A 242,137-nucleotide genomic window follows, 5' to 3' on the forward strand; every position below is an offset into this window, starting at 1 on the left:
GTAGCATATTTAGCCTTGAGGAACAAGAGATGAAAGTTTAGAGGAACACTGATCATAGTAATTTGGCTAACACAGAAAAAAAATTGTAATAGAGCAGGATCTTCTGATGAAAGGTCAGCGACCTGTACTGTTTCTCTCTCCACAGATGCTGTCTGACCTGCTGAGTATTTCCAGCATTTTCTGTTTTTATTTCAGATTTCCAGCATCCGCAGTATTTTGCTTTTGCAATAGAGCAAGGTTGGGAATTTAGGATAAAATTGGTCTGTGGTGGTAGCACAAAACAGGCTGTAACGATTCGGCAGCCCGTTCTTACACCCCGCCTTACTTCCTTTTCCATTGAAATACTGCTATCACTGCAAAATTTCACCATTTTTTAATATAAGGAATGTTGATTGTTTTTCTTGTAGAAGACTGTCGTACAATGTAAACAGGTTGAGAAAACAAATAAAGGAAGCAACCAACTTTTAATTAAGACAAATCTTCCCCTGCCGGATGATTTCAGTAAACGCGGTTCACTTAAAACTCCTCCCAGTTATAAGGAGACGAGGAGAGACGCTTGTGTTGTCATTGAAGTACGGAGAGACCGAGAATGGCTCAGCAGTATGTAGACAGCAAAGTCCAAGCAAATAAAGTGGTTCTTTTCACGAAAGCGGCATGTCCTTACTGTGTATTAGCACAGAATGTTCTGCAAAAATACAAGTACAAACAAGACAGCCTACAGATCTACGACATTGCCGGCCATTCCGAAATGAAAGATATCCAAGATTACTTACAAAAAAGAACCGGGGCCAGGACGGTGAGTTTATTTATCTTAGGAACCGATCTAAGGGACATTTTCTCTCTGGTGGTGTGAATCTTAGAAGTTGCGTTTCTAATTGTTTTTTTATAAATGTAAACGGAACTGTAAAATGCTGTATAGGCCTTCAGTATATTTTGAATGCAATATAATCACTCAAAACTGTAAGTCGTGAATTTCCATTTGAAGGGAGTGGGGAAAGCCGGTGGGGACCTGTAGGTTGTCACCCCCGGGCAGTGAAATCTCACCCCCACCCCGGGCCGGCGCTACAACGACTCTCTGTAGGTTTATTAGCGGGTGGGTTTATATCTTCAGAACATTATGCAACATTTTTAAAAATACCATTTACATTTAAAAAGCGCATTTAACGTAGTATAACGTTCCACTGGAAAAATGGGGAAAATCTAGTTTAAGTTGAGCTATGCAGACCTCAATGGGCCGAAAGGCCTTGCTGGCGCTCCGAGTTCCTGCTGCTTATTGGTGCAGTGGGGGAGGGCAGAGTGCTTCACAAGGGAAACCATGAAGATGCTGAGGAGCTGGTGGCCGGGTTGGGCTCTACCCCCTTTTAAAGACGTTGCCGAGATTCTGCGGGGTTTCAGTGCTCCCCTTCACCCCCGGGTTAAACGGTGGGGGCCCTGCAGGAGGAATGGGAGCGGCGCCTCCCCCTCTCCCTGGCCGCAGCGCTTCGATCGCGTCAGTGTCACATTGTAGCCATTAACACGGCACTGGTTACCCTCCCTCTTAGTGTCTGTTTCAGGCTCTTTCGGCAGCGTGTCAACAAAGCGGAACCCCAAGCGTTCACAGACCAATACGAAGATTTTTTTTTGGGGGGTGGGTTCCCGGAACCGCCCCACCCCACAGTCTATATTAACCATTTTATTAATCAGTTTAAAGCGGTCTCTTCATTTGCTGCACGTGACCCAGTGACGGCACTGGGTATGCGGCCAGTTTGAGGCTCGGCTAATTCCCCAAAAATAGGAAGCCATGTCGCCCTGGTGAACATAGGAGCCGCCCTAAAAACCAGTGCAACACCTTTTATTTAACTGTTAGACGAGCTGCATACTGTGCTTTAAACAAGTCATGCATGTTTTATGGCTCTGGCTATTTTTTTTTATTTGTTTGAGATGTGGGCATTGCTGGCAAGGCCAGCATTTATTGACCAACCCTAATTACCCTTGAGAAGGTGGTGGTGATCCGCCTTCTTGAACTGCTGCAGTCCGTGTGGTGAAGGTACCCCCACAGCGCTGTTAGGGAGGGAGTTCCAGGATTTTGACACAGCGACAATGAAGGATCAGCGATATACTAAGTCAGGATCGTGTGTGACTTGGAGGTGGTGGTGTTCCCATGCGCCTGCTGTCCTTGTCCTTCTAGGTGGAATAGCTTCTGGGTTTGGGAGGTGCTGCCGAAGAAGCCTTGGTGAGTTGCTGCAGTGCATCTTGTAGATGGTATACACTGTAGCCACGGTATGCCGGTGGTGGAGGGAGTGAATGTTTAAGGTGGTGGATGGGGTGCCAATCAAGCCGGCTGCTTTGTCTTGGATACTGTCGAGCTTCTTGAGTGTTGTTGGGGCTGCCCTCATCCAGGCAAGTGGAGAGTATTCCATCACACTCCTTACTTGTGCCTTGTAGATGGTGGAAAGGCTTTGGGGAGTCAGGAGGTGAGACACTCGCTGCAGAATACCTGCTCTTGTTGCCACAGTATTTGTGTGGCTGGTCCAGTTAAGTTTCTGATCAATGGTGACCCCCCAGGATGTTGATGGTGGGGGATTTGGCGATGGTAATGCTGTTGAATTTCAAGGGGAGGTGGTTAGGCTCTCGCTTGTTGCCTATCACTTCTGTGGCGTGAATATTACCTGCCATTTATCAGCCCAAGCCTGAACATCGTCCAGGTCTTGTTGCATGCGGGCACGGACTGCTTCATTATCTGAGGAGTTGTGAATGGCACTGAACACTGTGCAGTCATCAGCGAACATCTCCATTTCTGACCTTACTAGGGCTCCTTGATGCCATACTTGGTCAAATGTTGCCTTGATATCAAGGGCAGTCACTCTCACCTCACCTCTGGCATTCAGCTCCTTTGTCCATGTTTGGACCAAGTCTGTAATGAGGTCGGGAGCCGAGTGGTCTTGGCGGAACCCAAACTGGGCATCAGTGAGCAGGTTATTGGTAAGTGCCGCTTGATAGCACTGTCGATGACACATTCCATCACTTTGCTGATGATTGAGAGTAGACTAATGGAGCGGTAATTGGCCGGGTTGGATTTGTTCTGCTTTTTGTGGACAGGACATACCTGGGCAGTTTTCCACATTGTCAGATAGATGCCAGTGTTGTAGCTGTACTGGAACAGCTTGGCTACAGACGTGGCTAGTACAAGTCTTCAGCACGATAGCCGGGATGTTGTCTGGGCCTATAGCCTTTGCTGTATCTAGTGCACTTAGCCGTTTCTTGATATCATGTGGAGTGAATCGAATTGGCTGATGACTGCCTTCTGTGTTGGTGGGGACCTCCAGGAGTAGGGCGATATGGATCATCCACTTGGCACTTCTGGCTGAAGTTGGTTGCAAACGCTTCAGCCTTGTCTTTTGCACTCAAGTGCTGGGCTCCACCATCATTGAGGATGGGAATATTCATGGAGCCTCCTCCTCCTCCCATTAGTTGTTTAATGGTCCACCACCATTCATGACTGGGTGTGGCAGGACTGCAGAGCTTTGATCTGATCCATTGATTGTGGGATTGCTTAGCCCTGTCTATAGCATGCGGCTTCTGCTTTTTGGCCTGCATGTAGTCCTGTGTTCCAGCTTCCTCCGCTTGGCACCTCATTTTTAGATATGCCTGGTGCTGCTCCTGGCATATTCTTCTACACTCCTCATTGAACCATGGTTGGTCCCCTGGCTTGATGGTAATGGTAGAGTGAGGGATATGTCAGGCCATGAGGTTACAGATTGTGGTGGAATACAATTCTGCTGCTGCTGATGACAACCAGCACCTCCATGAATGCCCAGTTTTGAGCTGCTCTAGATCTGTTGTGAATCTATCCCATTTAGCACGGTGGTAGTGCCACACAACACAATGGAGGGTGTCTTCGGTGTGAAGACGGGCCTTCATCTCCGCAATGACTGTGCGGTGGTTACTGCTACCAATACTGTCATGGACAGATGCATCTGCGACAGGTAGGTTTTTCCCTCGTGTTGTTTCTCTCACCACCTGTCGCAGCCCCAGACTGGCAGTGTTGTCCTTCAGGACTTGGCCAGCTTGGCCAGTAGAGGTGCTACTGAGGCACTCTTGGTGATGAAGTCCCCCACCCAGAGTACATTCTGTGCCCTTACTACTCTCAGTGCTTCTTCCAAGTGGTGTTCAACACGGAGGAGTACTGATTCATCAGCTGAGGGAGGGCGGTAGGTGGTTTCCTTGCCCATGCTTGACCTGGAGCCATGAGATTTCATGGGGTCTGGAGTCAATGTTGAGGACTCCCAGGGCCACTCCTTCCCGACTGTATACCACTGTGCCGTCACCCCTGGTGGGTCTGTCCTGCCGGTGGGACAGGACATACCCAGGGATGGTGATGGAGGAGTTTGGGACATTGGCTGAAAGATATGATTCTGTGAGTATGACTGTCAGGCTGTTGCTTGACTAGTCTGTGGGACAGCTCTCCCAATTTTGGCACAAGTCCCCAGATGTTGGTGAGGAAGAATTTGCAGGGTCGACTGGGCTGGGTGTGCCATTGCTATGTCTGTAGCCGGTGCCGAAGTTGAAGCCAGGTTGTATTCTTATTATGTTTCGTAGCATATAAGATTGTGAAGGGGTTGGATCGGGTGGCTGCGGGGAGGATGTTCCCAATGATGGGTGAAACTAGAACTAGGGGGCATAGTCTTAGAATAAGGGGCTGCTCTTTCAAAACTGAGATGAGGAGGAACTACTTCACTCAGAGGGTGGTAGGTCCATGGAATATGCTGCCCCCAAAAGCTGTAGAAGCTACATCATTACATAAATTTAAAACAGAAATAGACAGTTTCCTAGAAGTAAAGGGAATTAAGGGTTACGGGGAGCGGGCAGGAATTTGGACATGAGTCTAGGTTCGGATCGGTCATGGCCCTGTGGGTAGCGGAGCGGGCCCAGGGGCCGTGTAGCCTGATCCTGCTCCTATTTTGTGTGTCTAATTCTGTTAGATTCAGGAGATGGTTCTGTGATAGTGGATTGGCGGTTAGGATCAGATCAGCCATGATCTTATTGAATGGCGGAGCAGGCTCGAGGGGCCGATTGGCCTACTCCTGCTCCTATTTCTTATGTTCTTATGTAGCGGTTTGTTACAACTGAGTGACTTGCTAGGCCATTTCAGAGGGCAGTTAAGAGTCAACCACATTGCTATGGGTTTGGAGTCACATATAGGCCAGACCAGTTAAGGACGGCAGATTTCCTTCCCTAAAGGACTTTAGTGAACCAGATCGGCTTTTACGACAATCCGATAGTTTCATGGTTACCTTTACTGATGCTAGTAATTATTCCAGATTTTGAAAAAAATTGAATTAACTGACTTTAAATTCCCCAGCTGTCATGGTGGGATTTGAACTTGTATCTCTGGATTACTAGCCCAGTGACATTACCACTATGCTACCGTTCCCTGTCTCCATTTTTCTGATGACAGTCCATGGCTGCTGGCAGATGACACACTGGTAAACTTGCAGAATGGGCACATCATTGGCAAATGAATTTTAGCACAGATAGGTGTGAGGTATTACATTTTAGTAAGAAAAATGAGGTTGTCATATTATTTGGAAAATAAGACTCTAAATGGAGTGGAAGAGCAAAGGGATCTCTGAGTACAAATACACAAAGCACTAAAAGTAGTGACATTAATAAGGACATTTAAAAAAAAGCTAACCAAGCACTAGGGGTTATTTCTAGAGGGATAGAATTGAGAAGTTATGCTAAACTAGTATCAAACCTTGGTTAGATCACACTTGAAGTACTGTGTACAGTTCTGGTCACCATATTATAAAAAGGATAACGAGGCACTGGAGAGGGTGCAAAAAATATTTACAAGTATGATGCCAGTAGAAATGCAAGGTTATGCCCATCAGGAGAGGATGAACAGACTGGGTCTCTTTTCTCTTGAAAAGAGAAGGCTGAGGGGTGACCTAATAGAGGTCTTTAAACTTATGAAAGGGTTTGATAGAGTAGATACAGAGAGAGTGTTTCCACTTGTGGGGAAGAACAAAACTAGAGGCCATGAATATAAGATAGTCACCAAGAAATCAAATAGGGAATTCAGAAGAAACTTCTTTACCCAGAGTGGTGAGAATGGAACTCGCTACCACGGAATAGTTCAGGTGCATAGTATAGATGCATTTAATGGGAGGCTAGATAAGCATATGAGGGAGAAGGGAATAGAGGGTTATGCTGATAGTTAGATGAGGGAAGACTGGAGGAGGCTCGTGTGGAGCATAAATGCCTGCATGGACTGGTTGGGCCGAATGGCCTGTTTCTGTGCTGTATATCTTATGTGATGGCTCCAAAATTGGCACAAACTGGTCTAAAAGTTAAAGCAAACGTGGGTACCGTGAATCAACTTAAATGAAACTAACTGGACAGGAAACTGCTTCATATTTTTTTTTAAAACTTGTTCTTCCTGGCCATTAGCCTTGGTAAATCTGGCAAGGTTACTTTATTGCTGGCTAAGTGCCTAAAGTCACTTAAGCTCCAGTTTCTGTGCCACAGAATCTGTATATAGTAATTCTGGATCTTTCCATCCTCAAACTATTGCTCCATCTCCAACTTGCTTGAAAGTCAATGAGCCAGATTTTGCTGTTGGTTAGACGTGTTTGTGCACATTTAGGTTTAGCCTAAAATTTGTTGGAAGTGCGAGGGCAATAGGGCATTTGGTGAACAACAGGACAAACAGAGTATCTCCTTAACCAATGAGATTTAAGGATTAAGAAATAAACAGGAAGGACTAAGGAGGGTAAATTTGAGTGATGTCAAATCAGGTACAGAATTAGAGTGGGAAAGAAAGATTGGATTAAGAGAGAGGGGAAAAAAGACACAGAAAAAGTTTTTTTTAATTAAAATTTGACAAACCCGAAGGAGTGAGATTCTACACTTATTCGCTTTCTGGGCAAGAGAGGTTGATTGGCAGTCAGTTACAATTATCAAGTTGTTCTAAGAGTACTTGTGCCGTTAATCACTAGACTTAAGTTTTTGTGGCGCGTTTAATGGTCAATTAATGTGCAAACGCAGCAGCTTCATGAAAATCACGGAGGGTAAGCGTGCAATGCCATTTTCGCAAAGCTAACCAGCCAGCAACTTGTGGCGATTTGCATTTCATGGGGGGTCTCTTCCTTGCTATGAGTTGCTGGCCAATTTCGCGCATTAATAACAGCGTGCATCGTTCAGATGCCATTAATTATTTTCAGCAAAATCTAGCCTATTTCATCCACAGGACAGCACCTTCAACAATGTAGCACTTGCTCAGTAAGAAAGACTTGCATTTATATAGTACCTTTCAGGATGTTCCAAAGCACTTCATAGCCAATTAAGTACTTTTGAAGTGCAGTCCCTGTTAATGTAGAATAATACTGGCATGTCAGCCTAGATTATGCATTCAAGATTTTGGAGGTGGGGTGGTGGCATGAACTGTGGTACCAGATGAACCAAATTCACTGAAGCTGAGTAGATCCCCAGTTTAATCCCCCAATATGTACTGAGTTAGCTAATGTCCGATGGATGGCAGTAGAACTGACCTCTGCACCTGGGAAGGGAAAATCGGCCAGGGTTGCCAAACTGATTGCTGTCCAGTGACCCTGCTAGAAGTGCATGTGATGATAGATTTGGCATAGCTGTGGTCCAGTAGGAAGCTAACATTTTGTCAATTGTGAATAATGTGGGTAAAGTACCAAAGGATCGGCAGCGGGTGGAGGCGGAGCTGAGCGGCAGAGCGACTACAAGAGGCTCAGGTAGGCCCCAGTGCGGCATCGGCAGCGGGTGGAGGCGGAGCTGAGCGGCAGAGCGACTACAAGAGGCCCCAGAGGCTCAGGTAGGCCCCAGTGCGGCATCGGCAGCGGGTGGAGGCGGAGCTGAGCGGCAGAGCGACTACAAGAGGCCCCAGAGGCTCAGGTAGGCCCCAGTGCGGCATCGGCAGCGGGTGGAGGCGGAGCTGAGCGGCAGAGCGACTACAAGAGGCCCCAGAGGCTCAGGTAGGCCCCAGTGCGGCATCGGCAGCGGGTGGAGGCGGAGCTGAGCGGCAGAGCGACTACAAGAGGCCCCAGAGGCTCAGGTAGGCCCCAGTGCGGCATCGGCAGCGGGTGGAGGCGGAGCTGAGCGGCAGAGCGACTACAAGAGGCCCCAGAGGCTCAGGTAGGCCCCAGTGCGGTATCGGCAGCGGGTGGAGGCGGAGCTGAGCGGCAGAGCGACTACAAGAGGCCCCAGAGGCTCAGGTAGGCCCCAGTGCGGCATCGGCAGCGGGTGGAGGCGGAGTCGGGAGCAGCGAGGAGGAGCTCGGGAGAAAACCCGGCGACCAGCGAGGCCCGAGACCAGTCGGGAGCAGTGAGTCGGAGCCCGGTATAAAAACCGGAGAGAGGCGAGGCCCGAGACCACAGCTGGGGCAGTCGGGAGAGCAGGAGGCCAGTAACTGCTGGGGCAGTCGGGAGAGCAGGAGGCCAGTAACTGGTGAGTTTAAAAGCTCACCTTTCGCGGGCTTTTTCTTTCACAGCTGGTGCAGTCGGGAGAGCAGGAGGCCAGTAACTCTTATATAGGTGGAGCTGTTGCTAAACCCGAAACACTACAGTGTAGTGTCTCCCACCCTTCCACCTCCTCTAACCTTTTAGGGGTTAGGGGAAGTTGAAAAGGTAGGTTCAATTAATTTTATTTCAGGAGCCTAACCTAGGTGGAAAAGGTTCCAGGACAGGAGGCGGCAGTGAAAATACAACACCAGAAAACAGGTAGGTGACTGGTTGGTGAGTACTTTCACAAACTTATTCTAAGTAGAATTCAATAATTAAGCTAAATCGTAGTAAATAAAAGGGTATTGTAAGGGTTAAGTCATGGAAGGGCAGCTCGGACCCGTGTCATGCTTCTCCTGTGCCATGTGGGAAATCAGGGACACTGTCCCTGACAACTATGTGTGCAGGAAGTGTGTCCAGCTGCAGCTCCTAGCAGACCGCATGGCGGCGCTGGAGCTGCGAATGGACTCACTCTGGAGCATACGCGATGCTGAGGATGTTGTGGATAGCACATTCAGTGAGTTGGTCACACCGCAGGTAAAGGCTAGCTCAGACAGTAAATGGGTGACCAAAAGGCAGGGTAAAGGCAGGAAGGTAGTGCAGGAGTCACCTGCGGTCATCTCCCTCCAAAACAGGTTTACCGTTTTGGGTACTGTTGGGGGAGATGACTTATCAGGGGAAGGCACCAGCAGCCAGGTTCAGGGCACCATGACTGGCTCTGCTGCACAGAAGGGCGGGAAAAAGAGGGATAGGGCTATAGTGATAGGGGATTCAATTGTAAGGGGGATAGATAGGAGTTTCTGTGGCCGAGACCGAGACTCCAAGATGGTATGTTGCCTCCCTGGTGCAAGGGTCAAGGATGTCTCGGAGCGGGTGCAGAGCATTCTGAAGGGGGAGGGGGATCAGCCAGTTGTCGTGGTACATGTAGGTACCAACGATGTAGGTAAAAAGAGGGAGGAGGTCCTACAAGCTGAATTTAGGGAGTTAGGAGCTAAATTGAAAAGTAGGACCTCAAAGGTAGTAATCTCTGGATTGCTACCAGTGCCACGAGCTAATAAGTTTAGAGAGAGTAAGATAGATAAGCTAAATACGTGGCTTGAGCAGTGGTGCAAGGGAGAGGGATTTAAATTCTTGAGGCATTGGAACCAGTTCTTGGGGAGGAGTGACCTGTACCAAGGGGACGGTCTACACCTGAACTGTGAGGGAGCCGATGTCCTCGGGGTAATATTTTCTAGGGCGGTTCGGGAGGATTTAAACTAATTTGGCAGGGGGATGGGAACCTAGGTAGTGGAAAAGAGGGAAGTCATATGAAGTTAGAAATAGATGGTAGAAAGGTGAGAAGCAATAAGCAAAGGAGAGAAACACAAAGGGCCAAACTAATTCATAATGAGAGTGTGAAAAAAGCAAGCCTGAAGGCTTTGTATCTTAATGCTAGAAGCATTAGGAACAAGGTGGATGAATTAGTTGTGGAAATAGAGGTAAACAAGTATGATTTGATTGGGATTACAGAAACGTGGCTGCAGGGTGGGCAAGGCTGGGAACTTAACATCCAGGGATATACAATATTTAGGAAGGATCGGCAAAAAGGTAGGGGAGGTGGGGTAGCATTGCTGGTAAAGGAGGGGATTAATGCAATGGAAAGGAAGGATATTAACTCGGATGAAACGGAATCTGTATGGGTAGAAATGAGAAATAGCAAGGGGAGGAAAACGTTAGTGGGTGTGATATATAGGCCTCCAAATAGTAATATGGAGGTGAGGGAAGGCATAAAAAGGGAAATTAGAGAAGCGTGCGATAAGAGCACAGCTGTCATCATGGGTGACTTTAATTTACATATTGATTGGACTACCCAAATTAGTAAAAATTCTGAGGAGGAGGAATTCCTGGAATGTTTTCGGGACGGTTATCTGGACCAATATGTCGAGGAGCCGACTCGAGATCAGGCCATTTTAGACTGGGTATTGTGCAATGAGAAGGGACTTATCAGCAATCTTCTTGTACGAGGCCCCTTGGGTCAGAGCGATCATAATATGATCGAGCTCTCAGTCGAGATGGAGAGTGAGGAAATTGAATCAGAGACTAAGGTCCAGAACTTAAATAAAGGGAATTACGAGGGTATGAGACGGGAATTGGGTAAGATTGATTGGGTGGTGTTTCTGGGGGGATTGACAGTGGATAGACAATGGCAAGCATTCAAAGATAGAATGGAAGAATTCCAGAACATGTTTATACCGGTTTGGCATAAAAATAAACCTAAAAAGGTGACTCAACCGTGGATAACGAGGGAAATTAGGGACAGCATAAAATCAAAAAAAAGGGCATATCAACTGGCAAAAAAAAGCACCAGACCGGAAGATTGGGGGCAGTACAGGATACAGCAAAAGAGGACAAAGGGATTAATCAGGAAGGGGAAAATAGAATACGAAAGTAAACTTGCAGCAAACATAAAGACAGACTGCAAAAGCTTTTATCGGTATATCAGGAGGAAAAGACTGGTAAAATCCCAAGTCGGTCCCTTGCAGTCCGATTCGGGAGAATATATAATGGAGAATAAGGAAATGGCAGACCAATTAAACTCATACTTTGGTTCTGTATTCACAAAGGAGGACACAAATAACCTCCCAGGAATATCGACAAACATAGGGACTAATGAGAGGGAGGAGCTGACAGAAATTAGTATCTCTAGGGATATGGTGTTGGGTAAGTTGAGGGGACTGAAGGCCGACAAATCCCCGGGGCCTGATAAACTACATCCTAGGGTACTTAAGGAGGTGGCCCTGGAGATAGCAGATGCTCTAAGGATCATCTTCCGGAACTCCATTGACTCGGGAACAGTACCCGTGGATTGGAGGGTAGCTAATGTTACCCCAATATTTAAAAAGGGGGGTAGAGAGAAAGCAGGGAATTATAGACCAGTAAGCCTTACATCGGTTGTGGGCAAAATGCTAGAGTCCATTATTAAGGATAAAATAGCGGAGCACTTGACAAATGGGGAAAGGATCGGACAGAGTCAACATGGATTTACAAAGGGTAAATCGTGTTTGACTAATCTGCTGGAATTTTTTGAGGAAGTAACTGGTAAAATAGATGGGGGAGAGCCAGTGGATGTGGTGTACCTTGACTTCCAGAAAGCCTTCGATAAGGTTCCACACAAAAGATTATCATGCAAAATTAAGGCTCATGGGATTGGGGGCAAAGTATTAACGTGGATAGAGAACTGGCTGGCGGATAGAAAACAGAGAGTTGGAATAAACGGCTCGTTTTCGGAGTGGCAGGCAGTGACCAGCGGGGTGCCGCAAGGATCTGTCCTGGGACCCCAGCTGTTCACAATATATATAAATGATCTGGATCAGGGAATTGGATGCAATATTTCCAAATTCGCTGACGACACTAAACTAGGAGGAGGGGTGGGCTCTGATGAGGATGTCAGGAGGCTACAGTGCGATTTGGACAGGTTGGGGGAATGGGCGGATACGTGGCAGATGCACTATAATGTGGATAAATGCGAGGTTATCCACTTTGGGGGTAAAAACAGGAGGGTGGATTATTATCTAAATGGCAATAGATTGGGAGATGGGGAAGTGCAGAGGGACCTGGGTGTTCTTGTGCACCAGTCACTGAAGGAGAGCATGCAGGTGCAACAGGCGATTAAGAAGGCAAATGGTATGTTGGCCTTCATATCAAGGGGGTTCGAGTATAGGAATAGGGATACCTTACTACAGCTGTACAAGGTGCTGGTGAGACCGCATCTGGAGTATTGTGTACAGTTTTGGTCGCCCCATCTGCGGAAGGATGTTCTTGCCATGGAAAGAGTGCAGCGGCGATTCACCAGGCTGATACCTGGAATGGCGGGAATGACCTACGAGGAGAGATTGAATAGTTTGGGCTTGTACTCACTGGAGTTTAGAAGATTGAGAGGGGATCTCATCGAAACATATAAAATTATGGCAGGCCTGGACAGGCTGAATTCAGAGAGAATGTTTCCAATGGCAGGGGAGCACAGAACCAGGGGCCACAGTCTAAAAATAGCAGGCAAATCATTTAAAACAGAGATGAGGAAGAATTTCTTCACTCAAAGAGTGGTGAGCCTGTGGAATTCCCTGCCACAGAGGGCTGTGAAGGCTAATTCAATAAATATTTTCAAGAGAGAATTGGATATATTTCTGAAGGCTAAGGGGATTAAGGGTTACGGAGAAAAGGCGGGGACGGGGTACTGAACTGGTAAGATCAGCTATGATCTCAGACGAAGATCAGCCATGATCTCATTGAATGGCGGAGCAGGCTCGAAGGGCCGAATGGCCTACTCCTGTTCCTATCTCTATGTACCTCAGGAGGGAGAATATCAGTAAGAAGCATAGAGTGTTGCATTCAAGTGCTTATCTATCTTCCCTCCCCTAACCCCCTAAAAAAACTGAGGATAGTAAGACTGATATAAAATTAAAATTCTGCTTTGAATTGGGGCTTTGAATTGGGTGAAGTGGCATTCACCTGCATTTTGAGCAGCAGAAAGTGGTGTAACTTACATGGACAATGAGTTCATTTCATACCAAAACCTAATATCTTTCCAACTATTTGGCTTCCACTTTTTACTGTTATCCTCTGGAGGTGCTCATCACAACATGAAGGAGCTGAATGCACTGAAGAACTGGGATCATACCGATCACAGATCACTCTTACCTGTATACTTAATATTTCATGTATGCATGTTAATGCATTTGGTTTCATCTTGCTGCAGATCAGTTGGACTGACATTCACATTAGGACCAATTTTATGAAATTGCCCTTCCATCACAAAGCCTTTCCTTCCGGGAGTATGCATCAGGAAATTGTACACAAGCTACCCAAAGCACATTTGCTATTTTCCCAGTATGTACTCCTGACTGGCGAGGCTCTGAGCCAGATGTGTGCATTCATAAAACTGGCCCTATTGTGTCTGTTACACTCAATTGGCAGCCTATAAATTAGGTAAGCAGTGGCCAACCTTTCAAATCTGAAAAGGCAGATAATGAAATTGCATGTGACAGCCACTTCCATTGTTCATTTATGTTCAGGAGTGCCATTGTTGAAGGTGGCAAGAAGGACTGGATCTGTAATTGATAGAATTGACCTTTAGAAATCGAAGAGCTACAGATAGCTCATGAGCCATGGGATAGCCTCTCCTGAAATGGGCCCTGGCTACAGTTTGCTTGGAATATAAAGCTGCAGTCTACTCATTCTGACTGTTGTAATAGTGGTGGGCCTAACAAGGTAGTGGAAGTGATATTCTAATTCAAAACACAATGTTTGAAAATTCTGTTAGTTGGAAGATTGCAGAATTGCATTATGATTCTAATCACTAATGTCAATTAGAACATCAGAAAAGACCATTTTGCCCATCAATACTCATCCCCAAGTACATTAAAGCTGCTTTTAATTTGGCCCAGATTTTCCTTGGAGACTTGTGCCATCTATGGCATAGGGACTCTTGAACAGCACAAAAGAAAGAGGAAATTATAGAGTAAGTGATTTGCACCATTAATTATGCCGCTCCATATTTTCCTGGAACTTTTGTGGTCCACTGTTACCTCGTCGAAAACTGTTTAATGGAGGCTCCACCTTCCATTAAAATTAATGGTGATCACAATTTCCCTGCACTTGAGTCCGTTTTCATGCTGCTGCCACTTAGACTTAAAAATAATGACACTGGAGACCTGGCAGTGGTGTAAATAATTGACTTTAGATGCATTCTCTAAATTATTCACATTGCTGTGGTTGCTGATTGGAATATGACATGCTATTGTTTGCTGATTGGGACTTTTTGAAAGATTCTTAAACATTGCATTGTCATGTCAAAACAATTTTTTTAACAACATTTTCTTTAGCATTTGTTGCTAATTTTCTACTTCATATTTGTTTAACTAAAAGGTGTCTCAAGAATGAATAAATAAATGCCTAAAGAGACAATTCAACAATTGCATATCGATATGTATACAAATGTTTACTCCATGGCAGACAAAACCAAGCATCGGCAGGATAGTTTTAAATTAAGGTATCAGGAATTATCTATAGAGTGACGGTAAGTACAATGGCCAGTTGTTTCTGATTTGCTGCTATGCTTGCTGTGGCAAATTCTAATTAGAAATGCAGGAAACTTATCAACGGTGAGATTGGTGCACTAGACTCCAAATTTTACAGGATGTATTGCCAATCTCACTGTTAGAGGTAAATCTGGCCATTGTTTTTACTGGGTCTTTCAGGTAGCTGCCTTAGCAAATCCAGACAGTTTGCATTGGGGTTCCCACTGAGGAGACTAATTTTCCCGCAGCCATTGGGCCTTTTAAAACTCCATTCAATGCAATATAAAGCAGCTTGAGTCTCCCATTATGACTTCGAATTGTACGAACCCACCCCCCGCCCCATGTCTGCACTCTGCTTCTCTCACTGAGCTGCTGAATCTCTTAAATTTTGATTTCTGAATTCCTGGACTTCTCTGGACATCAAGACTATGCAAAAGCAAAATACTGCAGATGCTGGAAATCTGAAATAAAAACAGAAAATGTTGGAAATACTCAGCAGGTCAGGCAGCATCTGTGGAGAGAGAAACAGTTAATGTTTCAGGTCGATGACCTTTCATCAGAACTATGCTCCTACACTGGATTATACCGCAAGTCTCATCTGCTATGTCTCTGATCCTGCTGCTAAAAAATGTTAGTAACTTTGGCGATCTATGATCCTTTCTCTTTCCTCCCCCCTGCCCCATTGCTGATGTTTCTCTGCTGAGCTGGGCGGCTCGTTCTACTGTTTCTTCAGCTTTGTTGTTGGCTGGCTAGTGGGTTACATTTCTTCGACGCTCCTGATCTACGGTGACTTCCAACTTTGCGTCAACTTTGCCATCATCTTTCTGCACTGCAATCAATTCTACAAATCTCCTGGATTCTCATTCCCAATGAATAACCTCCATCCTCCAATTATCTACCCTTCAAATAGCTTCTGGATTTCAGTCGTCCACTACACCTGTCCCCAAACTTGGACAACAGTTCGTCAACGCTCCATGCCGACTCCACCCTACCTACGTCAACTGTATCACTCCACGGGACCTCTGACTTTGACTTTAACTCTGGACTCCCTACTGTTGTCTCCTACCTATTCCCTGTTGCTACCAGGAAATATGTATCCCAATAATTGGTACATAACTAGGCCTATATAACTTGAGTTTTTCCCCATGTCCATTAGCGTGCATATTTTGGCTGCCGCTCCGAACCTGAGCTGTAATTTCTATTTCTCCATTTTTCTTCCCCCTTTCCTTTTCTCTCTCCCTCCTTGACCGCTCTCCTGTCGTCATGCCTCCTTTCATCCCTACTCTCTCAGAAAGTCTGCCCTCCCAAAACCCCACCCCAACCCTTCATTAGCCTTAGACCTTCCTACTCCTGCCGTCATTCCAGGCTTGACTCCCTCTTGGATAAGCCTACAGCTTCCAGTGCCTCTCTTGGCATCCTCCAAAAGGCCCACCATGGTACTCATCGCTGCCTTCTCGCAAGCAGCAACCCCCAACTGTCCCATCTTACTCTCTCGCCGACTTTCCCATCCCGCGCGCCCACTGGGGGAAAATTTTGCCAATTTCCTTGCCGTCCAACTCATCCCTCCCCCAGCGCTGACCCTGTGGACTCTTGCAGTGGATCAGCCATCACCAACCCTCTCCGCATCTCCCTCCAGAATGTCCGTTCACTTGTGAACAAGGCCCTTGCTATCCCTGAGCTTATCGTGGATGACTGCATCGACATCATGGCCCTGATGAAAACCTGGCTGAGGGGTGATGACACCTTACAGTTAAATGAAGCCTCCCCACCTGCCTGTACCTTCCACCACAGACCGCCGTGGTGGCGGTGTGGCTCTCATCACCAAATCATACCTTGGTCTGTCCCCCTACTCCTCTGGCACTTTCTCCTCCTTTGAGCATCTCGCCTTGTTCCCCCCCTCAACTCATTTAAAAATTCTCGTTCTCTACCGCCCACCCAAGTACCATAAAAATGTTATCACCGAGATATCCTCACTGCTCTCCTCTCTCACCCTCTGCACTGAATGACTTCTCATCCTTGGTGATTTCAACCTCCATCTCAATTCATCATGCTCTCTCCTGAGTTCACTACTCTCCTATCCTCCCTTAATCTCTCCCTCCATGTAAACTCCCCAACCCATATTCATGGCCACCCCCTGGACTTTGCCATCTCTCGTGGCCTCGCTACTCCCATCATGTCAATCGCAGATAAAGCCGTCTCTGACCACTTCCTTGTATCGCTCTCAACCTACATCCCCCCCCCCCCCCCAACCAACCAACCAAACCATCTTCTTAAACCCCTCTCCCCTCCAACAACAAATGCGAGGAGCTCATGGACTTCTTTTCATGGTCTCGGCTGCCTCTGCCACTTCCCTTCCTTCCCCTAGTCCACCAGGCCAAGCTTGCTCTAAGGTTCCCCCCTGCCCTGTCCCTGAACTCACATCTTTCTCCAGTCTCTCTCTAATCTCCCCTCATGACCTCTCCGAGCTCATCTTGTCCGTGAGACCCACTTCCTGCTCCCTTGACCCTATCCCACTACACTGCTGACCACCCCACTTCCTTTTCTGGCTCGCATGTTAGCTGATACTGTTAATGGTGCTCTCTCCTCAGGTACTGTCCCCCTCCGCTTCAGATCTGTTGTCATCACCCCTGCCTCAAAAAAATCAACCCTTGACCCCTCCGTCCTTGCAAACTACCACCCCATCTCCAACCTCCCTTTCCTCGCCAAAGGCCTTGAATGTGCTGTCGCCTCCCAAAGCCATGTCCATCTTTCCCGGAACTCCATGTTTGAATCCCTCGAATCAGGTGTCCGCCCTTGCCACAGTACCGAAACGGCTCTCATCAAAGTCTCAAATGACATCCTTTGTGACTGTGACAACGGTAAACTATCCCTCCTCATCCTTCTCGACCTGTCTGCAGCCTTTGACACGGTTGACCACTCCATCCTCCTCCAGCACCTCTCCACCGTCATCCAGCTGGGTGGGACTGCACTCGCCTGGTTCCATTCTTATCTATCTAATCATAGTCAGAGAATCACCTGCAATGGCTTCTCTTCTTGCTCCTGTATCATTACCTTGGTGTCCCCCAATGATCTATCCTTGGCCCCCTCCTATTTCTCATCTACATGTTGTCCCTCTGCGACATCATCCAAAAATGCACTGTCAGTTTCCACATGTATGCTGACGACACCCAGCTGTACCTCACCACCACTTCTCTCGGCCACTCCATGGTCTCTAAATTGTCAGACTGCTTGTCCAACATCCAGTACTGGGTGAGCAGAAATTTCCTCCAATTAAATGTTGGAAAGACCGAAGCCATTGTCTTCGGTCCCTGCCACAAACTCCGTTCCCTAGCCATCAACTCCATCTCTCCCCCTGGTATCTGTCTGTGGCTGAACCAAACTGTTCACAACATGTCCTAACTCGCACCAAGTCCTGTTCGCCCATCACTCCTGTGCTCGCTGACTTACATTCGCTCCCGGTTAAGCAACGCCTCGATTTTTAAGATTCTCATTCTTGTTTTCAAATCCCTCCATGGCCTCGCCCTTCCCTATCTCTGTAATCTCCTCCAGCCCCACAACAACCCCCCCCCTCCAGCCCCAGAGATATCTGCGCTCCTCTAATTCTGGCCTCTTCAGTATCCCTGATTTTAATCACTCAACCATTGGTGGCCGTTCCTTCAGCTGCCGAGGCCCTAAGCTCTGGAATTCTCTCCCTAAACCTCGCCACCTCTCTTTTTCCTCCTTTTAAGACGCTCCTTAAAACCTACCTCTTTGACCAAGCTTTTGATAATCTGCCCTAATTTCTCTGTGGCTCGGTGTCAAAAGGCGCTATATAAATACAAGTTGTTGAATGTACGAAAATACCAGCTGGTCCAACACGCATGACAGCTGCAGCATCATGACTAGACACTTGCAACTCCTCCCTGACCCTTCCCCCACAGACATGCAATCTTCTGGGAGAGTAAAAAAACTCGGCCAATGAGGGCAAAATTACTTTGTAAATTCCTCTCTGACTCCCTCAGGTGATCAAAATCAGTAATCCACTTACCTTCTATATGATGCGATCTCTTCCCCAGTCAAGAACTGGTCCAGCTCCCTCTTGAAGGTATACACACTGCATCAGCTGGCAACATGTTCCAGGCTGGTGCACACCTGTTAACCACAACTTCTTTGGCTGTGGGATTGGAGTCAATTCCATATCCAGCATATCAAATTCCCACTGATGCCATGAGATGCTATGTTACTTAACACGATTCTATCTTGTGATCTAGCGTGAGGTACCTTATTTCATTGCCCTCATCCACTAACCTAGTGACTTTAAAAAAAAAAAAAAAAAAATTCAAATCCACTTTCTAAGACACAAGCTTCTTTTCTGGAAGCCATGTTGAGTATTTCTAATGGCCCCTTCTCTATGAAGGACATCCCTTGGGATCCCTTCAAACATCTTCCTAATGATGGCTGTCCAGATGATGGGCCTGTAGTTTCCTGGCTCTGATTTGTTCCCTTCTTTGAAAATAGGAACTACATGAGCTACCTTCCAATCTAAGGGAAATATCCATTAATCAATTAATATCTCTTTAATCACCCTTAGGTGGATATTATCTGGACCTAGGTCACTCATTCCAATCTCTACTTCTTTGGTAATAATGGAAACTGTACCAATCTAAAAAAGATGGCTTATTGATGGAGCTAAAGAGAGTTGAGGGACAGTATTAATGTAAGTTATGAGTTGTCCCTTCTGATTAAAAGTAATAGTTCTGATTCTATTGTAGATGCCTCGTGTGTTCATTGGGACTGAATGCATTGGAGGTGGTTCAGATGTTGAGCAGCTGGAAAAGAACGGAGTGTTGAAAGACAAGCTGAGTGCCATTGGTGCCATATAATCCCAGGTAAAATGAACTGACGGGAATTGTGTTGAGTATGCAGTGTAGCAGCAGTTTCCAACCTCCAGGTGGCCTCTGTTGCATGTTATTCAGGGCTCCAGTGCCAGAAAACTATGAAAGCTATTAATGAAGAGAAGACGCTCAAAATGATTTTACTAGAAAATATATAGCCGCCTTTTCAAAACAAAAAAAAACCCACCAAGACAAACTAACCTACAGTACGAACCAGAATAATGTCACGGCATGGTGTTGTTGATCATTCACTACAAGTTGTAATGTGGTGAATGTAAATTGTGATTAGCTTTTACAATATGTGTGAATCTAAAATGAACAGAATGTGTGTGTTGGGGGGGGGGGGGGCGGCGGGGGGGGGGGGAAGCAAGTACAGATTAATATGTTAAATTGCCCTTCACCATTGCCAAATTGAAAAGATAAGTAGCTTTAAAACTTTTATGTGGGAAGCCAGGTGTTGCTGTGCACAGATGTATGAGTGAGCAGCACCATGGAGTGATAGGAGGTTGGTGCTTGCAATGGCACTCAAAGGAGCTCTTAATCTCATTGTTGTGCAAGCTCATAGCTGAACATCAATACTTGCGTTTCAATACTCTTCTGTACAACAAAAATATTCACAGCTTACTTTGGCTAATTGAAATGAATATATGGATAAAAATTTAAATGTTTTAATTGTATTCAGATTTTAAAAGTAGGGGTTTTGAACATATTGTCTGTTCTTTGCTAGAGTAATCCTAAACAAATCTCATTTCTCTGCTCCCTTTGCATCGCCCTGTATCATCATCTAATATTTTGTTCAATTTTTCTTTAAAAGAGTCATTCTGTTCTGCCTCAAGCATTCCCTATAGCCAAGCATCCCGTGCTCCAATAACCATTGCATGCTTTAAATAAATTTCTCCTAAACACTCCCCTCGCTCTGACTTTAAAGTTGATGTCTCCTCATCGTAGACCCCCCTAAATATAGAAAATAGTGACTTATTCAGTCGGTTACATAGGAACAGGAGTAGGCCATTCAGCCCCTCGAGCCTGCTCTGCCATTCAATGAGATCATGGCTGAACTGTGATCTAACTCCATATTAGCCGCCTTTGGCCCATATCTCTTAATACCTTTGGTTAACAGAAAGCTATCAATCTCTGATTTAAAATTAACAATTGATCTCTCATCAGTTGCCATTTGCGGAAGAGAGTTCCAAACTTCTACCACCCTATATTATTAGCTAACTGCAGAGATAAAAAGACTGCAAATTCCCGAAATTTTAATTGACAGCTGAAAATGCTAGAAATACACATCAGGTCTGTCATAATTTCAATGAAAGAAGATAGGTTAATGTTTTGTGTGTAGTCCCTGTGAGGTCTGACAAAGGGTCCATCTTTTTACAAATGCTGACTAATCTGTGTATTTCCAATATTCTATTTTTATTGCCTGATGTTAATTATTCATATAATAAACAGCAGAATTGGGTTTGCATTATTGCGACAATGGTTTCACACTCCCATAGAAAGGATGCAATAATCTTAAGTGTAAACACTACAGTACCATTGTAATACTAGCTGACTTAATACCACATGGAGTACATTTGAGGGTATTCTGTAGTTATTAATTAGTTTATACAAGATGAACTAAAGAGGAAGTCTCTCAGCCCAGGTAGAGTTCTGTAAAACATTGCAGATAATCATTATTGCAGATCTCAGGAGTGTTACGCCTTAATACAATATTGTCTGTACTGTGATTCTAACCATGTCAAAAAAACAACCCCACCAGCAGTGACATTTTCAATATGGGGGAACTGGAGCTGAGTGTTCCTGTTGTCTGGCCCAGTTCTTAGGCAACATATGTGGATGGATTATCACATTGATCACAGTTTCTGACTTGGAGATAGTGGCGGGGGGGAATTTTAACCCCAAAAAAAGGGTGGGAAGTTTAAAAAAAAAAAAAAAATACTGAATCCCGACCCGAACCTGCCTCCAACCCGCCCATTTCCGGTTTTAACAGGGGCGGGCAGCTAATTTGCTCCCAGGAGGCGGGTCGCCCATTTAAATTTTATGATGAGGCTAGCGTGCCTCAGATTTAACCTGCATTTCAAATTTAACTGTGGCTGGTCATGTTTCGCAAGCCCCCAATCTTGTCTCCCTTCCTCCCTCCCTCCTCTAGCCGCAAGCCTACCTGCCTGCAGCCAGCCATCCTCTCTGGCTGGCTGCGGGCGGGAAACAGGTTTGAAACGCAAATCAGGCCCTGCCGTTCTCCCGGGTTTCCTGACCGCTTCCTAGTCTCCCCCCTCCCAGCGCGCCTCCTGATTTTAAATTTCAGGCCAATGTGTAAGTAGTCAAAATCAACTATGCTTATTTTTGCGTTACTATTTATTTCTAAGATCTGTTTGACAGAAACTAAACCCCATTAGCAAAATGGATAAGAAGGTATATATTCATACCATTCTTAACATTTTATGGGCACGACCCATAAATTCACCACTGAAATAAGACTTTAGAGCTGTCTGTCTTAATGTTAGAAGGTATTCCAGAACTTAATCCAAGATGTGGTTAGGCTTGTCATGAGAACTGCATGCCAACAGAATATTGTAGTGAATATGAATTCAGGATGTTCACAGTCTAGTTTCTTCAAGCTTACTTGCATCTTGAGCTTGTGAGATGCAGCTTGCTTCTGTCCCTATTTTTCTAACATGGTTTTCTAAATGTCCAATCTTTCAATCTCAATAGGTATCCAAGGGCTGGTTGACAGACTATTACATGATAGTACAACGAGATCTCCCGGAGTGAATGTGATGCCTGTATTCAGTCAGCTCCTGCAAGTAGGAACTTGAGGGCCATCTGTGATTTTCCACGAATGCTTGCTCTTCCTCTGTGCATATAAATGTAATAAAAAGATTGAAATTAATAATGCTGTTGTCACTGTGGACTTACTTTAACGAGCTGTTTGGCTTTTTTCTGTTTTGCTACACCATCTGAGGTCCTGTCTGGTGGTACCTCCATTTGAAAGTTTAAAAGTCTGTGCAGCCTAATTCTCCAACAAGAATGGTCTAATTAAGTAAATGAAAGATTTGCAGTTCCCTGTAATAAGATGTTACATTAACAGAGGAACTTCCAGGAAACAAACCATTTCAAATAATTACTAGAGCTTATCTTCAGTCTTTGCCATTGAGTTTTACAAATTCCTGTTTTTAAAAAAAAAAAATCTTCCTATGGTGGAAGCAATAATTATGCAAGGAATTGTGATTTTTAAAAAAAAAATGTTTGCAGTGACATCACTTTGCTTAGTCAAACAGGAGCCTCCTTTTTCCACTTCAGTACAACTATAAAAGCAATGTACCAGCTCCGCTGACCGATCTCCCCACTGTCATTTTGTTTGAGGTCTTCATAAGGGCGGCTCACACTCATTTTGAGCTAGAGCCTCATTATGCATGAAAATTGAGGCTAATTCATACAAGAGACCCCCAACGCAACCTCGAGGTAGCAATGAGCTGCTGCACCCATTGGTACCAGGCACAGAGAGACCTAACCCAGAGAAATGGGGTAAAAGGCCTCTAGCTGCACCTTCTATTTGTACTAGGCCCTGGGGTGTCCTTGGACTGTGACATCCTGCTGAACATGGAGCTGGTCTAACACTGGGGCAGTGTGTGCAGGAAAATCTGTGCTTCTTTATGTCTTGTGTTATCCACACCATATCCTGCTCCTATCGTTCTGCAGATAATGGAAAATGGCCAATGAAATGTTATCTTTAAAACACCTCTCCCACTGTTCCAGACTTTCACCCCACTCGCTAACCATCCATCCTGATCTGGGCCCATTTCTTACTCCTACTGGCTTAAGTCTACTGTTGCTAATAGAGGTATTTACACATAGTGAGGTTCTCGTGTCTCTTGCCAGCAGTAAGCTCCCATGGTCTGACTCCACAACTGAAAACTAGCTTTTAAAAAATAAAATATTAACAGTAAAACAGCACTTTGTGAACATAGTAAAGAAATTTGATATGCAACAGTGTATCAATATTGGGCCTTACTTTCCTCGTTCTGTCTTCCTTTACACCACTGCTCACTTATTATGCATGTCTCACTTAGTTATTGAAACACTACCCCTTACTAACATCAAGTTGCAGCAGCTGTGAAAGATATGGCTTATGCATTTAAAAACTGACTTTGGTCAGGAATGACCTCCTTTATTCATAATCCCATAGATTAAATAGTTTGACTAACCTGTGCAAGTGGCTACAGTAATTTGCTGCACTACAGAGTGGTAGGTTGCCAGTTCACACTTGGTTTCCCCATGCAGTGCTTTCCCATATGGGTAATAAAGGAAAATTCAGCTGAATCAAATGGGCTGATTTTCTTGGAGCCCGTGGATATCAGTGCATTGTGCGGCCAGTGCACAAAAATAACGCTGTGCCTGATATTCAGCGTGTGCTCCTGGATTTTGCCTTTGGCAAAAAAAATCAAAATCAAAATGAAGCTGCCAACTGCTAAGGTCAGTTTTGGGTCGATTACTCTTTGCAGTCTTTATAAGCGATCTAGACTCGGGTGTAGGGAGCAGCATTATAACGTTTGCAGATGATACAAAACTTGGCAAAGTAGTAGATCATGAAGGATCATTGTAGGTTAGAAGGCTGATATAGACAGGATGGTGAAATGGGTAGAAGCATAGCAAATGGAGTTCAATGTGGAGAATTGTGAAGTGATGCACTTTGGGAGGACTAATACGGAAATACAGTATACTATAAATGGCATGTTTTTAATACGGAAATACAGTATACTATAAATGGCATGTTTTTAATACGGAAATACAGTATACTATAAATGGCATGTTTTTAATATGGAAATACAGTATACTATAAATGGCATGTTTTTGAACAGTGGAGATGAGCAGAGAGACCTTGGTGTCCATATACACAAATCCTTAAAGGTGACAGGGCAAGTTGATAAGGTGGTCAAAGAAATATATGGGTTACTTGGCTTTATAAATAGAAGAATAGAATATAAAAGCAAAGAGATCACGCTAGAACTTTATAAATCACTGGTTAGGCCTGTATTGTGGACAATTCTGGGCACCACACTTCAGGAAAGATGTAAAGGCATTAGAAAGGGTACAGAGGAGGGTTACTAGGGATGAGGGACTTCACTTATGAGCGGACTGTTCTCCTTGGAATAGAGAAGGTTAAGAGTTGACCTAATAGAGGTTTTCAAGATGGAGAGGTTTTGATAAGAGTAAATAGGTAAAACAAATTCACTCTGGCAAGTGAGTCAATAACTAAAGGTCACAGATTCAAACTCATTGGAAAAAGATCTAGAGGGGAGAGGAGGAGAAATCTTTGCATCGAGTTGTCGGGATCTGGAACGCTTTACCTGAAAAGGTGGTGGAAGCTGATTCCATAAATAATTTTAAAAACAAGTTGGATAGATATTTGAGGATGAGCCACTTACAGGCACAGTGGACTGAATGGTCTTCTGTGCTGTAAGTTTCTATGAATCAATGAATTCTAAGCCACAGAATAATGCAGCACAGAATGTGGCTGTTTGGCCCATCGTGCCTGTGGCAGCTCTTTGAAAGAGCTTTCCAATTAGTCCCACTCCACCTGCTCCTTCTCCATTGCCCTGTAAATTTTTTCCCTTCAAGTTTTATCCAATTCCCTTTTGACTTACTATTGAATCTGCTTCCACCACCCTTTCTGGCAGTGCATTCTAGATCACAACAACTTGATGCATTTAAAAAATGAATAAAGATGTCCTCATGTCGCCTCTGGTTCTTTTGCCAATCACCTTAAAGCTGTGTCCTCTGGTTATCGACCCTTCTGCCACTGGAAACAATTTCTTTTTACTCTTATCAAAACCATTCATGATTTTGAACACCTCTGTCAAATCTCCTCTTAACCTTCTCTGCTCTATGGAAAACAACCCCAGCTTTTCCAGTCTCTTCACATAACTGAAGTCCCTGAACCCTCTCCAAGGCCGTGACATCCTTCCTAAAGTGTGATGCCCAGAATTGAACATAATACTCCAGCTGAGGACCAACCAGTGTTTGTGTACATACACCCCCAGGTCTCTCTGTTCCTGCACCCCCTTTAAAATTGTACCATTTAGTTTATATTGCATCTCTCCATTATTCATGCCAAAATGTATCACTTCACACTGCTCTGAGTTAAATTCATTTGCCGTGTGTCTGTCCATTTCACCAGTCTGTCTATGTTCTCCTGAAGTCTAATTTTTTTATGCAGTGAGTGGTCAGGATCTGGAATGCACAGCCTGAAAGGGTGGTGGAGGCAGACTCAATCGTGGCTTTCAAAAGGGAGTTGGATAGGTACCTGAAGGAAAACAATGTGCAGAGCTGCGACGGAGTGGGAGTAGCTGAAGTGCTCTTGCAGAGAGCCAGCACAGGCTCAACAGGCTGAATGGCCTCCTGCACTGTAACCATTCTATGATTACTATCCTCATTGTTTACTACATTTCCGAGTTTCATATCATCTGCAAACTTTGAAATTATGGCCTGTATACCCAAGTCCAGGTCATTTTTATATATATATATATATATCCAAAAGAGCATTGGTCCTAATGCCGACCCCCTGGGGAACACCACTGTATACTTCCGTCCAGTCTGATAAACAACCGTTCACCATTACTCTCCACTTTCTGATCTTTATCCAATTTCATATCCATGCTGCCACTTCAAATTAATCCCATGGGCTTTAATTTTTCTTACAAGTCAATTATGTGGTACTTTGTCAAATGCCTTTTGAAAGTACATATACATAACATTAAACTCATTACCCTTGTCAACCCTCTTTGTATCCAGCTTGGTTCTCTACTGTATTATCAACCTTACATTTGTCATAAGCCTCCTTTTTCTGTTTCATTTTAATCTCTCTATTTTTAGTCCTCCAGGGAGCTCTAGCTTTGGATGCCTTTCCTTTCCCCCTCGTGGGAATGTGTCTACTCTGTACCCAAACTATCTCCTCTTTGAAGCCTCCCATTGTTCAATTACTGATTTGCCCACCAATTTTTGATTCCAATCCACCTGGGCCAGCTCTCTTTTCAACTCACTGAAGTTAGCCCTCCTCCAGCTAAGTATTTTTACGTTTGATTGTTCCTTGTCCTTTTCCATAACAATTCTAAACCTGTTGATATGATCACTGTTCCCCAAATGCTCCCCCACTGAAACATACTCCACTTGCCTCACTTCATCCCCAGTAACTAGATTCACACTGCTTCCTTGTTGGGCTGGAAACACACGATCAAGAAAGTTCTCTTGTACATATTTCAAGAATTCCTCTCCCTCTTTACCCTGGATACTGTTACTATCCCAGTTTATATTAGGATAGTTAAGTCCCCCATTATAACTATATAATTATTGCATCTTTCTGTAATTGGGCTGCAAATTTGCTCCGCTATCTCCTTCCCACTATTTGGTGGCCTATACTATATACCTAGTAGTGTAATAGCTCCTCTGTTGTTCCTCAATTCTAACCAAATAGATTCTGTCTTTGACCCCCATAACTACATCATCCCTATCTAGTGCTGTAATAGTTTATTTGATCAATACTGCCACCCCTCCTCCCCTTTTTGCTTTCCTATCTTTCCTGAGTTCACTGTTATTACCCCTTTGAAACTGACTGCAACTTCAGGATTTAGCGCATGTGCATCCTAACACGGAAATCCTGAAGTTGCGGTCAGTCATTCACTGTTCCGGCTCTAGCTGTGCTGTGCCCCATCTCTGTGCTCCCTCCCACCCCTGTAGCTGGCAATCAGTGTAATCAGGGAAACCAGTGAAACTGACGAAAACTTTGGCTTTTCCGCTGTAATATCGCTGTTAAATACCCCATTAAAAATTAGACCCTTTTGGATTAGGTGTAACTGGGGTTTTAACAGTGTATTGACTGCTAAACAAATGTTATGGCCCTTTTTTGTAGAGTGTCAAATTTATCCATTTTAATAAAAATTACAATTTTTATTAAACATAAAACATTTTTTTTTAAAGTTTGTTCATCTTTATTTCAGATTTACCTTTTCCTCATATGAGAGCCCCGATCTTTGTTTTGCTCTCTATAACATTTTAAAGCAGCTTATTCACTTTCTGGTTCCCAGTCTGAGAGAATTCTGCATTGTGATTGGTTGCTTACACAGCTTGTTGATGTCACAGCAACTCGCATTAGGGATTCCCCATTATGTTACACTGATCTCAACTGAACATCGAAAAAGCCGAACTTCTAGCCACAGAGATCGCGAGATCTTTGTGGGAAGCTTACTTCAGGGCCAGCAGCGAAGCAAACACCTTTGCTTCACTGCTGACTGCAAATTACGGGCCATTATGTTCCAAATCCTCCCTTCTTTGAGCCAGTTCTCTGGTTATTGCCACTGTATCATAGTCCCATCTGGCAACTTACAAGATTTACAAGGATGTTGCCGGGAGTAGAGAATCTTAGCTATGAGCAAAGGCTGGATAGGCTGGGTTTATTTTCCTTGTAACAGAGGAGGCTGAGGGGAGACCTTATTGAGGTGTATAAAATTATGAGGGGCCTAGATAAAGTGGATAGAAAGGACCTATTTCCCTTAGCAGAGGGGTCAAAAACCAGGGGGCACAGATTTAAAGTAACTGATGGAAGGTTTAGAGGGGATTTGAGGGGAATTTTCTCCACCCAGAGGGTTGTGGGGTCTGGAACTCACTGCCTGAAAGGGTGGTAGAGACAGAAACCCTAACCACATTAAAAAAGTACTTGGATGTGCATTGGGATGCTGTAACCTGCAGGGCTACGGACCTAAAGCTGGGAAGTGGGATTAGGCTGGATAGCTCTTTGTTGGCCGGCGTGGACACGATGGGCTGAAATGGCCTCCTTCCGTGCTGTAACTTTCTATGATTCTTTCTATGATTCTATGAACTTGTGCCTGCAGCTTACCATGCTTATTTACAATGCTACGTGCATTTACACACATGCATTCCAAACCCATCTTAGACAGCCCCGTATTTGCTCCTGTCTGATCCCACCTAATTCTGAACTCTTCTTTACTCTACTGCTGTTTGTCTCTCCCATTCCTCTGTGCACCTTGTTTCTCCTCTCTAATGTTTCATCCTGGCACCCATTCCCTTGCCAAATTAGTTTAAACCCTCCCTACAGCATAAGTTAACCTCCCCGCTGTTGTGTATGTACCTTTAAGAGAGAACTGTTTTACAGCTCCTGTATACTGTAGTACCGGCAGTGACCACACCTGTATATAAAGCCGGAGCAGGCTTCTGTACTTCAGTCGTGAGACTACTCTACTCTAGTAAACACCTGTTGATTGTTAAGTTACAGCCTCCGTGTAGTTCTTGGGGAAACATCCTATTTAAAGAATCACGGATCTAACACCCGCAAGGGTACTGGTCCCAACTCTGTCAACCCATCAATCTTGAACAGGTTCCTCCTGCCCCTTAAAGGAATTTTGAGAGCCTGTGGAGGGAACGGTGAATCTGGAGCCTGGGTGAACATTTTTCAAGCCATCAAACTGTAAGGAAATATGCTGAAGTGCTTCATCTAAATTATTTGTGCCAGCAGAATATTTTGCAATTGGCAGTGCCAAGGAGAAAGAAGTGAAAATGCAGGGTCAAATCATTCAGAATACCAGTGAAGAGTGTAGGTCACAAAAAGGGCACCCCGCTTTGATGACAAGGCCATTGAGTGGCTGTTGCAGGAAGTGGAAGAAGGAAGGGAAGCACTGTTTCCCCACCATGGAAGGAAGATCTTGAAAGTAGTGGATGCAGGAGGGAGAAAGTGAGTATGAACCTTTACACAGATGTAAAATTGTTTGCTTGCCTTGTGGCTACACACTGGTGTACACATAAATAAATGAAACCTTACCAGAAAGCTCCTGAAATTCCAGCTTCTGACTGAAGATGAGGTAGTTGCTGGCAATGAAATGCAGTAACCAGGTAGACAATCTAGTAGCATTGTGGAACTGAAAACAAAGATTTCCAGATTAAAATGCACACACTACCAATGGTCTCCATTACACTCCTGAAATGGGCATAGCGAGGGATTTACAATGTGAAATAGAATGTGAAATTTGGCAAAGATCAGTCCGGACTGATCTTCACCTATTCTGTGCTCTGTGGAGGTTTGCGATTGACATAGAAACAGATGGCAGAAACTCCCATCCGAAACAAGCAGGAGCTTCATTTAAATATGGAAATGGGGACAGGGTCCTCCTGTATACAATTTCCTATCCTAATGTGCAAGAGTCCATTGCAAAAGACATTCAGGAAACCAGGGAGTAGATTTTCAACTTACTGAAATGAACCTGGGGTAAAATGGCGCTGCAAATCGGCTGAAATCAGTGGAAATCGGGTGGTTTCTATTTTCTGCTTTTGTGGCCATATTGTTGCATTGCGAAGTATAGGATAAAGTGATTGATCCCATGCTCTGAAGGAAGCCCAGGTCAAAGAGAGGGGTAAAACACTAATACAAAAGCAAAATACTGTGGATGCTGGAAATACTCAGCCGGTCAGGCAGCATCTGTAGAGAAACTAACATAAATGTTAACTCCATTTCTCTCTCCACAGATGCTGCCTGACTTGCTGAGTATTTCCAGCATTTTCTGTTTTTATTTTATATTAGGGGTAAAACACTCTTGCGCTATTTTTTGCCCTGCTCTCCCTTTGAGCATAGCTTCCTGTCGAAAGCAATGAATTTACCCTTCTATTTTATGTGACTGTGTGTATTCATTTCAAATTTGAGTTAACGTACTCTATGCTTGTTATCTCTGAAGCCATCCTTTGTATGTTCCAGTCTCAATAATATTGCTCATAGAGACACACATCATTCAATACAAGGCTACCATTAACATATTGCTGTATGGGTCAATATTGACTTTTATTGTGTCTCATATGTATTTAGCCTGGATATAAAATTAGCAAATGTCTCAAACAAACCTGAAAAATACATGCACAAGTGCAAATAAAATTCATAGCTGTACCTGCCACACACATTCATTTTTTTAAATAGCTCTTAACCCAGTAAATCATGTATTCCTATACTGCTACACATTGCATAAATGCACACAATTTAATAATGTCTTAATCTTCTTTCTGCTTTCATTCCATAACTTTATGGCCTAGAAATTGGGTATAGCCCCACTTGAGGCGTTAGAACTGGCGCTGCGCAAAGTTTATAGCCAGACGAAACTTATCGCTGCCTGGCGAGATATTGGGTTGCATCGCCCCCAAAGGGGATTGAGGTGCTAACTCAGACGTTGCACGGGGCTCCTAAGGCGCAAAAGTTCAGGCGCTACCCAATATCGTCGCGGACGGGCGCAGCGCAGGTGATCTCAATTACCAGAAACCACGAGACTTCCAGGTGCCGGCCGGCTCTTAAAGGGGTGGGTCAGTCAGCCTGAGCTGCTACACTCAACGCCCTGTAGGCCTCAGAATCGGCGCTCGCCCTTCTCTGGCGCAACAAGCTTGGTGAGGATGGAGAAGGTGAGACAGAGAGCAGAGTGCTTCAGCACTGAGGCCCTGGACCACTTGGTGTCTGCAGTTGAGCGCCGTCGAGATGTTATGTATCCTGACACTGGCAAGAGGCCGAATCAAAAGGCTTACCGGCGATCTTGGAGGGAGGTTTCTCAGAGGGTCAACTCCAACAGCTTGGCGACCAGGACCCCTGTTCAGTGCAGGAAGAAATTCAACGACCTTACTCGGGTCGTTAGGGTGAGTGTTGGTTATGCAAACTTCTGATTCCCTCCATCTGCACCTAACTTCGAGGACCCTGTTGCCATGATGCCCCAATGGCCATCTGTCAGCAAGCACCCATGGCCCTTTCTGGGCACACACATGGACATTTCTCTCAGGCATCATGTAAGGGCCCTTGCACCATGGGGGGCATGAGATGATCTCTCAAGGCCACATGTAAGGGCCCTTGCACCATGGGGGGCATGAGATGATCTCTCAAGGCATCATGTAAGGGCTGTTGCACCATGGGGGGCATGAGATGATCTCTCAAGGCATCATGTTACGGAACTCCCCCTTCTTTCCCCTGCAGTCCAAGCTGGCGACGATGCGGAGGGAGCAGCGTCGAACCGGTGGCGGACCTCCACAAGTCGTCACTCTGACGGATCTCGAGGAGAGAGTGCACCAGATTCTTGGAGGACGTCTGTCTGGTCCTGTTACCACTGCAGCTGCCGACCCTATTTCCGATAGCGAGGGTAAGGCTCTCTCCTTTTTCAGCTGTTTCCTTCCACTTGGTCCCCCCGCCAGCATGCTTCCTCAGTGTGCAGCCATGTCAGAGCCTTGCCGCAATCTGCCATGCCTTTCCGCCAACCTGTCCTTTTGCTAAAGCCACTCTTCCACCTCCCTGCTTTCAGATGATGCATCACCAACTGGGGATCAATGCCCTGAAGCTGCCAGTGCCAGTGCCTCCGGAGTTGAGGATCAGGAGGAAGCCGGCCCATCCGCTCCAATCTCAGAGGAGCATACACATGTACAGACTGGGGATAGTAGTTCCCTGGAGGGGAGGGGGGGGGCTCTGATGATCAGGCAGTTGCCGGACCAAGCGGCATGCAGCAACGCAAGGGGGGTAGGCAAGTTCGGCCACCGTCTCCCCGGAGGGCAAGGCAGGTAGTGATGACTGCTGCACAGAGTGCAGAGGAGGTGCGTCGCCTGGCTGAAATGAGCACCCAGGCCCGGCTCAGGCACACTGAGCTGATGGCTGCAGTGGGGAGGATGCCTCAGTCAATAGATTCACTGGCAAAGAGTGTGTTGGACTTCGGGGCAACAATGGAGAGGACTCTCCAGGGCTTCAAGGCAACAATGGACAGGACTCTCCAGGGCTTCGGGGCAACAATGGACAGGACTCTCCAGGGCTTCGGGGCAACAATGGAGAGGTCTGTCGAGGGCTTCGGGACAACAATGGAGAGGTCTGTCGAGGGCTTTGCACCAACAATGGATAGGACTGTCCAGGGCTTCGAGGCCGCTATGGAAAGGACTGTTCAGGGCTTCGGACAATCCCTGGAAAGGTCTGTCCAGGGCTTGTCCGAGGCAGTGGAGCGGTCAGCACCGGCCTTGTCCGAAGCAATGGAAAGAACTGTCCAGGGCTTCTCCGAAGCACTGGCACCTGGCTCACAGGTCCTCACTGCTGCCGCGCAGTCACTTGCCGGCCTCGTCCACACCCAGATTGAGGCAACGCGAACTCTCACTGCAGCCACCCTATCTGCCTCAGCTAGGATCACCCCGGGCCCTTCCAGTACCACACGAGGCCAGGAATCAGTGGAGCAGTCGCTTGTGGCGGTGGAGCTGAGCCGGTCCCCTCCGAGAGCCAGTGTGTCGTCCGACCATGGTGCAGATGTCCTCTCTCGGCAGGTGACCATTGCTCATGCCACCACTGGAACGTCTGCGGTCCAGCTGCCACCACCTGCAGTTCACACTGCTTCCAGCCATGGCCAGATCAAGCAGCCAGCCTCCGCACCCTCCAAGCCCAGAGGTCGTCCAGGCCGTCCATCAGGGGCTTCTGCGCTTCCAGACAGTCAGCAGGCGTCCCCCAGCCTTCACCCCGCCACTGGGGTTCAATTACGTAGGAGCAGCAGGGAGGGAAGGGGCCGAGCGCGAAAGAGAAGTCGTTCTCCATCAAGGGGCCAGCAGTAGAGGGAGGTCCTGAGACGTTTCTTTGGCCAAACTCAAGGAGACCCTCACCTGTTGGAATTGTTGGAAAAAGTTTGTTCAGTTTGGCGGCTTTGCCGAAGAGTTTATTGTTATTTTGTTTGTTATGGTTTCTGTTGACATGACGTTGTTTTGCTGTAAGGAAAGACTTTTGTGACAATAAAGAGAAGTTTAAATGTGCTAAGGTGTACGTGAATAATTACAGTGATGCTGGCCTTCAGATGCTTTCAAACATCCAAAGTGCGCAGCAGTTAAGACACTCATCATTCCGCCAGAGGGGCCTCGAGACGACTCCTCATGAGCCAGTGACGGATGTCCCTTCCACTTTCAGGAGCCCTTCCATCTTCCTCCTCCTGCTCCTCCTCCTCCTCATCCGCATGCTCCTCCTCCTCCTCCTCCTCCGCCTGCTTCTCCAGGGTCAGAGGGAAGGTGATGAATTGACGCCTTCTCCTATAAAGGGCAGCTGTAACTTGCCGGATGCAGCAGTGGACTGCAGCCTGAGAGATAATCGCGATGTCCCCAATGGCTCACTGAAAGGATCCGTTGCCATAAAAATTGAGGCCAACAGTCAGTTTAGCGGCCACCGACAGAGAGGTCATGCACCGTTGACGCGGCTGCAGATCCTCAGTAAGCAGGTGGCACAGCTCAGTAACAACGTCCATCCCGATTCGGAGCCTTCGCACACACTGCTCCTCCGACATGTCAAGGTATGACCCCTAAAGACCCTCACAGCATACCCTCGGATTGGGCAACCTCCATTGCCCCTCCTCCTTCTGGCCAATCCCGGCCCTCTCTCCCGCCGTCTTTCTGCCCCTTCATAGTGTTCGGCCAGGAGCCCGTCGCCCTCCAAAGCATCTCCCATTCCGATGCCAGTTGGTCAGAAGGCTGTTAGGTCTAGTGCTCCAACTGCTCCGGACAGGTTTGAGGGTCCCAATTACTCTAATGCTAAAATCCAAAAACTCTGCTCCACAGTAGCTCCCCAAATCTCTCCACCAACGATTGCAATGAACAGGCCAAGTGGCTGAAGCTTCTATACTAGAGCGGTCCCCTTCAAATAGCGCCCCCCGACTCCGAGAAGGGCCTGCTAACGCTCCCTCGAACTGTCACTAATAGCGCTAGGCGTTAAGGCTCCGGGTGTCACCCAATATCCGCTCAGGCGCCCCTAAAAGGCGTTGCACGATGAAATGATGTCATTATGTGCTTGCGCTCGCGGGCGCGCGCAAACACTTAGCGCAGGCGTTAAATGTATAGTCAATATGGGAGTTGTCGCTATCTTCATTGCGCCCGCCCCAACATTAGGCAACGCCCCAATTCTCGGTCTCTTAAGGCGCTAACCGCTGGCGCAAACAACCCAATTTCTAGGCCCGTGTCTTTTAATGTATTTTCAAAGTTAAAATGTAAGGGCTAAAAATTCAGTGGCCTGTGCCACCAGTTTGCGCCCAAAGAGGGCTTTTGCGCCATTGTGCAAACCTACCGCCATATTTAGCGGGGCGCTAATGGCGGCGTTAGCCAGTGGCACTGCGCCGCCACCGATGACGTCATCGGTGTGCGCAGCGCCCCGCTGGCCATATTTGGTTGCTGCCGCCTCCCCCGCGCCGGCCGCTAACAGCGACCGGTACACGGGGCCTACCTGTGCCGGTAGTGGGGCGAGTTAAGGTGGAGGTGCGGCCGGCCGCTTTTTCGGCGGCCGCCTGCCCGCACCTCCTTCCCCGGCCTCCTACACCCCCCCCCCCCCCCGCGGCATTGCCGGCTGTTTCCAGAGAGCCCGGCACTTCTCCTTGGTGCCGGGCTCATTTGCCGGCACTCGCGAGCGGGGATCGCGCTGTTGCAGGCACCTCCCCCTTAAGAATGAAAGGCCTGCAGTACCGCAGGCTGCCGTGCTGCAGCGGGTGGCGCTGCAGCACTTTACACGCCGATATTCAGTTTCAGCGCCCCAAGCTGGGCGCCGAAACCCTTGTTTAGCGGCCGGCTTCCACTTGGGGCGCTGAAACTGAATTTCCCGCTGGCGCAAGTGGCTCCGCGCGCAGCGGTAATTCCGGCGCCCAGGCGAGCTGGGCACCCCAAACTGAATTTCTAGGCCTAAGTCTCTACTTCAGCCCACTACTGGTTATGGTGATCTGCTTTGCCTTTCAATGAGCATTACAATTGAAATGGTTTAAAACACCAACTGGCACGGATATTTCTCCTTTTGCATCTTCCTGTTATTCCTACTGTTCTGCATCAATAACAACAAATAGATGGAATTCACTGTTTTACAGTATTTATGAAAACTGGGAAAAATATTTAAAAATCAGTAAAAATTGCAAATGGAATAAAGGTTCTAAATTGGGGGAAGGTCGATTTTAATATGATAAGGCAGGATCTGGCCAAAGTGGACTGGAATCAGCTAGGAAAATCCGCATCAGAGTATTGGAAGTCTTTCAGAAAGGAAATAGAGAGAGTACAATGCCAACATGTTCCCGTAAAGGTCAAGGGTGGGACCAACAAGCCCAGGGGACCCTGGATGTCAAGGGATATACAAGAATGGATTAGGAAAAAAGGGAGGCTTTTGGCAGATACAAAGGACTAAAAACAGTGGAAGCCCCAGAGGAGTATAGAAAGTGCAGGGGGTACTTAAAAAATAAATCAGAAGAGCGAAGAGGGGGCATGAAAAAACAATGGCAGGCAAAATAAAGGAAAATCCCAAGGTGTTTTATAAGTATATAAAAGGCAAGAGGATAACCAAGGAAAGAGTAGGGCCCATTAGGGACCAAAGTGGCAATCTGTGTGTAGAGCCGGAAGATGTGGGTGAGGTTTTAAATGAATATTTTGCATCTGTGTTCACTATGGAGAAGGACAATGTAGGCATAGAAATAAGGCAGGGGGATTGTGATATACTTGAACAAATTAGTATTGAGAGGGAGGAGGTACTAGCGGTTTTAGCGGGCTTAAAAGTGGATAAATCCCAAGGCCCAGACGAGATGTATCCCAGGCTGCTGTGTGAGGCAAGGGAGGAGATTGCAGGGTCTCTGACACAAATTTTCAGAACCTCTCTGGCCACAGGGGAGGTGCCAGAGGACTGGAGGACAGCTAACGTAGGACCATTATTCAAGAAGGGTAGTAGGGATAAACCAGGGAATTACAGGCCAGTGAGCCTAACATCAGTGGTAGGGAAATTATTGGAAAAAATTCTGATGGACAAAATTAGTCTCCACTTGGAGAGGCAAGGATTAATCAAGGATAGTCAGCATGGCTTTGTCAGGGGGAGATCATGTCTAACCAAGTTAACTGAATTTTTCGAGGGGGCGACTAGATGTGTGGATGAGGGTAGTGCAGTTGATGTAGTCTACATGGACTTCAGTAAGGCTTTTGACAAAGTCCCACATGGGAGACTGGTCAAGAAGGTAAGAGCCCATGGGATCCAGGGAAATTTGGCACATTGGATCCAAAATTGGCTTAGTGGCAGGAGGCAGAGGGTGATGGTCGAAGGTTGTTTCAGTGACTGGAAGCCTGCGTCCAGTGGTGTACTGCAGGGATCGCTGCTAGGTCATTTCCTGTTTGTAGTGTACATTAATGATTTAGATATGAATGTAGGAGGTATGATCAGTAAGTTCGCAGATGACACGAAAATTGGTGGAGTGGTAAATAGCGAGGAGGGAAGCCTCAGGCTACAGGACGATATGGATGGGTTGGTCAGATGGGCAGAACAGTGGCAAATGGAATTTAACCCTGAAAAGTGTGAGGTGATGCATTTTGGGAGGACTAACAAGGCAAGGGAATACAATGAATGGTAGGACCCTAGGAAGGACAGATGATCAGAGGGACCTTAGTGTGCATAGAAACATAGAAGATAGGAGCAGGAGTAGGCCATTCGGCCCCTCGAGCCTGCTCCACCATTCAATGAGATCATGGCCGATCATCCAAATTCAGTACCCTGTCCCTGCCTTCTCCCCATATCCCTTGATCCCTTTAACCTTAAGAAATATATCCAACTCCTTCTTGAATATATTTAATGAACTGGCCTCCACCGCCCTCTGTGGCAGAGAATTCCACAGGTTCACCACTCTCTGGGTGAAGAAATTCCTCCTCATCTCAGTCCTAAATGGCTTACCCCTTATCCTTAGACTATGACCCCTGGTTCTGGACTCCCCAACCATCACAAACATCCTTCCTGCATCTAGTCTGTCCAGGCCTGACAGAATTTTATAGGTTTCGATGAGATCCCCTCTCAATCTTCTAAACGCCAGTGAGTATAAGCCCAATCGACATAATCTCTCCTCATACGTCATTCCTGCCATCCCAGGTATCAGCCTGGTGAATCTTCGCTGCACTCCTTCCATGGCAAGAATGTCCTTCCTCAGATAAGGCGACCAAAACTGCACACAATCCTCAAGGTGCGGTCTCACCAAGGCCCTGTACAATTGCAGCAAGACATCCTTGTTCCTGTACTTGAACCCTCTTGCTACGAAGGCCAACATACCATCTGCCTTCTTAACTGCCTGCTGCACCTGCATGCTTACCTTCAGCGACTGGTGCACAAGAACACCCAGGTCTCTTTGCACTTCCCCTTCTCCCAATCTATTGCCATTCAAATAATAATCTGCCTTCCTGTTTTTGCCACCAAAGTGGATAACCTCACATTTATCCACATTATAGTGCATTTGCCATGTTTCTGCCCAATCACCCAACCTGTCCAAATCATACTGGAGTTTCACGACATCCTCCTCACAGCATACCCTCCCACCCAGCTTTGTGTCGTCTGCAAATTTGGAGATATTACATCCAATTCCCTCGTCCAGATCATTAATATATATTGTGAACAGCTGGGGTCCTAGGACCGATCCTTGCAGTACCCCACTAGTCACTGCCTGCCACTCAGAAAAAGACCCATTTATTCCAACTCTTTGCTTTCTATCTGCCAACCAGTTCTCTATCCAAGTCAATACCTTGCCCCCAATCCCATGTGCCTTAATTTTGCACGCTAATCTCTTATGCGGGACCTTATCGAAAGCCTTCTGAAAGTCCAAATACACCACATCCACTGGTTCTCCTTTATCTATTTTACCAGTTACATCCTCAAAAAATTCCAGCAGATTAGTCAAGCACGATTTACCTTTTGTAAATCCATGTTGACTTTGTCCGATCCTGTCACTGCTTTCCAAGTGCTCTGCTATTATATTTTTTATAATGGACTCTAGCATTTTCCCCACTACCGATGTCAGGCTTATAATTCCCCGCTTTTTCTCTACCACCTTTTTTGAATAGTGGGGTAACATTAGCTACCCTCCAATCCATGGGTACTGTTCCAGAGTCTATTGAGTTCTGGAAGATGACCAGCAATGCATCTACTATTTCTAGGGCCACTTCCTTAAGTACCCTAGGATGTAGATTTTCAGGCCCAGGGGATTTATCGGCCTTCAGTCCCATCAATTTTCCTAACACCATTTCCCTACAAATACTGATTTCTTTCAGTTCCACCCTTTCATCAGACCCTATGTTCCCCACCATCTCTGGGAGGTTATTTGTGTCCTCCTTTGTGAAGACAGAACTAAAATATGTATTTAGTTGGTCTGCCATTTCCTTGTTCCCCATTATAAATTCCCCTGTTTCTGACTGCAAGGGACCTACGTTTGACTTCACCAATCTTTTTCTCTTCACATATCTATAAAAGCTTTTACAGTCAGTTTTTATGTTCCCTGCAAGCTTACTCTCATATTCTATTTTCCCCTTCTTAATTAATCCCTTTGTCCTCCTTTGTTGAATCCTAAACTGCTCCCAATCCTCAGGATTATTGCTTTTTCTGGCCAATTTATATGTCCTCTCCTTGGATCTTATGCTATCCCTAATTTCCCTTGTTAGTCAAGGTTGAGTCACCTTTTTTGTTTTATTTTTATGCTAAACTGGGATGAACAAATTCTGTAGTTCATCCATTCGGCCTTTGAATGTTTGCCATTGCCTATCCACCGTCAACCCTTTGAGTGACATTCCCCAATCAATCCTACCCAACTCGCGCCTCAGACCATCGTAGTTTCCATTATTTAAATTGAGGACCCTAGTCTCTGAGTCAACTACTTCATTCTCCATTTTAATGAAGAATTCGATCATATTATGATCGCTCCTACCCAAGGGGCCTCGTACAACAAGATTGCTAATTAATCCTTTCTCGTTACATAACACCCAGTCTAAGACGGCCTGATCTCTGGTTGGTTCCTCAACATATTGGTCCAGGAAACCATCCCGTAAACACTCCAGGAATTCCTCCTCCACAGTATTGTTACTAATTTGGTTAGCCCAATCTATATGTAGATTAAAGTCAACCATGATGACTGCTGTGCCCTTATTGCACGCTTCTTTAATTTCCCTTTTAATGCCATCCCCAACCTCCGCCTTACTGTTTGGAGGTCTGTATACCACTCCCACTAACGTTTTCTGCCCCTTAGTATTTCTCAATTCTACCCATACAGATTCCACATCATCAGAGCTAATAGCTTTCCTTACAATTGTGTTAATCCCTTCTTTAACCAGTAATGCTACCCCACCTCCCTTTCCTTTTTGCCTATCTTTCCTGAATATCGAATACCCCTGGATGTTGAGTTCCCAGCCTTGGCCATCCTTGAGCCACGTTTCCATAATCCCAACCAAATCATATTTGTTTACTTCTATTTGTGCAGCCAATTCATCCACCTTATTATGAATGCTCCTCGCATTAAGACACAAAGCCTTTAGGCTTGTTTTTTTAACGCTCTTAGACCTATTAGAATTATTATTTACTGTGGCCACGTTTGATTTAAACCGTTGATTTCTCTGACTGCCACTTTTGTTTTTCTCCTTCCTATCTTTTGCTTTTATCCTTGTTTCCCTTTCCTCTGTCTCCCTGCTCAGGTTCCCAACCCCCTGCCATTTTAGTTGAAACCCTCCCCCAGAGCACTAGCAAACACTCCCCCTAGGACATCGGTTCCAGCCCTGCCAAGGTGCAAACCGTCCGGTTTGAACTGGTCCCACCTCCCCCAGAACCGGTTCCAATGTCCCAGGAACTTGAATCCCTCCTCGTTGCACCATTCCTCTAGCCACATATTCACCTGAAATATCCTTCTATTTCTACTCTGACTAGCACGTGGCACTGGTAGCAATCCTGAGATTACTACCTTTGAGGTCCAATTTTTTAATTTACCTCCTAACTCCCTATATTCCGCTTTTAGGACCTCATCCCGCTTTTTACCTATATCGTTGGTGCCTATATGCACCATGACAACCGGCTGTTCACCCTCCCTATTATGTCTGTGTATAATTGAGACACGGACTGCAGGAGTTGATTATAACAAGTCTTTACTGAATGGAGACAACCTGGAAACTGAAACTACAGAAGCCTGCTAGGGCCTTTTATACAGGGGTGGTCACTGCCGGTACTGCAGTCTGAGACCAGTTATTCCCTTAAAGGTACATACACAACAATTCCTCCCCTTTTAGATAAACAGTACATAACATTCATTTAACAACTAAATAATAACTAATTACAATTACAATTATGGTTGCTAGATACATTGGTTGAAGTTAAGCAATTATAAGTTCAGTCTTTGAGGAGGCTTCCTGATTCTGTCTGGATAACGCCTCTTTGGGATATCAGGTTCTTCTGGCAAGGTTGAGTCGGGATCAATGTCGTTGTTTGGTTCGTCTGCTTCCAATATCACCGATTCTGCGGTAGATGCAATTGATACTTCGGTTTCATCGCCAGGTGTATCAGATCGTGGTGTGGAGTTGACGTTTTCCAGTGACTCTAGAATCTGGTCAGCATGGCGTCTTACAATGCTCTCTCCAACGTCCACGGTATACATTAGAGGTCCTTGCCATGTACAGATCGTTCCTGGCTGCCATTTCTCTGTGCGGTAGTCCCGGGCCAAAACTGGTTGACCTATCTTAAAACTCCTGGTCGGCCTTTCATTCATATTCTGAAACTGCCTGTTCTCCACATCTCTTCTGACGTTTGGCTTAACCAAATCCAAGCGGCATCGTAGTCTTCGATTGAAGAACATCATGGCTGGAGTTTGGTTGGTAACCGCATGTGTCGCATTCCGGTAGGCAAACAAGAAGTTATCCACCTTGTGTTGTAGGGGTATATCTTCATTACACATTGCCTTGATAGCCTTCTTGAATGTTTGAACAAACCTCTCGGCCAATCCATTAGTGGCTGGATGATATGGGGCGGATGTGTAATGCTTAACACCATTGTTCTTTAAGAACCTCCGGAACTCTTCAGACACAAACTGTGGTCCATTGTCAGAGCAAATCTGTTCAGGCAGCCCATTCCTGGCGAATATGGTTCGTAAGACTGTGATCGTTTTTTCTGTGGTGGTTGAGGACATTTTTATTACCTCTGGCCACTTTGAATGTGCATCCACCGCAATTAAAAACATCGAGTCCATAAAGGGACCAGCAAAATCAATGTGCACCCTTTGCCATGGAGATGAGGGCCACTCCCATGGATGTAGAGGGGCTTGTGGTGGGGCGTTTTGGACCTTCTGGCATCCAGTACAGCTCTTGGTCATCTCTTCGATTTCTCTATCGATTCCCGGCCACCACACAAACGCTCTGACTAAGTTCTTCATTTTTACCCCGCCCAGATGACCCTCATGAAGCTCATTGAGCACTCTATCCTTCAATTTTGGTGGAATTACTACTCTGGATCCACACATCAAGGTTCCTCTGCACACTGACAGCTGTTCTCTTCTCGGCGAGAATGCTGGCAGCAGTGGTTCGCCATGTGCTGGCCATCCCTTCACCGTTAAATCATAGACCCAGGAGAGTGTCGGGTCATTTCGTGTTTCCTTTTCTATGTTTGCATTCATCACAGGGAGACATTCGACTATAGTCGAGTGGAATAACTCCACTGGATCCACTGCCAGTTCCTCTTCCACCGTCGGCAACGGTAGGCGCGACAATCCATCAGCATTCCCATGCTGTTTAGTTCCTCTGTACTCGATGTCATATTGGTGTGCCCCTAGGAACAGGGACCACCTCTGTAGCCGTTGTGCCGTCATTATCGGTACGCCCTTCTGAGGGTTCAAAATGGAGACGAGAGGTTGATGATCAGTTAGTAGAGTAAATTTCTGACCGTGCAGGTAGTGATTGAACTTCTTCACCCCCCCACACCAGGCTGAGGGCCTCTCTGTCAATCTGGGCGTAGTTACGCTCGGCTGAAGTTAACGAGCGTGACGCAAAAGCTATCGGCCTCTCTGAACCATCAAGGAATTTATGTGACAGTACCGCCCCAATGCCGTAGGGAGACGCATCACACGCCAGTCTTATCGGTAGTGATGGGTTGTAGTGAGCCAATACTTCTCTTGAAGTGATTAGGTCCTTACTCTTCTGAAAGGCCCGCTTACATTCATCGCTCCATTTCCATGCTACTCCCATTCGTAGTAGGGCGTTCAGTGGATGCAGAATTGTGGACAAATTCGGCAAAAACTTATGGTAGTAATTCACCAATCCGAGGAATGACCTCAGTTGCGACACATTTTCAGGGGCTGGAGCCTTAACTACCGCTTCAATTTTGTCAGGGGACTTATGCAACCCCTCTTCATCAATCATGTGGCCACAATACGATAACTGTTTTTTAAAAAACTCGCACTTGGTGCGATTGGCTCGTAGCCCATGTTCACGTAGTCTAGTGAGCACCTGCTCTAGGTTGGCAAGGTGTTCACTGTCATCTTCACCTGTCACTAGAATGTCGTCCAAGTAACACTGAGTCCCCAGAATCCCTTGCAGGACTTGTTCCATCGCTCTTTGCCATATCGCCGGAGCTGATGCTACTCCGAATACCAGTCGATTATACTGGTAAAGACCTTTGTGAGTGTTTATCGTGAGATACTTCCTAGAGGATTCTTCAACCTCCATCTGCAAATATGCTTGTGCTAGGTCAATTTTTGTAAAACGCTTCCCTCCAGATAGTGAGGCGAAGATATCTTCTATCCTTGGAAGAGGATATTGTACTGTGTGAAGGACTGGGTTCACCGTCACCTTGAAGTCTCCACAGATGCGAACCTTCCTTGGTTCCTCAGACTTATTGTTTAATGTTTTCTTCATGACAGGAACGATGGGTGTCGCCCACTCGCTCCAGTCTACCTTAGATAACATGCCTGCATTCTCCAGATTCTCCAGCTCTGCCTCGACGGCTGGGCGAATTGCATATGGTACCGGTCTTGCTTTGAAAAACTTGGGAATTGCATTCTCCTCTATTTTTATCGAGGCGGTTACGCCTTTAAGAGTGCCCAGTTCTTGTTGAAATACCTCTTTGGCGTCAGCTAAGATTGTTGACAATCGTCCAGGAGTGACGTCGTCATCCTTTTTACCAGCCACCGTCAGTGCCTGAATGGAGTGCCAGTCTAAACTTATCTTTCTGATCCATTCGCATCCCAATAATGGTGGTCCACCATCTTGCAGAATGTAGAGATACAATTTCCGTATTTTCTTGCCGTTGTATTCGACAGGCACCCTTATTTTTCCTCTGGGGTATACTTTTTGCCCCGTATACGTCCTCAAGACAATGGATGTCTCTCTCAAGGGTATGTGTGAGAATAGCTGCTCATAGTCTCGTCGATTCATGACGGTTAGAGCTGATCCTGTATCCAATTCCATTTTGACTTGGGACCCTGCTATCGTGAGGGTGACCCAAATGGTTCGGTGATCCTCTTTTGCGATTACATTGTGAAGTTTGAGACAGCTTAGTCTCTTGTTCCCGGATTCACTATCGCTCATCTGGTCTTCGGAACTACTGTCCGTCATCTTTTGTACTTTCCTGTACGGTTCCTTAGTAGCCTTTTTGTTGTCGTTGGTCTTCTTCCCAGACCTGCAAACTCGTGCAATGTGTCCCATCTTTCCACATTGCCTGCATATTTTGTCCTTGGACCAGCAGTCCTTCTGGTCATGGTTTGTTCTGCCGCAGCGATAACATTTTGCAAATCCCCGTGTCATTTCATGGGTGCCGTATTCCTGTGGCTTTTGTTGTATTTCTGCAGCTCCCCTTGCTGCTGCTTCGTACGATACTGCCACGCTGAAAGCCTTATCTAGCGTCAGCTCTTTCTCTGAGAGTAACCTCTTCTGGGTTCCTTCACTCAGGAGTCCACAGACAAATTTGTCCCGTAAGGTATCTGCCAGTCCTGCTCCGAACTGGCAGTGCTTTGATAGCTTGCGTAGTTCCGTAAGGTAATCAGCATTGCTCTCATTTTTATGCTGATTTCTCCTGTGGAATTTAAATCTTTCTGCTATCAGCAGCGGTGTAGGATTTAGGTGTTCCTGTAGGATAGCAACAATTTCGTTAAAACTCTTCGCCTTCGGTTTGGCTGGAGTAATCAGGTCCCGCAATAGGCCGTACGTTCTTGCGCCCATTAAATTTAGCAATACCGATGCCTTTTTCTCATCGGCTATTTCGTTTGCCTCGCAATATACCTCGACTCTTTCCACATACGTGGTCCAGTCTTCTATTGCATTATCGAAGGCAGTGATATCGCCAGTCTTTGGCATCTTGAAAATCCAAGATGGCACCTCCCGCGCTTTGCCTTCATCCCCGATGGATCAAAATGGCGCCTCCCGCGCTTTTCCTTCTTCCCCGCCGAGTTAAGATGGCGCCTCCCGCGCTTTCCCGCCGCTGCCGCTGCTGTTGCTGGCGATTATATTTATTTTACTATCCTGTAATGGTGACGCCCTATGATCTTCGCGCCTCCCCGATCGCTGCTGCCAACGCCGCTCTCGCGCTTCAATATTTGCTCCGTTAATTGAAGAACTGTTCCCGTCGTGGAGCGGACCCTCTGGGACACTTCCCTCCCTCTTCTTAGGTCCGAATGCTGCCCGGCTTCGAAGCACCGGCCGCGCCCTGTGTGCTCCACCATCTCTCTCTCTCTTTGCTTCCCGACTCGCTGCCCGGCCCCATTGCAGAGCCACCCAATCGAGCTCTAGCCCGCCGCAGCCCAGGAAGGATCAGTGCACTACCTGCCACCAGCCCGATTAGCTGGGAAACCACAGACTGGAGAACAAAGCCTGGCTCTCGACAGTCTCTCCTGCACTTTTCAATTCGATGATTTGGAGGGCGGTTGCCCACGGTCGACGCCCATTTCTCGAGTTTCTTTGGATTATTATTTTTTTTTCTTTCTTCTGGCTTCGACCTTCAATAACGTCGTCTGAGGTGCTGCCGAGTTGCAGGTAAGTTCGTTTCTTACTCGTCGCCAGTATTATGTCCGTGTATAATTGAGACACGGACTGCAGGAGTTGATTATAACAAGTCTTTACTGAATGGAGACAACCTGGAAACTGAAACTACAGAAGCCTGCTGGGGCCTTTTATACAGGGGTGGTCACTGCCGGTACTGCAGTCTGAGACCAGTTATTCCCTTAAAGGTACATACACAACACTCCCCTTCCAAGATGTTCTGCAGCCGCTCGGAGACATCCTTGACCCTTGCACCAGGGAGGCAACACACCATCCTGGAGTCTCGTTTGCAGCCGCAGAAACGCCTATCTATTCCCCTTACAATAGAATCCCCTATTACTATAGCTCTACCCCTCTTTTTCCTCCCATCCTGTGCAGCAGAGCCACCCCTGGTGCCAGGATGTTGGCTGCTGCTGCTTTCCTCTGATAAGCCATCCCCCCCAACAGCACTCAAAGTGGTGTATCTGTTTGAGAGGGGGATGTCCACAGGGGACCCCTGCACTACCTGCCTGCACCTAGTACTCTGCCTGTTGGTCACCCATTCCCTTTCTGCCTGTCCAACCTCTACCTGCGGTGTGTCCAACTCCGTAAACGTGCTATTCACGATGTTCCGAGCATCGCAAAGGCCAGTATGCATACAATCACAGCTCCAGTGCCGCAATGTGGTCTGTCAGTAGCTGCAGCTGGATGCACTTCCTGCACATGTAGTTGTCAGGGACACAGGAAGTGTCCCTGAGTTCCCACATATCGCAGGAGGAGCATACCACATGGCCGGTCTGTCCTGCCATGACTTACCCTTTAATTAATTGAATTTAAATTAAATCAATCAATCCCACTAATTACACTACAGTTTAATAGTTTACCAACAGTCCCCGCTACACCAGAGAGACCTTAGTAACTATAAACCACAGAGTTTAAGTTTATAAAGAGAGAAATACTCACCATCCAATCACCTACCTGCTTTCTGGTGACGTCACAGTTTAATTACTTTTTACTTCGCTCCCTCCCTCTGAGCTCGGAGACTGGTACGCCTTACCTGGTCTCAGAGCTGTTTATCAACTCGCCGCCGCTCAGCCTCGTTCCCTCACAGGTCCGCCCACCTGCTGCCGCTGCTCTGAGGCCTTACCTGGTCTCGGAGCTGTTTTTGAACTCGCCGCCGTTCAGCCTCGTTCCCTCGCAGGTCCGCCTGCCTGCTGCCGCTGCTCTGAGGCCTTACCTGGTCTCGGAGCTGTTTATCAACTCGCCGCTGCTCAGCCTCATTCCCTCGCAGGTCCGCCCACCTGCCACCGCTGCTCTGAGGCCTTACCTGGTCTCGGAGCTGTTTTTGAACTCGCCGCCGCTCAGCCTCATTCCCTCGCAGGTCCACCCGCCTGCCGCCGCTGCTGAGGCCTTACCTGGTCTCGGAGCTGTTTTTGAACTCGCCGCCGTTCAGCCTCGTTCCCTCGCAGGTCCGCCTGCCTGCTGCCGCTGCTCTGAGGCCTTACCTGGTCTCGGAGCTGTTTATCAACTCGCCGCTGCTCAGCCTCATTCCCTCGCAGGTCCGCCCACCTGCCACCGCTGCTCTGAGGCCTTACCTGGTCTCGGAGCTGTTTTTGAACTCGCCGCCGCTCAGCCTCATTCCCTCGCAGGTCCACCCGCCTGCCGCCGCTGCTGAGGCCTTACCTGGTCTCGGAGCTGTTTTTGAACTCGCCGCTGCTCAGTCTCATTCCCTCGCAGGTCCGCCCGCCTGCCGCCGCTGCTCTGAGGCCTTACCTGGTGTATGTACATAGATCCCTGAAGGCAGCAGGACAGGTAGATAAGGTGGTTAAAAAGGCATATGGGATACTTGCCTTCATTAGCCGAGGCAAAGAATATAAGAGCGGGGAGGTTATGATGGAGCTGTACAAAACGCTAGTTAGGCCACAGCTGGAATACTGTGTGCAGTTCTGGTCACCACACTATAGGAAGGATGTGATTGCATTGGAGAGGGTGCAGAGGAGATTCACCAGGATGTTACCTCGGCTGGAGCGCTTCAGCTATGAAGAGAGACTGGACAGGCTGGGATTGTTTTCCTTAGAGCAGAGAAGGCTGAGGGGGGACCTGATTGAGGTGTACAAAATTATGAGGGGCATAGCAAGGGTAGGTAGAAAGGAACTTTTCCCCTTAGTAGAGTGGTCAATAACCAGGGGGCATAGTTTCAAGGTAAGGAGCAGGAGGTTTAGAGGGAATTTGAGGAAAATCTTTTTCACCCAGAGGGTGGTTGGAATCTGGAACTCACTGCCTGAAAAGGTGATAGAGGCAGGAACCCTCACAACATTCAAGAAGCATTTAGATGAGCACTTGAAATGTCATAGCATACCAGGCTACTGACCAAGTGCTGGAAAATGGGATTAGAATAGACAAGGCTTGATGGCCGGTGCGGACACGATGGGCCGAAGGGACTCTTTCTGTGCTGTGTAACTTTATGACTCTATGGGGGGAAAATTCAGTTGGTAGCGCCACCCATTAGCGCCTTAAGAGGGTGCTAAGTGGGGCGCCCTGGACCGGAAATTCAGTGGCGCCCCCCTCCTTTCCGCCTGGCACAACCAACGACAGGTAGACTGGAACGCTTCCCAGTCGCTGTGGGGCTGGGGGGGGCGCTATTTAAAGGGGACCTCTTCCTGGCTTTTGTGTGGTAGCCATTTTTGCACCACTTGTTCTGAGAGAGAGAGAGAAATTTGGAGAGAGACAAAGAGAGAAAGAGAGACTTCTGCATTGAGTCAACGCTGTCTGAGGTAGTTTTGGCTTCTGACCATAACTTTGCAGGTACTTTGCTTTTTGACCGTCATAACTTTGATTGCCCAGATACTATGGGGGCTGCAATGGATGGGAACGTCGTCCTTCTCCAACACATTCAGAGGTCACAGAGATGCAGAGAGAGAGTGGCAATCATGGCCAGACGGAGGAGGGCCAACAGGCGTCGGTACAGGATACATTACCCTCCCAGGGTTTTTCACCAACGGTTCTCATACATTAACATGTCTGAGGAGCAGTGTTTGCGAAGGCTGCGATTCAGCAAGGAGGTGGTCACTGAGCTCTGCCACCTGCTTCAGCCAGATCTGCAGCCTCAACTGAGGAGCAGGAAGTCTCTGTCGGTGGCAGTGAAGATAACAGTGGCTCTCAACTTTTATGCTACTGGCTCCTTTCAATCCGCTACTGGGGACATCGCCAATATCTCCCAGTTCGTGGTGCATTGCTGCATCCGTCAGGTCACAAATGCCCTCTTTAAAAGGAGACAAGAGTACATCTCTTTCCCCATGACCCTGGACAAGCAGCAAGAACGCGCAACGGGCTTTGTGATGATAGCGGGCTTCCCCATGGTGCAGGGCACCATTGACTGCACCCATGTGGCTTTGCGGGCACCACAAGAGAATGCCGAGGATTTCCGCAACCGAAAGGGCTTCCATTCCTTGAACGTCCAGTTGGTCTGTGACCACAGACAGCTGATACTCGCTGTCAATGCCCACTTTCCAGGCAGCAGCCACGATGCCTTCATCCTGCGCCAGACTTCTGTGGCAGACCTTTTTGAGGCACCGCTTCACCCAGGAGGTTGGCTTCTCAGGGACAAGGGATATCCTGTGTGCACCTGGCTGATGACCCCGCTCCGTATGCCCAGCACCCCTGCTGAGCTACGATACAATGAGAGCCATCAAGCTACCAGGAACATCGTTGAGCACACAATCAGCGTGCTCAAGCAACGGTTCCGCTGTCTGGACCATTCTGGAGGAACCCTGCAGTACTCGCCTGAGCAAGTCTCCCACTTCGTTGTTGTGTGCTGCATGCTGCATAACCTGGCAATCCTCAGGACCCAGCCAATGCCACCAGACATTGGAGCACCAGCAGAGGAGGAGGAGGAGGAGGAGGATGAGGAGGATGGTCATCAGCAGCACCAAGGCGGGAGGGAGGCACAAAGTGGAAGGGCCGTCCGTCAAAGGCTCATAGCAAGTCGCTTCTAGGCCCCCTCTGAGGGAATGGCTTCTGCCATTCAAACAACCTGAATGAAACCATCCCGCAACCCCTAAGCCGGTCAAGGCAACAATGAGTGCAAAGACCAAACATGTACATTTTGAATACAGACACTTCTTTATTTCCCAAACTGTGTCTCATTTCCGCATGACAAAGTAATAGAAAGAAACACCAAAAAAAACAGTCATTCACATAACTGGCTCTCACAACCTGGAGACAATGTCCAAAACAGTAACATAAATTTGACCACGACCCTCGGCCTTCAATAAAACAATGAAATATATTTTGCGACACCTCCTACTTTTTGCCCTTCGAGGGTGATCTGCCTCCCTTGAGAAATTGTCCCCTTCCTACCTTGCAGCTCCTCCGCAATGGGACCCCAGTGGCTGCAGCAAGGCTGGGGGAAGGCTGCTGAGTGTCAGAATCTGAGACTGCAGATGCCCTTGAGGGACGGCCTGGACCAGCTCTGGGCCTGGACGGCCCGGCTGCTGACTGCTCCAACTCTGCTTGGGTGGCAGCAGTCTGTCCTACAGATGGTGGCAGCTGCAGTAGAGAAGTGACAGTGTTGGCAGCAGGAATGCTGTCATCTTGAGCGAGGACAGCAACTCCCTGCTCAACCGACACACTGGCACTCCGACGGGGCAGCACCTCAGCATGCGGAGCAATCTGCTGGAGCACAGTGAGAGCCCCGGGGAAATCTGCCCAATCCAGCGAGGGTGGCAGCAGTCAGTGCTCGCGTGATCTCAATCTGTGTCTGCATGAGACCAGCCACTGACTGCATTGCAGCACTTAGCATACGCGTGACAGCCGCCTCTGCTCCAGCGAAGTGCTCCACACTTCTTGCCAGTGATTCAATGGATTCGGGCATCATTGCCACTGCAGCCATGAGCTCAGTGTGCCTTTGCTCCACCTGGGCGCTCATTTCAGCGAGGACCCGTTCCTTGTCTGCGTTCAGTGCAGCAGGACTCGAGGCCACACTCTCTGTCCGGGGAGAAGGCCCCTGAGCTTCCCTAACCCCCTCGCGTTGCTGCAGCCCACTGGGTCCTGGAGCTTCACCCTCATCAGACCATTCCCCCCCGCTCCCCTCCAGGGAAGTCGTGTCCCCAGTATGGGCATGGGCTGCCTCGGCAGAGGGTTGTGCTGATGGTCCGGCTTCCTCTTCCTCCTCGCCTTCAGCTTCACTCCCAACGGCAGCTTGAGGGCCCGTCTCCTCACCTGGTGAATCACCATCTGAAAGCAGGGAGGTACAAGAGTGGCTTTAGCGTGAGGACAGGGTGGCAGCAAGGGAGACATGAGTGCAGCGATGTACTGATTTGGATTGAAAGTGTCAAAGGCTGCTGTTGTGAGGAACAAGTGGAAGGAGAGAGGACAAAAAGGTGATGACCTTACCATTGCTGGCCAGAACGGAGTCGGCGTCTTCAGTGGCGACGGGACCAAGCATCCGACTTGCCACAATCCTGTGGACGCGTTGCTCAAGATCGCTGAAGGCTTGAAGGTGAGGCCGCCCTCCACCAGTCCATTGCTGCTGTCTCCTATTATGAGCCAGCTTGGCCTGCAAGAAAAAGGACGGCGTCTGAGCAAATATGCAGCCATGATCTTGCCTGAAATGCCTCCCATGGTTGAATAGCCCTTACTGTATGCAGCCATGATCTTGCCTGAAATGCCTCCCATGGTTGAATAGCCCTTACTGTATGCAGCCATGATCTTGGCTGAACTGCCTCCCATGGTTGAATAGCCCTTACTGTATGCCGCCATGATCTTGCCTGAAATGCTTCCCATGGTTGAATAGCCCTTACTGTATGCAGCCATGATCTTGCCTGAAATGCCTCCCATGGTTGAATAGCCCTTACTTTATGCAGCCATGATCTTGTCTGAAATGCCTCACATGGTTGAATAGCCCTTACTCTATGCAAAGTGTGGAATGTGTGTGTGTGTTTCATGAAAGGGCCATAGATGTTGGATTAGTGCTGGGCATTGGGGCTTTCAAGACCCTCTGGCCATAAAGTGAGGTGGAGATGGAGGGATGAGGAGGTTTTGAAAAAAGGCACTCACCCTGATGACCCGAGTGAGGTTGTTGAACTTTTTCCTGCATTGCACAGGGGTCCTAGGCACCATGCTGCTTGAGGTCACACTGTGAGCCACCTCCCTCCATGCTTTTCTGTATTCGCTTGGCTCTGGGTAGAGATCTTCTGCGCTCCACCGCGCCAACCAGAGCCTCCCAAGGCACGCTTGCTGAAGCACTGTGCTCGCTCCCTGGCCCTCTCCATAGTCCTTGGCTAGTAGATTTCGCCACAGGTCTGTCCAGGCTGAGATTCAAGGCTCCAGTGAGCAGGGCGTGGCTGCAGAGCAAGATCGACCCTCCCCTTTAAGAACTGACCAGCGCCAGTGTGTCTGTGTTCAATTGCTAACTGACGGCACCTGCGCTGCGCCCGCCCTCTGAGGAAGCGCCTCGCTCCTCGGGCTTAGCGCCTTAAGAGAGTTGTGTAGCGTCTGATTTAGCGCTCCAATCACCTCTAGGGGCGAGAGAGGCGAATTTTGCAGCCGGCGGCGATAATTTGCTCCGGGCGCTAAACTTCGCGCCCGGCCGATATTTGCACCTCAAAATGGGCGATACCGAATTTCTCCCCCTATGACTCTAACTCTATGCACACTGCAGTGATCAAACTGCAGGCTACAACCATAATGTAGTCAAGGAAACTTCTAAAACAAAGAAAAAGTACACCATAGAGAAGATTTTCAATTTGATACCCCAACGTTTACAACTTGCCACCCGGGCATAAAACTGATGTTGTGGATCAGTCGCCTGTTATAGATACTGTCCAATTTTCATTTTGGGTTGTACCTATAATGGGCAGCTGATCCACAACGCCAGTTTTATGCCCGGGTGGCAAGTTGTAAACGTACTCCAGTATATCTGAAAAATAGGCACATTTACTATATTTTAGACTTGGGACTAAATGAGGCACTAGTTTTATAATATGCTGTGGTAGGAGACACTGATCTTGGTTCTATTCACTACTAAAATTATTGGCATAAGGTTCCTGTCTGAGGTAACTAAGCAGCCAGTGGTGAAAATTGTCTGCTATGTGACGGCTTTGCTTTCCAGCCAGCCACATTTATAATTCAGCCCAAGAGTATCACAACAATGATTAATGCATGGAAACAGCATGTAAGAGCCGCATGCAGGCTCTGAAGATGCTGACTTACAGTATGGATATTCTCCATTTCTGCACCTCCTGCACTATACAAAAGTCCATAAACGTCTGCAATTATATCAACTTGTTAACTCATTCCCTGCTGCTTTTACATAATCTAAAGGTGACTCTAAGGTGTGTATTGCAATGTTAGAAAAAATATTACAGTAGCGACAGGGCATTCATGCACCAAAGGCTCCAAGTTGATTACACATTTTAACCTTTAGTGTGTCGGTTGTACCATTTGTCAGCACTAATGTTTTGGAGATCCTTTCCAGCCATCAGGGCAAGCTTCAAATCTATTGTCTGACACACTTCCAGACAGCATTTTAAGCATTAATTCAAAATGCCAGGGCTAATAATCCTTTCAATATTACAGAATTATTACACATATTATAGTGAACTAGAGAGCACATGGGATGCACAACACATTCTCCTGTCTCCTTTAAAAGCAAAAAATCCCGTGCTATCAAACCAATTTGTACAAACTGAAACAAATAGAGACTGGCCAGAGGATAAATTCCACTTCCATCCAAAGTTGTGCAAAGTTGACAATGTGGCCACTCTGACTGCCACTTCATGCCAGCTTCAGGCCAGAACCAAATTCAGATTCAGGCCTCATTACCATGCATCCAGCAAGCTGCGGGCGTCAAACAGGCATCCTGTTGTAGCTCGCCAGCTCCAGGAAACACAGTATCATATGGCCTGGAGATGACCTGGCCGGCAGGCAGGTAGATCAAAGGAGGGGAACCAATCTCAGTGGGTACGTGCCTGGGATCGGAGCGATCCACATTATTCTTGTGGCGCCTGGAGCAGTAATCCTGTTCCTCCCGGCCCCACAAAGATAATTTTTCAGTTACAATGTTTGACTAACACATGCTTGTCCTAAACTTATTTCTTCTATGGAGGGATGTAAGTTTATTACACAATTTGGAAGAGGTACAGATTGAACTTTCAACTTCAGTGGGTGCACAATCCTGCTGGTATTAGATTGGCCGCCCGTTATACACTCCACCCAAATATTTCTTTCCATTGAAGTCAATATTTGATCTCATCTTCCCAGAATACAAAGCCTGCAATCTTCCCATTACAGTATCTAGCTATTTCTTAAGTCCACGGTATGTCAGTCAACATCTGATGAATGGTCTCACCTGAAACATTAATGTATCTTTCTCTTTTAGATGCTAAATGATCACTCCAGCATATCCTGTTTTTATTACACATTTCCACCATTTGTAGCTTCACTTTTTATTGCTGGTATCAATCTATAAGTGTATAATGTCCCAGTGCAAACCATTTCACGTATTAGTTTTAAATAATAACAGAAAATGCTGGAAACACTCAGCAGGTCAGGCAGGATCTGTGGAGATATAAACAGAGTTAATTTTGTTTCAGTTCTGACGAAAGGTCATTGACCTGAAACGTTAACTCTGTTTCTCTCTCCACAGATGCTGCCTGACCTGCTGAGTATTTTCAGCATTTTCTGTTTTTATTTCAGATTTCCAGCATCTGCAGTATTTTTCTTTCACATATTAGTTTGTTTATTATGCAACAACACAGCTGAGATGTTTTGAATGTGTCCATCATTACCCTGGGACCTGCAGGTATAGACTCCTCCACATGTACCTGGAGTGCCAGCTAATACGTTCCTCTGCTTTGCCCTCAGGCTAGCCCCAATTTTTAAGGGATAACTTTATGAATTTGTGTTCCTACATGAACCTTGCCCGTCGGGACTACATATAGAGAATTCTGGTATGTTCCTCTCCCGTTTTCCATCTCTTGTGGGATGCATGTGACAAAATTCCCAATATGAATTTCTGATGGCAAAGCTCTGTGCCTAGAGTGTAAATCTTTAAAATGGCCCCTTTAGTCTTTCACAGTATCTGCCAATTACTACAGTCTTCAGCCAAATATTCTGCTACTGTAATATCCTTAAAATGGGTCTTGACTATGTATATGGACTTTACTTTAAAAATAGCAGGATGTTCCTAATCTGTAACTTATCATAAATAATGATCATATATCACTTAAACAAAAGCAAAATATTGTGGCTGCTGAAAATCTGAAATCGTAGGGTTTAGATTAGTTATGGAGAAGGACAAGGAGCAATCTAGAATGAAAATACTGAACTGGAGGAGGGCTTATTTCAGTGAATTGAGGAGGGATCTGGCCTGGGTAAATTGGAGTCAAAGACTGGCAGGCACAAATGTAATGGAGCAATGGGAGGTCTTTGAGGAGGAGATGGTTTGGGTACAGTCTACGTGATTGGCAAAAGAACCAGAGGCGACATGAGGAAAAGCTTTTTTACGCAATGAGTGGTTAGGATTTGGAATGCACTGCCTAATAGGGTGGTGGAAACGGATTCAAAAGTAGTCTTCAAAAGTGAATTGGATAAATACTTGAAGGAGAAAATATTGCAGGGAGATGGAGCAAGAGCAGGGGAGTGGGACTAACTGGATTGCTCTTCGAAAGAGCCAGCACAGACTCGGTGGGCCAAATGGCCTCCTTCTGTGCTGTACTATTCTATGATTCTATATGAATTACTCAGTGTTTGTTCTTTTGTAATTTACCTGACTGATCTTATATTGTTGTGTATGCACTCTTTTCTTGTTGGTTGTTTTTGATTGTTTTTTATTCATAACATTTTGAAAAACTGGAAGAATATCATCTTATCAGCAGATGTTTCTGTGACCTGTTGTCAAACGTCTGCAACCTGCATGGTGCTAGCCACAATGTACTGAAACTACTCAATTTATTGATGTAAAGTGAATACAGTCTATGCCTCTTGAGTTCAAAGCCACTGGGGTGAAATTTGACTTGGACGGGGATGCAAAACAGGCAGTATCGCATCTGCTGCCTGTTATTGGTCCTGTCCATTATTCAGTTCCATCGACTTTAATGGAACTGAATTTTGAGCATGGCATATAACTGGTGGCAGATGCGATACCACTCATTTTGCATCCCCTTCCAAGTCGAATTTCTAGCCCACTATTTCAAATTACCTGGTGAATTCTGTCAGCACAAAATTCCCAATTTTCTGTGTAATTTATCTTGTTTAAATTAAATTAATGGATAATTCAGAGTCTTTAGCACAAAAATTACTTTGAATTATCAAAAATTGACTGTATTATAGATGTTGGTCTCATGTACCATCATCAGCCTCATTACAAATAGTTGGTACACTTGTTAAGTAAAGTAGTTCTGAACTGAACCCATCATTCAACCGAAAGAACAAAGTGTGCATGGTGCCTGGATTGACCTGCCGATATTCATGTACGGTTGGGTTTCTAAGAGATCAAACCTTAGTTTAAAGAGTTACTTCAATATTTCTTTTTTTAAAGATATAATGCGACTGTAAGTAGCAAAGACACATTTCAGTTACCTGAACATACAGGCTTACCTTGGCCTTGTTAAACAAGTTGACAATGCTGAGGTTGGTTGATACCAGTTCTCTGCTGGGCATGCTCTGTAACTGTGTGACAATGTATGATTCACATATCTGCTGTAGTCTATGTATTTGATACATTTCTGCACATATTAACAGAGCCATGGCTTGGAGAATGCTGGCTAGAGAAAAGAAAGTTAGACAAATAAACACGCCAATAAGCATGGTACAAAAGATTGACAGCTTTGTAAGACATCCTTCATTGTCTTGACACTTTTGTCAGCCTAGTTCTTAGCTTGATCATGTCGAGGCTCTCAGCTACTAAGTACAAATGAGTCACAGAGATAAAAATGCAAAACAGCTAATTTACTACTTGTCTCTAACTTCTAAGTTCAGTTGTCATTAGGGAACTTGTAAAATAGGGGGAGATTTCCTTTGTGCATTAATTGTAACCAAACCGCAAACCTGTTTGTAAAGAACAGGTTTACAATTTTGTTACATATTATTCACAAAAGAAATCTTTGCCGATCATGTCCATACACCTTTGATGAAAGGTGAAAGCCACTTCACAAGATTGTGTTGATTTAAAGCAAATTAATGTAAATATGTTTATTTTCAATAACATTTTTGGTATAAAGATAATGGTCTGTTTTTAACCACTGAATATGCACAGACCTGCAATCCCAGCAATTATGCCAGGATCACACTAGCTGGGAATCTCCATCACTGACCCCGGGAGACTTTCTGAGGTCAGAACATAAAAACATAAGAACATAAGAAGTAGGAGCAGGAGTAGGCCATACGGCCCCTCGGGCCTGCTCCGCCATTCAATAGGATCATGGCTGATCCGAACCTAGACTCACCTCCACTTCCTTGCCCGCTCCCCGTAACCCCTAATTCCCTTATCAGCTAGGAAACTGTCTATCTCCGTTTTAAATTTATTTAATGTCGCAGCTTCCACAGCTCTCTGAGGTAGCAAATTCCATAGATTTACTACCCTCTAAGTGAAGAAGTTTCTCCTCATCTCAGTTATGAAAGGGCAGCCCCTTATTCTAAGATTATGCCCCCTAGTTCTAGTCTCACCCATCAGTGGAAACATCCTCACCGCATCCACCCGATCAAGCCCCCTCACAATCTTATATGTTTCGATAAGATCGCCTCTCATTCTTCTGAATTCCAATGAGTAGAGGCCCAACCTACTCAACCTTTCCTCATAAGTCAACCCCCTCATCTCCGGAATCAACTGAGTGAACCTTCTCTGAACAGCCTCGAGAGCAAGTATATCTTATCTTAAATATGGAAACCAAAACTGTACGCAGTATTCCAGGTGTGGCCTCACCAGTACCCTGTATAACTGAAGCAAGACTTCCCTGCTTTTATACTCCATCCCCCTTGCAATAAAAGCCAAGGTTCCATTGGCCTTCCTGATCACCTGCTGTACCTGCATACTAACCTTCTGTGTTTCATGCACCAGGACCCCCAGATCCCTTTGTACTGTAGCACTTTGCAGTTTCTCTCCATTTAGATAATAACTTGCTCTTTGATTTTTTCTGCCAAAGTGCATAACCTCACACTTTCCAACATTATATTCCAAATTTTTGCCCACTCACTTAGCCTGTCTATGTCCTTTTGCAGGTTTTTTTTGTCCTCCTCACTCACTGCTTTCCCTCCCATCTTTGTATCATCAGCAAACTTGGATACGTTGCACTTGGTCCCTTCCTCCAAATTGTTAATATAGATTGTAAAGAGTTGGGGTCCCAGCACTGACCCCTGCGAAACACCACTAGTCACTGATTGCCAACCCGAGAATGAACAATTTATCCCAACTCTCTGTTTTCTGTTAGATAGCCAATCTTCCACCCATGCCAGTATATTACCCCCAATCCCGTGATTTTTTATCTTGTGCAGTAATCTTTTGTGTGGCACCTTGTCAAATGCCTTTTGGAAGTCCAAATACACCACATCCACTGGTTCCCCTTTATCCACCCTGTTTGTTACGTCCTCAAAAAATTTGAGCAAATTTGTCAAACATGACTTCCCCTTCATAAAACCATGCTGACTCTGTCCGATTAAATTATGCTTATCCAAATGTCCTGTTACTGCTTCCTTAATAATGGACTCCAACATTTTACCAACCACAGATGTTAGGCTAACTGGTCTATAGTTTCCAGCCTTTTGTCTACTTCCCTTTTTAAATAAGGGCGTTAAATTAGCAGTTTTCCAATCCACTGGGACCTTTCCTGAATCCAGGGAGTTTTGGAAAATTACCACTAATGCATCCACAATCACTACCGCTATTTCTCTCAAGACCCTAGGATGTAAGCCATCAGGTCCAGGGGATTTATCCGCCTTTAGTCCCATTATCTTACTGAGGACCCCCTCCTTAGTGATTTTAATCGTGTTTAGCTCCTCCCCCCCTATAGCCCCCTGTTTGTCCAGTGTTGGGATATTTTTAGTGTCCTCTACTGTAAAGACTGATACAAAATATTTGTTCAGCGTTTTTGCCATCTCCATGTTCCCCACCACTAATTTCCCAGCCTCGTCCTCTAAGGGACCAACATTCACTTTAGCCACCCTTTTTCTTTTTATATAACTGTAGAAACTCTTGCTATCTGTTTTTATATTTTTTGCTAGTTTACTTTCATAATCTATCTTCCCTTTCTTAATTAATCTTTTAGTTATTCTTTGCTGGCTTTTAAATGCTTCCCAATCTTCTATCCTCCCACTAGATTTGGCTACTTTATATGCCCTTGTTTTCAGTCAGATACTATCCTTTATTACCTTACTTAACCACGGATGGCTGTCTTTTCTTTTATGCCCCTTTTTCCTCACTGGAATATATTTTTCTTCAAAGTTGTGAAATATCTCCTTGAATGTACACCACTGCTCATGTACCGTCTTACACTTTAATCTATTTTCCCAGTCCACTTTAGTCAACTCTGCTCTCATACCTTCATAGTCTCCTTTATTTAAGCTTAGTACGCTGGTTTGAGATCCAACTCTCTCACCTTCCAACTGAATTTGGAATTCAACCATGTTATGGTCACTCATTCCAAGGGGATCCTTTACTAGGACATTTTTTATTAATCCTGTCTCATTACACAGGACCAGATCTAAGATTGCCTGCCCCCTGGTTGATTCAGTAACATACTGCTCAAGGAACCCGTCCCTAATGCACTCTATGAACTCTTCCTCAAGGCTGCCCTGCCCAATTTGATTTGTCCAGTCAATATGAAAGTTAAAATCCCCCATGATTATAGCTGTTCCCTTATTACAAGCCCCAACTATTTCCTGATTTATACTCCGACCAACAGAGTTGCAACTGTTAGGAGGCCTATAGACTACGCCCACTAGTGACTTTTTCCCCTTATTACTCCTTATCTCCACCCAAACTGTTTCACTATCCTGATCCTTTGACCCAATATCATTTCTCACTATTGCAGTGATTCCATCACTTATTAACATAGCCACCCCACCTCCCCTTCCTTCCTGTCTGTCCTTCCTAATTGTCAAATACCCCTAGATGTTTAGTTCCCAGTCATGGTCACCTTGCAGCCATGTTTCTGTAATGGCCACCAGATCATACCCATGTGTAGTTATTTGTACTGTCAACTCGTCTATTTTGTTACGAATGCTGCGTACATTCAGATAAAGAACTTTTAAATATGTTTTGTGACAATTTATTCCTGCTTTTACCCCCTTTACTACTTAATTTTATCTTTATACATTCTGTCCCTTCCTGACACACTCTGGTTTTTAATTCCCCCACTGCTACCTTGCTCTATTGCCTTCTCTGCTGACATTTTTATTTTTTGCTCTCTTGAAACCTCCCCCCCACTAATTAGTTTAAAGCCCTCTCTACAGCCCTAGTGATTCGATTTGCCAGAACTCTAGTCCCAGCACTGGCCAAGTGAAGTCCATCCCAACGGAACAGCTCTCTGCTGTCCCAGTACTGATGCCAGTGTCCCAAGAAGCAAAACCCATTTCTCCCACAGGGAGAAGTTCCCTCATTTACGTATCAGTGGCAGCATCTGCACCTTTATATGTAAGGTGCCTGCCTTGCCCCAGAGAGCGCATCCTGCAATGATGTCAGCTCCGCCATCCTAGCCTGGACCCCAGGTGAAGCCCGCATGTGGCCTTTGGTGGCCTGGTACACCCTGTCCCATCAGACGTACTGCCACCACTGCTATGCTGGGTCCCTCTTGAAAATTCCAATGTTGGGTCATCAGCCATGCTTGAAGAGAGTGTCCCTGGTCTCCAAGCAACCACCCGAAAATGTTGCTCTGGCTGAATAATGCAAGTATCATTGATTGCCATAAAACAAAAAAGTTATAGCAGCTTCCAGGGTAGCATGCATTCACATGTTGATAGGGTAATTGGTATCACACACAAGCTGTACATTTAGGGAATGACAACCCTTCCTGTTGATGTAATTGGTCACATTGTAAGGAAAGGGTTCATCGGACTGTCCTGAAGTCTACTAATGTTATACTACTATTGATTCCTCTTTGTATTGTAGTAATGCTAACCATTAGCCTTTGTCTGTTAAGCAGGGACGTTTAAGTCAATTTAAGATACCAAAGGGCTATTGAACCAGAGCTGACCCTGTATTAATGGTCAGTTTGAGGATGAAGTAATGAGAGGCTTAATTAAAGACTCCCATTGAACCATTTGCTAACAATGTGGAGAAATAATTAAACAAAGGCACGATACTGTAGAGAGAAATCTGAAATAAAAACAGAAAATGCTGGAAATACTCAGCAGGTCAGGCAGCATCTGTGGAGAGGGAAAAACAGAGTTAACGTTAACTACAGATGGGGTTTTGATGGTGTCCATGATACCAGACTCTCCTGTCTTCCCTCCTCTCCTCCATATCCATGTTGTCTTCTTCCTTAAGACAGAGGAACAAAGGAATTCCAAGAGGGAATTATACAACTTCCCAAAGATTTATGGAAATGTTTAATTATTCACTGGAATCTTGCAAATAACTTTAATATCAAGGATTTTAACAGGCTCAGTTATTCACAGTCCACTACAGCTGTTAAAAAACTTACAAGCTCATGGCAAAGTTTGAGCAATGGCCTCTACTGTGTTTTCTGCCTCTGAGACATAGTACTGGTCCTAACATTGCCACCTTTATAGTGTGACAGTGTTTTCTGGGGACATGAAGTGAATGGTAACAGCTGAAAATACCAGGGAGAATGAGGCCATGCACACCTACTGACATTTACATGGGGTGGGCTGGGGTGGGATGGGCTTGGAAGGCCTCCCGCCCCAGTTTCCTTTGTTTACCACCTACATACTGCCTGAAGTCAAGCAGTTTCGAGGGTAAAACCAGGCCTATGAGACACCAAGCTTGGATTTTGACAGCCTGCTTAGAACCCGACTTGCAAATAAGGTGAATGACTAGAGTACTATTTGCCATGGCTGAGCAGTCAATTATGTCTGCTCATCTAGGTTGCATTGTAAAAAAAAACTAATTACCTTAATTGTATTCAGAAACCCAGTCAATCTCATTTCAAAACTGCTGATCAACAGGCTATGGATACCTCTTCCTAAGATGATTTTTTATAAATAAATTGTGAAGCTTGGTTAACAGATTGGCTACTGGGTTATTTTTATGCACATTGCTCCCTCCATCTCTGCAGAATTGATTCCTTACCTGTACAGCAGGCATCAGTATACAGATACTCCAAGAAAGAGAGGAAGGTTTCCTTGGAAACACCATGAATAGGAACCTGACATGCTTTTGCTTCAGCATAGTTTCCACTAAACATTGCAGCCATTACTTCACAACGAGCCACCAATACTGCTCTATGAGCATATACAGATGTACCTTAAGAGAGAGAAAGAGACAATGTGAAGTTAATCAGAGCAACAATAAGACCAAGGACATAATTTTCAAAAACATTTCACCCTACACAAGGTTGCTTTTCACAAAACTTATTTGCAAAAATCACCTTATATGCTTTATATTTTATGCTGTTTTTGTAAAAATAAAGGCACGGCTCTGGAGTATGTGATGTTCATCCTCTGGATTTAAAATCCTCAAGACAGCTGAAGCGCCTGGGTACAATGGCTTACAAATAAAAAGTGTGAGGTGAAATACTTTACAGCAAGGTTAAAGTAGAGTATATGTACTGTAGTATATTTTATGGGGAAAAAACCCATGTTGGTGGGAAGTGCTGAACTGATGTGAGGCAGCTCCCAAAGAGGGAGACTCTTCTAGCAGTCCATTGCAGACTGACATTAGCCAAGGCCTAGAATAAACCAGCTGCTCATCTGTTCAGCAAGATCCTGCAAATCCATTGGCAGGACAGGCGCACCAACGTCAGTGTTCTTGCTCAAGCCAACATCCCCAGCATCGAAGCTTTGACCACGCTCGATCAGCTCCGATGGATGGGTCACATTGTCCGCATGCCCGTTATTAGACTCCCAAAACAAGTGCTCTACTCGGAGCTCCGGCACGGCAAGAGAGCCCCAGGTGGGCAGAGGAAACACTTCAAGGACACCCTCAAAGCCTCCTTGAAAAAGTGTAACATCCCCATCGACACCTGGGAATCCCTGACCCAAGACCGCACAAAGTGGAGGAGAAGCATCCGGGAAGGCGCCGAACACCTCGAGTCTCTTCGCCGGGAGCAAGCGGAAGCCAAGCGCAAACAGTGGAAGGAGCGCACGTCAACCCAAGCACCCCACCCACCCGCCCCTTCAACCACCGTCTGCCCCACCTGTGACAGAGACTGTAGGTCCCGCATTGGACTCATCAGTCACCTGCGAACTCATTTTTAATGTGGAAGCAAGTCATCTTCAGTTCCGAGGGACTGCCTAAGAAGAAGGCAGCATGGTGGGTCTTCAAGCGGGAGATAAGAATTATATAGTTAAATAAAATAAAGGCTTCAATCCTTACATCCTTCAAATTTGAAAATTAATTAACATTTTTGTACTTTTGTAAACAATTGTAATGATGTATGTTTCTGAAATGGCCATGACATATATCACTTACAAATCTTCCTGAACATGCACAAAATTGTAAAATCATAAAGTGAGGGTTTGTGGATTGATGCAAAAACCCACTTCATGCAGCTGCAAACTGCCCCTACTTCCCTCATCAAAAAACAATGAATAACTGACCACAAACATCACACCAGGAAGGATATACTGGCGTTGGAGGGAGTGCAGCATAGGTTTACCAGAATGATACCTGGACTTCAAGGGTTTGATTACGAGGAGAGATTACACGAAGTAGGGTTGTATTCCCTGGAATTTAGAAGGTTAAGGGCTGATTTGATCTAAGTTTTCAAGATATTAAGGGGAACAGATAAGGTAGAGAGAGAGAAACTATTTCTGCTGGTTGGTGAGTCTCGGACTAGGGGGCATAATCTAAAAGTTAGAGCCAGACCTTTCAGGAGTGAAATTAGGAAACACTTCTACACACAAACGGTGGTAGAAATTTGGAACTCTCTTCTGCAAATGGCAATTGATGCTAGATCAATTGTTCATTTTAAATCTGAGATTGATAGATTTTTGTTAATCAAAGGTATTAAGGGACATAGGGCAAAGGCGGGCATATGGAGTTAGATCACAGATCAGCCATGATCGTATTGAATGACGGAACAGGTTCGAGGGGCTAAATGGCCTACTCCTGTTTCAGTGGGCGCAATCTTGCCAGCCCTGGGGAGGCGGCTATGGAGGCGGGACTGCCGGGAAAATGGCAGAATCTGCCCAACCCGCCCCCAACCTGCCTCCGTGCCATCTTACCAGAAGGCGGGTAGCCGACCCGCGCCGGGTCCCGTCTCATTGGAGACGGGAAGAGGATTAGTGTTAACAGACAGATAAGAGGATTATCCCCATTTTGCCCACACAAGTGCAGACTTCCTGAAGGCTCCGAAACCTGCCAGGGTCACCGAGGCGAGTAGTGGATCTGCGGGGGTCGGCGGGGGGGGCGGGGTGGGGGCAAAAGTGCGCTATGAAGGTAAGTGATGGGTGCAAGTGTGGAGAGGTGAGTATGTGAGGTAAGTGGAAAGTGATAGAAAAAGTTTACTTACCTTTGTTTCTTCCTGCAGGCTTCAAGAGTTGGGTATGCGGAGAGTCTCGCACCTCCACGGCAGAGATGACAGATGGCCGTTGCATTCTCCAATGCAACAACCGTCTAATTTCTGCAAAAGAGCTTTGATGAGTCTTGAATTCAAGAACTCATTGTGGTAAACCACTGTTTGTATTCCGCTGTGTACATGCCTGGACATGCCTCGGCTGACTCCTCCCACAAGTCCTAGTATAAAGGTGACTGCTCCCCAGCCCTTTGTATTTCTGGACCGGTCGACCACTCGAGGCAGACCTTCATTCTTTTGTTAATAAAAGCCTTTAGTTACTCTCTTAACTCTCAGTCTTTTATGAGTAATTGATAGCGCATCACTCATCAAACTACATAGAATGTCAGTGTTTGACAGCTTCACAGAGCTGTCAAATGATGACAATTCATCTTGTCAAAAATTTGTGACAAATGAAACGTCATACTTTGACGTTCTCTGTAACTGGCTTTCCCTTAATTTGCCTGCTAAGCCCGCTAGGCGGGCTCAACAAGATCAACCAAGGGAAAATAGCGTGGGTTGGCCAGATGTTGATGGAGGTGGGACTGAAACCCGACAAGTGGGAGTCCCGCCTCCAAAAGCTCCCCATTGGAAAAATCCAGCCCTATGTTCCTATGTTCCCATTTTGAAAAGTGTAGATGAGCAGAGAGACCTTGGTGCCCATACACACAAATCCTTAAAGGTGGCAGGGCAAGTTGATAAGGTGGTTAAAAAAGCAAATGGGTTATTTGGGTTTATAAATAGAGGAATAGAAAATGAAAGCAAAGAAATCACTGGCTCGGCCTCAGCTGGGGTATTGTGGACAATTCTAGAAAGATGTAAAGGCATTAGAGAGGGTACAGAGGAGGTTACCAGGATGTTACCAGGGATGAGGGACTTCAGTTATGAGGAGAGGTTGGAAAAGGTAGGACTGTTCTCCTTGGAACAGAGAAAGTTAAGAGGTGACCTAATAGAGGTTTTCAGGATGATGAGAGGTTTTGATAGAGTAGATAGAGAAAAACTATTCCCTCTGGTGAGTGGGTCAATAACTAAAGGTCATAGATTTAAAATCATTGGAAAAAGATCTAGAGGAGGGACGAGGAGGAATGTTTTCATTCAAAGTTGTCGGGATCTGGAACGCTCTACCTGATAAGGTGGCGGAAGCTGATTCCATAAATAATTTTAAAAGGGAGTTGGACAGGTACTAGAGGATGAGGAATTTACAAGGTTACGGACAAAAAGCAGGGATGTGGGACTAAACACGATGGCTCCTTCAAAGAGCCAGCACAGGCACGGCGGGAAATATGGCCTCCTTCTACGCTGTAAGTTTCTATGATTCTATGATATAATTGCTATGATTAGAAGAATTTCTCCACAATAGAAAGCACAATGTTAAGAGCATTCACAAGCCAAGAATAACAAGTTCAATTCCACAGAGGTTGAACATTTTTACTTCTTCTTCAGTGAGCAATATACTCTGTACCTTGTACTTTAAAGATGACATCGGCCAAGTCAGGATTTTTGAGGAAAAGACTTAAAGAACGGCAGCAACTTTGAGACTGCCCTTTACTTTTTGCTGTTTGATTGCTGACACCACTGGAACAAAATGTCTATAAGATATAAAAAAGGAACATTGGATAACTGGATTTAATCATTTGTGCTTTCTCAAAAAACTCTTAATTTGATCATTTCACTTTTCTAAAATCTCTATTATTTTTTCTTTTTTAGGGATTCCAGCAAAATACCGTAAGCGTAGGATTGTGAATTACAGATAAGTTCCAAGAATGTGCTGTTGCAAAATGCTGCTTGTTGCGGTATTCCATAGGCCTGTTCGGCTGCTCGTTCACTGGGATTCACAGTCTGTGCTCGGTGAGGAAAGATGACACATTCTTACTTTTTAAGAGACATTTCTAATATTTTTCCAAGAAATGTTTCTTTATCTGAGGTGAACTTTGTAACTGTTCATCCGTACTACCAATGCAGCGTTAATTAAAAAATGCTTCCGAGATGAGCTTTCGACCACATTTTTTTTATTCGTTCATGGGATGTGAGCATCGCTGGCAAGGCCAGCATTTATTACCCACCCTTAATTGCCCTTGAGAAGGTTGTGATGAGCTGCCTTCTTGAACCGCTGCAGTCCATGTGGTGAAGGTACTCCCACAGTGCTGTTAGGGAGGGAGTTCCAGGATTTTGACCCAGCGACGATGAAGGAAAAGTGATATATTTCCAAATCAGGATGGTGTCTAACTTGGAGAGGAACTTGCAGGTGATGGTGTTTCCATGTGCCTGCTGCCCTTGTCCTTCTAGGTGGTAGAGGTCGCGGGTTTAGGAGGTGCTGACGAAGAAGCCTTGGCGAGTTGCTGCAATATATCTTGTAGATGGTACACACTGCAGCCACGGTATGCCAGTGGTGGAGGGAGTGAATGTTTAAGGTGGTGGATGGGGTGTCAATCAAGCGGGCTGCTTTGTCCTGGATGGTGTCGAGCTTCTTGAGTATTGTTGGAGCTGCACTCATCCAGGCAAGTGGAGAGTGATATACCTATCAATTCATCCAATGAAAAGCGACGAGTTGAGATAGTAACTATAGGTTTTTATTGGCTAAATAACAGAGCCCACCCTCGTGGGTGATCAGGTCCAACAAGGAGGAATACCAGCCAGTCGACCACCTTTATACCTGGGCAAGCAGGCGGAGTCATGGGCGGAGTCAGCTGTGGTCAGCCCAGGTATAACAGCGTGACAAGAGGTGACCTTGTGTAGTGATACAACAGTGATAACCATAGTGTAACGATATAAACAGTGATAACCATAGTGTAACGATAGTGAACGATAAAAGTGGTTTACCACATTCACCCCTTGTTTAGATTTGAGTCCGGCGGGATGAAGTGTACTACCAGTTCTGGTATGTCAGTCTGTCCGGAGGCCTCGTAAGTCTCTCTGATCGGTGCAGCAGCGGCGGCGGTGATGCAGTATCTGATGTTAATGCTGGTGTCTGCGTGGTCGGCGAAGGCTCGTGGGGTTCCGGCATGCCGTCTACCTGGGGTGGATTTGGGGGAGTGGTGGGGGGTAACGGTGGTGTCTCAGGGGTGCCCGAGGGTGCAAAGTCTCGTAAGGAGACTGTGTCCTCCCGCCCGTCTGGGTATGCCACATAGGCGTACTGGGGGTTGGCGTGCAGGAGGTCCACCCTCTCGACCAGGGGGTCCGTTTTATGGGCCCTCACGTGCTTTCGCAGCAAGACGGGCCCCGGAGAAGTCAGCCATGTTGGTAGCGAGGTTCCCGTAGTCGACTTCCTGGGGAAAACAAACATTCGTTCATGGGGGGTGGCGTTAATGGCCGTGCAAAGCAGTGACCGGATGGAATGCAACGCTGCCGGGAGGACTTCCTGCCAGCGAGAGGTTGGCAGGCCCTTAGACTTTAAGGCTAAGAGAACGGCCTTCCAGACAGTCGCGTTCTCTCTTTCCACCTGGCCGTTCCCTCGGGGGTTGTAGCTGGTGGTCCTGCTTGCAGCAATGCCTCTCGCTAGTAGGAACTGGCGAAGTTCCTCGCTCATGAAGGATGAGCCCCGGTCGCTATGTATATAGTTCGGGAACCCGAACAAGGCGAAGAGGTCGTTCAGGCATTTGATGACCGTGGTACTGGTCATGTCTGGGCAGGGGAAGGCAAAGGGGAAACGGGAGTACTCATCAATGATGTTGAGGAAGTACACATTACGGTCAGAGGACGGGAGGGGCCCCTTAAAATCGATGCTCAAGCGCTCGAAGGGGCGGGTGGCCTTGATCAGGCTTGCTCTGTCCGGCCTAAAGAAATGCGGTTTGCATTCGGCGCAGGTTTGGCAGTTCCTGGTCATGGTCCTGACCTCCTCAATGGAGTAGGGCAGGTTGCGGGCCTTAATGAAGTGGTAAAGTCTGGTGACCCCGGGGTGGCAGAGGTCGTTGTGGAGGGTCTGCAGTCTATCAATTTGCGCGTTGGCGCATGTACTTCGTGATAGAGCATCTGGGGGTTCGTTCAGTTTACCAGGCCGGTACAAGATATCATAATCATAGGTGGAGAGCTCGACTCTCCACCTCAAGATCTTGTCGTTCTTGATTTTGCCCCTCAGCTTGTTATTAAACATAAAAGCGACCGAACGCTGGTCGGTGAGGAGGGTAAATCGTTTGCCTGCCAGGTAATGCCTCCAGCGTCGTACTGCCTCCACGATCACCTGGGCCTCCTTCTCAACCGAAGAGTGTCGGATCTCAGGGCCCTGGAGGGTCCTTGAGAAGAAGGCCACAGGTCTCCCCGCCTGGTTAAGGGTTGCTGCTAGGGCGAAGTCGGATGCATCGCTCTCCACTTGGAAAGGGATAGACTCATCCACCGCGTGCATCGTGGCCTTAGCAATGTCTCCCTTTATGAGGGAGAAGGCTGCGCACGCTTCTGCCATCAGGGGGAAGGAGGTGGACTTCATGAGGGGTCTGGCTTTGTCCGCATAATTCGGCACCCATTGGGCATAGTAGGCGAAGAGCCCCAGGGTTCTCTTCAGCGCCTTTGGACAGTGGGGGAGGGGTAGCTCCATGAGGGGGCGCATTCTTTCGGGGTCGGGGCCGATGACCCCGTTCTCTACTACGCAGCCGAGGACGGCGAGACGCGAGGTGTTAAACACACATTTCTCCTTATTGTAAGTGAGGTTCAGCCGTTCGGCCGTACGGAGGAATTTCTCCAGATTAACATCGTGGTCCTGCCGGTCGCGGCCGCAGATGGTGACGTTATCTAGATAAGGGAACGTGGCCTGCAGCCCGTTCTGGTCAACCATCCGGTCCATCTCCCTTTGGAAGACCAAAACCCCGTTGGTGACGCCGAAGGGAACCCTAAGGAAGTGGTAGAGGCGGCCATTCGCCTCGAAGGCGGTATACTGGCGGTCCTCAGGGCGGATAGGGAGTTGGTGATAGGCCGACTTAAGGTCGATGGTGGAGAATACCCGGTACTGTGCAATCTGATTGAACATATCAGATATGCGGGGAAGGGGGTATGCGTCCAGCTGGGTGTACCGGTTTATGGTTTGGCTGTAGTCGATGACCAGGCGGTTTTTATTGCCGGTCTTAACGACTACGACCTGGGCACGCCAGGGGCTGTTGCTCCTCTCGATGATGCCCTCCTTCAGGAGACGCTGCACCTCAGAGCTAATAAAAGCTCTGTCCCCGGCGCTGTACCGCCTGCTCTTGGTGGTGACGGGTTTACAGTCGCGGGTGAGGTTAGCGAACAGGGAGGGGGGCGGGACCTTGAGGGTGGATAGGCCGCAGGTGGTATGCGGTGGGCGGTTTAAAGGCTGCTGGTTTTCGACTGTGAGTGGGGGGAGGGGTCCACCGTATGCCAAAGTGACACTTTGAAGGTGGGATTGGAAGTCCAGCCCTAGTAGGACGGCAGCGCAGAGCTGGGGCAGGACGAGGAGTTTAACATTTTTATACTCCGTGCCCCTAACCGATAGGGTCACAACACAGTAGCCGCTGATGTCTGTAGAATGGGACCTCGACGCCATCGAGATCCAGTTGCGCGTTGGCCGGACAGTGAGGGAGTAGTGGCTCACCGTGTCTGGATGGATGAAACTCTCCGTGCTTCCGCTGTCGAACAGGCAGGTCGTGGCGTGGCCGTTTACTTTGATGTCCATCATGGACTTGGACAGGTGATGCGGGCGAGCTTGGTCCAGTGTGACGGAGGCTAGTGTATGGCTGAGCGAGCTGCTGTAGTCTGCGGGTGAGGCGGTGGTCGGGTCTGGAGACAAGGTGGCGGTCGAGTGTGGTGGACAAAATGGCGGCGCCCACGAGGTTGAATAAAATGGCGGAGGAGATGGCCGCCCCCACAACTCACATGAGGCACTGCTGGCGTCGGTGGCCTTGATCAAAGATGGCCGCCCCCACGACTCACACGAGGGGATACTGGCATCTGTGGCCTTGATGAAAGATGGCCGTCCCCACAACTCGCATGAGGCACTGCTGGCATCTGTGGCTCTCCCCCTGCAGGCCTTAGCGAAGTGGCCTTTCTTGTGGCAATCGGAGCAAGTCGCGTTTCTTGCAGGGCAGCGCGTCCTCGGGTGTTTCGCCTGGCCACAGACGAAGCAGCCGGCGGCCCGATCGCGGGGCTCCGATGTTGCAGCTGGTACCGGGGGTGGCGGTCCCGATCGGTTCTGGGACGCCGACGCTGAGGTAGGTCCCAGAGGCGGCGGTGCGAGGGGTATTGCGGCCGGGGTCGGGCCGGAGCCCCAGGGTCGCGCAGCACAATACCTGGAATACGCCTCGAGGTCCCGATGGGCCACTTCCAGAGAGCGAGCGAGGGCTGCAGTTGTATTCAGGTCGAGGTCCTTTGATTCGAGCAGTCTTTGCCGTGAGTAGTCGGACCGAAGGCCTTTCACGAAGGCATCGCGGATATTCCCTTCAGTATTTTCTGCAGCCGTTACATCTTTAAAGTCACAGTCCCTGCCGAGTGTTTGTAGCGCCCGTAAAAATTCATCTACAGACTCTCCTGGCTGTTGCGAGCGGGATCTTAGGAGATGTCTGGCATACATAGAGTTTACCGGGCTCCGGTACTGCTCTTTCAGCAGGTTGAGGGCGTCCTCTTATGTAGTAAGGTCCTGGATGAGTGCAAATACTTTAGGGCTCACTTGGGCGGTCAGAACTCTTAGTTTGGATCCCGGAGGCACGCCGGATTCTCCCAGGTAGGATTCGAAACAGCTCAGCCAGTGTTTGAAGTCGAGGGCTGAGTTCGCTGCCTGTGGGTTTAGATCCAGGTACGGCGGTCAGAGGGCTCGCAGCCAGGCCGGCTGCTGTGGCTGTTGTAGCTGGCCGTTTGGCTGGTCGTTTGGCTGCTCCGATCCACTCATTTCAAAATTTAGCCAATAAAATTGATATACCTATCAATTCATCCAATGAAAAGCGACGAGTTGAGATAGTAACTATAGGTTTTTATTGGCTAAATAACAGAGCCCACCCTCGTGGGTGATCGGGTCCAACAAGGAGGAATACCAGCCAGTCGACCACCTTTATACCTGGGCAAGCAGGCGGAGTCATGGGCGGAGTCAGCTGTGGTCAGCCCAGGTATAACAGCGTGACAAGAGGTGACCTTGTGTAGTGATACAACAGTGTAAACAGTGATAACCATAGTGTAACGATATAAACAGTGATAACCATAGTGTAACGATAGTGAACGATAAAAGTGGTTTACCACAGAGAGTATTCCATCGCATTCCTTACTTGTGCCTTGTAGATGGTGGAAAGGCTTTGGGGAGTCAGGAGGTGAGACACTTGCCGCAGAATACCTAGCCTCTGACCAGCTTTTGTAGCCAGAGTATTTATGTGGCTGGTCCAGTTAAGTTTCTGGTCAATAGTGACCCATGGCGATGATAATGCCATTGAATGTCAAGAGGCAGTGGTTAGATTCGCACTTGTTGGAGATAGTCATTGCCTGGCACTTGTGTGGCGCAAATGTTACTTGCCACTTATCAGCCCAAGCCTGAATGTCGTCCAAATCTTGCTGCATGCGGGCATGGACTGCTTCATTATCTGAGGAGTTGCGAATGGAACTGAACACTATGCAATCATCAGCAAACATCCCCACTTCTGACCTTATGATAGAGGGAAGGTCATTGATGAAGCAGCTGAAGATAGTTGGGGCCTAGGACACTGCCCTGAGGAACTCCTGCAGTGATGTCCTGGGGCTGTGATGATTGACCTCCAACAACCACAACCATCTTCCTTTGTGCTAGGTATGACTCCAGCCAGTGGAGAGTTTTCCCCTGATTCCCATTGACTTTAATTTTACTAAGGCTCCTTGATGCCACACTCAGTCAAATGTTGCCTTGATGTCAAGGGCATTCACTCTCACCTCACCTCTAGAATGCAGCTCATTTATCCATGTTTGGACCAAGGCTGTAATGAGTTCTGGAGCTGAGTGGCCCTGGCAGAACCTAAACTAAGCATCGGTGAGCAGGTTATTGGTGAGTAAGTGCCGCTTGATATCACTGTCGACAACTTCTTCCATCACTTTGCTGATAATTGAGAGTAGACTGATGTGCAGTAATTGGCTGGATTGGATTTGTCCTGCTTTTTGTGGACAAGACATAGCTGGGCTATTTTTCACTTTGGAGGTTAGATGCCAGTGTTGTTGCTGTACTGGAACAGCTTGGCTAGAGACGCGGTTAGTTCTGGAGCACAAGTCTTCAGCACGACAGCTGGGATGTTGTCGGGGCCCACAGCCTTTGCTGTATCCAGTGCGCTCAGCCATTTCTTGATATCACATGGAGTGAATCGAACTGCCTGAAGACTGGCTTCTGTGATGGTGGGAACCTCAGGAGGAGGCCGAAATGGATCATCCACTTGGCACTTCTGGCTGAAGATGGTTGCAAACCCATCAGTCTTGTCTTTTGCACTCGCGTGCTGGGCTCTGCCATCATTGAGGATGGGGATATTCATGGACCCTCTTCCTCCCGTTAGTTAATAGTCCACTACCATTCATGACTTGATGTGGCAGGACTGCAGAGTTTTGATCAGATCCATTGATTGTGGGATCGCTTAGCTCTGTCTACAGCATGCTGTTTCCGCTGTTTAACATGCATGTAGTCCTGTGTTGCAACTTCCCCAGGTTGGCACCTCATTTTTAGTTACGCCCGGTGCTGCTCATGGCATGCTCTTTTGCACTCTTTATTGAACCAGGGTTGGTCCCCAGGCTTGATGGTAATGGTAGAGTGAGGGATATGCTGGGCCATGAGGTTATAGATTGTGGTGGAATACAATTCTGCTGCTGCTGATGGCCCAAAGCGCCTCATGAATGCCCAGTTTTGAGCTGCTAGATCTGTTCTGAATCTATCCCATTTAGCACGGTGGTAGTACCACACAACACGATGGAGGGTGTCCTCAGTGTGAAGACGGGACTTTGTCTCCACAAGAACTGTGCGGTGGTCACTACTACCAATGTTGTCATGGACAGATGCATCTGCGACAGGTCGATTGGTGAGGACTAGCTCAAGTAGGTTTTTCCCTCGTGTTGGTTCTCTCACCACCTGTCACAGGCCCAGACTGGCAGCTATGTCCTTCAGGACTCGGCCAGCTCGGTCAGTAGTGGTGCTACCGAGCCACTCTTGGTGATGGACATTGAAGTCCCTCCACCCAGAGTACATTTTATGGCCTTGCTACCCTCAGTGCTTCTTCCAAGTGGTGTTCAACATGGAGAAGTACTGATTCATCAGCTGAGGGAGGTCAGTAGGTGGTAATCAGGAGGAGTTTTCCTTGGCCATGCTTGACCTGAAGCCATGAGACATCATGGGGTTCAGAGTCAATGTTGATGACTCCCAGGGCCACTCCCTCCCGACTGTATACCACTGTGCCGCCACCTCTGGTGGGTCTACCCTGCCAGTGGGACAGGACGTACCCAGGGATAGTAATGGAGGAGTCTGGGACATTGGCTGAAAGGTATGATTCTGTAAGTATGACTATGTCAGGCTGTTGCTTGACTAGTCTGTGGGACAGCTCTCCCAATTTTGGCACAAATCCCCAGATGTTAGTGAGGAGGACTTTGTAGGGTTGACTGGGCTGGGTGTGCCGTTGTCGTGTCCAAAGTCGGTGCCGAGGTCGATGCTGGGTGGTCCATCTGATTTTATTCTTATTATTGTTTTTTGTAGTGGTTTTTTACAACTGAGTGGCTTGCTAGGCCATTTCAGAGGGTAGTTAAGAGTCAACCATGTTGCTGTGAGTCTGGAGTCACATATAGGCCAGTCTGGGTATGGACGGCAGATTTCCTTCCATTAGTGAACCAGATGGGTTTTTACGACAATCCGACAGTTTCATCTGTGCCATCACTAAGACCGCCTACTTCCGTAATGTTCCTGACTCCGCTCCTGCTTCAGCTCATTTGCTGATGAATCCCTCATCCATGCCTTTACTACCTTTAGACTTAATTATTCGAATGCACTTCTGGATGGCCTCCCATCTTCCACCCTCTGTAAGCTTGAGCTCCTCCAAAACGCTGCTGCCTGTGTTTTAACTCGCACCAAGTCTTGTTCACCTATCACCCTGTGCTCGCTGACCTACATTGGCTCCCAGTTGAGCAATGCCTTAATTTTAAAATTCCCGCCCTTGTTTTCAAATCCCTCCTTGGCCCTCCTTATCTCTGTAACCTCTTCCAGCCCCACAACCCTCTGAGATATCTGTGCTCCCCCAATTCTGGCCTCTTGCACATCCTCGATTTTAATTGCTCCACCATTGGCAGTGTTGCCTTCAGCTGCTTAGGCCAGAAGCTCTGGAATTCCCTCCCTAAACCTCCCCGCTTCTCTACCTCTCTTTCCTCCTTTAAGATGCTCCTTAAAACCTACCTCAGCTGCCCTAATATCTCCTTATGTGACTCAGTGTCAAATTTTGTTTGATAATGCTCCTATGAAGCGCCTTGCGACGTTTTAGTATGTTAAAGGCGCTATATAATGCAAGTTGTTGCTGTTGTTGTTGCTCCTCCATCGTTCTTGACAACCCGGAATCTAGTAGAACAGACACACAGAGGAAAATATCGGGGCTGATATTTGAAAGGGTAGACATTTTCAGTCAAATTCAAAGTTTGCCAATTGTTATAATTATTGCAGTTATTTTTAAACCTATTGATGTACAATGTTGAAAACATATTTTTTAAATTGGCACATTAGATACACTGTTAGATGTTGGTTCCACATAGCCTGTGATTCTGAACCACTGTTTGAAAGTTTCCACATTGTAGAGATACAGCAGTGTCTATCTTGTGCGAGTTTACGGAACTGAAAATAAAAAACATTACTAGTACATTTTGATGAACATGCAGACTTAAAGGGCAACCTTCATAACAAAAAGTATTTGGCAATTTTTTTTGGTCTGGGGAGGGAGAAGCACCAAAAGAGCTGAGCGTAACTTTCACTGTAAATTACACAGAAACTCATCACTGCGCCATTTGTTTCTGACATCATGGTGCACAATAAGTCTCAGTGTGATTTACAGTGTGTCATTGCATTATGTACTTGCAAACAAATGAAAAAACTTTGCCAGATAGTTTCCTGAAGCCAGGATCCCATTAAATTGAAAACTTAAAATAGTTGCAAATGAAAATGAATCACTTTAACATTGTGAGAAAGCAATTGTATATATTGCAAATTCATGAAAAAAAATGATGTCCGGAACAGCTTTTTTCATTTAACGGAAGAATCATTTTTAGACCTAAAATGATTTATGAAAGTAAAATGGCAACCAATATCTCAACAAGAAAATAAAAACATTGAAAAATATTAGAGGAGATTTCCCTGGGTCCGTGCCTGGACATACATTCCATTAGCATGTTTTGTTGCTCATTGTACCTGTCCACGGAGTTTAAATGATTGCGTACTTAGACTCCCAAATCTCTTTGCTCCTTTACAGCTCTTAGTTTCTCACTAATTAAAAAATACTCCGATTCATCGCTGTTTTTTATTCGGTCCTGGGATCCAGGCGTCACTGGCATTTATTGCCCATCCCTAATTGCCCTTGAGAAGGTGGTGGTGAGCTGCCTTCTTGAACCGCTGCAGTCTGTGTGGTGAAGGTATTCCCACAGTGTTGTTTGGGAAGGAGTTCCAGGATTTTGACCCAGCGACGATGAAGGAACGGCGATATACTTCCAAATCAGGATGGTGCGTGACTTGGAGAGGAACTTGTGGTGGTGGTGATCGGGGAGGAGGGTAAGAAACGTGTCCCCAACACGTCACACATGCGCCAGCTGCCATTTTTATGGCGATGGATATCAGAGCGTCTGAGTATCCCACCATGGAGAGGCGGGACACTTCATTATCATATTTATGTCAGGCTCCCATGGTGCAATTGGGAGCCTGATTTAAAATTCACTGGCCTAGAAATTCAGTTTGGGCCCGCCAGCTCGCTTGTGCCCAGAAGTTACCGCTGCGCGCGGAGCCACTTGCGGCCGCCGGAAATTCAGTTTCAGCGCCCCAAGTCGAAGCCGGCCGCTATTCAAGGGTGTGGCCGCCCCCGCTTGGGGCGCTGAAACTGAATTTCGGCGCGCTAGGTGCCGCAGCGCCACCCGCTGCGGAGCGGCAGGCTGCGGTACTGCAGGCCTTCCTCCCTCTCTTAAGGGGGAGGTGCCTGCAACAGCGAGATCGCCGCTCGCTAGTGCCGGCAAATGAGCCCGGCACCACGGAGAAGTGCCGGGCTCCCGGAAAACAGCTGGCAATGCCGCGGGGGGGGTGGTGGAGGAGGCCGGGGAAGGAGGTGCGGGCAGGCGGCCGCCGAAAAAGCGGCCGGCCGCACCTTCACCTTAACTCGCCCCACTAAGGCTGCAGGATGGCCCCGTTTTCAGATCGCTGTTTGCGGCCGCTGCGGAAGAGGCGGCCGCAACTAAATATGGCGGTCGGGCCGGTAGCGGGGCACTGCGCACACCGATGATGTCATCAGTGGCGGCGCAGCACTACTGGCTAACGCCGCCATTACCGCAGCGCTGAATATCGGCGCAATCTCAGCAAGTGGCGCAAAAGCCCTCTTTGGGCGAAAACTGGGCGCAAAGCCTACTGAATTTCTAGCCCACTACTCTGTGGGGGTTGCCCAGTGATTGGGAAACCCGTCAGTGAAAGGGAGGTGGGAGCTGCCGGCTCCACAAGTAAGTGCTTTTTACAGCACTCCATGAGGGCCAGGAGGAGGAGTGCACCCCCCATCCCCTTATGGAAGCCTTTGGCCTCTCCCCTGCTGATCACGGCCTCTCTCTCCCCCTGCTGACTGTGGCCACTCTCTCTCCCCCCGCCGATCACAACCTCTCTCTCCCCCTCCCGATCACGACCTCTCTCTCCTGCAGACTGTGGCCTCTCTCTCTCCCTGCCGATCACGGCCTCTCTCCCCGCACACCCCCACCACCCGCTGATTGCCTTTGCTCTCTCCCCCTGCTGATCACGGCCTCTCTCTCCCCCTGCCGATCACGACCTCTCTCTCCTCCTGCAGACTGTGGCCTCTCTCTCCCCCTGCCGATCATGGCCTCTCTCTCCCCCTGCCGATCACGGCCTCTCTCTCCCCCTGTCGATCACGGCCTCTCTCTCCCCCTGCTGATAACGGCCTCTCTCCCCCTGCCGATCACGGCCTCTCTCTCCCCCTGTCGATCACGGCCTCTCTCTCCCCCGGCTGATAACGGCCTCTCTCCCCCTGCTGATAACGACCTCTCTCCCCCTGCCGATCACGGCCTCTCTCTCCCCCTGTCGATCACGGCCTCTCTCTCCCCCTGCTGATCACGGCCTCTCTCTTCCCCTGCCGATCATGGCCTCTCTCTCCCCCTGTCGATCACGGCCTCTCTCTCCCCCCGCCCCCCACCACCCGCTTGTAGTGTCCGCGTATCAATAACACACAGACTGCAGGAGAACGGTAATAACAGGTGTTTACTGAACAGAGGGTATGCTGGAACTGAAAGTACAGAAGCCTGCTACGGCTTTATATACAGGTGTGGTCACTGCCGGTACTACAGTATAAAAGCAGTTCTCTCTTAAAGGTACATACACAACAATTTCTCCCCTTTTAGATAAACAGTACATAACATTCATTTAACAATTAAATAATAACTAATTACAATTACAATTTTCTTTGTACTATATACATCAGCTGCAAGTAATCATTTATAAATTCAGTCTTTGAGGAGGCTTCCTGATCCTGTCTGGATAGCGCCTTTCTCGAGTATCCTGTTCTTGTGGCGGAGTCGATTCTGGCTCATTGTCATTGGTTGGTTCGTCAGCTTCCAATACCACTGATTCTGAGGTAGACGCAATCTGTACTTCGGGTTCATCACCAGGTGCGCATGCTCGTGGTATGGGTTTGACTTGTTCCTATGACTCTAGAATCTGGTCAGCATGGCGTCTCACGATGCTCTCTCCAATGTCCACTGTGTACATTAGTGGTCCCTGCCGTGTGCATATCGTTCCTGGCTGCCATTTTTCTGTTCGGTAGTCGCAGGCCAAGACTGGTTGCCCTATCTTGAAGCTTCTGGTTGGCTTCTCATTGATGTGCTGGAATTGCTTATTCTCAACATCTCATCTTATGTTTGGTTTGAGCAAATCCAGGCGACATCTTAACCTTCGGTTAAAGAACATCATGGCTGGAGCTTGGTTGGTGACTGCATGTGTCACATTCCGGTAAGCAAACAAGAAATTATCCACCTTGTGTTGCAGTGGTATGTTGTAGTTATACATCGCATTTATTGCTTTTTTAAAGGTTTGTACAAACCTCTCAGCCAATCCATTTGTGGCTGGATGATATGGGGCGGATGTGTAATGCTTTACCCCATTATTCCTCAAAAACCTCCGGAATTCCTCGGACACAAACTGTGGTCCATTGTCGGAGCAAATCTGTTCTGGCAAGCCATTCCTGGCGAAGATGGTCCGTAGGACTGCAATAGTTTTCTCCGTGGTGGTGGAGGACATTTTGATGACCTCTGGCCATTTCGAATGTGCATCCACGGCGATTAAAAACATTGGCCTAGAAATTGGGTATAGCCCCGCCAGCACGTTTGTGCCGAAAATTTTGCGCCCGCCGCGGAGCCAGTTGTGCCCGCCCCATATTCACTTTCAGCGCCCCAAAGCGGAACCGGGCGCTGGTACAGGGTGTGTCCGCCCCGCTTGGGGCGCTGAAAGTGAATTTCAGCGCTCCCGGTCGCGCTGCGCCACCCGATGTGGTGCGGCAGGCTGCTGTACTGCAGGCCTCCCCCTTCTCTTAAGGGGGAGGTGCCTGCAACGGCCGGAGCCCCGATTGCAAGTGCCGGCAAAAGAGCCCGGCACAACGGAGAAGTGCCGGGCTCCACGGAAACCAGCCGGCAATGCCGCGGGGGGGGGGGGGGGTGGAGGAGGCCGGGGAAGGAGGTGTGGGCGGGCGGCCGCCGAAAAAGCGGCCGCCCCGCACCTCCACCTTAACTTGCGCCGCTAAGGCTGCAGTAAGGACCCGGTCTCCCGATGTTGTTAGCGCCCGCCACGGAAGAGGCGGCCGCTACTGAAGATGGGGATCGGCGTGGTTTCGGGCGGTACCGGGGCACTGCGCACACCGATGACGTCGGGCGCGACGCAACTTCCGGCGCAACCCACTCTTTCGCCCCTAATTGGGCGCAAACGCAACTGAATTTCTAGGCCATTGAGTCCAGAAATGGACCAGCAAAATCAATGTGTACCCGTTGCCATGGAGATGAGGGCCACTCCCATGGGTGTAGCGGGGCCTGTGGTGGAGCGTTTTGGACTTTCTGGCATCCTGTGCATCTCTTGGTCATTTCCTCAATTTCTTTATCGATTCCCGGCCACCACACAAATGCCCTGGCTAGGCTCTTCATTTTTACCCCTCCCAGATGATCCTCATGAAGTTCATTGAGCACTCTATCTCTCAACTTGGGTGGAATTACCACTCGGGATCCACACATCAAGGTCCCCCGGCACACTGACAGCTGTTCTCTCCTTGGCGAGAATGCTGGCAACAGTGAGTCGCCATGTGCTGGCCATCCCTTCACCGTCAAATCATAGACCCGAGAGAGTGTCGGGTCATTTCGGGTTTCCTTCTCTATACTTGAGTTTGTAACAGGTAGACTATCGACTATGGTCGAATGGAATATCTCAACAGGGTCCACTGCAGGTGCTTCCTCCACCATAGGCAGTGGCAGGCGTGACCGCCCATCAGCGTTTCCATGCTGTTTCGTGCCCTTATACTCTATGTCATATTGATGTGCCCCTGGAAAAAGGGACCATCTTTGCAGCCGCTGCGCCGTCATCACCGGAACGCCCTTCTTTGGGTTAAAAATGGAGACAAGAGGCTGGTGATTAGTCAGTAAGGTGAATTTCTGCCCGTGCAGATAGTGATTGAACTTCTTCACACCCCACACCAGGCTGAGGGCCTCCCTGTCAATCTGGGCGTAGTTACGCTCGGCTGAGGTTAACAAGCATGACGCAAAGGCTATTGGCCTCTCTGAACCGTCAAGGAATTTGTGCGACAGCACCGCTCCAATGCCGTAGGGAGACGCATCACATGCCAACCGAATCGGTAGTGTTGGATTGTAGTGGGCCAATACTTCTTTTGAAGTGATTAGGCATTTACATTTATGAAAGGAACACTTACACTCATACTCCATTTCCATGCTACTCCAGTCTGCAGCAGGGCGTTCAGTGGGTGCAGAATTGTAGACAAATTTGGCAAGAACTTATGGTAGTAGTTCACCAACCCGAGGAACGACCTCAGTTGCGACACATTTTCCGGTGCTGGAGCCTTGACTACTGCCTCAATCTTGTCTGGGGACTTATGTAACCCCTCTTCATCAATCACGTGGCCACAATACGAGATTTGTTTACTGAAAAACTCGCATTTGGGGCGGTTGGCTCATAGCCCATATTCTTGTAATCTAGTGAGCACCTGCTCCAGGTTGGCAAGGTGTTCACTGTCATTTTCACCCGTAACCAGGATGTCGTCCAAATAACACTGGGTCCCCGGGATCCCTTGCAGGACTTGTTCCATCGCCCTCTGCCAAATAGCCGGAGCTGATGCTACCCCGAATACCAGTCGGTTGTACTGGTAAAGACCTTTGTGAGTGTTTATCATGAGGTATTTTCTAGATGCTTCTTCTACCTCCATTTGTAGATACGCTTGGGCCAGATCAATCTTCGTAAAGTGTTTCCCTCCAGATAGTGAGGCGAAAATATCTTCTATCCGCAGAAGCGGATATTGTACAGTGTGAAGGACTGGGTTCACAGTTACTTTAAAGTCCCCACAGATGCGAACCTTCTTCGGTTCCCCAGGCATGCTGCTCAATTATTTCTTCATTACAGGAACGATGGGTGTGGCCCACTCACTCCAGTCCACCTTGGACAGCACACCCAAACGCTCCAGACTCTCCAGCTCTGCTTCGACGGCTGGGCGGATCGCATACGGTACCGGTCTGGCTGTAAAAAATTTTGGGTTTGCGTTATCTTCAATTTTTATCGTTGCCGTTACGCCTTTTAGAGTCGCAAGTCCTTGCTGGAACACCTCTTTCGCGTCAGTTAGAATTTTTGACAGTCATCCAGGTGTGACGTCGTCATCCTTTTTGTCAGCCACAGTTAGCGCCTGAATGGAATGCCAATCCAATTGTATTTTTCAGATCCATTCACGTCCCAATAATGGTGGTCCTCCATCTTGTAGTATATATAGATACAGTTTCTGTGTTTCCTTGCCGTTGTATTTAACGGGCACCCTTATTTTTCCTCTGGGGTAGACTTTTTGCCCTGTATATGTCTTCAAGACAATGGACGTGTCCTTCAAGGGTATGTGTGAGAATAGCCGCTCGTAGTCTCGTCGATTCATGACTGTTAGGGCTGATCCTGTGTCCAATTCCATCTTTACTTGGGACCCTGCTATCATGAGGGTGACCCAAATGGTTCGGTGATCCTCCTTTGCGATCACGTTGTGTAACTTTAGACAACTTAGTCTCCTGCTCCTGGAGTCATTATCACTCTTCTGATCTTCTGAACTACTGTCTGTCATCTTTTGTACTTTCTTGTACTTTTCCTTAGTAGTTCTTTTAGTGTTGGTTTTCTTTCCCGACCTGCAGACTCGTGCTATGTGTCCCACTTTTCCACATTGCCTGCATACTTTGTCCTTAAACCAGCAATCCTTCTGGTCATGGGTTGTTCTGCTGCAGCGATAGCACTTTTCTGCTCCATATGCCATTTCATTGGTGCTATATTCTTGCGGTTTCTGTTGTATTTCCGCAGCTCCCCATGCTGCTGCTTCGTAGGATACTGCAACGCTGAAAGCCTTTTCTAGCGTAAGGTCCTTTTCCGAAAGTAGTCGTTTCTGGGTTCCTTCCCTCTGGAGCCCGCAGACAAACTTATCCCTTAAGCTATCTGCCAGTCCTGCTCCGAACTGGCAGTGTTTCGATAACTTGCGTAGTTCCGTAAGATAGTCAGCATTACTCTCGTCTTTGTGCTGGTTTCTTTTATGGAACTTGAATCTTTCTGCTATCAGCAGCGGTGTAGGGTTTAGATGTTCCTGTAAGATATTGACAATCTCTTCAAAGCTTTTCTCCATTGGTTTAGCTAGGGTAATTAAATTCCGCAATAGGCCGTACGTTCTCGCACCCATCAAGAGCAGGGCTGGGAGCTTAACATACAGGGGTATTCAGTATTTAGGAAGGATCGACAAAAAAGAAAGGGAGGAGGGGTAGCATTGCTAGTAAAAGAGGGGATAAATGCAATTGAAAGGAAGGATATTAACTCAGTTAATACAGAATCTATATGGGTGGAGCTAAGAAATAGCGAGGGGCGAAAAACATTAATAGGAGTGGTATATAGGCCTCCAAATAGTAAAATAGAGGTTAGGGAGGGCATCACGAGGGAAATTAGAGAAGCGTGCAATAAGAGCACAGCTGTCATCATAGGTGACTTTAACTTACATATAGATTGGACTAGCCTAATCAGTAAAAATAATGAGGAGGAGGAATTCCTTGAGTGTTTGAGGGATGGTTATCTGGATCAATATGTCGAGGAACCAACTCGGGAACAGGCTATATTGGACTGGGTACTGTGCAATGAGAAGGGACTAATCAGTAATCTTGTTGTACGGGGACCCTTGGGTCAGAGCGATCATAACATGATCGATTTCTCACTCGAAATGGAGAGCGAAGAAATTGACTCAGAGACTAAGGTCCTGAATTTAAACAAGGGGAATTATGATGCCATGAGACGGGAACTGAGTAGGTCTGATTGGACAACGTTCCTGGGAGGACTGGAGGTAGATAAACAATGGCAAACATTTAAAGATAGAATGACAAAATTGCAAAAATTGTTTATACCAATCTGGCATAAAAGGAAATCTAAAAAGGTGACTCAACCGTGGATAACAGGGGAAATTAGAGACAGCATAAAATCCAAAGATAGGGCGTATAAAATAGCCAAAAAAAGCGCCAGAGCGGAAGATTGGGAACAGTTTAAGATAGAGCAAAGGAGGGCAAAGGGCATAATCAAGAGGGGCAAAATAGCTTACGAAAACAAGCTGGCGGAAAATATAAAAACTAACTCCAAAAGCTTTTATAAGTATATCAAAAGGAAAAGACTGGTGAAAACCAAAGTTGGTCCATTGCAGTCAGATACGGGGGAATATATAATGGGAAATAAGGAAATGGCAGATCAACTAAATGCATACTTTGGGTCAGTCTTTACGAAGGAAGACACAAAAAACCTCCCTGGGATATCGGGAAAAATAGGGACATTGGCAAAGGAGGAACTGACGCAAATCAATATCTCTAAGGATATGGTGTTAAGGAAGCTAAAGGGATTGAAGGTGGACAAATCCCCAGGGCCTGATAACATGCATCCTAGGGTACTGAAGGAGGTGGCCCTAGAGATAGCGGATGCACTAAGGATGATTTTTCAGAATTCATTAGACTCGGGAACAGTGCCGATGGATTGGAGGGTAGCTAACGTTACCCCACTATTCAAAAAGGGGGGTAGGGAAAAAGCAGGTAATTACAGACCTGTAAGCCTTACATCAGTTGTGGGCAAAATGCTGGAGTCCATCATTAAGGATGAAATAGCGGAGCACTTAGCAAATGGGGACAGGATAGGACAGAGTCAACATGGATTTACAAAGGGTAAATCGTGCTTGACTAATCTATTGGAATTTTTTGAGGGAGTAACTGGTAGAATAGATGGGGGAGAGCCAGTAGATGTGGTGTACCTGGACTTCCAAAAGGCCTTCGATAAGGTCCCACATAAAAGATTAGCATGGAAAATTGAGGCTCATGGGATAAAGGGGAAAGTTTTGGCGTGGATAGGGAACTGGCTGTCAGATAGAAAACAGAGAGTTGGAATAAACGGCTCATTTTCTGAATGGCAGGCAGTAACAAGTGGGGTACCACAGGGATCTGTCCTGGGCCCCCAGCTGTTCACAATTTACATTAATGACCTGGATCAGGGAGTCGGATGCAGCATTTCCAAATTTGCAGACGACACTAAACTAGGAGGGGGGGTGGGCTCAGAGGAAGAGACCAGGAAGCTCCAGAGCGATTTGGACAGACTGGGCGATTGGGCGGATAAATGGCAGATGCACTATAATGTGGACAAGTGCGAAGTTATCCACCTTGGGTGCAGGAACGGGAGGGCAAATTATTATTTAAATGGCAATAGATTGGGAGAGGGGGAAGTACAGAGAGACCTGGGTGTTCTTGTACACCAGTCACTGAAGGCGAGCATGCAGGTGCAACAGGCGGTCAAGAAGGCAAACGGTATGCTGGCCTTCATAGCAAAAGGGTTAGAATACAGGAACAGGGATACCTTGCTGCAGCTGTACAGGGCACTGGTGAGACCACACCTCGAGTACTGTGTACAGTTTTGGTCGCCTCATCTGAGGAAGGATGTTCTTGCCATGGAGGGGGTGCAGCGGCGATTCACCAGGCTGATACCAGGAATGGCGGGAATGACCTATGAGGAGAGACTATGTAGTTTAGGGATGTACACACTGGAGTTTAGAAGATTGAGAGGGGACCTCATAGAAGTGTATAAAATTCTGACAGGTCTAGACAGACTGGATGCAGAAGGAATGTTTCCCTTGGCGGGTGAGAACAGAACTAGAGGACATAATTTAAGGATAAGGGCTAAACCATTTAGGACAGAGATGAGGGGGAATTTCTTCACTCAGAGAGTGGTGAACCTGTGGAACTCATTGCCACAGAGGGCAGTGTACGCCAGCTCATTAAATATATTTAAGAGGGAATTAGATATATTTCTACGGGCAAAAGGGGTTAAGGGTTACGGAGAGAAGGCGGGGACGGGATACTGAATTAAAGGATCAGCCATGATCTCATCGAATGGCGGAGCAGGCACGAAGGGCCGAATGGCCTACTCCTGCTCCTATCTTCTATGTATCTATGTATCTATGTAAATTCAATAATACCGACGCCTTCTTTTCATCGGCCACCTCCTTTGCCTTGCAGTACACTTCAATTCTTTCCACATACGTGGTCCAGTCTTCTATTTCGTTGTCGAAAGCAGTGATGCTGCCACTCTTCGGCATCTTGGGTGGTTTAAAATGGCGCCTCCCGCGCTTTTCCTTCTTCCCCCTGCTGCCAATGCTGCTCCTAGCGTTCTAACTAGTAATGGCGGCGCCCCGCGGCTTTCTGCGCGTCTCTCTTTTGTTAATTAATTTTCTTAGTTTTATTCTTCGACGCTGTCCACTGCGCATCTCTTTTCCTTCCCCTTTTTTCTTTTCTTTAACGCTGCCCGACTCTTGAGTACCGGCCGCGCCATGTGCGCTCCACCCTCTCTCTCTCTCTTTCTTCCCAACGACGCTGCTCGGCCCCCTTGCAGAGCCGCTCGATCGAGCTCTAGCCCGCCGCAGTCCGGGAAGGGTCAGCGCACTACCTGCTACCAGCCCGATTTGCTGGGACACCTTGACTGGAGAACCAAGCCCAGCTCTCCACAGCTTCCCCTGCGATTCTCTGAACTCCGATGGATCACTGGGCGGTTGCCCACGGTCGACGCCCGTTGCTCTGGCTTCGACCTCCAAGAAGCTTCTTTTCAGGGATGGATCCCCGTGAGGTGATGCAGTACTGCAGGTGAGTTTGAACCTGCTCGTCGCCACTGTAGTGTCCGCGTATCAATAACACACGGACTGCAGGAGAACGGTAATAACAGGTGTTTACTGAACAGAGTGTATGCTGGAACTGAAAGTACAGAAGCCTGCTACGGCTTTATATACAGGTGTGGTCACTGCCGGTACTACAGTATAAAAGCAGTTCTCTCTTAAAGGTACATACACAACACCGCTGATCGCCTTCGCTCTCTCCCCCTGTTGACCACGGCCTCTCTCTCCCCCTGCTGATAACGGCCTCTCTCCCCCTGCTGATAACGGCCTCTCTCCCCCTGCCGATCACGGCCTCTCTCTCCCCCTGCCGATCATGGCCTCTCTCTCCCCCTGCTGATCACGGCCTCTCTCTCCCCCTGCCGATCACGGCCTCTCTCTCCCCCTGCCGATCACGGCCTCGTTCTCCCCCTGCCGATTGCTGACCTCCTCCCCAGCACCAATCACCGACCTACCTCCCCTCCCAGTTGCTGGGGACCATCCCCAAGGGCCCTGGTCTGCGGCCTTCTGCCATTGGTTCTCTCTTCCGGCCGCCGGCCAGGCTGTCAATTTGTCCGGCTGCTGGGCAGGCAACAAATCCAAAAAATGATAATGAGATTCAGCCGTTAGGTTTTGCAGGACCTCCGTGTCCTGGCCTTGCCGGGTTCTTAGGCCGTTTCCAGCCTCCCCAGACCCTCCCCACAAATAGTGGGGCCTAGGTGAGTGAGAGTGGCTTAGATTGATCCATCCACTGATTAACCCTATCTGTATATCAAGCACCTTTCTCCCACTCACCCCTTCTCTGAAAGAAAGAAATCAGAAGTTCAGCGCATAACAAATCACGAATATAAACTTATATCGAAAAACTCCACAATGAAGCACATGCTACTCTGTGGTGGTGTATACCACTAGATTACCATCCCTATATCATTGAAGAATAGTTAAGTGAAATAAAAATGAGACTTCCATTTGGCATAAAATCAATTGGCTACATACCTTAGTATTGCATGTGAAGATCAGTTTGAGTGTTTCCAGCACATTCCTGACTTGTTCTAGATTTTTCAGCTTCTTCCAGAGGACCGATTTTACGTCATCCCAGCAGACAGTGCCTAGTAACAGATCAAATGTTTCTATTGTCATTTATTGTCATACCTGATTTACAAAATTGTCAACTTTAAAGCATTATTTTTGATCAGATTCTAAATTACGTAAAATAAAGAAGGGATATATTTCCCTCTGTTAAATAATTATTAGTGAAAACTGGCATGAGTATAAAGTAGGGAAAATATCCTCCTAAGTTTTTTCCCATAATGTTTTAAAGCTTCTGATGACTTGAAATGTATTATAAGTAGTTGACTAATCAAGGGTCAGCCAGTTAAAGCATTGTTTTCTATTACTTGAATCGGGCAATTTTTGGATCTTAAAATACTTCAACTTTTCACTGCCACAACGGCAACACTTAAAACTTGAAGAATTGAAATACTCTCCAATTCACCTACAAGACAAATATATTAAGTATTCTGCAACTCTGGTGGGTGAAAATAAAGCTTTTAAAGCAAAATTTATTTGTAAGTTACTATTTTAAAGCACCACAAATTAGTGATACAATTTAAGCTGCTGCAAACTTGCATATTAACCTTGCCATTGCAAGAACATGCTCTGGAATTAAGAGGAAAGCAGGAATTTTATATTAAATACATATTAAGGAATGCTTCCCCAGGCAGGGCGGTCCCAGGTCCTCAGCCGATCATGTACTGGATGGATGGCAGGTGGCTGGTACGCCAAGTGGGACCAAGCATACCGGGTGCCCAATTGGTGGAAGTGGGTGGGTCACCATGTCTGAGTCACAGCCTGGACTCCCAAAGACAGCAGGTAGGTTTTTTTTTCATATTAGCCCCCTTAAAAAGGGGGACGGGGGCACCGTTGGCTGCTTTACAGGGGGCAGGGGTTGCTAACAACACCCCGCAGCACGACACACTTCCACTTGAGTTTGCAACTTCATGGGACAAGTGGATCTCCCAGATGCACCCTTAGTGGCGCAGGAACCGTCCAAGGTATTTGATCGCAAGAAATTCTCTCAATTCAACAATCTACTGAAAACAGGAAAATATATGTGAGGTTAAATCTTGTTACATGATATTAGCATTCAAACTCCTTAACATGGTCAGATGAAATTCATCTGACGGCTATTTTAACATTATTTTAAAATAGTGTTTTTACGCTAATGTTCCGTAGCATGATTTCACCTCATGGTGCCACAGTAAAAAGTGCATTCTGCAAACTCTTGCCATCTGGGGGCAGCACTAAGATCGCACAAATTAATCTCACTTGGGATCATTACAATTATCACATCAACACCTTAATCTTATATAGTGCTTCACAAGAGGTGGAGAATGGACACTGAAGAAAAGGAAAAGGAAAAGCTGACACAGGCATAGTTAAAGAGGTAGGTTTAGAGGAGAGTTTGAAGATGGGGAGAAGTGTAGCAAGGTGGCTGGGTTTATTAAGAGAATTCTAGAGGGCAGGTGGTTATGGCTAATGGTGAGGAGAGTATTGGAGAAGTCAAGCCAGGAGGTGGAAAAGATGTGAATGAGGGCTTGAGCAGCTGTGGGATGAGGTAGTGATGCAGGTAGAACATATTTCTAAATGGTAGATATTGACCCTCTTGCTAATCGACTGGGTGTGGACTTTGTAGCTCAGCTCAAGGTCAAGCAAAAACTCTAATGTTGTGCATTGTCGAGTTCAGCCTGAGCGAGCCGCTTGGAAGTGGGGTAGAATCAGGGACTAAGGTGCAAAATTTCTAGTAGACACGGAACAGGATAGTTTTGTTTAGCTGGAAGAAATGTTGCCAATGTGCAGTAGGACAGCTCAGCAATAATCATGGAGGCACGGGTAGTGGCAAGAGGTAAGGCTGGCTATCAGCAGCACACATAAGGAAGCTGACTCTGTGCTACACATTAGTGAGAGGAGCGATTTTCATCCTATCAGTTTGGACTCAATTGAATCCCAAAGGTGAAAGAGTAGCATTCTAACCCATTGCTGTTTCCTGGTTCATCTTTTATCATAATTTAATCATTTTAATGGAATTTGCAGCTCTGACTTTAGGAACTACATACAAGCTGCTCCAGAATGGTTATTTGAGAAAATAATTTATACAAGAGTATTCAGTATAACTATAATCTCCCAGGATGGTAACACTGCATCTTAAGTCCTCAGTGGTACAGGTCCTATACCTGCGTAAATGAACTTCAAGACCTCTGAGTAGCAGGTACAGAGCAGTGAGTCTAAAATGATGACCCTTACTGGCTGGTTGTTTTGAAGTAAAGCTTGGCTGGAGTTCAATGCAATGTCCTTTTGGTCTATTACAAACAGATTGTGAGCAATCTTCCCAGGTAATTCACCAGGGTCACTGGCAATCTCCACACCAAACAGTAACATGAAGATGTGGCTTGCTGTGCACAGCACAACCCTGTGAGCTCTAGCCACTTCTTGTCCATCCTTGGATGAAAACACCACATCTGTACACACAGAACTGTAGGATAGGTCCAGCAAGTCACGATGGTACCTGGACTCTTCAATCTTTAAACAGGGTAGTTTGACTAAAAGGAAAAACAACAGAGAGCCAATAAGCAACTTGCGTACTAAACCAAAAATATGCATATAACAGAAACTTAGTAAGATTTTCTGTTCATTGATTAAATGATAAGTGAACCTAGTAGGTATATAATTTTAAGCCCCAGTATCACTATGTATGTTCCTTTTATATAATAAAAAGGAAAAATCTAGGCCCAGAAATTCAGGGGTTTAGAGCTGGCCATTCAGGCCCGCTTTGAAGGAAAAATGGTGGCTGCCTCACTTCTGCCCACTACTGGCATGTCCCGCGGTGGCTGCCATTTTGATGAGGTCGGAAGCGCTGTCGATGCCTGCATTCACTGCAGATATTTAGATTGGGCAGACCGTAACGTCAGTGAGTCTGCAACGCTCACTTGACTCCCTATTTGCCATTTTCACATTCACCACTCCACTTACCGGCCTGTGTTAATCACGACCAGCTGACCAAGCATTCAGCAGCAGGAAGGAGCCTCCAGCAGCGCTATCTAAAGGAATCATCATCAACAACTTGGAGCTGACATGTTTCTCAGTTTGACTGGCTCTGTGTAACTTTCTGCAACTCTTACAGCTTTCTAAACTTGTGTCAAATTCCTGAGGTGACAGGGAGTGTTGCTGCAAGTGGAGAACACCTTAATTTTCATTTAAAGGCTTCTGCTCACAACACTTGCTCACACTCATGGGGGGCTCTATATGCAGTCCCCCTCATCCTCGAGTATCTTCGGGAGAGGAAGCGGAAGCAGCAAAGAAGAGAAGATGCACACAGAGGGAGGAGGAGGAGGGGCAGGAGGGCTCTCAACAGGAGGCCTTACCCACCTAGGGTCTTCCAAGAGCACTTCTCTTACCTCCACTTAAACGAGGAGTAGTGTATTAGGTGGTTTCAGAACTCCTGCCACATACTGCAACCAGACCTGCAGCCTCAGAGCACAGTGAACACGGCTCTCCCAGTCGATCTTAAGGTCACCGTGGCCCTCAATTTCTTCGTCAGCGGATCCTTCCAGTCTGCAGCAGGAGATGTAGCTAACATCTCCCAGTTCGCCATCCATCGCTGCATCCGGGAGGTCACAGAGGCTTTCTATAGCAGGAGAAGGGATTATGTTGTCTTCTCTCTGAACAGAGAGAAGCAGGGGGAGCGTTATGTGGCTTTGCCAGGATAGCGGGCTTCCCCATGGTGCAGGGCATCATCAACTGCACCCACGTATGCGGGCACCGCATAACAATCCGGAGATGTTCCGTAACTGCAAAGCCTACCACTCGCTTAATGCGCAGTTGTTGTGCGACCACACTCAACGCATCATAAAGGTCAATGCCCGCTATTCTGGCAACAGTCATGATGCCTTCATCCTGCATCAGTGCAGTGTGCCAGCAATCTTCCAGCCACCACGTCAAACCCGAGGGTGGCTGCTTGGAGACAATGACTATCCGCTCTGCACCTGGCTGATGACTTCCCTCCGCAACCCCACCACTCATGCCCAGCACTCATATAATGACAGTCATGCTGCCACCAGGAACATCATTGAGCAGACCATTGGGCTGCTGAAGCAACGGTTCCACTGCCTTGACTGCTCGGGAGGAGTCCGCCAGTATTCACTGGCGCATGTGTCCCATTTCATAATGGTCTGCTGCATGCTCCACAACTTGGCCATTATAAGGGTACAGCCCTTGCCACCAGGGACTGTGGGATGGAGAGGAGGAGGAGGAGGTGGTAGAGGAAGAGGAAGAGGAGGTGGACAAGGAGGAAGGGAGGCAGCAGGCAGCAGATTCCTGTTCCGGACAGGCTGTCTGTGAATGCCTCATCAGTCTCCGATTCCAATGAATGAACCCCCCAGATCCCCGTTGCTCACCACATCCCCATCATACCGTCCCTCTATCACGGACCATCACAGCATCCTCCTGGGCACAAAGCTGAAATGAGAGCCACCATAAAACAAACATTCCAAACAAAATTAATAAATTTAGCACAATTCAATCAACATTACCTCTCTGACTACAGGTGTGGTGGTGGGGGACTGGAGGATGGCTAACGTTGTACCGTTGTTTAAAAAGGGAGAAAGGGATAGACTGAGTAATTACAAGCCAGTCAGGTGAGCAAATTATTGGAAAAAATTCTGAGGGGCAGTATTAATTGTCATTTAGAAAGGCACAGATGAATCAAGAACAGTCAGCATGGATGTATTAAGGGAAGGTTGTGTCTGATTAACTTGATTGAATTTTTTGAGGAGGGTCGATGAGGGTAGTGCATTTTATGCAGTCTACATGGATTTTAGCAAGGCTTTTGACAAAGCCCCACATGGCAGACTGGTCGGAAAAGTAAAAGCCCATGGGATCCAAGGTGAAGTGACAAGTGGATCCAAAATTGGCTCAGTAGCAGGAAGCAAAGGGTAATGGTCGATGGGTGTTTTTGTGACTGGAAGGATGTTTCTAGTGGGGTTCCGCAGGGCTCAGTTCCAGGTCCCTTGCTTTTTGTGGTATATATCAATGATTTAGACTTCAATGTAGGGGGCATGATTAAGAAGTTTGCAGATGATACAAAAATTGGCCGTGTGATTGCTAGTGCGGAAGAAAGCTGTAGACTGCAGGAAGATATCAATGTATTGGTCAGGTGGGCAGAAAAGTGGCAAATGGAATTCAATCCGGAGAAGTGTGAGGTAATGCATTTAGGGAGGACTAACAAGGCAGGGAATATACAATAAATGGTAGGATACTGAGGGGTGTAGAGGAACAGAGGGACCTTGGAGTGCATGTCCACAGATCCCTGAAGGTAGCAGGACAGGTAGATAAGGTGGTTAAGAAGGCATATGGGATACTTTCCTTTATTAACCGAGGTATAGAATATAAGAGCAGGGAGGTTATACTTGAACTGTATAAAACACTAGTTAGGCCACAGCTAGAGTACTGTGTACAGTTCTGGTAACCACATTACAGGAAAGATGTGATTGCACTAGAGAGGGTATGGAAGAGATTTACGAGGATGTTGCCAGGACTGGAGAATTTTAGCTATGAGGAAAGATTGGATAGGCTGCAGTTGTTTTCTTTGGAACTGAGGAGGTTGAGGGGAGACTTAATTGAGGTTTTAAAATAATGAGGAGCCTAGGTAGAGTGGATAGGAAGGACCTATTTCCCTTAGCAGCGAGGTCAATAACCAAGAGGCATAGATTTAAAGTAATTGGTAGAAGGAGTAGAGGGGAGTTGAGGAGAATTTTTTTCACCCAGTGGGTGGTGGGTGTCTGGAACTCACTACCTGAAAGGGTGGTAAAGGCAGAAACCCTCATCACATTTAAAAAGTACTTGGATATGAACTTGAAGTGCCGTAACCTACAGGGCTAGCAACCAAGAGCTAGAAAGTGGGATTAGGCTGGACACAGACATGATGGGCCAAATGAACTCCTTCTCTAAATGTTTATGATTCTATGATTCTATGATTACAATATGAACTAATTGCCCTTGTGCAATCCCTTAGTACCTGTCATTCGTGTCTTTTCCTACCCTAGTGTCCCTATGCAGTGCTCCCCCAGTGGCTGCAGCATGGCTGGTGGAAGGTTGCTGAGTTTCCGTGTGGGAGACTTCTGATGTCCTTGCAGGAAGACTGCGACCAGCTGTGGACCTAGAAGGCCCGGCTGTAGAATGCACCACATCGGCATGGGTGGCAGCAGTCTGGGCTAGCTGGGTGACTGGCAGCGGCAAGGGCAATGGCAGAGTTGCAGTAGGAATGCTGTCCTCCTGAGAGAGGACAGCAGGTTCCTGCTCCACAGACCGATTGCCACACCTCGGGGCATCTGTTGGAGGACAGATTACTGGACTGCTGCGACAACCTGCAACTCCCTTTTGACACTCGCAAACCCAGCCACGATGGCAGCAGTCTGATGTTGTGTGGCTGCAAGCTGAGTCTGTAGGAGAGCAGTATGCGTCTCCACTGCAGCACTGAAACATTGGGTCGCTTCCGCCTGTGCTACAATGGAAGCCCATCACATGCAGCATCATGGCTGGGTCCACAAGGTGTCTCCTGGAGTTGTCCATTATTTTCATCTTGGAAATCATGGGCTCCAAGATCTGTGCAAAGCCCCATCCAATGTTGGAGCCGGACTCCTCCATGCTCCTTGACATTGACAAGAGGCTCTCTGGCAGGCTTACCATGGCACCTAGCATTTCGGTGTGCATGCCCATCACCCTCCTTCTGAAGGCTGCCCCATCGGGGTCATCATCTGAGTCCTCTGCAGCAGAACTCGTGTACGAACTCGCCCTCCGAGGAGCTCAATCCCGAGCTACTCTTTCCCCCTGGCTTTGCTGCAGCCCACTCATGTGCGGTGCCTCACCATGTGCAGATCCCGCCTCTATCCTACCCTCTACTTTCTGCGCAGTGCCAGTTTCTGAGCTGGTGTCTGCAAGTGCTAGATGCAGTGATGGTGTGTCGTCTTCTTCTTCTCCTTCACTCTCCTCCACAGCATAAAGGACAGGCTGGCCTGCTGGCAGTTCCTGGGTATCTGAAATCAGAAAGGCACAAGGGTTGGATTGTGGTGAGGGGAGGGGGGGAAAGCAAGATATCCATGCATACACCATCAGCCGCTTGTAAGTGAGAGGAGATTGTGGGATGAGGGGGAAGTGGGATGTGAGAAGAAGGATTAGGCATGACCATACTGTCATTGTCAGCAAAGGCCTCAACTTCTCCTGTTGCCACGGCCTTAGTCACAACATGGATTCCTCCAGTTGGCTGAGGGTCTGTACAATGGCTTGGCTGCCTCCAGTCTGCTGTTGTTCCTAGCGGTTATGAGCCACCTTTGCCTGCAAAAGAAAGGGAAGTGTGTCAGTGAGTGTGGTGCAATGTGTTTGGGTGATGTGCCTGCCATAGTTGAATAACTGTCAGTGTGTGCAAGGTGTGAGATGTGGGTGTGAGTGTTACAGCAGTGGTAAGGTTGTGAGGGGGCTGTGAAGCCATGATTGTGAGGTATGAGTGGTGATAGGTAGAGATGCTTGGTAGGTGAGTGATGGGGGTGTGGTGCATTGAGCAGTGTGTGAGGCTTGTGGCGCGGATGGTGGGATATGGCATTTGCTGAAGCCTTCACTCACCTTGACCTGCCGTGTCAGATCATTAAACTTTTTTTTATTCGTTTATGAGATGTGGGTGTCACTGGCAAGGCCAGCATTTATTGCCCATCCCTAACTGCCCTTGAGAAGGTGGCAGTGAGCCAATTTCTTGAACAGCTGCAGTCTGTGTAGGGTACTCACACAGTGCTGTTAGGGAGGGAGTTCCAGGATTTTGACCCAGCGACGATGAAGGATCGGCGATACACTTCTAAGTCAGGATGGTGTGTGACTTGGAGGGGAACTTGGAGGTGGTGGTGTTCCCATGCACCTGCTGCCCTTGTCCTTCTAGGTGGAAGAGGTCGCGGGTTTGGGAGGTGCTGCCGAAGAAGCCTTGGCAAGTTGCTGCAGTGCATCTTGTAGATGGTACACACTGCAGCCATGGTATGCCGATGGTGGAGGGAGTGAATGTTTAAGGTGGTGGATGGGGTGCCAATCAAACAGGCTGCTTAGTCCTGGAAGGTGTTGAGCTTCTGTAGTGTTGTTGGAGCTGCACTCATCCGGACAAGTGAAGAGTATTCCATCACACTCCTTACTTGTGCCATGTAGATGGTGGAAAGGCTTTGGGGAGTCAGGAGGTGAAACATCGCTGCAGAATACCTAGCCTCTGACTTGCTCTTGTTGCCACAGTATTTATGTGGCTGGTCCAGTAATGTATCTGGTCAATGGTGACCCCCCAGGATGTTGATGGTGGGGGATTCAGCGATGGTAATGCCATTGAATGTCAAGAGGCGGTGGTTAGACTCTCGCTTGTTGGAGATAGTCATTGCCTGGCACTTCTGTGGCGCGAATGTTACCTGCCACTTATCAGCCCAAGCCTGAACATCATTCAGGTCTTGTTGCATGCGGGCATGGACTGCTTCATTATCTGAGGAGTTGTGAATGGCACTGAACACTGTGCAGTCATCAGTGAACATCCCTATTTCTGACCTTATGTTGGAGGGAAGGTCATTGATGAAGCAGCTGAAGATGGTTGGGCCTAGGACACTACCCTGAGGAACTCCTGCAGCGATGTCCTGGGGCTGTGATCATTGACCTTCAATCACCACAACCATCTTCCTTTGTGCTAGGTATGACTCCAGCCAGTGGAGAGTTTCCCCCCCCCCCGATTCCCATTGACTTCAGTTTTACTAGGGCTCCTTGATGCCACACTCGGTCAAATGCTGCCTTGATACCAAGGGCAGTCACTCTCACTTCTTCTCTGGAATTCAGCTCCTTTGTCCATGTTTGGACCAAGGCTGTAATGAGGTCGGGAGCCGAGTGGTCTTGGCAGAATCCAAACTGGGCAGCAGTGAGCAGGTTATTGGTGAGTAGGTGCCGCTTGATATCACTGTCGATGACACCTTCCATCACTTTGCTGATGATTGAGAGTAGACTGATGGGGCGCTAATTGGACGGATTGAATTTGTTCTGCTTTTTGTAGACAGGACATACCTGGGCAGTTTTCCACATTGTCGGATAGATGCCAGTGTTGTAGCTGTACTGGAACAGCTTGGCTAGAGGCGCGGCTAGTTCTGGAACACAAGTCTTCAGCACGATAGCCGGGGTGTTGTCGGGGCCCATAGCTTTTGCTGTATCTAATGCACTCAGCCATTTCTTGATATCACGTGGAGTGAATCAATTTGGCTGAAGACTGGCTTTTGTGATGGTGGGGACATCAGGAGGAGGCCGATATAGATCATCCACTCGGCACTTCTGGCTGAAGATGGTTGCAAATGCTTCAGCCTTGTCATCTTTTGCACTCACGTGCTGGGCTCCACCATCATTGAGGATGGGGATATTCATGGAGCCTCCTCCTCCCGTTAGTTGTTTCATGGTCCACCACCATACACGACTGGATGTGGCAGGGCTGCAGAGCTTTGATCTGATCTGTTGATTGTGAGATCGCTTAGCCCTGTCTATAGCATGCTGCTTCCGCTTTTGAGCATGCATCTAGTCCTATGTTGCAGCTTCCCCAGGTTGGCATCTCATCTTTAGCTGCGTGTGGTGCTGCTCCTGGCATGCTCTTCTACACTCCTTATTGAACCAGGGTTGGTCCCCTGGCTTGATGGTAATGGTCGAGTGAGGGATATGCCGGGCCATGAGGTTACAGATTGTGGTGGAATATAATTCTGCTGCTGCTGATGGCTAGATCTGTTCTGAATCTATCCCATTTAGCACAGTGGTAGTGCCACAGAACACGATGGAGGGTGTCCTCAGTGTGAAGACGGGACTTTGTCTCCACAATGACTGTGCGGTGGTCACTGCTACCAATACTGTCATGGACAGATGCATCTGCGACAGGTAGATTGGTGAGGACTAGGTCAAGTAGGTTTTTCCCTCGTGTTGCTTCTCTCACCATCTGTCGCAGGCCCAGACTGCGACATTGGATCCATGTCCTTGGCATAACAGTGGTGGCCGTGACGTAGGTAGCTATCTCCTGCCAGAGCCTTCTACTGGTAGACTTGGAAGGCTTCCTGCCACCATGCGGGAACAGTACATCCTGCCTTCCTTCAACTGCCACTACCAAGGCCTTGAGTAGAGCATCCAAAAACCTTCTTGCTTTCTCTCTGGGTTGCTGTGCCATGGCTTAAGGCTGACTGACAATGAGGTGCTGCTGCAACAAAGCACCTTCCCTTTAAGTAGTGCAGAGAGCCTAGGTCAAACATTACTGGCCATTAGACTGCTCCAGATATTGGCCCCCTCGTTGAGCACTAAGCCAATCAGCAGCACGTTTAGCACTGAGATCAGCATTCCAATCACTACAATGAGTAGGCAACACAAATTTTGTGTGCTGCTTGGACAACTTTCAACGGGTGCAGGGAAATAGCGCTGGCCCTTGGCACCACCCATTTTCGGGCCTTATCCAATTTCTAGGCCCTAGTTTGGTGACTTGCCACCATTGTATGTTAAAGTCTCCACCCAAAAATTCTATACAGTAATTTTATTTAAGTCTTCATTAGGATTTTGAAAAAGAAAGATGGGCTTTCTTTTTAACTTACAAGCCAGATTTCTTAGGGTGGAAATTTGGGTGGAAAACGGGTGCAACAAGGGCCAATTTCAGGAACCAACATTCCATGCTAAGGGATGCCTGAAAGACATCCTACCTGATAATGGATTAGGCTATTTTTCAGACGTCCTGAGGAAGAGAGTGTTTGAAGACCAGGACCTCAAACCCGGCACTAAGCTCATGGTCTACAGAGCAGCAGTGATACCCGCCCTGCTGTATGCCTCAGAGTCATGGACCATGTACAGCAGGCACCTCAAAGCACTGGAGAGGTACCACCAACGCTGCCTCCGCAAGATCCTGCAAATCCATTAGCAGGATAGGTGCACCAACGTCAGTGTTCTTGCTCAGGCCAACATCCCTAGCATCGAAGCTTTGACCACGCTCGATCAGCTCCGATGGACGGGTCACATTGTTCGCATGCCCGATACGAGACTCCCAAAACAAGCGCTCTATTTGGAGCTGCGGCACGGCAAGAGAGCCCCAGGTGGCAGAGGAAGCGCTTCAAGGACACCCTCAAAGCCTCCTTGAAAAAGTGTAACATCCCCATCGACACCTGGGAATCCCTGGCCCAAGACCGCACAAAGTGGAGGAGAAGCATCCGGGAAGGCGCCGAACACCTCGAGTCTCTTCGCCGGGAGCAAGCGGAAGCCAAGCGCAGGCAGCGCAAGGATCGCATGTCAACCCAAGCACCCCACCCACCCGCCCCTTCAACCACCGTCTGCCCCACCTGTGACAGAGACTGTAGGTCCCGCATTGGACTCATCAGTCACCTGCGAACTCATTTTTAATGTGGAAGCAAGTCATCCTCGGTTCCGAGGGACTGCCTAAGAAGAAGAATGGCGGCAAATTCCTTCTGTCGATAATTTCACAAAAAAAAGCTGTCATGACCACAAAATAGGTTTTCTCATTCTGTACTCACACTGACATTGTTTCCTAAAATTATTGACAAGACAAACTTCACCCCAATATCCTAACCTCCGGAAAGCACCTCCTACTGGACCAACTCCCACACTAGCTATCCTTTTGTTTTTTTCTGAGCAGAACTGCATTAAAACAATGGAATATTATGCAAACACATTAATTAGTGTATTAACAAAATACATTATTAAATCCTTAATTGACAAATAATGGGCAGCTTTGTGCTCGGGAACTAAACCTAGTAAGAACGAGTTTGAGACTGGCTGACACATTTCACTCGGGCCGAAACAGCCAGTTGTAAAAGGAGAGATTTATCCACTCGGTATGGATTGGATTTACAGCCAACTTCCAGAAATAGGTCATGTTCTGACCTACTGTGCCACCTATTCCCATGGCTGACCCTCATTCTGAGACGACCATTCAATTTTAATGATGGAATATCATTAGTGACAGAATCTTTGATGATATAAATAAGACAAGTTTTCCTGGAGTATATGACAATCAACAGAATCATTTGCCCATTTTCCATATTCCCATCACATAAGCTGAATACAGGCACTCGCCTTCCCTTAACATCTCTTACCTGGCTCTCTAAGTCTAGGCGGTGGTATTATCTGGGGTCTGCTACTCCGTTTCTTTTTCTTCTGAGAGGTCTTCTGCTTTAAACACTGGATGATAAAGTATTCCAACTGCAAAATTGCGCACAGAATAAACACAAGAATCAGAATCACAAAGATCCAGACAGCTGGAGAATAAAGCTCAAATATAAGTGGAAAATAGTCGGTACATGATGCAGATGTAGTTTTCTCAGACAGTATGAGGACTGCATATGTTGCATAACTGTTAAGTTTATCCTGTTGTTTCCCAGCACCAAAAAACAAGAGTACTTTGCTATTGCTCTTCATATTTGGGGATTTTAGATTCAGAATTCAGCACTTCACTGTCCTCTCATGCAAAGTCAATGGGAAAAGTCTTCCAATGCCAAACCATTATTTAAAGCTAAATATGGTAGTTTCCTCAAATTTAATGAATTTTCTGCACTTTAAAAATTCATCTCTCTTCTAGGAAATGACTTCAACATCAAAGCAGTCATCCTTGGGTAGAGTAGGAAATGTGTACTGTGACCATCGCAAATCGGCAGCTTGTTTTACACCTTGCTCGATTTTCTTTTCCAATTAAGTCATGGAAAAGAAAATTGGGCAGAGTGTAAACGGGCTGTCGATTTGTTATCGCCCATTTGGTAACACGATGCTGCCTTCAAAAGTTCAATGTCCCATGTCTGTATTAGCTGAAATTCTTCAGGTATAGAGTGATGTTACAACCTTATATTCAAGAAGCAGGAATGGTGGCATGGTGTATGCATCAGTGTTTGTTGGAGAATCATTTAAGTTTTTTAAAATTCATTCATGGGATGTGGGCATTGCCCATCCCTAATTGCCCCTGAGAAGGTGGTGGTGAACCGCCTTCTTAAACCGCTGCATGTGGTGAAGATACTCCCACAGTGCTGTTAGGGAGGGAGTTCTGGGATTTTTCCCAGCAACAATGAAGGAACGGCGATATACTTCCAAGTCATGATGGTGTGTGACTTGGAGGTGGTGTTCCTATGCACCTGCTGCCCTTGTCCCTCTAGGTGGTAGAGGTCGTGGGTTTGGGAAGAGCTGGTGAGGAAGCCTAGGCGAGTTGCTGCAGTATGTGGAATATTACTTTAAAATAAGCCTGAAAAGCACAGAATGGATCTGGCTGAGAATGGGATTAAAGTAGTAAAGTAAATTGACTGAATTGTCAGCCCACTAACAGTTCATACAAAAAACAGGATTAGTCAGATACTAACTTGATTGAACGTAATTAAAGGTCAGACCAATGCCTGAGTTCTTACAGATGTTGAACTGGATTTCATGAGTTAGAAACCATGCAGTTTGCCCCTGTACTTCTACAGGAGGATGGTTTTCAGTCCTAAATAGGGCCATTCTCCTTTGGTATACCTCTTCCAGCAGGATGTCTTCAGCATCAAAGGTAGCACTGTTGCCGTCATGTCTCCAGTGCGCCATTGTGATCAATTACGCCACATTTCTATCCTCATCACAGCTTCCCCTTTAATGGCAAGCTGCAGCCGTTTTTTGTTTAAACGCATTCTTGAGATATGGGCGTCGCTAGCAATTGCCCATCCCTAGCTGCCCTTGAGGTGGCGGTGGTGGGCCTTCTTCTTGAACCGCTGCAGTCTGTGTGGTGAAGATACTTCCACAATGCTATTGAGTAGGGAGTTCCATGATTTTGACCCAGCAATGATGAAGGAACGGCAATATATGCCCAATTCAGGATGATGTGTGACTTGCAGGTTATGGTGTTCATATGCATCTGCTGCCCTTGACCTTCTAGGTGGTAGAGGTCATGGGTTTGGGTGGTGCTACCAAATAAGTTTTGTCAAGTTGCTGCAGTGCATCCTGTAGATAGTACACACTGCAGTCACAATATGCCGGTGGTGGAGGAGGCAGATGTTTAGGTAAGTAAATGAAGTGACGAACAAGTGAACTGCTTTGTCCTAGATGGTGTCAAGCTTCTTGAGTCTTGTGGCAGTTGCACCCATCCAGGAAAGTGGACAATTTTCCATCACACCCCTGACCTGTGCCTTGTGAGAGGTTTTAGGGAGTCAGGAAGTGAGCCATCGCCGCAGAGCCCCCAGTGTCTCACCTGCTCTAGCAGCCACGGCATGTATGTGGCTGGTCCAGTTAGTTTCTGGTCAATGGTAACCCCCAGGATGTTGATGGTAGGGGACTCGGTGATGGTAATGCCTTTGAATATCAAGGGGAGATGGTTAGAGTCTCTCTTGTTAGAGATGGTCATTGCATGGTACTTGATGTTACTGGCCACTTTTCAGCTCAAGTCTTGTTGATGTCCAGGTCTTGCTGCATGTGGGCATGGACTGCTTAATTATCTGAGGAATTGCAAATGGAGCTGAACACTGTGCAATAAGAACATAAGAATTAGGAGCAGGAGTAGGCCATACGGCCTGTTGAGCCTGCTCCGCCATTCAATAAGATCATGACTGATCTTCGACCTCAACTCCACTTTCCTGCCCTATCCCCATATCCCTTGATTCCCCTAGAGTCCAAAAATCTATCTATCTCAGCCTTGAATATACTCAACGACTGAGCATCCACAGCTCTTTGGGGCAGAGAATTCCAAAGATTTGAGTGAAGAAATTCCTCCTCATCTCAGTCTTAAATGGCCAACCCCTTATCCTGAGACTATGACCCCTAGTTCTAGATTCTGCAACCAGGGGAAACATCTCTCAGCATCTACCCTGTCAATCCCCCTCAGAATCTTATATGTTTCAATGAGATCATCTCTCATTCTTCTAAACTCCAGAGGGTTTAGGCCTAACCTACTCAATCTCTCCTCATAGGACAATCATCAGTGAACATCCCCACTTCTGAGGGAAGCTCATTGATGAAGCAGCTGAAAATAGTTGGGCTAGGAGACTAGCCTGAAGGACTCTTGCAGCAATGTTCTGGAGCTAAGATGATTGGCCTCCAACAACCACAACCATCTTCCTTTATGCCAGGTATGACTCCAGGTGTTGGAGAGTTTTCCCTCTGATCCCTATTGACTTCTGTTTTACTAGGGCTCCTTGGTACCACACTTGGTCAAATGCTACCTTGATGTCAAGGTGGTCACTGTCACCTCAACGCTGGAATTCAGTTCTAGGTTCATGTTTGGGCCAAGATTGTAATGAGGTCTTGAGCCGAGTGGTCCGAGCGGAACCCAAACTGAGCATTGGTGATGAGCAGGTTATTGGTGAGTAAGTGTTGTTTGATAGCACTGTTGACAACTCCATCCATCATTTTGTTGATGATTGAGAGTAGACTGATGTGGTGGTAATTGGCCGGATTGGATTTGTCTTGTATTTTGTGGACAGGAAATACCTGCGCAATTTTCCACATTGCCAGGTATACTGGAACAGTTTGGCTACGGCCATGGCTAGTTCTGGAACACAACTCTTCAGCACTGCAGCAACTCCTTCTCTATGTAAAACAGCTCCTTTTGCCTGAGGTAGATCAACATTTTTAAGGACAAACTGTAATGGGCCAGAAATCTGGGTCCCCACGGGTGAGTATTTGCTGGGTACTCATGCGTAAGGCCAACGAAAGTGCCGGTTTCGTGCATGCACTGCACATGCGCGGGAAACCAGAATTTCCGTTCCCTTGAAAGAAGGGGTTCACAGGTCGAACGCATGCGCCGGAGAGGCAGCGCGTACGCCTGGAACTTCCGGTTCTTTTACAGGTTTCTCCGGGAGGATAAGTCTCCAGCAGCTACACTTTTAAAAAGCAGTCACAAGGCCTGCTTTTAACAAGGTAAGCGGTGAATTAAGTAAAGTTAAAACATTTTTTCCACAGGTTTATTATTTTTAAATACTTTAAAGAAAGGTAAGTTTATTTTTAGCCCCGTTAAAAACTAATTATTTTTTCCAAAAATTTTAATTATTGTTTAAAATAGTTATTTTATGTAATTTATAGTTATTTTAAAAATGTGATGTTTTAAAAAAAATTATTTGAAGTTTTAGTTAGGTTTTGGGGCCGATTTCTATTAATAGATTTGACATGTCTTCCTGACATTTTAAAATTGCATTGGTTCTTCTGGCGACCTGCTATGGTGTACCCTGTACATGATACAGTTTCAGTTTACTGGGTATTATATCATTCTAACCTCAAAGATGTTGATATACCTCAGGTAAAAGGTGCTGTTTTACATAGAGAAGAAGTTGTTATAATGGGCTGCAGCTTTATGCAGCTGCTATTTATGCTGGGAAAGGAAATGAATGCAGGAAAGTTGAGGGAGGATATGACCTTGACTGCCACTGACAGTGCCAACTCTACTGTGAAGGTTGGCTGCATGTCTCAATGCAGCAGATTGAACACCTCTGCAATGGTCACCCTGCTGACCCGATGCTAGAAAAAACATTTCCCTTTGGTCAATGGCAAGTATCCGTGACAGTGGCCTGCAGATATAGTTGGTGCACAAATGCTGGGTGCAGGCAATTTGGCTCTGATTTTCCTGGCATTCCTCCCTTGATCTTCTTTGTCCTTCTCATGTTTGATCTGTTTGTCTTATTTCATTCTCTTTGTATATTAGAGGTGAACTTGAAAAGATTTCACATCTTTCCAGTTGCTATGCTTATATATCAGAATTACAAGTAATTCACTGTAATCTAATTTTAACAATCTACAACTGAGAGGAGCTATCCGATTTTAAATTGCAGTAATCAAATTGGGTGATGTGGCTAAATTAAAAAAAATCCAAGTCAGATCATTTATATTCTGATGACAGACACAGCAGGATACTTTGCTTGTTCTGTATATTCTGCAGATACAGACCATGTTAACAGTATTGAAAGAAAATACTTAGCATCTTCATACTTTTCTGCTGATTTCAGCAACTGCGGGTAGTTTACACACATAAAAATGTGTCTGATTACATTTTTATAGTCTGCATTTAATTTCTCTGTCAATTTAGTAATTATGATTTCCTAGTGTTGGGTGGGTAGGATTTATAGGAGCTGCAGTATCACCCAGTTTGCTGCCCACAGCTGTATCAAACGACTGTATCAAACCATTTGTTTTCCTGACATGTCTGATGAAGTTCCCTTCACTCTCTTCATAACAGGTTTTTCTTTCCAAGTTTGCATTTAGATTCACAACACCAGATTTATTTCTGCGGGGAGTGCAGAGCAGTGGGGCTTCTGACTGAATGAGAATTCTAAAAATAAATGGGGGGGGAAAGTTCATCCCATATTTACTGTAATTATTAAAGCTGTCTCAACTCCCAAGAAACTGGTTTGTGTTTGTATTCACAAGCAGGAGTGTGATGGAATACTCTCCACTTGCCTGGATGAGTGCAGCTCCAACAACACTCAAGAAGCTCGACACCATACAGGACAAAGCAGCCCGCTTGATTGGCACCCCATCCACCACCTTAAACATTCACTCCCTCCACCACCGGCGTACCGCGTTGCAGTGTGTACCATCTACAAGATGCACTGCAGCAACTTGCCAAGGCCTCTTCGGCAGCACCTCCCAAACCCGCGACCTCTTCCACCTAGAAGGACAAGGGCAGCAGGCGCATGGGAACACCACCACCTCCAAGTTCCCCTCCAAATCACACACCATCCTGACTTAGCAGTATATCGCCATTCCTTCATCGTCGCTGGGTCAAAATCCTGGAACTCCCTCCCTAACAGCACTGTGGGAGTACCTTCACCACAAGGACTGCAGTGGTTCAAGAAGGTGGCTCACCACCACCTTCTCAAGGGCAATCAGGGAAATGCAATAAATGCTGACCTTGCCAGCGATGCCCACATCCTATAATCGAATAAAAAAAAGCTCAGACATATTTATGACTTCAGTAGCACTTTAATTTGGAAAACAAAATATGCGTTTGAGATGGGGCAGCATTTTCTGCTATCGGTATGTCAATTTAGTGGCAAACTGAGGTGGGTGGGCTCAATGCTGGACCTGGGACCTGCTCTCTGGGTCTCTACCCATTTTTGTATGTAATTGATTTTCCACCAGAAGTGCATGCTTATTTTCCAGTACAAGTATTTAAATGAAGGCATTTTCTGTAATTACGGCTTCATTTTCACGTGACGTAAAGGATGCCTGTATAAAACAGGTGAGTCCCTTGCCAAGCTGCGAAGGTCAAGGTGGAAACGCCTTCAATGTGTCATAACCTTGACATGTTGTAAGTACTGGCAAATCCCTGCATGTTAACTATGGGCGTGATTTTCCCATTGGAGGCAGGTTGGAAGCGGGTTTCAGTTTGGGTGGGTTCCAAACTCGCCTCCACTGTCAGGTGGGAAAAATTTACGATTTTCCCCTAATTGGCCAGTTAATTTCAGAGGTGTGGGTTCCCCTGGGCCAATTAGTCTTTTGGGACTGAAACTCACCTCTGCTGATGTCACTTATCCAGCATAATTTAAAGGCTGCTTGCTGCCTTGGCTCATTCCACTGGTTTTTGGTCGATGGTGCACCACCTCCAAACTTTTATCTCCTTCAAGAATGGCCAGCTCCAGGGCAAGGGCCTCTCCCAGGTTCTCAGATGAGGCACCGGGTATGCTGGTTGAGGGGGCGAGAGCTAGCAGGGAGGTGCTCTTCCCCTCATCTGGGAGGAAGAGGCCTCCCAAAGAAACCAAGGCTGTGTGGGTCCAGCTGGCAAGGGATATAACCTCCAGACCTGTATGCAGATTGGGTGATTGTTTCTGTTTATTGATGAAATGCCATCCCTGTGTGAATGTATTAAAATTAGGTGATGGCAAACTGTTGGCGTGATGGCATCTGTTATTTCGGCGTAGGCAGCTCCACATTGCGGGCTCCGCAACGCTTGCGTGGTCAGGTTGGTGGCCAGAGTGAAAGGAGGCTAGAGAGTCATGTCCATTGTCTATCATGTGTTAAGAAGGAGCTAAGGACATGTGCCACAATGGGCAACCTATGCAAATCTGGCCAGGATGAGTGCATCCCTTACATCACTGCCAGCAATGTGCTCGTGTGCTGCCGCTGCTGCTGGTAGACACGCCGCTGCTCGGTCCTCCTCCTCCTCCTCCAACTCCTCCTCCTCCTCATCTGAGGAGGCTATGAACTGAGCCACTTAGTCATCAGGAAGCTGCAAGCTGCAGGGCTCCATCTGATCTGTCAAGGCATCGGAATCGCATCTTCAGCAAGCCAATGGTTTGCTCGATGATAGACCTGGTTGAAATGTGGCTGGCGTTGTAGCACTACTCAGCCTCATTAGCTGGCCTCCTGATCGGCATCATTAGCCACTTCTTCAGGGGGTAGCCCTTGTCACCAAGGAGCCATCCGTTAAGTTGGTTTGGTGGATTGAAGAGCGGAGAAACACTAGAGTTCTGCAGGATGAATGAGTCATGGCAACTACCACAGAACTTGACGCAAACATGCAAAATCTCCTTCTTGTAATTACACACCAGCTGCATGTTGAGGGAGTCGAAGCCCTTGCGTTTGACAAAGATAGCTGGGTTGTGATGGGGTGCCCTAAGGGCCACATGTGTGCAGTCTATGACGCCCTGCACCATTGGCAAGCCGGCCATATTTACAAAGCCAACTGAATGCGCGGTTACACTTGCTTGATCCCTTGAGAAGTGGATGTAATTGTACGCCTTTGCGAAAAGGGCATCGGTAACCTGCGTGATGCAACTGTGGGCGGCCGACTGGGAGATGCCGCTGATGTCTGCTGATGATCACTGGAAGGAGCCTGCGGCAAAAAAGTTGAGTGTGGTGGTGACTTTAACAGCCACTGGTAAGGGGTGTCCACCCGCTCCTCTGGGCTCCAGGTGTTGGTGCAGCAGTGCGCAGATGTCTCCGACAACCTCTCGCGAAAGTCTCAGCCTCCTTTGGCACTGCTGCTCAGTCATGTTGAGGTAGCTCATCCTCTGTCTGTAAACCCTGAGAGGGGGTTATCTCCTGCGGCGACGTGCTTCCATGCACTGGCACCTTCTGCCCTGTGCAGCATCAGGTGGGTGAGCAGGAGGTTGGTGCTCCTGCTGCTGTTGCTGCTGAGCTGCCTGGTTCTGCTGCTGCCATGGCTGCTCCTCATCCGAATCTGAGGTCCACGATGAAAGGAAATAAATGGTTCTCATGCTGCTTGCAGATGCCTCCGTTGGGGAAGTGCTCAGTCCAAGCGGGGTGAGGGTTTTCCAAGGAGGTCCCACAGTTGAGCGATAGAAGCTACAGCACCTCCGACTTCGGCAGGCCTGCTAAAAGTGCTGAAAGACCTGTGGAACAAAAGTTCTGCCAGCTGCAACTGCTCCTTGATGAAAGCTCCGTTTTAATGGTGGCGCTGTAGCTGTGAGGAGGCCACCCACTTGTCAACCCGCCAGGATTAGCTGGCGTGGTTTAGGAGGGTTGTGCAACACGCACAAAATGTGGCAAAATAACAAAGGCCTGTCAAAATAGGATTATAGAGGCACTTAACGACTATTTAAGGGTCTTAACTACCTCTCCCAACTGATGGAGGCGGGACCGAATCGCACCCATCAAACCCGCCTCCGGCAAAATTGCGCGGAAGCGGGTTGGAGGCGGGTTCCGAACCCGCCTTCACTTTTTGCAATTTTGCCAACTGTCCCGCCTCCAAACCCGCCTCCTCGGGGCTGGGAAAATTACCCCCTATTTCTTTCAGGTTTTTTTGTTGGTATTTTCTGCCTGCTAAACATCAACATTAGAGGTCCTCAGTTTCTTAACTTCCAAATTCACAGACCCTTACACATTCAACCCTGGACGCATAACATTGCTTTTGAAATATCTGTTTTAGGGAGCAGGAGGAGGAGGAAGAGCAAAGGGAATACAAGTGGGTCAGGCTGCACAGGAGGTGTCTCACAACGACCCGGGTGTATCTACACACTAGAATTTACAGACCCCGCTGTTCCTACCTGCATCTCACCCGGAAACTGTGCATGAGGAGGCATCGGCCTCGATTTTAATGGAGGAGGCGGGTTGAGGGCGGGCCCGCTGCTCGCCGGCTTTCCAACTCGTTCCCGGCTGCCGTCTCCCATCAGTTACTATTTTGGGTTGATTAGCCTCGTTATGGCTGACGTGCGGGTCCCTCCAGGCAATTGCTTGGAGGCTGTCAGTTTCTCACGTCTGATGACGTGTTGTTTGAATGAAAATTTAAAGGGGCCATGTCCCCTTTGGAAAAAATGTTAATGGGATGGATTGGTATTATATAGAAAGGGGAGTTGACAGCGTCTGTTCTGAACAAAATTTAATGAATGAAATTGCTGGTCATATTATTCCAGAAAGATATTTATGATTATTTTATATATTTATTATCTGACTATAAAATGAAAAAAATGCCAGATTTGTTCCAATCATTGGCTTAGTAATATTAATGCTTTTTTCTCTTAAAGGTGCTGGCTGCTGCAGGAACAGCAGCCCCAAAAACTAAGACTACACCCAGGTTCAATGAGGGCTCCCTCCTTGATCTTGTTGAAGGAGTTAGAGGGCGTCAGGAGCTCTTCTTCCCTGGAAACGGAAGGAGGAGGCCTCCTCAGCAAACCAAGGCAGCTTGGCTGCAAATTACTGAGGAGGTGAGCTCGAGGTCTATGTACAGACACACATGGGTTCAGTGTGGAAAAAGGTTTAATGATCTGCTGAGGTCACCGAAAGTGTGGCCTCTGTGTTCTGGGAAATGGAAGTTCAAGAGTGAGAGCTCAGGGCGAATTCCATGTAGAATGTTGGTGGTGACACTGAGCGCAAACCACCATTTATTGATCAGATAATGCCTGGAGTTTTGAGAATGTCGGACTTATATTCATCTCCATGTGCCAGCCACCTGTGGTTGAAGCGTAAGCTTACGCGAATCTGGCATGGCTGAGTGCATCCCTTGCCTGACGGCCATCAATGTGGTCGCCTGCTGCTGGATTGGCCACATCCGGCCCCGCAAGACGTCACTCCCCGTCCTCCTCCTCATCCTCTTCTTTGTCCTCTTCCTCGCCCTCTTCATCTTCCTCCAAGGAGGCTGTGTGCTGAGCCACTTGTTAATCCAGCAGCACTAAGCCGCGCTGCTCTTCCTCCGAACCTGACGACCAGGATGAGAGGATGTAAATGGTTCCCATCCCGTTGTTATAGATTTCAGTTGAGGCAAGAAGCTTGCAAGCGCACACTCAAAGTGGCCTGAAATTATTCCAATCAGTTCAAACAGCAGATGTGTGTCAGCTTGACCAGTCACAAGGTCAGTAGATTCGCAAAATCTTATCCCAAACCTCCAACAACAAAGTTGTTGCATTTGAATGCCAGCCATGTTACAGGAGCGCTTTTAAAGTTCTGCACCAATAATGATTACAGATCATGTCCTCCACCAACTCGTCTCCTTGCAGCTGGACTGTTTCTGACAAGATGGGAAACAGGAGCCAGAGGCACAAAAATAGGAAACCTCTATCAAAATAGGATTATCAAAGCAGTTAACAAGCTCTTAACTGCCTTAACTACCTGTCCCACCGGTTGGAATCGGGTCAGTTTGGGAGCAGCTAAACAGGCTCTCATGAAAATCGCGTGGGGGTGGGATGGAGGCGGGTTGGGTGTCTGAAGCCATTTTTTCCGATTTTACCAGCTGATACGCCTCTAAATCTGCCTCCTCAGGGCTGTTAAAATCGAGCCCTTCGTTTCATAAGGGAAGCCAGTACATCCACTACTAATGGCTGTAAAGGTAATCACTACATTCTTGAACATTTATGCAGCAGGCAAATTCCAGCTACTTTCTGGGATATTTCTAACATTTTAGGTCAGCTGACCACAGATGCATCAGCCAGGTCTCTGCTGCTTTGTTTGCCAGAGTAAGCCAGTTCAGCAGTTTTCTTAAGGAGTCCTGGCTTCAGCATGAGAATGCCATGTAATTTTATCAAGTAGTAGGCCACAGATGGCACCCACATGGCCATTCATACTACCCTCATCAGTCCTATCACTTAAATCAACAGGAAAGGCTACCACTCCTTCAATGCCCAGCTTGTCTATGTATGCACCATGCATGTCAATAGTCAGTTTCTTGGCATCCTCCACAATTCCTTTATATTAAGGCAGTCTATGGTAGTCCCCATTTTCAAGTTGAAAAGCAAGTGTCCGGCTGAATCCTGCGAGATAAAGGATAATCTTTGTACCCTTGGCTGATAACATCTACACAGCAAGGACCACATTCTGCCACAATGATTACAATTCAACACAGAATTGGAACGTTGAAGCCATGCCTCAAGGTACCTGGATCGGTCTGATCAGCTCTGCAGTACAGTCCAACATGACTTTCAAGGATTGTCATAGTGTGCGGAATACTACACAAATTCACAGGACTCATCATGCAGACCACAAAGGAAGAAGCCAAATAAAAAGATATCCGGGGATGAAGACAACCAACAGCAGCAGTAAGATCAAATGTGCAAAACCAAATACCAGCGACTGGTGATATTCAGAACCAGCTGATTCGAGGCACCTTCTCCTGTAAACCACACCTTCTCTCGGCATTAACAATCCTGTTAACATTGCCTCCTGCCTATTTCTGAGACTTGAGCATACTCAATCTTCTGTATTTCTAACAAACCACTCAACCCCCTTTCATTAGACATCATGTGAGTCACTTCCAAGCTGTGACAAAAATATTGCAAGCAAATACAGGAACTGCACCAATTCGCAAACATTTATTTTGTACTCTTACCAGCAGTGCCAATGTTTACACTTCATCATTGAGGGTATTTTCACCTTCACCACATGGGTGGTAATCTGGGGAAGGGGAATTGGCTGGACAACATGATTGACTAGTTAGGAGGTGACAGCAAGATTTTGTTAAGCACCTTCCTGCCATACTATAGGTACTGGGAACTGGCTCTGCCACGCCATTAATCTGCAGGGAGGCAAACTGAATGGTACCAATTAGATCAGTAAAGCCTACAGCCTTCTGAGTTGTCAGACAGTAAGCTCATCCCGCTCCATGGACCTCTGATGTAATGGCATCCACTGCAGTCCGGCCTGGAGCTGCCACACTTTCAGGAAGACCGTTGGTGCTGTGAAGTCAAATATCATGGTGCTGCACATGCAAGCAAAGGGGCCACTGTAAGGTCATTAAAAACTTCTTTAGGCATTGCACAGCTGTCCAGGGGGTGGGGAGGGAGCCATGGAGCTGACACTTACCATCAGTGCCATGTCCTTTCACTGGGCTCCAGCCACTACTCAATGACCTCATGCCCCAAACCTCAAATAGACTGTCCTCTTCTGCCTCATCGTTTGCAGGAAGACCTCCAACACCCTGTCTGAAATAGACAGGGTGTTGGAGATCTTCCTGAAGGGGCTCTACCTTACTCTGCCACATTTCCCCCAGCATTACGACAAAGTGGAAAATCCCAGCCAGGAAGTCACTTAAGTTTAGTGAAAATACCACAAAATGTTTTTAAACGGCTAATGCTGCAATTTAATGCATATAGAACAGCAACAGAACTTGAGAGGAAGAAAGCAGCTCTACAGACGCCTGAAGGCCGAGGTCCAACAAAAAACTTGCGACCTAAAGAACAGATGATGGGTGGAGAAAGCGCAGGAGATCCAGCAGCTAGCCGCCAACCACGACGTGCGTGGATTCTTTAGCACAGTCAAGACCACCTACGGCCCAAGCACCCAAGGTCCTACCCCACTACAGGCCAAGAACGGAGAGGTACTCATCAAGGACAGAAAGGCAGTCAGTGCCTGCTGGAAGGAGCACTTCAAAGATCTCCTTAACCGAGACTCTGTCTTCAGTGTGAGTGTCCTCAACTCCATCCCGCAGCATGCTACCCACCACCACCTCAGCACAACACCAGCCCGGCATGAGGTTGAAAAGGCCATCCAACAACTGAAGAACAGCAAGGCCTCGGGAGCAGACGGAATCCCCGCCGAGGTGCTAAAACATGGCGGAGAAGCACTATTGGCGCAAATACATGAACTCATTTCTCTTATTTGGAAGGAGGAGAGCATGCCAGGGGACCTCAGAGGCACCATAATCGTGACCATCTTAAAGGAAGGTGAGAAGTCCGATTGCGGTAATTACAGAGGAGTCTCCCTGCTGTCTGCCACAGGGAAAGTCATCGCAAGAATCCTCCTCAATCGCCTTCTCCCAGTGGCTGAAGAGCTCCTCCCAGAGTCGCAATGTGTATTCCGCTCACTAAGGGGCACAATAGACATGATCTTCACCGTGCGTCAACTACAAGAGAAATGCAGGGAACAGCACCAACCGCTGTACATGGCCTTCTTTGACCTCACAAAAGCCTTCGACACCATCAACCGTGAGGGATTATGGAGTGTCCTCCTCAAATTCAGCTGCCTTCAAAAGTTTGTCACCATCCTCCACCTGCTTCACGACGACATGCAAGCCGTGATCCTGACCAACGGATCCACCACAGACCCAATTCATGTACGGACTGGGGTCAAGCAAGGCTGTGTCATCGCACCAACGCTCTTCTTGATCTTCCTGGCTGCAATGCTCCATCTCACCCTCAGTAAGTTCCCCGCTGGAGTGGAGCTAATCTACAGAACAAACAGAAAACTGTTCAACCTCCATCGCCTCCAGTCCAGATCCAAGGTCGTTCCCATTCGAATTACAGTATGCAGACGACTCTTGCGTCTGTGCACACTCTGAGGCCGAACTCCAAACCATCGTCAACACCTTCACCGAAGCGTATGAGAGTATGGGCCTTACACTAAACATCTGTAAGACAAAGGTCCTCTACCAACCTGCCCCCGCCACACAGTACTGCCCCCCGATTATCAAAATCCACGACGAGGCCTTGGACAACGTGGACCACTTTCCATACCTCGGGAGCCTACTGTCAACAAGGGCAAACGTCGATGACTAAGTCCAACACCGTCTTCAGTGTGCCAGTGCAGCCTTCGGTCGCCTGAGGAAGAGGGTGTTTGAAGACCAGGGCCTCAAACCCAGCACCAAGCTCATGATCTACAGAGCAGTAGTGATTCCCACCCTCCTGTATGCTTCAGAGACATGGACCATGTACAGCAGGCACCTCAAAGCACTGGAGAGGTACCACCAATGCTGCCTCCACAAGATCCTGCAAATCCATTGGCAGGATAGGCGTACCAATGTCAGTGTTCTCGCTCAGGCCAATATCCCCAGCATCGAAGCTTTGACCACGCTCGATCAGCATGCCCGATACAAGACTCCCAAAACAAGTGCTCTACTTGGAACTCCGACACGGCAAGAGAGCCCCAGGTGAGCAGAGGAAACGCTTCAAGGGCACCCTCAAAGTCTCCTCGAGAAAGAGCAACATCCTCACTGACACCTGGGAATCCCTGGCCCAAAACCACACAAAGTGGAGGAGAAGCATCTGGGAAGGTGCCGAACACCTCGAGTCTCTTCGCCGGGAGCAAGCAGAAGCCAAGCGCAAACAGCGGAAGGAGCGCACGTCAACCCAAGCACCCCATCCACCCACCCCTTCAACCACCGTCTGCCCCACCTGTGACAGAGACTGTAGGTCCCGCATTGGACTCATCAGTCACCTGAGAACTCATTTCTAGTGCGGAAGCAAGTCATCCTCGGTTCCGCGGGACTGCCTAAGAAGAATAGAGAACACATGCTACATCAATTCAATTTCTGAGGAGAAGGAATCAAGTTTAATGAAAGCTTAATGAAATATTTTGAAATGATAGAGGTAAGTAATTACTGTTCATAGACACATTATAGATGTATTTCTAGGTTTCTCCCAAACACTTACTTTTCAAAGGAGCCTACACAGATACTAAGTTATTCAGGGACAGCTCCACTGGAAACAAATCACTTAATGAAAATGTTGCATTTTGTGCTTACCAACCCTCAAGATTTTCGCAATCTATTATTAATTTGATTACATTTTGAGGTAACTCTTTTTTCAGCCAATATTTTCTGATTAAATCCAAGTTAATGCTTGAAAAACGTTTAACTTCTCATCGCAATGTCGGAGGAACGTCACTGGAGGAAGTTACGAAGATTTTCACAGAGAGATGAGACAAAAAAAACTCTATTTCATTAGAAGTGTTTGAGGTCAGAATGAGTGCTTGACGGTAGGTGAACGGTGTCAGATTCAGAGAAGCTGCTTTAAGGATTTGTTCATAAAATGCTGCGCTTGGTAACGCCCACCCACACTATGTTATTAGTGCAGAGATTCTTGCGAGTGTAGTTACTGGAATCCAGCCTCTAATGTGAACATAGGAGCGCAAGAATGGGAACAAGAAACAAATACTCCACTCACTCTCCTCGCCCCAACACAAATCTATTTTCTGGATCTGTTTTCCTGACAGACTATATTTTAATCCTTCTTTTTTCTTCTCTCTTCCTCTGAAACCACTGATTCAGGCTGGGGTACGGTTTCACAGGCATTGCATGCCCTCTCGTATATTGCCAAAGTAGCTATGTACTAACCCAGGCAGCTAGTGTTGGCAGGCTGCATGATCATGGAAGACATCATGACTGAGCCAATCCTATGCTCATCCTATGTATGCCCTCATGCATATGGTACCATGGTGTAGTGGTTATGTTACTGGACTAGTAACCCAGAGGCCTGTTTCGGGGAAATTAGATCCGCACCCCATATGTGCAGAAATCCTTACTTTTTTAATTACTTTTTGTAATCAGAAGTGCATGGCTCCTATTTCTTATGTTCTTACATTCTTACATCAGTAATCGGTTAGTGACGTCCCAATGTGCTTCCTGTCTGGGAGCAAAGGTCGTGGAATGTGCTTCCTTTCCGGGAGCAAAGGTCGTGGAATGTGCTGCCTTTCTGGGAGCAAAGGTCGTGGAATGTGCTTCCTTTCCGAGAGCAAAGGTCATGGAATGCGCTTCCTGTCTGGGAGCAATGGTCAATGAGGGGTCGGGTCGGGGGAAAAAAGCAATTCATGATTTCTATACCAAATCTCATGATTTTTAAGATTTTGTCTCATGAGATAGTGGGGTTGGCATTACTGGAAGTGCCAAGTTAATCTGAATTGACTGGTAAACAAAGCTACCTGTTTCTAAGATTTACAAAAGTTGATTTGTCAGCTTTTTGCTTGACTCATCCTCTAAAAATATTTTTAAAGTGCTAAACTACAAGTAGCTGCTCTGTCAGCATCTGAGAAGAGAAAGGGCACGTTAAGAGTTTAGGTGCAACCCTTTGTTAAAGCTTCATTCCATCAAACATTAACCTATTTTTTCTCAGATCAGTTGTTGAAAGGCCTGCTGGGTATTTTCAAAATGTTCATCTTTTTATTTTAGACTTCCAGCATTTACAGTTTTTCTTTTTATCTCTAATGTGCAAGATCAACACCCCAGAATCACTGAATTAATTGTAAGGTCCAAACAACTTGAACTTAGTTACAGCCATAACCTTTCACACAGCCAATAAGATATACTGGTGACAAAAATCTTGAGCATTCTGTAACTCCAGTGGAAGTGCGTCAGAGAAGGCCAGAAATTAGGTCAGGAGTTGCATACACTGGAAGTTCAAATCTCTGGTGAACCATCAGCAGCTATATGCCTGGTGAGGTCAATCGTACAAGGCCTCTGAATGGTGGAATTGGCCATACAACAGGGTCCAGGCAGGGGATTGTGGCCTGGACCTCCAAAGATTTCAGGCAAGTGGAATTTTTTAATATCTCTAAAGCAGCACCCTTACAAAGAGTGGCAAAATGAATGGCTCCTTTGCTGGGCAAATGCACTCGTAATGGTACAGGTGTGTTACATAAGGGATCCTCCCCCCAAACCATGCATACTTTGACAGGTTCAATAGTGGAGGTTCCAGGTGAGCAATCCCAATAGATTTTCAGCTCCACTGTCCTTTTCAGTAGTAAATACATTGCAGCTAAACACTAGAGAGTGCATTAACAACCTTTCCAAAATGATCCTTTCTGTAATCATTTTACCTAGCAGTAGAATATGAAGAAAATAGATAAAATATCTTAAAATTTCATGTTATAGAAAATAACTACCCAATGAAAACATTACAATTTTGCTCACCACTCCTCCGAAGTATTTTCCAACATAGAAGTCATTGAGACTGTGAAGTTCCAAGTAAGCGGCTCCAATTTCTTTTGACAGTTCAATTCCCTCATAGAATGGAACACAGCTCCCTTTATCTGATGTACACAGTGGGCAAGAGCAAGGCGGACCATCTTCTGTTGAAAATGTGAAAATTTCATGTAAAAATGTCTCGAAATACTTTACATAAAGCTCACAAATTAGATGTACATACTAGATGCAAAGTCAAGAATAATGGTAGATTGTCTGGTGTTTATGATGTTTTGGTTTTTGAATCAGTCGAACCCTTTATTATTTGACATGAGAGGATCGCCCCTCACCTCTAGCAGATAATGGAAATTGAAGTAAAGACTTGCATTTATAAAGCACCTTATCAAGTCTGTCAAAGCACTTCACTACAATGAATTATTTATTTAAATGCAGAGCCTGTGGACAAACATCAGCCTTTTTTCACACAGCAGAATCCTGCAAACAGCAATGAGATGAACAACAAATTAATCTGTTTTTATTGACATTGCTTGAGGAAAATTATTAGCCAGGACACTCAGGGGAACCCCTGCTCTTTGAACAAAAATATGGGATCTTTCCCAGCAATTGGTACATAATTGAGACTCCTCAAATCTTGGTCTTGTATGTATGGAGCTAGGCACAGTAATGAAGACAAATTCAATAGAAATAAGTTCAATTTAATCTTACTCGGGCTGTGAAATCAATTTACATCAGACAGAAGGATATTGCTGTTAATGGACTTTGCAGTGAGGCAATGCCCAAGGCTTTGACCTATGAAAATTTTGGTGAAAGAATGCAGATAATGCAAGTCACAGTATATTCTCGTAATTTAAAGTCTGAGTGTTGACTTCAGGGTTGTCATGGTAAAAATCCTTGTTCAAAAAAGTCTTATTTAAGACCCTATAATGCCAAGATACACTGCAGTTAATCATAATGCATTCAATTGATGATATCGGCCTCAGATGCCATGAAGTAACTGCCAGTAACATTGTTTGAAGTTTGACACAACTTTCCAAATTTTCAAGGGAAGTATGCTAACTTACAAATAGCTTTATTCAATATAGTAGGGCCACTTTTCCTAGCCTCAGCACTCCAGGGAATGCTCAGTTCCCTCGATGAGATAGGAAAAAGGGATGGAGGGTCTCTGCCCGCTATGCTTGCCAAGTGCTCTAGCACAGGGTGCCTGGTAAATATGATGCCGTGGCCCCCTCCAAACTCTCACTGATTGGAGTGTCTGCAGGTGTCTCGGGGCAGGCTGAAGAATAAAAGGTAGAACATCTATTTCATTTTAAAGTTCCCTCCAAAAGTCCAAATTTCAATATCCATTGGTGGCCAAAAGGTCCGAATCACTGGAGAGGCAGTTGAACACCAAGATGCTTCTGAGTTTGCAGACCCTGTTAACAGCACAAGGCCTTTCCAGGAAGTGGGACTGCATCAGGGCTATACCATTTAATTGACCAGAACTGGACAAATAAAGTGGCCTGGAGTTTCCGCTCAGTTGCATTGGTATTATCGGCTTAATTTGCCCAAAATTGGTGTATAATTGTATAATTTTAAGCGCTAATTACATTCCGCGCAACTAGAGTTTCGCAATCTTTTGCACTAGTTTAAAAAACATTGCGCTAAAAGCAGGCCCCGCCCACAAAACTGGCCATGCCCAAAGGATGAATTAATCACCATTGACAGTTTCCGCTAATTGCGCTCATTTGCAGGTCTTTGAGGAGACTCTAAAAATTAAGCTGGTTCTTTTCGACGCAAGGACACTAATCGGAACATTTTAAAAGCTTTTGAATATCATTTAAAAAAATTTTTTACTAAGAAACTGACTACTGTAGCTCATCATAACTTGGAAATGTTTCTGTATATTTAAAAAAAATCATTTTCAGTCATTTAAAATCGAGTTATCACAGGTGGTGGATTGATATTATGATCAAAAATGCTAATTCTTTTGTGATTAAACCCAATTTCAGCTGTATTAATCAAACTGCACCTAGTTACCACTCTTAAATATATCAAGGAATATTTTTAAAGCAATTTATTTTTAAATTACGTTTTAAGACACTGCTCAATTGCGATGGTTCAGGGCTGGTTCTGCATTCGGCAATATGCAAATGAGTTTGAGTGGAAACTCGGGGGGGGGAAACACTTTTCAAAACGGGTGCAATTTTGGGCATAATTTGCGCCTGTTTCGCCGATTGTGCCCAAAGCAGAAACTTTACCCCCCATGTACGTCTGGAGCAGTGCTCCTGTTTAATGCCTGAGCAGGGGGAGCAGAGCAGGAAAATTGTCCCTGTAATCTTCTTACAATCTGACTTGTTCAACATGCAACCTATTTTATCCGTTTCTTTTCAATATTTTCATTGCATATCTAAATATTGCAGGTTAAATGTATTACTGTACAGTTGATTAAACTGATTAGAATGTTGATATATCACACAATAGACGTGTGATATTGGACCCATTTTTTCAGTGAGTGAAATAAAGCCTCATTGTGTACAGAAATAAACCAAAGTCTCTTTGGCTTATTTCAGTATTCAGTGTGTGACAAGAATACCATTGGTACAAAAGGACATGGGCTGGAGATATTTCATCAAATGTTTTCTGACACAGCTGGAATGCGAAGGGCAAGGTGCCAGCCATTCATAGCAATTTTGATTTTCCCTTAACACTGCTCTTCAATCCAGACTGGAAGATTGTGAATCAGTGGGAACTGCCACCAAATTACCATCAATTTTATACGAAACATCCAGTAGGATGATAAGCCATTGCTACTTCTGTGGACACATCTTAGAAGTTGGCATAACAGCCAAGGTCTGGCACAACCATGTGGAAATAGGACATACTCAAACTGCCCAGCAAACCGTCACTCTAAAAGCTTTGTCTAAGAAGTTCTAATGAAAATATCACCCATGATTTTTGCACAAAAATCATTGTGAAATACCACAATAAAGTACAATTTGAAGCCATTATTAGTTGGAATGCACGGTTAGTTTTGACTTTTATTTCAGCTGCAGTTTCAGAAGGCCAAAACTGTTAGATCCGTGATCCTGAGAGTATGATGTTTTTCAATAACCACACGGATGCTGTAACTTAACAATCAACAGGTATTTACTGGAGTAGGGTAGTCTCAAGACTGGGGGTACAGAGGCATGCACAAGGCTTATATACAGGTGTGGTCACTGCCGGTACTACAGTATACAGGAGCTGTAAAAGTAGTTCTCTCTTAAAGGTACATACACTACAATTCCTCCCCTTTTAGATTAGTAGTACCCATAATATTCAAATAAAAATTAACACTTTAACATGTACATTAAACAACAATAGTCCATTTATAGATTCAGTCTTTGGGGCGGCTTCCTGATCCTTTCCTGAGGTTCTTGTTCATGGTGCGGAGGCGATTCTGGCCCCTTTTCATCGGTTAGTTCATCGGTTTCCACTGCTACTGGTTCTGAGGTAGATGCTACCGGTATGTCGGGTTCATCCCCAGGTACTCGGGACATGGGGTTGACTCGTTCCTGTGACGCTAAGATCTGATCGACGTGGCGTCTCACAATGTTCTCCCCGACATCCACTGTGTACGTTAATGGCCCCTGCCTTGTGCATATCGTTCCGGGTTGCCATTTCTCTGTTCGGTAGTCACGGGCCAAGACTGGTTGTCCTACATTGAAGCTCCTTGTCAGCTTCTCATTGATGTGCTGGAATTGTTTATCCTCAACATTTCTTCGCACATTTGGTCTGAGCAAGTCCAGACGAGATCTCAACCTTCGGTTAAAGAACATCATGGCCGGGGTCTGGTTGGTAACTGCATGTGTCGCATTTCGGTAGGCTAATAAGAAATTGTCCACCTTATGCTGTAGTGGAATTTCATTGTCGCACATGGCCTTTATCGCCTTCTTAAAAATTTGTACGAACCTCTCAGCCAATCCATTTGTGGCTGGATGATACGGGGCGGATGTGTAATGCCTTACCCCATTCCTTCTCATAAATTTTTGAAACTCTTCGGACACAAACTGTGGTCCATTATCAGAGCAAATCTGCTCTGGCAAGCCGTTTCTGGCAAATATGGTCCGTAGGACTGCAATCGTTTTCTCTGTAGTGGTTGAGGACATTTTTATCACCTCAGGCCACTTCGAATGAGCATCCACTGCTATTAAGAACATTGAGTCCATGAATGGACCAGCAAAATCAATATGCACCCGTTGCCATGGAGAGGAAGGCCACTCCCATGGCTGTAGAGGGGCATGTGGTGTTGCATTTTGGACCTTCTGGCATCCTGAGCAGCTCTTGGTTAGGTCTTCGATTTGTTGATCGATTCCCGGCCACCACACATAAGCCCTAGCAAGGCTTTTCATTTTCACTCCCCCCAGATGACCTTCGTGTCGCTCATTTAGCACTCGCTCCCTTAACTTGGGTGGAATCACCACTCTGGATCCACACATCACTGTCCCCTGGCATACTGACAGCTGTTCTCTTCTGGATGAGAATGCTGGCAACAGTGAGTCGCCATGTGTTGGTTATCCACTCACCGTCAAATCATATACCCGAGACAGCGTCGGATCATTGCGGGTCTCCTTCTCTATATCCGCGTTTGTTACTGGCAATCGTTCAATTATTGACGAATAAAATATCTCGATAGGGTCCACTGCTGGTGCTTCCTCCACAGTAGGCAGTGGCAGGCGCGATAGCCCATCAGCGTTTCCATGCTGTTTCGTGCCTTTATATTCTATTTCATATTGATTCGCCCCTAGAAACAGGGACCATCTTTGTAACCGTTGTGCAGTCATCACTGGAATGCCCTTCTTAGGATTAAAGATGGAGAGAAGTGGTTGGTGGTCAGTCAGCAAGGTGAACTTCTGCCCATGCAGATAGTGGTTGAATTTTTTTACTCCCCATACTAGGCTGAGGGCCTCCCTGTCAATCTGGGTGTAGTTGCGCTCGGCTGAGGTTAGTGACCGAGACGCAAAGGCTACTGGCCTCTCCAACCCGTCTGGGAATTTGTGCGACAGCACCGCTCCAATACCGTAGGGTGATGCATCACATGCCAAACGAATTGGTAGTGCTGGGTTGAAATAGGCCAACACCTCTTTTGATGTGATCAATTCTTTACACTTCTGGAAAGCTCGTCTACGTTCGTCATTCCACTTCCATGGTACCCCTGTTTGCAGTAGGGTGTTCAGTAGGTGTAATACCGTGGACAAATTTGGTAAGAACTTATGGTAGTAGTTTACCAGCCCGAGGAACGACCTCAGTTGTGACACATTTTCCGGTGCTGGAGCCTTGACTACTGCCTCAATCTTTTCAGGGGACTTATGTAACCCCTCTTCATCGATGACGTGGCCACAATACGAGATCTGCTTCTGGAAAAACTCGCACTTGTGGCGATTAGCTCGTAGCCCATATTCCTTTACTCTGGTGAGCACCTTCTCCAAGTTGGCGAGGTGATCACTGTCATTTTCGCCCGTGACCAGGATGTCGTCCAAATAACACTGGGTCCCTGGAATCCCTCGCAGGACTTGATCCATTGCCCTTTGCCAAATAGCCGGAGCCGATGCTACCCCGAACACCAGCCGGTTGTATTGATAAAGACCTTTATGAGTGTTGATCGTAAGGTATTGTTTTGAGGCTTCTTCTACCTCCATTTGCAAGTACGCCTGGGCTAGATCAATTTTGGTGAAGCGTTTGCCTCCAGATAGCGAGGCGAAAATATCCTCAATTCGTGGAAGCGGATATTGTACCGTGTGAAGGACTGGGTTCACTGTCACCTTAAAATCCCCACAGATGCGGACCTTCTTTGGTTCCCCAGGCGTATTACTCAACGACCTCTTCATTACAGGAATGATGGGTGTAGCCCACTCGCTCCAGTCTACTTTGGACAGTACTCCTGAACGTTCCAACCCTTCCAGCTCTGCTTCGACAGCTGGTCTGATCGCATAAGGCACTGGTCTGGCCTTAAGAAACTTTGGGCTTGCATTTTCCTCTATTTTGATCATTGCTGTTATGCCTTTTAGTGTTCCGAGTCCCTCCTGGAACACTTCTTTTGCGTCAGTTAGCATTTTTGACAGTCATCCAGGTGTGACGTCGTCATCCTTTTTGGCCTCAACCTTCAGTGCCTGTATGGAATGCCAATCTAATTGTATCTTCCGGATCCATTCACGTCCTAGCAGTGGTGGTCCTCCATCTGGCAATACATATATGTCCATTTTAGGTATTTCCTGGCCTTTATATATCACTTTCACCCTTATTTTTCCTTTGGGGTAGACTTTTTGCCCCGTGTATGTCTTCAAGACAATCTCTGTAGCTTTCAAGGGTATATGTGAAAATAGCCGCTTGTAGTCCCTTTGGTTTATGACTGTTAGGGCTGATCCTGTGTCCAATTCCATTTTCACTTGGACTCCGTCTATCTTGAGTGTAACCCAGATAGTCTGGTGATCCTCCATTTTGGTTACCTTATGTAGTTTCAGACAACCCAGCTCCTTCCGGAGTCTGTGTCACTTTTCTGTTCGTCTGAACTACTGTCCATCACCTGGTGTACCTTTTTGTACTTCTCCTGTGGAGATTTCTTACTGTTGGTTTTCGAAATTCTTGTCCACAGGCTTCTCTGGGGTTATTAGGTTTCGCAGTAACTCATAAGTTTTTGCATCCATGGAATTTAACAAAACCAGTGCTTTCCTAGCATCTGGCACTTCATTCGCCCTGCAGTACACCTCAATACGTTCCACATATGTCGCCCAATCTTCGACTTCATTGTCGAACGTAGAGATACTGCCACTCTTCGGCATCCCTGGGTGTGATTTAACTGTCAAAAATGGCGTCTCCCGCGCTTCCCCTTCTTCTCCGCTGGCACAAAATGGCGTCTCCCGCGCTCTTCCTTCTTCTCCGCGGCTCAATGGCGTCTCCCGCGCTCTCCCTTCTTCTCCCCACGGACACTGTTCAGCCCTTGAGCCCTGGCTGTGCTCTGCGCGTTTTTTTTTTGTGCGCCTTTCCCGTTTCCGCCGCTCGGTCCTGAACCTGGATGTTGCTTCACCCTCTCTCTCTCCATTTTGTTTTTTCTCGGCGCCGCTCGATTTTCAACCCCCGGCTGCGCCCTGTGCGCTTCACCCTCTGTCTTACCCCGTTGACGCTGCTCGGCTTTCTCTCCGCCGTCGCTCGGCTCCAGCCGCCGCTGTCCGGGAAGGGTCTGCGCTGTACCTGTCGTCAGTCTATTGCTGATCGTCGTGGCTGGGGAACCAAGCCCGGCTCTCCACAGCCTCCCCCGCGATGTTCACTCTCTGCCGGACGACTGGGCGGTTGCTCGTGGTCGACGCCCGTGTTTCTGGCCTCGACTTTCTTCCACCGCCCTCCCGGAGCGAATCCTCGAAGGGAAATGCAGAGTTGCAGGTAGGTTCGAATCGCCACTCGTCGCCACTGTTAGATCCGTGATTCTGAGAGTATGATGTTTTTCAATAACCACACGGATGCTGTAACTTAACAATCAACAGGTATTTACTGGAGTAGGGTAGTCTCAAGACTGGGGGTACAGAGGCATGCGCAAGGCTTATATACAGGTGTGGTCACTGCCGGTACTACAGTATACAGGAGCTGTAAAAGTAGTTCTCTCTTAAAGGTACATACACTACAAAAACAATCCAAATTTACCAAATCCAGTGGATATACACATTTCCAGGCATAATACACAAGTGAAAAAGTCATGTCAATAATGATTAAGGAAATATGGAATTGAGGTTTCTTGACTCTCTGCTCTTCAGATTTTCCTTGCGTCTACCTGTTTCACTGCCATTTCCCACGGCCACCATAGGAAAAGTGGTGGCGGGTCCTAGAAAACAGCAATAAGATCGCCAAGCTCTCCCTGTGGAGGGAGAGGGCCTTGTAGTGGCCTCCTCTCCCTCCGGTTTGTACCCAGACACTTAACCTGGTTAAGGCCCTGGTCTTGGCCAATGCTATCAGTGGTCCAATCTTCCAGGTGCTTCTGACCATTTAAGGTCCTTTGCTGCTCTTGCAGCAGTGTCTGTCACTGACAGTGCACTGTCGGATTCTCCTCTTCATACTGGCAATCTCCCACTTGGCGGTAGGAATCCTGCCCACTGTGCATCACTGACGAGGCCCAACACAGGGATAGAGGTCAGGGTCTAGGTGGATTCGAAGGGGCATTCGAAATTCTTGCCCTGCAAGAACGCCGCTTCGAAGAGTAGAATCACAGCCTACTAACCCTTCCTGCCAGAATGCCAAGCTAAATACTATATATTGAGCAGTCTCAACCCAATTCCTAAAGACTGTGAGTGAATACCACAAATCTAACCAAATTTGGCCCTAAATTAATCATCTCACTCAGAGGCCACAGAGATGACTGAGGTGGGAAACAGAAATATAATTGTTAGGGCAGTAGGTAGCCTCTAGGCTGGCTTAAGGCATATTGTTGCTAGCATTGTAGAAGGAGCTTTACTCTATGAGACCTGATACTGACAGTATATATATTAACATTAGAAAGTGTTCCATGTCTCACTGGTGACATCCCTCATCGTGAACACAAGAGTAACTTTCATCATGTAGGACAACAAGGTACCAACCCGAAGGTCTCCCCACCTTGTCTATTTTCTGGCAACCCTGTCCCAGATTGTACTGGTTTCCAGCTCCCATCCGAACCTCTTAAACCTAGCTGGCTTTCTCCTTTAAAAACATCTTATAGCAAACAGACCTCACGGTTTCCATCTTATACTTCTATTCTGTTCTTCTTTAAAAAACGTACTTCTCTAGTTTCCCCCCTTCTGCTTTAGCGTCTCACAGGTGCCCTTTGCTTCTAATGTTTCTCCTGCTTGCCTTGTGATAATTTAACTTCACTCAGGGGCTCCCTATATGATATTCCTTCACTATTTTCTTTCCTTTCAACTCAAGTGGTCAATGGTCCCCTTTAACCTCTACTTATCACAAGTGCTCCCCTTTTGATTTAGCTTTTCTAAATGACCTACCCATTTTCCTATGTTCCCCTTAAATCTTGATTTGTCGGTTAAGTTTGCTTTTGACTGTGCTTTACTTTTTAAACCTCTAGGATAGCAATCTCGGAGCACTACCTCTTCAATTTAAACTTACTGGGTCATTATGAAAGTCAAGCTTGTTTTAGCAGTAGGATTACTAGAATTCTTCTGGAGTGAAGAGGTCCCACTGCACCTTATTTATTTATATATTTTTTATATTATTCATAGCTCCCCTCTGACCTTTTTACTGTTCTTATGCCCATATTTGGATCTACAGCGTCTTTGCGTCCCAATGCTGGTCAATGTTTTTAAAAAGTTTTTGGGAGCCCTCTGGAGCAACTGCAGTGGTTTCAATGATGTAACATTTGGAAGCGAGTAATAATTATTTCAAGCAAGTGGATATTAACAATTGCAGAGGCCAGAAGATGTTTCAGTGCACGCTCAAAGTGCAGCAGGAAGATGAGATCAGATGGGTACAACCAAATAGCAGCTGCTGGGAACTACCATTTGCATTAAGTAAATGCAATGTGATATCACGATATACACTCCTTTAATGACTCTTTTTGGTGTATTTCTTGCATTGTAAAGTAATGATGTACAGTAGTATTAGTGGCATTCAATATCTTTTCTTTGAAGGTTTTCACACAAAAATAATTCTACATAAAGCTTTTAAAGGAGCAGAAGAGAATGACTTAGGGGTTCAGATACACAAACTTTAACAGTCGGAAGAAGAGTTGATAAAACTTGATGAAAAGCATGGAAGGCCCGAAGTTTTATAAATAGAGCCATAGAGTACAAATAGAGTAAAGCGATACAAATCATTGGTTAGGTTGTAGTTAGAATGTTGTAATGAGTTTTGAACAGAGGAAGAATGGCAAGTCAATGGAAAGGGTACAGGAGCGATTTCCCAAGGTGATATCAGGCTTTAGTTATAAGAGACTGGGGGCTCTTTTCACTTGAACAGAGAAGGTTAAGAGGAGGTCTGATAGAAATGTTCTAGATAATGAATGGTTTTGAAAAGGTTGATGTATCAGTAATTAGAGAGCATAAATTTTAAGATCATCTCCCAAAACAATGAAGGAGAGGTTAGAAGAATTCTTTTTTACACTGAGGGATTTTAAGACGTACCAGAAACAGTGATGGAAGCAGAATCCATAATAGCTTTTAAAAGGGATGTGAATAAATATTTGATAAGAACATTTAAAAAATGTATGAGGGCAGATGACGAAAATGGGCCTGGCACAGGTGCAATGGGCCAAATGGTATCCTTCTATGCTGTAAATTTCTATGAATCTCTGTGATGTCTGACAATGACAAAATTTCTTGTGTCAGTAGTTATATAATGGTTGAGTTCAATGTCATAAAACAATAACTTAGAGGACTGACTGCTACCATGATACTATTCAGTGTAATGCTAGTCAAATGTATACACAAACTTCCTCAGTATCAAATTTTGTTGGCTTGCTGCCTCCCTTCCGCTCTGAAAAATATCAGCTTGAAATATGATGTTGATTGCTGAGTACAGACAGCAAAACTCTAATATTACAGTTACTCAATACAAAAAATATCAATGGATTGGTCAGGTGGGAAGAACAGTGGCAAATGGAATTCAATCTGGACAAGTGCGAGGTAATACATTTGGGGAGGGCTAACAAGGCAAGGGAATACACAATAAATGGTAGGACACTGATACGTGCAGAGGAACAGAGGGACCTTGGAGTGCATGTCCACAGATCCCTGAAGGTAGCAGGACAGGTAGATAAGGTGGTTAAGAAGGCATATGGGATACATGCCTTTATTAGCCGAGGCATAGAATATAAGAGCAGGGGGGTTATGCTTGAACTGTATAAAACACTAGTTAGGTCACAGCTAGAGTACTGTGTGCAGTTCTGGTCACCATATTACAGGAAGGATGTGATTGCACTAGAGAGGGTACAGAGGAGATGTACGAAGATGTTGCCTGGACTGGAGAATTTTAGCTATGAGGAAAGAGTGGAGAGGCTGGGGTTGTTTTCTTTGGAACAAAGGAGGCTGAGGGGAGACTTAATTGAGGTGTATAAAATTATGAGGGGCCTAGAACCTACAAGGCTACGGACCAAGTGCTGGAAAGTGGGATTAGGGTGGATAGCTCTTTGTCAGCCAGCACGGACAAGATGGGCCAAATGGCCTCCTTCTGTGCTGTAAATTTCTATGATTCTATGATCACATTCAAGTTCAGTGATACGGGATTTGCTTATTGTTTATACATTTTTTTCTAAACAGGAATGAGATGATGAAATATGTTGCTCCAGCTGGAAATATTTTTGAAAGACTATGGACTACTGTGGATGAGAAGTGGCATATCACTAGATGTAATCAGAGTAGTGTAGGAGGCTAGTACTTAACTGACACTTCTGTCTGGGGCTATGAACTGGACCCTGATGAAAGCACAGGAGCAAAGATTAGATGCTTCTGGAACACATTGTATCAGCTGACACTGTTTCAGCTGGGAGGACACAATAACCAACACTAATTTAATGTGGAAGAGAGGCCTGAATGTAGTAACACGTGCATTGTTACGAGAAGATTGGAATGGGTAGGACATGTTGGGGGAGAAATTCGGCTGGCACCCCCTTTGGGGCGCTAACTTCGCCGGGATGCTACTTTTAGCGCCCCGAAAAAGTTAGCGCTCCTGTGCCGTAAATTCAGTGGTATCGCCCCAAGCAGGAGGCGGGGCACTACTGGAAGCGCTCCCCCTCCTTCTTGGGGCGCTACCAGTGAATTTCACTGCGCTACGTGCAACAGTGCCACGCATGTCAGCACTTAGAGCCACATCATTGCAGGCCTCCTCCCCTGATTAAAGGGGAGGGGCCTAGCGCGGCATGCACCGGGGCCCTGCTGGACCACCGGGGAACGGGGTGCCGGGAAAACAGCCCGTCACTCAAGAGGAGTGCTGGGCTGAGCGATCGCGCCGGCACCCCAAAGAAAAGAGGGGAAAGGGGGCACGTGCTGGCAGTCGGCCAAAAAAAAATGGCCGCCGACACCTGCTCTTTAACTTGTGCGGCCGCGGCTGCAAAAACGTCACCCTGACCCTCTAATGGGAAGCGCAAAGCAACCCAATTTTACCCCCGTTATTCCTAAGAAGCATTTCCTGACACCTATCTGCTTCTATTGATATCTTGGTTTGATGCAGGCAGGCTGTGATGTTTTTGAATCCTACTTTAAGTATCTCCAAAGGATTTTAAATAGTACATCTGAAGCTGACTTTCTCTCAGTCAGCAGTTATTCTGAAGCCAACAGTGGTAGGATAGGCTGAAGATTCTGTGGTAGTGAACCACCATATAAGCCGTAAGGGACCATGTTTCAAAAGTTCAGTATTGGTGCAGAGCGTTTTTGTTGTTTGATATTCCTAAAGAGCATAGTAAAGTTTATAAATACTGTTTGTACCAAGTACTCTTTGTAATGATATCAGCAAATAGTGATGTTATTTGCCTGTTTGATTATCATGTCTTACCAGCATAGTTGCCTGATTACTTATGCCTGACCAGCAGAGGTCATGTGAGAGACAAGCAGTTTGGTTTAGTTTCAGTTTCATTTAAGATGCATCACTAGCTTGATGTCTCCTGAAATGAAACTGAAACTAAACCAAACTGCTTGTCTCTCACATGACCTCTGCTGGTCAGGCATAAGTAATCAATCAGGCAACTATCACAGAAATCACAGAAACCCCACAGTGCAGATAGAGGCCATTTCGGCCCATCGAGCCTGCACCGACACATATCCCACCCGATCCCCGTAACCCCATGTATTTAATCCCCCTAACACTAAGGGTCAATTTATCACAGCCAATCAACCTAACCCGCACATCTTTGGACTGTGGGAGGAAACCGGAGCACCCGGAGGAAACCCACGCAAACACGGGGAGAATGTGCAAACTCCACACAGACAGTCACCCGAGGCCGAATTCGAACCCGGGTCCCTGGCGCTATGAGGCAACAGTGCTAACCACTATGCCACCATGCTGCCACTGTGCTGGTAAGACATGATAATCAAACAGGCAAATAACATCACTATTTGCTGATATCATTACACTCTTCATTTACCTGTTTAATGCTCAATAAACCTGTCTAATAGTTTGTAGCCTAAGTCACAATCTGATAGTGTTCAATCTTCCACCTATTGAAGTTTAAGAAGATCATGTAGTGGCTTGTGCTATATGCAGCCAGAATGCAGTTACATGTGTGTTAATACCTTATTTTTGCATTACATTTAATCAAAAATGTGCAGGAAATATACTTGAGGTTTTTATTAATGTTCTTTTCTTTCAAGTCAGCAGATTTCACTGTACAATATCATATTTTGTGACCTTTTCAATTTGACACTAACCATTGATTTAAACGCCCTAAATGTCTTGCTTGCAATATTATAGCTGATTTAAGACTTGGCTACAATTATTTCTTTCCATTGCAATTGTTAAACCAAAGCAATTTAATTTCAGTGACATTACATGTCCTTGAAAATCTTCTTGATTTATTTTAAGGGATGAACAAAACCTTCACAACTCTATAGCGTTTGATAGAGCGAACCAACAACATTTATTTTCTTTTAAAATGTATCCCTTTTTCCTTATAGGTTTTATTTACTCCCCGAAGACCAAGCCACTGCCCCTGCATCACTCGCCATTTTCAGACCAGTGAGGTGGGCATGTGACCTGATATGCTAATGCTGCTCGGTAACCCTCCACAAGGAGGTTATATGAGAGTGAAGCAGTTAAATCTGTTGTCCCACTTTGAGAAGCACGTTGCACATTGAGAAATATGTTTCTTTTACTCCATGGTCGGAATTTTCTGGGGTTTGTGCAGGCGGGAATGGAGGCAGGTCGGGTGGGAAATTTGAAAAAAGTGGGAGCGGGTCGGGAACCCGCCATCATCCCGCCCCCATGCGTCTTTCCCTCGGGCGCATTTGCTGGTGCGGCAGCAACCCAACCAGCAGAGGTGGGCGACCTAATTCAAATCATTATCAGCTTGTTTACAAGCATTTAAGAGCCTTCCCCCCCCCCTGCATTTTAAATTTACCTGCATGGCCACGGGAACCACGCTGCTCGGGAACCACATCTGTCAACCTGAGTTGGAAGTTCAGTGGCCATTGCTCCAGATGATTAGTTGACAGCATGAAATGTACTGTAAAAGCTCCCACCTGACAGCTGATCACTTTACTCAGACAGAAGCTGTTGCTCACTGCATTCCCAGCACAGATTCTGCAGGCTGCAAGTCTTTCCAGCAAAGTCTCCACCCAGTGTCACCTCATTGGAAGCACCTCTCTTACCATTGACAAATTGCTTCTGTCATCTCTACTTCACCTGCCATCTATTCCATCAACATGGTGCCATTTATACTCTCACATTGGTCTTCAGAATCGGACCACGGTGAGCCCCAACACCAGCAGCACCAGGCACACCAGCAGCACCAACAACAACACCAACCTTCTCCGCAATCACCTGATGCTGCAAAGCGCAGAGGGCATCAGCACCTGAGCACATTGCTGCCCGGGAGGCCAGGGATTACCTCATCATGGCCAGATTTACTTAACTTGACGCTGTACACCCTGGCTGCCACATGATGTGCAGATTGGCACCACCCCAAACCAACACCATAAAGCACCCCAGCAATGACCAAGCCATTCCTTTCACACACACCACCATTGCTGGAGGTACTGTTATGTCTCACTATTCACTGCAACTCACTAAGCCACTTCCAAAGGTGCACACAAATCTGTCCAAGACCGGAAAGTGGTAAAAATAAAGATTTTTATGTTTGACAGCACATTAACGGAATTTTTATATAAACATTGGCTACCCTTGTGAATCTACTTGTGTGTCATCTTTTTCTTCTGCGTGCTTCTACCAGGTGCTAGCCCTGTGGTTTCAGCAGAGGTAGATGCAGCCTGCTCACTTCCCTGCTGCCAAGGAGCTGGAGAGCATCTTGCTGCACATGAGTAGGGCAATGAGGACCCACATCTACGCTGACATCTCTCCTAGAGAGGAGGTGTATGAGCCTCTGCCATCTATTCTTCATACATAGCCATCTATCCATGTGCTCCTGTGAGTGGCGCATTAGCTGCTTCATGTAGGTGGCCATCCTATCCATGGAAGAGCCTACAGTCGCCATCGCCTGCGACACGATGGTGCTCATGTTGGAGATGGACTCCTCCATTCTCTGAACATTTTCAGACATCGCTCTCGCAAAACCCGTCCAAGTCCCCTGCACTTCTTGCTGCACCTCCAGGGTCACCCTCTTTCTGGATGGCCCCCGAAGCTAAGCGTCTGCATGCAGCTGAGCAGAGCTGGGAGTGTCCTGCGCTCTCCGGCGAGGAGTCTCCACTGCTGTCCCTGTCTCCACCATCTGCTCTTGCTCACTTGTGAGTTGTGAGACACCAGGTGATAACACTACTCTATCTCACATGGCACCCACCGAGGTGTGTGTATCTGCGCTGATGCTGGGTGCGCTTATGTCTGGTGACGGTGCACCCTCAGAGGCTGGAGGCTCCTCTGAGGAGTCATCTTCCTCTTCCTCCTGGACAGTGGCAGGAGCTCTTGATGGACCTGTAGGAGAGTAAAGAGATGAGTTAGATATGTCATATGAAGAATGGGTACAGATACCATTATGCACATGATGACCATTCAGTGGCTGATGACATCAGTTCCCATATGAGTGACTGATGTATGCCATGTGGCTGTATGATATGTAATTCTGTCACCAGTTTGCTGAGATGTCCCCCTCTCTCCATCTCCCACCTCCAGCTGCTTGGCAACTCCAGATACTTCTAAAGCAGCCTCCTCTGCTGTTGTAAAGTTTGCAAATGTTGGAGGGCCACCGCCGGTTCTCCTCCTCTCCCTCTTATTGTGGGCTCTCTTTTCCTGCAAGGAGGGAAAGAAGAGAATGTTGAGTGAGAGTGATGGAATGGAGGGGTTACACTTTTAGAGGGAGACTATGATGGAGTGGGGTGCCAAAGCCAAGTAACCTCCTTGTGTGTTGTTAGTTGGTATGGTTGCATTAGGATGAAGGTGAGTGTGAGGGGTGGCTAGTGCGATGGGGATGTGATAATGTAGATAGAGATCGAGGGATGGGTGGATGTGGAAGGTATGTTGGTGTAAGTAAGGATGTGTAGGAGAAGGGTTGGGAAGACAGAGTGATGGGGATGTGATGAGAGGCACAGCAGGATGAGGATGAGTGTGGCTTTGTACTCATGTTTCCTGATCTAATGAGATCATTGAAATGTTTGCAGCATTGCTCCCAGGTCCTCCTGACAACTTCGCTGCTGGTGACCTCCTCTGCAATCTCCAACCAGGCTGTCTTGGTCTCCTGGGGGGGGTCTCTACCGCCCATTGGAAGGGAAGAGGACCTCCCTGCGTGCTCTGACTCCCTCCATAAACATAAGGAGGGAGTCATCGGAGAACCTGGATGTAGCCCTCTGCCTCTGTGCAGTCATTGTCGGTGTTTGCAGCACTCCAATGTTGTAATGCACTGACAGCACTATGTTACATTAACCTTCAAATGTAATATGGCCATGGCCCCTTTAAAGAAGTAAGTGGGATTGGAAGAGGGTAGAGGGATTGAGTGATACAAGGGAGTGATTGAAGTTGGCCTTGACCATGATGGAGACCATGGGAGTAGAGAAGCCATGTGAGATGGATGAAACAGCTGGATGCCATGATTGGGAAACAACGTTAATGGCCCAGAACTTCGGGTCTCCACAGGTGAGTACGCATGGGGTACTCACCCGTAGGCCTGATGGAAGTGCCGGTTTCCTGCATGCATTGCATATGCGTGGGAAACCAGCACTTCCGTTCCTCTGAACCAAGAGGTTCAGAGGTCGAACGCGTGCACGGGGGAGGCTGCGCGTGCGCATGGAACTTCGTTTTTTTTTACAGGTTTTTCCGTGAGGGTAAGTCTGCAGAATTTAGAAATATAAAAACCAGGCGTAAGGTAAGTGGTGAATTAATTAAAATTAAAACATTTTTTCCACAGGTTTATTATTTTTAAATACTTTAAAGCAAGGTAAGTTTATTTTTAGCCCCGTTAGAAAATAAAATTATTTTTTTCAAAAATTTAAATTATTGTTTAAAATAGTTATTTCATGTAATTTATAGTTTATTTAAAAAATGTGATTTTTAAAAAGATTTATTTGAAGGTTTAGTGCTATTTTGGGGCCGTAGTATTTATAAGTCTTGACAGCACTTCCTGTCAGACTTATGAATGGAGCATTCCCTGCTCCGATTGGCTCCCCATGGCCCACGTGATCCCAGGGGACGCATTGAACTAACTGCGCCCCTGGGATACGCAAGCACTGCGCGTCGGCAGCTGGACCAGGCCCCGGATCGGAATTCCACGGGGCCCTACAGCTCAACGGCCGGCGCGCAAGGTAAGTGCAGGTTGGGGGCTTGCACCCGCGGGAAGCCCCCGACCCGAATTTCTGGGCCAACATTTTTTTTTCTAGATGGATGAGTTTGGAGAGATTACAATAACAAATGGGGATTGGATTTTGGGTCATCTTTTCAACTGAATAGAATATAGGGCTCACCTTTCAAACAGTTACCAGTTAGAAGGAGTTAAAGAAGGTACTAATGTAAAACATACAGAAAGAGATGTTGTACATCTTAATAGCAGAAGGTGTAAGTAAATCACTAAAATTTTTAATATAAACACTTTCCTGGATAGGCTGGAAAAAAGATGTGCAACTAGGATTGCAAAAATGATTAATTCTATCCATCTGAGAGAATTGGTTGAAAGAAAACTGTGGTACTGGTTTTCTATTGTAAGAAAACAAGTTATTTTTTAACTTTCCCGTGGGAAAGTCAGCAAAGTCCTCAACTAAGAGTTGAGAACATATTACATTTATATTCATGTCACCAGTTTCCTCAGACAAGAGGTATTCATTTGAGGAAGCAGTTGAAGAGCTGCCAAGGGTTATAAAGTTTTTCAGCACTACAGTAGAATCCTTGCATCAGATTAATAGTAGAAAGTTCAGTGTGTTAAACTCACACTTTAGCTTAAAAGCTATTGTCCACATGAAGAATTACACCAGTTTCAATTCAGGGCAGTAAACCTGGGGGTGCAGCACAGTACACATTTCCAAATGATCTCTACTCCATTCCATATTGCTGATCATGATTGTAGGTGTCTTTGTGCTAAAGTGCACAATGCATATCTCATCTTAATAAGGGGCAATAATGCTGGCATAATTGCTGATGATCTGGCAATAAACTATCTTGCAGAGCGTCTGCATTCCTGCTGCCCATATAATCTGGGCATTACAACTGAACTAGCATCACTAAAATGTGGAGTTGAACAGCAAACTACTGTTTTTTGGGGGTTCCCAGACATTTTTGTTTTGTATACACAACACATTGTGGATTCAGTACTCCTTTAGCACTCTACTTGACTGAGGTAGATTAGCAGGAAAGGGCTAATGGAGATGCAAGGTGGTACCAAAGGTGTACTGTTGGGACCCACAACCACCTGCGACTGGCTGAAAAGCAGTGCCTTAGAAGGCTAAACAGGAAGACGTGAATTAAAAATAAAATAATTCTTGGGATATGGGCATCATTTATTGTCCATCCCTCGTTGCCCTTCAGAAGGTGGTGGTGAGCCTTCTTCTTGAACTACTGCAGTTCATATGGTGAAGATATTCCCACAATGCTGTTAGGTATAGATTTCCAGAATTTACTGAATGCATTGAGTGATAGCTGAATGATGTCAGTGTGTTTTGCAATGGTGCTTCCCCTTCATGCTGTGATGTCTAGCACCTAACGTACAATTTCTTCTATGTGATTCCCCAATAAAAGGAGTATGTGCAATGAGAGGCTGTAGGGTGTTGCACCTAAGGTTAGTGCTGCACCACCTACTTCCATGCCCTCCACACCAATTTAGGTCGGTTAGCGCTGCGACCATTTTGGGCAGCCATTAACGGCAGTTGGCGGTGACACCGACTGCTTTGCTGGAGATCACCAATTTTCCCCATAATGTTTATCTGAATTCCCAAATTAGATTTAACATCAATCCCTGACGTTTGCCATCATTGATCACGGAAATCAATGTGGATGAAAACTGTCAGTGTGATACATTCTAAAAAGCAGATCGAAGAATATGATATCAGTATTACAGATTTATCAGTAAATAATTTGCAGTAAATAACCCAAAATTTCTATGCCGCCTCTATACAGTACCATCCACAATAACTTTTACAGATAATTTATGTCTTGTACTACAAAGTACAATGGAAATTCAGAACTGAAGGTGAAGAGTGGGTCTGTTACCTTCTGAAGGATCAGAATTTGGAGTAGAACCTAGCTCTGCCATGATTCTGCCCCTTTGAATTTGCATAAGAAATTTTGGTCAGGTGGGAATGAGAGATTATTCAGCTCACCCTCCTATGTCAAAGAAGTGTATCTAGGGGAGTTACATACAAATATATAAAAACATCAGACAGGAAAAGACCAGTTGGTCCATCTAGCTGGGGCTACCCCAGGAATGCCCTTACAAAGCTCAACTAAACTGGCCAGTTGAGTGTTGGCATGAGCTCTGTTGAGGGCCTTAAGCGATGCTCCAATTTTCCAGTGCTTGGTCTTGTGCACCCTTACAGGCATGGTCTGCCTGCCTCAAGAATTGAATTGACCCCATCCCCATAATTTGGGACAGGGTCTTCATTGAGGTTCATTGGCAGACGTGAGTTCCACTCCAGTGCACTTGTGCCAACGGAGCAGGAATCCTGAAATTTCAGCCCAAAGGCTCTGTTAATTCTCATAAAAGACATTTTCCAATTCAGATTAAAAATACTACATTAAAAAGTTGGTATTCTGTGTAATTTTGTAGAAAATAAATGCATGAACCAGCCTAATGAAAAGCGAACATTTCCTCTGATATCAGTTCATTATAGAAATATGCTTGGATCTCAGATTGTACATTTGAAGAAAACTCCTTCCTGTGAGAGTGGCTGTCTGATTATGATGGATCCCTGTTATTATCACTTTTTTTAGCTTATGAGTCACTGATGCATTTCCTGTGACAAAATACCAAATGATCATCTAGACATACTAAATTGTACCTGTTGTATTCTGCATTTGGGTTGTGACTCACTGTAATAGCGCATAGCTTGCTAAAATTATAGTTTGACTTCAAATAAAGAAAAGAAATAAAGATGTTGCATTTATAGAGTGCCTTTCACATCCTCTGGATCTCCCAAAGCACTTCACAACCAATTACTTTTGAAATGTAGTCACTGGTGTTTTGTAGGCAAAATAGCCTCTTGACCTAAAGTGAACTAACTTAACTAATGGTGATAGGTACACTACATTGTTACTGAATCAAACCCATTCCAGTTAAGGCAAAGTTACTAATCAGAGTTGGCAAGTATGGTTTGTCTATAAATCTGGGGCGATTTTCAACTTTTGCCCAAAATGGGTGCAAACTCAGTGGCGTGCCCACCGATAGATTTAGGGGGATAAAGGTTTGGGCCTTATTATTAGAATACAATTGGTGAGCTACCCAGCACTCAATGAGTGCCAGTGGGAAACTTGGCAAACTAGGGAGCTGAAAATCCAGTGGCTCCCTGAGTGAGCCGAGCTGGAGGTCAACAGTAAATGTGGGGGGCGGGGGGGAAATAAAAGAGATAAATCAAGGGAGGATCCCAGTCAGTGGCCAGCAGTGAGCCTAAGTATTTTTGAAGAGCCATGAGGAGCAATCAATAAAGTGAGGGGGATGGGGAGGGGGGACACCTACATTACTTTGGGTGTATCTCAGGTGCTCGCCTTCCCCAGGATGCCACAAAATGCGACAGGCGATGCCGTGTCCAGGGGAGTGACCAGGCCTCCCCAGGAAGAAAACACAAGAGCCACTTCGGCTCCCTTTGTAAATGGGCTGAAATGAACCTGAATTTTTTTTTCTGCTTCTGAGGTCCAGGGCATGACCCAAGCCTGCAACCTCCAGGTGGGCCTCACTACTGGCATTCAGTGTGACAGGGAAGCCTACTTCCACTCGTCCTACCAGCCCACTGATGCTCTGCCAGGCCGGCTGCAGGAACTCCTGCCATGGGAGTCCCCACCCTTGGCCGTGCCCCTTCTTACACCACTGGCATTGTTTGGGGTAGAGAAGACTCTGCCCCTTACAAGGCCCTGTGGAAACTGGTGAGGAAAGCTAGGACCTGGTTCTGGCCGAATTTGTAGCCCTTTCGCTGAACTCCCACTGGGGTTACGCCGCCACATTTTCATAGCAGGATTATTATATAGTGGAAGTAGATAAATATTTCTCGATTTGCAGTTATATTGTTGATGTAGGTACAGTAATACTAGTACTGTCTTAGGCCATATTTTGTGCCCCAATTGCCCATTTAATGAATTTGAGCTATAAAATTATGGCAAGATAGCATCACATTTATATGTTTTTTTTGACCATTTGTACCAACTTCAAGCCAGCAGTATAGTTTTTCAAGTATCTTGTCTATAACTAGTTAATAAATATCTTTAGCATACAAATAAGAATAAAAACAACAGATCTGTGACAGCAAACTAGACTCAGTAATCCAATCAAAACAACCACAGCAAGATGATGGTTGACTAAAATTTTCCATTGACTGAAATCACAGTGGAAAAAATCAAATGCTCCTTAGGGATGTTTAAGGCCAAAGGTTAACAATCCATCCAGTCTGACTCAATTGAGCTAATGCAGTTTGGTTCTGTATGTGTGGCCACTTCCAGTCAGTCAATCTTTCATTCATATTTACCATCAATCTACCTACATAATAGTCTTTGAAGCTACCAAATTGGTTTGTATTTATAAATTATTTTATAATATAAATAACAAAATACTACACTGCATCTTTCTTAAGGCTTTAAAAAAATCTTTTATCTATATAATTATTGCAATTATAGCAAATCTGTAATATATTAAAAATCCTGGATATTGCCTGCGCTTTCTGTAAGCCCGACACTTACTTCTGATCAAACCTTAGCTGTCACACTTCAGGGTAAACTCTGACTCACCGTGAGCAACTCCACAGGAGATCTACTAATACAATACTTAGAACTGACTGGCTATAACATAGGTTGAAATGTGTTATACAGCAGTTTAATAGTTCAAGTGGTATATTTTTATTTGGAAAAAAAAATTAAAGTTTATCTGTTTCTAGCTGTAAGTTGGACCTGCCAATCAAAGTGGCAGGTGCATTTGGGTTTCCGCCAGTCATATTTGTGCCTCATTGAATTCAATAATCTTGCACTGCAGAAACTGAACAATCAGTGCATAAGCTCCATTAATGTTAAGTTTGAAACTTCTCAAGCAGCTAACCAGCTGTTTAATCAGAATTTCTTCCAGACTGTAAGTACAGCTGTGCAGTCAGAATGCACAAGCAATGGCTGTGCAAACTCTTTGCAAACCCTGGTTTTTTGAATCATGAACTGACTGTGCTTTTCAATAGACTCAGCGAAATGCAGGTTGACCTTTTCAGATCCAGAAAATCGCCCACTAATAAAATTAGGTGCCAGGCTTCATCGACAGAGAATGCTGAATGCATGAGCCTCGACAGATACAAGCACGGGTCAGAGGTAGGGTAATAACTAACAATCGCCATTAGCAAGGCTCCACAATGCCAGCACAGCATCACGATATTGCCCCTATAAATTGCCTCTATAATCATCATTTATAACCTACTAACAAATTCACAGAAATACGTAATTTAGAAACACATCTTTTGACCAGTTAATGAGCCAATTAACTGGAATAAAGATTAAAAAGTTAGATAATCTAGCTGTGCCAACCCGGGGAAGCTGCAACACAGGACTACATGCATGCTAAAAAGCAGAAGCAGCATACTATAGACAGGGCTAAGCGATCGCACAATCAACAGATCAGATCAAAGCTCTGCAGTCCTGCCACATCCAGTCGTGAATGGTGGTGGACCATTAAACAACTAATATCCCCATCCTCAATGATGGTGGAGCCCGGCACGCGAGTGCAAAAGACAAGGCTGAAGCCAGAAGTGCCGAGTGGATGATCCATATCGGCCTACTCCCGAGGTCCCCACCATCACAGAAGCCATTCTTCAGCCAATTCAATTCACTCCACATGATATCAAGAAACGGCTGAGCACACTGGATACAGCAAAGGCTATGGGCCCCGACAACATCCCGGCTATCGTGCTGAAGACTTGTGCTCCAGAACTAGCCGCGTCTCTAGCCAAGCTGTTCCATTACAGCTACAACACTGGCATCTATCTGACAATGTGGAAAACTGCCCAGGTATGTCCTGTGCACAAAAAGCTGGACAAATCCAACCCGGCCAATTACCGCCCCATCAGTCTACTCTCAATCATCAGCAAAGTGATGGAAGGTGTCATCGACAGTGCTATCAAGCAGCACTTACTCACCAATAACCTGCTCACTGATGCCCAGTTTGGGTTCCACCAAGACCACTCGGCTCCCGATCTCATTACAGCCTTGGTCCAAACATGGACAAAGGAGCTGAACTCCAGAGGTGAGGTGAGAGTGACTGCCCTTGACATCAAGGCAACATTTGACCAAGTATGGCATCAAGGAGCCCTAGTAAAACTGAAGTCAATGGGAATCAGCACAAAGGAAGATGGTTGTGGCGACTGAAGGTAAATCATCACAGCCCCAGGACATCACTGCAGGAGTTCCTCAGGGCAATGTCCTAGGCCCAACCATCTTCAGCTACTTCATCAATGACCTTCCCTCCAACATAAGGTCAGAAATGGGGATGTTCGCTGATGACTGCATAGTGTTCAGTGCCATTCGCAACTCCACAGATAATGAAGCAGTCCATGCCCGCATGCAACAAGACCTGGACGATGTTCAGGCTTGGGCTGATAGGTGGCAGGTAACATTTGCGCCACAGAAGTGCCAGGCAATGACTATCTCCAACAAGCGAGAGTCTAATCACCTCCCCTTGACATTCAATGGCATTACCATTGCCGAATCCCCCACTATCAACATGCTGGGGGTCACCATTGACCAGAGACTTAACTGGACCAGCCACATAAATATTGTGGCAACAAGAGCAGGTCAGAGGCTAGGTATTCTGCAGCGAGTGTCTCACCTCCTGACTCCCCAAAGCCTTTCCACCATCTACAAGGCACAAGTAAGAAATGTGATGGAATACTCTCCACTTGCCTGGATGAGTGCAGCTCCAACAACACTCAAGAAGCTCGACACCATCCAGGACAAAGCAGCAGGCTTGATTAGCACCCCATCCACCACCTTAAACATTCACTCCCTCCACCACCGGTGTACCGTGGCTGCAGTGTGTACCATCTACAAGATGCACTGCAACAACTCGCCATGGATTCTTCGGCAGCACCTCCCAAACCCGCGACCTCTACCACCTAGAAGGACAAGGGCAGCAGGCACATGGGAACACCACCAACTTCAAGTACCCCTCCAAGTCACACACAATCCTGACTTAGAAGTATTTCGCCGATCCTTCATCGTCACTGGGTCAAAATCTTGGAACTCGCTCCCTAACAGCACTGTGGGAGTACCTTCACCCCACAGACTGCAGCGGTTCAAGAATGTGGCTCACCACTACCTTCTCAAGGGCAACAAGGGATGGGCAATAAATACTGGCATTGCCAGCGACGCCCTGATCCCATGAACGAATAAAAAAAACATGATACTGCACGTAATGACAAATAAGTGCTGGTTTACTCAGAATATAAAATTTTCTGCTTTCACAGAGCAACAAGAACAGATTCACTCTGAAGTCAAATCAGAAGAGCATTCAAATTGGTCAGCTTCACACTTCAGCAACACTCAGTAGTCAGTCAGCACCACCCAGTACAGTCAGTCAGCACTGCTTAGTACAGTCACTTAACACCCCTCAGTACAGTCATCATCATTCAGTACAGTCAGTCAGCACTGCTCAGTACAGTCACTCAACACCCCTCAGTAAGTCATCATCACTCAGTACAGTCAGTCAGCACTGCTCAGTACAGTCAGTCAGCACCACTCAGTAGTCACTCAACACCCCTCAGCACAGTCACCATCGCTCAGCAGAGTCAGCAGCATTCAGTACAGTCAGTCAGCACCACTCAGTACAGTCACTCAGCATCACTCAGTACAGTCAGTCAGCACCACTCAGTACAGTCAGTCAGCAACGCTCAGTACAGTCAGTCAGCATCGTTCAGTACAGTCGACATCACTCAGTACAGTCAGTCAGCTCTGCTCAGTACAGTCAGCCAGCACTGCTCAGTACAGTCAGTCAGCAACGCTCAGTACAGTCAGTCAATATCGCTCAGTACAGTCAGCATTATTCAGTACAGTCAGTCAGCACTGCTTAGTACAGTCAGTCAGCATCACTCAGTATAGTCAGTCAGCATCACTCAGTGCAGTCAGTCAGCACCGCTCAGTACAGTCAGGCAGCATTGCTCAGTACAGTCAGCATCACTCAGTACAGTCAGTCAGCAACACACAGTACAGTCAGTCAGCATCACTCAGTAGAGTCAGTCAGCACTGCTCAGTGCAGTCAGTCAGCAACACTCAGAATAGTCAGTCAGCATCACTCAGTACAGTCAGTCGCATCGCTCAGTACAGTCAGTCAACACCGCTCAGTAGAGTCAGTCGGCACTGCTGAGTACAGCCAGTCAACAACGCTCGGTAGAGTCAGTCAGCATCGCTCAGTACAGTCAGCATCACTCAATACAGTCAGTCAGCACCGCTCAGTAGAGTCAGTCAGCACTGCTCAGTACAGTCAGCATCACTCAGTAGTCAGTATCGCTCAGTACAGTAGGCACTGCTCAATACAGTCAGTCAGCAACGCTAAGTGCAGTCAGTCAGCATCGCTCAGTAGTCAGCACAGTTCTGTTCAGTCAGTCAGCATCACTCAGTAGTCAGTAAGCACCGCTCAGTACAGTCAGTCAGCATCACTCAGTACAGTCAGTCAGCACACCCCAGTACAGTCAGCACGGCGCTGTACAGTCAGTCAGCAGTCCCCAGTACAGTCATTCAACACTGCTCAGTACAGTCAGTCAGCACCATTCAATACAGTCAGTCAGCACTGCTCAGTAGAGTCAGTCAGTAGCGCTCAGTACAGTCAGCCAGCACCGCTCAGTACAGTCAGCATCACTCAGTACAGTCAGTCAGCACACCCCAGTACAGTCAGTCAGCACGATTCAGTAGAGTCAGTCAGCACTGCTCAGTAAAGTCAGTCAGCACTGCTCAGTACAGTCAGCACCGCTCAGTACAGTCAGTCAGCACTGCTCAGTACAGTCAGTCAGCATCCCTCAGCAGAGTCAGCAACACTCAGTATAGTCAGTCAGCATCACTCAGTACAGTCAGTCAGCACCACTCAGTACAGTCAGCACCGCTCAGTACAGTCAGCACCCCTCAGAACAGTCAGTCAGCACCCCTCAGTACAGTCAGCATGGCACTGTACAGTCGGTCAGCAGTCCCCAGTACAGTCAGTCAACACTGCTTAGTACAGTCAGTCAGCACCTTTCAGTACAGTCAGTCAACACTGCTCAGTACAGTCAGTCAGCACCCCTCAGTAGTCAGTATCTATCAGTACAGTCAGTCAGCACTCCCCAGTACAGTCAGTCAGCACTCCCCAGTACAGACAGTCAGCACCATTCAGTTCAGTCAGTCAGCACCATTCAGTAGAGTCACTCAACACTGCTCAGTAGAGTCAGTCAACACGGCTCAGTACAGTCAGCACCGCTCATTACAGTCAGCACCACTCAGTACAGTCTGTCAGCACTGCTCAGTACAGTCAGTCAGCATCGCTCAGTACAGTCAGTAAACACCGCTCAGTACAGTCAGTCAGCACCGCTCAGTACAGTCAATCAGCACTGCTCAGTAGAGTCAGTCAGCACTGCTCAGTACAGTCAGTCAGCACCAATCAGTACAGGCAGCACCGCTCAGTACAGTCAGCACCGCTCAGTACAGTCAATCAGCACCAATCAGTAGAGTCAGTCAGCACTGTTCAGTACAGTCAGCACCAATCAGTAGTCAGTCAGCATCACTCAGTATAGTCAGTCAGCATCACTCAGTACAGTCAGTCAGCAACACTCAGAATGTCAGTCAGCATCACTTAGTACAGTCAGTCACACCTTTCAGTACATTCAGTCAGCATCGCTCAGTACAGTCAGTCAACACCGCTCAGTAGAGACAGTCGGCACTGCTGAGTACAATCAGTCAACACCGCTCGGTAGAGTCAGTCAGCATCACTCAGTATAGTTAGCACCGCCCAGTAGAGTCAGTCAGCACTGCTCAGTACAGTCAGCATCACTCAGTAGTCAGTATCGCTCAGTAGTCAGCACTGCTCAGTACAGTCAGTCAGCAACACTCAGTACAGTCAGTCAGCATCGCTCAGTAGTCAGCACAGCTCAGTACACTCAGTCAGCACAGCTCAGTACAGTCAGCATCACTCAGTAGAGTCAGTAAGCACCGCTCAGTACAGTCAGTCAGCATCACTCAGTACAGTCAGTCAGCATCGCTCAGTACAGTCAGCACTGCTCAAGGAGTCAGTCAACACTGCTCAGTACAGTCAGCATCACTCAGTAGAGTCAGTCAGCACCGCTCAGTACAGTCACTCAGCATCGCTCATCAGTCAGCACCGCTCAGTACAGTCAGTCAGCACTGCTCAGTACAGTCAACATCACTCAGTAGTCAGCACAGCTCAGTACAGTCAGTCAGCATCGCTCAGTACAGTCAGCACTGCTCAGTAGAATCAGTCAGCACTGATCAGTACAGTCAGTCAGCATCGCTCAGTACAGTCAGTCAGCATCGCTCAGTACAGACAGCACTGCTCAGTAGAATCAGTCAGCACGGCTCAGTACAGTCAGTCAGCACCACTCAGTACATTCAGTCACCACCACTCAGTACAGTCAGTCAGCACCTTTCAGTACAGTCAGTTAGCACCACTCAGTACATTCAGTCAACACCGCTCAGTACAGTCAGTCAGCATCACTCAGTACAGTCAGTCAGCACTGCTCTGTACAGTCAGCACCGCTCAGTACAGTCAGTCACCATCGCTCAGTACCGTCAGTCAGCATCGCTCAGTACAGTTACTCAGCACCGCTCAGTACAGTCAGACAGCAGCGCTCAGTACAGTCAATACCGCTCAGTACAGTCAGTCAGCATCGCTCAGTACAGTCAGTCAGCACCCCTCAGTACAGTCAGTTAGCACCACTCAGTACATTCAGTCAACACCGCTCAGTACAGTTAGTCAGCAGCACTCAGTACAGTCAATCAACACCGCTCAGTACAGTGAGTCAGCATCGCTCAGTACAGTCAGTCAGCTCCACTCAGTACAGTCAGTCAGCACCGCTCAGTACAGTCAGTCAACACTGCTCGGTACAGTCAGTCAACACCGCTCAATAGAGTCAGTCAGCACTGCTGAGTACAGTCAGTCAACACCGCTCGGTAGAGTCCGTCAGTATCGCTCAGTACAGTCAGTCAGCACTGCTCAGTAGAGTCAGTCGGCACTGCTCAGTACAGTCAGCATCACTCAGTAGATTCAGTAAGCATCACTCAGTACAGTAAGCCTGCACCGCTCAGTACAGTCAGCACTGCTCAGTACAGTCAGTCAGCACCCCTCAGTACAGTCAGCATCGCTCAGTACAGTCAGTCAGCATTGCGCAGTACAGTCAGCATTGCACAGTAGAGTCAGTCAGCACTGCTCAGTAGTCAGTCAGCACCACTCAGTAGAGTCAGTCAGCACCCTGCAGTACAGTCAGTCAGCACCCCTCAGTACAGTCAGTCAGCACCCCTCAGTACAGTCAGTCAGCACCACTCAGTAGTCAGTCAACACCGCTCAGTACAGTCAGTCAGCATCACTCAGTACAGTCAGTCAGCACCCCTCAGTACAGTCAGTTAGCACCACTCAGTACATTCAGTCAACACCGCTCAGTACAGTCAGTCAGCATCACTCAGTAGTCAGTTAGCACTGCTCACTACAGTCAGCACTGCTCAGTACAGTCAGCACCACTCAGTACAGTCAGTCACCATCGCTCAGTACAGTTACTCAGCACCGCTCAGTACAGTCAGTCAGCACCGCTCAGTACAGTCAGTCAGCATCACTCAGTACAGTCAGCATCGCTCAGTAGTCTGTCAGCATCGCTTCGTACAGTCTGTGAGCATCGCTCAGTACAGTCAGTCAGCACCCCTCAGTACAGTCAGTTAGCACCACTCAGTACATTCAGTCAACACCGCTCAATAGAGTCAGTCAGCACTGCTGAGTACAGTCAGTCAACACCGCTCGGTAGAGTCCGTCAGTATCGCTCAGTACAGTCAGTCAGCACTGCTCAGTAGAGTCAGTCGGCACTGCTCAGTACAGTCAGCATCACTCAGTAGATTCATAGAAACATAGAAGATAGGAGCAGGAGTAGGCCATTCGGCCCTTCGAGCCTGCTCCGCCATTCAATGTGATCATGGCTGATCATCCAAATTCAGTACCCTGTCCCTGCCTTTTCCCCATATCTCTTGATCCCTTTAGCCTCAAGAAATATATCCAACTCTTTCTTGAATATATTTAATGAACTAGCCTCCACCGCCCTCTGTGGCAGAGAATTCCACAGGTTCACCACTCTCTTGGGTGAAGAAATTCCTCCTCATTTCAGTCCTAAATGGCTCAGTACAGTCAGCATCACTCAGTACAGTCAGTCAGCACCCCTCAGTACAGTCAGTTAGCACCACTCAGTACATTCAGTCAACACCGCTCAGTACAGTCAGTCAGCATCACTCAGTACAGTCAGTTAGCACTGCTCACTACAGTCAGCACTGCTCAGTACAGTCAGCACCGCTCAGTACAGTCAGTACCGCTCAGTACAGTCAGTCACCATCGCTCAGTACAGTTACTCAGCACCGCTCAGTACAGTCAGTCAGCACCGCTCAGTAGTCAGTCAGCATCGCTCAGTACAGTCAGCATCGCTCAGTACAGTCTGTCAGCATCGCTTCGTACAGTCTGTGAGCATCACTCAGTAGAGTCAGTCAGCACCGCTCAGTACAGTCAGTCAGCATCGCTCAGTACAGTCAGTCAGCATCTCTCAGTACAGTCAGTCAGCATCGCTCAGTACAGTCAGTGAGCATCGCTCAGTACAGTCAGTGAGCATCGCTCAGTACAGTCAGTCAGCATCGCAGTACAGTAGTCAGCATCGCTCAGTACAGTCAGTCAGCATCACTCAGTACAGTCAATCAGCACCGCTCAGTAGTCAGTCAGCACCGCTCAGTACAGTCAGCACCGCTCAGTACAGTCAGTCAGCACCCCTCAGTATAGTCAGCACCGCTCAGTACAGTCAGTCAGCACCCCTCAGTACAGTCAGCACCGCTCAGTACAGTCAATCAGCACCGCTCAGTACAGTCAGCACCGCTCAGTACAGTCAATCAGCCCCGCTCAGTACAGTCAGCACCGCTCAGTACAGTCAGCACCGCTCGTACAGTCAGTCAGCACCCCTCAGTATAGTCAGCACCGCTCAGTACAGTCAGTCAGCACCCCTCAGTACAGTCAGCACCGCTCAGTAGTCAGCACCACTCAGTACAGTCAGCCATCACCGCTCAGCAGAGCACGGACGGATGGCATTCGGACCATTGTGCCAGTGCCAGTTCGATGAAGGATTAATCTATTTAGTGCCATTCCTGATTTATTTCCCATAGCCTTTTACTTTTTTCTTTTTTTTAATATTTATCCACTTAGTTAATAAAAGCCATTATGGATTCAGCTTCCACCACTGTTTCTGCTAGGGCATTCAATATAAATAAAATTCCCCTTCATTGTTTTGGTGATGAGCTTGAATTTATGCCCTCTAATTACTGAGTTACCAACTAGTGGAAATAGTTTTTCTGGATATACCTCATCAAAACCCCTCATAATTTTGAAGATCTCTATATTTTGTCTTCTTCATTTTAATGAAAAGAGCCTGAGGTTCTCTAATATTTCTTCATAACCAAGTCCCCTCATCCCTGACATCATCTCAGTAAATCTCTTCTGTACTCCCTTCATGTTCTTCCTAAAGTAAGGCACTCCAGATCTTAGGGATTCAAGGTTCACTTACGGGAGTGGCCAGTGATGGTGAACTTGAGAAACTATCTAGTGTAAAAACCAAAAATGTGTCAGGCTGTTACACCCATGATATCTGCTAAAGAATTGCTGTACATTATCCAATTATGTTATTTCTGTGCTGATTATTGTAATCTTCCCATTCATTCAGCTCACTAAATCCAAGTCTAAAAGGAGTAAAATACTGAGGGCTAGAAATTCATTAAAGCCCAGGAATGGGCGGTATCTTTAGAAAAGTTTGAGAATTAGCGCTAACGGGAGGCGCTAACCTACCAAATGTTTCCCTGAGTGTGGAATGTTGCATAAATTTCTCACCTTATCAAGGCCTAAACAAGCATTTTCTGCTAATATTGGTTAATTCATTTTTGGAGGTTTAGGAACACTCAGAGCAGTACTGAACATGGTCACATAGTTCATTTGCATTTTCTACTGTTAAGGCACTACTTTAAAAACGTGTCTTTTGCTAAAATTAATGATGAGAGGAAAATAAGGTCCTAGAATTTTTACACTGTTTTGCTATTAAGCTGCAAACATGCTCAGTGCAAGAACGAAGTAGGTGAAAGGCTAATAAGGATGATAGCTAAGAGCTCAAGGTACTTGGCATCATGTGACACATACTAAGGAGCTAAATAGGTTTTTATGGAAGTATATTGCCTGGTATGTATCATAAACTGTAAATAAATGTTTGGTGCCTCTAATTTTTTCCAATTTGCTAAGAGGGAATTTAGCACTGAAACATTTTGATGAGTTCTGTCTAATGGTTGTGCAACAACAGCTTATTATTTCTGCAAATCTCATCATGTCAGGGATAGCTTATTATCTATATTTAAAATGGTAATCTATTGACCTTGTGCAAATGACTGACAACACTTCTTAAGCCTCTGACTTTCACCATCTGCACCTGGCTTAAACCTCGGCTGGGGAAAGGAGACTGAAATAACCTGAAATAACCTCTTGGAAATAGTCAGTTATTTTCCTGTTCACTAGTTTTTGTATGTATCCTGTTATGAAAAGGCTTTATACTAACTGTGTATTTTATTTTTGTAAGTATAATTCTTATTCATCTTCAATGATGAAGCTTCCAACCAGCAGAGGTTGTAGAACAGTTTTCAACATGTAGCGACACCCAAAGTGTTCCAATAGCTTGCACTTCTACAATATTCCTTGTGTAGAAAGAGACATCTCAGCATGCTTTACAGAGCAGGGGATTCAAATTAGATCGATTTTTAGACTCCAGAGGAATCAAGGGATATGGGGATAGTGCAGGAAAGTGGAGCTGAGGTCGAAGATCAGCCATGATCTTATTGAATGGCGGAGCAGGCTCGAGGGCCGTATGACCTACTCCTGCTCCTAATTCTTATGTTCTTAAAAGTAATAAACATAGCAAGAGGGAGAGAGAGTAAGACGGGTACAGTTAAAGAGAAGGGTCTTTGCGAGGCTTCTAAAACCAGAGAGTGAGATAGGTAACAAGACAGAGGAGCACGCAAGGAATGCAGGTGGAGATCGCTGAGCTAGGGCGGGATGAGGCCATGGAGGGATTTGAAGACAAGGATAAGAATAGTAAAATCGATTTGCTGGGACACAGAGAGGCAGTGAAGCTTGGCTGGAGCCGGTGCAGTGGGAGCACAGGCCTGTGTGTAGGTGAGGATGCAGACTACACTATCCTGGATGAGTTTGTTTGTAGAGGTTTAAAGTGGGGAGGGTAGCAAGGAGATAGTCAGAGAAGTTAAGTCCCGAGGTGATAAAGGCATGGATTTAGGTTTAATATTAACAAACTGAGGGGTTGAAATTGCACTGTAGAATATTAATAACAAATAAACAGATTAACACCTTCATTAACATAGCAGACAAAGGAGTTTCATCCGAATGCATCAATTAATGCATTCATCACTAATTTCAACCCCAGAGTAAATAAATACACACAGGACATGTGTTGGGTGAGAATGGATTACGAGGTAATCATTTAATTAAGAGGAGAAATGGTATTAAACAGCAAGAGTGACAGTCGAAATGACAGGTGAAAGATTTGGGTAGCGATCCCTCATCAGAACTCAGTTCTGCTGATGGGTCCATACCTGATATGTTAATCTGTCCTTTCCTTTTTCTGATGCTAACAGTCTCATGTGTATTTCCAGTATTTTCTCCATTATTTACAGTTTTTTTTCCTTTTCTGCCATTTCCTTGGCCTAGAAATTCAGTTGGCGCCGCGCCAGGGCTTTAGCGCCGGAAATTTAGCGCCGGCGCTAAGTCCCCCTGTGCGCGCCAAAAATTCAGTAGCGCCGCGCCCAAACGGCTGCCGGCGCTACAGGAGGGTGTCAGCGCCTCGAAATGGGCGCTGACTGCCGCATTGCGGCGCAATTCCGGCACTGCGGCACCCGATGCGGTGCGGCAGGCTGGGGAAGTGCAGGCCTCCTCCTTCAGTTAAGGAGGAGCTGCCTGCACCCGCCCGCTGGCCGTTGAAATCTTGAAAAAAATGAGCCCGGCACCTCGGAGAAGTGCCGGGCTTGCAGGCCAGACGCATCTGTTCCGCGGGGGGGGGGGGGGGGTGGAGGAGTCCGGGGAGGGAGGTGCGGGCAGGCGGCCGGCGGGAAAGCGGCCGGCCGCCGCGCGACCTTAATGCGCCGGCGCTAACTCGCGTAGGACTCTGCTGAAACATCGTTAGTTGCGGCTGCCACGGGCGAGGCGGCCGCAACTCAATTTCAGCGTTGGGGCCCGTCACCACGGCAACCGGGACGCTGCGCACACCGATGACGTCATCGGTGCCGGCGCAGCGCAACCGGTCTAACGCCGATGGCAGGGCCCCACTGAATTTACAAACCGGCCATAACTCCGGCGCTAGGCCCTCTAGCGCCTCAAATGGGGCGCTAACCCTACTGAATTTTCAGCCCCTTATCTTTTAAAGTTTTTCTACCTAATTTATCCTTTAAAGAATCTATGTGGTCTTTAACATGTAGGGTAGAAATTCCGATCGTCAAATTTCACAACACACTTGTGCCCGTTTGAAAAGTGTTTCCCCCCCACCTCCCGAGTTTCTGCACAGGCTCATTTACATATCAGCAAATGCAAAATCTGTCATGAACCAATGCAATCTGGCAGCGATTTAAAGTGTAAACTTTTTTTTTAAACTGCCTTAAAAAGTTTTCCTTCATACATTTAAAAGTGGTAACTTTAAAAAATATATTAAACTATTTTCTAGTTATACTGGGGTACATTAGTCAGTTTCTTAGTAAATTAAAACAAAGATCACATTTAGAGCTTTGAAACATACCAATTAGTGTCCTTGCCCCCAAAAGATTAATTCTTAAAGCTTCCCTGAAGGCCTGCAAACAAGCGCAATTAGTGGAAACTCCCAATTGTGATGAATTCGCCCCGGGGACATGGCCAATCTTGTGGGCGGGGCCAGCTTTCAGCCTAATGTTTTTAAAACTAGTGCAAAAGAACCCAGAAACTTGAGCTGTGCTGAACACAAATTGCGCTTAAAATTCTGTGTTCTTTTGCACCGGTTACACCGATTTCGGCCAAATTGTGCCAAAATAAACCAGTGCAATCGATTGGAAACTCCAGGACAGATTGTCTGGCTAATCATTCATATGCTCTGTATGGGACTTTGCTGTGTGCAAATTAGCTGCCATATTTGCCTGACTGACTGACTGCGCTGTAAAAGTAATCCATTGGTCGTAAAGCACTTTGGGATGTCACAAGGATACAAGAGGTACAACACAAATGCAAGTTCTCTCTTTCTTTACCTATAACTTGCTACAATGTTTACTTTTGGACTCACTGGAGAAAGTCTCATCGCACTAACTCATACTCGAATTCACTTTCCCCAAAATGTCAAGACACTCGGGCTATGAAATTCGGCACCTGAGCGCCAACTATTAAGGCTGGTTTCGGCCAAAAAATGTCGGCCGCCTCGCTTCCACCCACTTCTGGCACATCCCGCGGTGGCTGCCATTTTGGACAGCCTGCGTTCACTAGAAAAATGCTAATCAGACAGATCGTGACTTCAATCAGCGTGCAATGCTGATTTGATGCACAACCTGCTATTTTGGACATCGCCGCTCGACTGCACGCCCTCTCCAAAGCACGAACAGCAAAACGTGCATTCAGCTACACGAGGGACCCACACCAGTGCTATTTAAAGGAATCATCAACAATTTGCTGGTGACTTGCTTTTTGATTTCTACTGGCCCTGTGTAAGTTTGTGCAACTGTTTAAAGCTTTCTACAGTTATTTAAAGTTGGTGAGGTGACAGGGAGTGTTGCTGCAAGTGGAGAAGGCCTTGCTTCTGAATTCAAGGGTTCTGTTCAGACCACTTGCTCCCAGTCATGGGGGCTCTACTTGCAGTCCATCTCGCACTCGAGTATGACACATACATGGAGCAGGGGCAGCAAAGAAGAGGACAAGCTGCTTGCAGAGGGAGGAGGAGGAGGAGGAGGGGCAGGAGGGCTCTCAGCAGGAGGCCTTACCCACCTAGGGTCTTCTAAGAGCATTTCTACTTACAGCTAAGCCAGGAGCAGTGTATTTGGAAGCTCCACTTCACCAAGGATGTGGTCTCAGAACTCTGCCACCTCCTGGAGCCAGACCTGCAGCCTCAGAGCAGGGCGATGATGGCGCTGCCAGTGGCCCTCAAGGTCACTGTGGCCCACAATGTTTTCACCACCGGATCCTTCCAGTCTGGAGCAGGAGACATAGTTAACATCTTCCAGTTCGCCGTCCATCGCTAGATCAAAGAGGTCACAGAGCCTCTGTACTCCAGGAGAGAAGCAGGAGGAGCGCGCCAGGATATTGGGCTTCCACATGATGCAGGGCGCCATCGACTGCACACACGGCTTTGCGGGTGCAGCACATCAATCATGATATGAACCGCAACCGCAAAGGCTACCACTCACTTAATGTGAAGCTGGCGTGCGACCACGCCCAGCACATCATCATGTTAAATGCCTGGTATCCTGGCAGCAGTCATGATGCCTTCATCGTGCACCAGTCCGGTATGCCATCAATCTTTCAGTCACCACAGAGGAGGAAGGAGGAGGAAGGAGGAGAGGAAGAGGAAGAGGAGGAGGAGGAGCAGGAGCAGGAGCAGGAGCAGGATCATCATTGTTCCAGACGAGGATCTGGGGTTGTATTCAGAATCCGGTTCCCCTGAATGAAACCCCAGATTCCCATTGCTCACCACTTCCCCACCTTACCATCCCTATGTCACAGAACATCATAGCATCCACTTGGGCACAAAGCTGAAATGAGAGCCATCACAAAACAAACAAACATAATTTTTAAATGATTCAATCCAACACTACATAACATAGTCAACTAATCACCCTTATGCATTCCCTTTGTGTCTTTCGTGTTCCTTTGCCTACTCTAGTGCTCCCCCAGTGGCTGCAGCATGGCTGGTGGAAGGCTGCTGACTTTCCATGGAGAACACTGCAGATGGCCTTGCAGGACGACCTCCAGCAGTTCTGGGCCTCGAAGACCCAGCTGTAGACTGCACCACCTCAGCATGGGCGACAGCAGTCTGGGCTGGCTGGTTGACAGGCAGCATCAAGGGCACTGGCGGAGTGGCAGGGGTGGGAGTAGGAATGCTGCCATCCTGAGAGAGGACAGCAGGTTCTTGCTCCATGGAGCCACTGCCACTCCTCCAGGGTGGCGCTTCAGCATTCCTAGCCATCTGTTGGAGCAGAGATTGCTGGACTGCTGTGAGACCGTACATTTGTAAACCCAGCATCCATGGCATCAGTCTGAGCTTGCGTGGCGGCAAGCGGAGCCTGCATGAGAGCAGTCTGAGCTTCCACTGCAGCACTCAGACGTTGGGTCACTTTCGCTTGTGCTGCAATGGAAGCTGTGACATCGCCCATCACACCCAGCATCATGGCTGTGTCCACAAGTGTTCTAATGGAGTTGCCTGTTACTTCCTTCCTGGAAACCATGGGCTCCAAGCGCCACACAAAGCCCTGTGCAATGTTGGAGCCAGACTCCTCCATAACATTCTTATGCTCCTTGACACTGACAAGAGGCTCTCCGGCAGGCCTGCCATTACACCAAGCATTTCTGTGTGCATGCCCATCACTCTTCTTCTGAAGGCCGCCCCATCAAGGTCATCATCTGAGTCCTGTGCAGCAGAATTCGTGTGCGAACTCGCCCACTGGGGAGCTGGCCTGGCAGCAGCCCATTTGTGCCCGGTAACTCACCACGTGCATATCCCAGCTCTATAATACCCTCTAAAGTTCATGCAGTATCATTTTCTGAGCTGGTGTCTGGGAGTGTCAGTTCGAGTGATGGCGTGACTTCTTCTCCTTCACTCTCCTCCTCTACTAGGTCTGGCACAGGCTGGGCTGCTGTAAGTTCTTGGGTATCTGAAAGGAGAAAGGCACAAGGGTCGGGTTGTGGTGATGGGTGGGGTGGTAAAGCAAAATGTGCATGCTTACACCATCAGGAGCTTGCATGTAAGAAGAGATTATGCCATAAGGGGGAAGTGGGATGTGAGAAGAAGGATTAGGTATGAGCAAACCGTCATCAGCAATGCTTTCAACCTCTCAGCTTGCTACGGCCTCAGTAACGGCCCCTTCAATGATCTCCAGCACTGTCTCCTCCAGCACAGTTAGGTTTTGAAGACCAGCTTCCCCTCCGCTCATCTGCTACTGCTCACGGCAGTTCTGAGCCAATTTGGCCTGCAAGAGAAAGAGAAGTGTGTAGATGAGTGTGGTGCAATGGGGGAAGAATTCATTAGTGACTATTTTGGGTCACTAACATCGACTGGGCGCTAAATTTAGCTAATTCAAGCGCTCTACTTCCTTCTTAGAGCACTATCCCTGAACATCGGGGGCAGTGCGTTCTGCAGCGCTACGCACTGGGCCACGTAGCGTTGCCGCATGGAAGGGCTCCTCCCCTCATTAAAGGGGAGGGCTCAAGCCCACAACTCTGCGGGGCCCTACCTGGAACAGCAGGGGGGCCGTGCCGGAGGCACTAACGGGAGGCGCAAATGCACTGAATTTCTAGCCCAATGTTTTTGGGTGATGTGCCTGTCATGGTTGAATAACTGGCATTGTGTGCAAGGTGTGAGATGTGGGTGTGAGGCTTGCAGCAGTGATAAGTGTGTGAGGGTGAGGTGAAGCTATGATTGTGAGGTATGAGTGGTGATTGCTAGAGATTGTTGGTAGGTGAGTGATGGGGGTACCATGCATTGAGCAGTGTGAGGCTAGTGGTGCAGTTGGTGGGATACGGCATTTGAAGATGCATTCACTGACCTTGACCACTCGTGTGAGGTCACTAAATTTTTTGCAGCACTGGATCCAGGTCCTGGGGGCATCACACATGGCACTGATGGCATGTGCTATCTCCTCCCACTGCCTTCTGGCATTCTGCCTAGAAGGCCCCCTGCCCCACTGCCTGCCTGTCTTCTTCTGTGCTCCCCCAGGACCAAGGCCTCCAGTGCTGCATCAGGGAATCTCCTTGTCCTTTCCCTTGCCTGCTGAGCCATGGCTGCATCCAGCGTGACAATGAGGTGCTTCTGCAACAAAGCACCTCCCCTTTAAGTAGTGCAGAGAGCCTAGGCATAATTTTATTGGTCAGTAGACTGCACCCGACATTGGTCCCCCTGTTGAGTGCTAAGCCAATCAGCAGCGCCTTTAGCACTGAGCTCAGCGCTCCAATCATGTAAATGAGCAGGCAGCACAAATTTTGCATGCTGCCTGCACCACATTGAACGGGCATGGCACATTGCGCTTCATGCTCCCTGCGCTCATTTCGGGCCCAATCCAATTTCACCCCCTAGATTTCCTTACCTCTCTGGCCCCAAGTCCTGACCCCCCCTCACCCCCGATCATGGCCCCGTCCTCCCGCCCCGCCCTCCCCACCCCGCCAATCCTGGACCTGAGTCCCAACCCCCTCACCCCCGATCCTGGTCCTGAGTCCCGACCCCCTCAACCCCGATCCTGGTCCCAGCCTCCCCACCTGACCCTGGCCGCAAGTCCCAACCCCCTCACCCCCGATCCTGGTCCTGAGTCCCGACCCCCTCAACCCCGATCCTGGTCCCAGCCTCCCCACCTGACCCTGGCCCCAAGTCCCAACCCCCCTCACCCCCGATCCTGGACTCGCCCTCCCCACCCAATCCTGGCCCTGAGTCCCGACCCCCTCAGCCCCGATCCTGGTCCCAGCCTCCCCACCTGACCCTGGCCCCAAGTCCCAACCCCCCTCACCCCCGTTACTGACCCCGCCCTCCCCACCCAATCCTGGCCCTGAGTCCCGAACCCTTAGCCCCGATCCTGGACCCGCCCTCCCCACCCAATCCTGGCCCTGAGTCCCGACCCCCTCAGCCCCGATCCTGGTCCCACCCTCCCCAACCGATCCTGGCCCCAAGTCCCGACCCGGGCCCTCGCCACTGATCCTGGCCCCGAGTCCCGACCCCCTCACCCCCGTTACTGACCCCGCCCTCCCCACCCGATCCTGGCCCTGAGTCCCGACCCCCTCACCCCCGTTACTGGCTCCGCCATCCCTACCTGATCCTGGCCCCGAGTCCCGACCTACCTCAGAGTCCTTGCTGGGCATTCAGCGCTGGGCTGAACACCACAATAATAATAATCAGCGGGCAGCACCAAGTTCCGGTGCTGCCTGCGATCTTTTTACGGACGTGAGCAAACCTCGCCTTGCGGTGGCACCACCCGTTTACACGCCTCATCAGATTTCTAGGCCCTTAGCTGCTTTCAATATATTAAAAAATTTACATCTGCGTACTTCGTGTCTGCCTGTTGTCACATTGTTGTCACACTTTTTGTGTCAATTTTCCCATTATAAATTCCTACATCCACATCGATAATGTGTTTTGCCTATGTAAACTTGTAACACTGTAATTACACTATTTGGCTTCGGAGTGGCTTTGTGCTCAGTCTGTCAATACCATCAAAGTCCGTCTCTGGATATCTTCTGAGCCTCTTGTCTCCATATTGTTTCTTCTGCAGGTAAGTTTCAGTTTCAAGTTTTGACCTTTTGCTCGCCATTTTGTTTTTCAGTTTATATCGAATTTCATAGTGTTTCACCTTTTTTATTCTCTCACTTCTGAAAATAAAAATAACCTTCCCCTTCCCACATTCTAACTATCTCTGCTTGCTTTCATGCACAATTACTGACAAACTTGGTGGGTGGAAGTGCATGTCCTGTTAATGTGGCAACGAAGAATGAATTTTAAGAGGAAATTTCATCGGCTGCTCATGTTACTGCCTCTGAAACTGGTCCCTCATGCCCCCACTTCTTCCTCACCTTCCTCTTCACTTTGCCTGTCCCTCCCCTGCCAGTTGCAGAAGAATACAATTACATGTTTGCATAGGTAGTTTCCATTATAAATGTGGGCATAATAAGAGTATATAATGGAAATATAAAAATATAAGGGTGGAATGTATCACTTTAAAATGGCAACAGAATCACATGTGTGTGTCCTGGTCCAATTATCCCCAGCCTTTAACCCCACTTCAGCTGAAGACTACATTTGGTCTTGATTCTTTAGGGGGAATTTTAACCCCAAAAAACAGGTGCGTTGGGGGTCAGGTGGGAGGGTAAAGTATTAAAAATGTGAATCCCGACCCCCAACCCGCCTCCCTCCGGGTTTAACGGAGGCGGGATGGGGACGGAGGCAGGGGCGGGCAACCCGTAACCAGGAGGTGGGTTGGCACTTTAAATATGATAATGAGGCTAGAAGCCTCTGATTTAACCCGCTGTGCAGGTTTAACTGTGGCCGGCTGGGGGTCCCGGTCCTCGGGATTCTTGGTAGCCGTAGTGAGGTGAAGACAGCCCCAGGGAGCAATCCCTGTGGGTCGGGAGGAGCAGTAGTGCTTTCTCCCGACACCCCAAGCTCACCCACCATCAGACCCCTCCCCCATACAAACCCTCCCCCTGGGGTCGGAGATCGGACACCGCCCGGGGTTGGGTATCAGAATCCCCCCACAGAGGTCAGGCATTGGACCCCACCCCCCTGGGGTCGGGTCTCGAACCTACCTGTGGTTGCGGCCTCTTGTCCAGTGTTCCCAGATTTAAAACTCCATAGCGTGTTGGGAAACCCGTACTTCTGGGTTTCTGCACTCTACCAAACCCTCCCCACCCCGCTCCGGGCGGGTCAAAAACTTAAAATTCCGGCCTCAGTGTGTAATCCCACTAGTCTATATGAATTGTGTTTTGTTGGATGTGATCTAGAGATCCATCCAACAACCTGATCAAGAATCAACGAAACATGTCAGTCTGGGAAAACTGAGTTCAAAATATCAAACTGAGTCGGAAATTTAAATCTAGAACACTCTCGCCCCCTCCATGGGAAGAACAGGATTATTTGCAACCACTGCATCAAATATAAAACATTTTACTTTTGTTGTACTTTTTGGGCTACAGACTGTGAAATTAAAATTACCATATGTCCGCTTAAAGATTTGCTATGTTTAAACATATTTTTACACAACTGATGATTTGTGGGATTCCAGGATCCTCCAATGATTAGAAATATTGGGGGTGGATTCGTTTTCGACAGTAGCGCAAAATGGGTGACAATGAATCGGCGGCCTGATTTACACCCCACCCGATTTTCTTTTCCATGCCAATTCGCTGCCACCCATTTTGCTCATCCGCCCAACAATTTCACCCTTATGAACTTTATTCATAGACAAAGTAAAGCATAACATTGAACAAAGTACATTTACTGAAATCTTCCCAACAGCAGAAAACCAAGGCTACAAAGGATGCCACTAAAATGCACGTATTGCATAACAAGGCCTCGGCTTGTTCTGAATACTAATTGCAACAACTTTCACAAAAGCCACTGGGAAAAGCCAAGCTGAAAAGCACCACAATATTCCTTCATTGTGATTTATGAAACACTTAAAGGGACTTTGTCCCAATACGGTTAGAATATTGTCAGTTTAATTCCTGTACCATTAGTTTGAGCTCATAATCAAGACTGACATTGTAAGGCAACACTGAAGGAAGGCTGCATTGTCAGATGTGCTGCTCTTCAGATAAGACATTAAACCAAGATCCTATCTGCCCATTCCTGTGATTCAGGTATACATGTAAAGATCCCATGAACTATTTGAAGAACAGAGAGTTCTCCCGACAGCCTGGTCAACATTCCTCCTTCAACCTACATCATCCAAAAAAAAAGATTAACATCTATTTGCTGTTTGTGGGATATCTGCAATAATTAACCCTGCATTTAATTACAGGTGGAAAAGTTTATGATATAGCTTAGTCAAGCTTATGTCATTACCAGTAATCATAGGCAATCCTATCTGGTATTGGACAGCAAGTCCACTGTAATCTTCACAAAAGTACTGAACTGAAACAATGTGATCATCAAACAAAAGCTTCAATCTGAATACTGCACCATTTAAACACGCATGGTCCTTTAAACGCTTATTTTATGGTCCTTAAATAATTATGATTGTGTCTTAAACTAAACTACACCTGTTGTAAGGTTTCACTAATGGCATAAAAAGGAAAAAAGAGTTGTGTAAATCTAAATCTAACTTAATGCCCTCCAGGAGACATTTTGTCAAACCTTAATCTAGCTCGGTGTCACTGAAGGGATTTAATGAAAAAAAATGTAAAATCTGCCAGTTTTGTACTTAGCTCTTTTGTTACCTTTATTGTACAATTATTTCTGATTTAGTTAGATTCTTACATAGAAACATAGAAGATAGGAGCAGGAGTAGGCCATTCGGCCCTTCAAGCCTGCTCCGCCATTCAATGAGATCATGGCTGATCATCCAAATTCAGTACCCTGTCCCTGCCTTCTCCCCATATCCCTTGATCCCTTTAGCCTTAAGAAATATATCCAACTCTTTTTTGAATATATTTAATGAACTGGCCTCCACCGCCCTCTGTGGCAGAGAATTCCACAGGTTCACCACTCTCTGGGTGAAGAAATTCCTCCTCATTTCAGTCCTAAATGGCTTACTCCTTATCCTTAGACTATGACCCCTGGTTCTGGACTCCCCGGCCATCAGAAACATCCTTCCTGCATCTAGTCTGTCCAGGCCTGACAGAATTTTATAGGTTGCGATGAGATCCCCTCTCAATCTTCTAAACTCCAGTGAGTATAAGCCCAATCGACACAATCTCTCCTCATACGTCATTCCTGCCATCCCAGGTATCAGCCTGGTGAATCTTCACTGCACTCCTTCCATGGCAAGAACGTCCTTCCTCAGGTAAGGCGACCAAAACTGCACACAATACTCAAGGTGCGGTCTCACCAAGGCCCTGTACAACTGTAGCAAGACATCCTTGTTCCTGTACTCGAACCCTCTTGCTATGAAGGCCAACATACCATTTGCCTTCTTAACCGCCTGCTGCACCTGCATGCTTACCTTCAGCGACTGGTGCACAAGAACACCCAGGTCTCTTTGCACTTCCCCTTCTCCCAATCTATTGCCATTCAAATAATAATCTGCCTTCCTGTTTTTGCCACCAAAGTGGATAACCTCACATTTATCCACATTTATCCACAATCTTATATTCCCAGATCGGAACAGATTAAACATATTTGTATGGGTTAACAAAAAGCTCTGTTGAGGATATTTTATGCAATGATTTATTGGATCTGCCTTTCAATATATTATTACATTGATAATTCATGCTCTGAATCATTATTCCTACATTTCACTACCATGCCTTTGATACCTATGATTAGTCCAGGGATTCTTAGATATCAAAATGGTGCTGTATATTTGCTTTTTTGAAACTATACTCCTCATAGCTTCTATTTTACAATTCAAAAGAACAGTTCTTGTAAAATTCACTCTTTAATAAAAAATTAAAATGCAATTCAATTTACATTTGGTGTGCAAGATGATGGCATCATATAGTAAGTACATCATCACCTATTATTGGTAAGCTTAGAGATATAGCCTAGAAATTTGGATGCAGTGGCCCTCAGGTAAGTGAGGAAGTGGGGCAACCTAGAAGGTCAGCGCCCGAGTCAGGAGGGACCGGTGGAAGACAGCGGCCCGTATTCTTTGAATGTGGGGTTTGGAGGAGTGCTCCTGCTCCTCCCGGTTCCACATTCAGGTAAATATAGTTTAAAAACTTACTTTGTTGGTTGCGGCTGAACAGGCAGTCCCTTTGCTGCATGTAGGCCTGGGTTTCCTGAGAACAGCCAGTGCCAGCACCAACTGCCTCAAGGCAAACTAATCCTGCAGTGGGGGTCTGAAACAGGCATTAGGCCCTTATTTTCACATGCAAAGGGTGTAACATGTTTCAGACATGGACACTTCACGCCAATACTATGGTCTTTACCAATATGCCGGGCAGCAGACTTGCGGATTGTAATGAGCATGCGCTCCCTGTCCGCCATATTGGAGGCTTAGGTGGCCGGTTAGTGCCCGAAACACAGGTACTGCGTGGCCGAATGTGTAGGCCATAATGTAGCCAACTGAAACTTCTATTTTTAATCATTTTTAAAAATAATTTTAAAGAATAATAAGTTTGAATTAATATTTAGTTCATAGTTTGTATAACGTTATAGTGTGACAGCCTCGAAAAAGTTCAAATGCTCAGTTCCAAGCTATATCAGTAACTTTGTCTGATGAACATAGGAACCGGAGTAGGCCATTGAGCCCCTCAAGCCTGTTCAGTTAGATCATGGCTGATCTGTATCTTGACTCCATCTACCCTTTTGGTTCCATAACCCTTAATACCCTTGCCTAACAAAACTCTAGCAATCTCAGTTTTGAAATTTTGAATTGCCCTAGCCTCTGCAGCTTTTTAGGGGAGTTCCCTTTGTGTGAAGAAGTGCTTTCTACCATCACACTAAATGGCCTAGCTCTAATATTAAGGTTATGCCCCCTTGCTCTGGACGCCCCCAACCAGAGGAAATAGTTTCACTCTCTCTACCCTATCAACTCCTTTGACCATCCTAAACACCTCAATTATGTCACCCCTTAATCTTCTATATTCAAGGGAATACAAACCTAGTCTATGCAACCTGTCCTTATAATTAAAAACCCTTTGAGCTGGTGAATCTGCACTGCACCCCTTCCAAGACCAATATACCCTTCCTGAGGTGTGGTGCCCAGAACTGAATGCAGTATTCCAGCTGTAGAGCTGGAACATCACTTCCACCCCTTTGTATTCCAGCCCTCTTGAGATAAAGGCCAACATTCCATTAGCCTTATTAATTATTTTTTGGCAGCGGCTGCTGCCAACAAAATTGAAGTAGTTGTGCATGCGCAGTTTGAAATGGCGGTGGTTTTTACCCAGAGCACTCCCAGCGATAGAACAGGTCCTATAAATACTGCAGGGGCCTGGCCAGGGGCCAGGGCCAGGTGCGTGGAGAAGGTTCGGCGCGGGTGGGTCGGGTCCTGCAGGTGCGCAATACCGCCAGTCGGACGATGGAGGCGGAGAGAAGATTCCGGAGCAGGGAGGAGGCGGCGGGGTGCAGAGGAGCAATGGAACCAGGGGGGTAGGAAGGCTTTATAAACACCTGGTGTAGGCCTCAAGCCCTAGCCAAGAACCTAGAGGCCCTGCTTTTGCACTGAGCGGGTTGGCAGCATCGCTACTCCCGAACAGAGCCACGTCAGGAAAAGAAAATCTGCGCCAGCAAAACTCAGCAAACGTCCATTTTTATTAATTTTATTCTCCTTTCCCTTCACACGGAGCTCATGCTCTGAACAAATAAATCTCTGCGATCCTCCCACCGTGAAATTATTATACATTAATACTTAAACCAACCTGTGATATTATTATACATTATTATTAAACCAGCCCAGAGCTCCACAGATTCCACAGATTTATGCGGTATTACAATATTATTATACATTAATACTTAAACCAACACAGCTTCCAGTCATTGGCAGCAGCTTCCAGTTCGTTGGCAACAGTCATTCTGTTATTTTTTTCACCCACCCACTAGCTTTTAGAGATTTCTGTACTTGGACCCCTAAACCTCTCTGCTCGTCCACAGTTCTTAACTTCATGCCAGTTTGAAAATATTCTGATCTATCTTTCTTAGCTCCAAAGTGGATGGCCTCACACTTTCCTACATTGAACTGCATCTGCTACAGTTTTACCCACTCACTTAATCTATCAATGTCCCTTCGCAACATTCTGCTCCCATCTACACTATTTACTGTACCACCTATCAGCAAACTTAGATATACAGCTCTCTATTACTTCATCCAAGTCATTTGTGAATATAGTGAAAAGCTGAGGCCCCAGTACAGAACCCTAGGGAACAACATTAGACATATCCTGCCAATTTGAGTATATACACATTAGGGGAGAAATTGAGTATAGCCCCGTTTGGGGCGCCAGCCTTGCCAGGGCGCTAAAAGTAGCGCCCCGGAAACATTCGCGCCCCCACACCGGAAATTGAGTGGTTGCGCCCCAAAGGGAAGCGCGGCGCTACTGGAGGCGCCCCGCATCCCTCTTGGGGCGCTGCGAATGAATATCGTGGCGCTACGTGCCGCAGCGCCACACGCTGCGGCACGTCGCGCTGCGGTATTGCAGGCCTTCCTCCCCTTCTTAAAGGGGAGGGGCCTTGTGCAGTGCGATCTGGGGCCCAGCTGGGCCCCCGAGGATCGGGAGTGCAGGCAAAAGAGCCCAGCACCAATGAGAAGTGCCGGGCTCTTGGAGCGCAGCCGGCACTCCGCGGGGGGGCGGGGGGGTTCAGGAGGCCGGGGACGGGAGCGCAGGCAGGTGCTGGCAGGAGGCTAACAACAAAAATGGCCGCCCCGCACCTCGCCTTTAATTTGCGCCTCCCCGGCCACAGGTAGGCCCCCCTGAACCCATCGGACATAGCGTCCGGCGGTAAATCAGGGGGCGCTGCCGAATATCGCGGGGGGGGGGGGCGTCAGCGGGGCACTGTGCACACCGATGACGTCATCGGCAGCGGCGCAGCGCTAATGGTTAGCGCCACCACTAACGTCCCGCGGAATTTAGCGGGAGGCGTGGGCAGTGCCGCGCCCGGGCGCCAGTTGGCTTGCGACCCACTTAGCGCCCTCTTAAGGCGCTAATGGGTGGCGCAACCTACTGAATTTCTCCCCCATTATCCCTACTCTCTGTCTCATGCCTCCTAACCAATTCGCTATCCAAGCCAATATGTTGCCTCCAATTCCATGCGTTCTCATATACAAACAGAAAATGTTGGAAATACTCAGCAGGTCAGGCAGCATCTGTAGAGAGAGAAACAGAGCCAATGTTTTAGGTCAATGACCCTTCGCTCTCATGTTTGTTAACAGTCTCTTATGTGGAACCTTTTTGAATGCCTTCTGGAAGTTCATATAAATAACATTCATAGACACTTCCTTATCTACTATGTTTGTTACATCAAAAAATTTAACTAGGTTCGTTAGACATGACTTACCCTTTATAAATCAAAGCTGGCTCTCTCTGATCAGCTCATATTTGTCCAAATGCTCAGTCACTCGGTCCCTAATAACAGATTCTAGTAACTTCCCCACAACTGACATTAGACTAATAGGCCTATAATTTCTTAGTTTATCTCTTTTACCCTTCTTAAATAATAGAATGACGTTGGCAGTTTTCCAATCCAAGAGGACAATTCTTGAATAGAAAGAGTTTTAGAAGATCATGACTAACACATCAACAATTTCCTCACCAACTTCTTTTAATTCCCTGGGGTGGAAACCATCAGGCCCTGAAGATTTTTCTACTCATTAGTTTCTCCATTACTGTTTTTTGACTTTTATTGAATCTAGTTAGTTTATCCCCTTAATTTATTTTTAGTTTTCCTTGTTTCCCTGGTACTCTATCCTCATCCTCTACTGTGAAGACCAATACAAAAGAGCTATTTAGTAAGTCTACCATTTCCTGAGTTTCAATTACAGTATCACCTGCGTCAGTCATTAAGGGGCCCACACTACTCTTAGCCACCCTCTTTCTCTTAATATATTTGTAAAAACCATGAGTGTTGTCCTTGATATCCCTCACCAGCTTTTTGTCATATTCACTTTTTGCAGCTCTTACCACTTTCTTTGTATCCCTTTGCTGTTCTTTATATCACTCCCAGTTCACAGGATCTCGACTGATCTTTGCTTTTGTATAAGCCCTTTCTTTTACTTTTATATTATCTCTCACTTCACTTGTTGACCAAGATTGTTTAATTACACACATAGAGATCTTGCCCTTTAGGGGTATATAAAGGTCTTGTATTCTACCAAATACTTTTTTGAACACCTCCCACTGTTCATCCTTAATTTTAACTTTTAATAGTTCTGTCCAGTCTATTGTGGTCAATTCCTGCCTCATCTCTCCAAAGTCAGCCTTAACTAAATGTAAAACCTTGATTCGTGACTCACCCATCTCCTTCTCAAACATGATGGCCTGCATCCTAGGATCTTAAAAGAATTGGCTACTGAGATAATGGATGTATTGGTTGTAATCTTCCAAAATTCCTTTGAATCTGGAAAAGTCCCAGGGGATTGGAAAACTGCAAATGTAACGCCCTTATTCAAAAGAGGGAGACAGAAAGCAGGAAACTATAGGCCAGTTAGCCTAACATCTGTCATTGGCAAAATGCTCGAATCCATTATTAAGGAAGTAGTAGAAGGGCATTTAGAAAATCATAATACGATCAAACAGAGTCAACATGGTTTTATGAAAGGGAAATCGTGTTTGACAAATCTATTAGAGTTCTTTGAGAAGGTAATGAGCAGGGTGGATAAAGGGGAACCAGTAGATGTAGTGTATTTGGATTTCCAAAAGGCATTTGATAAGGTGCCACATAAAAGGTTATTGCATAAGATAAGAGCTCATGGTGTTGGGGGTAATATATTAGATTGTATAGAGGATTGTCTAACTAACAGAAAACAGAGTTGGGATAAATGGGTCATTTTCAGGATGGCAAACTGTAACTAGTGGGGTGCCACAGGGATCAGTGCTCGGGCCTCAACTATTTTCAATCTATATTAATGACTTGGATGAAGGAAGCGAGTGTCTTGTCGCCAAATTTGCAGACGATACAAAGATAGGTGGGAAAGCAAGTTGTGAGGAGATCATAAAGAGTCTGCAAAGGGATATAGAGAGGTTAAGTGAGTGGGCAAGAATTTGGCAGATGGAGTACAATGTGGGAAAATGTGAAGTTATCCACTTTGGTAGGAACAATAGAAAAGAAAAATATTATTTAAATGGAGAAAGACTACAGAATGCTGAGATACAGAGGGATTTAGGTGCCCTCATACAGGAAACACAAAAGGTTAACATGCAGGTGCAGCAAGTAATTAGGAAGGCAAATGGAATGTTGGCCTTTATTTCAAGGGGGATGGAGTATAAAAGTAGGGAAGTCATGCTACAACTGTACAGGGCGCTAGTGAGACCACACCTGGAGTACTGCGTACAGTTTTGGTCCCCTTAAGGAGGGATATACTTTGCATTGGAGGCAGTTCAGAGAAGGTCATTAGGTTGATTCCTGGGATGAAAGGGTTGTCTTATGAGGAAAGGTTGAGCAGGTTAGGCCTAAACTCATTGAAGTTTAGAAGAATGAGAGGTGATCTTATTGAAACATATAAGATTCTGAGGGAGTTGGACAGGGTAGATGCTGAGAGGATGTTTCCCCTCGTGGGGCAATCTAGAACAAGGGGGCGTAGTCTCAGAATAAGGGGTCGCCCATTTAAGACAGAGATGAGGAGGAATTTCTTCTTTCAGAGGATCGTGAATCTTTGGAATTCTTTACCCCAGAGAGCTGTGGAAGTTGAGTCATTGAATATATTCAAGGCTGAGATAGACAGATTTTTGAGCAACAGGGGAGTCAAGAGTTATGGGGAACAACCAGGAAAGTGCAGTTGAGACCAAAATCGGATCAGCCATTATCTCATTAAATGGCGGAGCAGGCTCGAGGGGCCGAATGGCTTGCTCCTGCTCCTATTTCTTATGTTCTTATGTTATGGTCACTGTAAACTAAGTGTTCCCTCACTGTTAGATTATTGACTAATTCAGGCTCATTACTCATCACTAAATCTAAAATGGCCTGTTATGAGAGGGGACTTCTTATTTTCCAGTGAGTATACATGCACGCACTCATTCATTCCAGCAGGAGTCAGTGGGCAATGGACAGCAGAAAACACCCTGACTGATTTTTCCTCCCTTTTTTAGCCCAGAGATGCCGTGGCCAATGTAGCACTCTTCACCAACTTGGCTGAGATCAGTTAACTCATTACACCTCGGATCAGACTGGAGACCATCTTGGTCTGTTTGACTTAGTACAGCACCATGCAATATGTTTGTCTTCTGAGCCATTAGCAGGAAGTGTACCTCTTTTGATTTGAACATGGTAAACACTGGGAATGTGGCCTAGTAGCATAGATTAGCAGGAAAGAATATTGACAGAATGTGGCTTGTTTTCTTCAATTTCTGATCCATTTAATACATATGAATCATCACATTGGCAGAATGAATGTTACAGAAAGTACACTAACACCATCATACATTGTTTTCCCACTATGTAGCTGAAAGTTATGTGCACAACCTTCATTACTCACCATTTTGTCTTGTACCAACAGCAGCAACTATTACTGGAACCGTCCACTGGTTTAGTATCCTCTTAATTATCGGCACATAGTTATCTTTCACTTCTTGAAATGAGGTTTTGTCGTTGACGGAATATTTGAGGATGATGATGTCTGCCAACCCAATCACATTCCGCGATCTATACCAGTCATTGTCGAATAAATCCTAACAAAGAGATGGTGAGAACTTTCAGTGAGTGACATTGAAAAATCAAAATGGAATTGGGTAGTTAGAATCTTTTCATGTAGTGGTCTATCCCGAAACATTTTTTCACTCTTAGCCACAGCATGTACTGCAAGTCAGCACTGCTAACTTAATTATGCACAGGATTAGAAAGGATTCCAACATCATCTGATCATGTTACCTTCAGAATCCTTTTTAGCAACTGAGTACCTGCACTGCCCACCATGCTCCCTCCCCACAACATGCACACACACTACAATTCACTGGCAATCATCCAATGGAAAAATCCACTCACAAGGCCTTGGAGGGAAGTATCCCTCACACTGCAAAATAAAGGGAGCCTAGTAGCTGAGTGCTTTTCGTAGTATTAAATGGTGATGCTGCTTTATGTAGCTTTGTATAATAAACATGGATTAGCATTACAATTCTTTATTTATTACTGCTGAAGGTAAAACGATTAAGAAAGATTTAATATAAAAACAGAAAATGCTGGAAATACTCAGCAGGTCAGACAGCATCTGTGGGGAGAGAAATAGAGTTAACGTTTCAGGTCGCTGGCCTTCCATTAGAACAATTTAATGTTTCATGTCCTGTTCAATGTTCATTAACAGTCCTTAACTTAAAACAATAACCATCAACAACTACCAGACGGGTTATTGACATTGATAACCTATCCAGTGGATTGAGAATAAACGCTCTCATAGCTACCCAGACATGTGGGCGATGCATCTGCTTCCACATCATGCTTCTGATAGCAAGACATTTTTTTCATTATTTTTTGGTTTTACTGTCAATTTCTTCTGACTGTTTCCATCCAGTGGCCATGGTGTGCAGGGAAAGAGGAGGAAGCTACAGGAAAGCACAGGCGCAGTGGCCATGTTTCAGGCATGTGGATTTTTTGGTGTAGTGTCTGTGCACCTTTCAGCTCAAGACTTTAAATTGATCTGAATTTCAGATTTTCATTGAGATAGCGTTTGACCATTTGTGAATTTTGGGAACTCACAATGGTCAGTTTACAAAATGTCAAACTCTTAAAGGGGAGGTGAATTCTGTATTCAGCACCTCATTGAACTGATTGTCAAGGCTACTATAAGGCAGTTATGGGTCAACAGAGCAGAAAAAGTGTACCTAGGTTCTCCGACAAAGCACTGGAGGCTTTAGTGCAGGGGGTAGAATTGGAGGAGACAGGTCTTCTACCCGCAGGGAGCCAGGAGACCCTCCAGATACACTGTAAGAAGGCAGTGGGAGCAGATAACTGAAGCGTTCACTGCCAGCAGTCTTCCCCGAGGAACTGGATCCAGTGCCAAAAGAAGTTTAATGACCTCACACGGGTGGTCAAGGTCAGTGAATGTATCTTGCAAAGCCGTCTCCCACCATCTGCACCACTAGCCTCACACAATACTCAATGCACCACACCTCTTATCACTCACCTACCAACAATCTCTATCAATCACGACTCATACCTCACAATCATAGCTTCACCACACCCTCATACACTTACCACTGCTGCAAGCCTCACACCCACATCTCTCACCTTGCACACACTGCCAGCTATTCAACCATGATAGGCACATCACCCAAACACTCTGCACCACACTCACTGACACACTTCACTTTCTCTTGCAGGCCAAGGTGGTGCATAACAGGAGGCAGCAGGGGCTACCTGAAGGGGCACAGGCACGGCTGCATAACCTTACCCTGATGGAGGGCCCGTCACTGGGGCCGTGGCGATCAGCAAGGCTGAAACCATTGAAGATAACAGTATGCTCATACCTAATCCTTCTCCTCAAATCCCACTTCCCCCTCATCCCACAATCTCTTCTCACTTACAAGCTGCTGATGGTGTAAGCATGCACATCTTGCCTTCCCCTTCTCCCCTCACCACAACCTTACCCTTGTGCCACTCTCCCTTCAGATACCCAAGAACTCCAAGCTTCCCAGCCAGTTCAGGAAGAGACACCATCACTCGATCTCACACTCATAGGCACCAGCTCAGAAACTGGCATTGCACGTACTTTAGAGGGTAGTATAGAGACAGGACCTGCACGTGGTGAGTCACCAGGCATCAATGGCCTGCAACTAGGGCAGGGGGACAGGGTAGAACAGTTGCCAGCTCCCCAGAGGGCAAGGTCGTACACGAGTTTTGTTGCAGAGGACTCAGATGAAGACTTTGCTGGGGTGGCCTTCAGAAGAAGGCTGATGACCAGAAATGCTTGGTGCTTTGGCTGGCCTACCAGAAAGCCTTTGTCACTATCAAGGAGCATGGAGGGGTCCAGCTCCAACCTTGCACAAGGCTTTGCGCAGAGCTTGGAGCCCACGATTTCCAGGATGGAAGTGATGAACAACTCCATTAGTGCACTTGTGGACCCAACCATGATGCTGGATGCGATGGGTGATGTCTCAGCTTCCATTGCAGCACAAACAGAAGCGACCCAATGTCTGAGTGCTGCAGTGGAAACTCAGACTGCTCTCATGCAGGCTCAGCTTTCTGCCACCAAGCTCAGACTGCTGCCACAGTGGCTGCATTTACCAGTATGGAAAGGGGCTTGCAGAGTGTCACAGCACTCCAGCAATCTGTCCTCTAACAGATTACTTGTGGCAGTGGCTCCGTGGAGCACAAACCTGCTGTCCTCTCTCAGGATGACAGCATTCGTACTTCCACCACTGCCACTCCACTAGTGCTCTTGCTGTTGCCAGTCAGCCAGCCAGCCAGCCCAGACTGCTGCTGCCCATGCTGAGATGGTGCAGTCTACGGCTGGGCCTTCCAGGCCCAGAGCTGTTCAAGGTCATCCTGCAAGGTCATCTGCAGTCTCCCCCATAGAAAGTCAGCAGCCTTCCACCAGTCATGCTGCACCACTGGGGGAGCACTTCGTAGGAGCACTAGGACAGGCAAAGGCACACGGAAGACAGACACTAAGGGAATGCACAAGGGCAATTAGTTGACTTTGTTATGTAGTATTGCATTGAATGATTTCCAAATATGGTTTGGAATGTTTGTTTTGCAGTAGCTTTCATTTCAGCATTGTGGCCAAGAGGATTGTAATGTATTATCATATGGTTTGTCACATGGTTTAGTATGAGCATGCTCAGTTTGTAAAGGAATAGCCATATTTCAGAAAGATACACCACCCTATGAATGGAATTTTGACTTTATTAAAACATGAAAACTGGGTTTAAAAACCTAAAAGCCTCAAAGACACAGGCTGTAAACAGAATACAGGCTTCTGAGATAAGATGGTTTGTTAACACAAAAGTTGTAAACACCATACAAGCTTTTGAAATGGGAACTGGTTGATTGATACTAAAACAATAGTCCTGTTGAAACAGCAGGTTGGATGTTCCGCTATGTCTGAACATTGGAAGAAACACAATAGCAATGCCCAAGTTAAGTGTTATAAACTAACACTTAGAACAGAAACACAGAACATTAAAAAAAATGTGCCTTTGAAAAAATGACATCAAGTAAAGTAAATACCTGCCGTAAAATAGTTTTATGTTAAACTTAGAACAAGCAGACACAACGTCTGTGATATAACCACTGAAGTAGCTAAGAAATGCATAGAACACCCTAGTTGAAGTGTTTTTGATTTACATATTGTAAAAGGTACAAACAGAAGACTTTGTAAATATGACTTCAATAGATGCACCAAGCAATCACATTGTGTTTGTGTTGAAAATCGAACAGTTAGGAGACACAACGTCTGCTTATAACCAGTTAAGGTGATATTAAGAATTGACTTGAAGCCTTTCGTAAGAATGGCATCAGAGATAAATCTGTTATAACCATTTTTTATGATAAGTGTTTGAACATCTATACAGCAGACAGGATTCTAAAAGTTAACAGCTGAATTGACAGTAAGAGTAGAAAGAAGTCAGCAGAGATATGACGAGATAATTAGCTTACATCAGCACAAAACTTCAAAGGATATATCAGAGAAAGAGTATAAAATATGGAACTTTCAGATAGAAAGTCAGAAGTCGCTGGAAGGGGCAGGCAATTCTCAACTTCAGAGGCAGGCTCTGTTGGTTTTTAACTCTTTGAGTCTCGGGGATCAAGAGATACTTTTATTTGATTTTGGTGGGTATTCTGGATTAGAAATAAGACTTAGAAATGTAAAAATGTAACAAAGTTAAGATTTGAGAATAAGGATCTCTGAGAATAAGAAATGTAAGCTATTTGTATTTTGAACTGTTAAAGTTGCGATTGAATCACCAGCTGTTAACTACATGTCGGTTCTTTAATAAATCTATATATTTTTAGAATTGTCTCACAGAGTATTTCTGTATCAAACTCGTGAACTCAATCTCTGTACACTCTTTGGTGAGGAGTTACAGAATTCTGGGGGAGTATTCCGGACCCTCATAATATCTGGAAGGTTGCAGTCTAGTTAAACTTATTAAAAGTGCTATCTGGAAGACGGTAACATCTTCAAGTCATTCCTTTCCTTTAGAGAGAGTTGGCCTGAACCTTTAGACCCAATTAAGCATCTTATAGAATCCGGCTATCTCTAACTTTAGTTGAAGGTGAACGTCTGGGGAATACGCCTGATCCGGGGTAGCCCGAAAAGGGCTAGGACTAGTAATTATCCCTTCAAGTTCACTCTGGCCTAGTAAAGCAAGCACATGAACCAGCAACTTGTGTCTCTGTCCTTCATTTGTTCTACCCACATATATTACATTTTTGGTGACGAGGATGGGATCCCAAAGCCATTTTTAGTGATCATGGAAGGACACAGTATTCAACCTTTGAGTGGACAATTACAAGGTGAATTTGTGACACTTAAACTGAATTTTTGTGATGTTTTACCATTAATGCTCATGCAGAATCGTCTGTGCTTCGCCTTCACGTGTATGTATGCACAGCAATAGCAGTGTTGATTCACACAGGTACACAGGTAGCGTGCTGAGTCACTCTTCAAGGGGATCGGGACAATCATGGCCGCGCCTGCGGGATTCATTGGAAGCCTCGGCATGTATGACCGAGCTCACGAACGATTCAGTTCTTACATTGAGCAGATGGAGATTTTTTTTAAGGCCAATAACATTATTGAGACCGAAGGTGCAGAGGAGAATGTTCAAGCTCAAAATAAAGTAATTTGTGAACATAAAGAAACAATTTTTCTAACAGAGATCGGCCCAGATGTTTACGGAACATTGACAAACCTACTCGCACCAGGGAAAGCAAAGCATGCGTTGTTTGAAGACATTGTCGAGAAACTCGAGGACCATTTTGACCAAAAACCATTAGAAATAGCAGAGCTATAAGTTTGGTACCAGAAACCAAAACAAAATGAAACCATCTGTGAGTACATTGTAGCTCTTAAGAACCTATCTTTGCATTGTAACTTCGGCATATTTTTAGATCGTGCTTTGCGAGAAAAGTTTGTGTGTGGACTGGTGGATGAACACACACAGTCCAAGTTACTGAACACTCCGAAACTAACGTTTGACATAGCATGCAAAATTGCCCTATCTATGGAGATGGCGTCTAAGAATGCTAGGGAGCTCTGTCCAACTCAAGTGACTAGTGCAGCTGAGGTCTCCACTCACAAAGCCACCGCCAAACCTAAAGTTGTGAGGCCAAGTCAAAAGCATGTCGGTGAGAGCAGTTCAGTGAATTGTTATCGCTGCAATGGAAATCACTCACCACAGTCCTCCCAATACAGAAATGCGAAATGTTTTCACTGCCAGAAGCAAGGCCATATTTCAACAGCTTGCAGAGCTAGCTCTAAAGCAGGAAGTAAGAACCATTCTAGTGGCAATGCAAAGCCGTGACAGCAAAAGGGAGGAGTTCACAATTTTGAAGTGAACACACCTGATGTTGAAGAACTGGGCATCTACTGTATCTATTCCACTAGCAGCATCGCTAACAGCCGTGAGAAAGACTTCAGTACAAAACTTTTGATCAACAAGCAATATATTGATATGTGTATCAACACGGCGGCGGACTGCTCTATCAAGAGTAAGGACACATATGAGGGTAAGTTTAATCAAATACCACTTACAAAGAATACCGTAGAGTTAAAAACCTACTCCAGAGAAATCCTAGAGACATGTGGACAAATGGAATGTAATGTTCAGCACAATGGCCAGTCAGTAAAGCTGTCTATTATTATAGCGAGCTACAACAGGCCAACCCTCATGGGCAAAGACTGGTTGAGAAAGTTAAAACTAGACTGGAAAAACATCTTCAGTGTAGATGCTTCAAAGAAGCGACTCAACGCAATGCTGAAAAAGTACAAAAGCATGTTCACAGACAGTTATGAGGGCATCACTGGGCATCACTGCGACGCCTGTCTATTGTAAGGCAAGGCCGGTCCCCTATGCGTTGAAAAGTCAGGTGGAGGAAGAGCTAGAGAATCTGAGAGAGAACGGAGTGCTAGTAAAACTGACAAAAGTGAATGGGCTACCCCGATTGTGGTAGTGCCCAAAGCAGACAAAACTGTGCACTTGTGCAGTGACTACAAAGTTACTATCAACCAAGCAGTTGACGATGAGCAGTATCCATTAACTACATCACAAGATTTGTATGAAGCACTCTCTGGGTCAAAGGTTTACTCCAAGCTTGACCTGTCACATGTTTACGCTCAGCTGAATGTTGACAAAGAGAGTCAACAGTGTCTCACTATCAATACACGCAAGGGACAGTACTCATACACCAAGCTGCCGTATGGTGTAAAGTCCTCCCCCAAAATCTTCCAGGCTATGATGGATAAGATTTTGCAAGGAATTCCAAATTACTTATGTAATCAAGACGATGTGCTGATTGCAACAAGAGGCGAGGAAGAAAATCTAGAAGTGTCAGATTTAGTGCTTCAAAGGTTGAATTCCCACAATGTCAAATTGAAAAGGAGCAAAAGTGCTTTTGTTCAGCCTGAGGTTGTGTACCTTGGTCTGAAAGTTAATGCAAATGGCTTGCAACCAGTGAAGGAAAAGGTTGATGCTGTCATCAACGCTCCAAAGCCACAGAACGTGTCTGAGTTAAGGGCCTAGAAATTGGGTTTTGGCGCAGCGACGGCTTTAGCGCCGGAAGTTAGTGCCGGAGCTAAGTTGCACTGGGCGGGCCAAAAATTCACTAGTTCTGCGCCCAAACGGCTGCCGGCGCTGCTGAAAGCTGTTTGCGCCTGAAAACTGGCGCTACGCGCTGAATTGCGGCGCTATTCCGGTGCTGCGGCGCCCGCTGCGGTGCGGCAGGTTCGGGAAGTGCAGGCCTCCTCCTTCCCTTAAGGAGGAGCTGCCTGCACCCGGCCGCGGCCCACGAAAATCATTGTAAAAATGAGCCCGGCACCTCGGACAAGTGCCGGGCTTGCATCTGTCCCGGGGGGGGGGGGGGAGAAGTCCGGGGAGGGAGCTGCGGCCAGGCGGCCGGCGGGAAAGCGGCCGGCCGCCGCGGGGCCTTTAATGCGCCGGCGCAAAGTCCAGTAAGGCACCTCTGCCAGAACGTTGCTTGCGGCTGCCACGGGCGAGGCGGCCGCAAGTCAATTTCGGAGTTCGGGCGGGTTACCATGGCAACCGGGACGCTGCGCACACCGATGACGTCATCGGTGCCGGCGCAGCGCTAACGGCCTAACGCCGATTTAGGGACCCACTCAATTTCCAAACTGGCCATAACTCCGGCGCTAGGCCCTCTAGCGCCTCAAAAGCGGCGCTAAGCCTACCGAATTTCTAGGCCAAGATCTTTCCTTGGAATGGTCCAGTCCATTGCACAAGCTCCTCAAGAAGGATGTCCAGTGGAAGTGGACGAAAGCGCCACCGGAAGCTTACGACGCTTGTAAGAGAAGTCTGTTTAGCAATGCTGTACTTGTGCACTATGACACAGAGCATGAGCTTAAGTTAGCGTGTGATGCTTCCAGCTATGATGTGGGAGCTGTCATAAGCCACATAATGGCTGACAGCCAAGAGAAATCAAACGCGTTTGCATTGCAAACTCTCAAAAAGAGCGAAAGAAACTACTCACCATAGTGTTTGGAATCAAGAAATTTCAACAGTTCCTGATCGGCAGAAAGTTTACCCTGATAACCGATCACAAATCGCTCCTAGCAATATTGGGTCCCAAATCTACCATACCAGAAATGGCCGCATCAAGAATGCAACGTTGGGCAGTGTTGTTGTCACAATATGACTACACAATTGAATATCGCACTTCAAAGCAAAACACAATCGCAGAAGCCTTGTCCAAGTTGTCACATGAGGACTCGTGTTGGGAGTGAAGGTGAGATTTTCATACTAGGTGCAGTTGACAGACTTTCCCGTGAATGCAACTGAGATTGCAGATGAGACTCAAAACTTACGTCAGACTGTTGTTCATTGACTACAGCTCTGCATTTAATACTATTATTCCCTCCAAGCTGGTCCTGAAACTGAGGGACCTAGGCCTGGGCACCCCCATCTGCAATTGGATTCTGGATTTCCTGACTGGTAGGCCTCAAGTGGTGAAAATAGGGAACAACACTTCATCCACTCTGGTCCTCAACACCGGAGCGCCACAAGGCTGCTGCCTCAGTCCTTGGCTGTACTCTCTGTTTACACATGACTGTACAGCCATACACAGCAACAACCGGATTATCAAGTTTGCCGACGACACCACAGTAATTGGCCTGATAAGCAACGATGACGAGACGGAGTACAGAGATGAGATAGTCCAGCTGATGAGATGGTGCAATGACAACAACCTTGCCCTGAACGTTGGCAAGACTAAGGAGCTCATCGTGGACTTCAGAAGCCACCGAGGGAACCATCGCCCCATCAGCATAGACGGGACACCAGTGGAAGTCGTCAGTTGCTTCCGATTCCTGGGACTGCAGATCTCCGATGACCTGGCCTGGAACCATAATACTGAGGCTATGCTGAAGAAGGCACACCAGCGCCTCTACCCTCTACGGTGCCTGAGGAAATGCGGCATAAGCACACAGTGGCTTGTGAACTTTTACCGCGGCACCATAGTGTCCTGACGAGTGGTGTCAATGTGTGGTATGGTAACACCACTGCACAGAACAAGAAAGCCATCCAGAGAGTTGTGAATACGGCAGAAAAGATCATCGGGTGTGCACTTCCGTCCATCGAGGAGATCTTCCAGACCAGGTGCCGGAACAAGGCCCGCTCCATCATCCAGGACCCTAATCACCCTGGGCACAAACTGTTCTCCCTCCTGCGGTCCGGACGTCGGTACCGCAGCATCCGAACCAGGACCAGCAGGTTTAAGAACAGTTTCTATCCACAGGCAGTGTGCCTACTGAACTGCTAACCGCACTGCCCCACATATTATAGTTATATGTTTATGTAAATATATATATTATACTTATATTACCATATATTTATCATATTACATTACAATTATTTCCAGTGGTAATTGAGGCTTTTTTGCACTATTCATCATATCCTGCAACTTGGACTGTTATTGCTATACTTTCTGCTTATTTGCTTATTGTTTTTATTTATACTTGTTTTTACTTTTTGCTTTTATATTTATATGCTTGTATTGTGGGAGTGAGTGGGGAGTAAGCATTCCATTGTACTAGTTACATATGGCAATAAAATTATCTTGAATCTTGAAGACTCAGTACTGAAAAGAGTGTATGAAAACACCTTGAATGGATGGACTGATCGTCTGGACACAGAGTTGAAACCATTCCATAACCGTCATACTGAATTGTCTTGTGAACAAGGTTGTCTCAAGTGGGGAGCAGAGTTGTGGTACCTACTTCTTTGAGAGATAAAATTCTGACTGAACTTCATACTGAACATCCAGGGATCGTCAATTGCTAGAAGCTTTGTTTACTGACCTGGATTGGACGGTGATCTTGAATCAATTGTCAGCAAAGTAGATTGAAGTGAAACATATATATAAGTTCAAACACATCTAAGATAGAAACAGAATCATCTTTGAGTTCGGAAACAGAACAAAACAGCCCGAAAATTGGTTCAACACAAAACCCTTTTGTAAGGAGATCAGGAAGGCTCCGCAAACCTGTTAGTAAACTGGAACTTGTAGTTCATTTGTAGTTGATTTAAAAGAAAAAAAGCCAGGAGTTTTTGTTATGTGGTACATGTAATGCTGGGAAAGGTGGGACCAAAGTTTTGTTGTATTTGAGAGGGGAATATGTAAATTTTTTAAAGGGGAAAGCAGTGTAATGTATTATCACATGGTTTGTCACATAGTTTAGTATGAGCATGCTCAGTTTGCTCTGGCCTAGTAAAGCAAGCACATGAACTAGCAACTCGTGTCTCTGTCCTTCATTTGTTCTACCCACATAAATTACAAGGACGCTGTGATGTTCTGTGACAGAGGGATGGTAAGATGGGGAAGTGGTGAGCAATGGGGATCTGGGATTTCATTCAGGGGAACCAGAGTCTGATGATGCGCTCACGGACAGCCCGTCCGGAACGCTGATGTGCAGGCTGCCTCCTCCCTTCCTCCTCCTCCTCCTCCTCTTCCTCCTGAGGTGATCACGGAACCCGTGGTGGCAAGGGCTGCGCCCTCATGATGACCAAGTTGTGGAGGATGCAGCAGACCACCACAAATTGGGACACCCTCTCCGGCGAGTACTGGAGGACTCCTCCCGAGAGGTCAAGACAGCAGAATCATTGCTTCCGCACACCGATGATTTGCTCGATGACGTACCTCATGGCAGCATGGCTCTCATTATATGAGTGCTGGCCACGAGTGGTGGGGTTGCGGAGAGGAGTCTTCAGCCAGGTGTAGAGCAGATAGTCCTCGTCTCCGAACAGCCACACTCGGGTCAATGTGGTGGCTGGAAGATTGCTGGCACAGCGGACTGGTGCAGGATGATGGCATCATGACTGCTGCCAGGATACTGGGCATTCACCATCATGATGTGCTGGGCATGGTCACACACTAACTGCACATTATGTGAGTGGTACCCTTTGCGGTAACAGAACATCTCACCATTGAGATGCAGTGCCCGCAAAGTGGGTGCAGTCGATGGTGCCCTCCTTCTCTCTGTTTAGAGAGAAAACAATGAAGTCCCCTCTCCTAGTGTACAGAGCCTTTGTGAACCCTGAATGGTGAACTGCGAGATGTTTGCTATGTCGCCTGTTCCAGCCTGGAAGTATCTGCTGGCGAAAAAATTCAGGGCCACTGTCACCTTGAGGGCCACCGACAGAGCCGTCATCACCCTGCTCTGAGGCTGCAGGTCTGCTTCCAAGAGGTAGCAGATTTCTGTGACCAGCTCCTTGGTGAAACGGAGCCGCTGAACACACTCCTGGCTTAGGTGCAGGTAGGAGAAGTGCTCCCTGAAGACCCCAGGTTGGTACAGCCTCCTGCTGAGAGCCTTCCTCTCCCTGTCATGCTGCATCACAAAGGGGACTGTAACGAGAGCCCCCATGACTGGGAGTAAGTGGTGTACTCAGAGACCTTCCAGTAGCAGCCAATGGCTTCCCAACATCCAGCAGCACTCCCCGCACACTTTCACAACTTTTTAAATGTCTTCCAGCAACCCGGTATTCATACAAACTCTGCAAGAGCCAGTACAAAAGGAATAATCAACTTACCTGCAAGTTGGATGTATCCCTTTAAGTAGCGCTGGTGGGTGTCCCCTCGTGCAGCTGAACGTGTGTTCAGCTGTGCGTGTTTAGGAGAGGGCGTTGACTGGAGCGGCGACGTCAAAAATGGCAGGTCGTGTGTCAAGTTAGCATCACGATCTGCCTACTCTGCATACTGCCGGTGCAAACATGTACCACCTGCGCCATCGCCCTCACCAAGATGGCGAACAGCGCGGGCCACGCCAGACGCAGGTGGAAGCGAGGCAGACGCCATTTTTTTTAAAAACCATGGTCATAACAACCGGTGCTAAGGAACCGAATTTCGAGGCCACTAAGTGGACTAGATCTACTTTTCCATTGGAAAAGAATAGAGGAATATGGCAGATGTGGTTCTGAAAAGAGGTGCTAGAAGTTAAATGGTTTGATTCGCCTCTTTGTTAACCCTGCATTCTTACATTTTTAAATTATTTTTATCAGCAATAATTGACAGAAATCTACAAAGTGGAGGATAAGAAATATAATTATAGGAGAGATGTGGCTGTCTCATTACTGGAGATTTCTTAATTTAGACTCCGCAGAACATCTTGGTAGGAAGCATAGGCTGCGATTTTGCCGGCACTCAGAGGGCGGGTTTGGAGGCGGGTCAGAGGTTAAAGTCGTTTTGATTGACGGTGGGTTTCGCACCATGTTGTGAATCTGGTCTAATGTTTGAGAAAAAATGACAGCTGCAGAAGTGATGTCAAGGATGCCATGTTGCACATGGTGAGTTTCAGAGCAAAGAAAATGTTGGTTACTGCATTTTTAATACATATACTGATTTCTTTAGCTTACAAGTTTTTTAATCCAACTGTATGTCCAGTGCCACCTCATTGGGACAACCTCTCTCACCAGTGACAGGTCGCTTCTGTCATCTCACTTGCAGCTGCCATCTATTCCAGCATATGGAGGGAGTCATTGGAGAGCCTGGATGCAAGAGTTCACCTTTGTGCAGTGATTGTCGGTGTTTTCAGCACCTCAATGCTGTCAAACACTGAAAAATCAACTGTCAAAATAAAATTGTGCATGGTCCCTTTAAGGAAACTGGCCGATGACACGTCATCAAATGACGTCATCCGGCTCGTTTCCTGTTAATTGGCCAGTAAGCCTGCAGGGCGGGCTTAATAAGGCCAATCAAGGGAAAATCACGTCTGGAGCGGAGGCAGCTGGGGGCGGGACCGGAACCCGGAAACCAGCTGAACCGCCCCCATCCCGACACCTAGGAGAAAATCGTGGCCTTAGTGTCTGTTGACATTGGCACAACAGTACTTTCTAATCACAATCCCACATAGAATAAACGGACTATAGGTTGGAATTCCCTGATCACTGAAAGTAAAATATGAATGAATCCTTCATGCAGTGAGATTGATTCTCTGTCGGCAGAAATGAAGATGTTCTAAAAGATAATGATATCCCAGAAGCTTTGAAGGTGATACTCAAGGTAATTCTCAGCTAGATTAATTGCAAATGCTTCATATTGTAAAAAGCACAGCAAGCAATCTATAAAAACCACTGTACATGAAATTAAGGCTCAGCTTCAAACACTCCCAAAAACCTAATCTTATGGACTTTCAGGCAAAAGAAATACAAAGTAACCACCTTCACAAGTCATAAATTGGAATTTTGCTTGCTTCAGGTCAACGCTTTTTGAGCAGAATGTCAAAGCAAACCCATCAACTTAGATGACTGGAATTGGCTGACTCATTGCCCCTATTAAGCACCCATAGGAAAGATTACTAGAAATTGCACACAAATGCATTCAACCATACAAGATTGTTAAAGGGAGTTACTGTATTTAAATTCCATGGGCCCTACAAAAGAATGATTGACACATGTTTTTGAAATATTCCTTTTCCTAAACAATCACAGGAAAAAAATGATTTCCATTTTCAACCCCTGTACCCTGTGGAAGACAGATTAGGGCAACTGCAATGCTATATTACAAAATACCCTGACCACTGATGAATATTTGGTTGGCTTTTTACAAAAAAAGTTGACATACTACCTCCTCCATTCTATGGACGCAATTGCTTTTTTATTGTCCTAACATCAAAATGTCAATTATACCAGTATTACTGAAACCTCACAATGATCTGTTCTTGTATGGCACTGACATTCAACTTGTATCATTCATCCAGCAGTGCAACAGCTCAATCAATACATCGTGATCTCCTCCATGCCTTTCAATGAGACAATGAATATCACTATCCATTTTGCACAAACATTATTGACAGACTTCATGAAGTCTCAATGGCACACCTGTCAGCATGCCTAGTGTTGACTGTACTGGGAGATGACTCAATAATCTGTGGGCCCAAAGTAAAAATTTTAATGGTTCTAGCACGTATTTCACTGACTCACAGAACAAGAGAGAGTTCTGCTGTTCTGTTGTTTGTTTTAATGTTAGGAGAGTCTACGTGGCTGCATCCACTTTTTCACAACATTAAAAAGATTCATTACTAAATTTATAAAATCTTTGCCCTAGTATTTTTGAAACTGGCTTCACAGCGGACTAATGTAATACTCCAGAGCAGCAAAGTTTAACAGATGGGCAGCTGGAGGGTCTTTCACATACCTGGCTTTAGTGTACTCACAAGCCAGATTGGGATCCGCATTCCAAGCTACCCTACCACATTTGCATTGATGTGCTCCTAAAACTGGTTTGCATAGATGCGAAACTGGCAGTATACCTGCACTCTTAGAGACCATATTATATGTACTTGCCATATAGAAAAAATGGAATGTGAAAAAGCAGTATGGCCTTGCTTCATGGATAAAAACTGCTGGCATCACTTTGGTTAACTAATATTCTATCAATCAACAAATGATTTCTAATGGTCTAGAAGTGATCCTATTGTGGAAGAACTTCATTAATTTTGTAAAACAAAATTTCCCATTGGGGTGCTGACTTTCTCAAAATCTTTAGTAAACAGCAATCTATCAGTAGTAATAGATGAGTGGGAGCCAAGGATGCATGTCACAGAAGTTTGTGAACCATATAATAGATATGCAATACATGCACATAGTAATTGTTGGTGGACTTCTGCACTCAATTCATTAATTCTCGAATGCAAGGTTTTTTCAAAGCAGTTCATTTAAAAAAATAAATTCTATATTTAGTACTAGCATCTCACTTTGTCAGATCAATTTCCATCAGAAAACACCAAAAAAGGAAATTATGTTTTGAATTGAACCAAGAATGAAAATTCAAATTAAGAAGCACACATGATTCTGACCTCCCCTTGTCTCATCGCTTCAATTAATTCTTCCATTACCCCTCTGGACTTTCCGCTTTTGACCTCCTATACTGCGCCAACCAACAACAACAACAACAACACTTGTATTTATATAGCGCCTTTAATGTACTAAAATGTCCCAAGGCGCTACAAAGGAGCGTTATCAAACAAAATTTAACACCGAGCCACATAATGAGGTATTAGGACAGAAAAGAGGTATGTTTTAAGGAGCGTCTTAAAGGAGGAGAGGTAGAGAGGCGGAAAGGTTTAGGGAGGGAATTCCAGAGGGCCGATGCAGCTGAAGGCATGGCTGCCAATGGTGCAACGATTAAAATCGGGGATGTGCAAGAGATCAGAATTGGAGGAGCGCAGAGTTCTCGGAGGATTGTACGGCTGGAGGAGGTTACAGAGATAACGAGCAAGGCTGTGGAGGGATTTGAAAACAAGGATGAGAATTTTAAAATCGAGGCGGTGCCGAACCAAGGACAACACAAACTTCAGGATCAGTAACTCATCTTCATCTTGAGCATTCTTCAACACACTGGTGTGAACTTCAGGATAAATTCACCAATCCTACCCCCTCAGATGGGAACTGCTGTTAAGGGGAGTGCAGCAGTTCAGAAAATTGATTCTGTATTGTTGTAGACCAATCTATAATGCAAGTTCTCCTTGAGCACAGGTTCCCGCTGGCAGCTCGGGATCAGTGAGTTTGCACAAATTACTCCAATAACTTTAGACCTTAACTGTGCCCAATTTTCCTGCTGGATTTTTCCAAACATATTCTGCTACATTCCCTTCCATTTTGGAGTCATATCTAACTTACCCTCAGTCTTTCCAATGTGCTTTCAAATGCCTGAAATGCTTACAGAACTTTACACCTCTTTCCAACATTTTAAAATCAGTTTACAGGCTATTAAATCCTGTGGCTGTCGCTTTGTGAAAGTAATTAGCACATCTGATCTTTTGTTGTTTTTCCCTCCTCCTTTTATTGCAAAGTTGTAAAAAGAGGTTTCTCCTGCCCGAACATACTATTTCTAATGACTGATGTCATGAGCTTTTTAAGTGCATGAAACAATGCCATACTGCTTTCTGGGATTCTATTTTCCCTCTATAACAAGTACATATAGCATGGTCTTTAAGAGTGTAGACACACTGCTAGTTTTTGGAGCTCATCAACATGAAAGTCTTTGATAATGGCAGAGAAAATGAAAGTATCTGTTCTTAATGGTGCTTGGTACAATGATTTAAGGAACTGGTCAGAAGTTGCAAGAACATAGTCCATTCCAGTAAATCCAGTAAAACTGCTGCAAAGAGACAAACAACCAGAAAAAGAAAAGGAAACATTGAAGTAGAAAAGAATGACGATAGTGCCAAAGAGAAGGAAAATATATGCATCAGAGGAAATAAATCCAAGCCTCTTTCTAACAAAGAGTGCTGACTATGTATTTTTCAAAATCATTCAAAATGCATAAGCGATCTGAAAATCACTATAATTGATGTTATGCACTCTATCTTATATTTTCATTATCAGATGTGGAGATTGCACTTGGACTTCTATATATTTATATAGAAAAACCAAAGCACAATTTACTGTTGTAATTTGTCAGTGTTTTGCAGACTGGCTAGGATAATACAATCACAGTACTTGATTTACTGATGTTTGATGCCTCATTTAGCAATGGGATCCCCATTGTGTCTTTTATTTATAAGTAAATGCAAAGGCCTGCTACTTGTTGATGAAATACTGTTAATCAATGGAAAAGTGTTTATTGGTACTTAAAATAAAGGAAGCTAGAGGAAGAGAGATTATGTTACAAAAGTGGTGGCTGTACATCCATCCAATTCCCAGCAGTGCAGTGAGGAGAAAGGGAACATATAAAGGCATAGAACATGGGGCATTTGTCCCATCTACATAGAAACATAGAAGATAGGAGCAGGAGCAGGCCATTCGGCCCTTCGAGCCTGCTCCGCCATTCAATGAGATCATGGCTGATCATCCAAATTCAGTACCCTGTCCCTGCCTTCTCCCCATATCCCTTGATCCCTTTAGCCTTAAGAAATATATCCAACTCTTTCTTGAATATACTTAATGAACTGGCCTCCACCGCCCTCTGTGGCAGAGAATTCCACAGGTTCACCACTCTCTGGGTGAAGAAATTCCTCCTCATTTCAGTCCTAAATGGCTTACCCCTTATCCTTAGACTATGACCCCTGGTTCTGGACTCCCCGGCCATCAGAAACATCCTTCCTGCATCTAGTCTGTCCAGGCCTGACAGAATTTTATAGGTTTCGATGAGATCCCCTCTCAATCATCTAAACTCCAGTGAGTATAAGCCCAATCGACACAATCTCTCCTCATACGTCATTCCTGCCAGCCCAGGTATCAGCCTGGTGAATCTTCGCTGCACTCCTTCCATGACAAGAACGTCCTTCCTCAGGTAAGGCGACCAAAACTGCACACAATACTCAAGGTGTGGTCTCACCAAGGCCCTGTACAACTGCAGCAAGACATCCTTGTTCTTGCATTCGAACCCTCTTGCTATGAAGGCCAACATACCATTTGCCTTCTTAACCGCCTGCTGCACCTGCATGCTTACCTTCAGCGACTGGTGCACAAGAACACCCAGGTCTCTTTGCACTTCCCCTTCTCCCAATCTATTGCCATTCAAATAATAATCTGCCTTCCTGTTTTTGCCACCAAAGTGGATAACCTCACATTTATCCACATTATAGTGCATTTGCCATGTTTCTGCCCAATCACCCAACCTGTCCAAATAGTACTGGAGTTTCACGACATCCTCCTCACAGCATACCCTCCCACCAAGCTTTGTGTCATCTGCAAATTTGAAGATATTACATCCAATTCCCTCGTCCAGATCATTAATATATATTGTGAACAGCTGGGGTCCTAGGACCGATCCTTGCGGTACCCCACTAGTCACTGCCTGTCACTCGGAAAACGACCTGTTTATTCCAACTCATTGCTTTCTGTCCGCCAACCAGTTCTCTATCCAAGTCAATACCTTGCCCCCAATCCCATGTGCCTTAACTTTACACGCTAATCTCTTATGCGGGACCTTATCGAAAGCCTTCTGAAAGTCCAAATACACCACATCCACTGGTTCTCCCTTATCTATTTTACCAGTTACATCCTCAAAAAATTCCAGTAGATTAGTCAAGCATGATTTACCTTTTGTAAATCCATGTTGACTTTGTCCGATCCAGTCACTGCTTTCCAAGTGCTCTGCTATTACATCTTTTATAATGGACTCTAGCATTTTCCCCACTACCGATGTCAAGCTTACCGGTCTATAATTCCCCGCCTTTTCTCTACCACCTTTTTTGAATAGTGGGGTAACATTAGCTACCCGCCAATCCATGGGTACCGTTCCAGAGTCTATCGAGTTCTGGAAGATGACCAGCAATGCATCTACTATTTCTAGGGCCACTTCCTTAAGTACCCTGGGATGTAGATTATCAGGCCCTGGGGATTTATCGGCCTTCAGTCCCATCAATTTTCCTAACACCATTTCCCTACAAATACTGATTTCTTTCAGTTCCACCCTTTCATCAGACCCTATGTTCCCCGGCATCTCTGGGAGGTTATTTGTGTCCTCCTTTGTGAAGACAGAACCAAAATATGTATTTAGTTGGTCTGCCATTTCTTTGTTCCCCATTATAAATTCCCCCGATTCTGACTGCAAGGGGCCTACGCTTGACTTCACCAATCTTTTTCTCTTCACATATCTATAAAAGCTTTTACAGTCAGTTTTTATGTTCCCTGCAAGCTTACTCTCATATTCTATTTTCCCTTTCTTAATTAATCCCTTTGTCCTCCTTTGTTGAATCCTAAACTGCTCCCAATCCTCAGGATTATTGCTTTTTCTGGCCAATTTATATGCCCTCTCCTTGGACCTTATGCTATCCCTAATTTCCCTTGTTAGCCACGGTTGGGTCACCTTTTTTGTTTTATTTTTATGCCAAACTGGGATGAACAAATTCTGTAGTTCATCCATTCGGTCTTTGAATGTTTGCCATTGCCTATCCACCGTCAACCCTTTGAGTGCCATTCCCCAATCAATCCTACCCAACTCGCTCCTCAGACCATCGTAGTTTCCTTTATTTAAATTGAGGACCCTAGCCTCCGAGTCAACTACTTCATTCTTCATCTTAATGAAGAATTCGATCATATTATGGTCGCTCCGACCCAAGGGGCCTCGTACAACAAGATTGCTAATTAATCCTTTCTCGTTACATAATACCCAGTCTAAGATGGCCTGATCTCTGGTTGGTTCCTCGACATATTGGTCCAGGAAACCATCCCGTAAACACTCCAGGAATTCCTCCTCCACAGTATTGTTACTAATTTGGTTGGCCCAATCTATATGTAGATTAAAGTCACCCATGATGACTGCTGTGCCCTTATTGCACGCTTCTTTAATTTCCCTTTTAATGCCATCCCCAACCTCCGCCTTACTGTTTGGAGGTCTATAAACCACTCCCACTAACTTTTTTTCCCCTTAGTATTTCTCAATTCTACCCATACAGATTCCACCTCATCAGAGCTAATATCCTTCATTACAATTGTGTTAATCCCTTCTTTAACCTGTAATGCTACCCCACCTCCCTTTCCTTTTTGCCTATCTTTCCTGAATATCGAATACCCCTGGATGTTGAGTTCCCAGTCCTGGCCTTCCTTGAGCCACGTTTCCATAATCCCAACCAAATCGTATTTGTTTACTTCTATTTGCGCAGCCAATTCATCCACCTTATTACAAATGCTCCTCGCATTAAGACACAAAGCCTTCAGGCTTGTTTTTTTAACGCTCTTAGACCTATTAGAATTATTATTTACTGTGGCCATGTTTGATTTAAACCGTTGATTTCTCTGACTGACACTTTTGTTTTTCTCCTTCCTATCTTTTGCTTTTATCCTTGTTTCCCTTTCCTCTGTCTCCCTGCTCAGGTTCCCAACCCCCTGCCATTTTAGTTTAAACCCTCCCCCACAGCACTAGCAAACACTCCCCCTAGGACATCAGTTCCTGCCTGCTTTCTCCACAGAACAAGTACAATCTACCCTCTCACAGACTCCACCCCACCAAGTTTATCATCGACAAGAAAGTTCTGCATCAATAGTCTGTTCCTCAAGGGTAATTATGCAAAACACCCAGTTTTCATCCATCTTCACATTCCCATTATCACCCTGGCCTGCTCTACGCCTTACATAATTCCCACTGGTCCCAGTGACATAGGATCCACTGTATATGATGCCGTCGACTGTGTATGTATCATTCAATCTTTAGTGGGGAAGTGGGATAGGTTATTCTCCAGAATTAGGTCATCTGAAAATCAGGCTGTCCAAAGCCAAAATCTAAACTTGAAGGCAGTACTATGTGAGCTAAAAGTGTCAAGTAAAGTAATGGTTTTGAAGCTGGACTAGCTCAAATCCCATCAGGACACATTGTGAAAATGAATTTAATAAAATCAAATAATTTATAGAAACATAGAAACATAGATGATAGGAGCAGCAGTAGGTCATTCGGCCCCTCGAGCCTGCTCCGCCATTTAATGAGATCATGGCTGATCATCCAAATTCAGTACCCTGTCCCTGTCTCCTCCCCATATCCCTTGATCCCTTTAGCCTTAAGAAATATATCCAACTCCTTCTTGAATATATTTAATGAATTGGCCTCCACTGCCTTCTGTGGTAGAGAATTCCACAGGTTCACCACTCTCTGGGTGAAGAAATTCCTCCTCATCTGTCCTAAACGGCTTACCCCTTATCCTTAGACTGTGACCCCTGGTTCTGGACTCCCCGGCCATCGGGAACATCCTTCCTGCATCCAGTCTGTCCAGTCCTGTTAGAATTTTGTAAGTTTCAATGAGATCCCCTCTCATTCTTCTAAACTCCAGTGAGTATAAGCCCAATAGACCCAATCTCTTCTCATACGTCATTCCTGCCATCCTAGGTATCAGTCTGGTGAATCTTCGCTGCACTCCCTCCATGGCAAGAACATCCTTCCTCAGATAAGGCGACCAAAACTGCACACAATACTCAAGGTGTGGTCTCACCAAGGCCCTGTACAACTGCAGCAAGACATCCTTGTTCTTGTACTCGAACCCTCTCGCTACGAAGGCCAACATACCATTTGCCTTCTTAACCGCCTGCTGCACCTGCATGCTTACCTTCAGCGACTGGTGCACAAGGACACCCAGGTCTCATTGCACTTCCCCTTCTCCCAATCTATTGCCGTTCAAATAATAATATGCCTTCCTGTTTTTGATACCAAAGTGGATAACCTTGCATTTATCCACATTATACTGCATCTGCCATGCTTCTGCCCAATCACCCAACCTGTCCAAATCATACTGGAGTTTCTCGGCATCCTCTTCACAGCACACACGCCCACCCAGCTTTGTGTCATCTGCAAACTTGGAGATATTACATCTAGTTCCCTCATCTAGATCATTTATATATATATAGTGAATAGCTGGGGTCCTAGGACCAATCCCTGCGGTACCCCACTAGTCACTGCCTGCCATTCGGAAAAAGAGATGTTTATTCCAACTCTTTGCTTCCTGTCTGCCAACCAGTTCTTTATCCAAGTCAGTACCTTGCCCCTAATCCCATGTGCCTTAACTTTACACGCTAATCTCTTATGCGGGACCTTATCGAAAGCCTTCTGAAAGTCCAAATACACCACATCCACTGGTTCTCCCTTATTTATTCTACCAGTTACATCCTCAAAAAATTCCAGTAGATTAGTCAAGCACGATTTACCTTTTGTAAATTCAGGTTGACTTTGTCCGATCCTGTCACTGTTTTCCAAGTGCTCTGCTATTACAAATTTTATAATGGATTCTAGCATTTTCCCCACTACCGATGTCAGGCTTACCGGTCTATAAGTCCCCGTTTTCTCTCTACCACCTTTTTTGAATAGTGGGGTAACATTAGCTACCCTCCAATCCATGGGAACTGTTCCAGAATCGATAGAATTTTGGAAGATGATCAGCAATGCAGCTACTATTTCTACGGCCACTTCCTTAAGTACCCTAGGATGTAGATTATCAGGCCCTGGGGATTTATCGGCCTTCAATCCCGTCAATTTCCCTAACACCATTTCCCTACAAATACTGATTTCTTTCAGTTCCTCCCTCTCATTAGACCCTATGTTCCCCGACATCTCTGGGAGGTTGTTTGTGTCCTCCTTTGTGAAGACAGAACCAAAGTATGTATTTAATTGGTCTGCCATTTCTTTGTTCCCCATTATAAATTCCCCTGATTCTGACTGCAAAGGACCTACGCTTGACTTCACTAATCTTTTTCTCTTCACATATCTATAAAAGCTTTTACAGTCAGTTTTTATGTTCCCTGCAAGCTTACTCTCATACTCTATTTCCCCCCTCTTAATTAATCCCTTTGTCCTCCTTTGCTGAATCTTAAACTGCTCCCAATGCTCCGGTTTACTGCTTTTTCTGGCCAATTTATATGTCTTCTCCTTGGATCTTATGCTATCCCTAATTTCCCTTGTTAGCCACGGTTGAGTCACTTTTTTTGATTTATTTTTAAACCAAACAGGGATGAACAAATTCTGTAGTTCATCCATGCGATCTTTGAATGTTTGCCATTGCCTATCCACCATCAACCCTTTGAGTAACATTCCCCAATCAATCCTACCCAACTTATGGGCTGACACCAGGAAAAAAATATCCATGAAAAGTTGGCAGATTGTTGTTAAAGGCCAACTGGTTGACAAATGTCATTAAGGGACATTCCACCCTATCTGGTCTGGCCTACACGTGACTCCTGTCCCATACTAAGTAAGTGACTCTTAATTTTCTCTGATGTGGCATAGCAAGAGGGTGCAAGGAAAAGGCCTATCACCATCTTCTCAGAGTACCTGGAGATGGGCTATAAATGTGGCCTTTCCAATGTCACCCACATCTTGAGAACAAACATAAAAATTGTTGAAGTGTAAACAAAGTGCTCAGAATTTCTGTCTCTTAGCCAAATCAACCTTTGATTAGTGCACTAAAATTAAATGAAGCAGCGTAATACTAAGTTGAATGCCTTTTTGTTCACTGAAAGAGTTTCCTTCTTAACATCTAGTTTTAAAATGTAAAGAATGGTCTAGGCTGATCAGTATGCTCAATGTTAGTTGCGAGAACATTTGTGAGACCATGATAAGACCATTTATATCAATTAGCAACCTCCTAGATGTTCATGAGGATATCACAGCTTTGCCATTTAAGGCCAATGTGACTGAATTATTCAGATTTTCAAAATGTAGTTAATTAAGTTATTTCTAAGCAGCTCCATTAAATCAATGGGGATCTGTATCATTTTTTCTGCTGGTAGAGATCTATGGGTGTTAAATGTTTTGAAATTTAGTTGAGCTTTGCTCCCATGAAGCTATAAGGAGGGCATTAAAATGAAAATTTCTCATGCCAGATAAAACATTTTTTTTAAGTTGGCAGTAGAAAAATGAAGGTGAGGCTGCATGCACTGAATGTACTTCCTTATGCTCATAATTAATTCTTCTATATTATGACAATAGTGACTAACCATGGAATACAATGCAGTCTTACTACTGGCCCAATTCTTGAAAATGTCTGTTATTCAACCATCTGCTGCCTCACATTTCATTGTATATTTTCATCTCTCAACTATTTCTTTAAAATGTTGTGGCTTTTGTGTTATTTCCACTGAGACGGAGCTTTACCCATTTCATTTCTAAGTGTCGTGCTCAAACTGTTGCCAAGAAAGATCATGTGAGCAGAATTCTGTGCTGCTCATCATCCCAAGTGCTCACTTACCAGAGCTGATAGCCACCTGCGTGCCAGCTGCCAAGCCTTAACAGTGCAGCAAAAAAAGTAATATTCCATTCACATACTGCTTCTAACATCTATACACTTCCCTTTCGGGAAGGAAGCTTGATCACCAGTACTCCCAGCTATGTTTGTTGCTAATAGGATAACACACTTGCACAATGACTGTCATTGAAATGATCCTGCAGTTTGTTACATGAAACTCGCACTTCATTAACACAAGCTAATAATAGTTGCCCCTAGCAGTTCCAAAAACAGTACAGTACATTCTGATTGATTTACTTCTAAATAGTCACTACCCAAGAACAAGTGATCTGGATACTTAGTAGCACTGTCTGTACTAAAATTACATGGAAAGTACAACTTGCCCTCCTGAATATATATAAAAAGAAAGATTTGCATATATGGACTTCCCAAAGCACTTTACAGCCAATGAAGTACTTTTTGAAGTGTAGTCACTGTTGTAATATAGGAAAGGAAGCAGCCAGCAAGCTCTCAAACACAGCAATGTGATAATGACCACATAATCTGTTTTAGTGATGTTGATTGAGGGAGAACTCCCCTGCCCTTCTTAGAAATAGTGCCATAGGATCTTTTACATCCATCAGAGAGAGGTGACAGGGCCTCGGGTTTAATGTCTCATCCGAAAGACGGCACCTCCGACAGTGCAGCACTCCCTCAGTACTGCAGTGGAGTGCCAGCCTAGATTTTGTGCTCAAGTCTCTGGAGTGGGACTTGAACCCACAACCTTCTGACCCAGAGGCGAGAGTGCTACCACTATATATATGGAAATATATAACCAATAATATACATGGAGAAAACTGTTACTTTCGTTACCTTTTATAGCTTTACAGTCAAGACTTTAATATTTTTGTGAATATTAAACTAATTTGGGATGTTAATTTGAAAATACTTTAATAGTAATTTCAATCTCTGGGAGCTAATTGCTGAAGGAAAGTTCCTTTAAGTGTCCAGAACTGAAATCTTGTTAATGTGAAAAAGTGTATTATCGCAAAATATATTAGTAGCTGATCTCCCATGGCATTGTTTACATGCAGTTTAGGATCTGAAGCACAGTTGTGATATTTATCTTCTAAGATAGAGTTCAGTTCACCCTGGCATAACCCTTTTATGCCACAGTACAGGTACTCGATGGGGAGGGCTCTAAATAGGCACCTCCTGACTCTGAGATCAAATAAAGGCTAATTGTTATGGGAAGTTTCTGTAGATTGGCAGCTCCTTATAAATCCTGGCTTGAAGGAGAGGCCAGGAAAATCAGCAGGAAATGACTGGCATTTTTTTCCCTTTTTAAAAAAGCCTACAAATGGTCGCGTTAGGATTTGTGTTGCACTTACGATGTCATGGCCATGTGCTGGGCACAAGACGTGTGTGTGTGTGTGTGTGTGTATTTTATATATATATATGGACAATATGTAACATGTTTGAAAGTTATGCAAATAAATGTTTCAAAAGTAAGACAGATGGGAGAACGTTTGTTGTTCTACACAATTAACGAGCTTCTAATAAAATCGCATTTTTGAAATTGCAAACTTTAAAGCCGCGCGTTCTCACTATCTCTTCAATAGATGATCAACTGAACTTCCCAAAGCAGAAAGGGGACACTATTGATCTTGGGGGGGAGGCTGATTTGATAGGGATGGGCTGCAGAGAAATTACATGGCGTTTTTAAGACCAAAGGTGGTTGGTGGATTATGAAACTTGTTCCCTTACCCAATTGGGACAATCGTGAATCAGCACTCGGATTCTGCCGAAGACATAAGCTTGGTACTCGACGAAGGGAGGAAATGTGATGTGGGTGGCAAAGCTTAGCAACCGCCTCTCTTCAATGGCATGTCTGCCGAAATAGGTGGTGATCAGATCCGGCTGCTGCAAGCTTTCGTCAAAGCCCGCTTTCTCGTTCCCCAGAGCCACGATACGAACCGACCTAAACAAGTAAGAAGTTACACACACAGTCAATGGATTAGCACCAGCCTGCAAATACTCCCGGGCAATACGCGGCACGCAGCTCTTTGCGGCTTTGTGCTGTCTTTTCCTGAGATCAATCTAACCAGGCTGACTTTCGCACCGAATCGGACTGAACCAAAAAAAAACCCACTGACCATTACCGAACCGGCGTGTGCAACTTACATGATCAATGTTGTCTCGGCAGCTTAACACAAGCGGGGAGTAAACGGCGCGATTTGTTCATAGTTCTTCCGATCCGAGAAACAAAGAAACTACAAGTAAATCCGCGGTGGCTCTTTGCCCCGACTAGAGAGCGTAAAATCCAGCAGCAGCCAGGGCGAGGAGGCGCTGAACTTTACTCCCCTCGTCAGTTTCACCTCCGTGCCCCGTGTGTTTGTTATTAGCCGAGAAGATAACTGTTATTGTTGAGCAGGTCTGGCAGAGTCAGCGATCAACTGTGGAGCGGACAGGTTTTTTTTAATATATCCACAAGCCCCGGTCCAGTCAGAGGCTTCCGAGTCCTGACGTCAGTGAAGCTCATCAGGCAGAAACATTAGATTTAAATCCCTTCACAAAACACTAATGCAATCTCGGCCACAAGATTTATCTTCCAGACATCGACTGCCGAGTCCCGGCTACAACTCAGCCCTGAATCAAACAAGGGGAATAATAATGAAGCTAATCGATTATGTAAATAACAAGAGAGAGAGGTTTCATCAGCAATCGGGACATTTGTAAGGGTAAAAAAATGACAATGGTGGCAGCGTCCTTGGATCAATATACCCTGCGTGTCCTCTAACGTGTGTACACAGGACAGCTGGCGGCTGTCAGTTAACACCATTGTTTAAAACTGGTGACCTGAGTGAATAACACAACAGCAATTGAACATCAGCACTTTTATTGTTGCAGATAGTTTTATTTTTATTTTTTTCTCTCCGAAGTACTCATTCCACCATAGGTGCAGGGCCTGGCACAGTGCACCAATGTAGGTCAACAAATGCTGTTGTTATGACAGGCTCCCAGTGCTCCTGCCAAATACACCAGCAATGGGATAACTTACATTCTATAAATGGGGAATGAGGTGGGCCAGGTCGACCAAGTGTCTGTGGGAGAACACTTGGGTACGAGTCATCATTGTATCATAAGATTTAGATTAGCAATGGAGAGGAGCAAGGAACAATCTAGAGTGGAACTTCTAAACTGGAATAGGGCTAACTTCAATGGGATGTGAAAGGATCTAACCAGGGTAAAATGGAACCAAAGATTGACAGGAAAAACTGTAATGGAACAATGGGTGATCTTTTAGGAGGAAATGTTCCAAGTACAGGCTAGGTACATTCCAACAAGAGGGAAGGGTAAGGGAACCAAAGGATAAGGGCTTCTTGGATGACAAGGGAGATAGAGAAGATGATGAAACAATAAAAGAGGGTATATGATGCATGTCAGGTGAATTCTTCAAGGAAGAACCAGACCAAATACGGTAAGTTGAGAGGGGATGTGAAGATGAAAATAAGATTGGCAAAGAGTGAATATGAGAGTAGGATGGCGGTTAACATAAAAGGGAACACAAAAATCTTCTACCGGCATGTAAACAGTAAGCGGGTAGTAAGAGGTGGGGTGGGGCCTATTAGAGACAAAGAAGGTGATATATGCTTAGAGGCGCAGGGCAAGGCTAGAATACTCAATGAGTACTTTGTATCGGTTGAGGTGGGTGCTGACAAAATATCGGTAGAAGTGGAAAAGGTAGAAGCAATGGAAGGGGTGAAAATTGATAAACAGGATGTATTAGAAAGGCTGGGTATGCTTAGAGTGGACAAGTCCCCTGGTTCAGATGGCTTGCATCCCAGGTTGCTAAGGGAATTGGGGGAGGAGATAGCGGAAGGGCTTACCATAATTTTCCAATCTTCCCTAGATGTGGGGGAGGTGCCTGAGGATTGGAAAGTGGCAAATGTGACACCATTGTTCAAGAAAGGGTGTAAGGACAATCCCAGTAACTACAGGCCGGGCAGTTTAACATCAGTGGTGGGTAAAGTTTTAGAAACAATAATCAAGGAAAAAATTAACAGGCACTTGGAGAGGTTTAAGCTAATTAAGGAGAGTCAACATGGATTTAATCTACATTCTAGGGTACTTAAGGAAGTGGCCCTAGAAATAGTAGATGCATTGCTGGTCATCTTCCAAAATTCGATAGACTCTGGAACAGTTCCCATGGATTGCAGGGTAGCTAATGTTACCCCACTATTCAAAAAAGGTGGTAGAGGGAAAACAGGGAATTATAGACCGGTAAGCCTGACATCGGTAGTGGGGAAAATGCTAGAATCCATTATAAAAGATGTAATAGCAGAACACTTGGAAAACAGTGACAGGATCGGACAAAGTCAACATGGATTTACAAAAGGTAAATCGTGCTTGACTAATCTACTGGAATTTTTTGAGGATGTAACTGGTAGAATAGATAAGGGAGAACCAGTGGATGTGGTGTATTTGGACTTTCAGAAGGCTTTCGATAAGGTCCCGCATAAGAGATTAGCATGTAAAGTTAAGGCACATGGGATTGGGGGCAAGGTACTGACTTGGATAAAGAACTGGTTGGCAGACAGGAAGCAAAGAGTTGGAATAAACGGCTCTTTTTCCGAGTGGCAGGCAGTGACTAGTGGGGTACCGCAGGGATCGGTCCTAGGACCCCAGCTATTCACAATATATATAAATGATCTAGACGAGGGAACTAGATGTAGTTTGCAGATGACACAAAGCTGCGTGGGCGTGTGTGCTGTGAGGAGGATGCCGAGAAACTCCAGTATGATTTGGACAGGTTGGGTGATTGGGCAAAAGCATGGCAGATGCAGTATAATGTGGATAAATGCGAGGTTATCCACTTTGGTGGCAAAAACAGGAAGGCAGATTATTATCTAAACGGCAATAGATTGGGAGAAGGGGAAGTGCAACGAGACCTGGGTGTCCTTGTGCACCAGTCACTGAAGGTAAGCATGCAGGTGCAGCAGGCGGTTAAGAAGGCAAATGGTATGTTGGCCTTCGTAGCGAGAGGGTTCGAGTACAAGAACAAGGATGTCTTGCTGCAGTTGTACAGGGCCTTGGTGAGACCACACCTTGAGTATTGTGTGCAGTTTTGGTCGCCTTATCTGAGGAAGGATGTTCCTGCCATGGAGGGAGTGCAGCGAAGATTCACCAGACTGATACCTGGGATGGCAGGAATGATGTATGAGGAGAGATTGGGTCGATTGGGCTTATACTTGCTGGAGTTTAGAAGAATGAGAGGGGATCTCATTGAAACATATAAAATTCTAACAGGACTGGACAGACTGGATGCAGGAAGGATGTTCCCAATGGCCAGGGAGTCCAGAACCAGGGGTCACAGTCTAAGGATAAGGGGTAAGCCATTTAGGACAGAGATGAGGAGGAATTTCTTCACCCAGAGAGTGGTGAACCTGTGGAATTCTCTACCACAGAAGGCAGTGGAGGCCAATTCATTAAATATATTCAAGAAGGAGTTGGATATATTTCTTAAGGCTAAAGGGATCAAGGGGTATGGGGAGAAGGCAGGGACAGGGTACTGAATTTGGATGATCAGCCATGATCTCATTGAATGGTGGAGCAGGCTCAAGGGGCTGAATGGCCTACTCCTGCTCCTATCTTCTATGTTTCTATGTAATAATCATGGGCAATTTTAATCATCATATAGATTGGACAAATCAAATTGGCAAGAGTAGCCTTGAGGACAAGTTCATAGCGTGTATTCGGGATGGTTTCTTAGAGCAAAACGTCGAGGAATCAAACAGGGAGTAGGCTAATTTAGATCTGGTAATGTGTAATGAGACAGGATTAATTACTGATCTCATAGTAAAGGATCCCCTAGGAAAGAGTGATTATAGCATGGTAGAATTTCAAAGTTAATTTGAGGGTGAGAAACTTGGGGCTGAAACTAGTGTCCTAAACTTAGATAAAGGCAATTACAAGGGTATGAGGACACAGTTGGCTAAAGAGGACTGGGAAAATAGAATAAAGGGTAAGACGGTAGATCAGCAGTGGCAGATATTTAAGGAGATATTTCATAAATCTCAGCAAAGGTATATTCCAGTGAGAAAGAAAGGCTCTACCATCCATGGCTAACTAAGGAAGTTAAGGATGGTATCAAATTGAAAGAAAAGGCATACAATGTTGCAAAGATTGGTGGTAGGCCAGAGGATTGGGAAATTTTTAGAAACCAGTAAAGGATGACTAGCAAATAATATAAAAACAGACAGTAAGAGCTTTTACAGGTATATAAGAAGGAAGAGATTAGCTAAAGTAAACGTTGGTCCCTTAGAGGATGAGACTGGGGAATTAATAATGGGAAATAGAGAAATGGAAGCGACTCTAAACAATTATTTTGGATCAGTCTTCACGGTAGAAGACACTAAAAACATCCCAATAATAATAGATAATCAAGGGGCTATAGGGAGGGAGGAACTTAAAACAATCTCTATCACTAGAGAAAAAGTACTAGGCAAACTAATGGGGCTAAAGGCTGACAAGTCCCCTGGACCTGATGGCCTACACCCTAGGGTCTTAAAAGAAGTGGCTGCAGAGATAGTGGATACGTTGGTTGTAATGTACCAAAAATCCCTAGATTCTGGAGAGGTCCCAGCTGATTGGAAAACCGCAAATGTAACACCACTATTCAAGAAAGGGGGGAGACAGAAAGCAGGAAACTATAGGCCAGTTAGCCTAACATCTGTCTTTGGGAAAATGCTGGAAACCATTATTAAGGAGGTAATAGCAGGACATTTAGAAAAACATAAGACAATCAAGCAGAGTCAACATGGTTTTATGAAAGGGAAATCGTGTTTGACAAATTTGCTAGAGTTCTTTGAGGATGTAACAAACAGGGTGGATAAAGGGGAACCAGTAGATGTAGTGTATTTGGATTTCCAGAAGGCATTCGATAAGGTGCCACATAAAAGGTTACTGCACAACATAGGAGCACACGGCGTTGGGGGTAATATATTGGCATCGATAGGAGAGTGGCTAACTAACAGAAAACAGACAGTCGGGATAAATGGGTCATTTTCCAGTTGGCAACCAGTAACTAGTGGGGTGCCACAGGGATCAGTGCTGGGGCCTCAACTATTTACAATTTATATTAATGACTTGATGAAGGGACCAAATGTACTGTAACCAAATTTGCTGATGATACAAAGATAGGTGGGTTAGCAAGTTGTGAGGAGAACACAAAGAGTCTGTAAAGGTTAAGGTAGGTTAAGTGAGTGGGCAAAAAATTGGCAGATGGAGTATAATGTGGGAAAATGTGAGGTTATCCACTTTGGAAGGAAGAATGAAAAAGCAAACTATTATTTAAATGGAGTGAGACTACAAAATGCTGCGGTACAAAGGGATCTGGGGGTCCTAGTACATGAAACACAAAAAGTTAACATGCAGGTACAGCAAGTAATTAGGAAGGCTAATGGAATGTTGGCCTTTATTGCAAGGGGGATAGAGTATAAAAGTAGGGAAGTTTTGATGCAACTTTACAGGGCGCTGGTGAGACCGCACCTGGAGTACTGCGTACAGTTTTGGTCTCCGTATTTAGGGAAGGACATACTTGCCTTGGAGGCAGTGCAGAGAAGGTTCACTAGGTTGATTCCTGGGATGAAGAGGTTGACGTATGACGAAAGGTTGAGCAGGTTGGGCCTATACTCATTGGAGTTTAGAAGAATGAGAGGTGATCTTATTGAAATATATAAGATTCTGAGGGGGATTGACAGGGTGGATGCTGAGAAGATGTTCCCCCTAGTGGGGGTATCTAGAACTAAGGGGCATAGTTTCAGAATAAGGGGTTGCCCATTTAAGACGGAGATGAGGAGGAATTTCTTCTCTCAGAGGGTCGTGAATCTTTGGAATTCTCTACCCCAGAGAGCTGTGGAGGCGGAATCATTGAATATATTCAAGGTGGAGATTGACAGACATTTGAACTACAAGGGAGTCAAGGGTTATGGGGAGAGAGCGGGAAAGTGGTGTTGAGGCCAAGATTGGATCAGCCATGATCTTATTGAATGGCGGAGCAGGCTCGAGGGGCCGATTGGCCTACTCCTGCTCCTGTTTCTTATGTTCTTATGTTCTTATTTATAAAAGGCAGATCGTGTTTGACTAATCTAATTGAATTTTTTGATGAAGTAACAGAGAGGATTGATGAAGGGAATGCAATGGATGTTGTCTACATGGATTTTCAGAAGGCATTTGACAAAGTACCACATAGAAGGCTGGTTAACAAAATTGAGGCTCATGGAATAGGTGGGTCAGTGGCAGCTTGGATAAGGAATTGGCTTAAGGACAGAAAACAGCGAGTTGTGGTAAATGGCTGTTTTTCAGACTGGAGGATGGTAGACGGTGGTGTTCCCCAAGGGTCAGTGCTGAGGCCACTGCTTTTTTTGATATATATAAATGACCTGGATATTGGAATACAGAGTAGAATTTCTAAATTTGCCAATGACACCAAACTTGGGGGTGTGGCAAACAGTGATGATGATATCAATCGATTGCAACAGGACATAGAAAGGCTAGCAGAATGGACAGACAAGTGGCAGATGGAATTTAATACAGAGAAGTGTGAGGTGATGCATTTTGGCAGAAGGAACAGGGAGAGGCAATATACACTTAATGGCACAGTTTTAAAGAGTGTGCAGGGACAGAGGGACCTGGGAGTTAATGTGCATAGGTCCCTGAAGGTGGCAGGACATATTGAGAGAGTGGTTAACAAAGCATATGGGATCTAGGGCTTCATAAATAGAGGTATTGAGTACAAAAGTAGAGAAGTTATGCTGAACCTTTATAAAGCGCTGGTTAGGCCACAACTGGAGTATTGCATCCAGTTCTGGTCACCACACTTTAGGAAGAATGTGAAGGTACTTGAGAGGGTGCAGAGGAGATTTACCAGAATGGTTCCGGGGATGGGGGATCTTAGCTACAAGGACAGGTTGGGGAAGCTGGATTTGTTTTCATTAGAGCAAAGGAGGTTGAGGGGTGATTTGATAGAGGTGTACAAGATTATGATGGGTTTGGATAGATTAGACGGGGAAAGGCTGTTCCCACTAGTTGATGGTACAAGGACTAGGGGACACAGATTTAAGGTATTAGGCAAGAGATACGGGGGGATGTGAGGAAAAACTTTTTTACGCAGCGAGTGGTGAGGACCTGGAACTCACTGCTGATGGAAGTGGTGGAAGCGGAGACACTCAATGTTTTCAAGGGGAGACTGGTTAGGCACTTGAGGGAAATAAACTTGCAGGGCTACGGGGATAGAGCGGGGGAATGGGACTGACTGGATTGCTCTACAGAAAGTCGGCACGGACTCGATGGGCCGAATGGCCTCCTTCTGTGCCGTTATGACTCTAAATACATGTGGGAGAGAGGGGTTCAATGTTATCATGACAGCAAGTGTGATGTCTATGGATGTTCTCTGAACCTCAATATATTTATAAAATTATACATGTGCTCAAAATTCATCTTCCAACAAAAAAGTAGGAGGACCGTTACCCGTGAATCCACCAGGAGACCCAGCTCTACCTTACCACCATCTCTCTCGACCCCTCCACTGCCTCTGTGTTATCAGACTGCTTGTCCAACAGCTAGTCCTGGATGAGCCGAAATTTCCTCGAATTAAAGATTGGGTAGGTCAAAGCCATTGTCTCAGGCTGAACAAAATAGTTTGCAACCTCGGCATCCTATTTGACCCTGAACTGAGCTTCTGACCCCATACCTTTCCATCACAAGGACCGCCTACTTCCACCTCCATAATATTGCCCATCTCCAGCCCTGTCTCAGCCCATCTGCTGCTGAAATCCTCATCCATGTTTTATTCTACTTTTAGACTGGACTATTCCAAAGCTCTCCTGTCTGGCCTCCCATTTTCCACCCTCCATAAACTTGAGCTCATCCAAAACTCTGCTGCCTGTAGCCTAACTCGGATCAAATCTCGTTCACCCATCACCCCAGTTCTCGCTGATCTACATTGGCTCCCAGTCCACCAACGCCTCGATTTTAAAATAATCATCCTCATGTTCAATCCCAGCATGGCCTTACCCCTCCCTATTTCTGTAACATCCTCCAGTCCTACAACCCTTTGAGAACTCTGCATTCCCCCAACTCTAGCCTTTTATGCATCCCCCACTTCCTTCACCCCACCATTGGTGGCCGTCCCTAAGCTCAGAAATTCCCTCCCTAAGCCTTTCCACCTCTCCATCTCTCTCTTCTTTAAGACACTCCTTAAAACCTACTTCTTTGACTAAGCTTTTAGTCAGCCATCCTAATATCTCCTTCTTTGGTTTGGAGCCAATTTTTGTCTCATTATACTCCTGTGAAGTGCCTTGGGACGTTTTACTGTGTTAAAGGTACTGTACAAATGTATGTTGTTGTTCAATGTTTATTTTCCTCTGCATTAAGGATGCATTAGCAAAATCAGGGAAACATGGGGCGCGATCATGCCAACCCTGGGGAGGCAGGTATACAGATGGGACTGCCGGGAAAATGGCAGAATTTGGGGGCGGATGCCCAACCCGCCCCCAACCCGCCTCCGTGCCATCTTGCCAGGAGACGGGTAGCCCTCCCGCGCCGGGTCGCCGTCCCGCGCCGGGTCCCATCTCCTTGGAGGCGAGAAGGGATTACATCCACTTAACTGCCTGTTAACAGGTAATTAACAGGCAGAAAATAGGCTTATCACCATTTTGCCCACACAAGTGGGGGCTTCCTGAAGGCTCCAAACCCTGCCAGGGTCACCGAGGCGAGTAGTGGGTCTGCGGGGGTCGGGAGGGGGGGAGTGATGGGTGCAAGTGTGGAGAGGTGAGTATCTGAGGTAAGTGGAAAGTGTTAGAAAAAGTGTATTTACCTTTGTTTCTTCCTGCAGGCTCCAACAGTTGGGTATGCGGAGAGTCTCGCACCTCCACGGCAGAGATGACAGATGGCCGTTGCATTCTCCAATGCAACAACCATCTAATTTTTGCAAAAGAAAGAGGTTTGATGAGTCTTGAATACAAGAACTTATCAAACTACACAGAATGTCAGTGTTTGACAGCTTCACAGAGCTGTCAAACGATGACAATTCATCTGTCAAAAAGTTTTGACAGATGAAACATCATACGTTGACGTTCTCTGTAACCGACTTTCCCTTAATTGGCCTGCTAAGCCTGCTGGGCGGGCTTAACAAGGTCAATCAAGGGAAAATAGCGTGGGTTGGCCAGAAGTTGATGGGGGTGGGACTGAAACCTGACAAGTGGGAGTCCCGCCCCCAAAAGCTCCCCATTGGTAAAATCACCCCCATGCACTTTGAAATGAGATTTCTTAGAATTCAATTTTTTAAGCATACATTAAAAGAAAAACCTTCATTTATATAGCGTCTTTCACAACATCCAAAAGCGCTTCATAACCAATGACGCACTTTTGAATTGTAGTCACTGTAATGTAGGGAAATGCTGCAGCCAATTTGCTTACAGCTAGGACTCACAAAGAGCAATAAATGACCAGATAATTTCTTTTTAGTCATGTTGCTTGAGGAATAAATGTTACAATTATAGCCCATGTATATTCAAGCTCAGAATAAGTGTATAATTATGGATTCCTAAAATAATACTTCTGTTTGAGAATAAGATTCACAAAAATAGACGCATTTTTGGAAGCAACTCAAGATTAATTCAGTAGTGTCTCTCTTAATAGGGCTAATGATATGTTTGTAATAACATCTTAACAAAAGACACGCAACTCCTTACCTTACATTACTCGGTCTGTCATTTTGAGTGCAACAAATTAAGAAGGGCCAGTGCGGGTTGCATGATGTCATCTCACCTCAGGAACTTCTAACTACACATTGAGACTTGTTTTCAGCTTCTGCCTCACTTGTAATTTCTATCTGGGCTGGAAAGAACTCACAAAATGGATTCATGAATTGGGGGTTGCATTATCCTAAGTAGATATAACATACATTCCCCTGTAACATAGTACAATATTGCTTTCTGCAGTTCAAATCAAATTATTGTTCCAGTTTGAATCAAATGATACAACAGTACTTCGAATCATGCAAGCTAAATGTAGGAATATGCCATTTGTCACTATGATGCCGACTAACAAAAAAATAAAGTTCAGAAATGGAATGAAATAACACCACAAACTCCACCGGTCTAAATCACAACTAAAAACATAGGTGGAGTGCTCCAAGGTTGTATAACATCCTTGGGTTCAAATGATGTTAATCTGCTTGATTTTAACAGTTTGTGAAATCTAATACCTCTCAATGTGTTACTGGCTTGCAACAGTCACCAATTTATATTATCTCAGTTTAAAAATGTTTTCCCTACATGGTCATTTAGAAACTCTGGGAAGTGAAAGGAATTTGGGGCCAATTTTCCATGATGTTGAGTCTCTGCCTCCTTTGTATTACCCAGGGATGTTGAAATGACAGACTGCTTGCACCTGCTGCAGGCACAAGCATTAAAACTGCTTTTAAATGACATGAGAGTGATATAACGATGCCTGCTGCTCCATTTTCCTTTCCCAACACTGAGCAGGTACCTATTTGGAGTACCACCCAGAAGATTCATAGAATCACAGAAATTTATGGTGCAGAAGGAGGCCATTTGGCCCATTGTGTCTGTGCCGGCCGAAAAAGAGCTATCCAGCCTAATCCCACTTTCCAGCTCTTGCTCCGAAGCCCCGTAGGTTACGGCACTTCAAGTTCATATCCAAGTACTTTTTAAAAATATGATGAGGGTTTCTGCCTTTACCACCCTTTCAGGCAGTGAGTTCCAGATACCCACCACCCACTGGGTTAAAAAAATTCTCCTCAACTCTCCTCTAATCCTTCTACCAATTACTTTAAATCTATGCCCCCTGGTTATTGACCTCTCTGCTAAGGGAAATAGGTCCTTCCTATCCGCTCTATCTTGGCCCCTCATCATTTTATACACCTCAATCAAGTCTCCCCTCAGCCTCCACTGTTCCAAAGAAAACAACCCCAGCCTATCCGATCTTTCCTCATAGCTAAAATTCTCCAATCCTGGCAACATCCTCGTAAATCTCCTCTGTACCCTCTCTAGTGTAATCATATCTTTCCTGTAATGTGGTGACCAGAACTGTACGTAGTACTCTAGCTGTGGCCTAATTAATGTTTTATACAGTACTAGCATAACCTCCCTGCTTTTATATTCTATATCTCGGCTAATAAAAGAAAGTACCCCGTATGCCTTCTTAACCTCCTTATCTACCTGTCCTGCTACCTTCAGGGATCTGTGGACATGCACTCCTAGGTCCCTCTGTTCCTCTACACCCCTCAGTATCCTACCATTTATTGTGCATTCCCTTGCTTTGTTAGCCCTCCCCAAATGCATTACCTCACACTTCTCCGGATTGAATTCCATTGCTTTTCTGTCCACCTGACCAGTCCATTGATATCTTCCTGCAGTCTACAGCTTTCTTCCACACTATCAACCACACGGCCAATTTTTGTATCATCTGCAAACTTCTTAATCCTGCCCTCTACATTGAAGTGTAGCTCATTGATATATATCACAAAAATCAAGGGACCTAGAACTGAGCCCTGCGGAACCACACTGGAAACAGCCTTCCAGTCACAAAAACATCCTTCGAACATTACACATTGCTTCCTGCCACTGAGCCAATTTTGGATCCAACTCGCCACTTTCCCTTGGATCCCATGAGCTTTTATTTTTCTGACCAGTCTGCCATGGGAGGCATTGTCAAAAGCCTTGCTAAAATCCATGTAGTCTACATCAAATGTGCTACCCTCATCAATCCTCCTTGTTACCTCCTCAAAAAATTCAATCAAGTTAGTCAGACTCGACTTTCCCTTAACAAATCCGTGCTGACGGTCCTTGATTAATCTGTGCCTTTTCCAATGACGATTAATACTGTCCCTCAGAATTTTTTCTAATAATTTGCCCACTACTGAGGTTAGGCTGGCCGGACTGTAATTACTTGGTCTATCCCTTTCTCCCTTTTTAAACAACGGTACAATGTTAGCAGTCCTCTGGCACCACTCCTGTAGCCAGAGAGGATTGGTAAATGATGGTCAGAGCCTCCGCTATTTCCTCCCTTACTTCTCTTAACAGCCTGGGATACATTTAATTCGGGCCTGGCGACTTATCTACTTTCAAAGATGCTAAACATCTTAATACTTCCTCTCTCACTATGTTTATCTCATCTAATATATCACACTCCTCCTCATTAACTATAATGTCTGCATCATCCCTCTCTTTTGTGAAGACAGACGCAAAATATTCATTAAGAACCATACCCACGTCTTCTGCCTCCAAACACAAGCTTCCTTTTTGGTCTCTATAGTCCCTACTCTTCCTTTAGTTATCCTCCTGCTCTTTATGTATCTTTGGGTTTTCCTTGATGTTACTTGCCAAAATGTTTTCATGCCCTCTCTTTGCTTTCCTAATTTCCTTTTTAATTCACCCCTGCACTTTCTATACTCCTCTAGGCTTTCTGCAGTATTTAGCTCTCGGTATCTGACATAAGCTTTCCTTTTTTGCCTTATCCTACCCTGTATGCCCCTTGACATCCAGGAGGCTCTAGATTTGGGAGTTCCACCCTTTTTCTTTGTGGGAACATATTTGCTCTGAACCCTCACTATCTCCCTCCTTGAAAGCCTCCCACTGCTCTGACACTGATTTACCTTCAAGTAGCTGTTTGCAGTCCACTTTTGCTAAATCACATCTCAGCTTAGTAAAATTGGCCTTTCCCAAATTGAGAACTTTTACTCCTGATCTATCTTTGTCTGTTTCCATAACTATGCTAAATCAAACTGAATTATGATCACTACCACCAAAATGCTCTCCCACTGATACCCCTTCCACCTGCCCAGCTCTGTTCCCTAAAACTAAGTCCAGAACTGCCCCCTCTCTTGTTTGGCTTGCTATGTACTGGCTAATAAAGTTCTCCTGAATGCATTTTAAGAATTCTGCGCCTTCTATACCTTTTACACTAATTTTATCCCAGTTAATATTAGGATAGTTGAAATCCCCTACTATTACTGCCCTATGTTTTTTGCACTTCTCAGCAATTTGCCTACATATTTGCTCTTCTAACTACCTCTGACTATTTGGGGGTTTATAATGCACTCCCAGCAATGTGATTGCCCCTTTTTCGTTCTTCAGTTTAACCCAAATGGCCTCATTTAATGATCCTTCTAACATACTGTTGTGTATGTACCTTTAAGAGAATAACTGGTCTCAGACTGCAGTACCGGCAGTGACCACCCCTGTATAAAAGGCGCTAATGAGCCTCTGTTGTTTTCAGTTTCACTATTGACTTCCATCAGTAAAGACTTATTTTGTTCCACTCCTGCTGTCCATGTCTCAATCATTCACGGACGTAATACTGGCGACGAGCAGATACGAACCTACCTACAGTCTGCACCACCTCCTGGGATCCATTCCAACAGCGAAGTGAGCAGAGGTCGAGGCCAGAAAGAAAAGAAAGTAAGAGACAGTAGAAACGGGCGTCGACCGTGGGCATCCGCCCTGTGTTGCAGAGTTGAAGATTGCTGGAGAAGCTGTCGGATGCGGGGCCTGGTTCCTGTCGACGGTGCTTCAGCTAATCGGGCTGGTGGCAGGTAGTACACTGATCCTTCCTGGGCTGCGGCGGTCGCGAACTCGAGTGGGTGGTTTGCAACGGGGCCGAGCAGCATTGTCGGGAAGAGAGAGAGAGGGTGGAGCACACAGGGCGCGGCCGGTGCTACGAAGCCGGGCTGCGTATAGACCCGCGAAGAGGGAGGCAAGAGTCCCACAGGGCTGTTCCAAGACGGGAAAATAATTTTTTTTTAAATATTGAACGCGCAAGAAACCGCGGAAAGCAGCGCTAACAACAGCGGGGAAGAAGGCAAAGCGCGGGAGGCGCCATCTTAATCAGCGGGGAAGAAGGCAAAGCGCGGGAGGCGCTATTTTGTTAAATCAGGGCAGAAGGCAAAGCACGGGAGGCGCCATTTTAGATTTGCAAGATGCCGAAGACTGGCTGTATCACTGCTTTTGACAATACAATAGAGGACTGGACCACGTATGTGGAAAGAGTCGAGGTATATTTCGAGGCAAACGAAATAGCGGAGGAGAAAAAGGCATCGATATTGCTAAACTTAATGGGCGCTAGAACGTACGGCCTATTGCGGGACCTGATTACTCCAGCCAAACCGAAGGCGAAGAGTTTTAACGAAATTGTTGCTGTCCTACAGGAACACCTAAACCCTGCACCGCTGTTGATAGCAGAAAGATTTAAATTCCACAGGAGAACTCAGCACAAAGATGAGAGCAATGCTGAGTATCTTACGGAACTACGCAAGCTATCAAAGCACTGCCAGTTCGGAGCAGGACTGGCAGATACCCTACGGGACAAATTTGTCTGTGGACTCCTGAGTGAAGGAACACAGAAGAAGTTACTCTCAGAGAAAGAGCTGACGCTAGGTAAGGCTTTCAGCGTGGCAGTATCGTATGAAGCAGCAGCCAGGGGAGCTGCAGAAATTCAACAAAAACCACAGGAATACGGCACCCACGAAATGACACGGGGATTTGCAAAATGTTATCGCTGCGGCAGAACTAACCATGACCAGAAGGACTGCTGGTCCAAAGACAAAATATGCAGGCAATGCGGGAAGATGGGACACATTGCACGAGTTTGCAGGTCTGGGAAGAAGACCAGTGACAACAAAAAGGCTACTAAGGAACCGTACAAGAAAGTACAAAAGATGACGGACAGTAGTTCCGAAGACCAGATGAGCGATAGTGAATCCGGGAACAGGAGACTAAGCTGTCTCAAACTTCACAATGTAACTGCAAAAGAGGATCACCGAACCATTTGGGTCACCCTCACGATAGCAGGGTCCCAAGTTAAAATGGAATTGGATACAGGATCAGCGCTAACCGTCATGAATCGACGAGACTACGAGCGGCTATTTTCACACATACCCTTGAGAGAGACATCCATCGTCTTGACGACGTATACGGGGCAAAAAGTATACCCCAGAGGAAAAATAAGGGTGCCTGTCGAATACAACGGCAAGAAAATACGGAAATTGTATCTCTACATACTGCCAAATGGTGGACCACCGTTATTGGGACGGGAATGGATCAGGAAGATAAACTTAGATTGGCACTCCATTCATGCAATGACGGTGGACGGTAAAAAAGATGAAGACGGCACTCCTGGACGATTGTCAACAATCTTAGCTGACGCCAAAGAGGTATTTCAACAAGAACTGGGCACGCTTAAAGGCGTAACCGCCTCGATAAAAATAGAAGAGAATGCAGTTCCCAAGTTTTTCAAAGCAAGACCGGTACCATATGCAATTTGCCCAGCTGTCGAGGCAGAGCTGGAGAATCTGGAGAAGGCGGGCATGTTGTCTAAGGTCGACTGGAGCAAGTGGGCGACACCCATCGTTCCTGTCATGAAGAAAACGTTAAGCAATAAGTCCGGGGAGCCAAGGAAGATTCGCATCTGTGGGGATTTCAAGGTGACGGTGAACCCAGTCCTTCACACAGTACAATATCCTCTTCCAAGGATAGAAGACATCTTCGCCTCACTGTCTGGAGGGAAGCGTTTTACAAAAATTGACCTAGCACAAGCATATTTGCAGATGGAGGTTGAAGAGTCCTCTAGGAAGTATCTCACGATAAACACTCACAAAGGTCTTTACCAGTATCATCGATTGGTATTCGGAGTAGCATCGGCTCCGGCGATATGGCAAAGAGCGATGGAACAAGTCCTGCAAGGGATTCCGGGGACTCAGTGTTACTTGGACGACATCCTTGTAACAGGTGAAGATGACAGTGAACACCTTAACAACCTAGAACAGGTGCTCACTAGACTACGGGATCATGGGCTGCGAGCCAACCGCCCCATGTGCGAATTTTTTAAGAAACAGATATCGTATTGTGGCCACGTGATTGATGAAGAGGGGTTACATAAGTCCCCTGACAAAATTGAAGCAGTTGTTAAGGCCCCAGCGCCTGAAAATGTGTCGCAACTGAGGTCATTCCTCAGATTGGTGAATTACTATCATAAGTTTTTGCCGAATTTGTCGACAATTCTGCACCCACTGAACGCCCTGCTACGAACGGGGGTAGCATGGAAATGGAGCGATAATTGTAAGCGTGCTTTTCAGAAGAGTAAGGACTTAATCACTTCAAGGGAAGTATTGGCTCACTACAACACAGCACTGCCGATCAGACTGGCGTGTGATGCGTCTCCCTACGGCATTGGGGCGGTACTGTCACATAAATTCCTTGATGGTTTAGAGAGGCCGATAGCTTTTGCGTCACGCTCGTTAACTTCTGCCGAGCGTAACTACGCCCAGATTGACAGAGAGGCCCTCAGCCTAGTGTGGGGGGTGAAGAAGTTCAATCACTACCTGCACGGTCAAAAATTTACTCTACTAACCGATCATCAACCTCTTGTCTCCATTTTCAACCCTCAGAAGGGCGTACCGATAATGACAGCGCAACGGCTGCAGAGATGGTCCCTTTTCCTAGGGGCACACCAATATGACATCGAATACAAAGGAACTAAACAGCATGGAAATGCTGATGGATTGTCACGCCTACCGTTGCTGACGGTGGAAGAAGAAGACCTTGCAGTGGATCCAATGGAGTTATTCCACTCGACCATAGTCGAATGTCTCCCTGTGACGAATGCAAACATAGAAAAGGAAACACGGAATGACCCGATACTATCACGGGTCTATGATTTAACGGTGAAGGGATGGCCAGCACATGGCGAACCACTGCTGCCAGCATTCTCGCAGAGAAGAGAACAGCTGTCAGTGTGCAGAGGAACCTTGATGTGTGGATCCAGAGTAGTAATTCCACCTAAGTTAACGGATAGAGTGCTCAATGAGCTTCATGAGGGTCATCTGGGTGGGGTAAAAATGAAGAACTTAGCCAGAGCGTTTGTGTGGTGGCCGGGAATCGATAGAGAAATCGAAGAGATGACCAAGAGCTGTGCAGGATGCCAGAAGGTCCAAAACGCCCCACCACAAGCTCCTCTGCATCCATGGGAGTGGCCCTCATCTCCATGGCAAAGGGTGCACATTGATTTTGCTGGTCCCTTCATGGACTCGATGTTTTTAATTGTGGTGGATGCACATTCAAAGTGGCCAGAGGTAATAAAAATGTCCTCAACCACCACGGAAAAAACTATCACAGTTTTACGAACCATATTCGCCAGGAATGGGCTGCCTGAACAGATTTGCTCTGACAATGGACCACAGTTTGTGTCTGAAGAGTTCCGGAGGTTCTTAAAGAACAATGGTGTTAAGCATTACACATCTGCCCCATATCATCCAGCCACTAATGGATTGGCCGAGAGGTTTGTCCAAACATTCAAGAAGGCTATCAAGGCAATGTGTAATGAAGATATACCCCTACAACACAAGGTGGACAACTTCTTTTTTGCCTACCGGAATACGACACATGCGGTTACCAACCAAACTCCAGCCATGATGTTCTTCAATTGAAGACTACGATGCCGCTTGGATTTGGTTAAGCCAAACGTCCGAAGAGATGTGGAGAACAGGCAGTTTCAGAATATGAATGAAAGGCTGACCAGGAGTTTTAAGATAGGTCAACCAGTTTTGGCCCGGGACTACCGCACTGAGAAATGGCAGCCAGGAACGATTTGTACACGACAAGGACCTCTCATGTATACTGTGGACGTTGGGGAGAGCATTGTAAGACACCATGCTGACCAGATTCTAGAGTCACTGGAAAACGTCAACTCCACACCACGATCTGATACACGTGGTAATGAAATCGACGTTCCAATTGCAGCTACCGCAGAACCGGTAATATTGGAAGCAGATGAACTAAACAACGACATTGATCCCGACTCAACATTGCCAGAAGAACCTGGTACCCCAAAGAGGCGTTATCCAGACAGAATCAGGAAGCCTCCTCAAAGACTGAACTTATAATTGCTTAAACTTAACCAATGTATCTAGCAACAGTAATTGTGATTGTAATTAGTTATCATTTAGTTGTTAAATGAATGTTATGTACTGTTTATCTAAAAGGGGAGGAATTGTTGTGTATGTACCTTTAAGAGAATAACTGGTCTCAGACTGCAGTACCGGCAGTGACCACCCCTGTATAAAAGGCGCTAGTGAGCCTCTGTTGTTTTCAGTTTCACTAATGACTTCCATCAGTAAAGACTTATTTTGTTCCACTCCTGCTGTCCGTGTCTCAATCATTCACGGACGTAATACATACCATTCCTCCTCACAGCTGTATTTGTTTCTTTAACCAATATTGCACCACCCATTCCTTTTTTGTCCCCCTCTCCATCTGTCTGGCGGTCACCCATTCTCTCTCTGCCTGCAAACTCTGTAACCAGGAATTTTAAGCTGTTATTCCTGCCCTTCTTTCAGCCATGTTTCAGTTAATAGCTATAGTATCATACTTCCTCGTGTCTATCTGTGTCCTCAGCTCATCTGCTTTATTTACTCGACTCCTTGCACTGAAGTATATACCATTATAAGCACTGCCAAACCCCTTTGTTCTCTATTTTCTAGCCTTTGTTTCCTCTGCCTTCCAAACTCACTTATTAATTTACTGCCTTCAATTTCCAGTTTTGCTTCTTTCCTTTCTGAATCTACGCTCAGGTTCCCATCCCCCTGCCAAGCTAGTTTAAACCCTCCCCAACAGCACTAGCAAACCTCCCCGTGAGGATATTACTCCCGGCCCTGTTGAGGTGCAACCCGTCCGGCCTGTACAGGTCCCAACTCCCCCAGAACCAGTCCCAATGCCCCAGGAATCTAAAACCCTCCCTCCTGCACCACCTCTCCAACCACGCATCCATCTGCTCTATCCTCCTATTTCTGAACTCGCTAGTTCATGGCACCAGGAGTAATCCAGAAATTACTACCTTTGAGGTCCTGCTTTTTAATCTCTTTCCTAGCTCCCTAAAATCTGCCTGCAGGACCTCATCCCTCTTTCTACCTATGTCATTGTTACTGATATGTACCATGACCTCTGGCTGTTCACCCTCCCTCCTCAGAATGTCCTGCAGCCGCTCAGTGATATCCTTGACGCTGGCACCAGGGAGGCAACATACCATCCTGGAGCCACGTCTGCGGCTGCAGAAATGCCTGTTCGTTCCCCTAACTATTGAATCCCCTAGCACTATTGCTTTCTGACTTTCCTCCTCCACCCCCCCATACAGCTGAGCCACCCATTGTACCGTGGACTTGGCTCTGGCTGTACTTCCCAGAGGAACCATCACTCTCACCAGTGTTCAGAACAGAATACTGGTTAGAGAGCGAGATGCATTCAGGGGATTCCTGCACTACCTGCCTGGTCCTCCTTGTCTGTCTGACTGTCACCCATTTCCTCTCTGCCTGCAAACTCTTAAGCTGTGGGGTGACCACCTCCTGAAACGTGCTATCCACGAAGCTCTCAGTCTCATGGATGCACTACAATGATGTCAGCTGCTGCTCAAGCTCCAAAACCCGGAATTCGACTTTAGGCCTTGCGCCCAGTGCCACTCAAGCTGGAGGATCTGAGTAGGGCCTGGCTGCTACCTGTTAGAGCCATGCAGAAAGTAAGCACCTTCTTTTGCAGGTGCAGCATGAAGAGGATCAAGGCTGGAGGCCTCCCTGGCTGCTGCTTCAGGACAGCAGTCAGAAGGCTCACAACTTGCAGCTATTACCAGCAGCCAGAAGAGCTCGCAACCTGAACCAATGATTGGACTTCACCCACAAACCCTTGTTTACAACCACAGGAATCTGCTAAGGGGTGGTCCTGCAGCTGAGGTACATCAGGCCTTGAATAACGACCTAGATCCACAAATACAAGCAAATTCAGGTCAGATCAGGCAGAGTGCACTTTGAGTGTGTTCCATTTGACCTGGAGCCAGGACAGGGAGGTGGGGTGCGGCAGGAGGAAAAACAACTCCCATTATGTTTTAATCTATAAGAGTGTATTTACATTACTACAGCAATATTGATACAAAGTGATTGTGCTTTACAACAGCACGAAGGCCTTGAAATTCCGTGAGAATTCTCCTGGGGGGGTGCAAAATTCGGTTGCTTTGCACTTCCCATTAGCGCCCCAATGGGGTGCAAAGCAACTAGTGCCCGGGCGCGGTACCACTAACGCCTCCCGTGAAATTCAGCGGGAGGTTAGCAGTGGCGGTAGCCGGTAGCGCCCCGCGGTGCTGTGCCTCCACTGATGACATCATCACTGTGCGCAGCGCCCCGCTCACACCCCAGCCGCAAACTTGATTTGTGCCCCCTAACGTACCACAGGACGCTATGTCCGACAGGGTCAGGGGGCGTACTTGCAGCTAGGGCGGTGATATTTAAAGGGGAGGGGCCGGTTGGCCATTTTTTTGTGGGCCGCCTGCCGGCACCTGCCCCCTCTGCCCTCTTCCCGCGGGGTGCCGGCCGCGATCCATCAGCCCGGCACTCCTCTTGAGTGCCGGGCTCTTTTGCTGGCACTGCGCTCCCTGGTGGCCAAGCAGGGCCCCGGATCACGCTGCGTAAGGCCCCTCCCCTTTAATAAGGGGAGGAAGGCCTGCAGTACCACGGCGCTACGTGCTGACGCGCATGGCACTGCGGCACATAGTGCCACAATATTGAACTGGAGCGCCCCAAGAGCGAGGGGGAGCGCTTCCAGTAGTGCCCCGCCTCCTGTTTGGGGGTGCTACCATTCAATTTCAGGCGCGGGGGTGCTAACTTTTTCGAGGCAGTAAAAGTAGTGCCCCAGCGAAGTTAGCGTCCCAAAGGGGGCGTGATCCAATTTTTCCCCCTAATCTTACACCATAACTTCGGTGGGAGACTGGCACATCCCTGGAGAAATAGTGTAAATAGCCTAAATATGAACAATGCATTATGACAAAGGAGCAAATCAGACTGCTGGGTAACCACATTGAAAACAAAAAAGGACACTGTGTCAGAAATGTTGTGATATTAGAAGACGAAGTATTGAAGACCTGGGCCCCAAAATCTCAATCGGGCCCAATGGCAGAGAGAGGGCAGATCTTCAGACAGGGACCAATTCAAATCCCATCCAGTTTGAAGTCCCATTTTAATTTCTAGTGCAGAGATGGAGGGAGGTGGTGTTGCGGGGGGGGGGGGTGGGGAGGTGGTGGGGGCTGACTGAGTCTTCTGTTCTCTCCCCATTTCAAAAGATGTGTCTGGGAGAATTCCCAGGATAACCCCAAGAATTCCACCTAGTTCGTCCTAAAACGGCTGATAGCAGTTGAGAGTTCTGTGGAGGCACTAGACTTTTCCCCAAACCCTGGAGGGGATCAATTACCTTTGCTTTTACACCTACAGGCCCCCTTAGGAGCTGAAAATGTATTTACGTTTTTCAATCTTTATCCCTGGAAGGCCTTGGAGTCCCTTAGTAGGGCAATATTGGGCCACTCTATCTCCAACAGCAGATCTGAGTGGGAGGTGCTGTTCCGGGCAAGGGCTGCCCGCTCTGTGTCTTCAAATTACCTTTCCTCCTCAAGGAGCTGCAAGGACTGAGTTGTCCAACATCAGCAGTCTGGTGGTCCACTCTGCTGCAACTCAACTAGCGGAGCCGGCCTATCAGAACTTTGGACACCAGAAATACTCAATTCTTGATCATCGACGCAACTTACTTGATTTCATCACTTATGGGTCATGTAGTCAGCAGACTCTTACTACCCTTGTGATACTGAGCAGCTTTCCCTCTCATATTGTCAAAATGCTTCTTGTACTTAAAGCCAAGTCTTCAAAAAGTATGCTGTGGTATATGGTGTATCTTAAGCCATTTCAATGACATAATTTTATTTGAATATTACATTTTCCTGCAGAAAGTATATTAGTCTGCAAAATATCACCTTTAGTGTTTAATAAGACACATTACTCATTTCTCCCTGCATTTCCTAAACCTTTTTGAATCATTTAAGTAACCAAGATGATAATTTTTTTGGCTAATTTTGAATGTTATTCTATTTTCTTTTCTTGTTTCCTCAATAGGTCTTTCTACTGCAGACACTATTCCCTGGCCAGGGGTCAGGAAGGCGACCTTCTCTTCAACCCATGCCAATGATTCTTTTGATCTTGCTATAGGAGGTACACGAGAATAGACTGCACTCAGAAACCCTTTCACATAAGGGATCGCAGGCACAAATCTGCAACCTACCAATCCCTGTCACAACACATCGAAGCAGCATTGTACCACATTACCGTGCCAAACCCTTGAGAAGATTTACTTTTGATGACATTCAGCATTTTGAGATTAAAGAGGGTCAAGACTGGTGACTGATTTCTTCCCGTTGGCTGTGCTAAGCTCTCCTGCAGGAATGTATTGATATTACTAGGTTTGCCCTCCCCCCCACTTTTTATCAGTTTAAATTTTTGCAGCCAACGCCACTTGACAAGGAGTAATATGTTTGATCATTGGGAGAAATGTGGAATTCAATCTGCTAGACAAACACAACGCTGTGTGCAGCAGAGATAAAATAATCACAAATCAATCATTAGAACCACAATAAAATCTATTGTCTGGATTTTACATTTGCAGCTGTAGTAGTAACATTATTCGGGCAACTAATAACAGAAAAAGGGAAAGGGTTCAAGTTTACACTGCAGCAAACTTTCTATGGGGTGATGAGCAGTGGCGAGGTTTTGCGATGTCAAAGGCGCTATATAAATGCAAGTTGTAGTTGTTTTCATGGCAAGATATAATGGCCCAGAAATTCGGGTCGGGGGCTTCCCGCGGGTGCAAGCCCCCGACCTGCACTTACCTTGCGCGCCGGCCGTTGAGCTGTGGGCCCCCGTGGAATTCCGATCCGGGGCCTGGTCCAGCTGCCGGCGCGCAGTGCTTGCATATCCCAGGGGCTATGGGATGTGTCCCCTGGGATCACGTGGGCCATGGGGAGCCAATCGGAGCAGGGAATGCTCCATTCATAAGTTTGACAAGAAGTGCTGTCAAGACTTATAAATACTACGGCCCCAAAACAGCACTAAACCTTCAAATAATTTTTTTTTTAAATCACATTTTTAAAATAAACTATGAATTACATTAAATAACTATTTTAAACAATAATTTAAATTTTTGAAAAAAATAATTTTATATTCTAACGGGGCTAAAAATAAACTTACCTTGCTTTAAAGTATTTAAAAATAATAAACCTGTGGAAAAAATGTTTTAATTTTAATTAATTCACCACTTACCTTGTAAGAAGCAGGCCTTACGCCTGCTTTTTACATTTCTAAATTCTGCAGGCTTACGTTCCCGGGAAAACCTGTAAAAAAAAACGAAGTTTGATGCGCACGCGCAGCCTCCCCTGTGCATGCGTTCGACCTCTGAACCTCTTCATTCAGAGGAACGGAAGTGCCGGTTTCCCGCGCATGTGCAGTACATGCAGGAAGCCGGCACTTCCATCGGGCCCATGGGTGAGTACCCCGTGCGTACTCACCTGTGGAGACCCGAATTTCTGGGCCATATATGTGTTGTGCTGCTGCAGGGCAGTATATGCCTGTACTTCAGGGAATGAATGATTGAATAAATGAGCTTGGAGGAGGCCTCTAACCTCCCCTTCTCTTCCTTCTTTGTTTTAGACTCCAGAATATAGAAGACACTCACATTTGTTGCAGGTCAGAAGATCCTCCTATAGTCTACATCTGTTGAGGCCAATTATGTGTGACCTTTGCCTGCAAGCAGATACAAAACAGATACATGTTGGAATTTAGAAGAGCAGAGATGGTGTCACCCAAGTGCCCAACCTACCAGCAACCTTATGTGAGTCCATGAACATGCACCATGCAGGTAGCTTGTATCATCAGCTTGATTGGTGGTCCTAGTTTGCAAGATTTATGTGCAACATTAGAAGCCAACTTCTGTGCCAGCAACAAAATATACCCTGCAGCACCATGGGCATGCATGTGCATATGTTAACTGGGGGAACAGTTGTCAGACTGTTTTGCATGCTGCCTCTGTGACGTAGCAATATGGTAAGAATGCAACTATTGTTTGCATTCTCTGTAAGACTATATACTAAAGATAGGCATAATGGGAGTACACTTACTTTGGAAATCTCCCTGAGTCCAGAAAAGTTCTTCCTCATCTGCTTCCACAACCTATGCACATGGGAGACACCTCCATCCAGACATTGTGAATATTGGTCTTAATCAGACACTGCCCTTCAATCCAAGTAGAAGCACCCTTCTGAGAAGCCCCTCCTGGATTAAGACCTTTAAAGCTGCTTCTTCAACCTCTTCTTTTCACCCTCCTTTATGCCATGATCAAGTGCTATAAAATGTTTCCTCCGTGAAATGGGCAGCCCAGATTTAAGAACAAGAATCAGTCCTTCTGCTAGTCATCCAGCCAGAAGTTGCAACATGCTATCTGTGCATCAGCCGACTTATGTGGAGAGCATGGTTCTATGATTTTAAATGAAGCAACCTCATAAAATGACATGAGGTAAATTTATGCATTGGGATCACAGAATTGTCCCTCTGTCTGAAAAATCATATGCTCACTAAGGCTGCATCAAGAGAATTCTTACTCCCATTCCTGGTTGGCACATTGACATATAGCCCAGGCGCCAAGACGGACACACACTTCATCAGCCTATGGCAATGCAGCCTATGATCCAATGGACACTGATGCAACAGGCAGTCACAGCAATACACTAAATCTACAAGGCTTATCTCTTGTTAATCTGCATCACTTGAAATATATACATGTGTACCATAAAAAATCTTTAGCAATGTATTCTAACTAAAGAACAATTGCAATAAAAATGTTTATTTCAATTAATTATGATTCACAATGCAGTCTAAACGCTGAAAGGAATTGCTTTAGTTTTATTTCCTGACTCTCGATCTCAGTATGCCCAATAATGGTGAAAATTGTTTCAAATTTTCTTAATATCATTAATAGCTAAACAGGGGAAGTACAGAAAGAAGTTTAAGTATAAACAAATAATTGTTTGCTTTTCATCATTCTGCAGATTTTTTGAAAATATTTACTTTGTTGTGATAAAAAAACCTTCAGCTTCTCCTTCAAATACAAACACAAATGTTCACATCCTATGGATATATTATATATATATACTGTATATTGTTAAACTATGAGCACTGTACAGAAGTAGGCACATTCTAAATCAACTAAAATTTGCCCATGTGTTCAACCATAATGTAAATGATTTCAGTTACCGTGTTGTGAACTCAGTTAGAGAAAATGCTAAGCTGTTTCAAGTAAAGGAAATTCATAACTTCCCCCCCAAAAAATGGTGTTGAAATTTCGGTGAAGAATGTCCATTTTTAGAAGACTTGAATTTAAAGCTGATGGGCTCAAATGAACAGGAAAAATATATCCTAAACAGATGCAATCAAAGCAAAATAATATCCAAACAACTATTTCCTCCAAATAAACATTAGCGCTTTGGTTTGAAGACATCAGTTTCATAGGAACATAGGAACAGGAGTAGGCCATTTAGCCCCTCAAGCCTGTTCTGCCATTCAATGGTAATGTAGGGGACGGCATCAAACAGGAAATTAGAGATGCATGTAACAAGGGTACTACAGTAATCATAGGTGGCTTTAATCTACATATAGATTGGCCAAACCAAATTAGCAATAATACTGTGGAGGATGAATTCCTGAAGTGTGTACGAGATGGTTTTTTAGACCAGTACATTGAGGAGCCAACTAGGGAACAGGCTATCCTAGATTGGGTATTGTGCAATGAGAAGGGGTTAATTAATAATCTTGTTGTGCGGTGTCCTTTAGGGAAGAGTGACCATAACATGATAGAATTCTTCATTAAGATGGAAAGTGAAGAAGTCCAATCTGAAACTAGGGTCCTAAATCTAAACAAATGAAACTACAAAGGTATGAGGAGGGAGTTGGCTATGATAGATTGGAGAGCTTCATTAAAAGGCATGACGGTGGATAGGCATTGGCTAACATTTAAGGAACGAATGCATGAATTGCAATAGTTATATATTCCTTTCTGGCGCAAAAACACAAAAGGAAAAGCGGCCCAACCATAGCTAACAAAAGAAATTAAGGATAGTATTAGATCTAAAGAGGAGTCGTATAAAGTTGGCAGAAAATGTAGCAAGCCTGAGGATTGGGAACAGTTTAGAATTCAGCAAAAAAGGACCAAGAGATTGATTAAGAGGGGAAAAATAGAGTATGAGAGTAAACTTGCAAGGAACATAAAAGCGGATTGTAAAAGCTTCTACAAGTATGTAAAAAGAAAAAGATTAGTGAAGACAAATGTAGGTCCCTTACAGTCAGAAACGGGAGAATTTATGATGGGGAACAAGGAAATGGCAGAGCAATTAAACAAATACTTTGGTTCTGTCTTGACGGTAGAGGACACAAATAACTTCCCAGAAATGCCAAGGAACCAAGGGTCTAGTGAGAGGAAATTAGTATGAGTAAAAAATAGCGCTGGAGAAATTAATGGGACTGAAAGCTGATAAATCCCCAGGGCCTGATAATCTGCATCCCAGAGTACTAAAAGAGGTAGCCATGGAAAAAGTGGATGCATTGGTTGTCATCTTCCAAAATTCTATAGATTATGAACAGTTCCTGCAGATTGGAGGGTGGCAAATGTAACCCCACTATTTAAAAAAGGAGGGAAGAGAGAAAATAGGGAACTACAGACCGGTTAGCCTAACATCAGTAGTAGGGAAAATGCTAGAGTCTATTATAAAGGATGTGATAACAGGACACTTAGAAAATATCAACGGGATTAGACAAAGTCAACATGGATTTAAGAAAGGGAAATCATGTTTGACAAACCTATTGGAGTTTTTTGAGGATGTAACTGGTAGAATAGATAAGGAAGAACCAGTGGATGTGGTGTATTTGGATTTTCAGAAGGCCTTTGATAAAGTCCCACATAAGAGGTTAGTGTGAAAAATTAAAGCACATGGGATTGGGGGTAATATACTGGCATGGATTGAAAATTGGTTAACAGACAGGAAACAGAGAGTAGGAATAAATGGGAGTTTTTCGGGGTGGCAGGCGGTGACTAGTGGGGTACCGCAGGGATCAGTGCTTGGGCCCCAGCTATTCACAATATATATCAATGATTTGGATGAGGGAACCAAATGCAATATTTCCAAGTTTGCTGACAACACAAAACTAGGTGGGATTGTGAGTTGGGAGAAGGATGCAAAGAGGCTTCAAGGCAATTTAGACAAGTTGAGTGAGTGGGCAAATACATGGCAGATGCAGTATAACATGGATAAATGTGAAGTTATCCACTTCGGTAGGAAAAACAGAAAGGCAAAGTATTATTTAATTAGTGATAGATTGGGAAATGTTGATGTACAAAGGGACCTGGGTGCCCTTGTACACCAGTCACTGAAAGTAAACATGCAGGTGCAGCAAGCAGTTAGGAAGGCAAATGGTATGTTGGCCTTCATTGCAAGAGGATTTGAGTACAGGAGCAAGGATGTCTTACTACAGTTACACAGGGCTTTGGTGAGACCACACCTGGAGTACTGTCTGCAGTTTTGGTCTCCTTACCTAAGAAAGGATATACTTGCCATAGAGGGAATGCAGCAAAGGTTCACCAGACTGATTCCTGGAATGGCAGGACTGTCATATTAAGAGAGATTGGGTCGACTAGGCCTGTATTCACTAGAGTTTAGAAGAATGAGAGGGTATCTCATTGAAACGTATAAAATTCTGACAGGGCTAGACAGACTGGATGCAGGAAAGATGTTTCCCCTGGCTGGGGGGTCTAGAACGAGGGGTCACAGTCTCACGATACAGGGTAGGACATTAAGGGCTGAGATGAGGAGAAATTTCTTCACTCAGAGGGTGGTGAACCTGTGGAATTCTCTACCACAGAAGGCTGTGGAGGCCAAGTCACTGAATATATTTAAAAAGGAGATAGATAGATTTCTAGATGCAAAAGGCATCAAGGGGTATGGGGAGAGAGCGGGAATATGGTATTGAGATAGAGGATCAGTCATGATCATATTGAATGGCGGAGCAGGCTCGAAGGGCCTAATGGCCTACTTCTGCTCTTATTTTTCTATGTTTCTATGTTTCTATCATGGCTGATCTGTGATGTAACTCCATACACCCACCTTTGGCCCATATCCCTTAATACCTTTGGTTAAAAAAAAGCTATCAATCTCCGATTTAAAATTAACAATTGATCTAGCATCAATTGCCGTTTGCAGAAGAGAGTTCCAAACTTCTACCACCCTTTGTGTGTAGAAGTGTTTCCTAATTTCACTCCTAAAGGTCTGGCTCTAATTTTTAGACTATGCCCCCTAGTCCTAGAATCCCCAACCAGCAGAAATACTTTCTCTCTATCTACCCTATCTGTTCCCCTTAATATCCTGAAAACTTTGATCAGATCACCCCTTAACCTTCTAAATTCCAGGGAACACAACCCTACTTTGTGTAACCTCTCCTCGTAACTTAACCCTTGAAGTCCATGTATCATTCTGGTAAACCTCCAAGGCCAATATATCCTTCCTAAGGTGTGGTGCCCGGAACTGCTCACAGTACTCCAGGTGTGGTCTAACCAGGGTTTTGTATAGCTGTAGCATAACTTCTGCCCCCTTGTATTCTAGCCCTCTAGATATAAAGGCCAGCATTCCATTCGCCTTTTTGATTATTTTCTGTACCTGTTCATGGCATTTTAATGATCTATGTACCTGAACCCCAAGTCTCTTTGGACAGCCACTGTTTTTAGCTTTTTACCATTCAGAAAGTACCCTGTTCTATCCTTTTTAGGTCCAAAGTGGATGACCTCACATTTGCTTACATTGAAATCCATTTGCCAAAGTTTTGCTCATTCACTTAATCTATCAATATTCCCTTGTAATTTTATGCTTTCATCTATACTGCCGCCTATCTTTTTGTCATCGGCAAATTTGGATATATGACTTTCTATGCTAGCATCTAAGTCATTAATAAATATTGTGAATAGTTGAGGCCCCAACACAGATCCCTGCAGGACACCACTAGTCATATCCTGCCAATTTGAATACCTACCCATTATCCCTACTCTCTGCCTCCTGCCGCTCAGCCAATTTCCTAACCAGGTCAATAATTTGCCCTCAACTCTGTGGTCTTCTGCCTTAGATAACAGTTTCTTATGTGGGACTTTATCAAATGCCTTCTGGAAGTCCATGGGCTAAAAATTGAGTAGCGCCCCAATTGAGGCGTTAACTTCGCCGGGGCGCTAAAGTAGCACCACCGTGCCAGAAATTGAGTGGTTGCGCCCCAAGAGGGAAGCGGGGTGCTACTGGAAGCGCCCTGCAGCCCTCTTGGGGCGCTGTGAGTCAATATTGCGGCGTTATGTGCCGCAGCGCCACACGCTGCGGCACGTCACGCCGCGGTATTGCAGGTCTTCCCCCCCTTCTTAAAGGGGAGGGGCCTTGTACAGCACGACCTGGGGCCCAGCTGGGCCCCCGGGGATCAGGAGTGCAGGCAAAAGAGCCTGGCATCCAAGAGAAGTGCCGGGCTCTTGGAGCGCAGCCGGCACTCCACGGGGTGGGGGGGGGGGGAGTTCAGGAGGTCTGGGACGGGAGCGGAGGCAGGTGCTGGCAGGCGGCTAGCAACAAAAATGGCAGGTACGCCCCCTGACCCCGTCGGACATAGCGTCCGGCGGTAAATCAGGGGGTGCTCCCGAAGATCGTGGCCGGGGCGTGAGCGGGGCGCTGCGCACACTAATGACGTCATCGCCAGCAGCGCAGCGCTGCAGGACGCTGCCAGTTAGTGCCACCACTAATCTCCCGCTGAATTTTGTGGGAGGGGTGGGCAGTGCCGTGTCCGGGCGCTAGTTGGTTTGCGCCCCACTTAGCGCCCTCTTAAGGCGCTAACGGGAGGCGCTACCAACTGAATTTTCCCCCCATATAAATAACCAAGTTCCAGCCACACCTGCAAAAACCACTATCATTGCACCTTCCCTAATCCCAGAAAATTCATGGCCTATGATTCTAAGCTATTTGCATTTCAGGTTTTTTGAATTTTATTTTATAATTAGGATATTATGTCATGTCCAACCTTATAATGTGATGAATATGTTCCACTGTGATTTGACCGTAATCCATGTTTGACCTTGTCACCAATGAGTTGCCCAGTTTAGCCTGGATGTGAAGATATTTATCACATCACTTTGATGAGCGGGATTCCAGCATATAATTTTTGAGTAAAATAATGGAGGTATGCTTCTAATATGAAAAAATTAATGTTAAAGAGAACTTATGTAGCCCAAGGAAATAGTCAGAAAGTACTCTAACGTAAAAGTAAATACCTCCATGTACTACTGTATATATTCCCTTCTATATAAAAATAAAGCAATAGGAAAAAATAAATGTTAAAACAATGCAGATGTAAAACACAACTGCTGTGGAACTGATTGAGGCTAAACCCTCAAGCCTAAATATGATTATTAAAAACATGTTTTTTTAATCTGCTTTCTTGAATGTTATAATCTAATGGCAGTTACCATGGAGAAGAATGCTCTCTGACTAATAATTTGCATTTAAGGCATTTATGTGCATGTTTTCTGAGTTTGCACTAATGGGGATCCTGATTATTTAGATGCATCATTGCATCTATAAAATCACAGAAGCATCATAGTAATCTGTAAGAACATATACATCCATCATAACTACTGTAAGATACTCCATTACATCTATCTGTGGCAGCACTTCATAATAGGCCAGTGTTAACTGTTAGATGTATATATGGGATATATCATAACTAGCAGCATGATATAATGTATTACAGAAACAAAGCTGACCAGTTAATTCCCAAATGACAAAGTGACAAGTGGTGATATTGAGGTAGATTTTCAAGTTGTTGCCCAAGTGCCAAACTGGCACTGGATGTCAGCCACCCATTATAGAAACTGCCCGATTTTCATTTCCATTTTTTCTATAACAGGCGGCTGATGCGCAATTTGAAAATCAAGCCCATTCATAGAACTTCAGAAAGTTACTTGAAGTTATTTTGTGATATTGATTTGTCACTGTGACATAATTTCAGTGGAAATATAATTTTGTCTGCTTGAATATCATAGATAGGAGCCTACACATCACAGATCCATTGGATGATGCTTATCCAACCAAATATCAAACAGAGTTACTTATGTTGGGTTATGACCTATGGTCAATCTCTTAGAAAACTACAGTATCCAACAGGTTTCGGATTTTTTTTGGTTATTTTAACCCTTAGTGTAAACTGAAATGAGTACAAATAATTTGTTTTACAACTTATATCTGAGGTAGATTTTAAAGATGAGATGATAGGTGGTGTTGTCATGAAGTCATAGAAGCATAAATTAATCCCAATGTAGCTTTAAAAGCATTGATTTTGTCATTCTTGTTCACTGCAAGTACTATTTAAATTTGTTAAATTATCTCGGCTATCTTGTTGATAGATGTTTCTGTGGTTGCCAAGGAAACATTTGTTTTGTTTGCAATTTTCTGCAGCACATGGATGAAAGGAAAACAGCTGTTGGAGTTTAAAGATTCATCACTTTCTGTTAAATGTCTATCTAAGGGACAGAAATCACCTTTAAAAATAATTCAAAATGAACGTTATCTCGACTTAACAGTGCAACCCATCCATGGTATCAAATAACAGTGACTCCAGTTATATGGAATTGGACAATCTGATTGCCTGATCACTTACTTCTGATTTCCAGCATTACCCGTTGTCTGTAGCATTTATCTTTTAGATCAGGTCCTCTGATGGTGTACGGGTTCTGAATCTGGATCAACTCTGAATAACTAATACCTTATTCTTGATTTCAAGTTTCAAAGAAAAATTTAAAAAAACAAAAAATGAATAGTCTAGATCCTTAGAATCATTGGAGCTGAAATTGCTTGGCCATTCCGGTGGACTTCTGCTGTAACTACAATGGAAGTCCAGCTGCAAACCGGGTCTTGGAGTTTATGCAGGAGTTTCCTTTAGCCTTGTTTAGGGCCAAAGCCCCTTCCTGCTCCAAACAATGCCACTGACACGGATGGGTTAGGGCCAAGAGACGAGATCTCAGTAAGATGCGAGTTTCCGCATCCTTGGCCTGTTGTAAGTTTGGAAGTCGATATTCTGAATGAGAAGTGGCGTACCAGCCTCTTGAAGGGCGGAAAATGTTTAGAATGGAATCGCGGCCACCAGGGGCACAGGCTGGTGTTTCTAAGAAGACCATGGCAACCCCTTCAGTCCAGTCACCAATGCAACATTTTGAGGCCCCCTAGGCAAGGAAGGTGCCTGAGATTGGCATGGATTCCCACCAGCCTCATGCAATAAAATGACCTCCTGCATGCCCCAGCAAGGCCAGTCATGGAGATCAATGTGGGTGTGATTCCCATGTAACTGTCAGGTTCACGTTCCTGTGGAATCTCGGCTTCAGTAACTCTTTTTAAATGAATAAAGCATTCACTTATTTTTCCTTTTGTATACAATAGTATCAAGAGGCAAGCCAAATCTGAGATGGTGTGACTGCAAATGAAAACCCTTCAATGGAAGAGTGACAATGGGTAGCTACACCTTAACAAACAGAAAACGAATCTCTCGACACCCACAGGAAATAAACTTTTTGCCAGGACAGACATGCTGAGCAGAACTTTAGATCCTCATTTGGAAAATAAATGAGAAAGGCACATTTCATCGATACAGTGATGAATTTGATTGTGTGAGGAGTACTGGTCAGGAAGATTTCAATCTCAAGCTCCAGTGCGCACCTCTGCACCCGCCCCCCCCCACCCCACCGCCCACACTCCCCCACAATCTATATACAAGAAAATCAAGTCTGAAAGAAGATCGCCAGCTTGGTCAATACTATATTCACCACCTGATGGTGGGAGGAGGGCAGGGAGCGATGCCATTATAAAAGAAGAAAACCAAATAAAATCTAACTTTCAAGTGTCAGGAACACAATACTACCAATGATGGGGGACAGGAGGTCAAACTCTTGATAATCCCTGTAAAAGCTGTCACAAAGCTTGGTTTGCAAATTTTTAAGCATGATGATGGGTTTCCACATATTTCAAACACCTGATTGACAAGAAAAGGATGTTGTCAGCTGCCATAGGTCAATCATCAGAACCCCAGGACATTGCTGCAGGAGTTCCTCTGGGCAGTGTCCTAGGCCCAACCATTTTCAACTGCTTCATCAATGACATTCCCTCCAACAAAGGTCAGAAATGGGGATGTTCGCTGATGACTGCAAGTGTTCAGTGCCATTCACAACTCCTCAGATAATGAAGCAGTCCATGCCCAGATGCAACAAGACCTGGACAACGTTCAAGCTTGGGCTGATAAGTGGCAGGAAACATTCGCGCCACACAAGTGCCAGGCAATGACTATCTCCAACAAGCGAGAGTCTAACCATCGCCCCTTGACATTCAATGGTATTACCATCGCCAAATCCCCCACCATCAACATCCTGGGGGTCACCATTGACCAGAAACTTAACTGGACCAGCCACATAAATACTGTGGTAACAAGAGCTGGTCAGAGGCTAGGTATTCTGCGATGAGTGTCTCACCTCCTGACTCCCCCAAAGCCTTTCCACCATCTACAAGGCACAAGTAAGGAGTGTGATGAAATACTCTCCACTTGCCTGAATGAGTGCAGCTCCAACAACACTCAAGAAGCTCGACACCATCCATGACAAAGCAGCTCGATTGATTGGCACCCCATCCACCACCTTAAACATTCACTCCCTCCACCACCGGCGTACTGTGGCTGCAGTGTGTACCATCTACAAGATGCACTGCAGCAACTCACCAAGGCTTCTTCGGCAGCACCTCCCAAACCTGCGACCTCTTCCACCTAGAAGGACAAGGTAACACTAAGGTGCATGGTAACAACACCACCTCCAAGTTCCACACCATCCTGACTTAGAAGGATATCGGCGATCCTTCATCGTTGCTGGGTCAAAACCCTAGAACTCCCTACCTAACAGCACTGTGGGAGCACCTTCACCACACGACTGCAGTGGTTCAAGAAGGCGGCTCACCACCACCTTCTCAAGGGCAATTAGGAATGGGCAATAAATGCTGGCCTTGCCAGTGGCGGCCACATCCCATAAATGAATTTAAAAAAAACTTCAATGATGTTGTGCTGTTGCTGGGTTAGTGAAAATTTTAGCCCTTTAGCACCAGCTATGAGCTAGACTGAAATGCAATGAGAGGCGATTCAGGGATAGAGTGAAAAGGCAGGCAGATGAGTTTGATCTATGAAAAGGAAGCTGATTTGCTCGGGCATATTAACATTTTTCACTAGATAGATTTTCGGTGGATTTTCTGCCAATCTCCCGCCGTAGCTTCGGCAGAAGATCGCCGGAAACCCTGGAGACAAAGTGTAAATGTCCGTTCTCACTCCTTCTGCAGGGTGTCCATTGATCGTCTGCAAAGTTATGGTGGGAGATTGGGAGAACCCCTACAGAAATTCTACTCCCTTATGTTCTTATGGACAACAAAGACTTTCCCTTTTCATCAACTACCATGGCTGGAATTATCCCTACCTGGGCAGGTCCAGTGCGGGCAGTGGCCATGACCGGAATTATCCTTACCTGGGCAGGTCCAGTGTGGTGGGGTGGCCATGGCGGGTCGCAACCCCATTGCTGGCTCCATCCCGCTCCACAGAACAACTTTATGTTAATAGGGTCTATTAAGCCTGCCCTGCGCGTTATCTGGCCCAATTAAATGGAATGGGTCTGGTGACAACATTCATGGCACGTTTTCAGCTGGGATCTTTAAAGGGGCCATGGCCACATTACATTTGCAGGTTAATGTAACATAGTGCTGTCAGTGGACTACAGCATTGGAGTGCTGCAAACATTTTGACAATGACTGCACAGAGGCAGAGGGCTGCACCCAGGTTCTCCGATGACTCCCTCCATATGCTTATGGAGGGAGTCAGAGCACGCAGGTAGGTCCTCTTCCCTTCAAATGGGTGGAAGAGACCTCCCCAGGAGACCAAGACAGCCTGGTTGGAGATTGCAGAGGAGGTCACCAGCAGTGAAGTTGTCCGGAGGGCCTGGGTGCAATGCTGCAAACGTTTCAATGATCTCATTAGATCAGGAAACATGAGTACAAAGCCACACTCAGCTTCATCCTGCTGTGCCTCTCATCACATCCCCATTACTCAGCCTTCCCTACCCTACTCCTGAACATCATTACTCACACCAACATACCTTCCACATCCACCCATCCCTCTCTCTCTATCGACATTATCACATTCCCATCTCACTAGCCACCCCTAACACCTCATCCTAGTGCAACCATACCAACTAACAACACACAAGGAGGCCACTTGGCTTTGGCACCCCACTCCATCATAGTCTCCCTCTAAAGATCTAACCCATCCATTCCTTATACTCATTCCATCACTCTCACTCAACCTTCTCTTCTTTCCCTCTGTACAGAAAAGAGAGCCCAAAATAAGAGGGAGAGGGGGAGAACCACAAGAACATAAGATATAGGAGCTGGAGTGGGCCATTTGGCCCTGCAAGCCTGCTCCACCATTCAACAAGATCATGGCTGCTCTTCTACCTCAACTCCACCTTCCTGTACAATCCCCACATCCTTTAATTCCCTTCGTTCCCAAAAAATTATCGACCTCTGTCTTGAATATACTCAATGACTGAGCATCCACAGCTCTCTGGGGTAGAGAATTCCAAAGATTCACAACCTTTTGAGTGAAGAAATTTCTCCTCATCGCAGTCCTAAATGGCTGACCCTTTATTCTGTGACTGTGACCCTGTGTTATAGATTCTGCAGCCAGGGGAAACATTTTCCCAGCATTAACCCTGTCTAACCCCTTAAGAATTTTATGTTTCAAATAGATCACCTCTCACTCTTCTAAACTCTAAGGAATATAGGCCTAGTCTACTCAATCTCTCCTCATAGGGCAATCCCCTCATCCCAGGAACCAGTCTAGTGAACCTTTGCTGCACTCCTTCTAAGGCAAGTATGTCTTTCCTTAGGTAAGGAGACCAGCAGAGTACACAGTACTCTAGGTATGGCCTCAGAATGCCCTGTATAATTGTACTAAGACTTCTTTACTCTTATACTCTAATCCCTCTGTAACAAAAGCTAACATACCATTTGCTTTCATAATTGCTTGCTGTATCTGCATGTTAAATTTCTGTGATTCATGTACAAGGACACCCAGGTCCCTCTGAGTGCAAACATTTCCCAGTCTCTCACCATTCAAAAACTATTCTGCTTTTTTGTTTTCCTACCAAAGTGGATAACTTCACACTTCCCCATGTTCTGGACCGATGGACATTGTGACATCCTGGATGTTTTTACATGCAATAGCACCCTCTGGTGGCAGTTATTGTGTTAACAGTTTGTAAGCTGGGAAGGTCATCTGTTCCTTTCTTCCTGTGTGAGGTCATTTGACCTTTGTTCCTTTCTTCCTGTGAGAGGTCATTTGACCTTCTTACCTTTCTTCCTGTTGACCCCAGGAAGCAGTTTTACCAGGAAGAACCTGACTTAAGTAATGGAGAATTCCATGAGGGATTTTCAATCCAGTGTAATCTGACTTCATATGTTAGGCCAAACGCAATATCTGTGAGTATCTTTAGTTCTTAGCATAATAGCAATGTTGTCAGAGTAATATTTTGATAATACTATGTTTATAAAAGGTTAATATTTACTAGTTACAGAAGTTAGTTCAAATGTTAGTTAGTTATACAATTAGTCTATTCTACTGTTGTAAATATGTTTATATCTTGTGTAATATTGAATGTGTAGTACTCAGTTTATGTACAAAACGTACTTTGTCTTTGTTTACAGTTTCACAAATTCGTTCAAGTAAAAGCTTCAAACAGCAACCGCTTCACGAAGAATGATTATGAATGAGTGTTTAACTTGCTGGATAGCTAGATAGGAGCACGTCTAGCGCGGCCAGTACAGTGAAAAGATATCAGTGAAAAGATAGCAATACGGCTAGCTGTGAAGAGCGGAGCAGGAGGAACCCAGAGTAAGCCTTAACCTCGTAGAGCACATCTACCTCACATCAACATGTCAGAAGATAATAGCGAAAATGCTTTGCAGCATGTAGAAGACCTTAAACAGGCAGACGAAACTGTAGAACGTGACAATCGGTCTATAAGCACTGGTTACTACAGGTCGCAAGTTGGCTCACGGTCATCGGGTAGTTCTAGAGTAAGCATAGCCCTCGCCAAAGCACGGGCTAAACTAGTAGCAGCTCAAGCCAGAGCTGCGCATACGGACAGTGAAATAGAAATAAAAGTAAGTCAGGCCCGTCTCCAAGCTGAACTCCAAGCTGAACCCCAAGCAGAACAGGCCCGGCTCCAAGCAGAACAGGCCCGACTCCAAGCTGAATCCCAAGCGGAACAGGCCCAACACCAAGTGGAACGCCAGGCTGAACAGGCCCGTCTCCAAGCCACATTAGACGCTCTGCAGCAACAAAAAGAGATAGATGCTGCATTAGCCGAGACACAAGTATTCGAGGCAATTTTGGAGGGAGCTGATCCCGAGACAGCTTACAAACCTTTAATTCCTGTTCCGTGGCAGAGTCCACGACTGCGCACCATAGATTACGTGAGCGACCATGCCGACATACAGTTTACAGGAGAAAGGGATGGAGGCCCGCACATCTCTACAGACGCAAACACTTCGTATAACATGCCCCAAGTTGCCAACCAAGGTCAAAGCAGATGGCGTGCCTCAAGCCGCAGAGTCTCCGCGAGCAGAACGGAAGACACGGTGCAAAGGAATAGGACGCCGAATAGAGAAAGTCGGAGGCAAATCCCCTCTCGGTCCCTTGAGACCCCCAACAGAGCCCCCAGCCAAGGCAACCCTGGCCCAGGTCCCAGCACCTACGACCTCGCCAAATACCTTGCACGCACCCAGCTGGTGACTTCGGGGTTAATCAAGTTTGATGACAGGCCGGAGAATTATCGGGCTTGGAAGTCCTGCTTCCACGATGCCATATCGGGCTTAGACCTGTCAGCAGGAGAAGAGCTCGGCCTCCTTATCAAGTGGCTCGGCCCAGAGTCCGCCGGACAGGCCTGCAGGATAAAAGCGGCCAATGTGGGGCAGCTGCCAGAGGGGTTGAAGAAGGCTTGGGTGAGGCTGGAAGAAAGCTACGGCTCGCCCGAAGCCATTGAAAGGGCTCTCTTTGACAGGTTGGCGAACTTTCCGAGGTTGACGAGTAAGGAACCCCAGAAGCTCCGCGACCTTGGAGATCTGCTGTCGGAACTCGAAGCCGCAAAGCAGGACGGCTACCTACCCGGTCTATCGTACTTAGACACTTCCAGAGGGGTAAGTCCCATCATTGAGAAGCTTCCATTTAACCTGCAGGAGAAGTGGATAACGTTTGGATCAAAGTTCAAGCTAAAGCACAACGTGGTGTTCCCACCATTCTCTGCGTTCGTTAAATTCATCCGTAAAGAAGCCAAAGCCAGGAACGACCCCAGCTTCAACTTCTTCTCCTCCCAACCAGCACTTGCCAGAAGAGACAAGTTCGACAGACATGGAAAGACACCAATATCTGTCCACAGAATGCAAGTGTCCTCAACTGAGCACACAAAGATTCAGAAGAAACCTGAGGATATGAGCAAACAATGCCCTATCCACAACAAGCCCCATCCTTTAAAGAAGTGCAGAGGCTTCAGGGAGATGTCCCTGGAAGATCGGAAACAATATCTTAAAGAGAACTCTATATGTTTCAGGTGCTGCTCGTCCACGAGCCATCTCGCCAAGAACTGCAAGGTGGATGCAAAATGCAGTGAATGTGAAAGTGATCGGCACGTTTCAGCACTACACCCAGGCCCAGCTCCTTGGAAGTCAGAAACGCCTCCTCCCACATCAGAGCACGGCGGGGAGAGAGAGGGAGCTGTTGGTATGGAGATTACATCCAGGTGCACCGAGGTGTGTGGAGAAGGAGTGAGCGCAAGAGCATGCTCCAAGATATGCCTCGTTAATGTGTACCCTGCAGGATGTCGCCAGGAATCTGAAAAGATGCATGCCATACTAGATGAACAAAGCAATCGTTCTCTAGCAAGATCCGAGTTCTTCAACATCTTCAAGATCAAAGGAAGTCCGTCGCCTTACACGCTGAAGACGTGTGCTGGACTTTCAGAGACAGCCGGCAGGAGGGCCTGCGGTTACATTGTTGAGTCAGTCGACGGGAAGATTAGTCTCCCCCTTCCTACACACTCATCGAATGTAATCAAGTCCCCGGCAACCGTTCTGAGATTCCCACTCCGAATGCAGCTCGTCATCACCGTCATCTGAGACGCATTGCAGACGAGATCCCACCTCTTGACCCAGATGCAAGCATACTTCTGTTGTTGGGAAGAGACATCCTGAGGGTACATAAGATAAGGGAGCAGATCAACGGTCCACATGACGCCCCTTTCGCCCAAAGGCTAGACCTCGGCTGGGTCGTTGTTGGAGATGTGTGCCTCAAGGGCGCTCACAAGCCACCTCAGGTGAGCACACTCAAGACTTCCATCTTGGAGAATGGTCGTACAAGCTACCTTACCCCATGCAGTAGTCAGATTCGAGTGACAGAGAAGTTAAGTCGTACGGCTCAGCCTCAGAAAACCCCAGCGCTGATCTCCGCAGACAGCACACAGATGATGCTCACTGGAGAGAACCCGGGTCAGTCAGTCCTCTGTCGCACCGCCAATGACCACAAACTTGCTCCATCGATCGGCGACATGAGGTTCCTCCAGATTATGGACAATGAGGTCTCTCGTGACAGCTCTAACAGCTGGGTTGCACCCTTACCCTTCCGGAACCCCAGACGACGGCTGCCGAACAACAGGGGTTATGCCTATAATCGTCTTAACTCACTCCGTCGCACTCTAGAGAAGAAGCCAGAGATGAAAGCACACTTCCTAGAATTTGTCAAGAAAATGCTTGTCAACGATCATGCAGAGATAGCTCCTCCACTCCAGGAAGGCCAAGAGTGTTGGTACCTCCCTTCCTTTGGAGTCTATCACCCCAAAAAGCCGGAACAGATTCGCTTGGTGTTTGACTCCAGTGCACCATATCAGGGCGTCTCTCTCAACGACGTACTCCTCACAGGGCCTGATCTTAACAACAGCCTCTTGGGAGTGCTCATGAGATTCAGGAAAGAGCCCGTTGCCATCACTGCCGATATCCAGCACATGTTTCATTGCTTCGTGGTGAGAGAAGACCACAGAGACTTCCTCCGCTTCCTGTGGTATCGGGACAATGACCCTAATAGAGACATTGTGGACTACAGAATGCGTGTCCATGTCTTTGGGAATAGCCCATCCCCTGCTGTCGCCATATACGGACTAAGGAGGGCTGCCAAGGAAGAAGACGACGACTTTGGCAGTGATGTGAGAGGGTTCATCGAATGAGAGTTCTACGTCGACGACGCACTGAAGTCATTCCCGACCGAAGCAGAGGCCATCAGTGCCCTCGGACGAGCCCAGGAACTACTTGCACTATCCAACCTCAGGCTGCATAAGACAGCCTCTAACAGACCAACAGTGATGGAGGCATTCCCCCCTGAAGATCGTGCTAAGGATTGCCAAAGACCTAGACCTCTTCACTGATGACCTCCCCCTACGGCGTAGCCTAGGGGTGTCGTGGAACATAGCAACAGACACGTTCACGTTCCAAGTCCTAGACGCCAAGAAACCCTTCACACGTAGAGGAGTGCTCTCTACAGTCAACAGCCTATACGACCCTCTCGGCTTCTTAGCCCCTGTCACCATACAAGGCAGGCTGCTCCTCAGGGAACTCTCCATACGCGCTGAAGAGTGGGATTCACCTCTCCCTGAAGAGATGGAAGCAGAGTGGGACAGATGGAGAGACTCACTCCAAGACTTACAGTAGATCCGAATACCTCGCTGCTATTCGTCTTTCTCTCCCTTAAATGCCCAATTCAAAGAGCTTTGTGTCCTTGCAGACGCATCCGCCAAGGCCATTGCAAGTGTGGCTTATCTGAAGGTCACCACTCAAGAAGGACAAAGCAAAATCGACTTCGTCTTTGATAGAGGCAAGTTGGCGCACCAGCCAGACCTCACCATACCCAGATTGGAACTGTACGTAGCAGAACGCAACCTACCCCCTCACAGCAGTCTACGGAAGCTGCATCCTATCGTCGACACCAACGGACTGTCTCTGAGGTGGTTCTTCTTTTGTCGCCAGAGGACTCCAGTGACAAGTAGAGTTCGGACTATGCGGAGTCGTTAATGACCCCAGACGGGGAGTGTTCTGGACCGATGGACATTGTGACATCCTGGATGTTTTTACATGCAATAGCACCCTCTGGTGGCGGTTATTGTGTTAAAAGTTTGTAAGCTGGGAAGGTCATCTGTTCCTTTCTTCCTGTGTGAGGTCATTTGACCTTTGTTCCTTTCTTCCTGTGAGAGGTCATTTGACCTTTTTACCTTTCTTCCTGTTGACCCCAGGAAGCAGTTTTACCAGGAAGAACCTGACTTAAGTAATGGAGAATTCCATGAGGGATTTTCAATCCAGTGTAATCTGACTTCATATGTTAGGCCAAATGCAATATCTGTGAGTATCTTTAGTTCTTAGCATAATAGCAATGTTGTCAGAGTAATATTTTGATAATACTATGTTTATAAAAGGTTAATATTTACTAGTTACGGAAGTTAGTTCAAATGTTAGTTAGTTATACAATTAGTCTATTCTACTGTTGTAAATATGTTTATATCTTGTGTAATATCGAATGTGTAGTACTCAGTTTATGTACAAAACATACTTTGTCTTTGTTTACAGTTTCACAAATTCGTTCAAGTAAAAGCTTCAAACAGCAACCGCTTCATGAAGAATGATTATGAATGAGTGTTTAACTTGCTGGATAACTAGATAGGAGCACGTCTAGCGCGGCCAGTACACCCCACATTGTATTCTATTTGTCATGGTCTTATCTATATCTCTCTGCAGTCTCTTTGCATTCTCCTCACAGCTTACTTTCTCACCCAACTTTGTATCATCAGCAAACTTGGATACGTTACACTCAGTCCCTTCATCTAAGTCATTAATTGTAAATAGCTGAGGCCCAATCACTGATCTTTGCAGTACCACGCTAGTTACAGCCTGCCAACCTGAAAAGGTCCTGTTTATTCCTACTCTCTGTTTTCTGTCCATTAACCCACCCTCAATCCAAGCTAATATATTACCCCAATACCATGAGTCCTAATTTTCTGCAATAAACTCTTGTGTGGCACCTTATCGAATGCCTTTTGAAAATCCAAATACACTACATCCACTGGTTCCCCCTTATCCATCCTACTAGTTACATCTTCAAAAAGCTCTAACAGATTTGTCAAACACGATTTCCCTTTCATAAAACCATGTTGACTTTGCCTAATAATATTATGATTTCCTAAGTGCCCTGTTACCCCGTCCCTAATAATAGATTCTAGCATTTTGCCTACTATTGATGTCAGGCTAACTGGCCTATAGTTCTCCGGTTTTTTTTCTTCCTCCTTTTTTAAATAGCAGGGTTACGTTTGCTACCTTCCAATCCTTGGAGACTGTTCTAGAATCTAGGGAATTCTGGAAGGTTAATACCAGTGCATCCAATATCTCTGCAGCTACCTCTTTTAAAACCCTAGGATGCAATTCATCAGGTCCAGGTCACCACTTAGTCCCATTCATTTCTCCAGTACTATGGGGGAGAAATTCGGTATCGCCCCATTTGGGGTGCAATTATTGGCCGGGCACAAAGTTCAGCGGCTAGTGCAAATTATCGCCTCTGACTGCAAATTTGGCTTCTATTGTCCCTGGAGGTGATTGGAGCGCTAACTCAGCCGCTACCCACCTCTCTTAAGGCGCTAATGCCGAGGAGCGAGGCGCTACCTCAGAGCGCTGGCGAAGCTCAGGTGATGTCAGTTAGTAATGGAACACAGACACACTGGCACCAGCCAGTTCTTAAAGGGGAGGGTCAATCTTGCTCTCCATCCACACCCTGCTCATTGCAGCCTTGAATCTCAACCTGGACAGATCTCAACTTCAAATCTGCTGCAAAGAACAATGAAGAGGCCCAGGGAACAAGCTCAGTGCTTCAGCAACCAGACCTTGGTGGCTCTGGTTGGCACAGTGGAGCGCCGAAGATCAATACTCTACCCACAGAGTGGCAGGAGGCCATTGCCCCGCAACTATAGAAGAGTGTGGAGGGAGGTGGCTCAGCACGTCTCCTCCAGGGGCATGGTGCCCAGGACCCACAAACAATGTCGGAAGAAGTTGAACGACCTCACTCGGGTGGTCAGGGTGAGTGGCTGCTTTTCAATACCTTTGCATCCCTCCATCTCAACCTCACTCTGTGGCCAGAGGGTGTAAAAACCCCAAATACCTAACACTCATCCAAGACCTATGGCCATCTCATAAAACACACAGGCGCATTCCACACCTTGCATACATTAAGGGCTATTCAACTATGAGAGGCACATCAGGCAAGCACATGGCTGCATACATTAAGGGCTATTCAACTATGGGAGGCACATCAGGCAAGCACGTGGCTGTATATTTACTCAGACGCCGTCCTTTTTCTTGCAGGCCAAGCTATCTCATAATAGACGGCAGCAGCAACGGATGGGTGGAGGACCAGCTGAGCTGCAGACCCTCAGCGATTTGGAGGACCGCGTCCACAGGATCGTTGCCAGCCAGGTGATAGGTCCCGTGGCCGCTGGAGAGGTCGACCCCCTTGGGGACGGCAATGGTAAGTTCATCAGCTTTCTCTCCTCTCTCATTCCACTTGTCCCTCACAACACCAGCCTTTTACACTTTCAATCCAACTTACTAAATGTCTCCAGTCCTTGCTCCCTTACTGCCCCCCTGTCCTGATGCTAAAGCCACTCTTGTACCGCCCTGTTTTCAGATAGTGAAACACCAGCTGAGCAGCCTGGCCTTCAACCAACCAAGGAAGCCCATGCCCACACTGGGACCACATCTTCCCTGGAGGGGAGCAGGGGGGGAAGGGTCTGATGAGGGCGAAGCTCTGGGACCCAGCGGGCTGCAGCAACGCCATGGGGTAGGGAAGCTCGGGGGCCTTCTCCTCGGAGGGGGAGTAGGCCAGCAAGTCCTGCTGCACTGGACACAGAGGAGGAGCGGCTCATCGTGGAAATGAACACCCAGGCGGTGAACATGCACACTCAGCTCATGGGTGCAATGGGAAGTGCGCCCGAAAGCATTGATGGACCGGCAAGGAGTGTGGAGCACTCCGCTGCAGCACAGGCCGACGCAACACAATGGCTTAGCGCTGCAATTCAGTCACTGGCTGACATGATCCAATCTCAGACTGCTCTCATGCAGTCTCAGATTGAGGTAACGCAAGCACTGACTGCTGCCATCGTCGCTGGTTCGGCCACATTGTCCCGGGGCTCTCACGGTGCCACAGCAGGCCAGCAATCTGTGCTCGAGCAGATTGCTCCAGATGCTGAGGTGCTGCCCCGTGTGAGTGCCAGTGTGTCGGTCGAGCAGGGAGGTGCAGTCCTCTCTCAAGAGGACAGAATCCCTGCTCCCACCACTTGCACTTCCCCATTGCACTTGCCACCGCCTGCAACACAGCCAGCCCAGACTCTTGCTGCCCATACAGAGTTGGTGCAGTCTGCAGCCGGGCCCTCCAGGCCCAGAGCTGGTCGAGGGCTTCCTTCAAGGGCATCTGCAGTCTCAGCATCTGACGTTCAGCAGCCTTCCACCAGCTGTGCTGCAGCCACTGGGGCCCCATGACGGAGGAGCAGTAGGGTGGGAAGGGGGGAAGTGCGCAAGGGATGGAGATCACCCTTGAAGGGCAAACAGTAGGAGGTCTAAAGAAATGGTGGGAATGTTTTTATTGAAGGTTGAGGTTCGTCTGATAACTTTTGTTTAGTGGTTTGGCCTTGATCTCCAGCTTGTGAGAACCAATTATGTTAATTAATGATGTGTTGTGTTTGTTTCTATTAGTTTGTCATGAATAAATGACACACACACAGTTTGTTAAATAAAAAAGTTGTATTCAAAATGTACATGTTTGGCCTTTGGAATCATTGCTGCTTTGGCCGGCTATAGGGGTTGCGGATTGCTTTCCATGATGTTGGTCTCCATGCCAGAAGCCATCTTCTGAGTAGGGGCCTAGAAGCGGCTTGTTATCAGCCGTTGACGGACGGCCCTTGCAGTGTCAACATTGTGGGTCTCCCTCCCGCCTTGGTACTACTGCTGATCATCCTCCTCATCCTCCTCCTCCTCTTCCTCCTCCTCCCTGGTGGCATTGGCTGGGTCCTCAGGATTGCCAGGTTGTGAAGCATGCAGCATACAACTATGAAGAGGGAGACTCGCTCAGGAGAGTACTGCAGGGCTCCTCCTGAGTGGTCCAGACAGCGGAACCGTTGCTTGAGCACGCCGATCGTCTACTCAATTATGTTCCTGGTGGCGATATGGCTCTCATTATACTGGGTGTTGGGGTTACGGAGCGGTGTCATCAGCCAGGTGCACAGCGGATAACCCTTGTCCCCGAGGAGCCAACCACTTAGCTGATGCAGTGCCTGGAAAAGTTCTGGCACACCAGTCTGGCGCAGGATGAAAGCATCATGGCTGCTGCCAGGGCGAGTATCAGCTGTCTGTGGCCACAGGCCAACTGGACATTTAAGGAGTGGTAACCTTTGCGGTTTCGGAAAACCTCTGCATTTTCATGCGGTGCCTGCAATGCCATATGCGTGCAGTCAATGGCGCCCTGCACCATGGGGAAGCCCGTTATCCTAGCAAAGCCACATGCGCGTTCATGCTGTTTGGCCTGGGTCATCAGGAAAGAGATGTACTGGCATCTCCTTTTATAGAGGGCATTTGTCACCTCCCGGATACAGCAATGGACAGTGAACTGGGAGATATTGGCGATGTCCCCAGTAGCTGCTTGAAAGGAGACAGTGGCATAAAAATTCAGAGCCACTGTCACCTTCACTGCCACCGACAGAGACGTCCTGGTCCTCAGTTGAGGCTGCAGATCTGGTTGCAGCAGGTGGCAGAGCTCAGTGACCAGCTCCTTGCTGAAGCGCAGCCTGCACAAACACTGCTCCTCAGACAAATGGATGTAGGAGAATTGTTCCCGGAATACCCTGGGAGGGTAAGGTCTCCTGTGCAGAGGCATGTTAGCCCTCCTCCCTCTGGCCATGATTGCCACTCTCTCTCTGCGACTCTGATGCCTCTGATTCTGCAGGTGCAGGACAACACCCCGAATCAGTGCAGCCCCCATAGTCTCTTGACAATCAATGCAATGAAGGTCAAATCAAAAAGAACCTGCAAAGTGCTGCTCAGTAACCAAAACTCCTTCACACAGCGTTGAATCTCTCCAGAAGTCTCTCTCTCTATCAGAATGCGTGGTGCAAAAAATGTCGCAGACAAAAAAAGCCAGGAAGAGGCCGCCTTTAAATAGCGCTCCCCCAGCCCCTTCCCGACTGCAAAATGTTCCCCTCTCCCTGTCGTTGTTAGCGGCAGGCGGAAAGGAAGGGGGCACCACTCAATATCCGGTCAGTGGCGCTACCGGGGCATTGCACATTCGACTGACGTCACAATCTGCGGGTGCAGGAGATCATGGCGGTAGAGTTTAGCACCACCGCAAAAACTCTGGTCAATTTCGTGAGCGACGCAAACATCGCCGCGCCTGGGCGCTAGTTGCTTTATACCCCATTAGCGCCCTCTTAGGGCGCAAACGGGAGGTACTAATCAACCGAATTGTTCCACCTATGTCTTTACTTATACTGATTTCTTTAAGTTAGAACATAAGAACATAAGAAATAGGAGCAGGAGTAGGCCAATCAGCCCCTCGAGCCTGCTCCGCCATTCAATAAGATCATGGCTGATCTGATCCTAACCGCCAATCTACTATCACAGAACCATCTCCTGAATCTAACAGAATTAGACACACGAAATAGGAGCAGGATCAGGCTACATGGCCCCTGGGCCTGCTCCGCTACCCACAGGGCCATGTCCGATCCAAACCTAGACTCATGTCCAAATTCCTGCCCGCTCCCCGTAACCCTTAATTCCCTTTACTTCTAGGAAACTGTCTATTTCTGTTTTAAATTTATGTAATGATGTAGCTTCTACAGCTTTTTGGGGCAGCATATTCCATGGACCTACCACCCTCTGAGTGAAGTAGTTCCTCCTCATCTCAGTTTTGAAAGAGCAGCCCCTTATTCTAAGACTATGCCCCCTAGTTCTAGTTTCACCCATCATCGGGAACATCCTCCCCGCATCCACCCGATCCAACCCCTTCACAATCTTATATGTTTCAATAAGATCGCCTCTCATTCTTCTGAACTCCAATGAGTAGAGTCCCAATCTACTCAACCTCTCCTCATATATCCATCCCCTCATCCCCGGGATTAACCGAGTGAACCTTCTTTGTACTGACTCGAGTGCAAGTATGTCTTTTCTTAAGTATGGACACCAAAACTGTATGCAGTATTCCAGGTGCGGTCTCACCAATACCTTGTACAACTGAAGCAATACCTCCCTATTTTTATATTCTATCCCCCTAGCAATGAAAGCCAACATTCCATTGGCCTTCTTAATCACTAGCTGCACCTGCATACTAACCTTTTGAGTTTCGTGCACCAGGACCCCCAGATCCCTTTGTACTTCAATACTTTCCAGTTTCTTGCCATTAAGATAATAGCTTGCTCTATGATTTTTCCTGCCAAAGTGCATAGCCTCACACTTTCCAGTATTGTATTCCATCTGCCAAATCTCTGCCCACTTACTTAGCCTGTCTATGTCCCCTTGCAGGTTTTTTATGTCCTCCTCACTCACTACTTTCCCTCCCATCTTAGTATAATCTGCAAACTTTGATATGTTACACTCGGTCCCCTCCTCCAAATCATTAATATAGATTGTAAAGAGTTGGGGACCCAGCACCGACCCCTGCGGAACACCACTAGTTACTGATTGCCATTCTGAGAATGAACCATTTATCCCAACTCTCTGCCTTCTGTTAGATAGCCAATCCTCTATCCATGCCAGAATATTACCCCCAATCCCGTGATTTTTTATCTTAAGCAATAATCTTTTGTGTGGCTCTTGTCAAATGCCTTTTGGAAGTCTAAATACACTACGTCCACTGGTTCCCCTTTATCCACTCTATATGTTACTTCCTCAAAGAACTCCAGCAAATTTGTCAAACATGACTTCCCCTTCATAAAACCATGCTGACTTTGTCCTATTAAATGATGATTATCCAAATGTCCTGTTACTGTCTCCTTAATAATGGACTCCAAAATTTTACCTACCACAGATGTTAGGCTAACCGGTCTATAGTTTCCAGCCTTCTGTCTACTGCCCTTTTTAAATAAGGGTGTTATATTAGCAGTTTTCCAGTCTGCCGGGACCTTTGCCGAGTCCAGGGAGTTTTGGAAAATTATTACCAATGCATCCACAATCCCTACTGCCACTTCCCTCAAGACCCTAGGATGTAAGCCATCAGGTCCAGGTGATTTATCCGCCTTGAGTCCCATTATTTTACCGAGTACCACTTCCTTAGTGATTTTGATCATGTTTAGCTCCTCCCCCCCTATAACCCCCTGTTTGTCCAGTGTTGGGATATTCTTAGTGTCTTCTACTGTAAAGACTGATACAAAATATTCATTCAGTGTTTTTGCCATCTCCATATTTCCCACCATTAATTTCCCGGTCTCATCCTCTAAGGGACCAACATTTACTTTAGCCACCCTTTTTCTTTTTATATAACTATAAAAACTCTTACTATCTGTTTTTATATTTTTTCTAATTTACTTTCATAATCTATCTTCCCTTTCTTAATCAATCTTTTTGTTATTTTTTGCTGTCTTTTAAAGTTTTCCCAATCCTCTATCCTCCCACTAGATTTGGCTACCTTATATGCCCTTGTTTTTAGTCGAATACTATCCTTAATTTCTTTACTTAGCCATGGATGGCTGTCTTTTCTTTTACACCCTTTTCTTCTCAGTGGAATATATTTTTTTGGAAGTTGTAAAATAACTCCTTAAATGTACACCACTGATCATGTGTCGTCTTACCCTTTAATCTATTTTCCCAATCCACTCTACTCAATTCCGCTCTCATACCTTCATAGTCTCCTTTATTCAAGCTTAGCACGCTTGTTTGAGATCCAACCTTCTCACCCTCTAATTGAATATGGAATTCAACCATGTTATGGTCACTCATTCCAAGGGGATCCTTTACTAGGACATTTTTAATTAATCCTGTCTCGTTACACAGGACCAGATCTAAGGTTGCTTGCCCCCTGGTCGGTTCAGTTACATACTGCTCAAGAAACCCATCCCTAATACACTCAATGAACTCATCCTCAAGGCAGCCGTGCCCAATTTGATTTGTCCAATTAATATGATAGTTAAAATCCCCCATAATTATAGATGTTCCCTTATTACAAGCCTCAACTATTTCCTGATTGATACTCCGTCCAACATAGTTGCAACTGTTCGGAGGCCTATAGACTACGCCCACTAGTGTTTTTTTCCCCTTATTATTCCTTACCTCCACCCAAACTGTTTCATTATCCTGATCTTTTGAGCCAATATCATTTCTCTGTATTACAGTGATTCCTTCCTTTATTAACATAGCCACCCCACCTCCCCTTCCTTCCTGCCTGTCCTTCCTGATCGTTAAATAATCTGGTATGTTTAATTCCCAGGCATTGTCACCCTGCAGCCATGTTTCTGTAATGGCCACAAGATCATACCCATATGTAGTTATTTGTGCCATTAACTAATCTATTTTGTTACGAATGCTACGTGCATTCAGATAGAGAACTTTCAAATATGTTTTGTGACACTTAGTTCCTGCTTTTGCCCTTTTTATTACTTTACCTTTTACTCCATACCTTCTGCCCCTTCCTGACACGCTCTGGTTTTTAATTTCCCCACTGCTACCTAAGTCTATGACCTTCTTTGTTGTCATTTTTATTATTTGCTCTCTAGGAACCTCCCCCCCACTAGTTAGTTTAAAGCCCTCTCTACAGCCCTAGTTATATGATCCTCATTCTCTCTAGACCCTTGGTTCCCCATTATTTCCAGAATGTTTTTTGTGTCTTCTACTGTGAAGACAGATACAAAGTATTTGTTTAATGTCTCTGCCATTTCCTTATTGCCCATTATAATTTCTCCTGTCATGGGCTCCATCATTTGCAAACCTTACAACAGCAGAGGAGGCTGCTTTAGAAATATCTGTAGTCGAGTAGCTGAAGGTGGGAGACGGAGAGAAGGGGATATCTCAGCAACCTGGTGACAAAATTGCATATCATACAGCCACATGGCATACATCAGTCACTCATATGGGGACTGATGTCAGCAGCCAGTGAATGGTCATCATGTGCATAATGGTATGTGTACCCATTCTTCACATGACATATC

The 242,137-nt window shown here is 46.1% G+C and overlaps 2 protein-coding genes and 1 pseudogene across 4 annotated transcripts; 1 reads left to right on the forward strand and 2 right to left on the reverse strand.

Moving 5' to 3' along the window:
• Nucleotides 1–517: 517 nt before the first annotated feature.
• Nucleotides 518–22,336, forward strand: glrx (glutaredoxin (thioltransferase)). The gene is made up of 3 exons (XM_085988545.1): nt 518–796; nt 19,318–19,434; nt 22,156–22,336. Exons 1-2 carry the CDS (start codon nt 590–592, stop codon nt 19,426–19,428), a joined length of 318 nt encoding a protein of 105 aa, XP_085844671.1. The 5' UTR covers nt 518–589; the 3' UTR covers nt 19,429–19,434; nt 22,156–22,336.
• Nucleotides 20,836–192,300, reverse strand: rhobtb3 (Rho related BTB domain containing 3). 3 transcript variants are annotated; one of them, XM_085988523.1, is made up of 12 exons: nt 191,985–192,293; nt 191,568–191,781; nt 166,023–166,215; nt 115,512–115,669; nt 98,599–98,704; nt 88,654–89,019; nt 86,417–86,529; nt 65,350–65,476; nt 61,463–61,636; nt 55,816–55,982; nt 29,273–29,369; nt 20,836–22,297 (listed from the first exon to the last, which is right to left on the reverse strand). In XM_085988523.1, coding segments are annotated over exons 1-12 (1,833 nt in total). In that variant the 5' UTR covers nt 191,987–192,293; the 3' UTR covers nt 20,836–22,181. The 3 variants fall into 3 exon arrangements, with proteins under 3 accessions (XP_085844649.1, XP_085844657.1, XP_085844641.1); XM_085988515.1 differs by lacking the exon at nt 20,836–22,297 and adding an exon at nt 23,664–23,869 and having other exon boundaries at nt 191,985–192,297; XM_085988531.1 differs by lacking the exons at nt 20,836–22,297; nt 88,654–89,019 and adding an exon at nt 23,662–23,869 and having other exon boundaries at nt 191,985–192,300.
• On the reverse strand, nt 89,273–95,177 carry LOC147124515 (uncharacterized; annotated as a pseudogene).
• Nucleotides 192,301–242,137: the final 49,837 nt, after the last annotated feature.

This window comes from Somniosus microcephalus, chromosome 1 (genome assembly GCF_052327205.1).
Source record: "Somniosus microcephalus isolate GS21.2 chromosome 1, FLI_Smic_1.0, whole genome shotgun sequence".
Lineage (NCBI taxonomy): Eukaryota > Metazoa > Chordata > Chondrichthyes > Squaliformes > Somniosidae > Somniosus > Somniosus microcephalus.

Bases quoted from the DNA above. Each gene is read 5' to 3' on its own strand.
- glrx (XM_085988545.1), top strand. From the start codon at position 590: ATGGCTCAGCAGTATGTAGACAGCAAAGTCCAAGCAAATAAAGTGGTT. The intron at 797-19,317 runs GTGAGTTTATTT...ATTCTATTGTAG, and splicing joins AAAGAACCGGGGCCAGGACG to ATGCCTCGTGTGTTCATTGG.
- rhobtb3 (XM_085988515.1), bottom strand. The intron at 29,370-55,815 runs GTAAGCCTGTAT...CTTTGTTTTCAG, and splicing joins ACTTGTTTAACAAGGCCAAG to TTCCACAATGCTACTAGATT. The intron at 23,870-29,272 runs GTAAGGTTTCAT...TTTTTGCCAAAG, and splicing joins GGAATTTCAGGAGCTTTCTG to GCAAAATCCAGGAGCACACG.